The 260,568-nt window shown below is 36.8% G+C and overlaps 1 protein-coding gene and 1 pseudogene across 2 annotated transcripts; both read left to right on the top strand.

Annotated features, from left to right (window-relative positions):
- The first annotated feature begins 74,593 nt into the window (after positions 1-74,593).
- LOC309815155 (proteolipid protein 2-like) lies at positions 74,594-75,112 on the top strand (annotated as a pseudogene). The gene has a single exon. The product of its transcript is annotated as a proteolipid protein 2-like (transcript).
- Positions 75,113-91,975: 16,863 nt separating this feature from the next.
- On the top strand, positions 91,976-246,192 carry ROCK1 (Rho associated coiled-coil containing protein kinase 1). Its single transcript, XM_082640433.1, has 32 exons — positions 91,976-92,108; positions 135,037-135,118; positions 160,786-160,886; positions 161,417-161,554; positions 164,095-164,270; positions 165,063-165,147; positions 166,714-166,858; positions 167,184-167,322; positions 173,118-173,209; positions 184,377-184,536; positions 188,945-189,005; positions 192,379-192,467; positions 194,541-194,589; positions 198,831-198,966; positions 200,950-201,041; positions 201,139-201,385; positions 209,844-209,950; positions 211,147-211,297; positions 213,060-213,220; positions 215,430-215,614; positions 217,336-217,405; positions 220,050-220,144; positions 227,434-227,599; positions 229,478-229,571; positions 230,436-230,524; positions 231,744-231,932; positions 232,788-232,947; positions 239,179-239,249; positions 239,451-239,539; positions 242,961-243,039; positions 243,199-243,460; positions 243,809-246,192. The coding sequence occupies exons 1-32, from the start codon at positions 92,016-92,018 to the stop codon at positions 244,018-244,020; spliced, it is 4,065 nt and encodes a 1,354-aa protein (XP_082496559.1). The 5' UTR covers positions 91,976-92,015; the 3' UTR covers positions 244,021-246,192.
- Positions 246,193-260,568: the final 14,376 nt, after the last annotated feature.

Raw genomic sequence — 260,568 nt, 5'->3', positions numbered from 1 at the left:
CCATGAGATTTTAACTAGATTTAACTAGATTTTAACAACCAGCTTCTTATTTGGAACAGCTAGAGCCACACCTAATCAGATGTGTCCTAGGGTTTGGAGGTTAAGGAAGTTTAGAAATATATATTTAGGACCCGGGCCAGATGTGTGTTCCCTTCTTTGTTGCAGTTTGGTCCCCAAATTTCTGACTAAACCCAAACTAAAGGCATAGTGGTAGGTTACCAATTTATCCTATGCCATGAACTGAAGCATGTTCACTGCTGGAAAATAATCCCAAATACAACATTCAGTTATGTGCAAAAACAAGACAAAACAAAACAATATAGTTTTAGAAAGAATAGAATATTTCAAACCAAGTCAGCTTATGGGTGAAAGTGACAAATTCAGCTCATTCATTTATTTTTGCATCTTATTGAAACCCTATTAAAAGAACAATAAAAGGATTTTTTTGAAGCTAGAAATGCATTAGGACATAAAGGACCAGAAAGGAAACAATAGGAACAAAACTCTGGAAGCTGGAAACAGATGGATGTCTGGCACCTAACCTAGCAGATCTGAGAAAGCTAATTCCTAAACTGGCAGTGGGGAAAACCTAGAAGTAACTCAATCTACAAAGACCTTCCAAAAGACTTGGGAATTGGTGGCATCAGGAATGGTTGGAAGCTGGGGCTCGAAATAGGAAGCTAAGTTGAAACTTTATGAAGCAGTTAAATTCTTAGATCTCTTCCTCAATTCCACATGGCTGGATGACTGTCTTCTCTCACCTGGCAAAATAGTGGAGGTTTATTCTTTGAAGAGGGTAAAATAGAAAGTCCCAGGCCTTAGGCACACCAGGTACAGCTGTAGGTGAGGGAATTATTCTGAAGACAGAGGTATTAAGTGAACATCTGTAAATTGCATGCTGAATCCTATAAGCCCTCTTTTCTCATTGAGCTCAGAGAACTCTAGCACCTGGACATTACCCTCTAGGAAGGTGATTAGAAGATCTTCTCTGGGGAAAGCAAACCTCTCCAAGAGGAAAGACATAAAGGTATTGAAGGAGAGACTCCTCAAATGATTGACCTAGTCAGATCATCCTACACTGAAGCACTACCCACGTGCTCAGACTCCTGCCAGCTTCTTAGTGCTCTTCTCTTAAATGTGAATTCGTAACTAAGGACCACCAGACATTAGAGAAGAGTCTATGATGATAAAAACCAAAACAAATAAACTAAAAAAGAAACTTGGAGAAAACAGAACTATGCATGGAGATGAAAATGTCAAAGAATTAATAGCTTCAGAGAGATAAGAGAATATATTGAATATATAAAAGAACAGGATGATAAAAAGAGAGCTCTTGGAAAATGAAAATGTGATGGTATAAATGAAAACCTAAATAGAAAAATTGAAAAACAAAATTTAGAGACTCTTCCAGAAAGTAGAGCAAAAAAGCCAGAAATGAAAAATTGGAAAGAAAAGTTAAGAAAACTAGAGCACCAGCCCTAGACATCCAACATACACATCTAATACGAGTTCCAGAAAGACAACAGAGAAAATGGAAGGACAGAAATAATCAAAGAAATAATTAAAATTTTTTCTAGAAATGAATAATACAAAAATTTTAATTGAAAAGGCCCAGCACTGTGAATAAAAATACTCACCCCAAAGCATACCATTGTGAAATTTATTAAAATTAGGGATAAAGAGAGGATTCTACAAGCTGTTGGAGAGAAAAAAACAGGTCACATACAAAGAATCAAGAACCAGAATAGATTTAAACTTCTCAATAGCAACACTGAAATCTAGAAGATAATGGAGAAATGCCTTCAAATTTTTGAGGGAAAATTATTTCCAAGTGATAATTCTAGATCCAATAAACTATCAATCAAGTGGAAAGGTCAAGTAAAGACATTTTCATTCATGTGGGGTCTCAAAGATTCACCTTCCATGCATTCTTTCTCAGGAAACTATGAGAGGATGTACTTCATTAAAACAAAGGGGGAAATCACAAATGTGCAAGGTATAGAGTACAGGAAACAAAGGATCCAACACAATAGAGCAGCAAACAGAATCCTCAGAATGATGATGAAGAAATAGTCCAAGATAATGCCTAGCTATCAAGGATAGATGGCAAGAAGCCAGAAAGTTCAGGGAAGGATTCTTAAGAAGATTAAATTTATGGAACACCTGATGCATGTCAAATGTGTTAAGAGATTTAGACAATTAGTGGAGACCTTGGAGTTGAATTAGTGAAAATATAGAGAAAACAAAGCAAGCAAAAGAAACTATACAATGATTAATCCTAAAGAAACTAAAAAGTGATACAGAAAAGAAAAAGTAGTAATAATTTCCCTATATGGCTTGACTGTGAATAGTATTTGCATAATACATACATTATATTACATATATAATTATGTATTGTATACATTTATGTATAATATGGATCTAACAAAAATTACAATGTAACTGCATTGGGAGGATGGAGGGATGGGAAGGATGCAAGGATGTTGTGGGAACATGGGAGTCAGGGTGACAGAGAGCTAAATCTTTGTCCTCCATAATGGAGTTCCAATTATAGTGTCTAAAACTAAAAAAATCATAAAATAGTAGTATAAGTTTATTATTTACATAGAGATAAATAACAAAATTATTAGATAACAGGGGAATTAATGGAAGAGTACTAACTTTCCTAATAAGCCTTATAGAACTAGTTGGCTCTTTCAACTATGTGCATGTATAATATTTTTAAAATTAATTAATTAATTAATTTTTGGCTTCATTGGGTCTTCGTTGCTGTGCATGGGCTTTCTCTAGTTGCTGCAGGCGGGGGCTACTCTTCGTTTTGGTGCGCGGGCTTCTCATTGCGGTGGCTTCTCTTGTTGTGGAGCACAGGCTCTAGTTGCACGCGGACTTCAGTAGTTGTGATGTGTGGGCTCAGTAGTTGTGGCTTGCCGGCTCTAGAGCACAGGCTCAGTAGTTGTGGCACATGGGTTTAGTTGCTCTGAGGCATGTGGGATCATCCTGGACCAGGGATGGAACCCGTGTGCCCTGCGTTGGCAGGCAGATTCTTAACCACTGCACCACCAGGGAAGTCCCTGCATGCATAATATTGACAAAAGTAAAAGTAAAGTTTATACTGGTGCTGTGGAGGATAAAACATGAATAAGATCGGGTCCCTCAAATTGCTCATTGTCAAGATGGGGGAAGAGAGATATTCAGCTATTGTGTATGAGACTAAATGTGACATGTGCTCTAAGAGGTTAAAATAGAAAGCTGTGAGAACCCTGGGGAGAGAGAAAGTACAGACTTTAGAGATAATTTAGAAATAAGAAGTTTTTTAGTGTCAGGTCTGGAAGGAAATGGGGGAATTTTAGCAGGTAGAGATTAGTGTGGTGGGTATCCCAGGTAAAGGGATTGTGTGAGTAAAGGCAGAAAGGCAGAAAAGCTATGCTCTTGTCCAAGGAGGAAAGCATAATCTGATTTGATGGAGTATGCAGTGCAAGCAAGATGTGCTGAGAAATAAGGCTGCGGAGGGAAGTGGAGGACATACTTTTGGATGACCTTGAAAACTCCATTAAAGCTTTTGGAAGGCAATGGGAAATTGTTAACTTTTGGGAGCAGGGAATTGGTATGATCTGAGCTGTAGTTTAGGAAGATTATCTGGCAGCAATACATGAGTTGAATTGGAAAGAGAAACAAAAAGAAGGCAAGGAAATAAGGAGGAACCCAATTCAATAACCCAGGGCAGAGGTATGAGGGTCTGAACTTGAACAGGGTTGGTGGAAATTGAAAAGCAGGGATGGATAGGAGACATTTCAGAGGTAACAGTTAAACCTGCTTTTAACAATGTATTGGGACTTCCCTGGTGGTCCAGTGGTTAAAAATCCACCTTCCAATGCAGGGGATGTGGGTTCAAGCCCTGGTCAGGAACTAAGATCCCACATGCCACAGGGCAACTAAACCTGCGTGCTCTGGAGCCCACACACCACAACTAAAGACCCGATGCAGCCAAATAAATAAATAAATAAAATATTGGGATTTCCCTGGTGGTGCAGTGGTTAAGAATCCACTTGCCAGTGCAGGGGACATGGGTTCGAGCCCTGGTCGGGGAAGATCCCACATGTTGTGGAGCAACTAGGCCTGTGCGCCACAACTACTGATCCTGCGCTCTAGAGCCCGCGAGCCACAACTACTGAGCTCGCGTGCTGCAACTACTGAAGCCCACACGCCTAGAGCCCGTGCTCTGAAACAAGAGAGGCCACCACAGTGAAAAGCCCATGCACCACAACAAAGAGTAGCCCCGACTCGCCACAGCTAGAGAAAGCCCGTGCGCGGCAACAAAGACCCAAAGCAGCCCAAAATTAATTAATTAATTAATTTTTAAAAAAAAGCCAACTAGTTAAAAAGCCTTAGAACATCCTGATCTTGGTACAAATGCTTGACGTGTTAATGTTTTCTTATATCTTATTTCAGTTGGCTTTTTTTTTTTTTTTTTTCTTTTTGCGGTATGCGGGCCTCTCACTGTTGTGGCCTCTCCCGTTGCGGAGCACAGGCTCCGGATGCGCAGGCCCAGCGGTCATGGCTCACGGGCCCAGCCGCTCCGCGGCATATGGGATCCTCCCAGACCGGGGCACGAACCCGTATCCCCTGCATCGGCAGGCGGACTCTCAACCACTGCGCCACCAGGGAGGCCCTCAGTTGGCTTTTTAAACGTATAGTTACTATACTGTTGACAGAGGACTTCAAAAAGAACTTAATTATGCTTTACTTTTTTCACCTCATCATTCTTGTGAGCCAAAATTCTTTTTAAATAAATCAAGAGACAAGCCCACAGTTAACATCATACACCAAAGTGAAAAGCTGAAAGCTTTTCCTCCAAAATCAGGAGCAAGACAAGGATACCCACTCCCGGTGCTTTTGATTCGACACAGTATTGGAAGTTCTAGCCAGAGAAATTAGGCAAAAAAAAGAAAGAAAGGCATCCAAACTGGAAAGGAAGTAGTAAAACTGTCACTATTTGCAGATGACTTAATATTACATACAGAAAACCCTAAAGACTCCATCAAATAACTGTTAGAACTAATAAACAAATTCAGTAAAGTTGTAGAATACAAAATCAATATGCAAAAATCTGTTGCATTTCTATACACTAATAATGAACTATCAGTAAGAGAAATTAAGAAAATGATCCCATTTATAATCTTATCAAAAAGAATAAAATACCTAGGAACAAATTTAACCAAGGCAGTGAAAGACCTCCTCATAATAATAAATTGGCAGGTTTGTAACATTTAACCGCTACCGGGGCTACACACCTAGTCACACTGACTTCAGTCTCTCCCATATTCCCAAATCTACCCATCATTCACAACATCGCCGGATAAATGTTCCTGTTTAATATTTAATCACCCATTCAAATTTATATAGTGGTTCCCTAATGCCTGCCCCCCCCCCAATTACAAATATTCTGCTCAGTATTCAAGGCCAACAACACCCGGTCCCGGTCACCTCTGCAGCTTTGCTGTCGGTGACCTCTAACACCACACCTTCACTCCAGTCTGCCTGACCTCCTTCTTATCCCCTACTCTCAACAATGCACCCTTTGCAGTTCAGTGTTTTGCCTTCAGGCTTTTCCTACCTGGAATTCTCTCCCTTGACCTTCTCCCTTATTCAAATTCCTACCTACCCTTTAAGGCTGACTCAGTTTCTACCTTCTCCATTACCTCCTCTCCCAGGGACTTCAGAGAAAGTTGATCTCTGTGTTTGCTACCATTATATAGCATTTAGAGTCTACACAATATAATTTGACATTTAACTACCTGTTTATTTTTACATGTGCTGCCTCCCTCTCCTTTCCAAGCAGGCTATCATTTCCTGGAGAACAAGTTAACTCTATCATGTACTTCTCCTGATTCCCTCTACCTTTACTCTCTGCATTAGTCAGAATTATTTTGGTTGCAAGTGACAGAATCCCAACTCAAATTAGCTTAAATGAAAAAGGGATTTTTTTTTTTTTACTCAATGTAAGTAAAGAAGCTATGGGTAGAGCAGAGTTTAGAAGCACATTTGACCTCAGGTGTTTAAACATCATCACAAGTCACTCTCCATCTCTTGGCCCTGCCTTCCTCTGAGAAAATGAGCTCGGGCAGTATTAGCCAAGGCGGCCAGAAGCAACTCGGAAGGTACATTTGAAGGGCTTAGTAAACTGGGCAGAAAGAAGACATATTTTTCTCCCGTTTTAGGAAAGACCCAAGGCTTACTCTCATTGGCCTGGAGAGGATCACATACTCACTCCTGAACCAATCACAGCAACTCTGATTAACTAGGCCCCAGTCACATGATCAAGCCTTGAACTGGAAAGAGGCGGTAGAGCCAGGGTCTCACGTTGATGCAGACCTTGCCCACCGAGAAAGGTTCAGGTATACCATTCCAAAGGAAAATCCGGACATCGTTTACCCAAAGAAGTGGAAATGTTTCTGGGCAGGCAGAAATAACCGATGACTGCAGACACGTCCCATGTCCAATCATTTAGAACATTATAAAAGCTCTTTCAAATAAGATCAACTTTCTGAGCTGTTAAATTGTATTTATTTTTGATGCACTGTGGTAAAGGCGTAGGTGGGCAAAATGCGGCATCTAGGAGAGTGGCGAGTCATCTTTTTATTCTCCCTATGTAAACATTGGAAGTCATGGCAAGCATAACTTGTGGTAAAATAGTATCACCAAAAGAATTCTCTTTGCTTAAAGCAAATTTGAAAAGGGCTGATTAATGCACTACAAAGCATCTTAAAATCAAGCATTTTGTTCTTGTTTCCTGTGCTTTAAGAGCCTGAGGAACTTCAAGAATAAAGACCTTCACATTGTGGAGAATTCGAAATAGAAAACAAATTTAGTGATAAGTCATAATAACCTACTTATAAAAAAGTAACAGTAATTTAGCTCTAATGTTTAGTCACCATTACAGAAGCAAATACTCTTTTATTTCTATTCTCTTCAGGTGTTGTCAGAATCCCTGTCCCCACTCCCTTCTCGGGAAATTAGACACAAGTTGAACATACGCTTTGGTGGCTGTCACCATGGGAAGTCAGGACATCGATGGTGGGGGAGAACCTGGCAGCCTTGAATGGTAAAATGGATGCAGTTGTACAAGTAAGTCATTAACAGGGCAGATGCTAATTTGTTGAGAACTGCCTTATTAACTAGAGAGAACCTAGAATCAAAAGTTCAATTTGGATGAGTTCATCACTCACCTCAAGAGAAAAATACAGGAAAAAAAGCATTAAGTTGTATCACTAGAAGCTGGAAGCTAGAAGCCAGATGATATGATGGGTGGTGACCAAACGGCAGCACAATACCCTTGCCACAAATTAATTAAGTGAATAAACAACCGAAGGTGTTTATTAAAACCAATCAACAAATTTGGTTAATCTGGCCTGGGATAGAGCTAAAAATGAAAGTGATAGTCCCCAGAGTAATGAAAAATCCCAGATTAAACAGTTCTGTTAATGATCCACATGACAGACAAAAGCATCTGTGCTAATTTTAAACTAAAGTAGAGCGGAGAGTGGAGAATAGGAAAATAAGGAGAAAAATTGGAACTTTGAAGTCAGACAGATTCAAAGTCAATTTTTCACCACTTACTAGGCATAACCTTGGTGAAGTTTTGCATTCTTTCCAATCCTCAGTTTCTCTTTTTTTAAAATAGGGAACAATTTATGACAGTATATACCTCATAAATTGTTCTAAGGATTAAATGAGAAAGTGCATGAGTGATATTTAGTACAATACCTGAAATATAGTAAGTGCTAATTAATTTTTAGCGACTATTACTATTATTATTAATTCTAAGGTGAGTTATTTGAAGAAAAGGATGAACGATCAAAATAACTTTGTTTTATGGAAGCAGGATTAGAGACAAACTGAGCGGGTTCAAAGGGTTCAAAATCTTGACAGTAAACTTGCAAACATAAATCAAGACGGTTCTGACTAGATTCTGCAGCAAAGAAGGAACAGTTTCCCTCCAAGGGGATGAGGGTCAGCCTTGCATCCTTTTGTAAAATCAGAGATTGTGGTGTCTTGTTCACATCTGTACCATGTGTGCCTGTATCCCAGCACACTTGTGGAATGAAAGGAAGAATGCTCTAGGACACACTCGTGAGGACATATGTCCCCTCAAAAATCATGAAATGATTCTATAAGTGTCAGAATTTAATAGACAACCCGTAGTTTCTAGAAAAGGAGCGACCATGATAACAATACCCATTTTCCTGGAGGATCGCTGTGTCTGAATGAAACGGCCTAGCAGCATAGGGAACGCTAGAAATTGTCAGTCATTGTGTTACTCTCAGTTTCTATGCTTCTGTTGCTTCCAGAATACTGGAGCTTTGTGCAAAGATAAGGCAGAATGGGCTATGAGGCTGGGGTCAGATTCAAAGTATGATTCATTTTCAAATTCAAATCAAATGAGTGTATCCTCAGTCTCCACAAATCAAAGCTACTTCAGGTAGCTTTAAGTACTTGGGCTTGTTTCCCTTGTTGTTGCCTGTTGTGGTTGCTGTTGTTTAGCATTACTGTGGTGTACCTTCTCTCCATGTTCGAAGCTCCTACTGGCTGCCATTTGGGAACATTACTTAAATGTGCATTGACACTGTTTTCATATAAAACAGTAACAACAACAAATTTTAATCCATCTACCTTAACATTTTAAAAGATCATATACATTGGAAAGCAGTATACAAAGACATTTTTTAAAATGTCAATTAGCTCTTAACACACAGCTAAATGCTGCCTAAATAAGATTTAACAGTGGTTAGTGATTGAAACTGAACTATAAAGTTCAATAGGTTCCAATGACGTAGCTGTCACGTGATTTTTACAGGTGATATACATGAGAAATGACGTCCTCTTTTAAATGCAGAGCCTATTCTATAACTACTAAACAATTAAATTTTGGCTTAAAATTATTGGGAAATAGAAGGATAAAAGAGAACATAGGTAAAGAAGACTAATATGATAAAATAAAAAATAGATGACAAATAAACATGAAATTGCAAGAAATAAGGGTGATTAAAGGAGAGAATAAAGAAAAGTTTAATGGGTTTTTGCTGAACCTGCCTTTTGGAAGAGGAATGGTGAGATGAAGGGTTTGGGGAAGGGCAGGGAGGATCCTCTAGCCCTCCATATCAAAGAGAAACCAAGATTTTAAGCCCAGAGCCTAGAATTCTCTTGGGACTCTATACAGACCAGCATCTGCCACTGTAATTACAGAAGGTGTCATCTGACCAACCTCAGGCCGCAATGTTAGGCTAGTGGTGTGAAACAAAATTTTACTTTCTTAACATCCTTTAAATAGGTGTTACTTCCCTTAATAACACTGCTGTGCTTTGTCAGGGAAGGAAGGATAAACCTAAATCCTCATTCAATAGCTTTAATAATGTTCCATCTATTATTTTTAAGTCTATACATTTTCCCATTTCTCTAAAATCCTCTAACTTCTTAAAGGCCTATACGTTTACATAGTTTTTTTCCTTCTTACTTAGATGGTTACAGAGTATTTTTAATTTGTTTAATTAGAAACACTGAATAGTTATTAAAAGTTCTTTAGATCTTGCCTTTAGAATGCATAATTTATATAATTCTAAATTTTAGTTATCTTATAAGCAGGACAAAATTAATTTCCCTTTAATTTGTGTGGCGCCTAGTTTCCAGGGTTGTTGTTGTTGTTTTTGGTTATGACTGAATATCACAGCTAATATAGTGAGGAAGAAAAAATATATTTGGTGATCAAATCTAAATTTAATTTCAACATTTTCCCCGGGGGTAAAATAAGGGATGAAAAATTAAGTTACACATGCCTCTAATTCTGGTGACAGTTTAAACGGACGATATTTCAGTTTTGAATGAAGCTTGCATCTAATATCCAACATTTATTAAATAAATAAAGCAAACCTCCTAGAGAATAACAGAAATTAAGAGTAACGTTCTGCAAATAAAATGATGAATTAACTATTGCTAGTTACATTTATGTTTATATTCTTTTTTTTTAAGATGATAACTACAGTCATAAATTGACTTGTATAGCACTTCAGTATAGCACCTCTTTGGGCCTTTCCACATGGTCCACTGACATCCCTTGTGATCATCTGTCCTTTCACCTTTAATCTATGTTGGGGTCTTCAGCATATTTATCAACATAAACTTTCATAGTTTTCCCTGGTAGTCTGAGCAGAGGACTAACAGCCCTTGAGGCTTCTTAGGCTCTTAGACATCTACAGGATTCTTCCCTACCTCACAATAAAAATTGAGTGCTTGGGACTTCCCTGGTGGCACAGTGGTTAAGACTCTGTGCTCCCAATACAGGGGGCCTGGGTTCGATCCCTGGTCAGGGAACTAGATCCCACATGCATGCCGCAACTAAGAGTTCACATGCCACAACTAAGGAGCCCACATGCCACAATTAATACCTGGCACAACCAAATAAGTAAATTTAAAAAAATTGAGTGCTCTACCAGATTTTGGCTTTTATATCAACTCGCATGGACACAGAATGTAGATAATGGGGAAAGAGTTTTTTCAGTACTACAAAGGGTATCTAATCTCTCAGGTTAATTTTGAAAAATACTTTGTATGTCTTATTTCTTTTTGTATTTTAAAAGACAATCTGGTAAGTGTTTTCTAAAATTGTCCACTTGACTTAGATAAGTCCTCTGTGTTTCGCTACATTTTAGACTAGCTCATTGAAAGTGACAGAAAATGCCAAAGATTCAAAATCTCCCAAACACTTGAAGGTTGTAAGTTATTCGTATGATTATCTACTTGAGAATATTTTGGGGGAAAAGGCATAAAAGAAAGTACAGTGTGGTTAAAAACAAACAAACATACTTTGGGTTCAGAAAGAACTGGGTTTGAGTCCCTGTGCTGTCACACACTGGCTTTGTGACTTTAGCCGGTTACTTAATGTCACTGACCTCCATCTCCTCAACTGTAAAACAGAATAGTAAAACCTAGCTCATAGGGTTGATATGCAGACTAAATAAGTTAAATGAAAAACACACAAAAAATGCCCAATTTAGCAAATGACACATAGAACATGTTAAATAAATGGCAACCAATATTATTAAAAACATATTAAGAGAAGAAAGAAATATCTAAGGCAGGACTCTATTTATAATGTAGGCTACCACCATCTGGACAGTTTTTCCCAATTTCCTCTATCCAATCTTGGAAAAAAAATTTTTGGAGTAAGGATAAAAGCTTTCTCTATATATAAATATATACTTTTACACAAATATTAGAAAATATTAATTTTAATTTGGGAACAAAACACTCTGTGCATTAAAAGTGGTGCTTAAATCTTATTTTCAGATAGCTGTATGTGTTTAATGTTCCTTCTCTACACTAAACTGAGAATGAAGGAAGATACTGGATCAAATCACATGGCAAAATATAACCAGAACCAGAATCAGAAGACCCTGAGAGACAAAGAAAAACTGAACACTTCATTCCAATACCTTAAAACATGATTCTTAGTTTCCCTCTTAGGTCAGGCAACAAAATACAAATGTTGCTTAGTTTCAGGCTCAAGGTTGATCTCCTAAATGAAGCCAATAATAAATGTTAGGAAAATTTAATAGATTAGCCTACCTACATTGTATCCAGTAAGTTTTATGGGAGAAATTACCCCTCTTTGAGGAAAGGAGTAAAATGTTACTTTGTTTCTAACTCAATCACTAAAAATCACCTTGGAACTGGAGGCTTGTCAAATAGATATTCACCAACAAAATGAATTGCAAAGAGGCTGAACTGCTTGATTAAAATAAGAAGATGAAATTTTCAATTATTTGCAGAAGCTGCACTCACAGTATAACAAAAAACATTATTGCCACAAGAGAAATGCTTTCAAGAATCACTGTTGGGAATTCCTTGTTGCCAGTGGTTAGGACTCATCAATTTCACTGCTGTGGCCCAGGTTTAATCCCTGGTTGGGGAACTATGATCCCGCATAGTGAGGCCAAAAAAAAAAAAAAGATTCAGTGTTCTTTCACTAATATAAATAACACTATTTTGGCAGTTCAGATCATTTAGAATCCAACAAAGAAAAGAACATGATCAGTAACATCTGCTGTGATCAAAAGACAGCATGATCAAAAGACAGCAATGTCAAATTCTCTTTTCTTGAAGCCCTGACTGAGATGAACCATGATGTTCCCAGGATTAGTCACCTAAAGTGTTTCATAGTTCTTTATAGCATGTGAATTTTCTTAGATTAGTTCAAACTTACAAGGAGTTTCTACCTGAGTTGTTCCTTAAGCGTTCTATGTAGAATTATTTACAATGGAGTTGGTCTTTTTTCCCCAGAGTTGAGGCATCTTAGTGGCTTGAGAATTATTTCCTTAGAAATACTTCTCAGGGACTTCCCTGGTGGCGCAATGGTTAAGAATCTGCCTGCCATTGCCTGAGACATGGGTTCAATTCCTGGTCCGGGAAGAACCCACATCCCACGGAGCAACTAAGCCCATGCACCACAGCTACTGAGCCTGCACTCTAGAGCTCACATGCCACAACTACTGAGCCTGCACACTTAGAGCCCATGCTCCACAACAAGAGAAGCCCATACTCAATGCAACTAGAGAAAGCCTGTGTGCAGCAACAAAGACCCAACACAGCCAAAAATAAATAAAATTTAAAAAAAAAAGAATGACCACAAAATTTTAGGTGATAAGTAACTGCAAACCAAAACTCTATAATAGATATACACACAAAAAAGAAAAAGGAATCCAACATAACACTAAAGAGTCATCAAATCACAAGAGAAGAGAACAAAAGAAGAAGAAAGGGGAAAAAAAGACCTACAAAAACATTCAAAACAGTCTACAAAATGGCAATAAGAGCATACATATCAATAATTACCTTAAATATAAACGGACTAAATGCTCCAACCAAAAGACATAGAGTAGCTGAATGGATACAAAAACAAGACCCGTATATATAATACCTACAAGGGACTCACTTCAGATGTAGAGACACATACAGGGGATGAGGGGATGGAAAAGGGTATCCCATGCAAATAGAAATCAAAAGAAAGCCAAAGTAGCAATACTTATATCAGACAAGATAGACTTTAGAATAAAGACTTTACAAGGGACAAAGAAGAACACTACATAAGGATCAAGGGATCAATCCAAGAAGAAGATATAACAATTGTAAATATATATGCACCCAACATAGGAGCACCTAAATATATAAGGCAAATATTAACAGACATAAAAGGAGAAATCGACAGTAACACAATAATAATAGGGGACTTTAACACCCCACTTACATCAATGGACAGATCATCCAGACAGAAAATCAATAAGAAAACACAGGCCTTAAATAACACATTAGACAAATGGACTTAAATGATATATAGAGAGCATTCCATCTGAAAGCAGCAGAACACACATCCTTTTCAAATGCATATGGAACATTCTCCAGGACAGATCACATGCTAGGCCACAAAACAAGCCTCTGTAAATTTAAGAAAATTGAAATCATGTCAAGCAACTTTTCTGACAACAACTATGATACTAGAGATCAACTACAAGAAAAAAACTGCAAAAAACACAAACACATGGAGGCTAAACAATATTCTACTAAATAACCAACAGATCACTGAAGAAATTAAAGAGGAAATTTTAAAATACATAGAGACAAATGAAAATGAAAACATGATGATCCAAAACCTATGGGACACAGCAAAGCAGTTCTAAGAGGGAAGTTTATAGCGATACAAACTTACCTCAGAAAACAAGAAAAATCTCAAATAAACAACCTAATAATTAGATGGGAGTAGAACCATTTACAAAGCTGGTAAACTGGGAGACTGTTAGTTTGAGAAGGAAGATAAAAGTTAATATAAGGTGAGTCTTTCTGTGAAAAGAAATATTTTAAAAATACTTTAAAAAAATGAAAGCTCTATCAAGACTTTCCTTCTGAAAGTATGTTCTAAGTCTTTCTCTTTGGTACAGTGTTGTTTTAGTGTATCCTTCAGTCCTCTTTTAAATTATTTATTACTTTGAAGTTTCTATAGATAATTATAATAAATCATAAAGTTACCACCCACTCTTACTGCAAAGGTGAGAATTTACAATCACATCAAAAAGTATAAAATACCTAGGAATAAACTCAACCAAGGAGGTGAAACACCTATACTCTGAAAACTATAAGACTTTGATGAAGAAAATTGAAGAAAGATATCCTATGTTCATGGATTGGAAGAATCCATATTGTTAAAATGTCCATGCTACCCATAGCAATCTACAGATTTAATGCAATCCCTATCAAAATACCCATGACATTTTTCACAGAATTAGGAGAAATAATCCTAAAATTCATATGGGACTGCAAAAGACCCTGAGTTGCCAAAGCAACCTTGAGAAAAAAGAATAAAGCTGGAAGCATCATGCTCCCTCAATTCAGACTACACTACAAAGCTACAGTAATCAAAACAGTATGACACTGGCACAAAAACAGACACATAGATCAATGGAATGGAATAGAGAGCTCAGAAATAAGCCCATGCACATATGGTCAATTAATCTATGACAAAGGAGGCAAAAATATCCAATGGGGAAGAGACACTCTCTTCAGTAACTGGTGTTGGGAAAACTGGACAGCTACATGTGAAAGAATGAAATTAGAACATTTTCTCACACCTAAACTCAAAATGGATTAAAGACCTAAATATAAGGCTGGAAACCATAAAACCCCTAGAAGAAAATGTAGGTAGTCCACTCTGACATAAGTCTTAGCAATATTTTTTTTGGATCTGTCTCCTCCGGCAAGGAAAACAAAAGCAAAAATAAACAAACGGGGCCTAACTAAACTTAAAAGCTTTTGCTGAGTGAGGGAAACCATCAGCAAAATGGAAAGACAACCTACTGAATGGGACAAAATATTTTCAAATGATGTGTCTGATAAGGGATTAATATCCAAAATATATAAAGGACTCATAAACTCAATATCAAAAACCAAAGAACCCAATTAAAAAATGGGCAAAAGACCTGAATAGTCATTTTTCCAAAGAAGACTTACAGATGGCCAACAGGCACATGAAAAGATGATCAACATCACTAACTATCAGGAAAATGCATATCAAAACCATGATGAGTTATCACCTCATAGCTGTCAGAATGGCTATTGTCAAAAAGAAAACAGATAATAAATGTTGGCAAAGATGTGGAGAAAAGGAAACCCTAGTACACTGTTGGTGGAAATGTAAATTGATACAGCCACTATGGCAAACAATATGGAGGTTCCTCAAAAAACTAAAAATAGAAATACCATGCTATCCAGGAATTCCACTCATGTGTATTTAACTGAAGAAAAAGAAAACACTAACTCAAAAAGATACATACATCCCCAATGTTCACAGCAGCATTATTTACAATAGCCAAGATATGGAAGCAACCTAAGTATCCATCAACAGTGGAATGGATAAAGATGTGGTATATTTATATACACTGGAATATTAGTCATAAGAACGAAAATTTGCCATTCGCCACATGGATGGACCTGGAGGAACTTAAACTTAATGAAGTAAGTCAGACAAAGACAAATACTGTATGTTTTCATTTATATGTGGAATCTTAAAAAATAAAACAAATGAACGAATATAACAAAACAGAAACAGACTCATAAATTCAGAGAACAAATTAGTGGTTACCAGTGGGAAGAGGGGAGGAGAGGGGGAGGGCAAGATAGGTGAAGGGGATTAAGAGGTACAAGCTACTAGGTATAAAATAAATAAGATACAAGCATGTAATTAATGTACAGCACAGGGGATATAGCCAATATTATATAATAACTTTAATTTGAATATACTCTATAAAAATATTGAATCACTATGTTGTATATCTGAAACTAATATAACATTGTAAATCAACTATCCTTTACTAAAAAAACAAATGAAATAAAATTATGATATACAAAACAACAAAACAAACAAAAAAACACAAAGAAATCCCAGAAGATTAGAAAAAATCTTAAGACAAAATTTTTCAGCCTTTTTCTGAAGTTCCATGATTTTTCAAGGTAATACAATTAATTACATGCTTTTTGAAATCCATATGTCTGTTCTAAGAGTCAGCAAATACAAGCTGGGCTGGTAATGAGCTAACTCATATAACATTGTTCAGTAGATTTTTAAAGATAAATTAGAGTCGTTTTATTTTGAGCTTTAACCACTGCTGAACCTATGAAAATCTAAAAAGTTGGTTTCTTTAAAAGAAAAAAAAAACACTTCAAGATGAGAGCTTTTTTTTTTTTTAACTCCAAGATCTAATCAGAAAAAGAATTTTTTTAAAACAGAGTTTAGACACAGAATCAGTGGCTGTTCCTTTGTTCAAACAAAAGATAAGGGTGACATCTAGTGTTCATAGGGAGTATCTGTCATTTGTCATCAATTTACCCCACCTGCAAGATATTGAATGCAGCATAAACACAAATGAGAGGGAGCAAATGAAAAAGGTCACTATGGTAGCTGTGATAATAATGGAAAATAGACAAGATGGACTTAATTGATACTTATAGGACATTCCATCCAAAAACAACAGAATACACTTTCTTCTCAAGTGTTCATGGAACACTCTCCAGGATAGATCATATCTTGGGTCACATATCAAGTCTTGGTAAAATTAAGAGAAGTGAAATCGTATCAAGTATCTTTTCGAACCATAACGCTATGAGACTAGATATCAATTACAGGAAAAAAATCTGTAAAAAATACAAACACATGGAGCCTAAACAATACACTACTAATAAACAAGAGATCACCGAAGAAATCAAACAGGAAATCAAAAAATACCTAGAAACAAATGACAATGAAAATAAAACGACCCAAAACCTATGGGATGCAGCAAAAGCAGTTCTAACATGGAAGTTTATAGCAATACAGTCCTACCTCAGGAAACAAGAAACATCTCAAATAAACAACCTAACTTTACACTTAAAGCAATTAGAGAAAGAAAGACAAAAAAAACCCCCAAAGTTAGCAGAAGGAAAGAAATCATAAAGATGAGATCAGAAATAAATGAAAAAGAAATGAAGGAAATGATAGCAAAGATCAATAAAACTAAAAGTTGGTTCTTTGAGAAGATAAACAAAATTGATAAACCATTAGCCAGACTTATCAAGAAAAAAAGGGAGAAGACTCAAATCAATAGATTTAGAAATGAAAAAGAAGTAACAACTGACACTACAGAAATACAAAGGATCATGAGAGATTACTACAAGCAACTCTATGCCAATAAAATGGAAAACCTGGAAGAAATGGACAAATTCTTAGAAATGCACAACCTTCCGACACTGAACCAGGAAGAAATAGAAAATATAAACAGACCAATCATAAGCAATGAAATTGAAAGTGTGATTAAAAATCTTCCAACAAACAAAAGCCCAGGACCAGATGGCTTCACAGGCGAATTATATCAAACATTTAGAGAAGAGCTAACACTTATCCTTCTCAAACTTTACCAAAATATAGCAGAGGGAGGAACACTCCCAAACTCATTCTACGAGGCCACCATCACCCTCATACCAAAACCAGACAAAGATGTCACAAGGAAAGAAAACTACAGGCCAATATCACTGATGAACATAGATGCAAAAATCCTCAACAAAATACTAGCAAACAGAACCCAACAGCACATTAAAAGGATCATACATGATGATCAAGTGGGGTTTATCCCAGGAATGCAAGGATTCTTCAATACATGCAAATCAATCAACGTGATACACCATATTAACAAATTGAAGGAGAAAAACCATATGATAATCTAAATAGATGCAGAGAATGCTTTCGACAAAATTCAACATCCATTTATGATAAAAACCCTCCAGAAAGTAAGCATAGAGGGAACTTTCCTCCACATAATAAAGGTCAAATATGACAACCCACAGCCAGCATCATCCTCAATGGTGAAAAACTGAAACCATTTCCACTAAGATCAGGAACAAGACAAGGTTGCCCACTCTCACCACTATTATTCAACATAGTTTTGGAAGTTTTGCCACAGCAATAAGAGAAGGAAAAGAAATAAACGGAATCCAAATCAGAAAAGAAGAAGTAAAGCTGTCACTGTTTGCAGATGACATGATACTATACACAGAGAATCCTCAAGATGCTACCAGAAAACTACTAGAGCTAATCAATGAATTTGGTAAAGTAGCAGGATACAAAATTAATGCACAGAAATATCTTGCATTCCTATACACTCATGATGAAAAATCTGAAAGAGAAATTAAGAAAACACTCCCACTTACCACTGCAACAAAAAGAATAAAATATCTATGAATAAACCTACCTAAGGAGACAAAAGACCTGTATGCAGAAAATTATAAGACACTGATGAAAGAAATTAAAGATGATACAAACAGATGGAGAGATATACCATGTTCTTGGATTGGAAAAATCAACATTGTGAAAATGACTATACTACCCAAAGCAATCTACAGATTCAATGCAATCACTATCAAACTACCACTGGCATTTTTCACAGAACTAGAACAAAAAATTTCACAATGTGTATGGAAACACAAAAGACCCCGAATAGCCGAAGCAATCTTGAGAAAGAAAAGTGGAGCTGGAGGAATCAGGCTCCTGGACTTCAGACTATATTACAAAGCTACAGTAATCAAGACAGTATGGTGCTGGCACAAAAACAGAAATAGAGATCAATGGAACAGGACAGAAAGCCCAGAGATAAACCCACGCACATATGGTCACCATATTTTTGATAAAGGAGGCAAGAATATACAATGGAGAAAAGACAGCCCTTCAATATGTGGTGCTGGGAAAACTGCACAGCTACACGTAAAAGAATGAAATTAGAACACTCCCTAACACTGTACACAAAAATAAACTCAAAATGGAATAAAGACCTAAATGTAAGGCCAGACACTGTAAAACTCTTAGAGAAAAACCTAGACAGAACACTCTATGAAATAAATCACAGCAAGATCCTTTTTGACCCACCACCTAGAGAAATGTAAATAAAAACAAAAATAAACAAATGGAACCTAATGAAACTTAAAAGCTTTTGCACAGCAAAGGAAAACAGAAACAAGATGAAAAGACAACCCTCAGAATGGGAAAAATATTTGCAAATGAAGCCACTGACAAAGGATTAATCTCCAAAATTTACAAGCAGCTCTTGCAGCTCAATTTAAAAAAAACAGCCCAATCCAAAAATGGGCAGAAGACCTAAATAGACATTTCTCCAAAGAAGATATACAGATTGCCAACAAACACATGAAAGAATGCTCAACATCACTACTCATTAGAGAAATGCAAATCAAAACAAAAATGAGATATCACCCCACACCAGTCAGAATGGCCATCATCAAAATATCTACAAACAATAAATGCTGGAGAGGGTGTGAAGAAAAGGGAACCCTCTTGCACTGTTGGTGGGAACGTAAATTGATACAGCCACTATGTAGAACAGTATGGAGGTTCCTTAAAAAACTAAAAATAGAACTACCATACAACCCAGCAATCCCACTATGGGCCTATACCCTGAGAAAACCATAATTCAAAAAGAGTCATGTATCAAAATGTTCATTGCAGCTCTCTTTACATTAGCCAGGACATGGAAGCAACCTAAATGTCCATCAACAGATGGATGAATAAAGAAGATTTGGCACATATATAAAATGGAATATTACTCTGCCATTAAAGGAATGAAATTGAGTTATTTGTAGTGAGGTGGATGGACCTAGAGACTGTCATACAGAGTGAAGTAGAGACTGTCATACAGAGTGAAGTATGTCAGAAAGAGAAAAACAAATACTGTATGCTAACACATATATATGGAATCAAAAAAAAAAAAAAAGGTCATGAAGAGCCTAGGGGCAGGACAGGAATAAAGCCACAGACCTACAAGACAATGGACTTGAGGACACGGGGAGGGGGAATGGTAAGCTGGGACGAAGTGAGAAAGTGGAATGGACTTATATACACTACCAAATGTAAAATAGATAGCTAGTGGGAAGCAGCTGCATAGCACAGGGAGATCAGCTTGGTGCTTTGTGATCACCTAGAGGGATGGGATAGGGAGAGTTGGAGGGAGATGCAAGAGGGAGGAGATATGGGGATATATGTATACATAAAGTTGATTCACTTTGTTATATAGCAGAAACTAACACAACATTGTAAAGCAATTATACTCCCATAAAGATGATTTAAAAAAAAGAAACAGGGGCTTCCCTGGTGGCGCAGTGGTTGAGAGTCCGCCTGCCGATGCAGGGGACGCGGGTTCGTGCCCCGCGTGGGAAGATCCCACATGCCACGGAGCGGATGGGCCCGTGAGCCATGGCCGCTGAGCCTGCGCGTCCAGAGCCTGTGCTCCACAATGGGAGAGGCCACAACAGTGAGGGGCCCGCGTACCGCAAAAAACAAACAAACAAACAAACAAACAAACACATGGTGTTATGGGGATGGATGGTGGCAATGGCTGCACAACAATGTGAAAGTATTTAATACCACTGAACTGTACACTTAAAATTGGTAAATTTTATATTATGTTTAACACAATTTTAAAAAGGAAGAAAAGAACATATGATAGACCTAGGTTTTATATTTCTTGTGTACCCAATCAGGAACTAGAATATAGCCTAGAATATAGTCCTATACATATAATATATCCTTAGATAATACTTAGTAGTAATTTGATAATTATTAGCATCGTGATTTAAATTAGTAGATATAGTACAGGAACAAATTTTATTCTGTATGTGACTTGCTTTTCATATGATGGTATACAATTAATTTTGTTTACTTCTCACCAACCATTTTGTACCTTGCGATTTGGAGTTTAATCCTCAGCATTAAAATGTTTTTGGTATTATTTCCTGTTCAGGACAAAAATCAGAAAAATAAAAGGTATTTGTTTAATTTAAAATAATAATACTAATAATAATGGGAAATAGGTGCATAATTTCTGAGAGCTCAGATCCCTAATCTGGTTTCAGAGACTCAGGAATGGCACCCTGAGTAGCTACTTCCTGAGCTGATTCTCAAATAAAGCAGAGAAGTCACAGGTGACAAGGGTGGGAAGAGCATTGCTGTCAAAAGAGACAGCAGCACACATCAAGGTAGAAAATCAAGTAACAGCATGATATTATGGGACAAGTCCCACTGCCCTGGGGAAAAGCAGGAGACAGTGAGCATCTGGAAGGGAGGTAGGAGAGGGAGGCCAAGCTGACATCAAGCAGAGTTTGTACTTTCTACGTAATGGGAAGCCACCCTAGAGAGAGACTTGTGATTCAGACAGAACCTGGCAGTTCTTGGGGGATGCCGGGTGGGGGGTCGGGACTAAAACTGGATGTTATTGAAGTAGATGATGGTAGTGGTAAGGAGAAGAGAAGGATTTAATAAAATGGGAGACAAAATCAGTAGTTGGGCTTGATGGCTTGATTGCACATAGAAGTAGAAAGGCAAAGGTTCAAGGATGTCACCTTCCTTCAGAGGTCAGGTAGATTGTTCATCAATAAATATTTTTAAATTATAAGAAAAAGAGCGTGGTTAATGGAAAAGATGATCCATTCTGTTTTGACAAGTTAACTTTGAGGTGCTTGGGAAATAGAGATGTGTTGTTGCCAACAAGCAACTGGATATCTGATTCATTTTTTTTAACATCTTTATTGGAGTATAATTGCTTTACAATGGTGTGTTAGTGTCTGCTTTATAACAAAGTGAATCAGCTATACATATACATATATCCCCATATCTCCTCCCTCTTGCATCTCCCTACCACCCTCCCTATCCCACCCCTCTACGCGGTCACAAAGCACCAAGCTGATCTCTCTATGTTATGCGGCTACTTCCCACTAGCTATCTATTTTACATTTGGTATAATGTATATACAAGTCCATGCCACTCTCTCACTTCGTCCCAGCTTACCGTTCCCCCTCTCCGTGTCCTCAAGTCCATTGTCTTGTAGGTCTGTGGCTTTATTCCTGTCCTGCCCCTAGGCTCTTCATGACTTTTTTTTTTAGATTCCATATATATGTGTTAGCATACAGTATTTGTTTTTCTCTTTCCAACTTACTTCACTCTGTATGACAGTCTCTAGGTCCATCCACCTCACCACAAATAACTCAATTTTGTTCCTTTTTACGGCTGAGTAATATTCCATTGTATATATGTGCCACATCTTTATGCAGTCATCTGTCGATGGACACTTAGGTTGCTTCCATATCCTGGCTATTGTAAAGAGAGTTGCGGTTAATATTGTGCTACATGACTCTTTTTGAATCATGGTTTTCTCGGGGTATATACTCAGTAGTGGGATTGCTGGGTCATACGGTAGTTCTATTTTTAGTTTTTTAAGGAACCTCCATACTCTTCTCCGTAGTGGCTGTATCAATTTACGTTCCCACCAACAGTGCAAGAGGGTTCCCTTTTCTCCACACCCTCTCCAGCATTTATTGTTTGTAGATATTTTGATGATGGCCATTCTGACTGGTGTGAGGTGATATCTCATTTTAGTTTTGATTTGCATTTGCATTATATTGCAACAGCCTGAGGCACGCCATGTGTTCTCTCAGGGAAGTTGTCCCTGGATCACGGGACCCTGGCAGTGGTGGGCTGCACAGGCTCCCTGGAGAGGAAGTGTGGATAGTGACCTGTGCTTGCACACAGGCTTCTTGGTGGCTGCAGCAGCAGCCTTAGCATTTCATGTCCATCTTTGTTGTCCATGCTGATAGCCGTGGCTCTCGCCCATCTCTGGAGCTCATTTAGGCGGTGCTCTGAATCCCGTCTCCTCTCTCACCCCGAACAATGGTCTTTTGCCTCTTAGGCAGGTACAGACTTTTTTCCCCGGACTCCCTCCCGGCTAGCTGTGGCACACTAGCCCCCTTCAGGCTGTGTTCACACAGCCAACCTCAGTCCTCTCCCTGGGGTCTGATCTTTGAAGCCCAAGCCTCAGCTCCCTGCCCCCACCCGCCCCGGCGGGTGAACAGACAAGCCTCTCAGGCTGGTGAGTGCTGGTCAGCAGCGATCCTCTGTGCAGGAATCTCTCCACTTTGCCCTCTGCACCCATGTTGCTGCGCTCTCCTCCGTGGCTCTGAAGCTTCCCCACCCCCCATCCACCCCCCGTCTCCACCAGTGAAGGGGCTTCCTAGTGTGTACAAACTTTTCCTCCTTCACAGCTCCCTCCCAGAGGTGCAGGTCCCATCCCTATTCTTTTGTCCCTGTTTTTCCTTTTTCCTTTTGCCCTACCCAGGTACATGGGGAGTTTCTTGCCTTTTGGGAAGTCTGAGGTCTTCTGCCAGCGTTTAGTAGGTGTTCTGTAGGAGTTGTTCCACATGTAGATGTATTTCTGATGTATTTGTGGAGAGGAAGGTGATCTCCACGTCTTTATCCTGTGCCATCTTGAAGGTCTCCCCAGATATCTGATCCTTGATGCTTTGAGGAGAGGATTGCAGAAGAGATGTGAATTTACTTTCATCAGCATATAGGTGGTAGCAGAAAAAATGAGAGTGAGTACGATTGCCCAGGAAGGGTATATAGTATAAAATAAGAGCATGGATAGAAAAGACATCATTAGTGCTTAGTGAAAAAATAATGATAATTTGGAGCTGGATTTATCTAGAATATATTAGAAGAAAAGGATACAGTTTCTTCAACATCAAAGTATAATTTACCGAAAGGATCATTATTTCAGAGGTTGCCTTTTGAGGTGTGTCCACACAAAGACCACTGTAGTACCAAATGAATACATGTTCTATTTATTAACTATATTAACCAGGACTCCTTCATCAAGAAATAGGAACTTACCTGAACCACCATGGGTAAGACTTCATTGCTAGGTAACCTGAAGTCTCAGGGGATGGGCTGGCTCCAGGTGCAGCTGAATCCAAATGCCATGTCTTCAGGGGGCTCTCTCCATGTCTGGATTGTACTTTATTGTGTTGACTTCATTTTCACGCAGAGGCAAAAAAAAAAAAAAAAAAAAGAATTAGAGGACTAGTTTGAATGTAAAACTAATGACAACTGAGAAAAGAACAAACCTCTCTTTCCCTCCCTTGTCACATTGACCTCCCCCAAAAACTCTGATTGGCTGACTTTGAGCTTGTGCCTATCACTGGAACCAATCACGGTGTCCAGAGGGATGAAATACTGATTGGTCCCCCCTGGGTTGTGGTACACCCCAATAGCATTACAGACAAAGCTCTCTCAGAATCACAAGGGAAGGTTGTTTCCTCCAGGAAAATAACCATTAAAATAAATAGTTTGGATACGAGGAAGAATGTAGATACTAACATACAAGCAAAGACTATGAAAGCTCAGTGGAAGTAACAGCTCCTCACTGGAGAAAGCTTCTTGAAAGCCATATTATCTCAGGATGTCATTCCTGAGAGCTGGCGTCCTCCGTGCTGGGGCTAAACACACATCCATTCTGGAGTCAGGAAGCTGACGGGGCTGCAGGGGAAGGCGAAGCTTTTGCAGGCCCGGCTCCTTCCCCGCACCAACCACACGAGCCAGCAGATACCGTGTGTGAGCTACACAAGTGCCTGCCCAGACTGCCAAGCATGAAAACACAAAAGCGGCTGCCACTTCACCTCCACCCTCCAAATATCATGTGAAGATGCCTCTTGTGGCCTCTCCTAACTGGAAACCTTCGGGGAGTGAATTCTGGGACATGTTACCCTGCCCCCACCCCAAGCTGATGAATCACAAAACCACCACACTCTTTCCTTAGCCTTGAACCACTCAGGAGGAGAGATCATGTCTAGTTCAGCACATTTCATTTATTCAGCAAATTTTTGTTGAGCACCTACTATGTGCCAGGCCCTGTGCCAGATGCTGGCAACACAGAGGTGAATTGGACACAAGCCTGCCCTAAGCACCTGCCAGAGAGAGAACCTCTCTGGTTTCAGGGTTGGATTCCCATCCTTGGTCTTGCTCTTCTCTTTGGAGGGTGTGTGTCCCTGGACCAGTCACTTCCTTTCACTCTCCATGCAAGGTCTCTGTAAGGATTAAGTGAGGTCTGAGTTTGAGCCCCCCTGGCACTGTGTCTGCATGTGGACATTGCTCTGACCTGTTAGAAACTCTGATTTCTTCAGCATCAGATTGACCTGTGAGCCCAGCAGCTCAAAGGTGACTATCAAGGAGCCTGGACAACTGTTGGGTTTGGCTTTTTTTTTTAAACCAGTTTTTTTAGATTGTGATAAATTACACATAACATAAAATTTACCATTTTTAGGTATACAGTTCAGTGACATTAAGTACATTTACATTGTTGTGCACCCATCACCACCATCCATTTCCAGAATTCTTTTCATCTTGTAAAGCTGAAACTCTGTCCCCATGAAATAATTCCCTCCTCCTCCAGCCCCTGGCAGCCACCATTCTGCTTTCTGTCTCTATGAATTTGGTGACCCTAGGTCCCTCATATAAGTGGAATCATGCAATATCTTATGTGTGTGTGTGTAACTAGTTTATTTTGCTTGGCATGTTGTCCCCAAGTTTCATCGATGGTGTAGCATGTTCAGAATTTCCTTCCTTTTTTAGGGCTGAATGGTATTACATTCTATGTATATATTACGTTGTGCTTATCCATTCACCCGCTGATGGACACTTGGGATGCTTCCACCTTTAGGCTATTGTGAATAATGCTGCTGTGAACATGGATGTACAAATATATATGTATATATTAAAAACTCACATGGAGTTGGAAAACGGCAATTCCAAAAAGGAAGGATTACAGGGCAGACAAAAGGTAATAGATGTCTACTGCTTTTAACTTTCTTGTTTGCTAAGTAAAGTGAATACACTAGATGGAATCTCTACACATTTTGAAACAGGTTTGCATGTTTAGTATCTTAAAAGGGACACTCATGGTACTTGCAATCTCTTTTAACACTTCAGTTTTTAAAGTTGCAAAAATAGTTCAGAGAGTTCCCATATATCCTTCACCCAGTTTCCCCTAATGTTAACTAACAGCAGTATAGTCAAGTGACCTCAATACAGTCAGTTGACAATTTTATTATTCTGGAGAAGATGGCATTCTTTCTAAAGCATTGTGACAGGAATTCCTAGTCAACTAAGATGCGCTATTACTGTTATATTTAGTAACATTTCCTTAGAATTAAAGAAAAAAATTTTAATCTTTTTTTGCCTTTAGAAACAAGTTTATTTTTTCTGATTCTTATTTTTCCCCCAGTTTTATTGAGATATAATTGACATATAACATTATATAAATTTAAGGTGTACAACATAATGTTTTGATACATGTATATATTAAAAAATGATTACCACAATAAATTTAGTTAACATCCATCACCTCACATAGCTAAAATTTTTTCTTACAGTGAGAACTTTTAAGATCTACTCTCTTAGCAACTTTCAGTATACAATGCAGTATTGTTAACTATAGTCACCATGCTGTACATTACATCCCCAGAACTTATTTATCTCATGACTGGAAGTTTGTACCTTTTGACCACCTTCACCCATTTTGCCCAACCTCCACCCACCTGCCTCTGGCAACCTCCAATCTGTTCTCTGTTTCTATGACTTTGGGTTTTTCAGATTCCACATATAAGTGAGATCATACAGTATTTATCCTTCTCTGTCTGATTTATTTCACATAGCATAATGCCCTCAATTTCCCAACCATGTTGTCACAAATGGCAGGATTTCCCTCTTTTTCATGGTTGAATTTACATATATATATAATTTTATATATATATAATTTCATATATATATAATTTTATTTATCCATTCATCCATAAATGGACATTTAGGTTGTTTTCATGTCTTGGCTATTATAAATAATGCTGCAATGAATATCTGGGGTGCAGATATCTCTTTGAGACAGTTATTTCACTTTTCTCAGATATACACCCAGAAGTAGAATTGCTAGATTGAAATCTTGAGGTTCTCAAAGTCAAAGACATTTGACATATTTGCTCCTTTCCAATTATATTTTAGATTATAGTTTGCTTGTCTAGATAATAAATTAGGCTTTTTTTCCTCTAGGAAAACTGATGAAAAGTACTGGAATAATGACTGAATAGTAGATGGGTGATGTCAACAGAGAAATGGAAAATATAAAAAAGAGCCAAACATATTTTCAATAACTGAAAAGTACAATTTCTGAAATAAAACGTTCACTGGATGGGCTGAATAGCGACTGGGGATAGCAGAAGTCAGTGTGTTAATCTGTGTCTTCTGAGGAGTAGATACCAAGAAAGGATTAAACATGCAAGGATTTTATTATAGGAAACACTTGTGAGAGGAAATGGAGAAGGAACTGGAGAAGGCTGGGAGAGCCATTGATTGTATGCAGGTCTGACTCTAAGTGAAGGAGGGAGGGAAGGAAAATCTGAGGGGTGGACTGTTCGTGCAGTTTAAGGAAGGGTTGGAAAGGACAATGAAGGGTCCATGAAGCAAAGTCTGCCGTCAGAGAAGTCCTGTGTCTCCCAGGAGTAGTTTTGCCTTAGTTCCCTGCCACACTCATTCACAGCAAGTGTGCCTTTGTTGCAAATGCAGCCATAGGTTCCAGAGCACAGTCTGTCTTTATGTCTGTATTGTCTTACCTTTCACAACATTACTCTCCTCTGATATATTTTCCCAATTCACCACCAGTAAAACAGTCAGCAGTTGAGCTACTACCTTTTGCCAGGGACTATCCTTGTTCCATCTGCCAACAGAATAGCATCGCATTTGTCTGCCATGTGGTGGGAAAGCCAGTCCCAAATCCTTATCTTACCACCTGATTTCTCAGACTACTCCTGATTTTATCTGTGTTAATCCAGGTGCCCACCTCAAAGCAGACACTAAGAATGGATTAAACATGAAAGGCTTTTATTCAAAGAAATGCTTATTTTAGAAAATGGGGAGGGGACTGGAGAAGGCTGTGATAGCCATCAGATCACACTGCAAGACTAACCTGGAGTGAAGAAGAGAAGGAAGGAAGGTGAGATGTCATGCAGTCTAAGAAAAGTTCAGCAAGACCAACAGGGTGTCCTGGAGCCCAGGTCAGTCATCAGAGGAGTCCTTAGAACCACTGCCACTCTCAGTGTTTGACTGGCAGCAGCCCACAGGAAGTGTGGCCTCAGCACAAACACATGATGAATTTCAGAGAATAGCAGCTCGTGCCCTCAGTCAGTTATGTTCCTGACAGCTGGTGGCCTGGGAGGCAATTCTCATGACCACCATAGTCAGTGAACTTGAAGAAAGAACATTAGAAATTATACAGTCCAGGGACTTCCCTGGTGGTCCAGTGGGTAAGACTCCATGCTCCCAATGCAGGGGGCCTGGGTTTGATCCCTGGTCAGGGAACTAGATCCTGCATGCATGCCGCAACTAAGAGTTCTCATGTCTCAACTAAGAGTCCTTATGCCGCTACTAAGGCCCAGTGCAGCCAAAATAAATAAATAAATAAATAATTTTTTAAAAAAAGAAATCATACATTCTGAAAAACGAAGCAAAATAAGATTGCAAAAACTGAATAGAGCCTCCATAATCTGTAAGACATCTTAAGTGGTCTAACACAAGTGGAATTCTAGTCCCAGAATGAAAAGAGAAAGCAAATGAGACCCAAAAATAGCTGAAGAAAAAACAGTTGAAATTTCCTCAAATTTGGTGGAAATAATCTACTTACATGTTGAAGAAGGTCAACAAATTCCAAGCAAGATAAATACAAGAAAATCACAACTAGGCACTTCATAGTTCAATTACCAAAAATGAAAATAAAGAGATTGTATTGAAAGCAGTCAGAGGAAAATGTTACATATTGAGGAATAATGGTATGTGATGGCATTTCATCAGCAAAATGATTTTTCATGAGAAACAATGGATGCCAGAGACCATGGAAACCCATCTTTAGAGTGTTTCTGGAACATCCACCAAGATGGTCATGTGCTAAGCCATAAAACAAGTCTCATGAAATTTCAAAAATATTGAAATTTTACAGAGTAGATTCCCTGAACACAATGGAATTAAGGAATAGAAGGGAAGAAGTAAAATTTTCTTTATTCAGAAATATCAATGTACAGAAAAACTAGTAGGTCTAAAATCTGAATTTAAGGTCAATATACAAAAATCAATTATATTTCTGTTTACTGTCAAATAATTGGAAAATGTTTAAATACCATTTACAATAACATCAAAATATAAACTATTTAAGAATAGACTTACAAAAATTGTGCAAGACTTCTACACTGAAAAATACAAAACACTGATAAGAGATATTAAAGAAAAGCTAAATAAATGGAGAATTATATCATGATCATGGATTAGAAGACACAATATTAAGATAAACAGTCTTACAAAAGTGATCTGTAAATTTTACACAATTCCAACAAAAATCCTAACAGATTTTTTCTAGAAATTGACAAACTGACTCTAAAAATTGTATGGAAATGCAAAAGACATAGAATAACCAAAACAAACTTGAAAAAGAACAAAGCTGGAAGACATACACTATCTTATCACTAGACTTTGTTGAGAGAGATAGAAATTAAGACAACAGAGTAAGGATAAGGACATAATTGATAAGGATATAGTGATTGATAAATAGATAAAGGGAACTGAAATTGAAATTTGAGCAATAGACCCACAGTCAATTGATATGTGACATAGGAACCAAGGTAATTTGATGTGGAAAGTAAAGTCTTTTTAAAAAGTGGTGCTCCACAAATTCTAGCTGCCTTGAGCTCACCAAACTCTGATCTCTGTCCCTTCAATTTAGTAAGACCTCCGGATCTGTTTGGATGTGTGCTGCCTGCAAACTGCCTCAGATAACCAGGACAACCATAGGGCTCACCTTATTGTTTCCTTTGTCTCAGCGATAACTGTTCTGTGCCGCCAGTTGTCTAATGTCTGAAAACCGTTGTCCAATATATTTTGTCCAGTTTTCTAGTCATGGGGGAAGGTAAATCCAGACCCTGTTACACGATTATGACTGAGACAGAAGCTGGTGTGTACTTTAAAAAGAGCTCTCTGACTGCTCTGTGAAGAATAGGTTGTCATGGAGCAAAAAGGGAAGAAATGGAAGCAAAGAGTCTATTCAGGAAGTACTGCAGCCGTGCAAGTGAGAGGCGATGGTGCACAGATCCATGGAGTGGCAGTCAAAACGGGGACCGGTATACTACTGAGCGCATTTTGAAGTTAGAACTGGCAGTACCTGTTGATGGATTGGATTTGAGGCAGAGGAAGAGACACACACTGACATTAATAGCAGAACTTTGGGGCCTGAAAAACTACCTGAGTGCCATTTACTAAGAGGAGAAGGCAGAGATATGAGAAGATTCAGGTTCAGTTGTTTTTTTGGGGTGAAGTGGGGGGCAGTGACCAAGGAGACTGAAACCTCCATTCTTTGTCTGGAAGTGTCTGGAAGTATAAAAGAGAAAATTCATATTCTCCCTATAGGAATGAACTTTTTCATGTATTTTCTTATATTTTATTGTATATTATAGTTTTATGTCTCTCTTCTCTAGACCATGGGCTCTTTGAAGAGATGGTCATTGTCTTATTTTGATATGACAATACAATGCACATAGTAGTCTAATAAGTATGTGAGAGAGAGAGAAAGTGGGGGATCTGATCAGCTGGGTGTCAGAGGGGAAGAGCTGAGTGTTCTGGGTTGGAGGAGAGATAATACTGAATCTCTGGAGAAGATCTGGAATCCTCTGCTATTCTTTCTTGGAAACCAACTTAGCCCAGTAAGGATAAAAAATGTGTATTAGGTCATAAATACTGTGTGTTTATATAACCTTAGATGGAGATAATCTAAGAAGATGTCAAATCTTGTGATTTTGATATCATTTATTTCCATGAAGAATAAAAATCCTTCTTTGAATTGAAAAACACAAGGGTGAAATGGGGAATGGGCTCAAGTATGTGTCTAATAACACACCAACATATCTAAATACACTGCTTAAAAACCAGTCTTTCTCAGTTATAGTTTATAACGTAGCTTCCACAGAGCTTTCCATGGTCAGAGATGGCTTTATTTTTATAATCTTTAACTGCAATGTTAAAAATGCCAAATCGACGTGGCATTCTGTGGGGGCCGGATGGAAGAAGGTAACCCTAAATGGCAGTGAAAGGCCCTACTGCCTGAAACTTTTGACGTATTTGAAATTTTCACTATTCAGGTTAAAGTACTGTCTTGAAAAATAAGCATTAAAAGTGTTTAATGTCTTACTGTGTGAGTTAGACCAGTAAATATTTTCTAGTATAGGGAGACTGTATGCAGTGGTTAAAAGCTGTTATGCTGTAGACCATCTTTGATTTACTAGCCTTGTGATCTTGAATGAGAGCATCTTAACCTCTCAGCCTCAATTTACTCATCTATGAAATGGGACTAGTAGTGTCTATGACACCAGGCTGTTGTAAAGATTGTAAAGTTCCTCTGAAATAGTTCGTGGTACCTTTTGTTAGCTAAGAAAGAGCAAAGAATAATGAAATAAGACCCTGGACAGGTAAGTTTTGATGTGACGGATGGGATCAGAAAAGGTTTGAGGCATATGGAGCTACCATGGAAAGAAAGAAAAGGCCTTGGATGAGAATGTTAGTGAACAGATGCCATCATGGAGATTCTGAAAGGCACTGGGGACACTCCAGAAGTAGGGCTAGGACATATCACCAATAGAAGACTGAGGGTTGTTGCCAAAAAAACCACATGATTACTTGGCAGTTTTACTTCAGACAAATCTAAGTATTTACCTAATCTTACTATGGGAAAAAGACTTCTTAATTTTGGAAACAGTGAAAAAAATAATACATACAAGTTTAATTATGTTTGACTAAAAAAAAACCTCAACTTCTGTACTTTAAAAATATTTAAAGAATTTTAAAATGAATGGGAACTTCATAAACAGAAGCTATTTTTGAAGATCCCAAAGAGGGTCTTGCAGGTAAAGACAGTGGATTATACACAGGCACCTGCTTTTGCTCCTTCTTACAACCCACTAAAACGCCAGTGAGGTGATTGTCATAAACACATAAACCCACAAGGATGGAGAGAAAAGGGAGAGGAGGCAACAGAAGTATGATTTTGAAGGTAGAAAACAGATTGGATGATAAATGGATTAGAAAAGTACTCCAAAACAGAATCTGAAGTCAGCAGCAGGGAAAGCTGATACCCACCCCAGTTTACACTATAGAGTCTCCAGGGGGCTCAGGCAGGGGCAGCATGTGGAAGCGGGAAGTGGAGTGGGGAGAGGTTGAAAATAGGACCATCGCTTGGAGAGTCTGTTAAGTAACTGGACCCCAGGTCTCCCCACTGTGCAGCTGGGCCACTGGTGGGACATGGTGAAACCTGGGAGGTTCATTCTCAGGAGAGATTAAAACAGAGGACATTAGGCATGATCAAAAGTGGGACACATAGTACTGAACACAGAGATTAAGGAAACCTCTACATCTGCATCCTGAGACACTTGACCTTGTCTCCCAATCAGCAAACCAGAGCCCTGTCCTTAAGAAAGGAGACCAGAGGTTTCCTTTGAGGAATTTGACCAGCCTAATAAAGCAGATCTAAACAGACTGACAGTGGAGGTTCCCAACTATGTGATCTGGCCAGATCACCCTGTTGTAAAGGTCACATTCACCACATACTCTCTTCCCCCTTCCCCGTCAGAGCGTGCAAGCAGCGTTTTAATTCCTTACCTTTGAAGATATGAAAATAACCAAGAATTTACCAGACATCTGAGGGAATTCTCCAATATGAAAGATAGAAACCAAAGAAATAAACAGAAAAAGAGCAACTTGGAAGAAATGAACGTTGCAAGAGAAAAAACAAAACAAAACAAAATACTTTTTTAAAGAAATGTCACCATTAATATCCTGAGAGAGATAAGAAAAGGTATTGTTGGCTTACACTGGGGTCCAGGCAGGGGTTGATGGCCAGGTCAGCCCCAGGATAAGCGTGACATGAATATCTCTGCTAAGAAGTGATTGAGATAATATTTTTCAGGCTGGAATCCCAATAAATTAGCGCTTCAAAGGATTACTCCTAAAACGTGAGCCTAATGGCTGACAGGGTCTTGGTGCTCCGGCTGGATGTCAGCCCTGAGCCTTTGAGGTGGGAGAGCCGAGTTCAGGACATTGGTCCACAAGAGACATCCCGGCCCCACATAATATCAAATGGCGAAAGCTCGCACAGAGATCTCCATTTCAATGCTAAGACCCAGCTCCACTCAACGACCAGCAAGTTACAGTGCTGGACACCCTATGCCAAACAACTAGCAAGACAGGAGCACAACCCCACCCATTAGCAGAGAGGCTGCCTAAAATCATAATAAGGTCACAGACACCCCAAAACACACCACCGGACGCGGTCCTGCCCACCAGAAAGACAAGACCCAGCCTCATCCACCAGAACACAGGCACTAGTCCCCTCCACCAGGAAGCCTAAACAACCCACTAAACCAACCTTAGCCACTGGCGGCAGACACCAAAAACAACAGGAATTACGAACCTGCAGCCTGCGAAAAGGAGACCCCAAACACAGTAAGTTAAACAAATGAGAAGACAGAGAAATACACAGCAGATGAAGGAGCAAGGTAAAAACCCACCAGACCAAACAAATGAAGAGGAAATAGGCAGTATACCTGAAAAAAGAATTCAGAGTAATGATAGTAAAGATGATCCAAAATCTTGGAAATAGAATGAAGAAAATACAAGAAACGTTTAACAAGGACATAGAAGAACTAAAGAGCAAACAAATGATGAACAACACAATAAATGATATTAAAAATTCTCTAAAGGAATCAATAGCAGAATAACTGAGGCAGAAAAACGGATAAGTGACCTGGAAGATAAAATAGTGGAAATAACTACTGCAGGGCAGAATAAAGAAAAAAGAATGAAAAGAATTGAGGACACTCTTAGAGACCTCTGGGACAATATTAAACGCACCAACATTCGAATTATAGGGGTCCCAGAAGAAAAAGAGAAAAAGAAAGGGACTGAGAAAATATTTGAAGAGATTATAGTTGAAAACTTCCCTAATATGGGAAAGGAAATAGGCAATCAAGTCCAGGAAGCACAGAGAGTCCCATACATGATAAATCCAAGGGGAAACACACCAAGACGCATAGTAATCAAACCATCAAAAATGACATACAAAGAAAATATATTAAAAGCAGAAAGGGAAAAACAACAAATAACGTACAAGGGAATCCCCATAAGATTAATAGCTGATCTTTCAGCAGAAACTCTGCAAGCCGGAAGGGAGTGGCAGGACATATTTAAAGTGATGAAAGGGAAAAACCTACAACCAAGATTACTCTACCCAGCAAGGATCTCATTCACATTCAACAGAGAAATTAAAACCTTTACAGACAAGCAAAAGCTAAGAGAATTCACCACCACCAAACCAGCTTTACAACAAACACTAAAGGAACTTCTCTAGGCAGGAAACACAAGAGAAGGAAAAGAACTACAATAACAAACCCAAAACAATTAAGAAAATGCTCATAGGAACCTACATATCGATACCTTAAATGTAAAGGCATTAAATGCTCCAACCAAAAGACAAAGACTGGCTGAATGGATACAAAAACAAGACCTATATATATGCTGTCTACAAGAGACCCACTTCAGACTTAGAGACACATAAAGATTGAAAGTGAGGGGATGGAAAAAGATATTCCATGCAAATGGAAATCAAAAGAAAGCTGGAGTAGCAATTCTCATATCAGACAAAATAGACTTTAAAATAAAGACTATTACAAGAGACAAAGAAGGACAATACAGAATGATCAAGGGATCAATCCAAGAATATATAACAGTTGTAAATATTTATGCACCCAACATGGGAGTACCTCAATAGTTAAGGCAAATGCTAACAGCCATAAAATGGGAAATCAACAGTAACACAATCATAGTAGGGGACTTTAACACCCCACTTTCACCAATGGACAGATCATCCAAAATGAAAATAAATAACGAAACACAAGCTTTAAATGACACATTAAACAAGATGCATTTAATTGATGTTTATAGGACATTCCATCCAAAAACGACAGAATACACATTCTTCTAAAGTGCTCATGGAACATTCTCCAGGATAGATCATATCTTGGGTCACAAATCAAGCCTTGGTAAATCTAAGAAAATTAAATCATATCAAGTATCTTTTATGGCCATAACACTATGAGACTAGATATCAATTATATACAATATCAATTACAATACAAACACATGGAGGCTAAAAAATACACTACTAAATAACCAAGAGATCACTGAAGAAGTCAAGGAGGAAATCAAAAAATACCTAGAAACAAATGAAAACACGATGACCCAAAACCTATGGGATGCAGCAAAAGCAGTTCTAAGAGAGAAGTTTATAGCAATACAATCCTGCCTCAAGGAACAAGAAACACCTCAAATGAACAACCTAACCTTACACCTAAAGCAGTTAGAGAAAGAAGAACAAAAAACCCCAAAGTTAGCAGAAGGAAAGAAAACATAAAGATGAGATCAGAAATAAATGAAAAAGAAATGAAGGAAATGAAAGCAAAGATCAATAAAACTAAAGCTGGCTCTTTGAGAAGATAAACAAAATTGATAAACCATTAGCCAGACTCATCAAGAAAAAAAGGGAGAAGACTCAAATCAATAGAATTAGAAATGAAAAAGGAGAACAATGGACACTACAGAAATACAAAAGATCATGAGAGATTACAACAAGCAACTATATGCCAATAAAATGGACAACTTGGAAGAAATGGACAAATTCTTAGAAAAGCACAACCTTCTGAGACTGAACCAGGAAGAAACAGAATATATAAACAGACCAACCACAAGCACTGAAATTGAGACTGTGATTATAAATCTTCCAACAAACAAAAGCCCAGGACCAGATGGCTTCACAGGCGAATTCTATCAAACATTTAGAGAAGAGCTAACACCTATCCTTGCCAAACTCTTCCAAAAAATAGCAGAGGGAGGAACACTCCCCAATTCATTCTATGAGGCCACCATCACTCTGATACCAAAACCAGACAAAGATGTTATGAAAAAAGAAAACTACAGGCCAATATCACTGAGGAACATAGATGCAAAAATCCTCAACAGGGCTTCCCTGGTGGTGCAGTGGTTGAGAGTCCACCTGCCGATGCAGGGGACACGGGTTCGTGCCCCGGTCCAGGAGGATCCCACATGCCACGGAGCAGCTGGGCCCGTGAGCCATGGCCGCTGAGCCTGCGCGTCCAGAGCCTGTGCTCCACAACGGGAGAGGCCACGACAGTGGAAGGCCTGCGTACCACAAAAAAAAAAAAAAAAAAAAAAAAAAACATCCTCAACAAAATACTAGCAAACAGAATCCAACAACACATTAAAAGGATCATACACCATGATCAAGTTGGGTTTATCCCAGGAATGCAAGGATTCTTCAATATACACAAATCAATCAATGTGATACACCATATTAACAAACTGAAGGATAAAAACCATATGATCATCTCAATAGATGCAGAAAAAGCTTTTGACAAAATTCAATACCCATTTATGATAAAAACCCTCCAGAAAGTAGGCACAGAGGGAACTTACCCCAACATAATAAGGGCCATATATGACAAACCCACAGCCAGCATCATTCTCAATGGTGAAAAACTGAAACCATTTCCACTAAGATCAGGAACAAGACAAGGTTGCCCACTCTCACCACTATTATTCAACATAGTTTTGGAAGTTTTCACCACAGCAATAAGAGAAGGAAAAGAAATAAACGGAATCCAAATCGGAAAAGAAGAAGTAAAGCTGTCACTGTTTGCAGATGACATGATACTATACATAGAGAATCCTAAAGACGCTACCAGAAAACTACTAGAGCTAATCAATGAATTTGGTAAAGTAGCAGGATACAAAATTAATGCACAGAAATCTCTTGCATTCCTATACACTCATGATGAAAAATCTGAAAGAGAAATTAAGGAAACACTCCCATTTACCACTGCAACAAAAAGAATAAAATACCTTGGAATAAACCTACCTAAGGAGACAAAACAACTGTATGCAGAAAACTATAAGACACTGATGAAAGAAATTAAAGATGATACAAACAGATGGAGAGATATACCATGTTCTTGGATTGGAAGAATCAACATTGTGAAAATGACTATACTACCCAAAGCAATCTACAGATTCAGTGCAATCCCTATCAAATTACCAATGGCATTTTTCACAGAACCAGAACAAAAAATTCCACAATTTGTATGGAAACACAAAAGATCCCAAACAGCCAAAGCAATCTTGAGAAAGAAAAACAGAGCTGGAGGAATCAGGCTCCTGGACTTCAGACTAAACTACAAAGCTACAGTAATCAAGACAGTATGGTACTGGCACAAAAACAGAAATACAGATCAATGAAACAGGATAGAAAGTCCAGAGATAAACCCACGCACATATGGTCACCGTATTTTTGATAAAGGAGGAAAGAATATACAATGGAGAAAAGACAGCCTCTTCAATAAGTGGTGCTGGGAAAACTGGACAGCTCCATGTAAAAGAATGAAATTAGAACACTCCCTAACACCATACACCAAAATAAACTCAAAATGGATTAAAGACTTAAGTGTAAGGCCAGACACTATAAAACTCTTAGAGGAAAACATAGGCAGAACACTCTATGACATAAATCACGGCAATATCCTTTTTGATCCACCTCCTAGAGAAATGGAAATAAAAACAAAAATAAACGGGACCTAATGAAACAAAAGCTTTTGCACAGCAAGGAAATCATAAACAAGACAAAAACACAACCCTAGAATGGGAAAATATTTGCAAATGAAGCAACTGACAAAGGATTTATCTCCAATATTTACAAGCAGCTTGTGCAGCTCAATATTAAAAAAACAAACAAACCAATCGAAACATGGGCAGAAGACCTAAATAGACATTTCTCCAGAGGAGATATACAGATTGCCAACAAACACATGAAAGGATGCTCAACATCACTAATCATTAGAGAAATGCAAATCAAAACTAAAATGAGATATCACCTCACACCAGTCAGAATGGCCACCATCAAAAAAATCTACAAACAATAAATGCTGGAGAGGGTGTGAAGAAAAGGGAACCCTCTTGCACTGTTGGTGGGAATGTAAATTGATACAGAGAACAGTATGGAGGCTCCTTAAAAAACTAAAACTAGAACTACCATATGACCCAGCAATCCCACTACTGATACCCTGAGAAAACTGTAATTCAAAAGGGAGTCATGTACCACAATATTCATTGCAACACTATTTACAATAGCCAGACATGGAAGCAACCTAAGTGTCCATCAACCGATGAACAGATAAAGAAGGTGTGGCACATATATACAATGGAATATTACTCATTCATAAAAAGAAACAAAACTGAGTTATTTGTAGTGAAGTGGATGGACCTAGAGTCTGTCATACAGAGTGAAGTAAGTCAGAAAGAAGAAAAAAAGTACCATATGCTAACACATACATATGGAATCTAAGAGAAAAAAAGGTCATGAAGAACCTAGGGGTTAGACCGGAATAAAGACACAGACCTACTAGAGAATGGACTTGAGGATATGGGGAAGGGGAAGGGTAAGCTGTGACAAAGTGAGAGAGTGGCATGGACATATATACACTACCAAACGTAAAATAGATAGCTAGTGGGAAGCAGCCACATAGCACAGGGAGTTCAACTCAGTGCTTTGTGAGCACCTAGAGGGGTGGCATAGGGAGGGTGGGATGGAGGGAGACGCAAGAGGGAAGAGATATGGGAACATATGTATATGTATAACCTATTCACTTTGTTATGAAGCAGAAACTAACACACCATTGTAAAGCAATTATACTCCAATAAAGATGCTAAAAAAAATAGCAGAAAAGATCAGCTAAAAAAAAAAAATGAGAGAAGGTATTGCCACATAAGAGAAGAACAGAATACTGTTTTAAAAGAGGGGAGAAGCCTCTCAATGGAAAAAAAACTCTTGAAACTAAAAATATGATAGAAAAAGTTAACACTCCAGTAAAAAGTTGAAAGAAAAATTAAGGAAATCATTGAGAAAAGAAGCTGAAAGACTAGCAGAGGAAAATAGGAAAAGCAGATAGAAATATTGGAGGTCCAATAGAAGTTCTAAAATCCTAATAATAGGCCTTCCAGAAATACAGAACAAGGAAAGTGTATAAGAAAGTATTCAAAGAAAAGATTCAATAAAATTTCTCAGAACTGAAGCATCTGAGTCTGTAGATTAAAAGAGTCCATTGAAAGCACAGCACAGTGGGTAAAAATAGGCCTGCACCAAGGCACATGTGATGACTAATTTTATTTTGTCAACTTGGCTGGGTCAGATACCCAAACAGGATATTTGATCAAACATTATTCTGGGTGTTTCTGTGAGGGTGTTTTGGATGAGATTAACATTTAAATCAGTGGACTTGAAGTAAAGCAGGTTGCCCTCCATAATAGGAGTGGGCCTCATTCAATCAGTTGAAGGCCTGAGTAGATTGATGTACAGCCTGGCCCACCCAGCAGACTTCTTCAACACTCATGAGGATTCCCCTGGGGCTTTTCCCTTCTTCATGATCTGGCTCCTGGGATATTTCTCCCTCCACCCCTAAGTCCATCAAACACATCCAATTGTAAAGAGAGTTCAACTCCTTTTCTATAGGACTCTTCAGCCCCATTCAAACACTGAAATATCTCTGGGCACATGTTTGACTGTCCCCAAACATGCCACTGAGGGCAAACATAAGGGAGTTCCCTGGCAGTCCAGTTGTTAGGACTTGGCACTTTCACTGCCATGGGCCCTGGTTCAATCCCTTGTTGGGGAACTAAGATCCCACAAGCTACACAGCCAAAAAAAGAAAAAAGAAAAGAGGGCAAACATAAAATCCTTGAGGGAGGTGTTTCCTAGCATGTTATACAATACATTTATTATTACATGGAGTTCTTATTTTATACTCCTGGCTTCCTAAACTTTGAAACTATTTTATTTTTACATAATTATGTTCTGAGATAAATGGTTTTCACCAATTAAGATGCTAGTGTTTGTACAGAAGGGGGGGGAAATGTATGTTCTTTAAAGAGAATCATCAAAATGAAACTGAAGTACAAAAGCATTAAAATTATTATCATCCTTCCCCTTGAAAACAGGTGATTATAATGCTTTAAAAAAAAACATGGGCCCATTTTGGCTGCCTCAAAGTACACACAGACGTTTGGTATTTATTGTACCAAGGAGGACCTACCTTACCGCATGGTGCCTGAGCTGGTGACACCTATTGATATAATCCTGCTCATGTTCTTTGTACATGTGTTAAAGAATCAAGGTGAAATTCTATTACTATCAAAGATAGCCAAATGAAAAGAAGCACTTATAAGCAGCTGGAACCAGAAAAAAAAAAAAAACACGGTCATTTTGCGTTCAAGCTTGTGTTTCTGCAAGTATGTTTTCTACACATGGGTTATGCTACCACTAGATAGCAGTGCAGTGACGTTCTGACGGTCTAAACTGCATGTCAGTCAGAACCAGGAAACTGGTTTGAAGATTCCCATCAGCCTGGCTGAAACTTGGAACAGAGGCTCCCACTGCCTTCATCCATCCATCCATCCATCCATGCACCCACCCAATCCAATCATCCATTCATCATCCGTTCATCCCACAAATATTCACTGCCTTTAAAAAGAACTCTTGATAATGATACAGTTGGGTTTAAAACAATATTACCAAAATCATATTTTAAAACAACTGAATAATTGATTAGTTGACTGATTGACTGATTGAAGGAGCCCAGATATAAAAGAAACAGATTGAAGTACAGTGTTCCTGCACAATTGGTATAGATGAAGAAGTCAAAAACTAAGCACTATATGTTTTTAAGCACAAGGGATCAAGCATTAGATTTGACTCAATGAGGGAGCCTTGAGAGCCATTTCTTGGGATCAGAAACCCCAAATAATATAAGGTCAAAGCTTTGGAACTAGAGGGAGTGAATCATCATCAGAGTCAGGAATAAGGTGGTGTTGATGAAATTTGGCCGCTGTTCTTTGTGAATCCAGGCAATTTTATAAAGGAGTCACACCAATAACTGCTGACAGAGGCAGTTTGGTACCCAGCTTACCAGTTTTTAACTGTAATTCTCTTCCTTGCACATTATCAAAGAGGAACATTTTGTTCCTTTGCTTACATATTTGCCACTTGTATACTTCATTCCCTCTGTTTTTTCTAGCCTAAACCTCACTTTCATCTGCTAGATTTCTCTTTTTTACTAAGAGACCTTTGTATGACTACTCCAAAACTAATGAGAAAAATAGGTTAGTCTCCCAATTCGACTTCTTTAGTTCAAACTGCCTTTTTCAAACATATCAAAATGGAAACGTTTGGCATCTTCCAATGGTCAAAATTGTGATTTTATTCTTTATTGTATTCTTTTATATAGAAAGAATAGCATAAATTGGAGAATATATTTGCCTTCTAAAGCAATGGCTTTTAAACTTTTTAAAATCTGACCTTCAATCAGAAATTCCTTTTATTTCACATCTGTGCCAGTCCCTGGCCTGTTTGCTGTCAAATCTGTCTCTTGCTCTTCCTCTGCTGTGTCACAGGGATGCTGATACCGACAGGCTATGTTTCCAAGGTTCCCAGGTTATGTACTGACTTCTGGCTGGGTGCTACCCATTGGCAGCCCTGCTATGACACTGGAGGGTGGGAGGAATGGAAAAGCTAGGAACATTTTCCCCATCTTCCTCTGCCTGTAGTGCATCTTTGACAGAGGCTGAGTTTCCTGGTTCCAGCTCCAGCCATATAGGCACCTTCTGATTTCAGCTTCTGCTGGATAATCCCAGCTCCAGGATCCAGCAACACTGCCCCCTCCCTGGGTCCCTGGTCCCTGGGTATTATGGTTTCTGCCACTGCTGGTCTCTGAGTTGCTTCACCTTCCCTTGTTTTGCTTCTTAACTTTTTCATCATTTGTGTAGCCTGTTTCCTGTATTAAATTCCCTCTATTTTGACAATGGTTTCTGTTTTCCTGATACATTAAATTCCTGAAGCAAATGTTTCATTAACAATTTTCCTTTTACCTTGTGCAATGGCTCTGATATTTCCAATTCTATTTCACTTTTATAAAATACCAGTCACTACCCCAAAACTGAGTCTACAACTTATTGATGGGTTATGTCTCACTAGTGGAGATTTGAAAACTGCATTAGAGACAGTATTTATTCATTTATTGGTTAACGTTGGTTTTACTGAGTTATAATTTGTGCACCGTAAATTCACCTTTTTAAGTGCACATAAGATTTTTGGCAAATGTTTACAGAATATTTTTATCACCCCCAAAAGTTCCCTGTTCTCTTTTGTAGTTAACCCCTCCCTCCCTCCCTAATCCTGAGTAGCTGCTGATGGGCTTTTTTTTCTTTTGGTTCCTTATAGTTTTATCTTTTCCAGAATGTCATATAAATACAATCATACAATATGGGGTCTTCTGAATCTGGTTTCTTTCACTTAGCATAATGCTTTTAGATTCATTTGTGTTCTTGCATCTATAAGTAGTCCATTCCTTTTTATTGCTGAGTGATATTCTATTATCATGTTAAATCTTAGAGACTTTTTTTAGGTCCAAAATATATATTTTACTTTTGTCATTTGTTTTGTAAGCTATTAGTCTGAAACCATACAAAACCTTTGGGGAGGTCTTAATTGCTAGACCCTGTGATTGAAGGCATGGAGATGGGAGTTCATCACAGACAGCCTCTTGGTACCTCATGATCTGGAGCAAATTACTTAACCTCCCTTAAGTTGTAGTTTCCTCGTCTGTAAAATGAGATGGTAAGAATGGTATGTGTTTCCCTGAATTGTTGCAGGGATAAAGCAAAATGAGAAAAATTGTGTAAAGCACTTAGTACAATGACTGGTCACAGTAAGTACTCAGTAAATTAACATATGTACCATGAAAGCTGGTATGAATTTAGCCAGGCTAAAAAGCCAAGAGGGACAACTTTCTTCAAGATCAAGTCACTCCCTTTAAGCCCCTATTGCTCACTTCTGAGTGTCTGGGAGCAGTGTCATTGCCAACCAAGGAGGAGGAAAGGCCCGATTCAGTCCATGAGGTCAGGAAGAAATGTCTGTGAAACCAAATTTGGGGACTGCCCATTTACTCTGGCACCTCCCAACATTAAGTCAGATGGTCACTGGACTTTAAATCAACAGACATGAGGTCTTATAATCTCTTCAATTCATATGACTTTGGATCTCCAATGCACATCTTGAAAAGATGCAGGCAGCACAGTGCAGTGGGAAGAACCTTGGATTTAAAGTCAGAACACTTTGGTACCAGCTTGGACTTTGCCACTTTTTACTGATGTGACCTTGAGCAAGTTACTTAGCATTTCTGTGCCCTGCTTTCCTCATCTGTAAATGGATATATGATTATTTCCATAAGTGTTCCTGAATCAACTGTCACTTGCAGTGCTTTCAAAATTAACATTTTATTATTATCTTATGTAGAAAATACATTTTATTTTTCAAATGTGGTCATTCAGATTTGAATTATATGAACTCTCTGTGATATGATGACTATGGAGATTATTTCTGTGAAAGTATTTGTTATTGCTTCTGTAATAAAGACTGCATTTATAAAACACTGTTCCACCTGACCCCTGAATGTCCGTGCTTAATACTCACCAGGCATGCACATTCTAACAGCCTTTGTGTTAGTATAATGGACCAGCAAATTCTATTTGCTGCTGGGGATTCGATCATATCCTACAAACAAAGACAGATTGTTTTGAATTAATGTCTGTTGGGCAAGGATGTTCAATTGTTAAATTACTTTAAATATGTGTGAGTTTTAACCAACTTGAGCCTATTTACTTTACAAATTATATTTCTCTGCAGAATAAAATTTTTCTTTATGAATTAAGCTAAATTATTGATATATTTCTATTATATTTTAAAAATCACACTTGCAGCATATGCTGTCATTTTTAAAAATATGTTTTGGGGCTTTCAGAAAGCCATTAAAATGTCAGTGTTCTGAAAAAGGAAGAAAGTACAATAGCCACAGCTTAACTGTTTTCTGGAGAGTCACATGTGATAAATTTGTTAAGGTGCCTAAGAAATGACTATGTATAACATCCATTCATTCATTCTATTATAGAATATCTATTACATACTTGTGATTGTGTTGCCTGAGGAATACAAAGATGAATAAGGGTAAGAAGCTCACAACGTATTGAAGAGATGAGGATAAAGACAATTTATAATACAAGGGGTACTGTCATTGAGATATTAATCAATCAGTAAATATTTCTGAATGAATTTACTGCCAGCATATGCCAGACCCTATACTAGCTATTAATAATAAGACATAAGACTTTAAGAGCTTATAGTCTAATAAAGGAGACAAATACAGAAGAATTTACCCAAGGGTGCTTAACCTAACCTTGTGAGATACTGCAGGAAAAGCTTCTCATAGGTGAAAGTTAAACTGAGTTCTGCAAAACTAACAAGAGGAAGAGGAAGAAGAGGGATAAGGATGTTCTAGACAGAAAAGCAACTTTTGCAAAGGTGCAAACATGCGGAAAACTGCAATTCATTTAGTATGTATGGATCTTTAGGTACATAGTATAATAGAAAGTGGAAAGAAATACAGCTGGGATGAATAGAAGCCAGATAATGAAAGGCTGTGTGTGCTGTTCTAAGGGTTTGTGTGGGGTTTTTTTGGCTGCATTGGGTCTTCGTTGCTGTACGCAGGCTTTCTCTAGTTGCCACGAGCAGGGGCTACTCTTCGTTGCGGTGGGCGGGCTTCTCATTTGCGGTGGCTCCTTTTGTTGCAGAGCACAGGCTCTAGAGCACAGGCTCAGTAGTTGTGGCGCACGGGCTCAGTTGCTCCGCAGCATGTGGTATCTTCCTGGACCAGGGCACGAACCCATGTCCCCTGCATTGGCAGGCAGATTCTTAACCACTGCGCCACCAGTGAAGCCCTAAGGGTTTGTATTTTATCCAAACCTTTGAAGATTTTTCATCACAGAATAGGTACACACATATATGTATATATATTCATATATATATATATTTGTACATTCATATATATATTCATACTTATATGTGTGTATATATGTACTTTATTGAGATGTAATTCACATACCATACAGTTTTTAGTATATTCACTGAGTTTTGCTACCATCACTACCATCAATTTTAGAACATTTCATCACTCCAAAAGGAAACTCTTTACCCATTAACAAATCACATCCCACTCCACCCTCCCACAGGTGTAAGCAATCACTAGTTTTTCTGTATCTATAGGTTTGCCTATCCTGATAATTTCATATAAATGTAATCATGCCATATGTGGGCTTTTGTGACTAGATTTATTCACTTAGCATAGTGTTTTCAAAGTTTATCCATATTGCAGCACATATCAGTATTCATTTCTTTTTATTGTTGAATAATATTCCACTGATTTCATTTTCTATTGCTGCTGTAACAATTTATCACAAACATGGTCGCTTAATGTAAATTTATTATCTTACAGTTCTGTAGGTCAGAAGTCTGGTGTTGGTGTCACTGGGCTAAAATCAAGGTGCTGTCAGGGATGCATTCCTTTCTGGAAGCTTTAGAGGAAAATCAGTTTCCTTGCCTTTTTCAGCTTCTAGAGGCTGCTTGCATTCCTTGGCTAGTAGTTCCCTTCCTCCTTCTTCAAAGCCAGTGACAGCAGGCTGAGTCCTTCTCACATTGCATAACTCCAATGTTTTCTTCTGCTTCCATCTTCCACTTTTAAGGATCCTTGTGATTACACTGGGGCCACATAGATAATCCAGAATAATCTCCCTATTTTAAGGTCAGCTGATTAGCTATCTTAATTCTATCTGCTACCTTGATTCCCCATTTGCCATTTAATATAATATATTCACAGATTCTGGGGATTAAGATGTAGACGTACAATGGTTTGCCTACTACCCTTTGTAAGATATACCACATTTTATTTATCTGTTCATCAGTTAATGGACATTTGGGTTGTGTTCACATTTTGGTTATTATGAAAAAATGCTGCTATGAACATTTGTGTACAAGTTTTTGAATGGTCATATGTTTTCATTTCTCTTAAGTATATACCTAGGAGTGGAATTGCTGGGTCATAAGATTTAATTTTTAGGAAGATCAGTCTGGATCCAAATGGAGAATGGTTAGAGGTGATACATACTGAGTGTTATGTCAACATGGAAGGGCAATAATTAACACCTGTTGGTGAAGGCCTCAGGAAACATCTGAGCTGGATCTTTAAAAAGTTATAATATTGCTTACTGGCTTTTTTTTTTGAAAGTAACAAATACATTGTAGAGAAATTTTAAGTTACAGAAAAGTCTCTAAAAGAAAATAAAAATCACTTAATACCCCACCACCCAGTGAAAACCACTGTTATTCTGCAGTAATTTCCTTTGTATAGGTGAGTGAATTGAGTTCATATTGTATATATAGTTTTGTTGTCTATTCTTTTGAATCAACATTATGTCATGAGCAGTTTTCCGTATCATTAACAATCAAAAACAGTGAAGATAGCCATATAGTATTCCAGAATAAGTAAATGTCATCTCTCATTTTATTAGACCTCTACTGTAGGATAGTTAGTTGGATTTCCAACTTTCTATTATGGTAGGTAATACTAAGAGGAATATTCCTGTACTTACATATTTTCTTTGATTTGGATCTTGAAGAATGAGTAAACTGGGTATCACAAAGTTTAGCAGGAAAGTAGTCCCCCGAGAACATGCCAACAGGTGCCTTTGTGCACAAATCCTGAAGGATATAGGAATTAAAGTCTTTGAAACTTAAAAGTTAGAGTTTGCCTTCCTACATGTAAAATTAAATTCTTGATGATGCTAAATTTTATTCCCGCCATGATAATACTCTATCACTGTTACTCATAATGTGAAAGTATCAGTCTAATGTTCGGCTGACCAAACTTTACTTTTCCTCTCCCAAGAGTTTGGTTCTTTTTTAACCAGGTGTTGCAATTTTAAAAGAATACTTTATTATTGACAAAACCATGCCTATTGATAGATACTACTTTACCCTTCCAAACTACAAGATTAAGTCTTTATTTTAAAAGAGATCTAATTCTTTAAAAAATTCCATAAATAAGGTGGGTTTTTTGGTTTTTTTTTTTTTTTTTTTTTTTTTTTGTGGTACGCGGGCCTCTCACTGTTGTGGCCTCTCCCATTGCGGAGCACAGGCTCCGGACGCGCAGGTTCAGCGGCCATGGCTCACGGGCCTAGCCGCTCCACGGCATGTGGGATCTTCCTGGACCGGGGCACGAACCCTCGTCCCCTGCATCGGCAGGCGGACTCTCAACCGCTGCACCACCAGGGAAGCCCATAAATAAGTTTTGTTGTTATTAAAAGCATGTCTGGCACTTCAATACTAACTACCTTGACCTCAAACAATTCCTGTCCCAATAAGTTTGTGACTTCTGTGTCAGGGACAAGCCATAGATTCACATGCAGTTACTGTTTATTGCCTTTACTATTTATCATTCACACCTGTCAAATAAGTAATTCATGCGATGCTGGTATTTCAAATGTTCTTTTGGACCCTGGTACATTGTTATTACCACCAACATGGGTGAGAATGCAGCCACTGAGTCAGGAAAGACAATGGAAAGAAAATGAGGAGATCATGGTAGCTGAGATATTGTATACAGAATGCAGCTAGCCTTGAGGAATTTTAAAGATAGAAGTGATTTTAAGTCCAGTGGGCTGAAATGGAGGATTCTTGATCTTCTCCAGTTATATGGAAGAAAATTTTAATGTGGCCACATACCTTTTTTTTCAGATATAAAAAGCAGATCTCTTAGTAAAATTAGAGGTGGATTTCCTTATGAGTCAAAGCATAATAAGTAAATTTACTGTTCCTTTAGAGTCTGAGAAGCAATCTTCCCCCATATATCACTGGTAGCAGGCCCTAAGGTATAGATCCTAAGTCTGATCTGTGACTAGTATTTAGCAGCATGATTTCTAAAACTATGTTTAAATATTATTATTATTATTTTTGCGGTACGCGGGCCTCTCACGGCTGTGGCCTCTCCCGTTGCGGAGCACAGGCTCCGGACGCGCAGGCTCAGCGGCCATGGCTCACGGGCCCAGCCGCTCCGCGGCATGTGGGATCCTCCCGGACCGGGGCACGAACCCATGTCCCGTGCATCGACAGGCGGACTCTCAACCACTGCGCCACCAGGGAAGCCCCTAAATATTATTTTAATGTGACATAATCAGTCACTTCTACTGTCACAAATTTCACAGACCAAATATCTCAAGTTAGGAATCTTTTGTGGAGAGGACTCCTAATCATAGTGACTCTTCATTTATTCTGAATTCATCTCAGTTGCCTTTTGCTCTTCCCTAACATTCCATCTCCTCAGCCTCTTTCTAAATGCTATTTTTTTAGTCTTTACTATTTTCTCTCCATACTTTTAAGTTTCTCCCTATTCCTCCTAAATTATAAATTCTCAAACTGAAGGAATTAAAATAGAATTCCTGGTAATATACTCTAACATTATCTTAATAGTTTTATTACATACTCGAGGCACCTAATGTTCTGTGAAAAATGTGTTTTCTTTCCTTCTAACACAATCCCATATGCTTTGATTACTAATGCCTGAGCCACCCCTCCCCCGTGATAACACAGCTCAGATTATTTTTCCAGTGTGTTGATGAGGCTGTCATGTGGAATGGAATCAAAGCCCCAAAGAGCAAATTATATTGACTTGCTCTCCCATACAAGACCCAGAAGGAAATTAAACTGCTTTCATGTGACTTGTATTCAGATGCACTTTGGCATAATATTCTGTGTTGCCAATATAGTTCCCTCTTCTCCGTGTGAATGCATCTAAAAATCTTACTGGGAAAGACAGACTAGCTTTACAACAGAAAGAAAAACAGACCTCCAACTTCTAAGCAGTAAATTTAACTTGCACAATTTTTGTAAGGCCAGAAATAATCTGGCCAAATCTTATTGAGGGTGTGTAGCCAAGCATCCTCAAAACTTAACACAAATGCTTTTCATTTAACACAAATGCTTTTCTGATGACCCGAGAAAAGTAGTAACAGCCCCGAGAAAAGTGTCTCATGGCTGAGGTTTTAAAAATTATGTGTTAGGGAAAAAGTAGTATAAAAATTTGGAAACCCAGGTCAAGGGAATATCAGAGGTATAATTAATCCCTATCAGGCGAATATTTTTAGGAGAGTAAGTGGTCATTATTGTGCTGGGGAGGAGGCGGGGCAGGCAGCGCGGTAAATGCAAAGGGCAGCAGGGCTCCGAGTCAGGAGGCTCATTCTAGTCCTGGCTCCATAATTTACTCGCTGTGTTATCTTAGACGAGTTACTTCACTCTCTGAGACTTGTTTTCCTCGTCTGAAATATGGGAGTAATAACATCTACCTGCCTACCTCCAGAGTTGTTGTGACAACCAATTTAATTGAGGTAAGAAAGTGAAAGTGCTTTCAAATGGTAGAGTGATTTTATAAATGTAAGGCATTATCACTGGTGTAATATTTCAAGATTGTTAGTAATGTGAAGAACAGAAAATAGCGGGGAGTTGGAGCCGTGGCTGCGTCGGGGGCGCTGTGCCTGGGCGCTCACCGGTGAGAAGTTACATCCGTCCTCCAGGAGAGAAATGCTGCTCCTCGCAGAAACAGCTCCAGGCAGATTCGTGAAGGAGACAGTCTCTCTTTGACATCAAGTATCTCCCCTTCCCTTAGTCCTCGTCCCCTCCCCTTACCCTGTTCATTCCAACAGTCTCTTCCTTTCTGTTCTCAGGAATATATCAGATATATTCCCAGCGAAATACACATGGCTAACATGGCTTCAATCCGTTTCTTCCCAGAGGTAATTATGGAGATCAAAGCCTAAGCGAAAGCAAGTGTAATTGAATCACGTCACGGGCTGGGCAGGTGATGTAAATGAGCAAAGGGCGTAGCATTTAAGGAAAGCAGGTTGGTGGGACCTGGACAAAGAAGATCACTGGCCTCTCGCAAAGGGGGCACCCAGCTCCCACACACTGTTGCCAAGTGGGTTTGTGGGCTCCAGTATTCCCCACATCTTCTGACATTTCATTTACAGTTCAGATTTTTTGTGAGAAAACCCCCAGTTTAAAAAATTTCGGGGGGCTTCCCTGGTGGCGCAGTGGTTGAGAGTCCGCCTGCCGATGCAGGGGATGCAGGTTCGAGCCCTGGTCCAGGAAGATCCCACATGCTACGGAGTGGCTAGGCCCGTGAGCCATGGCTGCTGAGCCTGCGCATCCGGAGCCTGTGCTCCGCAATGGGAGAGGCCACAACAGTGAGAGGCCCGCGTACCGCAAAAAAAAAAAAAAAAATTTCGGACTTCCACCATTTGAGGGCTAAACTTAACACACCTGACAGTTGCATTCATCTGTGGGCTACCTGCTTGTGTCTCTGGACTGTAGGAAGACAGTCAAACCATGGAAAGGCTATATGGGCCAATGGAAAGAGATTGGAGTGCCCCGCAACTGTTGAAATCCCTGTTTTGTCCCCCATAGGCTGAGTAAGCTAGAGCAAACTATTTAATATCACTGAGCTAAATTTTCCTTGTCTGTAAATTGGGGGTAAATCATTCCTGCCTGGCAAAAATTCTAGGTTAAATTATGTAATGTATAAAAAACATACATCAGAGTCTAGCACACAGTAGTTGCTTACTATGTGGTCACTACTTCTATTGCTACTGCTACTTCTTACTACTACCACTACTTACTGTTAATTTAGTGGGATTTCAGGCATCAACCAACACATGGGCAAGGTACTCAAAAAGGGCTACATTCCCTGGAACCCCTTGAACACACCATGAAGGAGGGTTTCCAATCTGTATATAAGATGATTCCTAGCTATAGAGTCAGATGAGGATATAGTCTGACCGTGGATGTGCCAAAGAATTCCATGATTGCAGTTTATTGGATCATTGACATGAGATATCAAAATATACAACTGGGACTTCCCTGGTGGTGCAGTGGTTAAGAGGCCACCTGCCAATGCAGAGGACACGGGTTCATGCCCTGGTCCAGGAAGATCCCACATGCCGTGGAGCAACTAAGCCTGTGTACCACAACTACTGAGCCTGCGCTCTAGAGCCCGCGAGCCACAACTGCTGAGCCCACGTGCTGCAACTACTGTAGCCCACGCTCCTAGAGCCCATGCTCTGCAGCAAGAGAAGCCACCACAATGAGAAGCCCATGCACCGCAATGAAGAGTACCCCCCCAGCTTGCAGCAACTAGAGAAAGCCCGCACGCAGCAACAAAGACCCAATACAGCCCAAAAATAAATAAATAAAATAAATAAATTTATTTTAAAAAATACAACTGTATTTGAACAAAGAGGCTAAGTTACTACGTACATTGAAAGCAACAAAGCAACAATTTTATTTTAAACCTGGGTTCTAGTTTTTCTTTTTAACTGATACCTTTAGCTCTTTCCTCAATGTTTTGATATGTATATTATGCAAGATTTATAGCAAAACTTTATTTACTTAATAATTCTATGGAGCGAGAGAGATAAAAAAAGACAGCATAAAGGCAAATTTATGTGAAAATGAATTATAGCATATTTTTAATCTCAAAATTTTAAGTCTCAGTCCATAGCGTAAAGTCCTTGTAAATAAATAGGAAAGTTGATTCAGTCCTAATAAGGAAAACAAAGAAAATATAATTCAAACTAACTTTATTAAAACAGACTAGAATAGTCCCAGTTATCCCATTTTATTTTCCTAACTTCAATCTGGATCCTGCCAAAACTTTAGGAACTTTACCATGGATTCTTCCCTTAAAAAACCACAAGGGAGAAAAAAGACCAGAAATGCACAGGATAGAATAAGGCAAAGGACTCTGATGTCAGCCATGTTTATTCTGCTACATGGTAAGGGATTGGTAATAAATGTGCTGAGTCTGAATGCTGAGGACACTAGTACAGAGATGTTGGGAGCAAGATTCCTGGTACACGTGGGTCCAATAGGTAACACTGCTAAGGATTAATCCATTTGTGTCAATTTACATGAAATAGATTTTCAAAATTTCTTTTATCAACCTTCCTTTCAATTCTTCTCTCCAGCTTTATTACATGACAACATTCTCAAAGTCCTGATAACTCTTTTAATAAGGTGAGTTTGTTTATCCTTGGATGGGGGGAAGAGGGGAAGAAAAGAGTGATGTATCAGCAGTTGTTCTAAGTTAAAGCAGAAGAGAAAGATGACTGTCAAAGAATTTATGACTATGATAATCAAGATAGGTGACTGGTATTCTACATAAATTTTAAACAATGTTAGCATACAAGATTCATCTGTTTACTACTTCAGGACAAGATTTGTTTGTTTATGGTGGCAGCACTAATTCCATCAGTTTCAAAGGAATTTTGCTTACAATTATGCCTTATTTTTTAAATTTAGTTTACATAGAGCACTCAGATTTTCTTTGTTTTATTTTTGCCCCAAGAATTTTGATTCAGAGCAATACTATATTTGAAGTGGTTTTTGTGAGTTTCTTTATGTTTGTTTTGATATCTAATTGGGACAAGGTGTGTTCTTCTGTAGACTTTCTGGTTTCTGGAAATTATTTTTTCACTTTTCCATGCCATAAATCCCCTTACATTTTTCTCCTTTTATAGTGAAAATATCCTATGGAAAAGGGGAAGGAATAGTTTGAGTAAATATGACAGGAGGTTTTAGAAAACCACCATCCTCTTTTCTCCTCCCCTTTTTTGCACAGCATAAATTACTTTTGATGCAATAAGAAACACAAATCAGTCACTGTCTCTCACTCAATTTGTCTGCTTCCTCAGACCCTGCTGCCCACTGACCTCTAACAGGTCATAATAGAACAGTGAAAAAAAATGTATTCATGGGCAAATAATAATAATATGCTTTATATTTCTAGTATCTGTGGTGGTAGAATATGAAATGCAGTAAAGTTGGGCTAGCAAGGAAGAGCCAAAAGTAGAGATCCAGGAAGCAAGAAGTATGTCATAAAATTCTCAACAAATTTTTATTGAACACTTTTTATGTTCAGGAACCCAGTTGACCACTGGTGAAATTACAAAGGTGTGTAAAATGCAGTCCTTACGTTTGATGAACTTAACAGTCAAATGTAAGAGACACACTCACATACCCAAATAATAGCACAGATTAAAAAAGATACTCGAAGATGACTTCAGTGATATGGGCGTATCTACAGAGTGTGTGTGTGTGTGGGAGGGGGTTGGTTATTTGTTACTAGCTTTATTGAGATATAATGTATTTGTGATAAAAACGCACCCACTCATCATGCACATTTGAATGATTTTTAGTAAATTTATACGATTGTGCAATCATCACTACAACCCAGTTTTTGAACATTACCATCACTCCAAAAAATGTCCTTGTGTGCCCATTTGCAGTAAATGTCCCTCTTCTACCCCAGGCCTCAGAAGCTCATTGATCTGCTTTGTCAGAACAACCTTGAGTCTAGGGCTAATTTGACCTCACTACTGAGACAGTGCCCTTCTGGGGACTTGACCCAGTGCTGGTGGGAACATGAACTATTCTTAGCTCTGGATGGATAATCCTCTAGGGACTTTTCCTGCTGCCCCTTTCCTGTGGCTCCTTCCTCAGCCTCGGTAGTTTCCTCACACTCAGCCTAAAACTCAGGAGGGGCTTCTCTGCAAACCTCTGAGTGCAATGGCCTCTCTCTGTGAGGCTCTCTTTTCTCTGAAGATTCCCCCATTAATTTCAGTTGCTTTGTCCTCAAGCTCTCAGCTCTGGCTCCTCGACCCAGCGACACTACTGGGCTTGGTTTGTCTTCCTCCTCCCCGTGTTGTGGCCTGTGAACTGTGGTAAATCTAGTTTCTATTATTCCATTATGACTAGGAAAACAAGTTCTAGTTTTAAGGGTTTTTTTTTTTCTTTTTTTATTCCCATGCGCCACCTACCTATGGCCAGTTCCATACAATAGAATTAATTCTCAGTAAATCAGCAGTGGATTGATCCAGTTTTGAGATCAAGCATGGTAAATACATATACACACACAATATATGTGTATATCTATACTTAAAAAGCATAAAAATAATGATGAATCAGTGAAAACCTCTACATATTGTTATAAACTACAGTATTTGCCACATTATGTGAACCTAGCAGCAACCCATCCCGTTCCAGTTCACACGTAGATAAATGTTATCTTGGAATGGGGGTCAAATAATTAGTTTGTTTTTAGATTTTGTTTAATGAATTTATTTTGTAACCTCTTGCATGAGATTGCAAGTTTGCTTAGTGGAGAAGAGAATGGCAGCAATAGAAGAGTGGAGGTGCTGAGTACTGCAGCCAGCATCCTGTATGATGTACTTAACGGTATGCTCTCATCCAGACAACTGCATTTGTATTCTTGCGATATTTTTGAATGATATTTACAGACCAATAAGTGTGTTCTTTTATTAGGATTTTATGGTTCCTAGTGACAGAAATCCCCACCCAAACTAGTTAATCATAAAAGGGACTTAGAGGACTTCCTTGGTTTTCCAGTGGTTAAGACTCCATGCTTCCACTGCAGGGGGCACAGGTTCGATCCCTGGTCAGGGAACTAAGATCCCACATGCCAAAAAAAAAAAAAAATTATATCGATATATAATTTTTTTTTTTAAAAAAGGGACTTAGATGGCTAGCTAAACTTAAGGTCTACTTTCAGATGTGGCTGGATATAGAACACCAAAAAATGTTATCAGCTTCCTGATTTTCTCTCTCCAATTCTTGCTCTGCTTCTTTTCTCTGACTTCATTCTCAGAAGAGTCTCCCATCCTAGTTGCAAGATGGTTGCCTGGGGCTGTATATTTCCGCTTCATATTTCCATGTATTCCAAGCAAAAGTCCCAAGATTCACTCTGGATCAGCTGAGGTCATATGTCCACCCTGACCACTTTGGCAAAGGAAGTGTAATTCTCTGATTGGCTTAAGCCAAGGTCATGTACTTTACCTTAGACTGAGGGTAGAGTTCTTCTCAGATCATGTGACCTGAGGCTGGAAATCAGACGATGGTTAGAAGTTGAGTGAATGGCTGCTGGAAAGGCAAGTAATAAATGTGCTCTCTGTACACGAGATGTAACCGTAGCCAAATAAGTTTACATTAAATCCACTTCTAACCATATTTTGACTGTGACAGCCTGTATTATTTCCACCTCCACTCTTGCCACCGACACACATATAGTCTTATTACCCTAGTTAGCTGAGGTCTGATTATATTGTGTAAGAGAGAACAGATAAGGAGGATATATAATCAGACAATGGAAATCTTGGAAGGCCTCATTGAAAAGAGAGGACTTTAATATCAAGAGATAGAAGGCGATGGACATTCCAGGGAAAGAGAATGTCACAAAGAAAACAAGCTGGAAAATATAGAACAATAAATAGGTCAGTGAAAGTACAGATTGGGATCCAGGGTAAGACTGTAAAGAGGCTGAGGGAAGGTCATGCAAGTTCTTGAGCCTCAAGCTAAAGGATTTGAATTACTCTGATGTGCTTAAGGCATAGGTCAGCAAACTTTTTCTGTAAAGATCCAGATAGCAAATATTTTAGGCTTCGCAGGTCAAGAGGCGAAATCATGGATATTATGTAAGAACTTACACAACAAGAGAGAAAACGGACTTCCCTGGTGGTGCAGTGGTTAAGAATCTGCCTGTCAATGCAGGGGACACAGGTTCAAGCCCTGGTCTGGGAAGATCCCACATGCTGTGGAGCAACTAAACCCGTGTGCCACAGCTACTGAAGCCTGCGTGCCTAGAGCCTGTGCTTGGACACCCAGGATCCTGCTTGGACAGTCAGTGTTGTGGGACGAGGATGGTTCTCAGTAAGGCAGTGTCTGTCAATTAAGTTGTCCTCTAGCCTGGTTCCCACAGACTTATCTTTAGTATTAGAGCACTGGGGAGACAATGAAGGAGGGATTAAAACTGCACTGAGAGATTAAGAACCCTTGGAATTCGAGATTACATCAGTAACAGGAGACTTGCTCTTGACACAGATCTCAGTACCCTTTACTCAGGTATTTACCACCTTTGGGCAGGTGTTGGCAGCAGGGCACATGCATGTCCCCAAAAGTGAGGGCCTCCTTAAATTTTGTGCCTTGACGCCATGGTCCCAGCCCTGGTTAGCAGTCATAGACAGCAAGATGGCAATTTCGGTGACAACTAGATGCTAGTAGGAGGAGGAAAATGGTGAGTTCCATAGGAAGCCATCATGGGTTGTCTTGGAAAATTCATGAAAAGATAATCACCCCATGAGCACATATGGGGCAAATGTGGGGTGGCCTCAGAATATGCCTTGTTGCCTTACATCCTTGGTGGCACACGGTGGGCTAAAAATACATATAACAATGACTCAAACAATCATACAAACATTTAATTACATATGTAGACTTAGGTGTTATATAAATACATGAATTCCTCTTCCACAAATCAAATTGTATTTGTTGTATTACATTCCTCCTGGAAAACTACAGAGAAGTTGCAGCCATGCACCTATGTTATTTCCCACTAAGTGTTTGCTTTATAATGAAGGAAAACAAGCATATTTCTTAAGGAACAGGTGTAGTGCTAGCAGTTAGGAGAATAGCAAACAGCAATGGCCTGCTGCCTTGGAAATAGCCTGGTGTCCTAGCAACAAACACATTCATTTGCCTGGCCTGCCCTGTGGAGTTCTGTCAAGACAGGTAAAGGGCTCACCCACAGAACTTAAGTGACAGCCTTTCTGTTCCAGAGTAAAGCTAGGCCCATCTATGTAAACTTGGAAGTGGATGAGAAACCAAATCATTCTGCCAAGAAGCCAGTGGTTTGGAAGCTAAAATGCCAGCAATGTAGGAGTTAAATTTATTCACATCTACTCTTCATCTAGATGGTCTGGACATAAGTTTCTCTATTTGTTCGCTCTCCTAAAGGAAGGATCAAAAATATGGTGGCCGTGGCTAAAGCCATGACTATGGCTCTGCCCCCTAGACTTTCTTTGGGTTAAGTGTAGTATTTACCCCAAACTTCATTTGACCTCTGCCTCTTTGTTTGAAACCACAAAGGCTAGGAGAAAGAGGGCAGGACAGTGGCAGTAATTGAAATGTGGTAGCTTCCCTTTTCCCACATATTTTAATTATAATCGCTAAATTCTGTGAGAATGATTGAGAAGATTTTTGATCTGGAAAATGTCCAAAATATCTCATGAGATGCATAGGAAATTTCAAACTATTGAAACTAGCTATGGGATAGCATAAAGGGCAAATTTCCTGAGGTCAGGGCAGAAACTATATATATATATATATATATGCTTTATATATATAATTTTAATGATTGCATAAAAAGAAATTAAATACTTAAATAAAACTTTTATTCCTTTAGAATGGTTTAACTCTTTTATTAGTGAGTGTCATAGTCTAGTAGGTCATATACACACATACGCAAAATATTTAAAAGTTTTTCATAACTAAATCAACCAGAAGGCAAAAGAAAAATAATGAATCTTAGCTGTTAGTTTCTAAAAGAAATTCAATCTTTCATTTTGACTCAAAATGATATCATAAAGTTCTAGTGAATTCATATTTTAAAAAACTAACAGGGACTTCCCTGGTGGCACAGTGGTTAAGAATCCGCCTTCCAATGAAGGGGACACTGGTTTGATCCCTGGGCCAGGAAGATCCCACATGCCACAGAGCAACTAAGCCTGTGTGCCACAACTACTGAGCCTGCTCTCTAGAGTCCGAGAGCCACAACTACTGAGCCCATGTGCCACAACTACTGAAGCCTGCATGCCTAGAGCCCGTGCTCCACAACAAAAGAAGCCACTGCAATGAGAAGCCCATGCACCACAAAGAAGAGTAGCCCCTGCTCGCCGCAACTAGAGAAAATTGTGCACACAGCAGCAAAGACCCAATGCCGCCAAAGATAAAATAAAATAATAAATAAATTTTAAAAAAACTAACAAAGTGTAATGAAACGAATTATAAATTTAGTTTAAAAATTCAAGTGGATGCCTGAAAAATGTCTTTGGTAACTGGGGAGATAGTTGTTTATAACAACATGTTGAATAACTATGCTGTGATCATTAAGACAACTTAGGCTTTTAGAATGAAGTCTTACACAGAAGGAAATAATTCCCTACATCCAAGTTGGGGAACAACCAACCAATTTAGAGATTAAAACTATAAACCAATGGTATTATATTTCAGTTGATTACATTTAAAAAATATTTATTTATTTATTTAGGCTGCACTGGGTCTTAGTTCCCTGGGATCTAGTTCCCTGACCAAGGATTGAACCCCATCCCCCGGCATTGGGAGCATGCAGTCTTAGCCACTGGACCACCAGGGAAGTCCCTCAGCTGATTACATTTAATTGATTAGTAAAAGGAAAGCACAAACAGATGAGGCTTTTTTGGAGTATGATTGACAAGGAAAAAACAAATGATACTGAGTGATGATATAAGGCAAGTTTCAGCAGAGCATAAGGAGAACCTAGGAAATAATCACAGGTAAAGCCAATAATATAAGGCAGAGAGTCTTGAAGAAGATAGCGAAAGAAAATCTTTGTTACAAGTGAATAAAGAGAAAGTTATGTGTGTGTATGTTAATAGCTTAAACACCCAAATATATTTTACTTTAAGCAGTGCCTTTAATTAAATGTAAACAGCAAACTCAGTAGTTATGTCAACTTCTATTTTAGTAACATGTTTAAAGGAGATTACAAATCTAGTAACGATGTAGCCAGAGTTTTTCCTGGAAAAAAAATTATTTCTCTTCAGCAGTTGTTTCTGAAAGACAATGTATTTGTAGAAAATGAAATTTAATGCCAAAGAGGTGTTATTTTGTAGGCAAAGTATGTGGATGTTAGCTTATGTTACGCTCATCGAAATGCATTTAATTTTCCAAAGGACAGTTCTACACAAGGTTCAACCAAAGGTTTAACAAAAGTTTCAAAGTCCTGTTAAAGATTTCCTAAGAATCCTCATCTCACTTGCTTCCATTTTACTTCTGCTTCTCTGTGGTCACTACTAACGTGCAAGAAGCAATTTTGCAAGCATTTAGGTGGCTGTGAGCCATGTATGAGTCAATTAGATTGCCTACTTTTTAAATCTCTCTAACAGTTTATGAAAGAGACTAACGCCTTCTCTCACACTGCATCAGGCCTGGATTCTGCCCTTTTGAGGAAGAATACATTACACCAAAAAAAAAAAAAAAGCATCTTGGTGAGATCAGGGCAGATAGTATCAAATTCTTCTCCCTCTCCTTTTAAAAATGATCTACAAAAAAAAAAAAAAGAGACAAGTAAAAATGATCTATAAACTCTTCTTGAGATCTATTTGAAGCACACATGCAATGCTCAGAAAACAACAATTCTTTAGTAACAGATTCCTAACCACCCCCTCAACGCCTTATTCTTCTAGATTTGTTTATTTTAGATCAACTAAACCATGTTGCTTAACAAAATTGCAAATAACTTTTCATGAGAAACCCACTTTCCATGAATACAGGTCTCTATAGATAGAAGAGAAAGTCAGGGATGTAAAACACAGTCTGTTCAATATTACTCTAGGCACTATTTAACTAAATATAATGAACCAATAAAAAGAGTAGCATGGATAGCACAAAAACAGGAGGTTAAAAAAATGCTTTAATTGCCTTCGAGGGCAGCAGACTTGCCTTCCTTCTTCTTTTCTTCCTTCCTTCTGTCCTTCATTCCTATGTGCTGATGCAGCTAATATTAGCATGAGTTTGTATTTCCTGAGCACAGGGCAGATGCTGAGGCTACGAGTGATGAGTAGTGGACTAATAGTGTGCTGAAAAAAATTCAACCTGGAATTTCTGCTTCATGAACTTACTTGACCTTCCTTAGTAAGACAACTGGATGCTATTTTACTCTACATATACATTCTGTATTAGGCAATATAGCAATTGATGTTGGCCATTAGTTACATTGGAGCAGGGATAGGACCTCCTTTTGCTCATCATTACAGTGCAAGAATCTAGCAGAGCATGGCATACAATAGGTACTCAGTAAATACTGAGGGATAAAGTGGCTTTGGTTTGTGCTTTCTGAACATTTCCAAATGCAAATAAAGAAAGAAAACAGCATTGAAATAGCCATGCTAAAGCTATTTGCTCTTACCCAAACACACCATGTTCTTTACATCTCCCTGTATTTTGACCCATTGCTTACTCAGTGTAAAATTTTTTTGAACTGGCCTTTTACCTACAGATTGCTACTTAAACCTCAAGTTTCAGATGGAGGAATAACACTTCTGTGACGCTTTGACAGACTCCTCTGTTTTGTGATGTTTCTTCCTACACACATAGCATCTTGTACTTACAGCTCTCTTATGGAGTTGTGATTGCTTATTGGCCTAAAAAGATGCCCTCTCCCTAAATTGTGAATTCATTAATAGTAGGGAATATATCTTTTCATCATTGTAGTCCCAATCCTAACATGAGTTTGTTGGGATATATGCAATGTCCCTTGAATAAAAACTATTTCCTTTCACATTCCAACAGGAAAATCAGACACCTGATCAAGCAGTCGGCTTATAATATGATGCATCTTATAGTAGAAATATGATACAGTGAGAGCACAAGGGAGGGGATGATTACATTTTCCTGGAGGTTGGGATTAGGCTGTATAGAGAAGATAACATTTGACCTGTCCTTGGGACATGAGAAGGAGCTCACCAAGTGGATAATCTAGAAGAGAGAACACAATGAGCAAAGACAAGAAGATTTAAAAGACAGAATATGGCACTGTAATTCTGCTTCCAGACAAGATGGCATAACAAGAAGCAGATTTATCCTCTCACCTGAACCAACTGAAAAAGCAGACAAAATATATGAATGATGTTTTCAAGATATTATACACAGGTAACAAAGGACAGTCATGGATGCAAGATGGGAAACAAGATGAGCCCTGTGACTGTCCCAGCTTACCTGGAGTTTCCAGGCCATGGTTCAGGGAGAAGGAACCGAAGCAGGGCTCACTGGTCTCCCTGACCAGAGAGATGGCACTAAGAATCTCAGGAGGCTCCATTTTCCTTGAAGAGATTCCTTCTGGAGTCTTCAGCTGAATGCTGATTAAGATATTCGTGTGAAATAGCCAGGAGATGGAAACAACCAAAGTGTCCATCATCGGATGAATGGATAAAGAAGATGTGGCACATATATACAATGGAATATTACTCAGCCATAAAAAGAAACGAAATTGAGTTATTTGTAGTGAGGTGGATGGACCTAGAGTCTGTTATACAGAGTGAAGTAAGTCAGAAAGAGAAAGACAAATTCCGTATGCTAACAAATATATATGGAATCTAAGGAAAAAAATGTCATGAAGAACCTAGGGGTAAGATGGGAATAAAGACACAGACCTACTAGAGAATGGACTTGAGGATATGGGGAGGGGGAAGGGTAAGCTGTGACAAAGTGAGAGAGTGGCATGGACATATATACACTACCAAACGTAAAATAGATAGCTAGTGGGAAGCAGCCGCATAGCACAGGGAGTTCAGCTCGGTGCTTTGTGACCACCTGGATGGGTGGGATAGGGAGGGTGGGAGGGAGGGAGACACAAGAGGGAGGAGATATGGGAACATATGTATATGTATAACTGATTCACTTTGTTATAAAGCAGAAACTAACACACCATTGTAAAACAATTATACTCCAATAAAGGTGTAAAAAAAAAAACTGAAACGTCATTAAAAAAAAAAAGATATTCGTGTGAAGAAACTACCTGAGGCTGGAGAAAGAACAACCAAAAGGATTAAAAGGAATAATCTCTGGAGTTAATCCATTGATGAAAATGGTTTCTGTTCCCATAGCCAGAGTGGAAAGCCTCATAATTCACAGAGATTGCACAGAAAGATTTTGCATCAGTAGCGGGACAAAATTAGCCCTAGACTCAAAGCTGCTGTAGTTCCACCTAACAAAGCTCAAAAGCAGGAACTGTGTATTAGTTTTTTATTGCTGTGTAACACACACACACACAAACAGCAGTTTAAAGCAACAGTAAATTTATCTCACAGTGGTTGTAGGTCAGGGGTCCAGGTCCAGGTTAGCTGGTTCCTCTACTTAGGGCCTCACCAGGCTGAAATGAAGTGAGGGTATTGGATGGGGCTATGATTCTCATCTGAGGCTTGGAGTCCTCTTCCAAGATCATTCAGGTTGTTGGCAGAATTTACTTTCTTGCAATTGTAAGACAGAGATCCCCATTTTCTTGCTATCTGTTGGTCTGGGACCACTTTCGGGTCTCAGAGAGCCCCCAGAGGCAGCAGACCAGAAGGCGTGTGGCCTCTGATGCTTCATCTTCTTTTAAAGGCTCCTTTGATTTAGTCAGGCACACCTGGGATGGTGCCTCACTGCTTGACCTAGTTCTAATTGCATATAGAGGAAATATTTAAGACAACTATATTAAAAACGGGATGGTAAAAGGATATAAATAGAAACATGGTTTCTACACTTTATTTAAACTGATAAATTGTCAACACCAGTAAGCTGTGATAAGTTCTACATATATAAAATGTAATACCTAAAAAAATATACAAAATGATATATGCAAACACACCATGGATACATAAAAATGGAGTTGTAAAACAGTTCAAATAACGCATTGGAAGACAGGAAAAAGAACACAGAGAAGCAAAAAAGAAAGAATGAACATAAGACCAAAAAATGGCACATTCAAGTCCTAAAATAACAATAATTACATTAAATGTTAATGGTCTAAAATAATGATCAAGACTTACTGTAAAGCTAAAATAATCAATGCAGTTAAGTATTGGTGGAAGAATAGACAAATAGATCAATGGAACAGAATAGAGAGCCCAGAAATAGACTCACATAAATATAGTCAACTGATCTTTGACAAAAAAGCAAAGGCAATAAAATGGAGCAATGATTGTTCTTTCAACAAATGGTACTGGAACAACTGGACATCTACATGCAAAAAAATGAATCTGGATACAGACCTTACACCCTTCAAGAAAATTGACTCAAAATGGATCACAGACCTAAGTGTAAAACGCAAACTATAAAACTCCTAGAAGATAACATAGGAGAAAACCCATGACCTTGGGTATGGTGAAGACTTTTTAGATATGATGACGCCAAAGGCATGATGCCTGAAATGAATAATTGATAAGTTGGACTTCATTAAAATTAAAAACTTCTACTCTGAGAAAGACAATGTCACAGAATGAAAGAAAATATTTGCAAGTATTTTGCAAAATATCTGATAAAGGACTGTTATCCAGAATATAGAAAGAATTCTTAAAACTCAACAAGAAGAAAATGAGCAATCTGATTTTTAAAAAATGGGCAAAAGACCTTAATGGACAACTCTCAAAGAAGATATATAGATGGCAAATAAGCATATGAAAAGATGCTCAACATCATATGTCATTAAGGAGTTGAAAATTAAAACAATAATGAGATACCACTGCACACCTGTTAGAATAACCATATATTTTTGAAAACCCTTGAACATTATATAATTATTTGGTCTCTTATACTAGATACTAAAGAAAAAATTTTTTCCTAGCTTCCTCTTTTAATACAAGTGAAAATAATACAGTCTTTACTTGTATGTTGACAGACACACACACAAATACATATAAACACATGCAGATTAAAAGACTATGAAGTCAGAGACCTTGTTCAAAATTATGTTTCAGTCATATACTAGCTTCCTGACATGTATAAGTTAATTCATATTCTGAGGCTCAATGACTTTATCTATACAGTGAAGATATGTCAGAGGGTTATGATAATTAAAATAAGATAATCAAATAAAATTCTATAGATGAACAAGGCACATAGGGCTTAATAAATATTGATAAATAAATATTCATTAAAATTATAAAGTTTAACTATTATTGCTAAATTCATCCAACACCTTTCTCTGACATTTTCTTCCATATAATTTACAAAGTTTAAAATTAATATATCTTAATGAAATATCTATAGCTGTCTCTTAACTGTGAAAAAATACAAAACCTATTTTTAATTTTTTAATCTTTTTGAATGTTTCAATTTGAAAAATCTAGTCATTAGGCTTTAATAGTGAGAAAATGAATAATGAAGTGAACAATCCACTTATTAATGATTGTGTTTTTAATCTTACACAAATGCCAATTCTTAGTCATTATGAATGCATTTTCCCTCTCCCAAAAAAAGAAAATTACAGACCAATATCACTGATGAATATAGATGCACAAAGCCTCAACAAAATCCTAGCAAACAGAATCCAACAACACATTAAAAGGATCATACACCATGATCAAGTGGGATTTATCCCAGCGAGGCAAGTATTCTTCAATATACGCAAATCAATCAATGTGATACACCATATTAACAAATTGAAGAACAAAAACCGTATGATCATCTCAATAGATGCAGAAAAAGATTTTGACAAAATTCAACACCTATTTATGATAAAAACTCTCCAGAAAGTGGGCACAGAGGGAACCTACCTCAACATAATAAAGGCCATATATGAGAAACCCACAGCCAACATCATTCTCAATGGTGAAAAACTGAAACCATTTCCTCTAAGATCAGGAACAAGATAAGGATGTCCACTCTCACCACTATTATTCAACATAGTTTTGGAAGTCCTAGCCATGGCAATCAGAGAAGAAAAAGAAATAAAAGGAATACAAATGGGAAAAGAAGAAGTAAAACTGTCACTGTTTGCAGATGACATGATACTATACATAGAGAATCCTAAAGATGCTACCAGAAAGCTACTAGAACTAATCAATGAATTTGGTAAATTTGCAGGATACAAAATTAATGCACAGAAATCTCTTGCATTCCTATATACTAATGATGAAACATCTGAAAGAGAACTTAAGGAAACACTCCCATTTACCATTGCAACAAAAAGAATAAAATACCTGGGAATAAACCTACCTAGGGAGACAAAAGACCTGTATGCAGAAAACTATAAGACACTGATGAAAAAATTTAAAGATCATACCAACAGATGGAGAGATATACCATGTTCTTGGATTGGAAGAATCAATATTGTGAAAATGACTATGCTACCCAAAGCAATCTACAGATTCAATGCAACCCCTATCAAATTACCAATGGCATTTTTTATAGAACTAGAACAAAAAATTTAAAATTTGGCCTTCCCTGGTGGCACAGTGGTTGAGAGTCCCCCTGCCGATGCAGGGGACACGGGTTCATGCCCCTGTCTGGGAAAATCCCACATACCGCAGAGCAGCTGGGCCCGTGAGCCATGGCCACTGGGCCTGCACATCCGGAGCCTGTACTCTGCAACGGGAGAGGCCACAACAGTGAGAGGCCCGTGTACTGCAAAAAAATAAATAAATAAAAATAAAAAATCTTAAGATTTGTATGGAGACACAAAAGACCCTGTATAGCCAAAGCACTCTTGAGGGAAATAAACGGAGCTGGAGGAATCAGACTCCCTAACTTCAGACTATACTACAAAGCTACAGTAATCAAGACAATATGGTACTGGCACAAAAACAGAAACATAGATCAATGGAACAAGATAGAAAGCCCAGAGATAAACCCACGCACCTATGGTCAACTAATCTATGACAAAGGAGGCAAGGATATACAATGGAGAAAAGACAGTCTCTTCAATAAATGGTGCTGGGAAAACTGGACAGCTACATGTTAAAGAATGAAATTAGAACACTCCCTAACACCATACACAAAAATAAACTCAAAATGGATTAGAGACCTAAATATAAGACCGGACACTATAAAATTCTTAGAGGAAAACATAGGAAGAACACTCTTTGACATAAATCACAGCAAGATCCTTTTTGATCCACTTCCTAGAGTAATGGAAATAAAAACAAAAATAAATAAATTGGACCTAGTGAAACTTCAAAGCTTTTGCACAGCAAAGGAAACCATAAACAAGATGAAAAGACAACCCTCAGAATGGGAGAAAATATTTGCAAACGAATCAACGGACAAAGGATTAATCTCCAAAATATATAAACAGCTCATGCAGCTCAATATTTAAAAAACACACAATCCAACTCAAAAATGGGCAGAAGACCTAAATAGACATTTCTCCAAAGAAGACATACAGATGGCCAAGAAGCACATGAAAAGGTGCTCAACATCACTAATTATTAGAGAAATGAAAATCAAAACTACAATGAGTATCACCTCACACCAGTTAGAATAGGCATCATCAGAAAATCTACAAACAACAAATGCTGGAGAGGGTGTGGAGAAAAGGGAACCCTCTTGCACTGTTGGTGGGAATGTAAATTGATATAGCCACTATGGAGAACAGTATGGAAGTTCCTTAAAAACCTAAAAATAGGGCTTCCCTGGTGGCGCAGTGGTTGAGAATCTGCCTGCTAATGCAGGGGACACGGGTTCGAGCCCTGGTCTGGGAAGGTCCCACATGCCGTGGAGCATCTAGGCCCGTGAGCCACAACTACTGAGCCTGCACGTCTGGAGCCTGTGCTCCGCAACAAGAGAGGCCACGATAGTGAGAGGCCTGCACAACGCGATGAAGACTGGCCCCCGCTTGCCACAACTAGAGAAAGCCCTCACACAGAAATGAAGACCCAACACAGCAAAAATAAATAAATAAATAACTAAACTCCTACCCCCAACATCTTGAAAAAAAAATGTAACCTATAAAAAAAAAAAACCTAAAAATAGAATTACCATATGATCCAGCAATCCCACTACTGGGCATATATCCAGAGAAAACCATAATTCAGAAAGACACATGCTCCCCAATGTTCATTGCAGCACTATTTACAATAGCCAGGTCATGGAAGCCACCTAAATGCCCATTGACAGATGAATGGCTAAAGAAGATGTGGTACGTATATACAATGGAATATTACTCAGCCATAAAAAGGAATGAAATTGGGTCATTTGTTGAGATGTGGATGGATCTAGAGACTGTCATACAGAGTGAAGTAAGTCAGAAAGAGGAAAACAAATATCATATATTAATCCATATATGTGGAACCTAGAAAAATGGTACAGATGAACTGGTTTGCAGGGCAGAAATTGAGACACAGATGTAGAGAATAAATGTATGGACACCAAGGGGGGAAAGCAAAGGTGGGGGTGGTGGTGGTGGTGTGATGAATTGGGCGATTGGGACTGACATGAATACACTAATGTGTATAAAATTGGACTAATAAGAACCTGCCGTATAATAAAATAAAATTCAAAAATTAAAAAATAAATAAAAGAAAATATAATTTACTGTGTATTAATTACCTCTGTCAACCTCACACATTTCAAAGAAACCCATATACTATGTGTGCAGAGACTTTAAAAATATGCTTTGCATAGACTAAAAAGCTGCATTACCCAGTAAGACTATATTCCAACTGGCCTTATCTGAAACAGAAGATATATATATGCCTCTTGAGCTGTAGTGATGATTGGATATGAATTCTGAGAACTTGAAGACTGGTATTTATGGGCAAAGTATTCTAGAAATAGCAGAGGAAAGATTTTTAGCTTTTCAAATTTAGTCTTTAAAAGATAAGATGTACCATGTATATTTGTGGAAATATTTTGTATTCTTAAAATACCTTTAAATGAACATGGCTTCATTGAAAATAATGTGAACAGATTGAATCATCTTCTGAACAGATTGAATCATCTTGTAAAAAGCAGAGGAATTAGTATAGGCGGTAAAGGACTTTTAAAAACAATTTGCTTGCAGTATAAGTCAAATCATTATGCTATACACCTTAAACTTATACAGTGCTATATGTCAAGTATATCTCAATAAAACTGAAAGAATAAAAATTCCTGAAATGCCAACTGCTTTTCTCCATAAATTAAAAAAGAAATTTGAAAGAAATATAAGCTAAAAAATGTATCAACTTTTCCAATTAAAACTAAATTATTGAGGTGATAAATCTTACAGGTGCATATAAAAAGCAATATTAATAACTAACATTTACTTAGAGTTCTACAACTCATTATTTCTTATCAGTTACTTTTTGTTTTTCAGAACCATCTGAGGCAGGCATTATCATAATCTTCATATTCCAGATGAGAAATCTGAGACTCAGAAAGAATAATCCTCATTTTCATTACTTAACTTTTCTGCCAAAACACAACAAAGATAGTTTTCCCTTTCTTTAGGCAGTAAGAGCTGTTTTCTGGTTTTGTTTTGTTTTGTTTTTTAAAGTCCCATGCCAGGGACATAACAGTCATAAATAGTAATGAGAGCATACTATTTTCTTCACCATTGAAACAGCAGCTATTGCTGCCTTCTTAGGACTAAAAACAACCTAACAAAACTCTCCACTATTCTAAGATCCAGAAATAGAGATCAAGTCGATCTTGGCTCCCTCAGGAATTTAGGTTGGCATTTAGGGAGTGGGAGTGTATGTACTCTGGCATTAGGGGTCACTCTGATGCTCAGTCCCACTGATGTTTACTAGAACATTAGTTTTGGGGAAGTACAGGACAAGGAAACAGGCTAGAGGTCCTAAAATGTAAGAAAAAAACACAACCAAGATTCCATACAGGATTTCAAATTTCAAGTACCACTATAGAATCCTTTCTAAAATTATTCTCTCTTGCTAATGTGAGATTGCCTTGTTTTGGGAGGGCATATGTTTCAGTCACTACACAGCTCTCAACTTGTTCTGTAAGCCACATAGTTCTGTTTTTAGAAACATAAACTACTGTAGTTATCTGACAAAATTAGATTTAGATATGTGACTGGGAGTGTGAAATGGGGTACTTCCAGTTCATGAATCTGGAGAGCTTATATTGAAGAAGATTTGGGAAAAGAAGTATTAGCATGGATAAAGAAAGACATTACATAATTATAAATAGGTAACATCAAAAAGATGTAACAAACCTAAATGTGTATGCACCTCAAAATATATGAAACAAAAGCTGGTAGTAATAAGTGAGAAATCCACATATATACATGAAGACATCAACATTTCTTTCTCAGGAATCAATAGAACAATTTAATATCAATAGTGTACAAAAGAACAATATTGTCAACCAACCTGACCATATTTACATTTATAGAATATTCCACCATCAGCAGAATACACAATTTTTTTCAAATGCATATGGAATATTTACCAAGATAGACTGTAGTCTGAACCATAAAAGAAATCTTAACAAATTTAAAGAATTAGAAATAGGCAAGTTCATAGAGACCAGAAAATAGAATAGAGATTACAAGTGGCTGAGGGGAAGGGAGAGTTATTGTTTTAAGGATGCAGGGTTTTTATATGGGGTGCTGAAAAATGAAAAAGTTCTCGAAATAGAAAGTGGTGATAGTTACACAATACTGTGATTGATACTTAAAGCCACTGAATTGTACCCTTGAAAATGTTTGAAATGGTAAATTTTATGTTATGTATATTTTACCACAATAGAAAAAATCAGTTGGGGAAAACCCCCCACACATATACAGTATATAATCTGACCAGAACAGAATCAAATGAGAAAACAATTTTAAAAATCAGGAAAATATTTGAAAAGTAGACAACATACTTCTAAATGAACCACTTGCCAAAGAGGAAATTTCAAGGGAAATTAGAAAATATAACATAAAAATTTGTGAAATGTAGCCAGAAGAAAATTTATAGAACTGAATGCTTGTATTAGAAAAGAATAAGAGATTAAAATCAGTAGCCTATGCTTTCAGTTTAAGAATCTACAAAAAGGGAACAAATTTAATGCAAATCAAGTAGAAGGATGGAAATAAAGATAAGAATGAAAACCAATAAATTTGAAAACAGAAAGCTAATAGAGAAACCAATGAAAGCAAAAGCTGATGCGTTGAAAAGATTAGTAAATTTTATAAATCTCTAGCCAAACTCACCAAGAAAAAAGAGATCATGTAAATTGCCAATCTCAGGATCGAAAGATGGTACATCACTAGAGACACTATATACATTACAAGGACAATAGATTATGATGAAAAAAATTGATTCTCAGAAATTAAAAAGTTAGATGAAATAGACAATCCTTTAAAAGACCCAAATTAGCAAAGCTCCCTCAGGAAGAAATAGATAACCTGATTATCTACTGATAATAGCTTAAAACTACTGAATTTATAGCTTAAAACTTCCAAAAAAGAATACTCTAGGTTTCACTAGTGAGTTATACCAAACATTTAAAGATATTATAACAATTCTACACAAATTCTATGACAAAATGGTAGAGGAAGGAACCTTTCCCAACTTGTCGTATGAGGCTAGCATTACCATGATAGTGAAACAAAGAAGAAAAAAGAAAGAAAAAAGGAGAGAAAGAGGGAGGGAGGAAATATAAACATACACACAAAAAAACTTTTTAAAAGTTAGTAAACTGGGGCTTCCCTGGTGGCACAGTGGTTGAGAGTCTGCCTGTTGATGCAGGGGACATGGGTTTGTGCCCCGGTCCGGGAAGATCCCACATGCCGTGTAGCGGTTAGGCCCATGAGCCATGGCTGCTGAGCCTGCACGTCCGGAGCCTGTGCTCTGCAGCAGGAGAGGCCACGGCAGTGAGAGACCTGCGTACCACAAAAAGAAAAATAAAAGTTAGTAAATTGAATCCATCAATATATAAAAATGATAATATTTCATGGTAAATTGGGGGTTTATCCAAGGAGTGGAATGTTGGTTTAACACTTAACAATCTATGTAATTTATCCTATCAACAGAATAAAAGAGAAAAACCACACAGTTATCTTAACAGATGCAGAAAAAACATCCATACTTGAATTTTTAAAAAGCTTATCAAGGGCTTCCCTGGTGGCGCAGTGGTTGAGAGTCCGCCTGCCAATATGCAGGGGACACGGGTTCGTTCCCCGGTCTGGGAGGATCCCACATGCCACGGAGCGGCTGAGTCCGTGCGCCATGGCCGCTGAGCCTGCGCATCCAGAGCCTGTGCTCCGCGACGAGAGAGGCCACAGCAGTGAGAAGCCCGCGTACCGCAAAAAAAAAAAAAAAAAAAAAGCTTATCAAGCCAAGAATAGAAAAAAAAAAATATCCCCGTTTTAATAGAGGGCACCTGTAACTAACATAATGGTGAAAGACTGAATGTTCCCGTATAATAGGTAAAAGGGAAGGATGTCCACCCTTATTGCTTCTATCTGATACTGTTCTGGAGGGTGAAGCCAGTGCAGTAAGACAAGATAAATAAATAAAGTAAATGTAGATTGAAAAGAAAGAAAGAAATCTGTCTCTATTGGCTATCAACAGACAGAATATCCCAAAGAATGTATAAAACAGCTACTGGGACTAATAAGTGAATTTAAGAAAGTCATAGGATTCAAAGTCAATGTACAAACATTCATTTTGCTTCTATAAAGTAACATAAACTATTAGAAATTGAAAATTGAAAAGAGTACTATTTAGAATAGTGTAGGGCTTCCCTGGTGGAGCAGTGGTTGAGAGTCCGCCTGCCAATGCAGAGGACACGGGTTCGTATCCCGGTCTGGGAGGATCCCACATGGCGCAGAGTGGCTGAGCCTGTGAGCCATGGCCACTGAGCTTGCACGTCCTGAGCCTGTGCTCCGTAATGGGAGAGGCCACAACAGTGACAGGCCCGCGTACCGCAAAAACAACAAAAAAAAAGTGCCATCTCTAGAATAGTGTAAAAATATGATATGTTTTGGTATATAATATATATGTTAAAAATTATAAGCTATTGATGTAAGAAATAAAAGATCCAAATAAATGGAAAGCATATTGTATTTATGGATTGGAAGGCTTAATATTTTTAGAATGTCAATTCTCCCCACACTGATCTACAGATTTAATGTAATCCCATCGTAATCTCAGTAGTGTATTTTGTAGAAATTAGCAAGCTGATTTTAAAATTTATATGGATAAACAAAGGCTGTACAATAGCCAAAACAACTTTGACATAGGAGAAAATGTATATGACTTGATTTATACTTATTATAAGGCTACAGTTATCAGGAGAGTGTAGTGTTGGTAAATATAAACATATAGATCAATTGAATAGAACAGAGAGTCCAGAAGTAGATTCATACAAAATTGGTCAATTGATGGATTTTTGACAAAGTTGTCAAAGAAATTCAATGGTGAAGGGATAACTTTTCAGCATCTGGTTATCAAACAATTTGACATCCATATGCAAAGCTAAAAAAGAACTATCTTTCTGCTGTTGCTTTATAATAGTATAATTTTATTTTGGTCCATTAACATACTTTGTATGATTTTAATTTATTTAAATTTGTCAAGGTTTGTTTTTGCTTCATGTATTTTATTTAAAGCCTTGTTATTAAATGCATACTCATTTAAGATTGTTATGTCTTCTGGTAAAGTGACCATTTTATAAATCTGTAATGTCCTTTTTTTATCCTAAATAACATTCCTTGTTCTGAAGTCTACTTTGTCTGATACTAAAATAGCCACTCCAGCTTCCTTTTGATTATTGTTTCTGTGGAATATTTTTTTCCATACTCTTACTTTTAATCTATCTAAGTCTTTATGTTTAAACTGAGTTTCTTGAGACCAGCATGTAGATTTTTAATAATTTTAATATGACTACTTCAATCTTTTAATTGGTATATTTAGACCATTTACATTTAATGTAATTATTGGTGTGGTTAGATCTAGGTCTATTATTTTGCTATGTGGTTTTTGTTCTGTTTGCTCTTTTGTTTCCCTATTCCCCATTTCCTGCCTTCTTTTGGATAGTTTGAATAGTTTTAGTATTCCACTCTATTTTATCTACTGCTTTTTTGGTGTTGTCTTTCTCTCTCTCCTCCCTCCCTCCATCCCTCCCTCCCTCTCCCTTTCTCTTTCTAGTTTTTCTGGGGAAGAATTTCTCAAACTCAGTACAATTTCTATTTTGGACCAAATAATTATTTGTGCTGGACAGCTGTCCCATGCATTGTAGGATGTTTAAAAGCATTTCTGATCTCTACCCACCAGATGCCAGTTGCACCTCTTCCCCAATTATGGCAGTCAAAATTGTCTTTAGACATTGCCAGTTGTCTCCTGGTGGGCAAAATCAGCCCAAGTTGAGAACTACTGCTCTAAATAATTCAACAGAAATACTTAACATTTCAGAGTATAGAGTAATGTTTTACTATTTAATATTTAGAAGCTTTACAATCATATAAGTCTCTTAACCTCCTCCCTTTATATTATACTTGTCATATGTATTAATTCAACATGCATTAAAAAAAAACCCAGTTTTCTATATTTACTCAGATTTTACTGTTTTTGTTCTTCTTTGATTCCTGAAGTTCCAGGTTTCATCTGGTATTATTTCCCCTCAGTCTGAAGAACTTGCTTTAGCATTTCTTTTAGTTGGCTGTATGGTCTCTTAGTTTACCTTCATCTGAGAATATCTTTATTTCTCTTTCACTCCTAGAGGATATTTTCGTTGGATTTAGAATGCTTGGTCGAAAGTTTTTTCCTATCATTTTGAAGATGTTCTACTGTCTTCTGGCTTCCATGGGTTCCAATGAGAAGTCCATCTTTTTATTTTTTAACATCTTTATTGGAGTATAATTGCTTTACAACATTGTGTTAGTTTCTGCTGTATAACAAGGTGAATCAGCTATATGTATACATATATTCCCATATCTCCTCCCTCTTGCGTCTCCCTCCCACCCTCCCTATCCCACCCTTCTAGGTGGTCACAAAGCACCAAGCTGATCTCCCTGTGCTATGCGGCTGGAGAAGTCCATCATTATTAACATCTTTGTTCTCCTATATATGTTGTGTCATTTTTCCTTAGCTGCTTTTAAGATTTTTTCTTTACATTTAGTTTTCAGTAGTTTGATTATAATGTGTCTGGGTGTGGTTTTCTTTGAGTCTATTCTGTTTTATGTTCTGTGAATTTCTTGAATCTGCAAGTTAATGTCTTTCACCAATTTTGGGAAGTTTTCAGCCATTGTTTCCTCAAATATATTTTTCTGCACCAATTTTCTTTATAGGACTCAATTGTTACAAACGTTAGACTTCTGATATAGTCCCATGGCTCCTTCAAGTTCTATTCAGTTTTTCTAATCTTTTTTCTCTTTGCTTTTCAGATTGGAGAATTTCTGTTAATCTGTCTTCAAGTTCACTGACTCTTCCCCATGTCATCTTCATTCTGCTATTGAATTCATTAGTAAATTTTAAATTTCAGAGAATGTATATTTTAATACTATTTGGTTCATTTTTTATAATTTATTTTCTTTGCTAAGACCTCCTATCTTTCCATTCATTTTATTTCATGTGTGTTTACCTTTGCCTCATGGAGCTTATTATAGTATCTGCTTTAAAGTCTTTCTCTTATAATTTCAGCATATGTGTCACCTTGGGGTTGGCATCTGTTGATTTTTCTTTTCCTTTGAGAATTGGTCACATTTTCCTGGCCCTTTGCTTATCAAGTAATTTTGGATTATATGCTGGACTTTTTGAATATTAAATTGTGTAGATACGGATCCTGTTAAAATTCTCTAAAGGATGTTATTCATTATTATTATCATTATTATCATTATTACTGTTTTAGCAGGGGATAGAACCAGTTAGCTTCAACCTACAAATTTTTAAAATCACTTTGATCCGGAAAGACAGCTGGGTGTGCACCAGCCTCGAACCTGCAAGCAGATCCTCCCTGCCCCCAGGGACTCCAGCCCCACCATGGCAGATTCCCAGCACACATCTGCCCCCCACTGCTGGACCACCTGCACCAACTTCTTGTGCACCCTAAAGGGAAGTCTCCTGTTTGCTGAGATTATATTGTGCCTGGTGATTCTGGCCCTCTTCAGTGCCTCAACAGCAGGATATTCCTCTCTGTCTGTGATTGAATTGATCTTTGCTTCTATCTTCTTTGTCATCTACATGTGTGACCTGCACACCAAGATACAATTCATTCACTGACCTTGGAGTGATTTCTTCCAAGCCCTCATAGCGGCCATCCTCTACCTGATCACTTCCACTGTTGTCCTTCTTGAGAGAGGAAACCTCTCCAGGATCATTGCAGGGGCACTGGGCCTAATTGCTACAGGCCTCTTTGGCTATGATGCCTCTGTCACTTTCCTTTTGAGATAATAAAGACATACAGCAGCACCTACTGACCCTGCTGATACCCTGGCCCTGTGTCAGTGTACTCCCTTCATTTCTCTCTGTAACCTGCAAATAACTCCTCCATCGAATTAACTCCTCCCCCCGTCCCTACAGCACTCCCAGCCAACTCCCAGCCCTGTATTGAAGTAAAAGTGCTGCTATTCAGAGAATTTATCTTCCAGCCTGCCAATCACCTCTCCAGAGTGTGCCTAGGTCCCCTTCCTTTATGCAATATAAAAAAGAGACGCCAGTTCTGTCTGGTCTATTCCCCCACCTAAGCCACAAAATGAGGGAGGAGGGTACCTCAGATTTCAGACTCCAGGCCCCAGGTTGTGACTCGCTCCAAATAACCTCTTCGGTGCGGGGGGTGTTTCTATGGAGGAATACATAAATAATAAATGGATTGTTAGAACAGAAACCAAAAAATCCCTTTCTGTGGACAGTGGTTCCAATCTCAGTTCAGTTTCCTAACCTTGCTGATGCTGCTTTGGGTCTGTTCAACCACATACATCTCTAAGAGGTTAGTCTGAGACCTGGTTCATGGTTTAAATAGTAATTCAATTCTCAAAGTTTTGCTAGGCTGCTTTGGGTCTGTCCCATGCATATGCAGCTCAAGGGTAAGTTAGGGACCTGTCTAGTTTCTTACACAATTTTGAGATATCCTCTTCTCCAACTCACTTCTCGCCAAGATTCCTCCTACACTCTCTGCCCCACAGAGGCCCTCTTTCCCAGTTCTTCTGTGCAAAAAGGCAAGGTTTCTTTTAGAGTTTTAGAGTCCTTGTATCACTGCTGGCAAACAGTTCTGCACTTGGGGCAAAGCCACAGGAGAAAAGAGGGGAAAAAATAGAAAACTCATTCTCAAATGAATTGCTCCTTCAAGTTTTGACTCCAGTCCACAATCCACCTGATTTCATTTACTTTTGAGAGTCCTTAGATTTTTGTGTTATTTTTTTAAATTTTATTTATTTATTTATTTATGGCTGTGTTGGGTCTTCGTTTCTGTGCGAGGGCTTTCTCTAGTTGCGGCAAGTGGGCGCCACTCTTCTTCGCGGTGTGCGGGCCTCTCACTATCGCGGCCTCTCTTGTTGCGGAGCACAGGCTCCAGACGCGCAGGCTCAGTAATTGTGGCTCACGGGCCTAGTTGCTCCGTGGCATGTGGGATCTTCCCAGACCAGAGCTCGAACCTGTGTCCCCTGCATTGGCAGGCAGATTCTCAACCACTGCGCCACCAGGGAAGCCCGATTTTTGTGTATTTTGTCTATAGTTTTCACTGTCATCAGCAGGAGAGATGCGCCATAGTGGATGTACTCTAACTTGGTCGGAAGTGGAAGTCACATTCTGATATTAGATGTAAGAAAAAAGTTTTTAAGGATGTTTTAAAGATATGTAAAATGAATATAAGGAAGAGTAAGGTCTTGGTGATCACATGGTCCAATGGAACTCCCTCAGTAGTTGCCTAGAATAGAAGGGGGTAAGAGTGCTAAGTATAGACAACACCAATCAAGTGTATTCTTAAAATAACACACGAAGTCAGAACTCAGGCATTCTAGTTATGCCGAGATGTCTTGATGCCCTTTCTCATACTCTTCTTTTGTGGGTAGTTTGGACAAACACCCTTTAGTGATGTCTAGGATAGTGATTTAGAAATTATGTTATTCAGAGCTGTAGGCATTCCATGGAGCCCTTTCCCCACCCAAAGTGGGGAAGGTGGAGGAGAGGGTGGATGCCCTGGTACTCCTCCCTGCTTCAATTGCAGCAGCCCACTTTTATCTGTTGTTCTTATTGGACAGTGTTGTAAGATGTCATAACAGCTAGTATTTGCATTGGTAAAAAAAAAATAAAAACAAAAATAGGAAGCCACTAGTTTACAGTAAAGAGCCTGGGTTGACCAGCAGTAGCTGTCTGTGATGATGCTTTCCAATTCTTCTCATCGATGCTTGTAAAACAGCTGAGATATTCTAGATATGAAGTACTGAGGCCTTTTCTGGGATTGCCTGGGGTACTATGGGAAGTTCAAAGCAGTAAAAGTGTTTCTGCTCTTCTGATTTAAAGTGCTTATCTGAATACTGGAAAACGCAACATGGGCTGTTACCAGTTTGTGTGCCTTACTCCCTCATTGCCAGAGTAAACCAGTGTTGCTTGATGACTTAAAGCTATCAAACCAAGGTGATACTGACCTGTTTCACCCCTTTGGAGAATATTTGCTTTCTATGAGGCTCCTGAGAATGGCAAGTACTTAACACAAAGACATTACTTTAATACTTACATTTAAGGTATCAAGCTAGTGGGAAAGAGACTCTTCCTTGGGTGTCTTATAACATGGGGATTATATAAAGTAAGTTAAACAACCTTGGACCCACACTTTAGGGATGGCTGAGTAACAACAGCATTTAATTGTTCATCTCCCAGCCTTCCATTAAATATTCACAAAGTAATACAAAAAGATGAAAATTCACAATTACTCTCGAAATAAAGGATAAAAGTCAATCATAAAGGAGAATGCTGAAAGTATTTCTATTACTAAATTTTCACTAGTGCCAAACTAAGAAACAGAATTGATATCTGAGGCATACAGCAATTTTTTTTTGGTTTGGCCATCCCGCGCACTTACGGCATCTTAGTTTCCTGACAAAGGATCAAACCCGTGTCCTCAGCAGTGAAAGCGTGAAGTCCTAACCACTGGACCGACAGGAAATTCCCCATACAGCATCCTTTGAATCTGGAAAGCTGTAAATTAGGTAGAAGGGACTCTGTCTCATGGCTCCCCTAGATTCCCTTCACTGACTGCCCATTGTTTGGGAACACAGAGCTTCACTAATGAGAAATCTAGGTAGCCATGGCCTTCATTGTGTGGAAACAGATGTCTGAATGGTCAGGGTGCCCCTTCCTGTCATTAACAGCGCCTCTTAACCAATTCAGTTTCTACAATTCCCAGTACACAATAAGGCTTAGGATAAAGGGAGTGGAGACCTTGGGATAGGTATTCTTCACAAAGGTAAAGAATTTCAGGTGATGTAATACCTCAGTCTTATAGAGTGCTGTATGTCAACTATATCTCAATAATGCTGGAAGAAAAAAATTAGGAAAAACCCCAAAATTTAATTGACCAATTATGGAAAAAAGAAGAATTTCAGGTAGAGGTAGAGGAACCCTAAAAACAGTAAAAGCTGTGGGGAGGGGTAAAGTTGTCCTTAAGGAAGAGTAAATACAGTTAAATTCTCTAGGTTAAACATCCTCTTTCTAATAGAGTATGGAGAAGTGATTCTACTTCATTTCAAAAGAACTACACAAAAGAATGCTTGCTAAGCAGGAAAAAAACTAGAATAAGGCCTGTGCATATCAAATCACAGAATATTAGAGAAGCAGAATCCATCAATACCTAAGCTATATGATAAGGAAACAAAATAACAACACTGCATCTAATCTGTTTTCAAATTCTGGGCCTAGATATTTTTCTCCCAATTCAAAGTTGAGAAAATGGGGGTGGGGAAGTGGGGAATGAGAACTATGGAATAAATTTCTGCAGTATAAGACAAGGAAAATAATCTCTTAAGAACTTTTTTAATAGTCTTAATCGAATACTGATTTACTGCAGGAACAGGAAGAAATTTTAGGAAGACCGTTTTTTAAAAATCTACATGTCCATCAATGGATGAATAAATGAACAAAAAGTATTTGCGTACAATGGAATACTATTTAGCCTTGAGAAGGAAGGAAATTCTTACACGTGCTACATGATGGATGAACTTGAAGATGTTATGCTAAGTGAAATAAGCTAGACACAAAAAGATAGATATTCTATGATTCCACTTACTTGAGGTACCTGAAATAGTACCTCATTCATAGAGTACTATGAATAGTACAAATTCATAGAGATGAAAAGTAGAATAGTTGTTGCCAGGGGCTGGGGGAAGGGGGTATGGGAAGCTGGTGTTTAGTGGGTACAGGATTTCAGTTTGGGAAGCTGGGAAGTTCTGGAGATGGTTGGTGGTGATGGTTGTACAACAATGTGAGTATATTTAATACCACTTTTCTGTACACTTAAAAATGGTTAAAGTGGTAAATTTTAAGTTATATATATATGTTTACTACAATTAAAAAATGCTCCCAAGGGCTTCCCTGGTGGCGCAGTGGTTGAGAGTCCGCCTGCCGATGCAGGGGACATGGGTTCGTGCCCTGGTCTGGGAAGATCCCACAAGTCGCAGAGCGGCTGGGCCCATTAGCCATGGCCGTTGAGCCTGCACGTCCGGAGCCTGTGCTCTGCAACAGGAGAGACCTCAACAGTGAGAAGCCCGTGTACTGCAAAAAAAAAAGCTCCCAAATCTATAAAAAGAACAAGTCAGTCACACAAGAAACTATATAGTATATTGTTTCATTTCTATGAAATTCTAAAACATGAAGAACTAATCTATGGTGATAGGAATCAGAATATAGATTAACCTTGCTGAGGTGTTTATAGGGAGGGGAAATGAGGAACTATTTGGGAGTGTTAAAAGTGTTCTATAATAGATTTGGTGGTGTTCACACAGTTGTATACATATATAAAACTCCACTGACTTGTACACTTAAGATTTGTGCATTTTACTAGATCTAAGTTATATGTTTAAAAAAAAAAACCCATGCCTATGAAATACGAATAGGGTATTAAAAAAGAAAGAGCAGTCTAAATTGAAATGAAAACAGACTAAGGTGAAAAGAAAACAGGGTAGAAAAGTCTTTAAGGAAACCAAGATTTTAAAATGCAGTAACTCAAATAAAATCCATTCTGGAGGTCATATATAGCCGACTCTTCAGGGCAGCAAATCAAATCAGTGTTTCAGAAGACAAACTTGAGAAGCTTTCCCAGAATGTAGAAGAAAAGAACAAAAAGAAATAGAGATAAGGAAGACAAAGATCCTAGGTATTGATAATAGATGTTCCAAAAGAAGATGAGATAAATGAAGCATATGCAATAAACTAATATATAAGAAAATTTCAGTGAGGTGAAGGAAGACCTTAGTCTTTTCAGAAGTTCCCTCTTCCAGAAAAAATTTATGATAAGAGATCCACCCCTGGGATTATCCCAGTGAAGTTTTTGAATTTCAGAAATACATAAAGAATCCTGCAAGAGTTAAGCAAGAAAATATTGACTATAAAGTAGCAAAACACAGGTTGGTCTTTTACTTTTCTTCAGCAGCACTAAGTCTAAAAAAAGATAGTGGAGTACACTTAAAGAATTTTAGGGCAAAGGTTTACGAACCAAAAAACTGTATCTATCCATGTTGTCATTGATGTGTGAAGACAACAGACACGCTTAAAGATGTGCTAGATCTCACCTAAATATTCTTCATTTTAAAATTATTTAAAGTTTTAAACGTGTCACGGGTATGAAACAGACAGTGAGGGGAATATAGTCAGTAACTATGTAATATCTTTATATGGTGTCATATTATAACTAGATTTATCATGGTGATCAGTTTGAAATGAATAGAAATATTGAATCACTATGTTCTGTAACGGAAACTAACAGTGTTGTAGGTCAATTATACTTCAAAAATCAACCAACCAACCAACTAACTCATAGAAAAAGAGATCAGATTTGTTGTTACCAGAGGCAAGGGGTGAGGCAGGTGGGAACTGGATGAAGTCATTCAAAAGGTACACATTTCCAGTTATAAGATAATAAGTACTAGGGATGTAATGTGCAACATTATAAATATAATTAACACTGCTGTATGTTATATTTGAAAGTTGTTGGGATTTCCCTGGTAGTCCAGTGGCTAAGACTCTGCACTCCTAATGCAGGGGCCCTGGGTTAGATTCCTGGTCAGGGAACTAGATCCCACATGCCGCAACTAAGAGTTTGCAAGCCGCAACTAAAAAAAAGATCCCACACTCAGCGGCGAAGATCCCAAGTGTGGCAACTAAGACCTGGCACAGCCAAATAAATAAATAAATAAATATTTGGGACTTCCTTGGTGGCCCAGTGGTTAAAACTTCGCCTTCCAATGTGGGAGGTGCAGGTTCAATCCCTGGTTGGGGAATTAAGATCCCACCTGCCTCCTGGCTAAAAAACCAAAACATAAAACAGATGTAATATTGTAACAAATTCAATAAAGACTTTAAAAATGGTCCACATCAAAAAAAAAAGTTGTTAAGAGAGTAAATCCTAAGAGTTCACAAGAAAAAAAAATTTGTGTGTGTGTCTTTAACTTTGTATCTATATGAGATGACATGTGTTCTCCTAACTTATTGTGGTCATCATTTCATGATGTACATAAATCTAATCATTATCTGTAGTTATACAGATAAACTTATACAGTGCTATATGTCAACTTCATGTCAATTAGAACTGGAAGAAAAAAATAAAATAATTTAAGGTTTTACTTTAGACCACTCAAAAATGAGTAAAAATTAAAGTGCAAGAAAACAAATTCTCTACAAGGACTGGAAGCAAATATGGAAGTTAAAAATACAGAAGTAAATCTAAATGTTAGTTATAATTTAGCTACAAACCTGAAGATAACATTGTAAAACTCGAAAGGAAAGATTATAGGTTTTTGTGTGTTTTTTTTTTGCGGTACGCGGGCCTCTCACTGTTGTGGCCTCTCCCGTTGCGGACCACAGGTGTGGCCTCTCCCGTTGCGGACCACAGGCTCCGGACGCGCAGGCTCGGCGGCCATGGCTCATGGGCCCAGCCACTCCGCGGCATGTGGGATCCTCCCGGACCGGGGCACGAACCCGTGTCCCCTGCATCGGCAGGCGGACTCTCAACCACTGTGCCACCAGGGAAGCCCCCTATAGTGTTTTTTTGTTTGTTTGTTTGTTTTTTTGCGGTACGCGGGCCTCTCACTGCTGTGGTCTCTCCCGTTGCGGAGCACAGGCTCCGGACGCGCAGGCCCCGCGGCCACGGCTCACGGGCCCAGCCGCTCCGCGGCACGCGGGATCCTCCCATACCGGGGCACGAACCCGTGTCCCCTGCATCGGCAGGCGGACTCCCAACCACTGTGTCACCAGGAAAGCCCTGTGTGTGTGTGTGTGTGTGTGTGTGTGTGTGTGTGTGTGTGTGTGTGTGTGTGTGTGTGTGTGTGTGTGTGTGTGTGTGTGTGTGTGTGTGTGTGTTTTAATTTTATGGTTACCTTCCATTTATGGGAAGTGATTCTGTTTCTCCATCTTCTTTTTTGTTGTTTTTTTGGTTGTTTGTTTTTGGTTTTCCATATTCTATAATGATGCAAGGTTTCCTTCTTAAGCTTAAATTAATTTACTTTTAAAGTTACATTTTAAAAGTGACACAATTTAAGAAAAATGATAAGTAAATAAAAGCACATCATAGAAGATATAAAATTAGTATTTGACTGATGTGAATTGGTGAATGGAAAGATACTGTCCTAAAATGATAAAGAATATTTATTTTAATCAAAATTAACATCATGCTTAAAGATGAATTATCTCTGTGGAAAACTGGTGAAGGACAATGATACCTGTCATCTACCTCTATTGCTGTGGCCAAGACAATGAGACCTGAAATAGATGTGAGATATGATTACTGGTGAGAAAGAAACCCAATCATCATTATTTAGAAATCTATGATATTTTATCAAATCTATGATTTGCTCTTTTTCACATTTTAATCTCTCCAAAATTGAGATACATCTCAGAATTAGTGGTTTGTCACAGTTTATCAATGTCCCTCCTTTTGGTAGCATGTAAAATAATTATGTATCTTATAATTGGTTATGTCATACACTCACTGAAATTTGGTAGTTATCAATATATATTTAAGAGTTTCAAAACAATTAAGAAAATTTTATAGACCCAATAGCAGTTCAGCAAAATGGCTTGGTAAAAGACACTAAATATATCAAATTCAATAATGCTCCTTTATATCAATAATCATGAAATAATCAGAAAAAGGTCCTGTTCAGAACAGCAACCAACATTTTAGAATACCCAGAAATAATCCCAGTGAGAAATATGTGTTGCTTAGGTGATAAAATCTATAAAACATTGTCAAGAAACATTTAAAAATTTTTTTAATAAATAAAAGTTACTGATTTTTGAACTGGAAGATGGAATATCATAAAGTATTCTTTCTAAGTTGTTATAAATTTAAAATATTTTCAGTTAAAATAATAATTGAATGGAGTATAGAGTGAGGAGGCACTTGAAAAGTTATTCTGAAACTCATATGTAAGAATAACTGGTTAAAATAGCTTAGGAAATTATTTTAAAAGAAAAGTAGCAAAGGAGGAATAGCTTTTCTGGGCTATTAAAACACACCACGTTAACTATAGTTATATTATTATGCTGGTAGACTTAATATATCCACAATGAAATACAATAGTTTGGGAATAAGTATAGTTAGATATTATAATTAATGTATGATAGTGAGAGTAACATAATAAGGAAAGACAAGTTAATTTAATAAACGATGTTGACAGAATTGTTCAGCGATTTGAAAAAATACAATTAGATTCTCACCTTATTCAATATATCAAAATACATTTTAGTTGGAATTAAAAAAAATATACAGAAAGCAAGCCATGGTGAGGGTTCGGAAAAGAGACAAAAGAAAATAGAAATATATATCAAACTTTTGGAAGGTGGGAGGACTTTCTAAATTAAAAATAATAAAATAAATTCCTTTAAAATATCATGGATTTGACAGAATTTTTTTTTTTTTTTTTTTGCAGTACGTGGGCCTCTCACTGTTGTGGCCTCTCCCGTTGCGGAGCACAGGCTCCGGACACGCAGGCTCAGCGGCCATGGCTCACGGGCCCAGCCGCTCCGCGGCATGTGGGATCTTCCCAGATTGGGGCACGAACCCGTGTCCCCTGCATCGGCAGGCGGACTCTCAACCACTGCGCCACCAGGGAAGCCTTTGACAGAAATTTTTAAAGTATATATTTTAATTGACAAAATACACTCAAAATGTTTAAATAAACAATAAATTGGTAAAATTTTTCAATTCTAAAATAAAAGTTAGTATCCTTAAGACATATGCATACCTACATATATACACATACATACATATATATTCATATTTATGCTCATAAAAATCAGTAAGAAAAATCCTAAGGCCCCATTGATGAATAGGCACAAATCATAAATTAATTCCTAGAAAAAGAAAAACAACTAATTAACAACACATGGCAAAGTATTTAACCTTGTAGTAATCAAAGATATGCAAATTAATACAACAATGAGCTAAGATGTTAATAACGACACATCCAGTGCCAGGGAGAGGATGATAAAAAGGGACATAGGGCTTCCCTGGTGGCGCAGTGGTTGAGAGTCCGCCTGCCGATGCGGGGGACACGGGTTGGTGCCCTGGTCCGGGAAGATCCCACATGCCGCGGAGCGGCTAGGCCCGTGAGCCATGGCCGCTGAGCCTGCGCGTCCGGAGCCTGTGGTCCGCAACGGGAGAGGCCACAACAGTGAGAGGCCCGCGTACCGCAAAAAAAAAAAAAAAGGGACATAAACATAAATAGCTGGAGTGTAAACTTGCATTGCTATTTGAAAAACAATTTGGCAAAATTATCAAAAGTGTTTAAAATGCTTTGGCCCATTTCTAAGAACCATTTCTTTTTTTGTTTTGTTTTGGCTGTGTTAGGACTTCATTGCTGCGGGTGGGCTTTCTCTAGTTGCAGCGAGCAGGGGCTACTACTCTTCATTGCGGTGTGCGGGCTTCTCACTGCAGTGGCTTCTCTTGTTGCAGAGCATGGGCTCTAGGTGCGCGGGCTTCAGTAGTTGTGGCACGCAGGCTCATTAGTTGTGGCTCATGGGCTCTAGAGCTCAGGCTCAGTAGTTGTGGTGCACTGGCTTAGTTGCTCCACGGCATGTGGGATCTTCCCAGACCAGGGGTCGAACCCATATCCCAGGCAATGGCAGGCAGATTCTTAACCACTGTGCCACCAGGGAAGTCCCTGAGAAGCATTTCTAAGGAAATAATTCTCAATTAAGAAAAAACTTTATAATATAAAATTTAAAAAAATTTTAAAGGGAAAAAATCCAAAAAACGTTTATCAACTATACTCCAATATAAAATAAAAAATTTTTCAAAAGGGAAAAAAATCAAGGAAAAAGAAAAAAAAAGAAAAAACTTTATGCAGAAGGATGTTTATAGTAGCATTATTTATAGTAATGGTTAAAGAAACTATGGTAAATTTCTGGAATGGAATATTATGCAGGTATTAAAAGTTATGCTTAAGGTAATTATGCTTATACAAACCATTATGTAAGCTGAAAAAAAAACAGTATATAAGAATTGCACATACAGCATACAAAACAAACAAACCTTTGCAGGGGACAAATAATGATTAAAAGAAAACCTACAAAATTGTCAGTAGTGATTGTAATTGAGTGGTGGGAATATGGGTGAATTTTGTTCTTACTTTTCCATATTTCCCAAAATCTTAAAAATAAGCGTGTACTATTTTTATAATGGAAGAAAAACATGATTATTGCTTTAAAAGTCCTAGACTATGCCTTAGGGAATGCATGAAGCAGCAATGACAAGAACACATAAACAAGAGCATATGTATAAATTCAACTAGCAGAGCACTAACACTGTCTGCAAATAAAAAGGGGTAAGGTTTATAAAGGGTCTTGGTTATTAAGAAAGAATATAGAGAGTGTACATGGGTGATATTTATATGCTGATGGGTGAACATGAGGAATCAGTGCCTCTCTTCAAGTTACAGGGATTTTAGAGAAGATGTTATATTTCAGGAGGTCTTTGAATGATGAAAGAGAGGGGGAAATGGTGAAACGTCAGATACACATTTTTCTGTTTCCACGTGTTTGGCATGGAAGTCTTTTTTCTTTTTTTAAACGTCTTTATTGGAGTATAATTGCTTTACAGTGCTGTGTTAGTTTCTGCTGTATAACAAAGTGAATCAGCTATATGTATACATATATCCCCATATCCCGGCATGGAAGTCTTAAAGTTGAGACTGAGATGAGTGATAAAAGTCGTTATGGAAAAAAAAAAAAGGGAATTAGATATTGAGCGAGAGTCTGTTACTGCCAAAAAAGGCAATTCACCAATGTAACAGCCCTAAAGAGGAAGATGTAAGTACCTAAAAAGCAATGGGCTAGAAAACACACAATTGGGACTCAGTGGGGAGCTGCTGGGTGGGAGGGGGAAATTTGGACAGGAGGCTTTTGCAAAAACTGAAAAAGAGTATGTGACCAACTATGTACATCTGTTATTATCTCCTTGATCTGGGCTTTCCTCTCTTACTATGGTCATGCATGCACCATCTCAGGGGTTCCACAAACCTAACAGTCTCCACCCTTGGAAGGAATTGTAACATCAGATATTTACATGCTTGGGCTTGTGAGTGTGGGAACAGAAGGGTCCCCAAGATGGCAATAACATAAAGCAGGGAAGTAACTGTTTTACAGAAATCTGTTTCCTTCTATTTTTCCATTCTGTTTCTAGGGTCAATGCAAGTATTTTTGCAGTTGAATGGAATAGCAGCTTCTAAGAAATAAAAAACAGATGTTAGAGGAAGGCATTCCAGGGTGAGTCAGGAGAAGCCCTTAAGGGCACCCTGTGCTCATGGCTGGTCTTACACTTTTCCTTGCGGTAATCTTGATAGATGCCACATCCCCAACTGCCTAGGCACCACCTAGGCTATAGTAGATGTAAACATGTCAAACTACATTGACTTCCAAGCCTGAATATCCTGTGGAAAGAAAAAGAAAGCTTGGCTCATCTCAAGAGCACTCCTAAGTAATGGAACATATTCTTCCTGATTCACTTCACAAATCTAGAAAAATATGTACATATAAACTACTTTGAGGGTAAATATTCATCATATAAAACCAACCTCTTAAAACAGAACTGAACCTAAATTTTCACAACTTTTTGTTTACTAAAGTTGTTCAGAATCAAGTGAAGTTGTTCCACACTAAAAAAAAAAAAATAATAAAGTAATGCCCTTTTGGAAAGTTATATGAAATATAACAAGTATCATACTTTCTTGGAAATGTTAACTACAGTTTCTGTAGGAACTTAGCCACATAACCTTCTTAACACATTTGTGGTATGCATTTTAAAAAAATTTCTTTAACATCTTTGTTGGAGTATAATTGCTTTACAATAGTGTGTTAGTTTCTGCTTTATAACAAAGTGACTCAGCTATACATATACATATATCCCCATATCTCCTCCCTCTTGTGTCTCCCTCCCCTCCCTATCCCACCCCTCCAGGCTGTCACAAAGCACCCAGCTGATCTCCCTGTGCTATGCGGCTGCTTTCCACTAGTTATCTATTTTAAATTTGGTAGTGTATATATGTTGTGGTATGCATTTTTGAAATTACATGCAATTTATGGCACCAAATTACAATTGATATGTAACTTACAGCGTGTACCTGAATTTTTGGTACATTTTTAAGACAGAATAGATGTGACTATGCATTGAGAAAATATAAAAATATATGTGAAAATGTGTTTATATGGGAATATGGTAACTTTATAATATTTTTTAAAATCTGGAAGCATTCTTTAATTTGATCAAAAAGCTTTTACATTTCTTTTGTACAAAGGTTTGTTGAAGTAAAGACAATAAGCATGAGTTAATTTGTCATTCCTTTACAACACTTCATTGTGGACCACTTCCTTGTATAGTGGTGATATAAAACAAGTATAAAAGGTACTCTCAATAGATGTCTGTATACACATTTAACTATGAATATTTTTTTTCCCTGAAATCCAACCATTTTGGTTATTTAATGTTGAGAAACTACCCCAAAATTTAGAAGCTCAAAGTAAAAACCATTTTATTATGTGTTCATGATTCTGATGTGTGGGCAGTGCTTGGAGGGATTAGCTTGTCTCTGTTCCCTGTGGTGTCATCTGGGGCATTTCAAATGGCTGGGGACTGCTGGAATGGCTTGATGTGGGTCATAAGTCTGGAGTCTCTATTCTCAAGGTTTGCTGGATTCCTCAGTCATCCTCCATCTGATTTATTCTTGTGTTTAGTTAGCTTGGGTTTCCTCACACCATGGTGATCTCAGTTTAGTTGGGCTTCCCAGAGCACTAAATGCTTAGTTGCCAGGCAAACTCACAAAGTTTAGGCTTGTTACTGGCACAGTGCCATTTTTGCTGCATTTTATTGGTTAAAGCAGGTCATAAGGCCCCAGACCAGATTCAGTGTGGGAGGGTACTCCAGGAGGGCATGAATACTGGAAGACAGGGTTCTTTGGGGACCATCCTTTGAGGCTAGCTACTACATCAATGTTTATGAAAGAAATTCCATTAACATTAAACAGAATCAATTTCCTACGAAATAACCAAAAGCAAAGGAATGCTCAACTTGTCTTTCACTATACACAAGTCTACACACAAATCTTTCTACTTTTTCCATGATCTCTCCCAAATATGCCTCATTCAGATTCTTTCAGCACCACAGTCTCTTCATTAGGTCCTAGCATGAATCTCATATAAATTAAACACTTCCAGATGTTTGAATTCTAAAAACCAGAAAAATTAACATACAACTAATTTAATCTATATATTTGCTTAAGTTGCCAACTTTGTAATTTTAAATTTCCAAGTGAAAAACATTAAAAAAACTGTACCATTTACTATTACTCTTGCTTCTTAAAGGAAAATACATTTAGTTTTTTAAAAAAGTAGTCAAGAGAATTTCAGATTGAAAGACAGTCTTAAAGTAGAACAGCTTCCTTTATGAACAACTCCACCAAGGATGGCCACTGGTTCTTGGACCCAGTGTTTGGGAACCTCTAGTCAAGCCACTGTTATTGAACACTACCAAGATCCTTTTTATTCACACCTTTCTAAAATCATTTCACATCTTTCCCTAGGGACTGTAATCATATTGCTCACATTGTAAATTTTATAATTTCCTGTTTTAGATGGAATCATTTAAATCTGTGTGATGTAAATAATACAGTTGTGAAATAATACTACTTGTTATTGTATTAGGATTGGATATTGTTAGCATACTCAGCAGTTAAGAGTGGGGATTCTGGAGTCAGACAGCCTCTGTTCCGACGTGGGTCTGTCATGACCTTGAGCAACTAACGTATCTTTCTGCACCTCAGTTTCCCCATCTACAATGTAGGTATAACTATAGCAGAGTACTTTTGAAGTTTTAATGAGATATTATATATGGAATAGTGCCTAACACATGGTAAGCACTCAGTATGTGTAATTAATGTTATATTCTTACTATATTTATACATGGTATCAGTAGTTTGCAATTGTACTTAGGATTCTAGTATATACTTTAAGGGTGATTTCAAATATCCACAATACTTTTAAAGAAACTAGTAACAATTAGACAATAGAATTTTAAAGTTGGAAAGGAACTTTAATGTCATATGATTCTACTCTATTACAGGTGAGGACTTTTAAAAAACAAAAACATTGATACAGAATCCAGCTATTTTATGGTAAAAGATAGTGGGGGGTTACCATCATCAGATTAGCCTTGTAGATCAGTAAAATATATAGGCCACACCTATACTTCTAGTAGCTTTGCCAGATGGGCTTTCAGTCCCACTTATATTTATAAGTGCCACTCAATTCTTGTCTTAGATACCTGCATTTTTTTAAGTGTCCAAGTGGAAAGCAGCATAATGCTCACAGTTCTCTGAGAAACAACAAAATTCCTAAGACTACCTAAAAATGGTAATAAAAAAGGACAAGCATGGTTTAGGAAATTTATTTTAGGGCAACTGCCAGATTTATTTTAAGCCCTATGCTTAAAAATAAATTTAATTCACATGACTGGCTTAAAATACTGAAGCCAGGAAAAGTCACTGCAAAAGCATTTAATGAAATACCTGAATTTTGTCTAGTTCTCGTCCTTGACACGATTTTTGTGAAGACTTACTTCCTATCTTGATTTATACAGTGGATTTTACATCTAAATATTTCTTGTATCTAACACAGTGAAAACAGAATGCACATTTTTCAAACAACAGAACATTTTCCTAACCTCTGACTCACAACAGAAAGTTGGTGGACTGTTCAGATGCTGTACAGTGCTTTTTATATAAAGACAATTGGTTCATCTGTAGCATTCTCCAGTGTGGGGTAAAACATCCACATTTTCTATTTTTAGCAATCTTTTATTTGACCTATGAGTAAAACTGAAGATTGATTAGAAATGAATTAAGGTAGATGTCCTGCTGAAAGCAGTGACAATCATTACTTTATCAGCAGATTGGATAACACGGCTCACCCTCTCTCACACTACAGTCAATGAAGCAATTGAATTAGGAGGAAATGGCCATTACTTTCATGTTCTACTTTAGTCTGGTAAAATCACTATTCTAAGTTTCACTGAATGTTTTGAAATCGAAATGGCAGGATTACACATCAAGAAGAGAACTATAGTGGGAGTGTTAATAGTGTGAGACAGCTAGTATGAATAACTTAAAAAATATTGATTTGTTTCCTGAGATTATTATTATTTTTTTAAACTAAATTGAGCTTGACTTCTATTGACCATATCTTCCGGAGTCAATAGTTTAAAGCTCCCCTGATACACACGCTCGCTTTAAGAGGGTCATGTACTGCACTGCGTCGTAATTTTCCCATGGAAGCAAAGACGGGTTAAACGACATGGGGTTCACGGAGGGCCGACGATGAAGCACTACTGAAGACCAGACTCCGCTGGCGCTAAAACGCTGGTCCCTGCCGGCGAAAAGGCATCTTGCCTTAAAAAAAAACAAAAAAACAAAAAAAACTATCTCCAAAATAACAATAACAAGCACCCTTTCTCGCTAGAATTCTCCTGATGGCTGCAGCCCAGAGGAAGCAGAGCTGGGGCAGCGGCCAGGACGCCACCAGAGGCAGCGAGAGGTCCTCTTCGGCGTGGACACCCACAACCGCTTCCCGAGCCGGCTTAGCTGCTCAATGCTTGCCGGAGCGAGGGCGGTGCCGCCCGCCGCGCCCTGTCAGCTCCTCCCCGCTGCCAGCCTTCCCAGGCAGCCTGCGAGGCCCCGGGGGCGCCCCGCCTTCCGCCCCGCCCGGCCCAGCCTGGCCCTGCGGAGGCGTCCGAGTGCGCGCGCGCGCGGCGCGGGCCCGGTTCCCCTTCCGAACGTCCGCGCCCCGCATGCGCAGTCGGCGCCGGCGGTCTCCGTTTGTTTGAACAGGAAGGCGGACATATTAGTCCCTCACGGCCCCCCTCGCCCCACCCCCCCAAGCACTCGCCGCGCGACTCGCCCTTTCGCCAGCCCGGGCCACAGCGCCTCCCAGAAGCTCCCCCAGCCGCAGCCGCCGGGACCGGACTCTCGTCTCCCTCACTGCCCCCTCTCCAGCCCGTCCTCTCCCAAGTCTCCATCGGGCACCGACCTCGCCCTGCCCCGCCGGACACCGCAGCAGCAGCCCCGGCAGCGCCGGGACAAAATGGGAGACTGAGGCTATCCTGCGGGGACCAGCTCTTGGCTGAGGCGGATCGGTGCGTCGGGCCGGGCCAAGTGGATCCGGGGATGCAGGGCTAGACCGTCTCCAGCGCCTCAGAGAGGAGCGGGCCCGGCCCGGGGCCCGAGCGGCGGCGGCGGCAGCGGCAGCTGGCACAGCTCCGCGCCCGCCCTTCGCTTTCGCCTTTCCTCTTCTCCCTCCCCTGCTGCCCGGAGGAGTCTCCACCCTGCTTCTCTTTCTCTCCTCCCTCCTGCCCATCTCGGGACCGGGAGCCCTCCATGGCGAAGGCGGCCGGGGCCCGCTAGGCTGAAGCACTTCGCCGGAGCGACGAGGCTGGTGGCGACGGCGCTGTCGGCTGTCGTGAGGGGCTGCCGGGTGGGATGCGACTTTGGGCGTCCGAGCGGCTGTGGGTCGCCGTCGCCCCCGGCCCGGGGTCTGGAGAGCGGAGATCCCCTCAGTGAGGGGGAGGAGGGGGAACCGGGCGCACCTGGTGACCCTGGGGTTCCGGCTCCTCCGCCCCGCGGCCGCGAACCCACCGCCGGAGGAAGTTGGTTGAAATTGCTTTCCGCTACTGGTGCTGGTACGAGGGTATTGTCACAGTAGCAGCAACATGTCGACTGGGGACAGTTTTGAGACTCGGTTTGAAAAAATCGACAACCTGCTGCGGGATCCCAAATCGGAAGTGAATTCAGATTGTTTGCTGGTGAGTAGCACTGTTCTCTTTTGCTTGTTGGAGGTTCTGTATTTATTTCCTTCCTCTTGCTTTCAGTCTGGTTATCTGCAAAAGAAAGTTTCAGGTGTGCATCATCTTGGAAAACACCAAAATCTGGTGTTTTTCCTGAAGAGTCTTGGAGTACCATTGAAAGCTCATGCAGTAGCCCTATTTATCATTGGACTGGCTCTGCACTCTCTGAACTTTTAGCTCTGACTCAGTTCATCGTTACACAAAAGATACTTATAAACCTCTATCGCAGGCGATCATGTAAAAAGTTACCACGTCAAAGTCATTACTACGTATATAGTTTGTTGAATGGCGATCTTAGTAATATTAATCCTTCCTATCGGTTTGACAGTAAGGTTGGAAAAGACTGCTTTCCATTTACAGCTATTTAGCTCCTTAGGGGTTTAATTTTTAGACATGTGACAATGTAGAATCGATATTGAGGAAGTGATTTTTGAGCCAAAATGTCATAGGTGATTTGAGTCTGAGGAACTTTTTGCTGGACTATTATCCAAGATAATCCAAGATAACTGATGGTAGGTCATCACGATATTAACATCTTTTACAGTATTGTTGATTACAAAAGTACTGCACAGATATTTTGTCATAATTGCCTTTTTTGGTGGTGTTGTGCTTAACATTATAACTTTTGAAACATTCTGAGAAGTTTTTATGATATGAAAGGCCGAAACACTATTTTAAAAATTCTTCAGTGGTTGATAGCATGAATAATTAATTATCTGTAGATAACTGGAGTTCTTAAGTTTTTTCAATTTCTCCTAATACTAATAGTTGCAAACTATTTGTAAGCAAGTTTTTCTTTTACTGAACAACCAAAAGTTATGTAATAATCCTATTTTGGCCCAGACAAAACCACATTATCTTAAAAGTTTCAAGGAATATGTATATGGATAGTAATTTACAACCTTCTCAGAGAATTAATGTTAGATGTCCACAGTATTTGGGATTAAAATTAAGTGAATTAAATAATGCCATTCAGAGAAATAATACCATTTTAAAATCTCATCTTGAATCAGGAAAATGATGTAGATCATTTAAAATTAACATGCATTTCAGTTACTCTAAATACCTGTGTATATATTTTTTAACACATATGGATCTACAAGAAAGTTTCTCCCCAAAGCTTTCTAAATTACTCTAAGCATCCTTGACTGTGAAATAAGAGTTGTGGGTTGTATGTTTGAAATGTCTCACCCACATTATGGATGCTCTTCATATAGAGAAACAAAAAAGAGGGTTGATGCTTAATACAATTGAAAACATTTTATTGAATAAGAGCGGGAATTAGAGCTTATCTTTCTAGGAAGGATTTCTATGACTTTTAAGAAGTCTAATTCTTCTTTTAATATTTATCCAATTTTTGTATATCTCTTGATTTTACTTTGCTTTTTGATCTCCTTATTCCATGAAGCAGTGTTACAGGGAGGGTTTAGTAGGAGTTTTTTTGGTTTGTTTTAGTTGTCTTCTAGCCTCTTGCCGTAGCTTCATTTGGTGGGAACCTCACAAATTTATTGAAATATGGAGGATATAAGGAAATGTAAGTTATGAATTCTTTCCTTGAAAGTCCAATCTATTTCGAAAAACAAGTCCTAATCTCACACATATACACAAAAATAAAGCAAAACATTTCACAGATTGAGAAAATATGTGATAAATTTCAAATGATTGGTATAGGTAATAAACAGTCTTGGATATTGAAAGGAAGAACTCTGTGAGTTGAGAGAGCCACAGTATGCTGTATGCTGGATGGATAGGATTTAGATAGAGGGTAGTCAAAGGGGGAGTGGAAGATAACATGAACAGAGGGTGAAAACATGACGGGCTAGCACATGCTAGGGGAACAGAAGATAAAGTTGGAAGGATAGATTGGGGTTAGAGTGTGGAGGATTTGATTGCTAGGCTAAGGAGTTTAGATTTTATTCAGTATGTTGTGGCTATTAAATATTTATAAACAGGACTGTGCTAGGGTGAATGAAGATGAATGTGGTAGTTGTGTGCAGGATGGGTTGTGTGGAAAGAGACTGGAGATGGGGTGAGATTTGAAGTTTTTAAAAAAATTATTGTAATAGTCCAGCACTGATTGAAGCTCAAAATTGGGGCATTAGAATGGGGAAGGAGAGTTGATGGAATTTGATTGGCAGGGTTGGGGAGAAGGGGCAACCAAGAAGAATAGTTAGATGACTAAAAATTTTAAGCCTGGGTTATAGGGAGACTGGTGAAAACAAATCAGGTTTGGAAATCGCTTGGGAAGAATTGGCAACAGATAAATTCAGTTTTTTTGTTGTTGTTTGTTCTTATTTTTTGTTTTTTAAAAGAACTTTTTTTTGGTAAATTCAGTTTTATATTTGTTGTGTTTGAGGGGATAGTAGGACAACCACAAAGACATCTGTAGACTAGATCTGTAGATCTGTAGACTATTGGAGATATGAAACTGAGCTCATAATTAAAGATAAAAGTTTGGAAATCATTTGCACACAGATGCAAGTTGAAACTGATACAATGATAAAAGGGTAAAGAACAAAGAGGAAGAGTCAAGAAAGTAGGCAGGTAGTCATGCCCTCTCAGAGTTAGGACAGCCAAGTATCTTGGAGCCCAAGACCTAAAAGAACATAGTCAACAGACATATTCCCCCATCCCCTTTTTTCTGTTGAGTTCCATAATTGCTTATTGATAGCTGTTGAAATTTTATTATATTAATCTGAACTTGGTAAAGATTGAATTTTTCTTTGGAGGCAGAACCCTTTTTCCAGTTTTGTAGCATATAACATGAATTTTCTTTGCATGATTATTTTATGTTTATCATCAAACATTCATTCATTTATTCAACCATGCAGAATGACCTACCAGGCAGCTTCATCTTTTTCAGTGAGTCTGTTTTTACTCTTCCCTGTCTGGACTTTGGACATCTCATGTATTGTAGGAACAATACCCTTTTTAAATTGATTGACTTTCCCTATTATTTTGGCCTTTGTTGCTTTATTTAGCTGATACTTATTGAGTATGTATTATGTGCCATGTGCAACACTCAAGTTCTAATATTTTTTTGGTAATCTCAGAAAATAAAGTTGTCAAATTATGTTTTCTTGACTAGACCTACTCTTTTTTTAAAAAATTTAATTAATTAATTAATTTATTTATTTTTGGCTGCCTTGGGTCTTCGTTGCTGCCTGTTGATTTTCTCTAGTTGTTGTGAGCGGAGGCTACTCTTCATTGCGGTGCGGGGGCTTCTCTTTGTGGTGGCTTCTCGTTGTGGAGCACGGGCTCTAGGCACGCGGGCTTCAGTAGTTGTGGCTCGTGGGCTCTAGAGTGCAGGCTCACTAGTTGTGGTGCACGGGCTTAGTTGCTCCGCGGCATGTGGGACCTTCTCGGCCCAGGGCTTGAACCCCCTGCATTGGCAGGCGGATTCTTAACCACTGTGCCACCCGGGAAGCCCCTGGCATAAGTCTTTTAAACCACCTCACCCACAAAGAAAACAGCTTTTTTTGTTGAGTATTAGTAGTTATAAAATAATGTAGCTGGGAGAAGCCCTGATAAATGATTTCTTCAACTTTTTCTTGGACACATAATTTATTTTAAAAACCAGGTAAGCCCATTTTTCATATTGCAAATGTAAATGCTAAAATAGTCTGCAGATGCTAAAGTAATACGGTACCTATTCACTCGTTTCCTAGATCATCCAAATTATTCAACGTTGGTTTTCTGTAAGTCAGATTCTTTCCAGTGTCCAAATGGTTCTCTTACTGTCCATGTTATAGTTTATAATGATTATCAAGAGCTGTTTTTCTTTTTCCAACTTTTTTTTTTAAACTTTAGAATTATTTTATCTAAGGTTTGTTAACAATTTTTCAATAGTTTTGGATACCTCTGAAAACAGTAAGGAATGGAGTTTAATTAACGTTTATTTTTCCAGAGGCAAAAATGCCTATAATTTGTAAACTAAAAAGGAAAAACAAAGGCAGGTGAGTGGGAAGGTTAGGTATATATTTGTCTTGAAGTTTGACATACATTTCTTGAAAATAAAGCTGACTGTAGCATCTTTTTTTTTTAGTTTTTGTTTCTGACCTTTTTTTTCTAGTTTTATTTAGTTGGTGGAGGCGTAGCAATGAGTGCGTGGCATAGAGGGAAGGCAAGCAATAATAGATGAACAGTGCATACTGAGTTCCAACACTGCTGTCCCCTTTGTACGTATTTGCTGCTACTGTCATTCATTAGTCTTTCAGAATGTAGAAGGCAAATGTAAATGAAGTTTTGAGTTTTTCCTCTTTAAATTCTCTTTTTCTGGGCTTCCTTGACCTAGTGCTTTTCCATCTTTACATTGCTGACTTCTTTTTCCTTCAGCCTCAGTCTTTGGCCCGTAATACTTAGCTTTCTCTTCACCTGTCTTGGAGAATTCATCCATTCTTATATCTTCAGCTGCTGTCATCTCTGTACCCATGATATCCAGGTCTTTATTTTTTAGTCTTTTTGCTGTTTTTGAATCCTAAATACCTGACTGCCTATTAGGCATCTCTACTTGGATGTCATATTTTTACTCAAATTACTAATATTCCAAAATAAGCTTCATGTCACATAACTTGCCTGTTTTGTCATTAACACTGCTAGTGTGCCTGTCACTCAAATGGAACTTTTGTTGTGTACTTTAACTTTGACAATCCTAGGTCACATGTTGGATTATTTCAAAAGATTGTGGCTAGCATTCTAGATTCTAGATTATTGCTGTATAGTCCCTCTGTGTGTCCTGCCAGTTGCATTGATCACATTTGGGGTTATATTACTGTTGGTGGAATGAAAAGACTTGAGGTCATTAAATCTTTGGGCCTTAAAGCTATATGCTTGCTAGTGTTCATAATTCATGAGTTAATGAGTGTTACCAGTATCTGTTGCGTATCCGGTTAGTTTGGATCAGACTGTTTTGAGGTCATTCATTCAGCAAATCTTTGTGTAGGTTCTAAACGTGGATTCAAATGTAGGCTCTGTCGTGTACTTACCAGATGATTTTAGGTGAATTATTTTAACCTCTCAAAGCTTGTTTCATCTTCTGGAAAGTGGAGGGGTAATAGTACTAGATTTTCATAAAGATTAAATAATGTAGACAAAGCAATTATCACAACATGTAGCATTTAGTAAGCATTTGTTAATTGCTAACTATTATTTTTGTCATGTTTATAGTATTCCTGTTATATGCTAGTCACTGTGCTTAGGCTGGAAGTTGATATTTATTGTCTTCTCTAAGTGCAAAGTAATTTATCTGGCGCTTCAAACCATGCTTGTAAATTCATAATCCAGCTGTACTTTATTTGAAGTGTCCAAGCCAGTTGTTACTGACAATGGAGACATTTACTTGAGATTCAGTAGAATGAGGAGGGGCTTTTGGAGATTGTTTATTCATTTAGTCATGATTTATAACATACCTACTTTGTGCTAAGGGTTCAGATTGATAAAAAAGACAGTTGGGAGCTGGTTTACAGAGATTTAGTTATCTTACTGTCTTTCTGTGTGTACCTTATACGTTCACTGTTCTGTTAAACAGCCCTTCTTGCACTACAAGAACCCTGTGGGTGTATAGAGAGGTGGCTCAGAGTAATAGCTGAGACATGAATTGGGCCATTCATTAATCTCTTGAGTCAGAGCTGTTTTTAATCCAGAAGAAGGAACCACATATAATATTTTATAATGAACAAAGAGTAAATTACCAGTTTTATTTTATTTTATTTATTTATTTTTAAAATTTATTTATTTTTGGCTGTGTTGGGTCTTTGTTGCTGTGCACAGGCTTTCTCTAGTTGCAGCCAGCGGGGGCTACTGTTCGTTGCGGTGCGCGGGCTTCTCATCGTGGTGGCTTCTCTTGTTGTGGAGCACCGGCTCTAGGCTCACGGGCTCAGTAGTTGTGACTTGCAGGCTCTAGAGCGCAGGCTCAGCAGTTGTGGCACATGGGCTCAGTTGCTCCGCAGCATGTGGGATCGTCCCGGACCAAGGCTCGAACCTGTGTCCCCTGCGTTGGCAGGCGGATGCCACCAGGGAAGCCCCAATTCCCAGTTTTAGATTAGATTTTGCATAACTTTACAATTTAGTTTTATTTCACGATTTTAAGTTTTGATGTGTTTATATGGTAAAAACTAGAGATTCTGATATATGACAGAAAGGCCCACATATCAGGAAATACTACATACGGAGTTCTGTTGCTGAAGATAGTCTAGTAGCTCCCCTTCCCCATGACCATCCCCACTAAAAAAGAGGTACATCCATTAGTTTAAGCCCAGAACATAGCTGATGAATACCCCACACATGTATGTACAAGGAGGTGAACAGATACTACTGCATTTCACAATGGAAAATATTTTTTAAAATATCCGGTTAGCATGGTATAGTGAAAAGTACACTGGACTGGAAATTCAGAGCATTGGCATATCCTTGTTTTGCTGTTAACTCTCTGTGTAACCAAGTAAATCTTTTTTCTCATCTGGGCTTCATTTTCCCCAATGAAGAATTGGACCATGTAGTTGCTAATGTCCATTGTGTCTCTAAAAATTCTATGTCTTTGTTTATTATAATTCCGTAAAAACTTAAAAAGTTGTGTTATGATTTATTATTTAAGAAGGAAAATTTTAAAGTTAAGTGATTTGGGGGTAGAAGTATAAGAATAGGAACCATCTTTGGTAAGTGCTACTTTTGCAACTAGTTCTACATAGCTTTAGAAGATCATCCTAAGATAACTTTTAATTGTTATATTTGGCAGTTATTCTTTTTTGCATTTGTGACTTGTGACGTAATTGTAGGGGTTTGTGCTCTTTAAACTGAGAAAGTAGTAATTGAGTTACTTATCTGTATTTCCATTAAAATGTATACATGTACTAGTTTACTTTTCTAATGTGTCTGCCCTTCCTGTTTGTGATTGTGAGATGTAAGAGTACATTTTCATTATAGTTTCTAAACAGTTAGTAGGAACTTGAGTGTTCAAATTAACATCCAAAGTTTGATGTCTTAGGAGAGAGGTTGTCTTAAACATGTATCATATTTTAAAGCATACCCTAACCTGTGTCCCTCCTTTATTCCTATGTTTCTTTTTATTATTTAATTTTAGTCTATTGTTATTCCCATACCTTATTTATAGTCTTTATTCCATACTTTCTATACTGATTTTTCTATACTGATTTTTGGCAAGAAATTGAAATTTTATCTTAGATTGTTCCCTGGAACTAATTTTGAAATAGTGAACTACAGTTAACTCTTCTTTTTTCTCTTTGCTGTTATTCATTCATTAATGAATAATGAATTCATTTATTCAGCAAATATTTATTTGCTGTGTACTGTGTGCTAGGTGCTCTGGTAGGCACTGGGGACCCCATGGTCAGTAAAAGCAAACGGCTCTGCCTTCATGGAACTTACAGTCCCAGGAACAGGATAAGTTATGAGCAGATATGAGTGGGGTAAGGCTTGAAGGGGAGGTAAGAGATATGATCATGCATTTTCTCTTAGGTGGAGTATATTTAAAGACTTGTGGTGAATTAGTCTAAATGTATAATTTTCAGATATGTCTGTAGATTGTATGTACTGGATTCCCTTGAGGACTTGTTAAAAATGGAACCTGAGCCCATGCCCAGACAAACAAAGTCAGAATTTTGGGGGATGAGTCCTAGAATCCTGCATGAGATGTGGATTCTTATACATGGTCAAGTTTGAAAACTATGGTTAGTGGAAAAAACATGGATTTTTGTTTTGTTTGGTACTTTTATAAATGAAAAATTTCAAACATACACCAGTAGGGAAAATAGCATAGTGAACCCCCATTACTCAGATTCAGCAGTTTTCAAAATTTTGTCATACTTGCTTCATCAAACATCCTTTTTCTTGCAAAAATATTTTAAAGCAAATTCCAAATATTGTCATTTCACCCTTACATACTTCAATAAACATCTCAAAAAAATTTTTTTCTTACATTACCACAATGGCCATTATCATGTCTAACAAAATTAAAAGTACCTTGGTACCATAAACTCCCAGTTTATATTCAGATTTCTCTGGTTGTCTAAAACGATGTCTTTTTTGCAGTCGCCTTATTAGAATCTAGATTCAGACAAAGTCTACATGTTGCTTTTGTTTGTTAGGTCTTTTAAGTCTCTTTTTAATGTAGAGCAGTTTTTCCCCCATCTCCTCTATCTGCCACCCACATTGTCTTGTTGAAAAAACTAGGTCATTGGTACCATACAGTGTTTCATATTCTGGATTTTTTTTGTTTGTTTCCTTGTCATGTCATTTAGCTTGCTCCTGTATCTTCCATGTTTCCTGTAAGTTGGTAGTTAGATCTAAAAACTCGTTTTAATTATTTTGACCTTTTAGTCAGGAGCGTTTCATAGATTGTATTTTCTTTTGCATCACATCAAGAGGCATACAGTACTTGCTGACCCACGCTTTTAGTGATGCTAAGGTTGACAAGTGTGTTCAGGTGGTGACAGCCTGAATAACTTGCTTTGTAAAATCCTTTAGTATCCTTTCAGCTAATGGTTCCATCCATTTATAATTTTTAGCTGAAGCAGTTATTCATCAGGGAAAGTAAAATAATGGTTTTCTAATTATATCATTCCTTTCACATTTATTAACTGTAATTCTTCTGTTAACAGAATATAAGAATTTAAGAATTATTACTCATCGTCTATAGGGCTGTTTGCTTACCGTGAAATAGACTTCATAAAGTACAGGATAAATGCATCAGTCTTTCTCTTTATTTTTTTTTTTTTGATTCTTTTTTTTTTAAAGTTTTTATTGGAGTACAGTTCATTTACAATGTTGTGTTAGTTTCAGGTGTACAGTAAAGTGAATCAGTTATACATACATATATATCAACTTTTTTTTTTTTTTTAGATTCTTTTAGTCTTTCTCTTTAATTGCCACTTTTCAGAGTGAGGCATTTTGGAGGTTTAGTGTGCTAGACATGGCACAAATTGGGTATTTAAGGGAAATTTAAGAAAGGGACTATTTACAAATGTATAGACAGTATTTAAGGAAATCAGTAGGGGTAGTGCAGTACCATGGGACAAGTAACAGTGGGGAAAGAGCTACTACCACCTTTAGGAGGACAAGGGAAGAGAGCAATTGGAAGGGTAGCTCTATGGAGAGGGCTTTCTGGCAGGGACTGTGGTGTTTTTTGTTTTTTGTTTTTTTTGCGGTACTTGGCCCTCTCACTGTCGTGGCCTCCCCCATTGCGGAGCACAGGCTCCGGACGCGCAGGCCCAGCGGCCATGGCTCACAGGCCCAGCCACTCCGCGGCACACGGGATCCTCCCGGACCGGGGCACGAACCCGTGTCCCATGCATCGGCAGGCGGACTCTCAACCACTGCGCCACCAGGGAAGCCCGGGACTGTGGTTTTAAGTAGAGATAGAAGCATGTTGATCTGTTAGTAAGGGAACAAGGGGAATATATCCCCTGCTGTTATCGGCCTCCCTCCCTACAGTCTCCTACTGTGGTCTCCCTTTGCCTAAAAGGCTGGTATGCACAAGAACTCATTAATCTAGTCCATAAAGTTCAGCGGATAAGATATACCCAACACTTATTTATTTATTTCTCTCTTTTACTTTGTTTTTTATTTTTGGCATCATTGTGGAAACCATTAAAAAATATATTTGATGTGTTTCAGTCAATTTTTGTCATCTTTGCTATGCTCAGTTTGTCCTGTCTTTGACTAATGGGAGCCTCTTTACATTGACTCCCATCTTATTTGTCTATGATCTTAATAATCTTTGAGGGAGCTTCCTTGTTTCTTGGTGTAATAAGATGACCAGGCTCATCTTGTACATACATTTCTTGCCCCAGACTTGGAAATCAGCCGTTTAGTGGGGAACTGGATGCTAGTACTCATTACTACTGGTTGAAATTGCTTCTTATCCTTGTTTAATAATTAGGGCTGTGAAATTTTATTTTTGGAAAGAAGAAAAAATACTTTATACCAATAATTCTAGTTTCTGTTTATCATCACTTTGTATTTTTTGCTTTTACATGGAAAAATCTTAGTTCTAATAACACTAACAGAATTACACATTTGTTTGATTTCCAAGAATGTGGGTATGATATAATGAAAGAAAAACTGAATGGTTGGTGGGTGATGGTGGGTGGGGTCTGAAGTACAGAAGTGTACTCTCTAGCTGACACTGTAAATTGTAAACTGAAAAATTGTATGGCCTTGGACAGCTAATATCTACTCTCTGACTGTTGGTTTTCATTAGGAGCATAGTACAAAATTCACTAGTTGAAACCATCTCCAAACTGTCTTTAGATACGAGTGTATTTAAATTCCCAACCTTATTAAGAAATTCTGTTTTAGATATGTCTTCTATCCTTTAGTTGATTTTAAAATTTTAATACTTTAACAGTAGGACAAAGAAAATGTTTCCCTAATTTTTATCATCCACTTTAAAAGTGTTTACTCATCTCATGCTAATTGTATTTCCTTTGTTTATTTCTAGTAATATCTAGTCATGGAGGCAATATAGCATAGTGGTTGAGAGCATGAGCTTTGCAGTCAGACTGTGTGATTTTGAATCCCAACCAGGTTAGCCATTTAGTAGCCTTGTGAGTTTGGGCAAAATTCTTAACTTTTTTAGGACTCAAATGCTTACATCATCCTCAAATGAGATTAATCATAGACTCTCATAGGGCTGTTAGGAATATTAAATGTGTTAATGCTAGTGCATGTAACATGCTTTGCATAGTTCTCAGCCTTTAGTTAATGTTAGCTATCATTATCATCATCATTGTTTTCATAAATTGTTCTGGGAAAAAGGACTTTTGTGTTGACCAAGAGCATTATTATCCACCTCCCCACTCCACAGGCCAACTTTTTATTTAGTTGAGTGATCTTGGACAAGTTATCTAACTTCTTTGAGCCTGAATATATTTAATCTGCAAAATGAGAATCATGATAATATTTACTTCATAGGTTTAATCATGAGGGTTAAATGAAATAATTTATATGCAAGTGCTGTAGTTTCATCCAGGTGTTAATAGTTACTCCTTTCCTTGCTCTACCTTTATATTACAGATTTATGAAGGTTCCATTGTAGTTAGAAATACTAGTACTTGGAAACTTTGGAGAAGAGTAGAATGGGATTCTTTATTTGAAATATTTCTTGAATCTGATCTTTGCTTTCTTTTATTTCTTCCCTACTCAAGTCGAAATTTTCAACCCAACATTCTTGGGTTTAGTGGGACACCCTAGCAGTTTGATCGTATAGTCCATACTGTATCTTTCTTTTTCTTAACTTTAGTGCTTTTGGTCATGTGGTCTTAGCTTCCCTATTTACTTAGTCTTAATTCCTACCATTCTCCAAAATAGACTGTATGTTCCAGGTGGATTTCCTCACTTTCTACAGCATGTTGCCTGCTCTCCCACCAGGCCTTATCTTTCTCTCTCTTTGAGTTCTGCTCTATGTCCTTCTTGCCAATTTTCTCATCTTTATAGTCTAACATAAGTTACAACTGTGTTATACTGTTATTTTCTCTTTTGAACTTCTATAGTACTTGTAATCTGTCTCATATAGTTTAGAACTTGATCAGAACTGTGTTGTGAGTCTATCTTAAGTGTTTAGTCTTACCTCTCTAATGAGAATTACTAATGAGGGTGTAGTAATTTTGGACATTATTGTTCAATGAATACTTTTTGATTGTTGTGAATGATTATCTGCCCCCACCCCACCCCCCTATTCCCCTGTTCTTTCTCTCTGAATTAGTTAGGACGCTGTCAGTTATACATGATAGCACTCAACTTGAATTTTTGTAGGCAAAAAGAATTTCTAGAGTCAGAGAAACCTGATCTCATTAAAAGTATAAAGATTCAGTTGAACTTCAATAAGAACTGGAACTTGGGCCTCAAATGGAAACAGGCCATTCTCTCTTTATTCTTATTCTTGCTTTGTGTTGTCATTCGCACTGTAGACTGGTTTTAGTCACTTGTGTGGAAGATACTGTTGCCCAGAGCACTGGAGTTTTATATCTAACAGCTTCAGCTTCAACCACTGACTTTAAATCTTGGAGTCTCAAATCCAGAGCTCTGGAGCAAAAGATGCATCGATTCAGCTTGGGTCAGGTGCTCACCCCTCAACTAATCTCTTGTGAGAAGGATCACACGAGAACTATGAGAATGGGGAGGCAGTTCCCAGGAAAAGAAGAGCAGTGGGGCAAGGCAGACTATAACATAGATGTTCCTTATACCACTCCTCCCTTCCCTCTTTTTTTTGACCTTGGCTGGATTGCTTAAACTCTCTTCAACAGCCTATTCTTCAGTCTGTGAAAGGGAGTTAATAATAATTTATTTCATAGGGTGATGGTAAGCATTAAATGTGGTCATCTGTAAAGCATGGTTTGAAACCTCACAAAAACAATTGTGTAAACTGATGATAAATGGCTGCCCCTAGGTCCCTTTTGCCCTTATGCCCTGTGCTCTTCTGCGCTGGCCCCAAAGCTTTTTTGTGTGTAGGAGTTTATCCTGCCATTCTAGGTTGTTAGGTGGTCTTTTGGAATTACCTGTCTCAACCCAGTCCCCCCATAGCTTCTGTCATCTTTTTGAGTAGAAGAGAATGAAGTTATTAACCTCACATAGCTTTTCTCAGGTGGTTTTAGAGTAAATATTTATTATAATTAAATGAATTATAATCTAAATAAAAACAATGGGCTTATTTTTGTAATTGTAGCATTCATGCTCAGTCCCTGCCCCTTCCTTTCTTCTTATAGTAGTGGCAGAGTAGCCACTTAATTTAGTGAATTGAAAGCTAAGGGCCTATAGAGATTCTACTCCTTTTTACCTATATTAATTAGGAATCTTTATTGTAAAGGACTGAAAACTCAACCCAAATTAACTTAAACAACAAAGAATGTTTATTGCATCTGAATACTTGATAGGTAGATTCTAGCTTCAGGAATGTCTTTTTTCAGGGCTCAAATGATGTGACTGGGAGCTGGCTCTCCAAATCTGCTTCTTTAGTATTGTCTCCTTTCTCAGATACATAACTCCTTGTGGTTGTAAGGTACTTGTCATTAGCTTCCATGAGTGCTTGTTCAGGCATAGTGGAAGAAAAAGTCTTTTCTTCTAACTTTTAAATAGAGTTTCTAACTGATGGGGCCCACTAGATCACGTGCCCATATCTGAACCAGTCACAGTAGTCAGAAGAATGGTGTGATGGTAAGCGTAGGCCTCTATCATGTGCTCCAGTCTCAGAACTGGGAGTGAGTCGTCTTATTCCAAGACAGAGTATTAGAGTTGCATGAGGGAGGGATGGAAATTGGAGTTCAGTTTCCAAGATAGGGGGAAATGACCTGCTGGGCAGTCGCAAACAGCAATTATCTCCTATACTAGATGGAGATTCCTCATCAAGAGAGACCCAAGTTATGATAGTTTATTCTTCCTTATTTTTTTTGTAAATGACCTTTTTACTAAATTGTTAAGTTATCTAACATTAGAGTTAGCATAAGTATTGTCAACTAGTTGCTAAAGACCGCCAACTTAAGACCACAGCTGGGATAACATTTGGTCCTTTAATGAAAGGATGCCTGTATGCTGCTTTGCCTTAGTGATAAGTCTTTGGGTAACTTAGTGAAAGATTTCCAAATGCCTGTTCATGGATTAACCATATCAAAACCAAATACAGATTCTGGCAGGCCTCACCACAGCCTTACTGTACGAGAATTGGAGTTGGAAGATGTAGTATGCTGAAATTTGTATTCTTAACAGAGCCTAGGTGATTGCATAGCCAGGTTTGGGAAGGACTGAGTAGTTGCCAACTAGCTAGACATTATGCCTCCTGCATATACCTAATTTGGGAAGCTGCTGTGAGGAAAACAAAATAGATGGAAGTAGTAGGATTGGATAGAAAAGAACTTGCCTCCCTTTTAAGAAAGTATTTTCTCTTTTTAACAATATGTTTTAAGAAAGAACAGGTTATATGAAAAAGAATGAACGTTTTCTGAAAAAGCTGGTTTTGTTTTAGTTTGTTTGGTTGATCTGATTTCAGGCGGGGCAGGAAATCAGATTTGATAAAGAATTCAAAGTAGTGTTACCCTCAGTCATCATTGTAACTCCCCAGTACCTTGTTCCTTTGCCAGCTAAAAGGAAAGGACCTCCTATTTTCTTAGTACTTATGAAGAAATTGTTTAAATGTGAATAGGCTATGAGAGAATAGTATAGTATATTTAAAAAACAGATTTTTAAAAAATAAATTCGAAAGAGATAGGAAATTTACTGTTCCTATGAGATTAAAATTTTTTTCCTAAATGAAAACATATTTGAATTACTTAAATAGCTCGTGGGCTTCTGAGCTATTATATATTGAGATATTGATGCTCAACATGTAAGCTTCATGAGAGCAGGTATCTGATTGTCTGGTTCACTGATGTGTCACTAGTTCCACGAGCAGTGCCTGGCATATTTTAAGTTTTCAATAAATATTTGTTTATTGTTGAATTACTAGAAAATGTTTTTGTTTGTTTCTGTGATGAAAGCCAAGAACAGCTGACATGAGGTTAAGAGATACGGTGTAATTGGTAATTTATTTAAATCTAAGCTGTATCTGTTCTAGGGGGATAATATATTTTAAAACTACAAGTGGTATGTATAAAGGTATAGGTGGGTTCCCCCATTCCCCAATATCTTTTGTTTTTTATTTATTTATTTATTTTTATTTTTGCTGTACGCGGGCCTCTCACTGTCGTGGCCTCTCCCGTTGTGGAGCACAGGCTCCGGACGCGCAGGCTCAGCGGCGAAAGCTCACGGGCCCAGCTGCTCCGTGGCATGTGGGACCCTCCCGGACCGGGGCACGAACCCGTGTCCCCTGCATCGGCAGGCGGACTCTCAACCACTGCGCCACCAGGGAAGCCCCCAGTATCTTTTAATTTTGGATGAGGAACCAAAAGCCAATATATTCATTTTTATAAGACTTTGCACATTCATTATTTTATTTAATCTTTACAACAGTCCCATGGGCTGGCTGATGCAGATATTATTCTTTATAAATTAAATTAAACCTTAGAAAAGGTAAGTGAATTGCCTGACATAACAGCGTATAATCAGTAACTGGCAGGCTTTCAAAGATCCTTTGTCTGTCGTATAGTGGAAAGAGCATCAAAGTTGTAGATAACATGCCACAAAGAGAAGTGTTTCCACAGTACTTAGGAGAGTGCTTTGTACACAGACTGCACAAAGTGAAAAACATTTAAATTGAAAAGTATGGGCATTGGTAAAGAATGGAGTGGGGAAGATGAGGTATGTAGTAGTAGGGAAAAGATCTTGCTAAGTGTTTATTGACTAGGTTGGAGGGGGAAGGTAAGTAAGTTCTGTAGTATTTTACTTCAGAAGCAGTGGTCTAGGACTTGACTGGGTAAGGGATGGGAGTCAGTTCTTTGATTGACTGTGCAGTGTATTTATTGCAAGGTTCAAATAGCTTTCTGCTAAAACGTAACTTTGTTGGATTTGACACGTCTGGAAAGTGAGTATTGGTAGGCAGTCTAAGCCATGAAGCACGGTGATCTGAAGTAGAATAAAATGAAGCATGATGATTAATGACACCATCATGCACATTAATTTAACAGTAGACAGTAGTAACATTTTACTGAATTGGTATGAAATAAGATACGGGATAACTTTGGGAAAATGTTAAAAAAATTAATATCTGTGTATTTGGGGCAGGGATTACTGTCCTATAACAGAACTGAACATTTATCAGGGGCTGGGGATGGGCTAGGGGATTGACAGCATAGAGGTACAAGGGAACGTTTAGGGTGATGGAAGTGTTCTGTATCTTCATTGTGGTAGTGGTGGTGGTTATACAGCTGTTTGTCAAAATTCATTGAACTATAAACCTAAAAAGGATGAATTTTACTTTATGTAAATTATACCTCAATAAACCTGAATTTTTAAAAAAGAAACAATACTTGGTGAAAGGATTAGTAGTCCTGTGACAGAACTAAACATTTATTTGCTACTGTCAGTAATATGGCCTTTGAATATGAGGGATGTGTCTGTGTGTGGCTTCACTTATGTATGTATGTGTCACTTGGGAAGGACCTGTGCTGTCTGAATTTTGAAATGTGATGATTGAAAAACAACTGGTAATATTTGTGGCCAGTGATAAAATTAGAGCTTTTATGTGGAAATTAGAATTTTGGAAAACTTGTATTTGCCACCCTGAGCTTGACAGCTTTCCAGTGCCTAAAGACTTTTCTCATGTAGTTGGTGGTGACATTAATAAATGTGACTTTTGAATATTGTGTGATGAAATGTATCAACATTTGGAAGAGCTCATAATTTTTTGGAAGAGCCAATATTTTCTCAATGACCAGTATTTTCTAAATGACCAATTATAAAATCACCGATGAGTAAAAGATCTACTCGAAGTACAAGATAGGCCGTTAAATTTTTTTTTTTAATTTATTTACTTTATTTATTTTTGTCTGTGTTAGGTCTTCGTTGCTGCATGTGGGCTTTCTCTTGTTGCGGTGATTGGGGGCCACTCTTCATTGTGGTGCACGGGCTTCTCATTGCGGTGGCTTCACTTGTTGTGGAGCACGGGCTCTAGGCTTGTGGGCTCAGTAGTTGTGGCTTGCGGGCTCTAGAGCGCAGGCTCAGTAGTTGTGGCACACGGGCTTAGTTGCTCCGTGGCATATGGGATCTTCCTGGACCAGGGATCAAACCCGTGTCCCCTGCATTGGCAGGTGGCCTCTTAACCACTGCGCCACCAGGGAAGTCCACCATTTAATTTAAATATTACAAAGTGAGCACAAAAAGTTCATTGATACAGTTTCAGATTCCATATTGCAAATGACTTTTTTATTTTTATTTTTTTAATGTGTCTGTGCCATGTGGCTTGTGGGATCTTAGTTCCCTGACCAGGGATTGAACCCAGCCCTGGCAGTGAAAGTGCAGAGTCCTAACCACTGGGCCGCCAGGGATTCCCTAATGAATTTGTTTTTAAAAATCCATTCTGATGATCTGTCTTTTAGTCAGTGTGTTATGAGTATTCCCATTTAATGTAGTATTAACGTGTTTGGGTTTGTCTCCCATTTTATTACTTATTTTGTACTTCTTCCCTTTGGTTTTTGTTCCTGTTTTTCTTCCTTGCCTTCTTTTGGGTTATTTATACATTTTTTAGTATCCATTTTAGTTTATCTATTGTGTGTGGGGTTTTTAAATAAATTTATTTTTTATTTATTTATTTTTGGCTGCGTTGGGTCTTTGTTGCTGCGCACAAGCTTTCTCTAATTGTGGCATGTAGGGGCCACTCTTCATTGCTGTGCGTAGGCTTCTCATTGTGGTGGCTTCTCTTGTTATAGAGCACGGGCTCTAGGCACACAGACTTCAGTAATTGTGACTCAAGGGCTCTAGAGCACAGGCTCAGTAGTTGTGGCACATGAGCCCAGCTGCCCCGTGGCATGTGGGATCTTCCTGGAGCAGGGCTCAAACCTGTATCCCCTGCATTGGCAGGCGGATTCTTAACCACTGCGCCACCAGGGAAGTCCCTGTGTTTTTGATTATATTTTTTATGCAGTTTTTTAATGGCTGCTGTTCTAGGGACTTCAGTATACATGCCTGACTTTTCACAGTATGCTACCACTTTTTAAGGAATGTAGAAACCTTACCACCATAAATGCCCCTTCACCCTCCCCTTTATGTTGTAGTTGTCTTATGTATTTCAGCTATACACATGGAAAATCCCATCAGAAAATGTTATAATTTTTGTCTTCATTGGTCAAATGTATTTTAAGTAACTAAATAGGAGAAGAATAGGTACATTTATCATTTTGGTTGCTCTTCTTTCTTACCTCATGTTCCAAGTTTCCTTCCACTATCATTTTCCTTCTGTCTGAAGAACTTCCTTTATGAGGTGGTTTTTTTTTTTTAAGTAGTCCTTTTACAGCAGGTCAGCTGGCTATGAATTTTCAGTTTTCCTTCCTCTCAGGCTGTTTTTATTTCATTTTCATTCCTAAAGGATATTTTCAGTGGCTATAGAATTTTGGATTGATAGTTCTTTCCTTTTGATATTTTAAAAATGGTGTTCCACTTCTTTCAGAGGTTTCACATAGTTTCTGGTGAGAAATCTTCAATTATCCAATTCATTCTTCCCCTGTAAGTAATGTCATTTTTTTCTGGTTGTCCTCAAGGTATTTTCTTTGTTTTTAGTTTTAAGCAGTTTGATTATGATGTGTCTGGAAGTAGGTTCCTTTGGGTTTATCCTATTGGGGTTCACTGAACTTGAATCAGTAGCAAATATGGGAAATTTTCAACCTTTGTTTCTTCAAATATTTTTACTGCACTAAACTCTTTCTCCTGTCCTTTTGGGACTCTTAATAGCACAAATGTTCCCCTTTTTGTTGTTTTCCCACAGGTTCCTGGGGCTCTGTTCATTTAAAACATTTTTTTCCCTTTGTTGATTAGATCATTTTTACTGATGTATCTTCAGGTACAGGCATACCTCATTTTATTGTGCTTTGCTTTTTTGCACTTCACAGATACTGCAATTTTTACATGTTTGTGACAGCGCTGTGTTCATCAAGTCTGGTGGTGCCATTTTTCCAACAACATTTGCTCACGTTGTGTCTTTATGTTGCATTTTGGTAATTCTTGCAACATTTCAACCTTTTTCATTATTATATTTATTATGGAGATCTGTGATTAGTAATCTTTGATGTTAGTACCATGACTACTGAAGGCTCAAATGATGGTTAGCATTTTTTAGCAATAGGGTATTTTAAAATTAAGGTGTGTGCATTGTTTTTTAGATATAATATTATTGCACAGTTAATAAACTGCAGTATAGCATAAACATAAATTTTATATGCACTGGGAAACCAAAAAATTCGTGTGACTTATTGCAATATTTGCTTTATTGTGGTAGTCTGGAATCAAACCCACACCATCTCCAAGGTATGCCTGCATACTGAGTCTTTTCTCTTGTCATCTCTATGCTGCTATTGAGCTTATTGAGGGTGTGTTTTTCATTTTGGTCATTGTATTTTTCCCTTCTGAATTTTCCATTTAGTTCTTTTTTTATTGCTTACACTGTCTAACCATTAATTCCAAGTGTTTGCCCTTATTTGGGGGAGCATTTTAATAATAGCTGTTTTCAAAGTCTTTGTTAAGTCTTTGTTAGATAATTCCAACCGATGTGTCATTTTGCTGTTGGCATCTGTCATTTGTCTTTAACTTTTTGTTTTGAAATAATTACAGATTTACAGGAAGTTACAAATATAGTGCAGAGAGGTCTAGTGCACCCTTCACCCAGTTTCCCTCGATGGTTACATTATGCATAACCTTGGGACAGTATCAGAACCAGCAAATTGCAATTGGTTTGATGTGTATGTATAGTTCTGTGCCATTTTTCCACATGCGTAGATTCCTGTAGCCACTGCTACAATCAAGATACAGAACTATTCCATCAGCACAAAGATTTCCCTGTGTTACTTCTATATAGTCATATCCCCCCCCACCCCCAATATCCCTAACTCCTGGAAACCACTAATCCGTTCTCCATCTCTATAATTTTATCATTGGAAGAATGTTATTAGAAAAAAATCATACAGTATACAACCGTTTGAGATTGTTTTTTTCACTCCTCATAAAGCCCCTGAGATCCATCCCCGTTGTTGCAGGAATCAGTAGTTCATTCCTTTTTATAGCAGGGTATCATTCCATAGTGTGGATATACCACAGTCTGTTCAGCCATTTACCTACTGAAGATAATTTTTGTTGTTTCCATTTTTTGGCTATTAGAGATAAAGCTGCTATGAGCATTTGTGTGCAGGTTTTTGCATATACAGTGTTTTCATTTCTCTGGGATAAATGCCCATGAGTGCAAATGTTAGGTCATATGATACTGGCTGTAAAACTATTTTCCAGAGTAGCTCTACCATTTTATATACCACCCTGCAATGTATGAGAGATACAGTTTCTCTGCATTCTCGGAAGTATTGTAACTATTTTTCATGTTAGTTGTAATGAGTATATAGTGATATTTCATAATGACTTTAATTTACATTTATTTAATGGCTAATGATATTTAGCATCTTTTCATGCAGTTATTTGCCAGTCAGTACATCCTCTTTGGTGAAATGTCTGTCTATATCTTTCGCCCATTTTCTAATCAGATTTTGTTTTGTTTTGTTTTGTTTTTTTTTTGCTGTACGTGGGCCTCTCACTGTTGTGGCCTCTCCCGTTGCGGAGCACAGGCTCCGGCTGCGCAGGCTCAGCGGCCATGGCTCACGGGCCCAGCCGCTCCGCGGCATGTGGGATCTTCCCAGACCGGGGCACGAACCCGTGTCCCCTGCATCGGCAGGCGGACTCTCAACCACTGCGCCACCAGGGAAGCCCTGTTTTGTTTTTAACATCTTTATTGGAGTATAATTGCTTTACAATGGTGTGTTAGTTTCTGCTGTATAACAAAGTGAATCAGCTATACATATACATATATCCCCGTATCTCCTCCCTCTTGCATTTCCCTCCCACCCTCCCTATTCCACCCCTCTAGGTAGTCACAAAGCACAGAGCTTATCTCCCTGTGCTATGTAGCTGCTTCCCACTAGCTATCTATTTTACATTTGGTAGTGTATATATGTCCATGCCACTCTCTCACTTTGTCCCAGCTTACCCTTCCCTCTCCCCGTGTCCTCAAGTCCATTCTCTACATCTGCGTCTTTATTCCTTTCCTGCCCCTAGGTTCTTCAGAACCTTTTTTTTTTTTTTAGACTCCATGTATATGTGTTACCATACGGTATTTGTTTTTCTCTTTCTAACTTACTTCACTCTGTATGACACACTCTAGGTCCATCCACCTCACTACAAATAACTCAGTTTTGTTTCTTTTTATGGCTGAGTAATATTCCATTGTATATATGTGCCACATTTTCTTTATCTGTTTATCTATTGATGGACACTTAGGTTGTTTCCATGTCCTGGCTATTGTAAATAGAGCTGCAATGAACATTGTGGTACATGACTCTTTTTGAATTATGGTTTTCTCATTGTATATGCCCAGTAGTGGGATTGCTGGGTTGCATGGTAGTTCTGTTTTTAGTTTTTTAAGGAACATCCATACTGTTCTCCATGGTGGCTGTATCAATTTACATTCCCACCAGCAGTGCAAGAGTGTTCCCTTTTTTCCACACCCTCTCCAGCATTTATTGTTTGTAGATTTTTTGATGATGGCCATTCTGACAGGTGTAAGGTGATACCTTATTGTAGTTTTGATTTGCATTTCTCTAATGATTAGTTATGAGTGATGTTGAGCATCGTTTCATGTGTTTGTTGGCAATTTGTATATCTTCTTTGTAGAAATGTCTGTTTAGGTCTTCTGCCCATTTTTGGATTGGGTTGTTTGTCTTTTTGATATCGAGCTGCATGAGCTGCTTGTAGATTTTGGAGATTTGTCAGTTGCTCAGATTGTTTTTTTTTTTTTTTTTTTTTTTTCTTTTTGCGGTATGCGGGCCTCTCACCGTTGTGGCCTCTCCCGTTGCGGAGCACAGGCTCCGGATGCGCAGGCCCAGCGGCCATGGCTCACGGGCCCAGCCGCTCCGCGGCATATGGGATCCTCCCAGACCGGGGCACGAACCCGTATCCCCTGCATCGGCAGGCGGACTCTCAACCACTGCGCCACCAGGGAGGCCCTCAGATTGTTTTTTATTGTGAGTTTTGAGAGTTTTTCAATTATTCTAATATATATGGTTTGCAAAAGATTTCCCCCAGTATTTGGCTTGTCTTTTCATCCTTTTACCTGGATCTTTTGCAGAGCAAAAGTTATTTTTGACAAAGTCCAATTTATCAAAAATTTTTTAGATTTTTAAAATACTTTTTGTGTCATGTTTCAGAAGCTTTCACTAAGTTGTAGTTCTCAAAGATTTGACCCTGTTTTCCTAAACACTTTAACATTTAAATGAGTGATCCAATTTGAGTTAATTTTTGTGTGAGGTGTGAAGTTTAGATTGAGGTTCATTTTTTTAATGGATATCCAATTCTCCAAAACTATTTATTGAAAAGACTACCTTCCTCCATTGAATTGCTTTTGTACCTTGTCAAAAATCACTTGGCTATACTTGTGTGGGTCTGTTTCTTGGTTTTCTATTCTGTTCCATTGATCTATACAGTTGGCCCACTGTATCCACAAGTTCCACATCCACAGATTAAACCAATTGCAGACTGAAAGCATTAGGGAAAAAAAAATCCAGAAAGTTTCAAAAAGCAAAACTTGTATTTGCCTGTAGTCAGCAGTTATTTACATAACATTTACATTGTAATTACAACTATTTACATAGCATTTGCATTGTATTAGGTATTATAAGTAATCTAGAGATGATTTAAAGTATACGGGAGGATGTGTGGATGATATATACAAAGGCTATGCCTTTTTTTTTTTTTTTTGGCCGCACTGTGCAGCTTGCAGGATCTTAGTTTCCTGACTGGATCGACCCCAGCTCCAGCAGTGAAAGCACTAAGTCCTAACCACTGGACTACCAGGGAATTCCACTGTGCCATTTTATTTAACGGACTTGAGCATCTTTGGATTTAGGTATTTGCAGGGGTCCTAGAACCAATCTCCCAGAGATGCCAAGGGAGTACTGTATGTGTGTCCTTCCATGAGTAGCGCACACTGTCTTGATTATTGTAGCTGTGTAAGTCTTAAACTTGGGTACGGTTATTCCTACACATTATTCTTTCTCAAAATTGTTTTAGCTTTTCTAGTTCCTTAGCTTTTCCATATAAATTTTAGAACAATCTTGCCTATATCTACAACATGTACAAAAACTCTTACTGGGATTTGACAGGAATTGCGTTAAACCTATACGTCAGTATTGGGAGAATTGATGTCTTTACTATGTTGAGTCTTCCAATCCATGAACACTATATGTCTCTCCATTTATTTAGATCTTTTAAAAATTTCTTTCATCAGTATTTTGTAGTTTTCAGCATAAATTCTATATTTGCTTTGTTAGATTTATTCCTAAACATTCTTTTTTTATCTGAGTAAATGTAAATGGCATTGCGTTTTTAATTTTGGTTTCTTCATGTTCATTGCTAATATACAAAAATACAGTTGTTTTTGAATGTTGATCTTAATGTCTTATGACCTTGTGGAACTCACTTATTAGTTCTAGGTGTTTTTTGTTTATTTTTGTGCTGTAGCTTCCTTGTGATTTTCCTCATAGACAATCATACCATCTGTAAATATGGACAATTTTATTTCTTCTTTTCTGATATGTATGCCTTTTATTTCCCTTACTTTATTGAGCTGGCTGTGAGTTCCAATGCTATGTTAAATTAAGAGTGTGAGAAAGGACATCCTTGCCTTGTTCTTGATTTTTGATATGAGGGATATCATAGATTTTTGCCATTAAGTATGATGTTAGTTTCAGGTTCTTTTGTAGATGTTCTTTATAAGTTGAGGAAGTTCACCTCTATTTCTAGTTTTCTGAGAATTTTTCTCATGAATAGGAGTTGGATTTTGTCAAATACTTTTTATGCATCTGTTAATATCATGTGATTTTTCTTCTTTAGCTTGTTCATATAGTAAATTATATATGAAGAGAACTTTTAAGATATACTCTCTTAGCAGCTTTCAAATATTCAACACAGTATTGTTAACTGTAGTCACTGCTGTACATTACATCCCCAGGACTTATTCATCTTATACTGGAAGTCCAAGCCCTTATTTTACAACTAAGACCTCTTTCCATTCTAGTGCAGTATCCCTTCTTAGAGCAGCTAATGACTATTGTCATTGCCTGTGTGTGTGTGTGTGTGTGTGTGTGTGTGTGTGTGTGTGTGAGTGTTGGAATGTGAACGGGCGCCAGCCATCACTGTGGTAGAAGATGGAAGCCTCTTCAGGCTTGAGTCATTCTTGGCTCAGGGGTCTTCACGTAATGAGGTTACTATCACACAAGCTGGAGAGGCTTCAAAGGAAAGAATTTCTTTCCAATCATAAGTCTGAGAGCTTTGGTAGGCATGCACCTCTACAATCTTTCTTTGACTCACAGAGCTTTTGAAAAAGTCCCTTTAGACCAAAACACGTGCATCACGGTGGGCTGGTACACAGGTAGATGCCACTGATCTTATCCTGGGCAACTTACGATGTAATCTTATGTTCCAGAATTAGAATTTAACAATGAAGGTTCATCATATTCTTCCAACCAAATGGGGGAAACAGGCTTCTTTACCTATAATGCTTTTGTGTGTATTTCTTTGTATAGCTTTTTTATTTGGTTACTCTAGGTATTCAATTAGACATATATAACTTACCACATTTGATTGGTGTTGACATTTTATTAGTTTGAGTGAAGGGTAGAGATCTTATCTTCTTTATGTTCCTTTACCGTCCTAGCATATAATATATTCATCTTTAATGTCTTTTTATATGCGAAACAATGAGAAACAGTTAGATCATATTAAAATCTTTTGCTTCAACTTTCAAGAGAATGAAAGTGTGTTGTATTTTCCTGTATTTTTACTTTTTCATTCATTCTTCCTCTTATCCCAAGATTCTTTCTTTTATCATTTTCTATTTGAAGAATTTCCTTTAATATTGTATGTCAGCTACATTGTTTCAGGATAGGCCTGCTGGTCACAAATCACTTAGTTTTTTGTCATCTGAGATTATCTTGTTTGTTTGTTTGTTTTTTGGATATAGAATTCTACTTTGACAGGTTTTTGTTGTTGTTGGTTTGGATTTCTTTGGATATATCCTGTTAGGTTCTTCAATCTAGAGGTTTATGTCTTTTGCCAAATGTAGGGAATTTTTAGCCTTCATTTATTTCAGTCCTTTTTAGTCCCATTATCTTTCTTTTCTCCTTCTGGGCCTCCAGTGATATTAAATCTTTTGTTATGATTACCCAGGTCTCTGAGTCTCTGTTCATTCTTTTTTTCCCACCATGATCAAGGTCTAGTTTTATGAAAATTTCTATAGGAACTTTAAAAAGATAACAGTGAGCTGTTTACTTTTCTTTTAAACAATATTATTTTATTTTTTAATTCAATAGCAAAATACAATCATTCTGAAAAATTATACCACCTTGTAACTATATGTGCTGATTAGGGTGACATGAAGCACACATGGCAAGTGACTCATTTTGCTGCCTTTGAAAGGAAGCATTGCTTTGCATCCCTTTCCTCTTTATTAAATAGTCAAGATCACACACTGGTGTTTATTAAAATAACCAATAGATTTGGCTCTTTGACAAGTGCCAACCTAATGGTAACAAGGACTCTGAAAAATGAAGATTCCCCAAGCCATTTCTACGACTCAGTAAAAGGCTTCAGACTGGGAGGGGAAAGTGCATTTCATTTTTTATTAGTCAAGTATAGTTGGCTGGAAATCAGCTTGTTTTTCTCACTTTCATTTACAAATTTGATGAGCTGTTTTTTTTGAAAAATGTTTTTGTACTACTGCTAACTAAACATATGACGTGTTTTATTTTTCCCCAAAGAAACGAATCAGACACTTGAAGGAAAAATTTGAAAAATAAACTCTCTCCCCCAAAACAAAATCGAACCACCTGAACTTTTTCAGTTATTCATGCCAACACAAAGTCTAGCTTGTGTTCACCCATACCTATAAACTGTTAAAGTGATAGGGAGGCAGATCCTCTTTGAAATTATCCATGAATATATTTCTGTGACTTCTTAGGATATATCAGTTTCTTACAATACAACAGACCTATGTGGTAGTTATTGTTGTTATCCTTATTTTACAGATGAGAAAATTGAGGCTGTGAAGGGTTAGATAACTTGCTTAAGATCATGGTGACTGTTAAGTGTTCTAGACTGGAATATGACTTCGTGCCCTTTTGACAGGATACTGATTATATAGAAGTATTTTTCTTTTTTATAAGGTTGATGTCTCAACTTTGTATCCTAATTCTGTCCTCCCTTACATTTTTTTTGGAACCTCACTTAATCATTTTTATTATATAAAAATATGTCTCTTCTACCTAAAAGTATTTCATCAAATTTAGGTTTTAAATCATGCAAGCTTCTAATCTTTCTCATTTCTTTTGGCCATTATTTCATTTGTTACTTTTCCATTAACTTTCTACCCATTATAAGCTGGTTTATGCCCCTTCCACTCTGAGAAGCATTGTATTTAAGGTTGATACTGACCTTTAAAAAAAGAATTTCCCAAAGAGTCTCACTCCAGCTTTTCTGGGCCTAGATGGTCTATTGTATGTCTCTACCATAATCTCTTGCCTCGGGAGTCTGTGGGGTTTATAGTTGTCACGTAGCTTTTATGAGCTGTGCCCCCACTGCTTTGTCTACCTGTATTCTTAGTTACACAAAACAGAAAGGTCCTTGCCTTGGTCCTTCAGGCATCCCCCAGATGGGTTAAAACAGACACATACATAATAGTTTACAAATACGGTCTTACTCTGCTCCCTCAGGTTCAAGGTGGGGGAAGTGGGAACCAATCTGTTACCTACCCAAGACCAAGACCACCCCCACTCCAGGAGAGAGTGGGGTAACAGTGAGTAAACATGTCACAAAACTTTCCTACCATTTGAATATGGCTTTTACTTGATTGGATATTTGCTTGGTTGCTCTTAACCTTTGTTTTCCTGAGCTCTTACAAAGATGGTTCAGAGAGCTTCTGGGGTTTTTTTCACATTTCTTTAGGGGAATGAGAGTTTGGAGTTTCCTAGTCTGCCATTTTGCTGATGTCCAATAGTGAGTTTTTTAAAAAGTTGTGGCAAAATATATATAACATGAAACTTATTTTAATTACTTCTGAGCGTACAGTTCAGTGGCATTATATTGTTGTGCAACTATCATCAGTGACATTTTAATCACAAATTATTTGCCTCCTTTTGCATTTTTCATTCTAGTTGACCTCATGGTGGCATTTTGCTTTGCTCTTAAGTTCCTTCTAGAGTTAGTTCAGCTTTCATGGTGCTATTATATCTCCCTTCCCCACCTCTCTTATTGCTCATTGGTCATGTTTGCTCTGCTTATCTCTCAGATGTTAATGTTTCCCAGGATGCTATTATTCACTCTTTTTCCATTTTCCCCTTGGTTTAGACTTGTTGGGTAATTGCATCTGTTATCATGGATTTCAGTGTATTCTCATGACTTCCAAATCTATATCACAGTCCAGTCTCTCTGTTGAACTCAAACTCATATTTTTAACTGCCATCTAGTTATCCATAAAATGGCAGCTATCCTGCAGGGACCTCAAATTCAGTATATCTAACATCTTTATCTTTTCTCTCCAAATTGTATTCTCTGCCTTGGTTAATGAAGTCACTATCTTCTTACCTAAACTAGAAGATAGGTAGTCATTCTTATAATTACATAATCATTCTTAATCCTTCCTGTCCCTCTTTCAGTCATTCATCAGGTTCTTTTGCTTCTAATGCTCCATTCCTATTGCCCCAGTTTAGTTCAGACTTGTATTGATATCTTCCTATGCTTGTATTACCACAGTATCCTCCTATTTGCTTCCTTTTCCACCTGTCTCTTCCTGTTCTAATCCACTGTCTTTATCATTGTCAGACTTTGATAAAATAAAAAACAGTCATGTCACTCTTCGTCTCCCCCAAATTCCTGTGGTTCCAAGTGGATATCATAAGATAAATACTGAAATTCTTAGCATGGTATATTATACCTTTTAATACACATTCTGTAATCCATCTTCAGAGCATTGTTTCCTGTACCTCCTCCTTCTCACCCTATGGGACCAGAGCATCCTACTCTCATTCTCTAAACTTTTCTTGCCTTTCTTCTCTCTAGATTGCCTTGCCCCACCTCCATCTTACTCTTTCTAAATTCTCTTCTTTAAAGATCAGCTCAAACAAATGGAACCTAATTAAACTTAAAAGCTTTTGCACAGCAAAGGAAACCATAAAAAAAAACGAGAAGACAACCTATGGATTGGAAGAAAATAGATTAATTTCCAAAATATACAAACAGCTCATACAGCTTAATATCAAGAAAACAAACAATCCAATCAACAAGTGGGCAGAAGGGACTTCTTGGTGACGCAGTGGTTAAGAATCCGCCTGCCAATGCAGGGGACACGGGTTCGAGCCCTGGTCCAGGAAGATCCCGCGCGCTGTGGAACAACTAGGCCCGTGCACCACAACTGCTGAGCCTGCGCTCTAGAGCCCATGAGCCACAACTACTGAGCCTACGTGCCACAACTACTGAAGCCCACGCACCTAGAGCCTGTGCTCTGCAACAAGAGAAGCCACCACAATGAGAAGCCCATGCACCGCAACGAAGAGTAGCCCCCACTCGCTGCAACTAGAGAAAGCCTGCATGCAGCAACGAAGACCCAATGCAGCCAAAAATAAATAAATTAATTTAAAAAAAATGGGCAGAAGATCTAAGTAGACATTTCTCCAAAGAAGACATACAGAGGGCCAATAGGCACATAAAAAGATGCCCAGCATCGCTAATTATTAGAGAAATGCAAATTAAAACTACAATGAGGTATCTTCTCACACTGGTCAGAATGGCCATCATTGAAAAGTCTACAAATAATAAACGCTGGAGAGGGTGTGGAGAAAAAGGAGAGGAGCCCTCTTTACGCTGTTGGTGGGAATGTAAATTGGTGTAACCACTATGGAGAACAGTATGGGGGTTCCTCAAAAAAACTAAAAATAGAGTTACCATATGATCCTGCAATCCCACTCCTGGGCATATATCCAGAGAAAACTCTAATTGGAAAGGATACATGCACCCCAGTGTTCATAGCAGCACTATGTACAATAGCCAAGACATGGAAGCACCCTAAATGTCCATCGACAGATGAATGGATAAAGAAGATGTGGTATATATATATCAGTACAATTGAATATTACTCAGCCATAAAAAACAATGAAGTACCTAGATATTATCATATTAAGTGAAGTAAGTCAGGCAGAGAAGGACAAATATCATATGATATCACTTATATGTGGAATCTTAAAAAATAATACAAATGGACTTATTTACAAAACAGACTCACAGACATAGAAAACAAACTTACGGTTACCAAAGGAGATTGGGGAGTGGAGATAAATTAGGAGTTTCGGGTTAACTCATACACACTACTGTATATAAAATGGATAAACAACAAGCACAGGGAACTATATTCAGTATCTTGTAACAACTTATAATGGAAAAGAATGTGAAAAAGAATAGACAGATAGATATAAGTATAACTGCATCACTGCTGTACACCTGAAAGTAACACAACATTGTAAATTAACTATACTTCAATACAAAAAAATGGTTAAAGAGAAAAAAAAATCAACCCATATTTCATCTCCTTTATGAAGCCCCAATTGATTAAGCAGTCCTTTCTCTGTGTAGTATCTACTTTGTAACACTGAGGATCCTGTATTGTTTACTTTTTCTACCTACTAACCAGTGAACTTGCAGAGACAGGAAGTATTTTACTATTACTATTATTATCATCATTATTATTACTATTACTATCTCTGTTTTCCTACAGAGGAGGAGGCTGACTTATAAATAAATAACTACAATGTAGCAAGTATGGTAATTCCTAAATAGGAAGCACATAGGTGTTTTAGTTTTTAACATTTTCTCAGAGTGTTGGGGAAGGCAGCACAAACATTTGAGGCAGTCTAAACATAAGAAATATTCACATCCCAGCTGGAGAAAAGAGCAGGTGCAAAGGCAGTGGGATAGAGTGAGCATGGGCCATTTGGGAGATGACTGGTAGCACACTGTGGCTCAAGCCTAGATATATGTATGTACAGAAAATGAGGCTGGAAAGGTATAGTTTGAGATTGATTGGGAAGAGCCACTGTATGTTTTACTAAATATTTGGAATACTTAATTTTTTGTACTATAATTGTCCTAGGGAATATTGGCATGTATGTAGTAATGTCACATTGGTTAAACAGATTTTAATTGTATTTAATATCAGAAGTTGTTAAAATTCCCTGAGGAAATTCTGTTTCCATTTTCATATCAGTGATTTAATTTTGAGAAATTTCTTACCTCTTTACCTAACAAAGAGATTAACATGGACCCAAAATATTTTCTTCAAATGGTACATCCTCTGTCATCAAACATTTGACAGCAGTCAAAAAAGTCAGCCTATTTTAGAAGCAGTTTGGTTTTCAGAAGCTCTGTTTTTTTTTCCCCCCTAATGTTTATTTATTTATTTGGCGTCGGGTCTTAGTTGCGGCATGCGGTGGGGAGGGGTCTTTTCGTTGCAGCGCATGGGCTTCTCTAGTTATGTTGCACGGGCTTAGTTGCCCCACGGCATGTGGGATCTTAGTTCGCTGACCAGGGATCGAACATGTGTCCCCTGCATTGGAAAGCGGATTCTTAACTGCTGGACCACCAGGGAAGTCCCAGAAGCCCTGGTTTTACTGCCATAGTTTTAATGGATTTTTTTTTTTTTTCAGTTTCTCAAAAAGTATTTCTTATTTAGAAAAGTAACAATTTTGATTTTGAAATTTTACAAATTCAAAAAACAAATTGATGCTTTTTATACATAATATATTTTCCTTTCCTGGTGCCATTATATTCTCTTACCTTATAACAAATGTATTATCACTAATGGATCTAATCCTAAATGATATTTTACACAGGAATCTTACTTCTGTAATTTAAAACTATCCAGAGACTAAAGTTTGCAGCAGTGTTCAGTTGAATAATTTTCTTCTGTTTCTCCTTTGCTTAAACTCTGTTGTGAAATAACACAACTGGTGCTTTTCCCCCTCCTAATACCAGCACTTCTTAAGAAATGTGAAATGTCCATTCTTTAGAGATTCTTGTAAAATGTTATACTTGTCGTTAATTATGCCTGCCTTTGTGTGTTTATGTGAAAATACTTCTCTAGTGTGACTAGCTTCTTTCAAAATACACTGCTATAACTGGCCTACTGTCATTTTTCAAATATAAGTAGCAAAGAATTTAATTATTGTAATTCTTTGACATTGATTGACTCCTCTCCTACATGTTTTCTCCTCTGTAATTCTCATACTGATGATTAAGCTATATGATGGACATGTGAAAGTAGAGGGTAGCTTTCCTTCCTGCATAAATCTTAGAATTGAGTGAAGGAGCAGTGGGACTACGTGCTTTGGCTGCCATTCCTTGTAAATTGTTTTTGCACTTGGAAGAATGTTAATTTCTATTAAGGTCCTGAATTCTCATACTAGAATATGGACTTTAGGAAGTGGGAAGTCTTATTCTCCATTATTTTAGAGAACTTCAGAGTGTTGAATAGAAGTCAGGATTCCTTGGCCCACTTTGTGGTTGGATATGGACATTTCTTACCTTGTGTAGCTTCTCTACTTCATTAAAAGTGGAAGCCTGCATCCCTCTCCCCAACCCCAGTGTTTTGATTTCCCTTAGCCTCTGTTGGTATATGCCTTAGATTATGCTAGAAGAATACCTTCTTCCCTATTTTATTTCTCTGATAAAAGGCATATAATTTTTGCTTATGAGTGATACTGAAAAGCCATATACCGTCTCCTACGTCTGTAAAATTAAAGTGTATGGTGATAGGTCCAGACACCTAGTGACCATAAACAGTTAGTGGAGGCAGCTAGTTTTCCATTAACAAATGCATGATTGAATTCTTGGTCAAGCAAAAGTCAGATGCCTTATGTAAAAAACAAAAAAAGTTTAGTTATATATGGAATTACTACATTGGGAATAGTTTAACATCATGAGTTTTAAGGTTTTATGACCACATGATTAAAATATCTGTTTTCTTTTTATGTCATTTATGTCATTTCTATCAGTAGTGAGACTAACTTGTAGAACTTTCAAATGTCAGCTAGAGAAATAAAGGAAAGAGTGGGAAGTGGGACTGTTTAATGGTCAAACACTTTATACACTTCACTCATTTAACTCTCACAAATCCTTTCTGAGTTGTAGTTAGTTATTCCCATTTTACAAAAGAGAAAACGGAGGCTCGGGAAGGTTATGTGACTTGTCCTTCCAACAGTAATATGTAAATATACTATGTTTATTTTTTTTCTTTAAAATGCTTTATTTTTTCATGGTTGAATTCTTTTGACCCATCTGGAATTCACTTAATTATTAATATGAATCAAAAATCATTCTTCTCCCATAGTGCCATGCAGTTATACAAACAACATTTACCAAAGAGTGACACTTTTTGTCAGCCCCGTCTTGCCCTGATCCTACTATTTGAATGGATGATCCTCTCAGTTCAGTAAGTCCTGTAGCTCCTACATCGATTCAGTGGCATTTAATGAACTCTTACTGTGTATTTCAGGATGCTTTTAGTCACAAGAAATAGAAGATCCAATGTAAACTGAGTTAAGCCATAAGGAGAAAGTATTATCTCAAGAAAGCATGGGAAGAATAGGTTCCAGAGTACATTAATTCAGTGGTTCAACAAACATCATCAGAGACCCAGGTTCCTTCCATCTTTTGTCTCTGTTGTCCTCATTGTGTTTGGCTTTTTCTCCTGCCAACCTCCCTTGAGGCCCCAAGGTGGCTGCTGTTGTTTAAGGTGTCACATAGAGATATAACAGTTTCTCATGAAAGGAGAGACTATGTCTGATGTGTATCTCTTTCAAAAGAGAAGAAACTTTCCCCAGAAACCTTTCTGTAGGTTTTTCCCTCATGTTACATGTGTCAGGTTATTACCATGTTCCTGTACTTAAACTGAACACTGGCAAGAGTAATAGGCCTCCATGTTTAGCTTAGATCAGACTAATCAGAAGTGACCTCCTGGAGTTGGGGAAGGTCTCTCCCTTCTTGGATGCTCGTAGTCTCATGGAGGAGAGTGGATAGCCAGAACAAAATCAAAGTTGAATGAGGAAGGTAGAAGGGGGAAATAATTGTTGGGGTAGGAGAGCCAACAGTGCCTGCCATGCTGTGAGTAAAACGTGTTGCTCAGTTCTGGGGCTTAGCTTACTCACAGCATCTGAAATTAGCTGTGAAGATTAAAGTAAAAAATAACTCTAATACAAGGAGAGCTGTTAGATTTAATAGGTAGTTTAGGGAAGGTCATGCAGAAGAGGTAATAGTGGTATATTAGGGAAAACGTAGTATTTTGAGCCAGAACACTAGGTTTGAGTCCTAACCAGTGTACTTTCTAGTTTTAATTAGAAGAATGACTTGTGATTTTTCTATTAATTTTTTTTGACATTTATTTATTTATTTATTTATTTATTTAATAGTTTATGCTTTATAACAAAGTGAATCAGTTATACATATACATATGTTCCCATATCTCTTCCCTCTTGCATCTCCCTCCCTCCCACCCTCCCTATCCCACTCCTCTAGGTGGTCACAAAGCACTAAGCTGATCTCCCTGTGCTATGCGGCTGCTTCCCACTAACTATTTTACGTTTGGTTGTGTATATATGTCCATGCCACTCTCTCACTTTGTCACAGCTTACACTTCCCCCTCCCCATATCCTCAAGTCCATTCTCAAGTAGGTCTGTGTCTTTATTCCCGTCTTGCCCCTAGGTTCTTCATGACCTTTTTTTTTTTCTTAGATTCCATATATATGTGTTAGCATACGGTATTTGTCTTTCTCTTTCTGACTTACTTCACTCTGTATGACAGACTCTAGGTCCATCCACCTCACTACAAATAACTCAATTTCATTTCTTTTTATGGCTGAGTAATATTCCATTCTATATATGTGCCAAATCTTCTTTATCCATTCATCCGATGATGGACACTTAGGTTGCTTCCATGTCCTGGCTATTGTAAATAGAGCTGCAATGAACATTTTGGTACATGATTCTTTTTGAATTATGCTTTTCTCAGGGGATATGCCCAGTAGTGGGATTGCTGGGTCATATGGTAGTTCTATTTGTAGTTTTTTAAGGAACCTCCATACTGTTCTCCATAGTGGCTGTATCAATTTACATTCCCACCAATAGTGCAAGAATGTTCACTTTTCTCCACACCCTCTCCAGCATTTATTGTTTGTACAATTTTTGATGATGGCCATCCTGACTGGTGTGAGATGATTTCTCATTGTAGTTTTTTTTTTTTTTTTTTAATTTTTTGCCTTATAACAAATTTAATCAGTTATACATATACATATGTTTCCATATCCCCTCCCTTTTGCGTCTCCCTCCCACCCTCCCTATCCCACCCCTCCAGGCGGTCACAAAGCACCGAGCTTATCTCCCTGTGCTATGCGGCTGCTTCCCACTAGCTATCTACCTTACGTTTGGTAGTGTATATATGCCCATGCCGCTCTTTCACTTTGTCACAGCTTACCCTTCCCCCTCCCCATATCCTCAAGTCCATTCTCTAGTAGGTCTGTGTCTTTATTCCTGTCTTACCCCTATGTTCTTCATGACATTTTTTTTCTTAAATTCCATATATATGTGTTAGCATACAGTATTTGTCTTTCTCTTTCTGACTTACTTCACTCTGTATGACAGACTCTAGGTCTATCCACCTCATTACAAATAGCTCAATTTCATTTCTTTTTATGGCTGAGTAATATTCCATTGTATATATGTGCCACATCTTCTTTATCCATTCATCCGATGATGGACACTTAGGTTGTTTCCATCTCCGGGCTATTGTAAATAGGGCTGCTATGAACATTTTGGTACATGTCTCTTTTTGAATTATGGTTTTCTCAGGGTATATGCCCAGTAGTGGGATTGCTGGGTCATATGGTAGTTCTATTCGTAGATTTTTAAGGAACCTCCATACCGTTCTCCATAGCAGCTGTACCAATTCACATTCCCACCAGCAGTGCAAGAGTGTTCCCTTTTTTCCACACCCTCTCCAGCATTTATTGTTTCTAGATTTTTTGATGATGGCCATTCTGACTGGTGTGAGATGATATCTCATTGTAGTTTTGATTTGCATTTCTCTAATGAGTAAAGATGTTGAGCATCCTTTCATGTGTTTGTTGGCAGTCTGTATATCTTCTGTGGAGAAATGTCTATTTAGGTCTTCTGCCCATTTTTGGATTGGGTTGTTTGTTTTTTTGTTATTGAGCTGCATGAGCTGCTTATAAATTTTGGAGATTAATCCTTTGTCAGTTGCTTCATTTGCAAATATTTTCTCCCATTCTGAGGGTTGTCTTTTGGTCTTGTTTATGGTTTCCTTTGCTGTGCAAAAGCTTTTAAGTTTCATTAGGTCCCATGTGTTTATTTTTGTCTTTATTTCCATTTCTCTAGGAGGTGGGTCAAAAAGGATCTTGCTGTGATTTATGTCATAGAGTGTTCTGCCTATGTTTTCCTCTAAGAGTTTGATAGTGTCTGGCCTTACATTTAGGTCTTTAATCCATTTTGAGCTTATTTTTGTGTATGGTGTTAGGGAGTGATCTAATCTCATACTTTTACATGTCCCTATCCAGTTTTCCCAGCACCACTTATTGAAGAGACTGTCCTTTCTCCACTGTACATTCCTGCCTCCTTTATCAAAGATAAGGTGACCATATGTCCGTGGGTTTAACTCTGGGCTTTCTATCCTGTTCCATTGATCTATCTTTCTGTTTTTGTGCCAGTACCATACTGTCTTGATTACTGTAGCTTTGTAGTATTGTCTGAAGTCAGGGAGCCTGATTCCTCCAGCTCCATTTTTCGTTCTCAAGATTGCTTTGGCTATTCGGGGTCTTTTGTGTTTCCATACAAATTGTGAAATTTTTTGTTCTAGTTCTGTGAAAAATGCCAGTGGTAGTTTGATAGGGATTGCATTGAATCTGTAGATTGCTTTGGGTAGTAGAGTCATTTTCACAATGTTGATTCTTCCAATCCAAGAACATGGTACATCTCTCCATCTATTTGTATCATCTTTAATTTCTTTCATCAGTGTCTTATACTTTTCTGCATACAGGTCTTTTGTCTCCTTAGGTAGGTTTATTCCTAGATATTTTATTCTTTTGGTTGCAATGGTAAATGGGAGTGTTTCCTTGATTTCACTTTCAGATTTTTCATCATTAGTATATAGGAATGCCAGAGATTTCTGTGCATTAATTTTGTATCCTGCAACTTTACCAAATTCATTGATTAGCTCTAGTAGTTTTCTGGTAGCATCTTTAGGATTCTCTATGTATAGTATCATGTCATCTGCAAACAGTGACAGCTTTACTTCTTCTTTTCCGATTTGGATTCCTTTTATTTCCTTTTCTTCTCTGATTGCTGTGGCTAAAACTTCCAAAACTAGGTTGAATAAGAGTGGTGAGAGTGGGCAACCTTGTCTTGTTCCTGATCTTAGTGGAAATGGTTTCAGTTTTTCACCATTGAGGATGATGCTGGCTGTGGGTTTGTCATATATGGCCTTTATTATGTTGAGGAAAGTTCCCTCTATGCCTACTTTCTGCAGGGTTTTTATCATAAATGGGTGTTGAATTTTGTCGAAAGCTTTCTCTGCATCTATTGAGATGATCATATGGTTTTTCTCCTTCAATTTGTTAATATGGTGTATCACGTTGATTGATTTGCGTATATTGAAGAATCCTTGCATTCCTGGAATACACCCCACTTGATCATGGTGTATGATCCTTTTAATGTGCTGTTGGATTCTGTTTGCTAGTATTTTGTTGAGGATTTTTGCATCTATGTTCATCAGTGATATTGGTCTGTAGTTTTCTTTCTTTGTGACATCCTTGTCTGGTTTGGGTATCAAGGTGATGGTGGCCTCGTAGAATGAGTTTGGGAGTGTTCCTCCCTCTGCTATATTTTGGAAGAGTTTCAGAAGGATAGGTGTTAGCTCTTCTCTAAATGCTTGATAGAATTCGCCTGTGAAGCCATCTGGTCCTGGGCTTTTGTTTGTTGGAAGATTTTTTATCACAGTTTCAATTTCAGTGCTTGTGATTGGTCTGTTCATATTTTCTATTTCTTCCTGATTCAGTCTTGGCAGGTTGTGCATTTCTAAGAATTTGTCCATTTCTTCCAGGTTGTCCATTTTATTGGCATAGAGTTGCTTATAGTAATCTCTCATGATCTTTTGTATTTCTGCAGTGTCAGTTGTTACTTCTCCTTTTTCATTTCTAATTCTATTGATTTGAGTCTTCTCCCTTTTTTTCTTGATGAGTCTGGCTAATGGTTTATCAATTTTGTTTATCTTCTCAAAGAACCAGCTTTTAGTTTGATTGATCTTTGCTATCGTTTCCTTCATTTCTTTTTCATTTATTTCTGATCTGATTTTTATGATTTCTTTCCTTCTGCTAACTTTGGGATGTTTTTGTTCTTCTTTCTCTAATTGCTTTAGGTGCAAGGTTAGGTTGTTTAATCGAGATGTTTCCTGTTTCTTAAGGTGGGATTGTATTGCTATAAACTTCCCTCTTAGAACTGCTTTTGCTGCATCCCATAGGTTTTGGGTCGTCGTGTCTCCATTGTCATTTGTTTCTAGGTATTTTTTAATTTCCTCTTTGATTTCTTCAGTGATCACTTCGTTATTAAGTAGTGTATTGTTTAGCCTCCATGTGTTTGTATTTTTTACAGATCTTTTCCTGTAATTGATATCTAGTCTCATAGCATTGTGGTCCGAAAAGATACTTGATACAATTTCAATTTTCTTAAATTTACCAAGGCTTGATTTGTGACCCAAGATATGATCTATCCTGGAGAATGTTCCATGAGCACTTGAGAAAAATGTGTATTCTGTTGTTTTTGGATGGAATGTCCTATAAATATCAATTAAGTCCATCTTGTTTAATGTATCATTTAAAGCTTGTGTTTCCTTATTTATTTTCATTTTGGATGATCTGTCCATTGGTGAAAGTGGGGTGTTAAAGTCCCCTACTATGAGTGTGTTACTGTCGATTTCTCCTTTTATGGCTGTTAGTATTTGCCTTATGTATTGAGGTGCTCCTATGTTGGGTGCATAAATATTTACAATTGTTATATCTTCTTCTTGGATCGATCCCTTGATCATTAGGTAGTGTCCTTCTTTGTCTCTTCTAGTAGTCTTTATTTTAAAGTCTATTTTGTCTGATATGAGAATTGCTACTCCAGCTTTCTTTTGGTTTCCATTTGCATGGAATATCTTTTTCCATCCCCTTACTTTCAGTCTGTATGTGTCTCTAGGTCTGAAGTGGGTCTCTTGTAGACAGCATATAGATGGGTCTTGTTTTTGTATCCATTCAGCCAATCTGTGTCTTTTGGTGGGAGCATTTAGTCCATTTACATTTAAGGTAATTATCGATATGTATGTTCCTGTTCCCATTTTCTTAATTGTTTTGGGTTCGTTATTGTAGGTCTTTTACTTCTGTTGTGTTTCTTGCCTAAAGAAGTTCCTTTAGCATTTGTTGTAAAGCTGGTTTGGTGGTGCTGAACTCTCTCAGCTTTTGCTTGTCTGTAAACGTTTTAATTTCTCCATCAAATCTGAATGAGATCCTTGCTGGGTAGAGTAATCTTGGTTGCAGGTTTTTCTCCTTCATCACTTTAATTATGTCCTGCCACTCCCTTCTGGCTTGTGGAGTTTCTGCTGAGAGATCAGCTGTTATCCTGATGGGGATTCCCTTGTGTGTTATTTGTTGTTTTTGCCTTGCTGCTTTTAATATGATTTCTTTGTGTTTAATTTTTGACAGTTTGATTAATATGTGTCTTGGCGTATTTCTCCTTGGATCTATTCTGTATGGGACTCTCTGTGCCTCCTGGACTTGATTAACTATTTCCTTTCCCATATTAGGGAAGTTTTCAACTATAATCTCTTCAAATATTTTCTCAGTCCCTTTCTTTTTCTCTTCTTCTTCTGGAACCCCTATAATTCGAATGTTGGTGCGTTTAATGTTGTCCCAGAGGTCTCTGAGACTGTCCTCTGTTCTTTTCATTCTTTTTTCTTTATTTTGCTCTGCAGCAGTTATTTCCACTATTTTATCTTCCACCTCACTTATCCGTTCTTCTGCCTCAGTTATTCTGCTATTGATCCCATCTAGAGTATTTTTTATTTCATGTATTGTGTTTTTAATCGATGCTTGATTCATCTTTAGTTCTTCTAGGTCCTTGTTAACTGTTTCTTGCATTTTGTCTATTCTATTTCCAAGATTTTGGATCTGGGAAATAGAATCTTGGATCATCTTTACCATCATTATTCTGAATTCTTTTTCAGGTAGACTGCCTATTACCTCTTCATTTGTTAGATCTGGTGGGTTTTTATCTTGCTCCTTCTCCTGCTGTGTGTTTTTCTGTCTTCTCATTTTGCTTATGTTACTGTGTTTGGGGTCTCCTTTTTGCAGGCTGCAGGTTCGTAGTTCCCGTTGTTTTTGGTGTCTGTCCCCAGTGGCTAAGGTTGGTTTAGTGGGTTGTGTAGGCTTCCTGGTGGAGGGGACTAGTGCCTGTGTTCTGGTGGATGAGGCTGGATCTTGTCTTTCTGGTGGGCAGGTCCACGTCTGGTGGTGTGTTTTGGGGTGTCTGCAGACTTTTTATGAGTTTAGGCCACCTCTCTGCTAATGGGTGGCGTTGTGTTCCTGTCTTGCTAGTTGTTTGGCATAGGGTGTCCAGCACTGTAGCTTGCTGGTCGTTGAGTGAAGCTGGGTGCTGGTGTTGAGATGGAGATCTCTGGAAGATTTTTGCCGTTTGATATTATGTGGAGCTGGGAGGTCTCTTGTGGACCAGTGTCCTGAAGTTGGCTCTCCCACCTCAGAGGCACAGCACTGACTCCTGGCTCCTCAATTTGGGATGATGTGTTGTCTATTCATGTATTCCACAGATGCAGAGTACATCAAGTTGATTGTGGAGCTTTAATCCGCTGCTTCTGAGGCTGCTGGGAGATGTTTCCCTTTCTCTTCTTTGTTCTCACAGCTCCTGGGTCTCAGCTTTGGATTTGGCCCCGCCTCTGCGTGTAGGTCGCCGGAGGGCGTCTGTTCTTCGCTCAGGCAGGACAGGGTTAAAGGAGCAGCCTCTTCGGGGACTCTGGCTCACTCAGACCGGGCGGGAGGGAGGGGCACGGAGTGCGGGGCGAGCCTGCAGCGGCAAAGGTCGGCGTGACGTTGCACCAGTCCGAGGCGCGCCGTGCGTTCTCCCAGGGAAGCCGCCCCTGGATCCCGGGACCCCGGCAGTGGCGGGCTGCACAGGCTCCCGAAAGGGCGGTGTGGACAGTGACCTGCGCTCGCACACAGGCTTCTTGGCGGCGGCAGCAGCAGCCCCAGTGTCCCACGCCCGTCTCTGGGCTCCGCGCTTTCAGTCGCGACTCGCGCCCGTCTGTGGAGCCCCTTTAAGCAGCGCTCTTAATCCCCTCTCCTCGCGCACCAGGAAACCAAGAGGGAAGAAAAAGTCTCTTGCCTCTTCGGCAGCTCCAGAGTCTTCCCGGACTCCCTCCCGGCTAGCTGTGGCACATTAGCCCCCTTCAGGCTGAGTTCTCGCCGCCAGCCCCAGTCCTCTCCCTGCGCTCTGACGGAAGCCCGAGCCTCAGCTTCCAGCGCTGCGTGCCCCGGCGGGCGATCAGACAAGCCTCTCGGGCTGGTGAGTGCCGCTCGGCACTGATCCTCTGTGTGGGGATCTCTCCGCTTTGCCCTACCCAGGTATGTGGGGGGTTTCTTGCCTTTTGGGAGGTCTGGGGTCTTCTGCCAGCGTTCAGTAGGTGTTCTGTAGGAGTTGTTCCACGTGTAGCTGTATTTCTGGTGTATCCGTGGGGAGGAAGGTGATCTCCGCGTCTTACTCTTCCGCCATCTTACCCGGAAGTCCTCTATTAATTTTTGAACATGTTGGGTCTTCGTTTCTGTGCGAGGTCTTTCTCTAGGTGTGGCAAGCGGGGGCCACTCTTCATCGCGGTGAGCGGGCCTCTCACTATCGCGGCCTCTCGTTGTGGAGCACGGTCTTCGTGGCACGCATGCTCAGTAGTTGTGGCTCACGGGCCCAGTTGCTCCACGGCACGTGGGATCCTCCCAGACCAGGGCTTGAACCCGTGTCCCCTGCATTGGCAGGCAGATTCTCAACCACTGCACCACCAGGGAAGCCCTGAGTTCATATTTTGATTTTAACACAGCTTACTAACTAGCTGTGTGGCATTGGACAAGTCAGTTAATATTTCTGATTGTTATTTGCCTTAGCTATGAAATGAGGTGGTTAAACACGTTATTTTTTGAGATTCTTTTCTGTCTAACATTTAGTAATTTAAAAAAAACTTATTTGGAATAAAATTGGAGGCAGTTGTTTTCAGTATATTTACTGAAGAGAGCGTGTTGTAAGTAAAATTTAATACACATTTCCCTCACTTTTTAATGTTTTATTTGATACTAGAAAACAATATAAGCTGTTATAAATTTAGGTGTTCTGAACCTTTTAAAACTGGGAAGTGTCTTTGGAAGTAGATATGTACTAATAGCTCTTAAAATAATAGTTATTATAAGATATAATAATATGTTGATTTTATTGCATTATGCCTACTTGCATTTCCCAGACGACTTTATCAAAATTCGGCCTAAAATTGTATAGCTAATATTATTTATACTACTCTATAATCTGTATAATTTTTTGGAGTGACACGATGCAGTGAAACTTAGTATCTAATCTAAGAAAAGTATTATTTCTTGAGTAATATAACGCCTTTGCTATGGAGCATAAAAATCATTGGTTTAATGTACATTTTATGCACACTTGTTCAGGACATTTTGCTAGGTGCTGTGGGAGAAAATGAGATTTAACTGGTCTCTGCCTCAAAGAACTTAAAACCTAGTCAAATGGGTGTGTATATATATATTTAATTTACCTTTTCCTAGAAAATAGTGAGTTCATATATTTATTGATTGGTTTTCAGTTTAGAATAGACCAAGTAAAGGTTCTTGTCTCTTTATTGTAAAAATAATTAACAAATATTCAGATGGTTTATAAGACTCTAAGAAATGTATCTCAAGGATAGATGAACTTTCTCTAGTGGAGGAACTTTTTCTTCAGATCTGTACAAACCTCTGAATTCTGAAAAGCCAGTGATAGGGTGGGTTGGTCTCTTCAGGCAGTCAACAACATTAGTATTACTAGTCGTCTTCTCCGTGGTCAGTTTCCAGCCTAAGCAATGATATATTTTAAAACCTATTAAGATTTGACTGGGCTTTTTGGTTTCCTGGGGAAATATTTTAAGTATTCTAAAATAGCTGAGTTACTCACACCTTTGGCTTCATATAAAGTATATATCCCCTGGCTTTGATTTCTCCTTCAACCTCTTATGAACATGACTGTACATGGTCTCCAGAAGGTGTGTTTTCCTTTGCTGCTTCTGTTTTTATTCTTGGGCTCTATTGTAGCAAACTAAATTTCCCCAGTTAAATAAAATGAAGATTACTTGGGATTATCTGAATGTTTCCTCTGCTCCTACCACATGACAAGGTATAATCTGAATAGATACGTTCCCATTTCAACAGTGATTGGTACACCTTCACATAGCCCTGCACTTGCTTAGATAATATTTAAATATCCCTGTAAAAGTAAAAGCCCATATTTGTCCTTTATTAATAGTTGCTTTAGAAAGTGCTTCAAAAAAAGAAATAGAGCTGTTATGAAAACCCAATATATTTATAAAAAACATACCATAAAAATGTATCTAAGTGCAGAATTTATTTTATACTAAACTTCACATTTTAGGAACTAATATTTGATACTACCTTATAAAATATTTGTAGTAAAAAAATATAGGCCACTTGTTTTTTATGAGTGTCTGTGAAATAAATAAATGCAGTAGTTAAGGGAAAGTGAAAAGTAAAATTTCCTTCCCTTATATGGGGGGAAAAGGGCACGAGTTGAGGTCACTTGTAGCCAATTTGCGGTGATTTTGCTGCTCCTCTGCCTGGGAGAGTTAGAAGGTGAAAACTCTGTATGAAATAAAACCAAATTTTCTCTTCTCCCAGTACTCATGTAACCTTGTAGAAGGTGTTAAATGAATGCAAGATGTATGAGAGTAAGGCAAATTAAATGTTAAAGCATATATTTTATTCTTTACTCATAAAAAAGGAAAGTGCTCATAGTGTGAACCAAAAAACTAACTTTGTTTGTTTGTTTATTTGTTTAGGATGGATTGGATGCTTTGGTATATGATTTGGATTTTCCTGCCTTAAGAAAAAACAAAAATATTGACAACTTTTTAAGCAGATGTAAGTAATTTTTTGTGGAGGTTAATGGCAGACTATATATAATGAAATACTGACTTAGATAATTCAAGCCCCCCCCCTTTTTTCTTTCTATCTACTCTGGTTATTTCATCAATAGTACCTACATCAAATGAGTAGGAAATGGGAAAGAAACTTTGTCAGTTTGGGAGCTTATCAGGAGAATCTAAAATATTTTGCAAAGGAATAAAAAGTAAATGGCTAAAATAAATATGTTAAAATAAGCATATACATACATGCACATTGAATTTCAATAATATTATATTTATCCTCTATTTTTCTTTTATAAATGAATTAGCTATTATGTTTCAGTACCTGCAGGTGAGAATCAATTACATATGAAAAGCCCTCCTACCACTGAGATATGATAATTTTCTCCGTGAAACCTGGCTTATATTTAAGTTTTACAGATGTTCTTTTATAAAAACTCTTTTTTTGGACTTTGATGTTAAATATTTATCATTTAAATTTTGATTAGAGAACTTATTAAGGTAGTTTCAATCTTTTCATCTTAAATAATTGATAATAAGATTTTGGTTTATAAAATCCTCCCCACTCCATTTTTTTTATCTGTTCCTAAACCATACATATCGATACATTTAGGTTGGGTTGATTTTAGTGTTATCTTTCAATTTTGGTTACATATGTTTTGTTAGAAAAGTTTTATTTTTCTAAATAGTCAAATCTTTTTAACTTTAGATTTAATTTCTTTTATCGTTTCTACACTTTGAAATCTTGGCTCAATTTTTTTTTAATAAATAAATAAATTTATTAAAAAAATGACATTCTAAGCTTGTTTCTTTTTTTTTATTACTTTCTGCTTTATATCAAAGTGATTGGCTCAGAATTTTACTTATCAATTTTTTTGGTTTCTGTTTTTCTCTTCTTTATAAAATTATTTTATCAGCCTTAATTTTATTTTGGAATATAGTGCCAGATTCTGAATTGCAAACTTTAAAAAAATTTTTCTTAATTTCTCACATCTTACTGAAATTGTAGAAAAATTTTATTGCTGTTTAATTTGCTTCACCTTCCTACTTAACAATACAGCAGAAGAACTAAAAAGATGGAGAAACTTGACCCCTTCTTATTTGATGGGAGGCAAAAGGATGAATGCTTGTTAGTACAAAGTTGGGGTGTGTAATTTTGTGAAGTAGGGTAGCAAGAATTGGAACACGTGCTTTTTAAAATTTGTTACTGTTTTTGCTATGCAACGTTGCTGCTTTCATAATACGAAGTTTGCCTTTACATTGTATTTTGTAAATAGAAACATCAGTAGCCACAGTAGAAATAAATAAAATGAAAGGAAAGTATAAAGCTAAAGAAAACCATTTTAAATGGATAAACCTGTGTAGTTTAGTCTAGTTTTCAGATTGAAGAAAAGTACAGAGAATAATATTAAAAGTTTTAGCAAATCATATCTAGCATTAGGTAAAAATTTTGACCAAGTAGGGTTTATACCAGGATTGCAAAGTTAGTTTAAGGTTCAAAAATCAATTAGTGTAATCTACCATATTAACATATTAAAAAAGAAAATCCATAATATCATCTTAGTAGATGCAGAAAAAGCATTTGAAAAAAAAATCAGTATCCATTCTTGGTTTACAGATATCTCTCAGCAAACTAGGAACTGGAGGAAACTTTCATACCCTGATAAAGAAAATCCACAAAAAACCTATAGTTCAGATTGTATTTAATTGTGTATGACTAAATGCTTTTCCCCTAAGGTTGGGAAAAGGCAACTATGTCTTCTCCCACTACTTCATTCAGTGTTGTCCTGGAAGTTTTAGACAGTGCAGTAAGGTGTAAAATAAACAAAAATCATATAGATTAAAAAGGAACAATTTAGGGCCTCCCTGGTGGCGCAGTGGTTGAGAGTCCGCCTGCCGATGCAGGGGATACGGGTTCGTGCCCCGGTCTGGGAGGATCCCATATGCCGCGGAGCGGCTGGGCCCGTGAGCCATGGCCGCTGGGCCTGTGCATCCGGAGCCTGTGCTCTGCAACGGGAGAGGCCACAACAGTGAGAGGCCCGCGTACAGCAAAAAAAAAAAGGAACAATTTAAAATTATTCAGACACTGTATTTTTCTGTATAGAAAATCCTCAAAATTCTACAGAAAAAGCCTCAAGAACTTATCAGTGAGGTCGCAAGCTAGAAGATTAACATACAAAAAACAGTTTATAGCTATATATTAGCAGTAAGCAATTTTAAATTGACATTATAGCAAATATAGCACCACTTACAGTAGATGCAAAAGCATGAAAAATTTAGGGATAAATTTGACAAAATGTGTGTAAGCCTGTATACTGAAAACGGTTTAATATACTGAAAGAAATGAAAGAAGACCTTTAAAAAAAAGACAGATATTCAATGTTGATGGATTAGATAATTCAGTATTAAAATGTCAGGAATCCCCAAATTAATTTATCTATGGAGCCCATGTCTTCTCAGAACCTAAGCAGGATTTTTTGTATAAAGTAACCATTAATTCCAAAATTCATAAGGCAATGTGAAGGGTCTGGAATAGCCAAAACAATTTTGGAAAGTAAGAACCAAGTTGGAGGACTAACACTATTAGATTTTAAGATAAAGGCAGTATAATGAAATGAAAGAATAAACATATAGATAAATGGAACAGAAATAGATCCTTATATATGCAGTCAGTAGATTTTCAACAAAGTTGACAAGGTAATTCAGTACCGAAGCCTTACTTTGCAGTATATACAAAAATCAACTTAAAATGGATCATAGACCTAAATGTGAGAGCTAAAACTAGTAATAGTTCTAGAATAAGACATAGAAAATATTTGTGATTTTGGTTAGGCAAGACTTTCTTAGATGGGATGCAAATGGCACAAACCATTTTCTTTTTTTTTAAGCTAGATTAGATTTTATCAAAATTCAAAACTTTTTCTATTCAGGTGATACTGCTAAGAAAATGAACAGGTAGGGCCTCCCTGGTGGCGCAGTGGTTGAGAGTCCGCCTGCCGATGCAGGGGATACGGGTTCGTGCCCCGGTCTGGGAGGATCCCATATGCCGCGGACCGGCTGGGCCCGTGAGCCATGGCCGCTGGGCCTGCGCATCCGGAGCCTGTGCTCCGCAACGGGAGAGGCCACAACAGTGAGAGGCCCGCATACCACAAAAAGAAAAAAAAAAAAAAAAAAAAAGAAAATGAACAGGTAAACCACTGACTGGGAGAATATGGTTGCAAAACAAATGAAACGGGAAAAAATAATCTTTTCAACGAACATTGCTCAGACAACTGGATAACCATATGCAAAAGAATGAAGTTGGACTTCTGTTTCACACCACATACAAAATTAATTCAGAATGTAAAATTGTAAAACTCTTAGAAAAAAACATAGGCGTAAATCTTCATGACCGTGGATTAGACCAGTGTTTCTTAGATATAAGCCTAAATTACAAGCAGGAAAAGAAAAATAAATAAATTGGGCATCATCAAAATTAAAAACTTTTGTGCTTCAAAGGACACTATCAAGACATTGGAAAGAGGGACTTCCCTGGTGGCACAGTGGTTAAGAATCTGCCTGCCAGTGCGGGGGACATGGGTTCGCACCCTGGTCTGGGAAGACCCCACATGCCGTGGAGCACCTAAGCCTGTGCGCCACAACTACTGAGCCTGCGCTATAGAGCCTGTGAGCCACAACTACTGAAGCCCGTGTGCCACAACTACTGAAGCCCATGCTCCGTAGTAAGAGAAGCCACCGCAGTGAGAAGCCTGTGCACCGCAACGAAGAGTAGCCCCTGCTCGCCGCAACTAGAGAAAGCCCGCGTGCAGCAGCGAACACCCAGCGCAGCCAGAAATAAATAAATAAATAATTTTTAAAAAAAAGTGAAAAGGTGAATCACAGGATGGGAGAAAATATTAACAAATCTTATACAATAAGTCCCTTACATATGAACCTTCAAGTTGCAAACTTTGAAGCGTGCAAATGTGTGTTCGCATGTCCAATCACGTAAGTTAGTTCACGGGTCTGGTGTACATTGTCACGTGCGTGCATCCTCTACAAGTGGTTGTGCTTTGTGTACTTTACAGTACTGTATAGAGTACAGTAGTACAGTATCTTTATTTCAAACTCAGGATGTCCAGAAGCAAACGTAAAAGCAGTGGTGATGTAGCTGGTACTGTGTACTTTTCAAGGTACTGTACTGTAAGATTAAAAATGTTTTCTTTATTTTCTGTGTTTATTTGTTTTTTATGTATTATTTGTGTGAAAAGTATTAAAAACCTATTACAGTACAGTACTATATAGCCTGTTGTGTTAGTTAGGTACCTAGGCTAACTTTGCTGGACTTACAAACAAATTGGATTTACGAACGCGCTCTTGGAATGGAACTCGTTCACATGTAGGGGACTTACTGTACTTGATAAAGGATTAATATCTAAAGTCTTACAACTCAATAATAAAAAGACAACCCAATTTAAAAATGGGCAAAGGATCTGAATAGACATTTCTCAAAAAAAGACACACATGAAAAGCTGTTCAACATGGTTAGTCATCAGGGAGTTACAAATTATGGTCACAATAAATCACATTTATTAGAATAACTAAAATTTTAAAAACTGACAATATCAAGTATATGTGAAAATGTGGAACAGCTGAACTCTGACACATTGCTGGTTGGTTTGTAAAACGGTGAGCTGCTTTGGAAAACAATTTGGCATTTTTCTTATAAAGTTATACATGCATTTATCACATGACCCAGGGATCCCACTCCTGGGTATTTATGTAAGATAAATGAAAGTATATATCTGCACAAAGACCTATGTGAGAATGTTTAAGGAGCCTGTATTTACAATTGCTGTAAACTGGAAGCAACCAGATGCACATCAGCTGATAAATGGGTAAATAAATTGTGGTACACCACATAATGGAATACTCAACAGTAAAAAGGAGTAAATTACTGATAGGTGCAACAACATTGATAAATCTCAAAAGCACTGTGGTAAGTGAAAAAAGCCAGGCACCCCCCCACCCCCTCCCAAAAAAAGGCCAGGCACAAAAGGGTACATACTGTATGGTTCCCATTTACGTGACATTATAACATTCTCCTTCAACTCCTGAAGTTGTATTTATGTAATATTTCACACAGAATAATAGATTTTCATAGGATAGTATTCTGCATGTTGCTGAAATTCATTTATATGGATTTTTATAGCTTTCATTAGTGGGTACATCAAAATTATTTTTCTGAAGGTAAATGTTTTGCTTTGCATTGCTTTTTGCTGACAGGTATCAGATGTAGTGATCTAAGAATAACACCTAGAATATGGAATAAAATGTTTTTCTTTAGTAATTCAGCTCAAGTCTCACTAAAGTATAGTAGCTTTAAGGTGTAGCAGCCTGAAGTATTTTAAACTTCAGGCCTAATTATATTACAAACTGTATTTTCATCTTTTTGTGTTGAAGCATGTATGGACACTGAAAGGGAAAAGAGAATCTGTGACCCTTTGACTGAATAACTAGTTAAATATAAAGATTTGCTTTTCTGGACTCTGGTCTATGATACCTAAATAATAAGGACTACAGAGAAAATGTTTATCAGCCTCACATAACTGATAAAGATTTTAAGGTGAACTTTTAAAGTAAGGGTTAGGAAGGTATCTAGATAAAATCGAACTGTCTTGGTGGGAAGAAACATGTTGTGGGGCAGGTACACACTGGAAGGAGGAGGAGGGGGATGTGGAAATGGTGATTTTTGACTGTATATGTTTGTAAACCATTGTGAATTTCACTGCGGTTTGGGGGTACAAGATTCGTAATTAACGTTAGTATGAAAGCGTACTTATTAAACAGATACTACCAGTCTAAAAGAAGGTAATGGAGATCATTGTATGTGTAAAAAAAATCCATGAACCTGAAAGGAAAAATGTAGAGAGCATTTGTTTGGATTCAAAAAATAAACCCAGCAAGGGAAGTTTATAGCTATACAGGCTTATCTCAGGAAACAAGAAATATCTCAAATAAACAACCTAACCTTATGCCTAAAGCAACTAGAGAAAGAAGAATGAACAAAACTCAAAGTTAGTAGAATGAAAAACATAAAGATCAGAGCAAAAATAAATGAAATAGAGACAAAAACAGTAGAAAAGGTCAATGAAACTAAAAGCTAGTTCTTTGAGAAGATAAACAAAGTTGATAAACCTTTAGCCAGACTCATTAAGAAAAAAAGGGAGAGGGCCCAAATCAATAAAATCAGAAATGAAAAAGGAGAAGTTACAACCGATACCACAGAAGTACAGAGGATCATAAGAGACTACTACGAGCAACTATACACCAACAAAATGGACAACCTAGAAGAAATGGACAAATTCTTAGAAAGGTACAATCTCCCAAGACTGAACCAGGAAGAAATAGAAAATATGAGCAGACCAATTAGCAGTGCTGAAATTTAATCAGTAATTTAACAACTCCCAACAAACAAAAGTCCATAACCAGATGGCTTCACAGGTGAATTCTACCAAACATTTAGAAAAGAGTTAACAACTATCCTTTGGAAACTATTCCAGAAAATTGCAGAGGAAGGAACACTTCTGAACTCATTCTATGAGGCCACCATCAGCCTGAAACCAAAACCAGAGAAAGATACCACAGAAATGAAAATTACAGACCAATATCACTGATGAACATAGACGTAAAAATGCTCAACAAAGTACTAGCAAACCAACTCCAATAATACAGTAAAAGGATCATATACTGTGATCAAGTGGGGTTTATGCTAGGGATGCAAGGATTTTTCAATATCTGCAAATCAATCAGTTTAATTCACCACATTAACAAATTGAAGGATAAAAACCAGGTGTTCATCTCAACAGATACAGAAAAAGCTTTTGGTAAAATTCAACATCCACTTATAATAAAAACTCTTCGAAAAAGGGCATAGAAGGAATGTACCTCAACATGATAAAGGCCATATGTGATAGATCCACGGCTAACATTGTACTCAATGGTGAAAAGCTGAAAGCATTTCTTCTAAGACCAGGAACAAGACAAGGATGCCAACTCTCGCCATTTCTGTCCAACATAGTTTTGGAAGTCCTAGCGACAGCATTCAGAGAAGAAAAAGAGATAAAAGGAATCCAAATTGGAAAAACGAAGTAAAACTGTCACTGTTTGCAGATGACATGATGCTGTGCATATAAACTCCTAAAGACGCTATCAGAAAACTACTAGAGTTCATCAATGAATTCACTGAAGTTGCTGGCTACAAAATTAATATACAGAAATCTGTTGTATTTCTATTCACTAACAGTGAAATATCAGAAAGAGAAATTAAGGAAACACTCCCATTTACCATTGCGTGAAAAAGAATAAAATAATTATGAATAAGCCTACCTAAGGAGGCAAAGGACCTGTACTCTGAAAAGCGTAAGACACTGATGAAAGAAATTGAAGACCACACAAACAGATGGAAAACTATACCATGTTCTTGGATTGGAAGAAATCAATATTGTTAAAATGATTGTACAACCCAAGGCAGTCTATAGATTTAGTACAATCCCTATCAAATTACCAATGGCATTTTTCGCAGAACTGGAACAAAAAATATTTAAACTTGTATGGAAACACAAAAGACCCTTTATAGCCAAAATAACCTTGAGAAAGAAGAAAGAAGAACAGAGCTGGAGGAATCAGGCTCCCTGACTTCAGACTATACTACAAAGCAATACATATATAATCAAAACAGTATGGTACCGGCACAAAAACAGACATAGATCAATGGAACAGTATAGAAAGCCCAGAAATAAACCCACACACTTATGGTCAGTTAGTCTGCAACAAAGGAGGCAAGAATGTACAATGGAGAAAAGACAGTCTCTGCAATAAGCGGTGCTGGGAAAACTGGACAGCAGAACATTCTCTAATAACGTATACAGAAATAAACTCAAAATGGATTAAATACCTGAATGTAAGACCGGATACTATAAAACTCTAAGAGGAAAACATAGGCAGAACATTCTTTGACGTAAATCGCAGCACTCTTGTTGTTTATTTTTCTCCTCCTAGATTAATGGAAATAAAAACAAAAATGAACAAATGGGACCTAATTAAACTTAAAAGCTTTTGCACAGCAAAGGAAACCATAAACAAAATGAAAAAAACCTATGGACTGGGAGAAAATATTTGCAAACGATGCTACTGACAAGGGATTAACTTCCAAAATATACAAAGAGCTCATACAACTTAATATCAAAAAACAAACAACCCAATCAATAAATGGGCAGGAGATCTAAATAGACACTTCTCCAAAGAAGACATACAGAGGGCCAAAGAGCACATGAAAAGATACTCAATATTGCTAATTATTAGAGAAATGAAAATCAAAACTACAATGAGGTATCCCTTCACACTGGTCAGAATGGCTATCATCAAAAAGTCTACAAACAATACATGCTAAAGAGGGTGTACACTGTTGGTGGGAATATAAATTGGTGCAACCACTATGGAAAACAGTATGGAGGTTCCTTAAAAAACTAAAAATATAGTTACCATATGATCCTGCAGTCCTACTCCTGGGCATATATCCAGAGAAGACTAATTAGAAAAAGATACGTGCACCCCAATGTACATAGCAGCACTGTTTACATACAATAGCCAAGACATGGAAGCAACCTAAATGTCCATCGAAAGATAAATGGATAAAAATGTGGTATATACATACAATGGAGTATTACTCAGCCATAAAAAAGAATGAAATAATGCCTTTTGCAGCAACATGGATGGACCTAGAGATTATCATATTAAGTGAAGTAAGTCAGAGAAAGACAAATATCATATGATATCACTTACATGTGGAATCTAAAAAGATACAAATGAACTTATTTACAAAACAAATAGACTCACAGACATAGAAAACAAACTTACGATTACCAAAGTGGATAGTGGAGGTGGGGTGGGGGGAGATAGATTAGGAGTTTGGGATTAACATATACATACTACTATATATAAAATGGATAAACAACAAGGATCTACTGTATAACAGGGAACTGTGTTCAATATCTTCTAATAAAATATAATGGAAAAGAACCTGAAAGAGAATATATATATGTATAACTAAACCACTTTGCTGTACACCTGAAACTAACACATTGTAAATTAACTATATTCGGATTTTAAAAAGTGGTTAAAAAAAAACAAATGGTATTTCTTGGTAGCATACTATAGCTTTCCTAATGCAAATTACAAAAGTAGTAGCATAATAGCTATTGCTAATGATGTATCAGCTCTCCGTTTATATAAGAGCATAGAGAACTGTTGATAAAATTTTAATTTGCTTTGCCAGTGATTTATTATTGAAAAAATAATGAGAGTAATAATTGCTGTTCTCAGTTTGTGACCAGAAATGCTAAATTGATTAGCATTTAGGATACGACAGAGACCTTGAGACAAAGCATTCATTTCACTTTATTTTTATTTTATTTTATTATTATTATTATTTTTTTCGGTACGCGGGCCTCTCACTGTTGTGGCCTCTCCCGTTGCAGAGCACAGGCTCCGGACGTGCAGGCTCAGCGGCCATGGCTCACGGGCCCAGCCGCTCTGCAGCATGTGGGATCTTCCTGGACTGGGGCACAAACCCGTGTCCCCTGCATATTGGCAGGCGGACTCTCAACCACTGCCCCACCAGGGAAGCCCTCATTTCACTTTAGATCAAGGTTTCTCAGCAGTAGCACTGTTGACATTTTTGAGTCAGATAACTCTTTGATGTGGGGGGCTGTCCTTTGCATTGTAGGATGTTTAGCAGCATCCCTGGCCTCTGCGTTCTAGATGCCAGTAGCATACTCTGCCCCCTCCCCCAGTTATGACAACCAAAAATGTCTCAAGACTTTGCCAAATGTCCCCTGGGGGTCTAAATTGCCCTCAGTGGAGAACCACTGCCTAAGACTTTCTATTAATGAGGGAAAGAAATTCTGGGCACAGTTAGGCATGTGCTCCAAGCTTAGGAAATTTAATCAAATTTATTGAAAAGATAAATCCTATTAATAGTGATTCCAAGTGAAGGATGAAATTTCAAAAAGGGGTAAATATAAGAAGGCTGCAGCCACAGAAACCAAGGTGATTGCACAAGCAGTTCTCAGCTCAGATAGGAAAGGATATGAATGACTCTGTCAAGTGTGAGTACATATCCAGGGATAAATGCAAAAGAGTAGTACAAATCTGTAAAAATTGTGTTAGGCCAAAAGCCTGTGATGAGCCAAAACGTGAAAAGTTCTTGAGACAGCAAAAGTAACTTCTTCCCTCTAATCTTTCCCCATTTAGAGTTATGGGGACAATATGTATGAGAAAATGATAAACTCACTGCATGAGGCCATTTATTCTTGAAATATTTTTTGAATGCCCAGTCACTAGAAACATGAAAAATAATACGCTCTTTTTTTCTTAAAAACTGTAAATTTTACCATCTTGTGAGGAGAAATACAGAAGCAAGTAGTAACTTATACATACCTTTATTATGGTGGAAGCTTGTAGAGAAAGTAATGATACACAAATGTTAGAGTAAAGAAAGGCTCCAGAAAGAAAGTAGTATTTGAGTTGAGTCTTAAAGGATGGGCTAGATTTCTCAGTTGAGGAAGAACAATTCAGGCAGAGAAGGAACAGCGTTTGTTAAGCCATCCAAAAGTTATGATACCTTTGAGGAACCAAGAGTTTGGATTGAACTTGGTTTATGATGAGCAGGAAAGAGTAAGGAGGACACGTGGCAGAAGAGACTGAAATGGCAGGTTGGGGCTATTGGGTTAATGGATTGGATAAAAAAGAATTACTTAGTGTCTTATTTTTTGTCTTCATTATTCTCATGATCTTTAAAAACTTAGATAAAGGAATTGAAGTTCAAGGAAAGAGAAAAAAGTTGAGCACTTTAAATTAGTTTATACCCCCAGATCTAGGCAGATTATAACACTAGAATTTTGAATTTCTTGTATTTCTGTTTTTGATTTGATGATTTTTGTATGGGTGGCCACTTTTTTAGAAATCACTGTTCTGAGGAAGTTTAAAAAACTGACTAAATATATCAATTCTAGGCAGGTAGTTACCTTTGGAAGAGGAAAACATGAGGCTCAAGGCTTAGGCAGTAATTTAACATTTTATTTTGAACAAAAGATCAGAAGCAGATAGGCAAACTAGTATCTATTAGTTTAATTGTGATGATAGGTACAACTGACAAGCCACACACACAGTAAGAACAAAACAATTTCAGTTGAGATGTAGAAAATAAAGTTCTTTCAAAAGGTTCTATTATGTTATCACTGTATTAAATCACTGCATTAAAAGGTAAATTACATGCATCATTGTAAAAAGATTGTATCTAAACTTTTTATTTTTCCAAGTAATTATATTTAGTAACTTACTGTACAGTATTTTAATGGAGCTTAACCTTTTCTCTAGTGGTTACTTAAATTCCTTCCAAAAATAGTATTTCATGGATTGTACACATTTAATTAGATATTTATTTATATGTAAACTGGCAGTGATGATCATTAGAAAGTTTTTTCCTCTTTTTCCCCGTCTTGAAGTCTTAATATGTCGTTATTCAGGCATGCTTCAAAATGTAAAATTCTTCCTTACTTTTTAAACTTGTTAAAATCATGATACCTTTCTACTTATTAAATGATTATTTTGATAGTTGAATGTTAGTGTTATTAAATCAGCTATTCATTGGTTGGTGATTAAAATCAACACACAGTGATCTTTTATTTAAAAAATAATAAAATAGTTTTCAGTTCAGCATATTCTGAATGATATCAATCAATGAATCTGTTGTTCATCCAAGGAAGTAAAAACAACTTGACTATGTTTGCCTTAGTTCCTTGTAGAATTACACAGAAGGTACATACTACTCAATAGAAAAAGTAAACTTTTTATTTTAAATTAAGGTATAATAGTAATTAAAACAAAACATCAAAAATTTTAATGACTTGTAGAAGAGCCCTCATTTTAATGTTTGTGACTAGTTTCTCCTAAGAATGTCTCGTTACACTTATAAAATCATATACTGTGATATTGAAAGTGAGTACTACATTATCTTTAGTAAAATTAAAGGTGGTTTTCATGTGCTTTGAATATAAAGTTAGATGTAGTTAGAAATCTACACTTCTGGGGGAATTCTAAGGAACAAAAATTGTGAAACTGGAAATTTTATATATAATTTACTTCTGCATTTAAAGCGGATAAGTTTCTTGAGAGGAGTAGAATATAAATAGATTATAATGATCATATATTGTGATTAGTATACAATTTCATTTTCAAGTTCTTCAAGTGATGACAAAAATGCAAAATTATTATTTGGTTAGTGGCATTAAAAGCTTCCTTCTCCACAAATAAGTATTAAGGTACATATAAGAGTCTGCCTTTATGAAGCCAGAAAGTACTGAAATGTAGTAGCGTTTTGACATGTTTGTTTGCTTATGAAGTCTATGAAAGACTTGTGTAGTTGGGTAACTCTAGCACTTGAGTGGTGGATGTATCTCCATTTCTGGAGAATGGGACAGGATTGTAGTCATCATATTTTGGGATTATTTTTTCAAACTGGATACTGAAGTATAAGAAAAATAGTACTTTGTTGAAGGACATAGGACCAACAGATCATCATAGAGAGTCTAGAAGCATACTTTTTTTATTATATGAAAATTTGATGTAAGCTTATTATGGCAGTTAGGTCATTGGAAAAAAGGTAAGATTATTCAGTAATTTGTTTTGAGACAGATATTCATATATGAGGAGAAAATGAAATTGTCTCTACTTCACAACATGTACCAATGTAAAGACAAAAAATACTAGATGAAATTATAGGTATTATGCTTATAGTCTTTAAGTAGGGAGTGGCTTTTTTTCATTTTTTTGAAGCAAGATACCAGGGGTAGAAACTGTAAAGGAAACACTTAACAGATTTTGCCTTATCAAAACTTTATAAAGAAAAATAGATATAAAGATAACAAACTGGAAAAAATTATAACATATGTAATAGAATTATATTCCTAATGTATGAAGAGATCCAGTCAATAAGAAAAACACAAACAATAAAAAAAATGGACAAAGTAACTGAATATGTAGTGTAATGGAGAAAAAATAAAAATTACCAATGAGCAGTTCACAGTTGAACAAAAGCATTAATATTTCAAGAAATATGGGTTAAAAAAAAGAAATATGGGTTAAAAAAAAAGAAATATGGGTTAAAAAAAAAGAAATATGGGTTAAAAAAAGAACCAACCCTCCCTGCCCCCCTGCAACCTGAAGGAGAAAGGTAAAAAGTAATAATATCCAAGATTGGTGAGGGACTGGAGGGCAGTTAGAGTATTTTAAAACTAATAATGTTCATGGGTATAACATAATACTTTTATTTAAAGAAATGTATCTTGCAAAAATAGCACTGAAAATACATGGGAATGTTCATCATTGCAAAAATATATTGATGTTAGGGCAAAAAGTTAGAACAACCCACATAAAAACCAATAAGACATTTCTATCAGCTATCCACAGTGTGTTCAGTGAAAAAGCAAGTTGCAGAATACCTTTTTATGTCAACAAGTATGGATAACACATTTTTTAAAATGAATACATATATTCCGTTGAATGAACGTACCATAATTTAAAAAACTGTTTCTGTAATAGCGGTTCTCAGGTTCCTCCCAGTTTTTTGCTTATTAGTGAAAATGTTATATTAACGTTTTTTGTACATACAGCTTGGTATACTTGGTTTTCCTTTCTTTGAAGTGAATTCCAGGAATTACTGAGGCAAAAGTTGCATCCAATTTGCATTTTGATATATATTGCCAAAATGCAGTTTTACACCAGAAGGTGGTATAAAAGTCAAAATTTTTTAATGGAGCCATAAAATTGAACATATTACGCAGGATAACCTAGGGTACTACACGATCTTTTTGAAGTTATTACAAGTAAAATATTACTAAATCAGATAGATTTTCAAAAAGAAATGTTAAATATTCTCTTTATTTACTTTTTAATGTATTTATCTTGGAATAAACTCATGGAAAAGCTGCAAAATAGAACAGAGATTCCTGTATGCCCTTCACCCAGCATTCCCTAATGTTAACATCTTATATAACCATGGTACATTGACAAAACTAAGAAATTAAAGTTGGTATATTACTGTTAACTATATACTTTACTTAGGTATCAGTTTTTCCACTAATCTCCTGTTTTTGGTTCCAGAATCCAATCTAGAATATCACACTGTATTTAGTTGCCATTTCTCCTTAGTCTTCTTCAATCTGTGAGAGTTCTCAGGCTTTCCTTGTTTTTTTATGACCTTGACAGTTTTGAAGATTATTGATAAGGTATTTTGTAGAACTTTCCTCAGTTTGGTTTTGTCTAATGTTTTCTCATAATTACCCTGGGGTTATGGGTTTTGGGGATGAGTACCACAGAGATGACATGTGCTTCTCATCACATTTTATCTGGGATATGTGGTACCATAATGATTTATCAGTGATAATATTAATGTTTATCACTTTTTTTTTTTTTTTTTTTTGCGGTACACGGGCCTCTCACTGTTGTGGCCTCTCCCATTGCGGAGCACAGGCTCCAGGACGCGCAGGCTCAGCGGCCATGGCTCATGGGCCCAGCCGCTCTGCGGCATGTGGGATCTTCCTGGACCGGGGCACGAACCCGTGTCCCCTGCATCAGCAGGCGGACTCTCAACCACTGCGCCACCAGGGAAGCCCTAGCACTTGTTTTAAGATAGTGTCTGCCAGGCTTCTCTCCTGAAAAGTTACCGGTTTTCCTTTCCATACCTGACTCTTTGGAATCTGGTCACTATTCCAGTCCACACTCAAGGGGAGGGGCATCAATAAGCTCCATCTCCAGACTCAGAAGGCTACATATTATCTTACAGAGCAAATGTTTTTGATTTTGATAAGGTCTAATTTATCATTTATTTCTCATATGGATTGTGCTTTTGGTGTTGCATGTAAAAATCATTGCCAAACCCAAAATTGATTTTTTAAAACTGCTTTATTGAGATATAATTTATGTACTGAAGAATCACCCATTTTAAGTGTACAGTTCATTGTTTTTTGTCTGTATTTATAGAGTTGTGCAGCCATTACCTCAGTTACTTTTTGAACATTTCATCATCTTGTAAAGAAACTCTGTACCCAGTAGCAGTCACTCCCCAATCCTCCCCAAGCTCCCCAGCCCTAGACAATGACTAATCTATTTTATGTCTGTATAGATTTGCCAATATGGACATTTCCTATAGATGGACTCATACAATGTGTGATCCTTTATGACTGGCTTTTTAGACTTAGTGTGCTCTCTTCAGGGTTCATCTGTGTGGTAGCATGCATTTCATTCTTTTAAATTGCCAAATAAATAATATTCCATTGTATAGATAATGCCACATTTTGTTTATCCATCTATCAGTTGATGAACATTTGGATTGTTTCTACTTTTTCACTATTATGAATAATACTACTATGAACATTAGTGCACAGGTTCTTGTGTGGACATATGTTTTCATTTCTCTTGGGTAGATATCTGAAAGTGGAATTTTCGTGTCATATAATTCTGTATAACATTTTGAGAAACCCAAGATTGATTTTTAAGTATATACTTTTATTATTTTGGAGTAAATATATATGTGGCTTTTCTGTTGTCCCTGAACAGATAAGAGCAGCAAGTGATTGCAGCCATTTGTAAATAATATCATTAAATATCAATATTTTTAATGTTTCAGTTAAGTATTATTGAGCACATACGTACATCAAAGACATATCCATGAATGAAGTATGGTCTCTACCCTTAAGGAAATGGGAACATACAATCTAACAGAAGAAATACAGACAATTCCAGCCCACGTTGACAGATGAAATAATAGAGAAATAGTGGTTTCCCAGAGGAGAAAGGCAGCTTATCAGACTGAGGGGATCAGGAGGAGATGGATAAAGGATTAGATCTTGTTTAGTAGTAACCTGCTCAAATAAAGTGGGGCTAGTCATTTTAGGTTGGTGATCAACATCTGCAAAAGAATGGAGATGTAAAGCAGTATGGCTGTGTGGGAAATTGCAAGTAACTAGGCATTGCCAGAGCATTGTTGGGAGAGTATCTAGAAATAAAAGATTGGAGAATCAGAGAGTAACAAGATCTAAAAGCCATTTTATGATGTGTTGAGGAGTTTGGGTTTGGTTTTGTTTTTTGCCAATCTGTTTCTCACACTGGATTACTCTGTATGTGTGTTTACACGTGTGTGCACACTGGCAAAACATAGCACATCTTCCTGGAGCTTGAATTCTGTTTGAACATAGGGACATAGAATAACTTATTTTTATTTTTATTATTAACTGTTGCATTGAAACAAAATCAGTTTTATGGAATTGAATCCCACATTATAAATTTTCTAGGTAAGTTTTAGATAATTTTAGAGCTTATTAGGGCTGCTGTGACTACTCTGAAAATTTGCAAGGTGTATTGGATTTCTTTAGGCAAAGAGTAGCAGTATATTGGACAAATATTGCATTGTTCATAGCTTTTATTGCTATACTTTATCTATTCTGACTTTTTAAAAACATTTTTAAAATAATTGGGTTGTCTTACAATCTATAGTGGTACGTAAAATGATGGTGCATTTTATAATCTAGGATCTTAAACGAGGCAAAATATATCTTTTTCGCATTAGAAAGAAACCGAGTCATTATAGAAAACTTGAAGTAAATGGAAAATGTAAGGAATAAAATAATCTCTAATCCCACCATACTTAGAGATGACTGCAGTTACTATTTTGGTATATTTCTTTCTGGCTTTTTTCTGTCTATATATACCAGTATATATTTGTGTTTTTAGAAAATTAAGTTCATATACCACATGGAGTTTTATCTGTTTCTATGCTCAACATCATATGTTGAACATCATTCTATGTAATTGTTATTAAACAACACAATTTAAATGTTTTCTAATACGTCATTGTATGTATATGTATTCCTAGAAGTAAAATTTATTGGGTATAAAGTGTGATTTAAAAAAAAAAAGATCCTTAAGAAAAATCATCCATTTGCTTTCTAGAAAGTTAAAGAGTCTGTATGTGATTGAAATATTTTTTAATTTTTTGTAACCCTGAAACCTTTCTGCACTGCCTCTTTTGCTAACTTGTGATTATTTAGAGATGATTAGCTAGTTTATGGCCTATTGAGACTTATGGTGTTTATTTGTGACTCAGTTTGCCCATTTCATTCCTTGCTAACTGTGCTGTATAGTAATATCTCACTTCTCTGAATTTTAGCTGTCTGCCACCATCACCTGGCTCAACACAGTTGACAATCAGAAATTGTTAAAAGGATCTGATGATCACACAGTCCTGCTTATTGGTCTTAAAGTAATAAGAGCATACCAAATTTATAATTTTGCAAGTATTATATTAAATTCTGTAAATAACAGGTTAATTTTTATTATGGGAAAAAGTGGAACACTGTAAGAAGGATTGGAAGTTCGGAGAATTTTGCAGTTTTAGGTACGATGACTGGGAGAGGGCTCACTAAAAGGTGACATTGCAGAAAAGAGTTGAAGTAGTTGAGAGGGTTAACCATGCAGATGTTTAAGGAAAGAAAATGGCATACAGAGGAACAGCCAGTGCAAAGGCCATAAGAGAGGATATTTGAACAGCAACAAGGAAGCCACTGCAGCTGGAGAGGATTAAACAAGGGAGAGAATAGTAGGATGACATCAGAGAAGGAAAGAAATAGAGAGGGTAGGTCATGTAGAATCTTGTAGGCCATTGTAAGATCTTTGACTTTTGCTCTGGGTAAGATAGCAAGTCAAAGTTTTGAGAAGAGGAGTGACATGATCTGAATTGTGTTTTAAGAATATCGCCCCATGTTAAGAATAGACTACTGAGAGGCAGGGATAGACACCAGGAAATCAGTTAAGAAGCGATTGCTGTAACCCAAAGAAGAGATGATGTTGGCTTGGTCCAGCATGGTAGCAGTGTAGAAGGTGAGAAGTTATCAGGTCCAGATATATTTCAGAGGTAGAACCAGCCAGATAGGATGTGGAGTGTAAGAAAAAAATAGGAGTCAAGAATGCCCCTGGGTTTTTGCCCCAAGCAAAATTGACCCATCAGCTGAAGTGTTGAAATCAAAGGTAGAGGTTTGGGGTGAGAACACCTCTTCAGTTTCAGACATATTAAATTTTTTATTTTTATTTTTGGCTGCATTGGGTCTTCATTGCTGTACGTGGGCTTTCGGTAGTTGCGGCGAGTGGTGCTACTCTTTGTTGTGGTGCACGGGCTTCTCATTGTGTTGGCTTCTTTTGTTGTGGAGCACAGACTCTAGGCACGCGGGCTTCAGTAGTTGTGGTATATGGGCTCAGTAGTTGTGGCTCGTGGGCTCTAGAGTACAGGCTCAGTAGTTGTGGCACACGGGCTTAGTTGCTCCGCGGCATGTGGGATCTTCCCGGACCAGGGCTCAAACCTATGTCCCCTGCATTGGCAGGCAGATTCTTAACCACTGCACCACCAGGGAAGCCCCTAGACACATTAAATTTGGGATGTCTGTTAACGAAGTAGATATATTATGTAAGCAATTGAATATATAATCTGAAGTTTAAAAGAGAGGTCTGAACTAGAGATAAAAATTTGTAAGTTGTTGACATGTCAAGTGCTTTTTAAAGCCCACCAGTAAATGAGTGTATATAGAGAAGAAAACACCATGAAAGACTGAGCCTTGAGATGCTTCAGTGTTAAGAAATCTGAGAGAAGAGGAGGAACCAGCAAAGGCAACTGAGAAGTAATCATTAATGTAGAAAAAAATACCCTTGGGACTTCCCTGGTGGTCCAGTGGTTAAGGCTACACTTCCAATGCAGGGGGCGTGGGTTTGATCCCTGGTCAGGGAACTAAGATCCCACATGCTGCACAGTGCAGCCAAAAAAAAAAAAAAAAGAAAAAAAGAAAAGAAAAGAAAATGAAAAAATGCCCTTAGTATTGTTGTAGGAATGTAGTATCCTGGAAGTCAGGTAAAGAAAGTATAGCAGGAGTGATCAAACTGTCAAAAGCTACTGATATATCAAGGTGAAGACTGAGAATTCATTGTTAAACTTAGCAACATGGTGGTCACCTGTGACTTTGACAAGCACTTTCGTTTTTGTTGTTTCTTGTTTGTTTGTTTTTTAAAATTTTGACCACACTGGGCGGCTTGTGGTATCTCAGTTCCCTGACCAGGGGTTGAACCTGGGCCACAGCAGTGTAAGCACTGAATCCTAGCCACTAGACCACCAGGGAACTCCCTGACAAGCAGTTTTGATAGAAAGGTAATGGCCAAAGCTCACCCAAAATGGATTTAAGAGCAGGTATGAAGAAAGATTTAGAAATAGAGTACAGACAACTTTTGAGGAATTTTGCTGTAGTGGGGTTGAGTAATGGGGCAGCAGCTAGTGAGAGAAATGGCATCAAGATGGGAATGAAAATGGCATGATACAATCCAGTTAGGAAGGGAAAAGCTTAATGATACAGGAGAAAGAGGGGGGGGAATTGCTGGAGCAATGTCCTTGAGCTCGTGAAAAAGGATGACATCACCAGTGGAGGGATTGGTGTGAGATAGCAGTATTCTCCTATAGTAAAAAGTTAAGAGACCAAATATATGAGGGCATGTGCTGGTAGTTGAAAATGAATACATAAATATAATTATAAATATATCTATTTAGTGGTAAGTCTATGGCAATTTTCTTCCGATTGTTTCAGGGTAGTAACCAACAAGGTCATTAGCTATGAACGAGGATCAGTGAGAGGTTTGAGAAGAGAAAAGAAAATGTGAAATACGGTCTCTAGTAAAGTGGGAGAGTGAATATACTAAAGAAATATATGATTGCCAAGCAGAATTAAGGGCAAGCTTTATGTTTGCAATTACGGATTTAAAGTGGGATCAGTCAGTATGATTTTATGTATTTATCCAGGCATATTCAACTACATGGGTGCTGACATAGAGTTAGTTGTAGAGGTGGATTTAACTAGAATTATGGTTTTGCCAAACTAAGTATAATGAAGCAGAAAAGAGCTAAGGCATTAAAGGTTATGCAAGCGAGTGATTATAATAATTGATCATGTAATTTAAGCTCGGTAGGTAAGAAAGAGAACCTGTCAGTACAATGAGGTACAGTAAAAATGGATAGGATCAGTGGATTGGAGGTCTTGGTGGGGCTGGGGATTGTTGGGATGTGGTTTTTGGAGGGAGTGAGCAGGAAAGCTGAGGGAGTGCTTAGAGAGTACAGTATTTGAAATTGAAATTAAGGGAGGACTATGATTACTGATAATGACAAGATCTAGTATGTGGCCATGGAAATAAGTGGCTGAGATAAGGTAGAGGACAAGATCATTGAAAGAGAGAAGTTAAAGGTATTGAGAGGCCAGGCTATTAGAAGTATCATCTATGGGTATATTAAAGTCCTTAAGAATTAAAATAGGAAAATACTGGAGAGAAGGTTGGTAACCCAGGAACTAAAATTGTCTAGCAGTGAGATGTGATGACCTGAGGGTCAGTAGATTACAGTGACAATGAGAGGTAGTGGGAGATAGAACCTAATAAACATGAAAAGCAAAGCTGGCAAATACAGGGTGGGAGTGTAGAGATAGCAGTAGAGTTCACCTGTCCCACTTTCAGGGCCATTGGTATAAAGCATGTGGAGGGTAAAGGGCACCACTGTAGAACTGCAGGGGAAGCAGTGTCCTCAGGGAAGCTGGATTTCCATTGGAGTACGGGTTGGCAAACTACAGCCCACAGGCCAGATCTGGCCTACCATTTGTTTTTGGATGGCTTGTGAGCTATGAATGGTTTTTATATTTTAAAATAATTTATAGAAAGTCGAAAGAAGAATAATATTTCATGACGTGAAAATTATATGAAGTTCAGATTTGTGTCCATAAATAAAGTTTTATTGGGACATAGCTATGCTCATTCTTTTATGTATTGTCTGTGACCACTTTTATGCTACAACACAAGTTGAAGAGTTGAGTACCTGTGACAAAAATCATACATGGCATTGTTATTGCTTCACACTGCTGCTCAGCACACTAGAAATCACAGTGACACAGTTACAACACAATAGCATTCCATGTGTATCACCATACCACAGAATTTTATTATTTTTTTTCCATTGCCAGTGCATGCCCATCATGTCAGAACAAAAAAGGAAAAGAAAAGTGAAACTGAATGTTGTTATTTTGAGGCACAGTGAAGTGTGGATTATTTCATCAAGTTAGAGGGCAGGGCATTGTGTTATTATGCAGTTATACTGTAGTCGTGCTGAAAGAGTACAATGTGCATTGACATTACCAGAATAAGCACTCGCCATAACATTCCCAACTCACAGGAAAGCAACAGTTAGAAAAACCCAGAAAATTTAAAATAGAATATCTCACCACAGCAGAATTTTCTTTACAAAGATGAAAAAAGAAAATGAGGTTATGACCTTACATAAATTTACAAGTGGCTTATTTGTTAGTCAAGCAGGGAAAGCTATTCACTGATGGTGTTTGCAGCAACAAAGCAAATGTGTACAGAGAGAAAAACTTCCTTAAGACTATTAGCTTTTTGGGCTTTTGCACAGCAAAAGAAACTGCAAACAAGATGAAAAGACAACCCTCAGAATGGGAGAAAGTATTTGCAAATGAATCAACGGACAAAGGATTAACCTCCAAAATATACAAGCAGCTCATGCAACTCAATATCAAAAAAACAAACAACCCAATCCAAAAATGGGCAGAAGACCTAAATAGACATTTCTCCAAAGACACAGATGGCCAAGAAGCACATGAAAAGCTGCCCAACATCACTAATTATTAGAGAAATGCAAATCAAAGCTATAATGAGGTATCACCTCACACCAGTTAGAATGGGCATCATCAGAATATCTACAAACAACAAATGCTGGAGAGGGTGTGGAGAAAAGGGAACCCTCTTGCACTGTTGGTGGGAATGTAAATTGATAACAGCCACTATGGAGAACAGTAGGGAGGTTCCTTAAAGAACTAAAAATAGAACTACCATATGACCCAGCAATCCCACTACTGGGCATATACCCAGAGAAAACCATAATTCAAAAAGACACATGCACCCCAATGTTCATTACAGCACTATTTACAATAGCCAGGTCATGGAAGCAACCTAAGTGTCCATCGACAGCCAAATGGATAAGGAAGATGTGGTACATATATACAATGGAATATTAGCCATAAAAAGGAGCGAAATTGGGTCATTTGTAGAGACGTGGATGGATCTAGAAACTGTCATACAGAGTGAAGTAAGTCAGAAAAACAAATATCGTGTATTAATGCATATATGTGGAATCTAGAAATATGGTACAGATGAACTGGTTTGCAAGGCAGAGATAGAGACACAGATGTAGAGAACAAACATGGACACCAAGGGGGGAAAGTGGTGGGGGGCGGTGTGTGTGTGTGTGTGTGTGTGATGAATTGGGAGATTGGGATTGACATATATACACTAACATATGTAAAATAGATAACTAATAAGAACCTGCTGTATAAAAAATAAAGAAATAAAATAAAAATTTTAAAAAACTATTAGCTTTTTGGCAAAAACAGTAGTTGCTCAAATAATTGAGACCATTGGGAGCAACAGCAATAGTCAATTAAAAAACAAGACAATTTTGAGTGATTTTCCTTGACTCTTGTTTGAGGAATCAATGCTGAGTTTGAAGTGAGTGAAGAATTAGCCTCTATGTATAGTCTGCATGGAACAAGTACAGGCAAGAATGTTTTTTAAAAAGTTGAGGAAACACTAAGTACAACTTGAAGTGGAGTCTGCTAACATGTGTTACAAGTGATGGTAGTTAAAATTATGTATGGTGCAGAAAATGTTAGTTGAACAAAATAACAAAGTTTATGAAAATACAAGGTGTTTAAAGCCTGTAGTTATTCATTGTATTATACATCAGCAAGTACTTTGTGGAAAATATTTGAATCTATCATGTTACTGAACCACAGGATCAGTGGTAAACATCATTCACTCTCGTGGACTGAACTAACCGTTATCAATTCTGTACATTTTTGACAGAAATTGAAGCTGAATATCCCAGTTTATGTTTGCATATAACAAGTCAATGGCTTAGCAGTGGTGACATTTGTGATTTTTTTGTGTGGAATATGTTGTGTCCCCCGACCTCAAATCCATCTATTGAATCCCTAATCCCCCAATATAACTGTATTTAGAGATAGGGCCAAGCAAGAGGCAGTTAAGGTTAAATGAGGTCATAAAGGTGGGACTGTGATAAAATGGGATTAGTGATGGGATTAGTGTCCTTACCTGTGCAACACATAAGAGGTCCTGTGAGCACACAGAGAGATGCTGGCTGCCAACTAGCCAGGAAGAGAGATCTCACCAGAAGCAGAACACGCTGGCCCCAGTCTTAGACTTTGAGCCTCTAGAACCATGAGAAAATGAATGTCTGTTTAAGCCACCCAGTCTGTGGTATTTTGCATGGCAGGATGAGCTGATTAAGACAAGGACCATGATGAAGATTTTTCTTAATGAGAAGAACCACTCTCAACTATCATTGAATTATCATTGAACACTGACTTTGGAAATTAGTTTTTGATTTAACCTAAAATTACAAGACAAGACAGCACTTTTAATGAAAACTTAAATGTAATAAAGTCATTTTGACAACTAATGTTCAAATCACAAGTAACGAGCTGATCTGTAACTTCCTGTGCTGTCAGAAATTAAAATAAGAAGCAAGATCTCTATGTCCACACGTGCAGCAGATATATTTTCTGAGCCCAAAACTACAGACTTTATAGCCTATTTATGGCTCTAAATCTGGTATAACCAGAGCCAGGGATCCTTTCTCAACCCCATAGGCTATTATATAACACACTATCCTGGTTCAGAACTTTCTTATTTTGTGTCTGGAGTATTACAGTACTCTTAAAGTTCTACCCCCGCTCCAGTCTTGCTCTTATTGAATTTATCATTTACATATTCCCTGGAGTAGTGCAGCTGAAATGTAAATTTGGCTGTGTTGTTTATACGCCTTATTTCTTGTCATGGCTTCCAACACGTAGTAGTGGTTTTCAGGTTGTTGTTCTCAGTTCCTGACAGATCCCACAGGACTCTATCGGGCTGCATTATGGAGGTGTACAAAGTAGACGAGGCTCCAGCCCTTCTCTGACGACACCCACCACCACTACCCTCTTGAAGCAGAGCGCTTTTCTTTTATCTATTTTCATATTGTACTGCTTTTAAACTTTAATGTGAAAAATATTTTTGTTGATTAAATAATAATTTTACAACTACTGGCCTACAGGTAAAGTTCAAGTTCCTTAACTAGTTTGGGGCTCTCCAGCCTCTCCTTCACATCCTTCCCACAGACTTGATACTCCAGCAACAAACAGTTTTGCTGTGCCTTTGCTTATATTTGCCCATCTGCCTGTTATATTCTCTCTTTTCTTCTTCCCAGCTAGCTAACTGCTTTCTTTTTAGACTTGTTTCAGGTTTCTTCACCTCCAGAAAGCCTTTTCTAACCACCTCCCTCCTAGGCAGCCTTGGGTTAGGTGTCATCCTTTATATTCCACAAACTCTGTGCTTGTGCTTATTTCCCTTTTTGCATTTTTTGGTATTATTTTTGTTGGTTTCAGTTTCATTTGAAATCCATAAGAGCAGACACTGTGTTTTAAAGTTATGTTTTATGTATCTACAGTGATTACTGTAGAGCCTCTATAGTTAACACAGATGTTTCTGCAGTAAATTGATTATTGTTTATATCTTGCTGTTACATTTGCAATAGATATGTGATCTAAAATTAAATGTACCTATGTTATCCCTGTGTGAAAGTTTGCTCTCTGTTGCATGTGTTTATGGGTCATAATGTATACAAACATGAGTTTAAATGTGCATTTCAAATGAAAGACAAGATATTATATGTACCTTTATCAGGAACTAGAACTTAAATTTAATAGCTGCCCTGTATTTTGTATAACTCTGCTGTGAAGCTTTTCCATGTAATCTCATGCCAGTGTTGACCCATGTGGGTTAAAATAGCCCTATTTTAATCTATGACCAAATTAGGAATTAGAATATCTATCCAGTGGGGATTTTAAATTATTGTAGTTTGTAGTGTGACAGGTTTATATAAATAATTGTAGTGATTCCCACTGTGTGTTTTAAGTTAAAATCTGCATTCAAATAGAGAAATATAATAAGTACGTGATTCTTTAGCATGTTTACCTTTGATATCTTAAATTAGTTATATCTTTTTAAAAGGATCGTCAAAACTGACTTGATAAAAAGAAAACTTGTTTCATTAATCTAAAATATCTCCCTGTGGCCCCTTGATTCAAATTTGATATATACTTAAAATACCAGGAATGAATTAACTAATTATTCTCAGTGTACGTGTAGTATAATATTTGGTTTTTTAAAACATTCTAGTAAGTCAGATTTAAGAAAAATATTTTAACAGAGTGAAGTCATTCCAGAATTTATTAAAAACAATTCTTAGCACATTGAACATTTCTCTGTTTTACAACTTCATATTTTACTTATATTAAATAATTTTTAATGCACATCTTTGTTTTTTATTGTTTCTCAAGAACTTGAATGTAAAATAAGCAGTTTTAGTTATAATGCTTCAGTGATTTAAAATTATAAACTTTTCTTTTCATACAGATAAAGACACAATAAATAAAATTAGAGATTTACGAATGAAAGCTGAAGATTATGAAGTAGTGAAGGTGATTGGTAGAGGTGCATTTGGAGAAGTTCAACTGGTAGGTTATTTTAATGAGATTAAAAAAACAATGTTTTTAAAATTAAAAAATCCACTTGTGTGTTTAACATATGTTGTTGGGGAAAGTATTGTTTTTATAAAATTTTTGCTTTAAATTGCTCTAGACATTCTTGCCTAAGGATATGAAAGCGTAGAGTCTAATTCAGCAGTAGTGTGAAATATTTTCCCCAAGAATTCATGGGTAGAGAAGAGTTTTCAAGCATCAAAAGAGAAATCTTTACTCCTCATATTACACTATCTAAAATGCTGTGCAATAGTAAGTTTTATAAACAGGAAGTAGCATAACTAGCAGGGTGGAGGAGGGGGAAGTGTGCCATAATATAGGGAATAAAGATTTTTTTCTAACATTACTTACATCTGGTAGTTAAAGCCTTGACATTATCTAATTGGGATAATTCAGAAGAGAAGTTAAAATAGCAAGACTAATAATGTTAAATTATTTAGTAAATTGTTCTGGGAAACACTGAGCTTTAAATGTTAATGAAATGTTCATTATTTTCCATTTTAAAGGTAAGGCATAAATCCACTAGGAAGGTATATGCTATGAAGCTTCTCAGCAAATTTGAAATGATTAAGAGATCCGATTCTGCTTTTTTCTGGGAAGAAAGGGACATCATGGCTTTTGCTAACAGTCCTTGGGTTGTTCAGGTATGCTTTTGTTATTGTTTCATTGTTGCTGTAGTAGTTTGTAACTTAACATGTCTGAGAAACTTTGTTTTTTAGAACAGTAATAGAGAATTTATTGGCAATTACAAAAGCGTCTAATATATCATTATTTTTAATATCATAAAATTTAATTTTATTGAATCATCTCTAGGAGGAAAATAACTATTTATCTCTGGAGTGGAGAGAATGGGAGAAATAGAGGGAAAGAATGGGAGTAGAGTGGAAAGAATGGGAGAAATGGAGGGGAAAAGGTTAAGCTAGGACTCCAAATAATATTGTATTGGCTTCAGGTTTTTCAGTGGAAAGAAAAATACATTAGAAAGTCAGTAATTGTAGGTACTAATCTTGACCTGAAGCTGTGGCCAGGTCATTTACATCTCTGGGCCTCAGTCTTCTTGCTCAAAAATGTGAAAGGTGGCTTAGATTGGTTATTTTCAACTGAGGAGATACCTCAGATGGAGTCATGGGAGCAAGCAGTTGTTTGGGTAGGTTATAATTCTGGGTTTTCTATTTCTGCTTCAACTAGAGCAGCTGCATGTTTTATATGTCTTATATATTGGGGTTCTTATTAAGATTTCATATGGGGGAAATAAGGTCTTGTGGTTTTTTTAAAAAAATAGTAAAACTACTGAGCTAGATCATTTCTAAATACCTAGCATGAATTTTGTAGTTTTTTAAATTTACACTATGTAATGAAGACTGTCTTAAATAAGCATAGTAGTAATTGGGATAAAAAGGATATGGAAGATGTTTAAGATTCACATAATAAGACTTTTTATACTTGAAATGTCTGCCCTGTTTTTATCAGCTGTTTAGAGCAGGGTGTCTCAGGCTCAGTGTTACTGACATTTTGGGCCAGGTGATTCTTTGTTGTTGGGGGCTATCCTGTGGGTTTTTAACAGCATCCCTGACTTCTACCCAGGTGATGCCAGTAGCAGCCCTCCCCACCCCACACACAAGGTGTAACAACCAAAACAGTGTTCAGACATTGTTGAACCTCTCCCTGGGTGGTGTGTTGGGGAGAGTGGGCAGGTGGGGGCCGTGGGACACTGGCAGTTATCATCTCTGGTTGAGAACCACTGATAATGGGGAGTGTTCAGTGTTGTGTAAAAAGTTAAAAAATATGACATAAATGTTTAGGGTTAAATTTACAACTTATGAACTTGAAGCTTTATTTTTCTTGATACATTTTAAATAGGGTAAACTGCCACCAAATCAACAGTGTTTCTTTAATTATGGTGTCCGAGTGATATACTGTACATGTTAATCTGGGATAGCCATGAGATACCACTTAGTTTCTTATCCTTCCCCCAAATATTTGTATTTAATTAAAGTTACTAAATCTGTAACTAAAATCATTAAATGCTGTTGAAAAAAATGAAACATGAAAAGAATTTTAAGACGTAAGTGCCTAGGTAAATTAGTTATACTTTTTCTCTAAGGGCTTATTTCATTTATTTTAGTTCTATTTTAATCTTCTCATGTTTACTTAAAATGTTCTTTTGTAGGGAATTCCCTGGCAGTCCAGTGGTTAGGACTTTGTGCTTTCACTGCCATGGGTTCAGTCCCTGGTCGGGGAACTAAGATCCCACAAGCCATGTATTGCGGCAAAAAAAAAAAGAAATTTTCTTTTGTAAATTTGCTCTTCTTTTAACTTCAACACTGGTCACATAATATATTTATTCCTGATATTGTTGCCAATTTCATATCAATGGACCTTACTCTTCCTGTTTCTCTGTTAGCTGTTACTGCGACTCCTCCTACTGACTGCAGCTGTTTACTGAACATCTATTGTACTAAGGGCTGTTTCTCTATTCGCTAATCTTTTTAACAACTCTGATAGGCAGTTAATCCCTATTAGCTACACCCTCAATTTATAGATTAAATTTGTGCTTTTATTCCTTGAACATTCATTAAGTACTTGCCAACTGCCAGGCATCCAGACACAAACTGGGCAGCAAGTATAAAAGTCAAACATGATATATAGTCCCATATATTCTTTTTTTTTCCCCATATATTCTTCTAGAAAGGATTATAGCCACAGATAATTTGGGAGGTTAAGTAAATTGCCTAGTCACACAGCTAATAAGGGACAACTAAGACTGTAGCCTAATTTTATTAGATTACTTGAAAATTGTGGTGTTGATATAAATTTAACACTAAACCCCACTATGCACAATTTAAATTAGAACTACAATATGTCTTTGCTTAGAAGAGTTGTATATTCTTTATTGAAACTATTATAATTTTTAAAAATTCTCAGTATAAGAAATTCAATTAGTATAGAAAAGGGTAGAGAAAAGAAGTCTCCGACTCCTCAGAAGTAACCACAGTTAATAACTCCTTTGCATATGCAAATGCTATTTCTTTGTATTTGTTTCTTTTTTTTAAAGAGTACTTAACAACTACTGCAAGTTGATTATTTCAGTTACATCTTATATTAGTATTTTTGACAATTCTTAAATGAAAGTTTTGCTTAATCTTAATGAATTTGTTTCTTTGTTTTTCTTGTATTTGTGTAGCTATTTTATGCATTCCAAGATGATCGTTATCTCTATATGGTAATGGAATACATGCCTGGTGGAGATCTTGTAAACTTAATGAGCAACTATGATGTGCCTGAAAAATGGGCCCGATTTTATACTGCAGAAGTAGTTCTTGCATTGGATGCAATCCATTCCATGGGTTTTATTCATAGGTAAGGATAAAAATGCTTTAAAATTTCTCATTTGTTAAAGAGAGAAGCTAAAAATCAGTACTTAAACTTCATTTGATTAGCATTTCCCATTCTAAATCCACCTATTCTCCCATATGACATGAGTGGTGTTTCAGAATTTAAAACTTTGAAATTTGTGGTTTTAACATTTCAGTTTAGTGTTGGTATAAATGTATTCTTTAATATTTCTTATTCTGATTATAAGGCTTTTATATGGTGTCCTGAAAAGTAAAAATTATAAGCTGTTTTTTAAAGGTATATCCTGGGGTATTAAATGCTTTTAATTTTTATATACAAATTAATTTGCTTTTAATTAGTGAACAGATCAAATTTATTTGGTAGAAGAATAATTTCATTTGCTCTGCAAACACCACTTGAATTCTATGTGCAATTGCTGTGCTCAGTGCCAGGGATTGAAAAATGAAAGTGATTTAGACCTTCTTCTGGGGTTATTTATGTATTTATCTATCTTGTGTGTTTCAGTTACTTTTTATGTTTGAATGTTACATTTTTTATGGTTACTCTCTCTCAAATGACTTGATTTTCCTCTTGGAAGAATCAAACTCTACTTAAAAGAATGTCTTCTTCTGAGGCATAATATATGAGAGAGTCTCCCTGATGAAGTCAGCTTGTAGATGTGGATAGAGAGCACATATAGATCAAAGGTGACCTTATCTAAATTGAGGATATATGACCTAAAATCACTGCCTCATATAATTTTTATCAGTTTCTGATCTGTTTCAGAGATACTGTACTTTTTTTTTCCCCCTTCAGAGATGTGAAGCCTGATAACATGCTGCTGGATAAATCTGGACATTTGAAGTTAGCAGATTTTGGTACTTGTATGAAGATGAATAAGGTTAAATAATTAGATTTTAATTTAGTTTTGCTAATTCAAGATAGATGCTTTTTACAAAATGTTTTTTTAACATCTTTATTGAAGTATAATTGCTTTACAATGGTGTGTTAGTTTCTGCTTTATAACAGAGTGAATCAGCTATACATATACATATATCCCCATAACTCCTCCCTCTTGCATCTCCCTCCCATCCTCCCTATCCCACCCCTCTAGGTGGTCACAAAGCACCAAGCTGATCTTCCTGTGCTATGCAGCTGCTTCCCACTAGCTATCTATTTTACATTTGATAGTGTATATATGTCCATGCCACTCTCACTTCGTCCCAGCTTACCCTTCCCTCTCCCAATGTTTTAAGAATTTACTAACCATATCTGGACTTGTACAGAATTGATGTGCCCAGTCTTATTTGTTGAACTAGATGCCATGGTTTCAGTGTTGTGTTAGTAACTTGTAAGTGCTTTATTTTTTCCCCTCTCTATTTGGGGGAAGCGTGGATTGCCAGATTTACTAAATCTTTTAAAACAAATCTGTAATGTCCACTATTGGTAGCTAGAAATGGGATTAGCTTAAATGTCACTAAATACTAATGCCACTGTTAAAATGAGACTTTCATAAAAACTGGATTTCAGTAATATGTATATTTTTTAATGTTTTACTTAGCCTTCTATTAAACATGAAAAGATCTTACTACTTATTTGGGGAGTCAATCGTAAAAGGTACTCATGCTCACTATTTATATAATAAATAACTTATATACATAGCTGAAGTAGCAAGTATGCTGCTTTATTTTCAGTTGAAACAGTTTATATTCTTTGAAACTTATCATAGAAGAATAACCAGAAAGTTGTATTTATTATTTCCAAAGGAAATTTATGGGTTAGGAGGAGAACACTATGTGAGAACTTTTGTGTAATCATGTATAATTCTGTTGCATTCATACCAGCTAAAGTAAGTAACTGGTATATATAGTTTTTGTTTTTATTTTGGAGAGAGGGTTAAAATGCATATTAGGTAGTTATCAGTGGGCTTAACACTATTATGCCCTTTTCCCATGCACATGCTTCCCCATTTTATATTTGTACAGTCAATTCTTCCATGTTTTTTCCCTCAATTTCAAGCATAGTTAAAGTGAATGACTATTTTAGTAAAAAACAATTAAATCAGCATTTATATATTGATGTTATCAAGTGATTCATTCTTTCGGTTCCTCAACATATTTGCATTGACTTATATACTTGTTCTCTGCAATTAAGATGAGATCATCATATTGGTATGGGGGAATAATAAAGGGGTGGCAATGTGTCTTTCTAGTGAGTGTTATTACAAAATAAAAATCACTGCTATAACCATATACACATACACACATACATTGTGAATATATTGTGTATATAATATGTATATATGATTAAGCTGTTTGTTACTTTTTATCAAGTCTGCATTAGGTTTTGATGTGATCTTTCATAACACAAAGACTTAAGAGTTCTACATGTTATATTAAGAAAAACTCATGTTAAATAATTGAGACTTTACATTTATATCCTAATTGAAAATTTGACCTCTTTTTAGGAAGGTATGGTACGATGTGATACAGCAGTTGGGACACCTGATTACATTTCCCCTGAAGTATTAAAATCTCAAGGTGGTGATGGTTATTATGGACGAGAATGTGACTGGTGGTCAGTTGGGGTATTTTTATATGAAATGCTTGTAGGTGAGTAAAGGAGGATTTTATGTACCTCTAACATAGTTGTTCATCTCCAAACTTAGACTTGGCTTCTTCTAATAAAATATTACATTAAGCAGTGTTGCTTTTGTTTGTAGGAAACAAACTGATCCAAACCTACTTTGTCAGTTTTGATAAGCTATTTAGAGACTTAGAGAAACTTGATGTGTTACTTCTTTTTATGTATTTGGTGTATATTTTTAGTTTATGCATAGTTAATTATCTTTAAACAGTAACATTGACTCTTTTCTTTTGAAACTGATTTCCTTCAATGTATCTTAATTTGCTTTTGTTTTCCCTGTCAATTTATCAGGTGATACACCATTTTATGCAGATTCTCTGGTTGGAACTTACAGTAAGATTATGAACCATAAAAATTCACTTACCTTCCCTGATGATAATGACATATCAAAAGAAGCAAAAAATCTTATTTGTGCCTTCCTTACTGACAGGTAAATAATTTTAACATGGAACACTTATTCCAAGGAAATTTTCATTTTGCTGCTCAGTTTTTAAGGTCTATGTCTGAACTCCTATATTTGAACTACTGGAATAAAAACTACCATTCCCAAAATCGTTCATGACAGTGAAACCTGATATAATTTTTCTGATTTTTCTGGATGGCTTTTCTGGATCTCAACTAACTTACCTAAGAAATTGGGATAGTAATAGATTCTTTGCTGATGACTAGACAAGATGATTATTTTTTTCATTGTTAACATTTTTAACTTAGTTAAATATAAAGATGGTAGTATATTTTATTGAGTCTGATTTTTTTTTTTTTTTCCTTTTGGCCATGCTCTGCGGCTTGTGGGATCTTAGTTCCCCGACCAGGGATTGAACCCAGGCCCTGGCAGTGAAAGCACTGAGTCCTAACCACTGGACTGCCAGGGAATTCCCTGAGTTTTTTTTTTTAACATGTTAAAATCTCTAAAATTAGGGTGCATCTTAAAATCAATGGCATGTAGTAATTTAACTGGGACATTTTTTTCCTGGTGATAGAAAAATGATGATGCATCTTCCAGTTGATGCCATTTAAGATAACGCTGTATTGTATAATTGAAATTTGTGAAGAGACAACATTTAAATGTTCTTGCCCCTGACCAAAAAAAGAAAAGTAAATATGTGAAGTGATTGATGTGTTAATTAGCTTGTTGGGGGACTCCTTTCACAGTGTATATGTATGATTATCAAATTGTAACATTGTAAACTAAATATCTTAACATTTTATTTGCCAGTTACTACCTCAGTAAAGCTGGGAAAAAGATTTAATTATATATGCTTTTTGAAATTAAGTAGATAGTGCAAAGCTATAGAAAAAAGTATGTAGTATTTTCTACCTCCTTCTTTCATTGACATGGTCTTCCAGTTTCAACAAGCATTTTTTATAAATGTAAATGCACATAAGTGTTTTAGAAACAAAAATGGCATATTATGTATACCCTTGTGGTTTACTTTTAAAATTTAAACAGGAACCAGATGGCTTACTAAGATTACATTTAGGATTTAAGGTTGTATATTGTTAATTTAAATAGTAGGGGCTTCCCTGGTGGCGCAGTGGTTGAGAGTCCGCCTGCCGATGCAGGGGACACGGGTTCCTGCCCCGATCCCGGAAGATCCCACATGCCGTGGAGCGGCTGGGCCCGCGAGCCATGGCCGCGGAGCCTGTGTGTCCGGAGCCTGTGCTCCGCAACGGGAGAGGCCACAGCAGTGAGAGGCCCGCGTACAGCAAAAAAAAAAAAAAAAAAAAAAAAAAAAAATTTAAATAGTAGAGAGGCTTTAAATTTAAATATGTTTCAATTTTGGATTCACTTTAATTAAAATTAACTTATCCTCCTTCAGTATGTCCTTTACAGCCTGAAACATATAGTTTTTGAAATTTTTACATTTTAATATAAGCAATATATAAATATAGTATAATATAAAAACTATGCCAAAGGTATAGAAATGACCAAGATACACAGCCACTGTTCTCCACTACCTCATAGTCCTTTGGGGGAAACAGACAGGCAAATGAGGTATTTATTGTACAAAGAGGTAAGTACTCTTAAGTATCGTGTGCCATAGAACCATGGAGAGTTTCCCTAAGCCAGTCTGAGAGAGTCAGTGAAAGCGTCTTTAAAAGTGTCTCATTATATCTAAAGTAGTTTATCTTATTTTTTTATGGTGTCACAATTTTTATTTTTTTAATTTTTTTTAACATCTTCATTGAAGTATAATTGCTTTACAATGGTGTGTTAGTTTCTGCTTTATAACAAAGTGAATCAGCTATACATATACATATATCCCCATATCTCCTCCGTCTTGCGTCTCCTCCCATCCTCCCTATCCCACCCCTCCAGGTGGTCACAGAGCACCCAGCTGATCTCCCTATGCTATGCGGCTGCTTCCCACTAGATATCTATTTTACATTTGGTAATGTATATATATCCATGCCACTCTCTCACTTTGTCCCAGCTTACCCTTCCACCGCCGCATGTCCTCAAGTCCATTCTCTATGTCTGCGTCTTTATTCCTGTCCTGCCCCTAGGTTCTTCAGAACCATTTTTTTTTTTTTTAGATTCTGTATTTATGTGTTAGCATATGATATTTGTTTTTCTCTTTCTGACTTAACTTCACTCTGTATGATAGACTCTAGGTCCATCCACCTCACTACAAATAACTCAATTTTGTTTCTTTTTATGGCTGAGTAATATTCCATTGTATATATGTGCCACATCTTCTTTATCCATTCATCTGTCAGCGGACAATTAGGTTGCTTCCATGTCCTGTCTATTGTAAATAGAGCTGCAGTGAACATTGTGGTACATGACTCTTTTTGAATTATGGTTTTCTCAGGGTATATGCCCAGTAGTGGGATTGTTGGGTCATATGGTAGTTCTATTTTTAGTTTTTTGAGGAACCTCCATACTGTTCTCCATAGTGGCTGTATCAATTTACATTCCAACCAACAGTGCAAGAGGGTTCCCTTTTCTCCATACACTCTCCAGCATTTATTGTTTGTAGACTTTCTGATGATGGCCATTCTGACTGGTGTAAGGTGATACCTCATTGTAGTTTCAATTTGCATTTCTCTGGTGATTAGTGATGTTGAGCATCCTTTCATGTGTTTGTTGGCAGTCTGTATACCTTATTTGGAGAAATGTCTATTTAGGTCTTCTGCCTATTTTTGGATTGGGTTGATTTTTTTTTTTTTTTTGATATTGAGCTGCATGAGCTGCTTGTGTATTTTGGAGGTTAATCCTTTGTCAGTTGCTTCATTTGCAAATATTTTCTCCCATTCTGAGCGTTGTCTTTTTGTCTTGTTTATGTTTTCTTTTGCTGTGCAAAAGCTTTTAAGTTTCACTAGGTCCCATTTGTTTATTTTTGTTTTTATTTCCATTTCTCTAGGTGGTGGGTCAAAAAGGATCTTGCTGTGATTTATGTCATAGAGTGTTCTGCCTATGTTTTCCTCTAAGAGTTTTATAGTGTCTGGCCTTACACTTAGGTCTTTAATCCATTTTGAGTTTATTTTTGTGTATGGTGTTAGGGAGTGTTCTAATTTCATTCTTTTACATGGAGCTGTCCAGTTTTCCCAGCACCACCTATTGAAGAGGCTGTCTTTTCTCCATTGTATATTCTTTCCTCCTTTATCAAAAATAATGTGACCATATGTGCGTGGGTTTATCTCTGGGCTTTCTATCCTGTTCCATTGATCTGTATTTCTGTTTTTCTGCCAGGACCATACTGTCTTGATTACTGTAGCTTTGTAGTTTAGTCTGAAGTCCAGGAGCCTGATTCCTTCAGCTCTGTTTTTCTTACTCAAGATTGCTTTGGCTGTTTGGGGTCTTTTGTGTTTCCATACAAATTGTGAAATTTTTTGTTCTGGTTCTGAGAAAAATGCCACTGGTAGTTTGATAGGGATTGCATTGAATCTGTAGATTGCTTTGGGTAGTATAGTCATTTTCACAATGTTGATTCTTCCAATCCAAGAACGTGGTATATCTCTCCATCTGTTTGTATCATCTTTAATTTCTTTCATCAGCGTCTTATAGTTTTCTGCATACAGTTCTTTTGTCTCCTTAGGTAGGTTTATTCCTAGGTATTTTGTTCTTTTTGTTGCAGTGGTAAATGGGAGTGTTTCCTTAAATTCTCTTTCAGAATTTTCATCATGAGTGTATAGGAATGCAAGAGACTTCTGTGCATTAATTTTGTATCTTGCTACTTTACCAAATTCATTGATTACTTCTGCTAGTTTTCTGGTAGCATCTTTAGGATTCTCTATGTATAGTATCATGTCATCTGCAAACAGTGTCAGTTTTACTTCTTCTTTTCCGATTTAGATTCCTTTTATTTCTTTTTCTTCTCTGATTGCTGTGGCTAAAACTTCCAAAACTATGTTGAATAAGAGTGGTGAGAGTGGGCAACCTTGTCTTGTTCCTGATCTTAGTGGAAATGGTTTCAGTTTTTCACCATTGAGAATGATGTTGGCTGTGGGTTTGTCATATATGGCCTTTATTATGTTGAGGTAAGTTCCCTGTATGCCTACTTTCTGGAGGGTTTTTATCATAAATGGGTGTTGAATTTCGTCAAAAGCTTTTTCTGCATCTATTGAGATGATCATATGGTTTTTCTCCTTCAGTTTGTAAATAGGTTTATCACATTGACTGGTTTGCATATATTGAAGAATCCTTGCATTCCTGGGATAAACCCCACTTGATCATGGTATATGATCCTTTTAATATGCTGTTGGATTCTGTTTGCTAGTATTTTGTTGAGGATTTTTGCATCTATGCTCATCAGTGATACTGGCCAGTAGTTTTCTTTTTTTGTGACATCTTTGTCTGGTTTGGTATCAGGGTGATGGTTTGGGAGTGTTCCTCCCTTTGCTATATTTTGGAAGAGTTTGAGAAGGATAGGTGTCAGCTCTTCTCTAAATGTTTGATAGAATTCTCCTGTGAAGCCATCTTGTCCTGGGCTTTTGTTTGTTGGAAGATTTTTAATCACAGTTTCAATTTTCAGTGTTTGTGTTGGTCTGTTTATATTTTCTATTTCTTCCTGGTTCAGCTTCAGAAGGTTGTGCTAAGAAGGTTTTCTAAGAATCTGTCCATTTCTTCCAGGTTTTCCATTTTATTGGCATATAGTTGCTTGTAGTAATCTCTCATGATCCTTTTATTTCTGCAGTGTCAGTTGTTACTTCTCCTTTTTCATATCTAATTCTGTTGATTTGAGTCTTCTCCCTTTTTTTCTTGATGAGTCTGGCTAATGGTTTATCAATTTTGTTTATCTTCTCAAAGAACCTGCTTTTAGTTTTATTGATCTTTGCTATCATTTCCTTCATTTCTTTTTCATTTATTTCTGATCTGATCTTTATGATTTCTTTCCTTCTGCTAACTTTGGGGTTTTCTTGTTCTTCTTTCTCTAATTGCTTTAGGTGTAAGGTTAGGTTGTTTATTTGAGATGTTTTTTGTTTCTTGAGGTAGGATTGTATTGCTAGAAACTTCCCTCTTAGAACTGCTTTTGCTGCATCCCATAGGTTTTGGGTCGTTGTGTTTTCATTGTCATTTGTTTTTAGGTATTTTTTGATTTCCTCTTTGATTAAAGCAGTTTATCTTTCAACTCATGAAAAGAATTGGGATTTTTGTTGTTTATAAGTACTCTACTAAAACAAAAGGTGCCAAGTTCTCCTTTGCAATTCAGCTAACGGCACATTTTAAAATGCATTTTTTCTATGCCTATGGAAGAGGCCAAGGATCAGTAGCTTGTCCCATTAAAGCTCTCAGTTTTGTTGTAGGGTCAAGAATTAGTTGTCATTGGTTTTTGGTTGGTTGGTCAGAAATATTTAATAGAGAATAAAATGGAAATTTTATATTTAAAACATCTTTTGGAGTTTTTGTTAGCTCCTGGTGTGAAGTTGTTAGTTCAAGAAATGTATTAACTTTACCACTATTAAAAAACCTATGAACAAAATTAATTATGCTAATGAAGCAAGGTGATGGATATTTGTTGTCAGTAGAAAAGTCATGGAGTATCAATAAATCTGTTTTGTGTGTATTTTTTCTTTAGAAAAAATTCTTTAATATTCTCAGTCTTCAACTTATTTTTTATGTAAGCTCAAAATTATGCTGACAGTATAATTTCAAGGTGACATAAGATCATATGTAACATCCTGCACAGATTTAGCATTATGCCCACAAATAAATATGAACAGGTTATAGTATCAATATAATATCTTAAATGATTAATGACTTTTTCTCTTTCTATTCAGAGAGGTGAGATTAGGGAGGAATGGTGTAGAAGAAATCAAACGACATCTCTTCTTCAAAAATGATCAGTGGGCTTGGGAAACACTCCGAGACAGTAAGTTATTTTCTCTTGCACATTACAGTGACTGTTTGAGAGTAGTTGTGGTAAATAGTCTGTTGGGACTGCCTTCCTAACATATGTATATATCTGATGAAAATCCAGAGTATACAAATACTATATAAGTATTGTCCTAACCTAGTTAAAGAGAGAATATTTGATAATATTAGGAAAATTATACTGCTCCTTCTCTGATGTCCCATTCAATATATCAAGATGAAGTATTATGTACATGTAATGGAGTTGGGCTCAGCAGGCATAATGTGATATTTGATCTTTGTTGAATTGCTGTCTGTTTAGACTTTAGTATCTCTTTGTAGAGGAGGTCAATAATTAAGAGGTAATATTTCTTGTGAAAAAAAGTTATTCTTTTGTTTTTACTAAAACCTAAAATATAAGGAGGTTCTATCACAGTTTAATTTGTGTGAGGATATAAGAAATTATGGTATGCTTGATTCCATCAGACTTGCAGCTTGAAATCCAGAAATAAAAATTTGTAGTGTGCAAAAAGTTAATTTTCAGTCAGTTTAGAATATTCCCTATTTTAAAAAGAGTTAAAATTACAATGATTCACAGAAAACTTTGCTTAATGTAGCTGAATCAAAGTCATAATGGCACCAAAGGTTCCCACCATCTTTTTGTATTTGGGAGGCCAAGAATTCATCTTTCCTTTGCTGAAGTCTCAGGAATTGTTTCCCTTTTCACTTAGCAGAGAAAGGATAGTGTATACCAACCCCTGTAGCAACAATTCCTGCTGTAGCAACAGCAATGATCATAATAAAATGAACTCAGCTGTTTTAGAAACAGATACAAATTAGGTATTCCTCTTAAGATCTGTCTATCTAGTTGAGATTGCGTGAGATGATTCCTTCAGGGGAGAAAAATCTTTCTAATTTTGAAGAAATAGATCATGTAGCGTTGCCTATATTAGTGAAGTATTCTTGTTAAATATTTTAAAAGAAACCATTATATGGCCTTCAGGTACAGTACATACATTCTACTAAGTTATAAAATTGACTAAGAAGGGAAAAGGGGAAATAAGGAATTCTGGAAATTAAGAAATTACACTGCTACAGAGAATGACAGTGAATGACCTGCTATCTGGAGAAGCTACAGGAGCAGGCTCACCATGGGAGAATTTATTAACAGTTAGTTATACACTGGAAAATAAGGAACTTCCTCTTCCTCATAAGTAAATGTGACATGATTATTGTCTTCACATTTCAAGAGAAACTGTTGCAAGACAGAGATGAGTAGAGTGAGATGATGAATGTTTGCATTGAAAAATTATGTTTTTATTTGAGTTATGCTTTTAGTAAAGTTTCAGAAGGCTGAAAACATACAGATTTGATTGTAACTTGGGGAAAATTTAAAAGAGGACTGAAGAAAATACCGAGTATCTTTTCTGTCGCTTCTTTTTTCAGAGTAAAGCAATGCATAAACAACTACAGAATAACCATATGATAAATCATTCTAAAAAAGTAGGGAAGACATAAGTGTTTTGAAAATTGATATTAATTAGGAGAGGAGGCAACCTAGTCAGCAAACATTATTGAACACCTACTATATACTGAGCAATACTCTATTTCAGACATTAGGAAAACAAACCAGCAAAAGTTCTTTACCTTGTGGAGCTCATAGTCTAGTGGAACTGTGGCATCCAAATCAGTGGCATTTTTGATATTGTTATACCTCCTTAATATAACTGTTTATGTTTATGGAAAAAGTAAGTAAAATGAATTAAGTCATTGATTTAAGTCAAATGAACTTTATATTTAAAGAATTTCTATAAATAGGTAGTTTTATTAGTAGTGTTGTTATCATTTCTGTATCTTTTTAAGATCTATGTTGTTATCTATGGTTTTGCTACAGTCTACTTAGAGTTAACATACTTAAAATTTCGAGAGCTTTTTCTAATCCTGATAGCTCCTATTTTGTGCTTACTGTAAAAAAAGAAAGAAAAATCAAAGTCTGTAGAACTTATTGTTCTCTCCTTCCCTTTCCGTCTTCCTACCCTTCTTTACTTCCCACCCCTAAAATACCAAGAATACTTTTATTCTGAACTGACCTCTCTGACCTGCCAAGTTTTTAAAAATTATATAACAGTTATAATTCTTTTTAATATTTTTTGCCTCTTCAATTTTCTTTGGCAAAATTTCTTACTGTTTTGCAAATAATAGTTCTTTTGGTAGTTTTGCCACTTATATGTCTGCAAGTTATAATGGCAGTCTTCACCATCTGTTCCTTGGCTGTGTGGGAGCAGGGTACAAAATAGCTTGATTTTTTTGGCAGAATTTCCATGAGCTTCCTGGTCTTATTCACTCTTAATTTAGAGACACAAAGTATTAAGATTGTAAAATTACTTTTTCCATGCATTTGGGATAGAATTAAAGAAATGACAGGCGATTAAAGATAAAAGAAATGAAAAGACCTCAATAGCTTGCTAGAGGTTATACTGCTAGCAAATGACAATGTCAGGACTCAGGTTAAGTCTGTTTGACTCTAGCATCTTTGATCTTGTGAAATACCATGTATCATTTAAAGATTTCCACTATTCAGTATTATACAGACTAGAAACGTAGGGAATTGACACTTGTTGGCAGTTAAATTTTAGGAAAAACAAAATGATAACAATTATTACATATAATAACATTATTAATAGTACTGTGTTAAATATAATATGTGGTTAGTTGTAAAACACTTTGCCATTCATGATCTCACTTCAGCTAAGATATTACCATTACTTAATCCACCTTTAGCTGATGGGTGACACTTAAGATGGTAACAGTGATAACTGTCAGATCATCTGGTGAGTTTTCAGTTTAGTTAAAAACAAACACAATTAATTGTATGCATATATATACTAGTTTAGGTTCTGTGGTTCAACTGAGTCTGGTGTCCTCTCTTAGAATTTTACATTCTCATGAGAGAGATCATCAGTGTAGGCTTCATGGATAAAGAATTTAGGAGCTAGCCAGTTTTAGGGGCTTAGGAGTTCAGACTTCGTCAGCATTATATTGGGTTCTTTTTTAACAAATAAACTTTAAGAAAGATTATCTCTTTATTTTCATAAAAGATATATATCATAAAATTTACCATTTTATTTTTAAGTGCACAATTCAGTAGCATTAAGCACCTTCAGATTGCTGTGTAATCACACCACTATCCATCTCCAGAAGTTTTTCATCACCCCAAATTAAATCTCTGTAACACATTGAACCATAAGTCTCCATTCTCCCCTTACCCCAACCCCCCAGTAACCACTATTCTACTTTTTTTCTCTACGAATTTGACTGTTCTGGCTACCTTAAATAAGTAGATTCACACAATCTTTGTCTTTTTGAGATTGACATTTCACTTAGCATGTCTTCAAGGTTCATCCATGTCATAGTATGCATCAGAATTTCATTCCATTTTAAGGCTGAATAATATTCCATGTATGTATATACCACTTTTTTTTTAATCCATTCATCTATTGACTGATACTCAGAATGCTTGTCCTTTTAGCTATTGTGAGTAATGCTTCTCTGGTCATTGATATACAAATGTCTGTTGGAGTCATTGCTTTCCATTCTTTTGAGTTAATTTTTGTATATAGTGTAAGATAAGAGTCCAACTTCATTCTTTTGCATGTAGTTATCCAGTTTTCCCAGCACCATTTGTTGAAAAGACTGTCCTTTTTTCCTTAAATGGTCTTAGTACCCTTGTCAAAAACATTTGACCATATAAATACAAGGGTTTATCTCTGAACTCTCAATTGTATTCCATTGATCTATATATGTCTGTCTTTATGCTACTGTTTTGATTGTGGTAGCTTTGTAGTAGGCCTTGAAATAAGAAAGTGTGACTTTTCTAACTTTGTTCCTCTTTTTCAAGATTGTTTTGATTACAGGCATACCTCACTTCATTGTGCTTTTACAGATATTGCAGTTTTTTGTAAATTGAAGGTTTGTGGCAACCCTGTGTGGTCATATGATGGTCAGCATTTTTTAGCAATAAAATTAAGGTCTTAATTTTAAATTAAGGTTTTAATTTTAATATTTTAAAAAAATAATGCTATTGCACACTTAATAGGCTACAGTATAGTGTTAACATTTTTACGCACTGGGAAGCCAAAAAATTTGTGTGACTTGCTTTATTGCTCTATTTTCTTTTTTGCTGTGGTCTGGAACTGAACTCACAATATCTCCGATTTATGCTTGTATTTGGGATCCCTTGAGATTCCATATGAACTTTAGAATGGGTTTTTCCATTCCTACAAAAAAAGACAGTGGAATTTTTGTAACAATTACGTTGAATGTGTTTCCAATTTGGCTGCCTTTTATTTTCTTGCCTGTTTACTCTGATTATAACTTCCAGTACATTGTTGAATAGCAGTAGTGAAATTGGGCATCCTTCCTTGTCTTGTTCCTGACCATAGGGGGAAAACTTTCAGTCTTTCCCCATTGTATATGATGTTGGCTATGGGTTTTTCATTAATGCCCTTTATTATGTTGAGGAAGTTCTCTTCTGTGCCTTGTTGACTGATTGTGTTATTTGAAATGATCATGTGGGTTTTTTTCCTTCATTCTATTGATGTGATGTATTACACTGATTGACTTTCATGCGGTGGGCCACCCTGGAATATATCCCATTTGATCATAGTTTATAACCCTTTTAATATGCTGCTACATTCAATTTGCTAGTATTTTGTTGAAGATTTTTGCATCTGGGGATATTGGTTTGTGGTTTTTTTTTTTCTTGTGTGTTGGTTGGCTTTGGTGTCAGAGTAATTCTGGCCTCATGGGCTGAATTAGGAAATGTTTTATCCTCTTCTGTTTTTTGGAAGATTGTGAGGATTGGCATTAATTCTTCTTTATATGTTCGGTAGAATTCAATTGTGAAATCATCTTGTCTTGGACTTTTTTCTTTGTTGGGACATTTTTTATTACTGATTAAATCTCTTACTGTAGGTTTATTCAAATTTTCTTTTTCAAATAAGTTTTGATAGTTTGTGTGTTTCTAGGAATTTGTCATTTCGTCTAGGTTATCTAATATGTTGTTGTACAATTGTTCATAGTTTTTAGTTTTATCCTTTTTATTTGTAGAAGGTTGGTAGTTATGTCCCCACTTTCATTTCTGATTTTAGTTATTCGTGTGTCTTCTCTTTTTTTCTTGGTTTAGTAAAAGATTTGCCAGTTTGATTGATCTTTTTAAAGAACCAATTATTTGTTAATATTCACTATTTATTTTCTATTATATATTTTGCTTACCTGAATTTTAATCTTTATTATTTCTTTCCTTCCTCTAGCTTTGGGCTTGGTTTGCTTTTCTTTTTTTAGTTTCTTAGGGTATCAGTCTGGGTTGTTGAATTGACATCTTTCTTTTTTTATAATATAGGCATTTACAACTAAAGTTTCCCCCTAAGTACTGCTTTCACTGAATCCCATGAGTTTTGGTATGTTGTTTTCATTTTCTTTCATCTCAGAGCATTTTCTCTAGTCTCTTTTTTGATTTCTTCCGTGACTTATTGTTTAATTTTCCACATACTTGTGAAACTTCTAATTTTCCTTCTATTATTGACTTCTTGTTTCATTCCGTTGTGGTTGGAGAAAATACTTTGTAGAATTTCAGTCTCTTTAAATGTATTAAGTTGTCTTTTGAACTAGCATATAGTCTGTCCTGGAGAAGTCCCATGTGCACTTGAGAAAAATGTGTATTCTGCTGTTGGTCTTGGATTGTGCTTAGTATATCTGTTACATCTATTTGGTTTATGGTGTTTTTCAAGTCCTCTATTTTCTTATTCATCTTCTGTTTAGATTTTTTGTCCACTATTGAAAGTGGATTATTGAGGACTCTATTAGAACTGTTTCTTTTATGTCATATATATATATATATATATATATATATATATATATAGAGAGAGAGAGAGAGAGAGAGAGAGAGAGAGAGAGCTGTGTTGTTGTATGCATATATGTTTATCATTGTTGTATTTTCTTGATGAATTGACTGACCCTTTTATCAATATCATTAGTATGCAATGTCTTCACCTCACACTGGTCAGAATCACTGTTGTCAAAAAAGTCTACAAATAACAAATGCTGGAGAGGGTGTGGAGAAAAAGGAACCCTCCTACACTGTTGATGGGAATGTAAATTGGTACAGCCACTATGAAGAACAGTATGGAGGTTCCTTAAAAAACTAAAAATAGAGCTACCATATGATCCCAGCAATCCCACTCCTGGGCATATATCCAGGGAAAACTCTAATTCAAAAAGATACATGCACCCCAGTGTTCATTGTAGCACTATTTACAGTAGCCAGGGCATGGAAGCAACCTCAATGTCCATCCACAGATGAATGGATAAAGAAGATGTGGTGTATATATACAATGGAATATTACCCAGCCATAAAAAAGAATGAAATAATGCCTTTTGCAGCAACATGGATGGACCTAGAGATTATCATACTAAGTGAAGTAAGCCAGACAAAGACAAATATATGATATTGCTTATATGTAGAATCTAAAAATTAAAAATGATACAAATGAACATATATACAAAACAGAAATAAACCCACAGACATAGAAGACAAACTTATGGTTACCAAAGGGGAAAGATGGGGGAGGGATAAATTAGGAGTTTGGGATTAACATATATACACTACTGTATATAAAATAGATAACCAACAAGGACCTACTGTATAGCACAGGGAACTATATACTCAATATTTTGTAATAACCTATAATAGAAAAGAATCTGAAAAAGAATATATATATATATATATATATATATATATATATATATATATATATATATATATATATATATAAACTGAATCACTTTGCTGTACACCTGAAGCTAACACGACATTGTAAGTCAACTATACTTCAGTAAAAATATATGTATACAATGTTTTTATCTTAACCATTTTTGACTTAAAGTCTGTTTTGTCTGGTGTTAGTATAGCTACCTCAGCTCTTTTATCTGTAGAATATCTTTTTCCATCCTTTTAACCTGTTTATCTCTGTGGATCTAAAGTGAGTCTGTACAGCACATATAATTGGATCAATTTTTAATCCATTTTTCCAATCTTTACCTTTTAATCAATGAGTTTAATTCATTTAAATGTAAAGTGAATACTGTACAGAAAGACTTCTGTCATTGTCCTATTTGTTTTCTGTGTCTTATTTTTTCTTTTTGTTCCTCAATTCTTAAATTATTGCCTTCTTTTGTTTAATAGATTACTTTTTCTGGTTTACTGTTTTGATTCCCCCTTCATTTCTTTTTTTGCATATTATTTAGTCATTTTCTTATAGTGACTACGCTGACCATTGCATTTAACACCCTAACTTGATACAATCTAGGTTGAACTGATACAGTTTACTGTCAGTAGCAATAAAAACTGCTCCTATGCAAATCCATTCCCTCACTTTAGTTGTTATTGTCACAAATTACACCTTTATATATTGTGTGCTTATTAACATAGATTTATAATTGTTTTGTGCATTTGTCTTTTAAATCATATGTGGGGAGGAGTAGAGTTACAAAACAACATTACAATAAAGTTGGGTTTTACATTTACCTATGTAGTTATCTTTACCGGTGTTCTTTATTTCTTCATAAGGCTTCAAGATAGTGTCTAGTATCCTTTCCTTTCAACCTGGAAGACTCCCTTTAAAAACATTTCTTATAGGACAGGTTTACTAGTAGCAAACTCTCAGCTTTTCTTTACCTGGGGATCTCTTAATTTCTTCTTCATTTCTGAAGAATAATTTTGCCAGTTATAGAATTCTTAGTTGAGAGTTGTTTTCTTTCAGCACTTTATTACTATTATTTTTTTGGCTGCACTGCACAGTGTGTGGGATCCTAGTTCCCCGACCAGGGATTGAACCCATGCCCCCCTCAGTGGAAGCATGAAACCTTAACCACTGGACTGCCATGGAATTCCCTCAGCACTTTAAATGTCATTCCACTACATTCTGGCCTTAAAGGTTTCTGCTTAGAAATTGGCTGTTAATCTTATTGAGTATCCCTTGTATGTGATGAGTTGGTTCTCTGTTGTTGCTTTCAATATTCTCTCTGTCTTTGTCTTTTGAAAGTTTATTATAATGTGTCCTAGTGTGGATCTGAGTTCTTACTTGGAGTTTATTGAGCTTCTTGGATGTATAGATATATATATTCCATTAAATTTGGTCATTTTCAGTGATTATTTCTTTAAATATTCTTTCTGCCCCTTTCTATCCTTTCCTGGAACTCCTGTAATGTGTATGTTGGTCTACTTTATGGTGTCCCAGAAGCCCTTTAGGTTCCATTCACTTCTTCTTTCTGTTCCTCATATTTGATAATTTCAGTTGTCCTATCTTTGAATTCACCAGTTCTTCTGCCTGCTCAAATCTGTTGTTGAACCTCTCTAGCGCATTTTTAGTTTCAGCTTTTGTACGTTTCAGTGCCAGAATTTACATTTGGTTCTTTTTTCTGTCTTTTTATTAATATATTCTATTTGTTAAGGTATCATACTCCTGGTTTCCTTTAGTTGTTTGAGCACGTTTAAGACATTTAAAGACTTTGTTTTGTAAAACCAATGTCTGGGTTTCCCCAGTGAGGTTTTCTGTTGTTTTCTTTATTCCCTGTAAGTGGGCCATACTTTTCCTGTTTTTTTTTTTTTAATATGCTTTGTAATTTTTTGTTGTGAACTGGACATATTGAACACACTAATGTTGTAACTCTGGAAATCAGAATTCCCTCCTTGTCGAGTTTGCAAGCAACAGCTTGTTGTGGGCTCCAGTCATCCGTTTGTTTAGTGACTTTTTGGAACTATTCTTATGAAGTCTGTATTCCTTGTGTGTGTTCATTTAAGTCCCCTTTCCATTATCTCAGCAGTCAGCCAGTGACGAACATCTCCTTAAATGCCACAATTTAGCATCCTCTTTCTTCATTGAACGTTTCCTTGCTTGTTGTAAGTTTTTTCTTAGATTTCAGAGTTCTAAAAATGTTGTTCCTGATAGTTTTGTGAGCTTAATGGTTAGTTACTTCAGTGGAAGGGCAGCTTCTTAGAGCTCCCTCTTCTGCCATTTTTGGTGACATCAGTTGGATTCTTTTTTATGGAACATGATTCCTATATTACCAGTTATTTATTGAAAGGTAAATTTTTTATAAATGGAACACTGTATATATTGATGGTAATTCAGTAAAGCTAAATTTATCCTTCTTTATTTATTAGTTCTGGCATGATTATATGATATTATGTAAAGCCTAAACATCTTAATTTAGAAGCAGAAATAATTACTTTTATAATTCTCCCAGGATTTCCCATACTTGTATCCCATACTTGTCTCATTTTAAAACTACTCTAAGATGGTATGTCATCTATAAACAGACTAGGTCCATCTGAAACAGCAAGAGAAAATGCACCAAAACTTGCCCTGCTTCCTTTTAAAATCTATCTTATATGATAATTTTAAAGCAGGATTTCTCAGCCTCAACACTAGACCAGAGAAGTCTTTCTTGTATCTGTTGTCCTGAACATTGTAGGATGTTTAGCAGTATCCCTGGTCTCTACCCACCAGATGTCAGTAGCATCCCTCCCCCAGTTATGACAACAAAAAAATGTACCCAGACATTTCTGACATTCAGACATTGCTGAATATCCCCGAGGGGCCAAAACTGTCCCTGATTGAGAACCACTGTTTTAAGGTAAAATTTGTGCCAAGACCATGTACTTCACAAGGAGCGACAACCCTTTTTTCCCCTCATTTTACAAATTAGTCAGTTAAGATCAGGAAGCTAGAATCATCTAGTTGGGCAGTTTTCTTGGCCATTAAGGAAAGAAAATGGTGGAAAAGCTCTTTTCTCATTCACTGTTAGTACTACAGCTTCTTTTAGTTAAATGTGTTGTTTCATTTCCAAATTTATCTGATAGTTCACTGTATCTGAGATGCACAACAATAGTTATTTCTTGCCTGGAATACCCAGACGATTCAATAGAACCGTGATTCCTTTATATAAGAAATTAAGATTGTAAAATCAGGTCAGTTAGTTTTTGTTTGTTTACTCTTCTTTATCTTTTTCTCTAAAGGAACACGAGATGATTGTATCAAAAATAATTATTGAATATTTTGATGATAAAATTTCAGTGATGTTTTATTATACTCCTGTATCTTTAAAAGGCTTTTTTCCTGAAAATTATTTTTAGGTGTACTTTCTTTAGCATATTTAAGCTCCAAAAGAAGATATTAGTAGTACTAGTTTCATATAGTATTTTCTTCTGTGTCATGAAGATTTGCATTGCCACATACAGCTTTATGTTATTAAGTATGTGTGGGTCTTGCTCCCCATCAAGTTGAAAACTCTTGAAGATTCTGTGTTAAGGTTTTATATCCCTGCTCTCTTTTCCCAATAGCCATTTCATAAATAGTTCACTGAGTTTCCCCTTAATCACTTAATTCAGGGAAGGTAACTAGTCTGAAAATATAATTCAAAATACTTTGCTCCAATTCAGTATTTTATAATAACCTATAATGGAAAGGAATCAGAAAAAAACAAAAATACACGTCTATATACATATATATATGTATACACATACATATAACTGAATCACTTAGCTATACACCTGAAACTAACACAGTATTGTAAATCAACTTCAATTAAAAAAAATACTTTGCTCTTATAGAGATATTGAGTCGGGGGGAGGGGAATACTGATCATCTAGATTCTAGATGAGTAAACATATTTCAGTAACAAATTATTATACCCAGGACCACTAAGAAGTAACTTTGATTTCTAGTTTGCTGTAGAACAGATTAACGAGCAAAATACTGCATTTGAAACTAATCATCTTTGAGTACGATTTGTCATGCTATAGTTTCTGGAAAGTCTTTTCTGTAGTCCTAACTGCTTTTGCACATCTTATACTACAATGTATTTTGAAACAAACCTTAATAATACTTGACTTGTAATATTCAAATTAAACTGGAGGTATAGATGATAATTATAGGTGACTTTGAAGATAATTGGTTCACGAATTACATAATTAATGATCAATACCTGTTGATTAATAATCCTAATAAAGCTTACTATAATAGGGTTCAACCCTTTTGGAATTTGTGGTTCACAAGTTATTTGTATGTAGGAAGTCATTAGTAGTTGGTACAGGATCATTGCTTCAATTTTGTTTCTGTTTTTAGCTGTAGCGCCAGTTGTACCTGATTTAAGTAGTGACATTGACACAAGTAACTTTGATGACTTGGAAGAAGATAAAGGAGATGAAGAAACATTCCCTATACCTAAAGCTTTTGTTGGCAATCAACTACCCTTTGTAGGATTTACATATTATAGCAATCGTAGGTAAGTATGCTACACATTGATATTTGGGGTAGGTACTGACTTTGTTGTAGTCATGTTATTTTCTTAGGGATATCTAAAAATCACTTTAAGAACATTTAAAGTAGATTTGGGCTTCCCTGGTGGCGCAGTGGTTGAGAGTCCACCTGCCGATGCAGGGGACATGGGTTCGTGCCCCGGTCCGGGAAGATCCCACATGCCACGGAGTGGCTGGGCCTGTAAGCCATGGCCGCTGAGCCTGCGCGTCCAGAGCCTGTGTTCCGCAACAGGAGAGGCCACAACAGTGAGAGGCCTGTGTACTGCAAAAAAAAAATAAAATAAAATAAAAATAAAGTAGATTTAATGGTATATAAAGAGATATATTAATATGCCACTTTTCAACAATGCATTAGATTTCCAATTTCATATTTAATATCTTTCAGACTCATCCATGCTCAGGATATTGTTTTTCAGAAATTCTTTGCTGAATGATACCCTATATATCTTCAAGTTACAACAATTAATAGGTCAAGAGATTCTCTTAATATTGATATTTTGGTTAATCGTGTTATCCAAAGAGTTCTGGTTTTATAATACATTTTGGAACAATGTATAGTTTTCTAGCATTATCATCACTATATTGATGTTACGAAAGGCCTATAATTTTCAGTTCTTCAAAAATTAAGTGATTCTTCCCTAAAACTACTAAATGAATTATGTTTTACATCATGTAAGACCTTGTGACCTTGGGCAAATAACTTTCATCTTTTTTATGCCTCCATTTCCTCAAAAATAGGGATGATGGGGATAATAATAACAATATGTGTCTCAGGGTTGTTATAAGGGTTAAGTAAGTCAAAACACAGTAAAACACTTAGAACAATGCTTTGCATGGAGTAAGCACTCATTGTTAGTTATTTTTATCATTAGTATGAGCTAATATTAGTTTTAATCTTTTCTAATGGACTTCAGATACAAGTTAAACATTTAACATTATTTTCATATGCTGGGCATTCATTCATTCATTCAACAGACATGTTTGACAACCTACTCTTTGTCAGGTATATACTAAGCACCAAGGTGCAGGGAGAAGGATTAATAAGATTTAATTATCTTCTCTTGAGATGCTCACATCATAGTAAGGAAATGGATAAGTTGTACAATGTAGGTTGGCAAGTACTACACGACAGAACTCTAAACAAAGTACCATACCAGTATATAAAAGTGAACTATATGCACCATTAACTGGGTGTGTTAAATCTGCTTGATAAATTTATTTTAAAATATGTATCTCTAATCAAATTATACTCCATTAGAATGGTATTAGATATTTGAATTGCTTGGAGTAATGATTAAATTTGAGGTTATTATAGCTAACCTTTTAAAGTGAAGCATCTTGTCATTTTAGTCAAAACTTTTTATGAGGGTGATTCAGTTCAAGTTTAGAAAACAGGAATTCAATTTAGTCTTGCTTTATGAAATTTCTCCAATAATCCAACTGTAAGACAATAATTTTGTTCTTTAGATGTTAGAATACTTTTATTGTATCACCAAGTAGGTAGTACTTGAGTTTTGACCCCAAGAAAAGAGCAATATTTTAATCCTTCTTCCCTCCCTAATGCTCCATGAGTATTATATTGGAGCTTTTTTTTGTGCGTGTGTGTGTGTGGTACGCGGGCCTCTCACTGTTGTGGCCTCTCCCATTGCGGAGCACAGGCTCCGGACGTGCAGGCTCAGCGGCCATGGCTCACGGGCCCAGCCGCTCCGCAGCATGTGGGATCTTCCCGGACTGGGGCACGAACCCGTGTCCCCTGCATCGGCAGGTGGACTCTCAACCACTGCGCCACCAGGGAAGCCCCGGAGCTATTTTATATTGAAATACACAGAGAACCTTCAAAGTGGTGTGTTTGCTGCAGCATCCTTTCTTTTTTTCTTCTTCTTTTTAAAAAAATTATATGTATTTTTTTTTAATTTTTTTAAATTTTTTTATTTTGGCTGCACTGGGTCTTAGTTGCAGCATGCGGGATCTTCATTGTGGCATGCAGGCTTCTTAGTTGCGGCATGCGAATTCTTAGCTGCGACATGCATGTGGGATCTAGTTCCCTGACCAGGGATCAAACCCCGGCCCCCTGCATTTGGAGCATGGAGTCTTACCCACTGGACCACCAGGGAAGTCCCTAAATTTTATATTTTTATCAATTATTCTCTGGCTTGGTTTCTGAAACACTCAAGATGTTGACATAAACACCCCCCAGTGTTTTTGGATTTTCTGTAATAGAATTCAGCAGTTAATTACTTTTTCTGCACAAAAGTAATTACTTTCTCTGCACAAAGGTAATCTTGAATTAAATAAGCATAATATATATATATATATATATATATTCTTTGTACTATTGATACATTGTCATACACTAGATTATGTTCCGTGAGTTTTCCTTGTATTCATATGTTTCATATCCCAAACTAATTTCTGAATTTCTTAAAAGTACAAATTGTAGTCTGTTCTTAAATATCACCACCTTATTGAGTAATATAGTGTTCAGTAATTGTTTCTTACATGTTTGGTTGGAGGTATGTTTGCTCTTAATAAAGAAAGAATCGGCAAAATATTAATTAGCCTTACTGTAATATGTAAGTATAATTTTGAATTGCATGAAATTAAAGACTTCTGAAATTCTTACTTCTGAAATCCAAACATACAAGGACAGAGATCATTACTGTTGACATATAGCTGAATTATAAACATTTTAAAAACAGCCTTAAACTTTTAGCTATATTCCTAATAATCTAACACCTCTTTCATAAAAAGTTTACCTAAATGACCAGATTCTATATAAAAGCAACAATATAATATGAAAAAGAACCTTGAAAGGAAAAAAAAACATAAGAAGTGGAAGAATGAATGGATGTGTACATTGGTATCATTACATTTCCAGGGCTGTATTCAGAGAACTTTATGTTACTAACTTTGCAGAAGGCTAAACATCAACTTTACTTATATAGCATATTATATTTAGAAGATAAATTAGAGATCAAGTAGTCTGATCTATCTAATTCAGATTCTACTGGTGTTGCTGTATGCTTTTATTTATATCACATAATGCAGAATCTCACACTGAATTTCTGAGGCACTTTATAGTCAAGGGAATTAAATTGCACTATATCTAGAAGTTGTCATTTGTTATATGGGACCTTTTCTCTACAAACCTGCTACATAGCCCTTGTTATTGTCTCCTGAATATTTGATTCTGTGGTTCATCTGAATAATTTTCCAAGAGAAACATGGGAAATGACATATTTTCCTGCTGTTTCTTTTAGAGCACTGCTATATATGTTTAATGATACTTAAAGGACACTTGATTATCTTCTGTTTTTCACTATGAATTAATTATTTCTAGTGTGTTAACAACTGACCCATAACAGCTGCAAAGTATACTGTAGCTATTTGATCTATTTTTGAGGGAGCTCTACTGGTTAACCAAGGTGGTAACTGTAGTGGTGATATAGATGTAGTAATAGTGGTAGTCATAGGATGGTAAAGGAAGTAGCAGAAGTATCTTACCTTTACCTAACATTTGATTGTGTAGAAAAAATGTTTATATGATCTGTTTTTATCTGTTCAGTAATCTGATAAGATGTCTAAAGAAGACCTCTAAAGATCACTAATATCTTGTATTTGTATGTAATTCTAACTTTATATTGAATTTAACAAACTCTGCAAGGCTTAGAGGTCACAGAAGATTAGCAGGACATCTTCCGAACTTTGGTTCTGTTATTTCAACCACTTACACAAAAACTCTTAACTTTTTTGCCCAGAAAAGCAATATCATTCTTTTTGGCCATGCCACGCAGCTTACGGTACCTCAGTTCCCTGACCAGTGATTGAACCTGGGCCACGGCAGTGAAAGCACTGAATCCTAACCACTGGACTGCCAGGGAACTCCCCGGCAATATCATTCTTGACTGAAGGATAATTGGGGGCAGTGGGGAGGAATTGTGCACATGTCTGTAGAAGTCAACAATTCCTTATTCCTGATTCTAAATCCAAAAGCTCTAGAAACTAAAAGTTTTTTAGTGATTTGTTTGGTGGCAAAACCTGCCATAACCTGCTCTCATGGCGAAAAACCTAATCTGAACTAAGTTGAGACTATTTTATGGTTTTTATTTATTCTCTTTGGTATGAATATTCATATATTTTGCTGCAGGAATATTAAGGTATATGATTACAGAGTGCTGCTTCAGACCTAACTGGGGGTTTTATTTAATATATGTATCATTTCTGTGTTATGTTTCTAAAATAAAGAATTAAGAACCTGCACTCAGTTTTTAAAAACAGAGCAAGTACAAAAGATAGGCATATAGTATTTGTTACTGGTTGTTACTAGATATTAAAGAGTTTTTTGTTTTCTTTTAAAAACTATTTTCTTCCTAGATACTTATCTTCAGCAAATCCTAATGAAAACAGAACTAGCTCTAATGTGGATAAAAGCTTGGTAGGTATTTTCTTATTGTTATTATTTTAAAAGTTGTTTTGTGGATAATGTATTTTGTATGCATGATACTAAGTAAATACGCATTGCTTCAGAAAATGTAGTTAGTGATCTTAAATTTTTATAGCACTTTTTATCTACTGTTTCCTCTCCTGTTTGATTTCTTACCTGAATATCAAATGGGATATTATATGTGGAGGCAGTTAGTAAACTATACATTGCTACACAGATTGACAGAGGTGGTCTTTTTAATCTTTGGAATTAGGAATTTATGATAAATCAGTGTATCAGTAAGAGTCTTGACAGGGCAACAGATGGCACATTCAAAAGATTTAAACGAGAGTTTTTGTGTATGTGTGTGCTAAAATTTACATAACACAAAATTTACCATTTTACCATTTTTATGTGTACGGTTCAGTGACATTAAGCACCCTCACGTTGTTGTGCAGTCATCACCACCATCATCTCCAGAACTTTTTCTTCATCCCAGACTAAAATTTTGTGCCCATTAAAGTCTGCATTCCACTCTCCCTTCAACCCCTATTAACTATTATCCTTACTTTCTGTCTCTATGAATTTGACTATTCTAGGTACCTCATGTAAGTGAAATCATACAGTATTTGACTTTTTGTGATTGACTTACTTTCCTTAATGTCCTTAAGGCTCAGGCATGTTGTAGCATGTATCAGAATTTCATTCCTTTTTAAGGCTTAATATATTCTGTTATATGCATATACCACATTTTGTTTATTTATTAAGCGAAGAGAGTTTAATGAAGGGACTATTAATGGTGCTATGCGTAGGATCAAGGGGAGCAATAAATAAAGGGAGCTAAAGCAGCCATTGATTGACAGCAGTGGGAAGCCATTGCCCTTAGTCTGAAGGGACAAGGAGAGACAAATCTTGTTACCACAGCTCAGAGAGAATGCGTAGAATCATGAAAGAGGAGCATAGAACATAGAGCACTGCCAGAGCCATGGTAAGGCAAGAAGAGTGTGGGGAGAAGAGATATTTCATTTCTCCCAACTGATTTCCTGGTGGTGTCTCCTGAATGCTGAAACCAAGCTTAAAATCATAGGACAACACAGCCCAGTTAATGCAGTCTGTAAATTTGAAGGCAAAGAAGGTCAGAGGATGGGTCTTCAAGGCTGGAAGGGAGAGGTGGCAAATGGAGAATAACCAGTACAGTGAGCATCTTCTAATTTGACCACTGAAAAGTGAATTCCTGTAGGAAGTGAATATTAGAGACATAAGTTCTTTTTATTGTTAGAAAAGCTCATGTTCATGAGACAGATGATTAAATTTTTTTTTTATTTGCTTACATTGAGAAGGTCCTTTTTTGTTAACCAGGACTTTTCTTAAATATACCAGAAATAATTATCTGGCCATCCTTAGAGCATTCTTTGAGCTCTCTGTGTGCTATAGCCTCCATATTTGTAACGGAGATGAGGTGTAGGCAGCAATCATTTTTAAAAGCTGACAGAATTCTTCTTTCTCCTTCATATATTTACTCTTAAATATGAGAGAACATATGGTGGGAAGGGAAAGTGAGAAAAAGGGGAACGAACTATGCAAGTACTGGTTAGCTGTTATGGCCATTTTTCTCTTTTAAATTCTCATCCCAGTAGAGCTATTTGACAAATTTTATAGCTAATCGGGGCTCAGAAATCTTCAAAATTAAAGCACATTTGACCTGGAGATGGTGACAATAAGGAGCTGCTATAACCCCGCTCTGACTGTATTACTTATCTGTAAGTTTAGAGCTACATTAGGACTTAAAAAATAATTCAGTGGAATCCTGTTTTCTTTGGGCTGATCTTGTTCAATGGTGACTGCCATAAGGTTCTGTCAGTGGCTTTTATCTTTTGCTCTGGTTAAGATCACAGGGGAAGAAGAAAATGCTTGTGTGCCTACTATTTCTGTTAACCTAGAACTAAGTACAAAAATCAACTAATTTAATTTTCAACTCTTCCCTGAAAGCCTTCTAGCAGAGATGCTAGTGAACAACTTTGCAGTTGCCAAATATGAGGAATATTTTTCATTCCGTATCTTATTTTTCTTTTTTGCTGCATTTGACACTGACCAGTCCTTTCTCCTTGGAACTTTAAGAACTTTCATGTTCTCATTATTTCCTTCTTTTTCTCTTTCTACCTTTGGATTTTATTTTCAGTCCTCTTTGCAGGATCTCCTCCCTTTCTCTCTCCCCCCAACCCCATAATTACTAAATGTTTCTCAAGATAGTTCTGATCTTGGCTCTCTGCTCATTTTCTGTAGTTAATCTCATGTGTGTCTAGCTTGCTTCTCTGAACTCCATACCCGCATCTTTTCTCTCTCTCTGACTGGACTTCTCTTCCTGCACATCTTTCAGACACTTCAACCTAGGCCAAAGCCTAACTCACACTTCTTCTCTCTCCATCCCCTCACCAGCAGTTCTTTTTGTGTCACCCATCTTTTGTAATGCTACTCTGTTCTTATTTCTAATCAGTTGCTGGGTTATAAATTCTGCCTTTTGACTGACACAGTTATCCATTTCCTCTTCATTTCTACAGCTTCTGCCTTATATCAGACCTATATACTCTTTTTTGCCTGAACTGTCTATTAATTGGTTGTTTTGTCTAGAATTTCTCTGCTCTCTAATCTATTCACCTTATTACTGAAGTGATGTTTCTAAAATGCCAATACTCTGTCATTTCCCCTTTTAAAGTGTTTATAGGTTAAAGTGCCCAACTCCTTTTCTGCATACAAGGATCATAGTCCCACTTGCCCTTTCAGATTTTATGTGATTCGTTCTCCCTGTTATGTTCTTTGCTCTGCCTAGACTTGATTTCTTCCCATTTTCCAATCATATTTTCTTTCTCTCTACTTTTGGACTCATTCATTTAGTTAAAATGCATTCCTTCTTTCACTTCCTCTGCTTGGTAAATACCTCTCTTCTTATAGGTCTCATCTCAAACATTCCATCTTCAAGGCAGAATTATATGTGACCTCTTCTCCAGTACACCTTATATATAATTTTATTAGTACCTACCACATTATATTATAATATTTTGTGTATATGTCTGGGTTATTGTAGGTTCTTTTCACCCTCCTATTCCCCTGTGCCCCACTATCAAACTATTAGCTTTATGAGAACGGGGACCAAATCTTTTGAATTTTTGTATTACTAATGCCTACCACAGCATCTGACATATTAGTAGGTGTTGGAAATAAATGCTTGTTAAATTAATAATAAAAATTTCAGATAGAAAGGAAAAAGGTAAGATTGGATCAGATAATTCCCTTGTAAACAGGTATAACATGGTAATATAAACTTGCTATTTTAAAATTCTCTATGAATATTCTTAGTAGAATAAGTTTTTGTTGTTTTTAATTAAAGCAGGAAAATTTGCAAAAAACAATTTATAAGCTGGAAGAACAGTTGCATAATGAAATGCAATTAAAAGATGAAATGGAGCAGAAGTGCAGGTGAGAATATACTTTATGTTTTTCACATTAAAAGTTGTATAGCAAATGCTGATTTTAAAGCTTGCACTCTGTAAACCCTTGAAAGTAGATGGAAGTAAGGCAGAGATGTAAAGATTGCTATTGATATACATTCAGTGAAGAATATCCACTTAATGCCTGGTTTATTGATTTTCTCTCCCATTTTAATTAGCTGACAGAAAGGGAAAATTCGTTTACATTAAATAAGATGCGTTCTAAAATGTAGCTGTTTTTGAAGATTAAAACTCACTAAATTTTTGATGCAGACACTTTTAATTTCCACTATGATTCGCTATAGCAGTATTTTTTTCAGAATTTTTTTCCTATGAGTCTAAATTTAATAAGAGCCTATATATTTATGAAAATATAAAATGATCAAGATAATTTAAAATAACCTAGCATAATGCTTAGTTACTTATTAATTACAAACAATAACACTTTATTATATTGTTAGTAAATAGTATTGGATAAATGAAAAACAACAGATTAAGTATTCAAAAAAATGGAATTGAGAAAATTGGCAATTTTGTGAGTGGGGGAGAGGAAACAAGTAAACTGCTCACTACCTACAGTTCCTTATAGATTAAATAGTTAAGCATCTAATATAAGCTTTTTTTAGAAAAGCACTTTAAGGAAATAATTAACTGAGCCCAGTATTTGGAAGGAATTTCTAGGTATAAAACATAGAAATAAGGAGAGGAAATGGATAGATATTATTGCATAAATGTTGAGCAGTTTCTATAGTTAAAATTAAAAGGCAAATGACAAATTAGTGGTAGTGGTGGAGGTAGGAATCAATTTAAGGAGGAAATAAGAGTGGCCAAAGTGGCCAATAATCATATGAAAATGGGTGTGTGTGTGGTGGGGGGGTGGCCTGAGATGAAACTGGGAAGGTCGACAGAGACTAGATCTTAAAACACTCTGTCTTTGGAAAGCTAAGAAACTTGGGATTTATCCTAAGGGTGATGAAAAAACATTAAAAGTTATTAAACTTAAAAGTAAAACAAAAGATCAAATTTGCTTTTAAAAAAGAACTCCCTGGTTAATTACGCAGCATTTGACATTTATTCACCTAAATGAGAATGAGGGAGGATGATGAGTCAAGGAGGATTCCCAGGCGGAGTGCTTTACTTTGGGACAGGAGAGGAGAAGCAGATTGGTATTCTGGGAGAGGTTGCCGGGCAGAGGGAATTCATTTAGCTTTGGACATGCTGAATGAGCTATTTGGTAAGACATCCATGTGAAATGTTGCATGTACAGATTTGAAGCTCAGAAATAGGTTTAGAGCCCCAAAAATGAATTGTGATGGAGATAATAATACACTTTCAGTTTATCTCAGATTTTTGCCCAAGTTGCCAAGTGGTGCATTTACTGCTTTATATATGCCACCTTTCCCTTCATTTACTTACTCTTATATTAAAGGTTAAATGGTTAATCTTTGTTTAGTAGCAAGTATTGCATGAGGGAATTCAGGGATCCTTAATCTAGAATCCATAGACCTCTCCTAAAGCATCCATGGATGGAATTCGAGGTCCTTAAACTTGGGTGACAAAAGTCAATCTTTTCTGTAAACTTTAGCTGAAATTCAGCATTTTCTTTAATTATGAACACAGTGAATAATCCACAGTTATTAGCAGTAGCTGTGAATTTTTTATTACCAATAGAAATCACAAATATTATCTTAGAATGCAGTTGTTATTTATCTCTAAATACCATTTATGCTCATTATTACTTTAAAATTACTGCTGCTAGATCTTATTTAATATATTAATAAAATGCATATATTAGTGAATCATACTTTTTTAAAAAAGGTTATGACTGTATTTCAGTATAATTTTGGTTTCTTTTAATCCTATGTATTTTATTTTATGCTTTTAAAATATTATTCTGAGAAAATGCCATAGGCTTCACCAGACTGACTGCCAAAGGGATCCACAGCACACACAAGAAAGGTTAAGAAATCTTAGCTAAATGGAAAAGTAAGAAATGTGGTGTTTCACCCCAAGCTACAAAAAGTAAATATATCTATAATCTGTATTGCTTTTGCTTTTACAGAACTTCAAACATAAAACTCGACAAGATAATGAAAGAATTGGATGAAGAGGTACTTTTTGTTTTCTAATCAGAAGTTTTCCTTTTTGAGACTTTTTCCCTCTTTCACATTGTTTTCTGAGAAAATTATATTTGAACTTTATAGGTTGCAATACAGAACAGGACCAAAGAATTATGATGAAAGCCTCACTTTGGAGCTGCACGTTCAAGTGAAATTAGATTATACTTTAGTTTCTTTTGTGTGGTTTTATTCTAGAACCATGTTGAAATTTTAGTACATAAATTTCAGTTCAGTGGTTCTTAATAGTTGAAAGGTGAGAAAGGAGCAACAGATCAGAAATTGAATCTGCAACTGTAGCAGAAAGAGACAGACAAATTCAACTATTAAGAACCACTGAACTGAAATTTATGTACTAAAATTTCAACATGGTTCTAGAATATGGGTAAACACACTACACTCTCCTCCTCTTAAGTTTTTTTATGTTACAGTTGAAGCAGACATTACAGCATTGTCTGATGTGGTTCTCCATGTATATAGAAAAAATTTTTAAGACAATTATAAATGGGTATAAAGGGAGGTAAGGTTTTATACTTTAATCAAACTGGTCATATGCCAACACTAGTAATATAATGTAATACCTAGAGCAGCCACTGATAAAAATTATACAAAGAGATACACTTAAAAACACTAGTAAATTAAATAGAATTCCAAAAAATGTTCAAGTAACCTACAGAAAGACAAGAAAGAAAACATGGGACAAAACAAAATGGGAGGCTTAACTCTAACATATCAGTAATTATATTAAATGTAAATTAAATGCAACGTCAATTAAGATAGATTGTCAGAGTAGATTTTTAAAAATTACCTACCTGTATGGTGTCCACCAGAAACTCTCTTCAAATGTAACAATATAGCCAAGTTAAAAGTAAGAAGATGGAAAAATACATCATGTAAGCATTAGCAAAAAGAAGGCAGCAATGGCAATATTGATATCAGGTAAAGTAGACTTTAGGACAAAGAAAATTACCAGGGGCAGAGGGACATTGCAGAATGACAAAAATGTCAATCCTCTGAGAAGACATAACATTCCTAAATTTGTATTCATCAAACAGAAGAGCTACAAAATATGTGAAGCAAAAGCTGATAAAACTGAAAGGAGAAGTAGACAAATCTGCGATTACTGTTGGAGGCTTTTTAAATACCACTCTCTAGACAGAGGATCAGCAAACATATAGGAGAACTCAGGCACACCACCAGCCAATAGGATCTATTCAACATTTGTAGAACCCTCCACCCAGCAACAGCAAAGGACACGTTTTTCAGGCACTCAAGAAACACACACCAAGATAGACCACATCCTAAGCAAACTTCTCCAGATTTCAAAGAATTAAAATCATACAGAGTGTGTTCTCTGACCAAAATATGACCAGACCAGAATGAATAACAGAAAAGTATCAGGCAAATCTACAAACACGTGGAAACTAAACAACACAGTTCTAAATCCATAGGTCAAAGAGTCTCAAGAGGAATGAATAAATACGTTGGAATGTTAATTATATCTCATAAAGTTATTTTTCAAAGTTATGGATCTTCATCTTAAAAATATTTGAACAATGAAAATGAAAATAAAACATCAAAATTTGTGGGATGCAGCTAACATAGTGCTCTAAGGGAAATGTATACACTAAATGTTTACATTAGAAAAGACGAGAAGTCTCAAGTCAGTTATCTAAACTCCTACCTCAGGAACCTAGAAAAAGAAGAGCAAAATAAACCCAAAGCAAGGAGAAGGAAGGAAAAATAAAGAGCAGAAATCAGTGGACTTGAAAACAGAAAAATAATAGAGAAAATCAGTGATAATAAAAACCCAGCTGCTTGGAAAGATCAACAAAATTGACAGTCCTCTAGCGAGAGTGTCCAAGGAAAGAAAGGACGCAAATGATCAGTATCAGGAATAAAACAGAGCATATTCCTACAGACTCTACAGATATAAAAAAAAAAATTCTTAAGGAAATACTATAAACAGTTCCAAATAAGTAAGTGTAATATTTAGGTGAAATGGACTAATTCCTCCAAAAATACAAACTGCCACAACTCACACAATGTAATGTGAAATACATTATTTGAATAGCCCTATATAACTATTAAAGTGAATTCATAATTTAAAAGCTCCCCAAAAATTAATCTTCAGGACAGATGGTTTTACTAGAGAATTCTACCCAGTGTTTAAGATACTTTTTTTGATGTGGACCATTTTTAAAGTCTTTATTGAATTTGTTACAATATTGCTTCTGTTTTATGTTTTTGTTTTTTGGCCCCAAGACATGTGGGATCTTAGCTCCCTGACCAGGGATCGAACCCCGCACCCCCTGCGTTGGAAGGGGAAGTCTTAACCACTGGACCTCCAAGGAAGTCCCTACCAAGTGTTTTAAGAAGAATTAACACCAATTCTACACTCTCTCTTCTAGAAAATATAAAAGAAGGGAACATTCCCCAGTGAATTTTATGAGGCTAGAATTACCAAGATACCAAAGTCGAGCAAAGACAGTACTACAAAGAAAACTATGGATCAGTATCCCTCAATCATGGCCAGCTGATTTTTGACCAAGGTGCAAAAGCAATTCAGTGGAGGAAGGATAGTCTTTTTAGCAAGTGGTGCTAGAGCAATTAGGTATTCATAGGCCAAGATATGGACCTCAACCTCAGTCTCACATCTTATGCAAATATTAACTTAAAACAGACCATAGATTTAAATAGGGATATAAAACTTCTAGGGAAAAAATAGGGGAAAGTCCTTGGGACCTGTAGCTTGGTGAAGAGTTACACATTACACCACAACTATGATCCATATAAGGGAAAAAATTCAATAAATCGGACTTCATCAAAACTTGCTCTGTGAAAGACCCTGATAAGAGGATGAAGAGCTGTAGACTGGGAAAATGAACTGTTGTTACACACAGCAACTTGGATGGATCTCAGGGATATTTTGTTGAATGTAAAAAGCTAATCTCAAAAGGTCCATATGTATGATTCCATTAATATAACATTTTCAAAATGGCAAAATTATACAGATGGAGGACCTCCTGTTATTGGTTGCCAGGGATATAGGTGGTGGGAGAAGTGAGGGATGTATGTGGCTATAAGTAGTGGCTGGAAGGAGATCATTGTGCTGATGGAACAGTTCTGTGTCTTGATTGTGGTGGTGGTTACATGGATCTACACATGAGATAAAATGACATCGAACTACACATGCTTTATACCAATATCAATTTCCTGATTTTGTTATCGTACCATTGTTAATAATGTAACTATTAGGGGAAACTGACTGGTAGGGTACATGTACTGTCTTTGCAACTTCTGAAATGTAGAATTTTAAATTTCAAAATTTTAAAATGAAAAAGTAAAAGTTAGAATGATAAAATCTTACAATTGGAAAGATTTTGGATGATCTCTGTCAAATTTTACTAAATTTCTCTGACAGCATCTTACTTAAAAGATGGATTTCACTTAAAAATGGAAAAGCACGTACTATAAAGGAGGTTTGTCCAGTGTGGAGTCTTAAAGATAAAAATGAAGCATCAAAAGCAGAATATGCTGATAGTGGTAACTCAGAAACAGAAGATAAATTTTTTTAAGTTGTGGAATTTGGAGTATTTTTTTTCTTTAACCCTCCCCTCCCCTTAGTTTCATTTTCTAAAATTAATATTTCTTTCATTACTTTTTAATATGCATCATTAGGTACATACATAGAACATCTTAGGAAAGGTAAGTTGTTACAGAGATAGGGAGGGGATTAAGTTAAGGGAGACCTCATACAGGGATGGGCGAACTTACTACAAACACTGTAACCTTTGGTATCATTTGAGTTTTGCACCATTTAATTATCAAATATGTAGTTATTATCTGATTCCTTTTATATTTCATGTCTTAAAATTTAGGATTGTAAATAAACCAAAATATTGGTAATATAATACAATGTGTTCATCTTAATGTGTTTGAATACAGTGTGTTTGACCTTCAGTCTGACAAGATTCATAGGGTTTTTTATACTCAAGGATTTTTTTTAAATCTCTGAAAATTTTGTATATCTAGTTAAAATAAGGGGATTCTGTTTTCTTCCAAGGCAAGCTAATTCTACTATTAGAAAGTTGTTGTTGTTAGGAAGTATTATCTGATTTTGAAACCAAAATATCTATCTTAAGTAATTGTGTACTTTTTTAAAAAAGAACAGAGTATTCCCTTGAATAAATGAGGAGTATTAATTGTAGTGGTAACTTTTCTCATAATTTCAGGGGAATCAAAGAAGAAACCTAGAATCTACAGTGTCTCAGATTGAGAAGGAGAAAATGTTGCTACAGCACAGAATTAATGAGTACCAAAGAAAAGCAGAACAGGAAAATGAGAAGAGGAGGAATGTAGAAAATGAAGGTAAATTGTTACTTCCTTTGAAAAACACTGGAATTCCTAACACTATCTTGAGGTCTTCGTCTTGAGGTTGTTTAAAATTTAGTGCCTGTTATATATTTTTGAAGCCACAGTCCTAAGATACCTCATGAGCTAAATACGCATGTCCCAAAATTTATTTATAACATATTAAATTCAGTAGTAATGTTTTAGCTAGAGTAGTGATTTTTATCCTTGTGGGTATATTGGAATTTCTTGGGAAACTTCAAAGAAAACTAATGCCTGAACTTCAGAAATTCTAATTTAATTGATCTAGACATGTAAACTGGGCGTTGGTATTTTTAATAAGCTCTCTAGGCACTTCTAACAAGTAGCCACATTTTAGAACAACAAGACTAGAATTTTTGATATTAGTGTTACAAATTTAAAATAGCTTTCTACATCCTTTGATCCAGTGATTTCACTTTTAGAAATTTATTTCACGTACACTTGTGCACATGGATACTGATACAGAAACAAAGCTATTCATTTTAGAATTGTTTAAAATGGCAAAAATTATAAACGATGTAAATGTAATCTGTGGTATAATAAATTTTAGTATATATGGTAGAATACTATGCATTTTATAAAAGAATAAAGTATCTCTTGGGCTTCCCTGGTGGCGCAGTGGTTAAGAATCTGCCTGCCAATGCAGGGGACATGGGTTCAAGCCCTGGTCTGGGAAGATCCCACACGCCGTGGAGCAACTAAACCCGTGAGCCACAACTACTGAGCCCACGTGCCACAATTACTGAAGCCCACGCTCCTAGAGCCTGTGCTGCGCAGCAAGAGAAGCCACCACAATGAGAAGCCTGTGCACTGCAGCGAAGAGTAGCCCAACTAGAGAAAAACCCTCACGCAACAATGAAGACCCAACGCAGCAATAAATAAATTAATTAATTTTAAAAAAAGAATTTAAAAATACTTTTTAAAAAAGAATAAAGTATCTCTTTATAAACTGTTATAAAAGAATCTTTAAAATGTATCTTTACCAAAAAAAGTACAGATTATTTAAAACAAGATTGCTTATCTATATATGTTTAAGTGTGTGTGTGTGTGTGTGTGCGTGTATAGATATGCATGTGAAAACATATATATATATATATTTGTGTTTTTATATATTAGGGTATGGATACACAGACTGTCTTAGGAAGGATATGCAAGAAATTAGTAATAGTTGTTGCTGGGGAGGAGAGCCAGAGGGGCTGGGAGACGACATGGAGGGAGAAAGACTCATGCTATACTATACACCATTTGGTACCTCTTGAATTTTGAAGCATTTTATTTATTTAGTTAGTTACATCTTTATTGGAGTATAATTGCTTTACAGTGTTGTGTTTCTGCTGTATAATAAAGTGGATCAGCTATATGTATACATATATCCCCATCCCCCCTCCCCTGTGAGCCTCCTTCCCACCCTCTCTATACCATTCCTCTAGGTCGTCACAAAGCATCAAGCTGATCTCCCTATGCTATGCGGCTGCTTCCCACTAGCCATCCATTTTACATTTGGCAGTGTATATATGTCATTGCTACTCTCTCCCTTCGTCCCAGCTCTCCCCCGCCACCCAACCCTGTGTCCTCAAGTCCATTCTGTATGTCTGTGTCTTTATTCCTGCCCTGCCACTAGTTGAACCATTTTTAAAATAATTGAACTAATCAAAGATTTGTACTATTCAAAAATAGGTAATATTAAAATTAGCTTTATATAATTTCACTAATAGATTAACTTTTATGAAAGGAATAAAATAATTTAAAATACTACAGCAGTGGAAACAAATCTGTTTTTGCATTCTGTACTATAAAACAGTGCTCTACGTTTTCATAAGTTTAAAATGTAGGTACTTCGAAGTTGGAATATGGACCTAATATAGCTGACGTTTATGGCCTAAGACCAAATTTCATTTTTTAAAAGGGATTTATGTGTTTCCTCTATGAAAACTTACATATTATTCCTTCATTTTCTAGTTTCTACATTAAAGGATCAGTTGGAAGACTTAAAGAAAGTCAGTCAGAATTCACACCTTGCTAATGAGAAGCTGGCACAATTACAAAAGCAGGTAAGTTTTTGGAGTGAGGTTTTTTTTTTTTTTAAATCAAAATAAGTTTGATTGTGTTTTGGTAAAAAACTATTTTCTTGCTCTCTTTTTTAATTAGCTAGAAGAAGCCAATGACTTACTTAGGACAGAATCAGACACAGCTGTAAGATTAAGGAAGAGTCACACCGAGATGAGCAAATCAATTACTCAGCTAGAGTCCCTGAATAGAGAATTGCAGGAGAGAAATAGGATTTTGGAGAATTCCAAGTCACAAATGGACAAGGATTATTACCAGCTGCAAGCTGTATTAGAAGCTGAACGAAGAGACAGAGGTCATGATTCTGAGATGATTGGAGACCTACAAGGTAATATTTTTTCTTACTCTGGTAAAATAGACATAAAATTTACTGTTTTAGCCATTTTTAATTATACAGTTCAGTGGCATAAAATACATTCACATTGTCATGCAACCATCACTACTGTCCCATCTCCAGAACTTTTTTTATCATTCCAAACTAAAAAATCTATACCCATTAAATCTATACCCCATTTCCCACTCTCCCCAGCCCCTGGTAACCACCATTCTACTTTATGTCTCTATGAATTTGACTACCTCATAGAAGTTATTATTTATCCTTTTGTGTCTGTCTTATTCCAGTTAGCTTAATATCTTCAAGATTCATCCATGTTGTGGCATGTATCAGAATTTATTTCCTCTTCAAGGTTGTATACTGTTCCATTGTATTTATACCATATATACAACATTTTGTTTATCTATCAATGGAAGGTAAATTTTTTAATTTATACTTTATTTTTAATTTATATTTTATTTTTAATTGTAGCTAAAACATAAAATTTACCTTCTTAATTTTTGTGTGTAAGGTAATATATTTTTGATCATATTGTCCTCATAAAGAAAATGACCTTGGCCCCCATACACTGTTGGTGGGAATGTAAATTGGTGCAGCCACTATGGAAATTGCCAAGATAGGGAAGCAACCTAAATGTCCATCAACAGATGAAAGGATAAAGAAGATGTGGCATATATACTACAGAATATACTACTACTCAGCTATTAAAAAAAGAATGAAATTTTCCCATATGCAGCAACATGGATGGACTTGGAGAGCATTATGCCAAGTGAAATAAGTCAGAGAAAGACAAATACTGTATATCACTTATATGTGGAATCTAAAAAGTACAGCAAACTAGTGAATATAACAGAAAAGCAAGCTCACAGATATAGAGAACAAACTAGTGGTTACCAGTGGGGGGGAGGGGCAATTAAGAGGTACAAACTATTAGGTATAAAATAAGCTACAAGGATATATTGTACAACCTGGGGAATATAGCCAATATTTTATAATAGCTGTAAATGGAGTATAACCTTTAAAAATTATGACTTACTATATAGTACACCTGTAATTTATATAATATTGTACTTCAGCTATATACTTCAATAAAAAAGAAAGAAAATGACCTTGCTAATACTGGAAATGGTTAGCATTTTTTCTGTTTCAGGATAATTTGTATCAAATTGCAATTTCTTCATTCTCTCAGGCACCCTTGTGATGGAGGTAATGTGAATATTTCCAATTTTACAGCCAGTTACTAAAAAGTTAATTTTTAATTAATTTATTTTTTAGCTGCATTGGGCCTTTGTTGCTGTGCACGGGCTTTCTCTAGTTGCGGCAAGAGGGGGCTACTCTTTGTTGCAGTGCACGGGCTTCTCATTGCAGTGGCTTCTCTTGTGGAGCACGGGCTCTAGGCACGCGGGCTTCAGTAGTTGTGGCTCCTGGGCTCTAGAGCACAGGCTCAGTAGTTGTGGCGTATGGGCTTAGTTGCTCTGCAGCATGTGGGATCTTCCCGGAGCAGGGATTGAACCCGTGTCCCCTGCATTGGCAGGCGGATTCTTAACCACTGCGCCACCAGGGAAGTCCCTGAAAACTTAATTTTTAAAAGTGCCCAATTCACAAAAGTCTTACTCAAAGTGGAACTAACCAGGCAGAGAAGATTATCACTATTAAAACCTGGGAATTCCTCATGCATTGTTGGTAGAAATAGAAATTAAACTGCAGAAAGGGAATCCCATTGCAAATAAAGAATTCGGTACTTGGAAAGGTTAGGACTAGAGATACCAGCAGCCTTTGTGGTCTAAAAGTTTCCTTTTAGACTCACAAACTGGTCATGGTAATAAAATCATTTTGTTTTCAACAAGATTCCTGGCTTCCACTTCTCACATTTTTTTCTGTTTCTGTCAGCAACAGCATCCATACTACCTAATCAAAACAGATATGCATGGAAGTTGCCAGATCTTTCAGGGAAAAGTAGGGGGTGGGATAGTCCATTTTAACCTAAGTCACAGGATGTGAACATAGTTTGGGGTCTCATGGGGCTTGATGATTAGCTGTAATTCTGTGGAGAGAGGTCGGGGTCAGTTTTTGGACTTTGGAAACAGAAATTAGGATCTCCCTTTGGTTCTTAGCTGAGGAGTGTTCTGCAATCTTATTTCTCAGGGACTAGGCTTAAAATAGATCTGAATATAATCAAGAAAGTATCCTCATTATATGTATTAGAAAAGCCTCATACTCCACTTCCTTAAATTGCTTCTCTAGGCCTCTTCATATACAGCTTATTAGCTGTATGCAGGTCACTTCTTCTGCTTTAGTTATAAACCAAGAAGATTAGGTGACCCCTATAAATTCTTTCAATTCTAAAATTCTTTTAAGTCTGATTTTCCAGATAACGCTGAGCTTGAAGTGCTTGCTTTCAAGGACGAGACCATCATTATGTGTTCATCAACAACGGTTTTAACTGACTCTGGTTTTTAGATATTGGTGAAGTTAAGGAAGATTCATGGCATGACCTGTTGTTGATGTTTATCCTTTTTCAATGCTTTCTTTAAGGTTTATTTTTTAATTTAAATGTGAATCAAAGTTCACACACATTAAAAAGCACAAAACTTATATGAGCCTCAACATACAAGGTGCATTGTGGTAAAACATGCACACACGCAAACGTAAAATTTTTACGTTGATTTTTTATGGTTCTTAAGACATTTCAGATCCCTCAGGTATAAATTTCTTATACTTTGGGAGGCTAGCCTTGTGGCACAGTAACAATTGTTTCCTAGTTGAATGCTCTCCATGTACACTATTGAGCAGAAGCTTCTTCATGTGTATGGGAAATGACTTCCCAAATATAATTGGATAGTATATACTTTAGGTTTTGTGGGCCACATATGATCTCTGTTACATATTCTTCTTTTTTGCTTTTTACAACCCTTTAAAAATGAAAAAAACATTCTTAGCTTCATGTCCATAGAGAAATAGGCTAAGGGAATAGTATATCATAGTGTAATGCACTTTTGTTTTTAACTGTTACATGGGCATTTGGAAATTGTGTAAGTTTTTTACTTGGTATGTTTTTGGATTTGACTTTTGGAAGAAAAACAATAGATCCATTTTCTAATCTAACCAGTTTTGTAAGACTCCATTTATTCTTTGTGTCTTTGATTTGCCAAATTTTGAAACATATTTTAAAAGTTAACACTATGACTGTAGTCTTTTTTCTCATAGCCCCCTTGTATTTCTAACAGCTTTTTTAATATTGTTTTATTGAGGTGAAATTCATATAACATAAAGTTAACCATTTAAAAGTGTACAATTCAGTGGCATTCAGTACATTCAGAGTGTTGTACAACCACCTTGTCTATCTAGTTCCAAAACATTTTCATTAACCCAGAAGAAAACCTTGTACCCATTAAGCTTTCCTTCCCTATATGCCCCTCTACCTAGCCCCTAGCAACCACTAATCTGTTTTATATTTCTGAATTTACTTGTTCTGGATATTTCATATAAATGACATCATACAATATGTGACCTTTTGTATCAGGCTTCTTTCACTAGCATATTTTTAAGATTGATGTTATACCATGTATCAGTACTTCATTCATTTATGGCTAATATTCTATTGTATGTATACACCACATTTTGTTTAGCTGTTCATCTGTTGCTGGACATTTGAGTTGTTTCCACCTTTTGGCTATTGTGAATAACACTGCTATGAAATTCATGTACAAGTATTTATTGGAATACTTGTTTTCAGATCTTTTGGATATCTAGGTGTAGAATTGCTGGGTCATGTGCTAATGTTGTGTTTAACTTATGAGGCCCTTCCAGACTATTTCCCACAATGGCTGCATCATTTTATGTTCCCACCAGCATTGTACAAGGGTTTCAGTTTTTCCACATCCTTGCCAGTACCTGATATTTAACTGTTTTTGGTTATAACCATCCTAGTGGGTATGAAGTGGTGTCCCACTGTGGGTTGGACTTTAATTTCCCTAAGGAGTAATGAGGTTGAGCATCTTTTCATGTGCTTATTGCCCATTTGTATATCCTTTTTGGAAAAATGTCTGCTCATGTCCTTTGTCCATTTTTTAATTGGGTCTTTTGTCCTTTCGTTGTTGACTTTTAAGAGTCTGGATACTAGACCTTATCAGGTGTGTGATTTACTAATATTTACACCCCTTCTGTAGTTTGTCTTTTCACTTTTCTTGATAATGTCCTTTGATGTACAAAAGCTAATTTCGATGAAGTCCAGTTTAATATATGTTGCTTATGCTTTTGGTGTCATACCATAATACATTGCCAAATTGAGGATCATGAAGGTTTACCCTTATGTCTTCTTCTAAAAGTTGTGTGGTTTTAGCATTTATATTTAGGTCTCTGACTAACTTGAGTTAATTTTTGTATATGGTATGATGTGTAGGGGTCCAATTTCATTCTTTTACATGTGGATATCTGGTTGTCCCAGTACCACTTGTTGAAGAGACTACTTTTTCCCCCACTGAATGGTCTTGGCATCCTTGTTGAAAATCAGTTGGCTATAGGTATACAGTTTTGTTTCTAGATTCTCAGTTCTATTCAGTTGGTCTATATGTCTGTTCTTAGACCAGTACCACACTGTTTTGGTCACTGTAGCTTTTACAGCAAGTTTTGAAATTGGAAGTTTGAGTTCTTCAGCTTTGTTGTTCTTTTTCAATGCTGTTTTAGATATTCCAGTCTGCAAGTAATTCCATATGAATCTGAGGATCTGCTTTTCCATACGTGCATAAAATATCTTTGGAGTTTTTATAGGGATTGCATTAAATCTATAGATTGCTTTGGGTAGTATTGCCATCCTAACATATTAAGTCTTCTAATCCATGAACACAGCATATGTTTCCGTTTATTTTGGTATTTAAAAAATTCATTTCAGCATTTATTTATTTATTTATTTTTTAGTTTCAGTGTACAAGTCTTACACCTCCTTGGTTAAATTATTCCTAGGTATTTTGTTCTTTTTGATGATGTTATAAATGGAATTGTCTTAGTTTTCCTTTTGTATTGTTTATTAAGTATGATGTTAGCTGTGGATATTTCATAATACCCTGCTTTTGTTTATTTTTAATGCAGCATTGTTTGGTGTGTTAAAGTTTTATGACTTCTGTATCTTCTTACTAGATTAAAATTGTATTATAGATGATATTAAATATATCTGACCTTGAGGGGGTTTTCCCTTAATTTGCACTTTCCTGTTGTATCTTGCCTGTTCATTTATTTATTTGTTTGTTTATTTATATTTATAAATATGTATAAAAATTTTTTAAATTTATTTATATTTTTGGCTGTGTTGGGTCTTCATTGCTTTCTCTAGTTGCGGCCAGCAGGGGCTACTCTTCCTTGCGGCACATGGGTTTCTCATTGCGGTGGCTTTTGTTGCAGAACACGGACTCTAGGCACACGGGCTTCAGTAGTTGTGGCTCTGAGGCTGTAGAGCGCAGGTTCAGTAGTTGTGGCGCATGGGCTTAGTTGCTCAGAAGCATGTGGGATCTTCCCGGAGCAGGGATCGAACCCATGTCCCCTGCATTGGCAGGCAGATTCTTAACCACTGCACCACGAGGGAAGTCCCCATTCCTTAGTTTTTAATGTTTATATATAGTTGATGGGTCTCAAATTTAGATAGTAGATTTCATATTTGGGGATTTTAACATATTTAGATTTTTCACAGTGTTTTTTTTTTGGTTTTGTTTTTGAGACTTAACATATCTGTACATATTAAAATAAATAAAAATATGTATCTGGAAAATTTTTCACAGCATGAACACACCCATATAGAAACTGAATATTACCAGCAGCCCAGAAGTTCCCTTGTACTTCCGCTTAGTCACTAACCCCTTTTCCCTGAAGTAATCACTGTGCTGACTTCTAACACATAAGTTAATTTTGCTTGTTTTTGAACTTTTATATATGGAATCATGGAATCATGCAGAAAACACTCCTTTGTTTCTGGTTTATTTCATTCAACATTGTTTGTGAGGTTCATCTGTATTGTTGTATATGGCAATAGTTTGTTCTTCTTGCTCTGTTATAGTACTCCATGTATTTTGTATGACCACTGCAATTTATCAGTTATTTTGTGGTCATGTCTTTTAAATCAGATATTCTGATTGTTTCCATTCGGGGATTATGATGAATAATGCTGATATGAACTTTCTTGTACATATTCTTTGGTAATCATACATATGCTTCCTTTTGGTATATACCTAGAAGTGGCAGAGCCATAGAGTATATTTAGCTTTAGTAAATACATCCAAGTATTTCAAAGTAGGTGCACCAGTTTACATTCACCAGCAATGTATGAGAGTTCTGGTTGTTCCACTGCTTCCTCAAGGATAGTACTCATCCCCACTGAGTTTTGTCAGTCTTACTGTTTTAGTCATTCAGGTGGTGCCTGATGGTATTCCCTTAGGGGTTAGTTTCCATTTCCCTGGTGTCCGAGATTGAGCAACTTTTCACATGTTTATTGGCAATTTGTGATATGCTCTTCAAGTCTTTTGCCCCCCTCCCCCTTTTCTTATTGGATTGTTTGCTTTTTTCTTGTTGGTTTGTAGAAGTCCTAGATATTAGTCCCTTATCCAATTTATGTACCATAATTATCTTCTTCCACTCTGTGGTTTTCCTTTCCACTCTTAACTCCTGTCTGCCAATGAACAGGAGGTCTTACTTTTCTTATTTTTAATGTAGTCCTATTTTTTTTTCTTTTGTGGTCAGTGCTATTTAGTGTGGCCTGTTGAATTCTTTGATTAAATCATGAAGATATTATTCCCTATTTTCCTCTAGAAGCTTTATTGTTTTGATCTGCTTAGGTTATGATCCCTGATATTTTGGTTCTTATTCCTTCTACTGTATATATATATATATATTTTTTTTAATATGAAGCTTTTTTGCTTTCATGTATTGTACAGACAAGTTACAGTTTCTTCCTAGCATTTTTAAAAAAATACAATAAATGAGGAAACTAAAATATATTTAACATACCTTTTGTAAAGTTACTAGGACTCTAATGAATTCAACCCATATATTTTCATTACTTTGTCTTCTTGGGAGTTGGTTTATATGAACAACTTCTACACAAAAATTCAGTTTAACCTGAGTATACTATCTTTCTACAGATTTTTAAAACCTATTATTTATTATAAATACAGGAAGAAGCATTTTTTAAATAGCACTTTAACATTCAAACATCTTGCCATGTTTGCTTTATCTCTCTCCATACAAACACACACATTCTCTGTATTTTTGCTCAACCATTTGAAAGAAACTAGCAGGTGTTTCTTTCTCCTGTATGAAAATATTCCTATGTGATCAGAATGCCACGTTGCCTGTGTGTGTAAATAAAATCGCTTCATTGCTCTCTAGATCCTAGAACTAGCCTACCAGGCAAGGCTTATCACGTGCCAAAGATTTAATATTCATTTGTTCGTTAAAGAACTACTTCAGGGGCTTCCCTGGTGGCGCAGTGGTTGAGAGTCCGCCTGCCGATGCAGAGGACATGGGTTCATGCCCTGGTCCGGGAAGATCCCACATGCCACGGGACGGCTGGGCCCGTGAGCCATGGCCGCTGAGCCTGCGTGTCCAGAGCCTGTGCTCCGCAACGGGAGAGGCCACAACAGTGAGAGGCCTGCGTACCAGGAAAAAAAAAAAAGAACTACTTCAGAAACAGTAAAATATAGGAGGCAGGTTGGGCGCCTTGAAGACTTTGGCAAGTACTGCAAGTTAAACACTAAACTTTAAGAAGTACAAATTTTTTCCGGGTCTTTTAGGGTTCTTTATCCATTTCCCCGTCAAATCTTAGGCCACATTGAATCACAAAATAAGAAAATAGGTTTTTACTTTTGAACTAGACAATATAATTATATTCATATATGTTAGATTCTGCATGTATTAAATTGTGTTTATTAAGTACTTATGCATTAAAAATGTAAAACCTAAAGCATATCTTAATGAGTAGAGTTTCTAAATATGTGAGTTGCTACCATTGCGTGACATGAGCATCAGGTAGGTTAAAAACTAAGCTTTGTTAGAGGACTTGAATTCCTTAAAACTTAGTTTCTTTAGTAATGGAGTTTTTCTTCATTAAGTTTACGAGTAATTAAACACTTTTCAGAATGTCTGATACATAAAAAAGCACTTAAATACTTGCCTTAACTAACATGGAGAAAAGAGCGCTTGATTAGGACTCAGATTTGATTTCTGGACGAAGCTCAGGCTTATCTCTTTGACCATCTGTAAAATGAATATGTACTAGATGATCTCCAACTAGAATTAACATTTTTATCACTATGTATTGTAGTTATTATATATACTGCTAAGAAAACACTTAATAAATTTCTGTCTGATCAGGAGATTTTAAACTTATTTATCTTAATGATCATGCTGGAAAAAAAGATTTCTCTTTCAATGACTATGTGACTTGAACTTTTTTCTTACTTGATAGCTCGAATTACATCTTTACAAGAGGAGGTGAAGCATCTCAAACATAATCTTGAAAGAGTGGAAGGAGAAAGAAAAGAGGCTCAAGACATGCTTAATCATTCAGAAAAGGTAAATGATTTAACGTATACCAATTATGAGATAGTATTTACTGATTGTCAGATATATAAGATGGTTTTATAAAAGATCATTCATTCCTAATCTTTATATGTTTACATTTCTAGAAGTTTTTATTGTTGGTTTTGTGTGGAGGTGAATGTGGGTCTTAATTTGGGCTTTTTAGGGTGTTATTTTTATTTGTTTGTTTTTACCCTTGAAGGGTATCAGATATCTGATATTATCTGATCATCACAAATTGCTTTGGTTTGGAGATACCTCTTCATATAGAATTTTCCCCCATTTTTTGTACATGGGTAAGATGAAGATGCTGAACCTTACTAATTATGAAGAAGGGAAACAGGATTAGTATGTAGTAGACCATGTGTGCCTTTTCCATTTCGTTAGTAAGAGTTAGCAAAATAGTAAAGAGCATACATAATGTAATTGGCCTTTGCATGTAGAATTTTCATAACAGTCAAAAAATGCCATTGGTTATCCTCTGTCCTTACCTTGCTAAGAAAAGGATTAAATAGGTAATATGCAGATTTAGCTTACCTCCCTGAAATGTTGTAGGTTTACTAGATCCTCAGATAAATGATCAGAAAATCCACCACTTATCTTGTCCTTTGGACATGTTTTGTGTCATTCAGAATAGCTTTTTGATGTCCAAGTCTGGTATAAGTTTGGAAATAGGATGAAAGAAGAAGAGTAGAAGTACCCAAACAGGAATGGAATACATGTTGACATTCTTTTGTCAGAGCAAGGTAAATCTAGGTGTAGATGCAATTGTAAATAGAGATCAGTTTTTTTTAATGGTAGCAAAAATTTTTAAATGAACTGAAGAATTGTCCTGTTCATTTCTGATCCTCGCAGTGAACCCTCCTGAACATAACAGAACTCTGCCCTGCCATCAGCCATGGCTAATGATTCACATGGGGAGGGGTGGAGGGTAGAAAAAAGGTGATATTTTGCTTTTAATTATATGTGCTTATTGTGATTTTTAAAGTAAGACATTATAGATGGTGTGAAATATACAAGAAGTATAAAAATAAAGTTGTGTTTTGAATAAAAGTATTTAAGTATATATGATGTAACATTTCAAGCCAATGTGATTCATGTATTATCTCTTATGGGATATTAATTAATATAAGATTTAATGATGTGCCTTTTGCACAGCGTAGTACATGACTCTCATTCTCATTTTACAGGAAAAGAATAACTTAGAAATAGATTTAAACTACAAGCTTAAATCATTACAGCAAAGGTTAGAACAAGAGGTAAATGAACATAAAGTAACCAAAGCTCGTTTAACTGACAAACATCAATCTATTGAAGAGGCCAAGTCTGTTGCAATGTGTGGTAAGTGTCAGTTTTAATATTTTCTACATGATTAGTTTTTAAATAATGCCAACAAAAATATTTTGATTTTGATCAAATTGTATTGTGTAGTAGTTTAAACTCTTAGAAATTATAAATGATCTGGGAAAAGGGTACCTTCCTTTTTTGATACCTTCCATTTTTTAAAGCGACAATTTCACCTGCTAGTTCTCTTACTCTACCATTCCCTACTCCCTATACTACCCTCTACTCCCTGTAAAAGTCAGTGGATTCTCATTTCTCCCAGTTTTTCAGCCCTTTCCTTTGTTTTCTTCGAGATCCATTCTGGAACTCATTGTCTGTTAATTCATCTGCTTTCTTGCTCTGTACCCTCAACTCTCTCATTCCTTTGTATTTCCACTGTGTTATGCCGCTAAGCACAACAGATCTAGATCAGACTAGCCGGCCACTTTCCATTGCTTCAAATATTTCTTCAGATGGGTGTTATCCCAATGCACTGTCTCCAGCCTCAGGTGAGCTGTCATTTTTATATATGTCACTCATCATTTCTTTCTCCTAAACTTTTATTTCTCTCCTCAAGCTTCCTATGCCATTTCTTTATCACTTTAATTTTAGGTGAACATTCTCCTACATGTACGGGTCTCTCCCATCTTAAAAAAAAAAACAAAAAAAGGAACCCTTACAGCAACCTGTGATCCTTACTAATTGCCACTGTTTTATTCCATCCCTTTATAGCCAAACTTATAAAAAGATGTCTTCCTTTTCTTCACCTTCCACTTACTTCTTAACCTACTGTAACCTGGAAGTGTTACCTGGCACCTTAAATTCAGTTTATTCAAGAGAAAACGTGTGACCTTATCTGTCAGACCTGCCCTTACTCCTATTCTGACTGTCTTGGTTAACAGCTGTCTAGTTTTTATGAGCCCAGGAATGTAATCAGACAAATCTACTTTGCCTCTTAGCCACTCTGTGACTATTAAAAAACAAAAAAAAATTAGATGGGGAAAAAATGCATCTAAACTGCCTGTACATAAAAAGCTTTCAATAAATGGGTGATATTATCATGGTTATGGATGATGGTATTCAACATCCAGGGGCCCAAGCCAGAAATCTGGGAATTATTCAGGAAGCTCCATTCTGATAGTTTCTATTTTGTCACCTAGAGGACAGTCTGAAAGTGAGAAAGCAGACTTATTAAGTTTGAAACCTGATGGTGCAACTTAAGAGTTGCAGGACCCTAGAAAATTAACCTTCAGAACCTTAGTTACCATATCTCAAAAAAGGAACCTCACTGTAGACTAATATCTTCTGATAATAATTAAAATAGGTATTATACTATCGCAGAATCTTGTCTGAGTTGCATAAATTAAAGTTTACATCACAGCTTTAAGCCTCGGAAACTTTTCTGGAACAATGCTAGGTATAGATTAATAACCACAATCTTATTTTTCTACTTTTATCTGAACTACCTCCATTCTTCTCCTTAGACACTCCACTTTTTTCCAGCTATACTTTCACCTTCTGGTCTGAAAATGGCACTGAATAGTCTCTCAGATCATTGGGCAAGGGATGGATTTGGGAGATTAGTTATATTTTATGACTCTCTTCCTTTAGAGATCCCACTATACAAATAATTCATAATGTTAGAACTTCTATAATGAATAGTAGAGTCCCAGGATAAAAACAGTAGGGATTTGTGGCACCTAGGTGTCTTAGACAGCCCATGAAAGTGAAAAGCATGTCTTTTTCTTTAAATGTATGTTTGTAACTTTTTCTTTCACAGAGATGGAAAAAAAGCTGAAGGAAGAGAGAGAAGCTCGAGAGAAGGCTGAAAATAGGGTTGTTCAGATTGAGAAGCAGTGCTCCATGCTAGATGTTGATCTAAAACAATCTCAGCAGAAGCTAGAGCATTTGACTGAAAATAAAGAAAGGATGGAGGATGAAGTAAGAAAAATAATACTGATTTTGTTCATCTTATAAAACAGAATATCATTGTTATGACTAAAAAGTCATTATCTATAATTTAAACAACATGGTGAAGATTTTAATAAAATAACTTATATGTATCTGTGTTCACTGCTGTAAGGTCACCACTATATCCCTAACTCCTAAAATTTTCATCTTCTTTTAGTGAACATTCACACCATAGGTTCTATACCATTTTGCACTGTGACAGTACAACTGTAAAGAAGTGTCACAGCTCCTCCCCTGAAGAAACTGACCATTTGCTTTTTAAGAGAGAGAGAGAGAGAAAAAAAAAAACCCTCTTTATTGTCAGGTATCCAGTAATCCCCAAGAGGAGCATTGTTTTTAGATTTCAAAAGAAGCGTTAAACTGTGGAGTCTTGCTTGATTTACATAGATAGAAAGCAGTAAATAAAGAGATAAAATGATATTATATCCTAGTGATTGGTATATGTACTTTATTTATTTTTAAAATTTATTTATTTTATTTATCTATTTTTGGCTGCATTGGGTCTTTGTTACTACACGCGGGCTTTCTCTAGTTGCGGTGAGTGGGGGCTACTCTTCATTGCGGTGTGTGGGCTTCTCATTGCCGTGGCTTCTCTTGTTGCAGAGCACAGGCTCTAGGCACGCGGGCTTCAGTAGTTGCAGCACGCGGGCTTCAGTAGTTGCAGCACGCGGGCTCTGTAGTTGTGGCGCACGGGCTTCATTGCTTGGCGGCATGTGGGATCTTCCCGGACCAGGGCTCGAACCTGTGTCCCCTGCATTGGCAGGCGGATTCTTAACCACTGCGCCACCAGAGAAGCCGGTATATGTACTTCAGAAATTATAAGACCAAAATAATTAGTTCACATATGTAAATTAGAGAAGGGAGAAAGAGAAGATTAGATTAATGAGGAAAGCCTTCACAAAGGAGGAATGGGTTGTCACCTATATTTCAAAGGTTGAGTAAGGCCTGAAAAGGTGATAGTTTGAAAGTCAGAAGCCTGAATTGGTAGAGGGAACATTTTAAGTATAGATAAAAGAGTAATTACTGAATGGTTAAGGAGATAGGTAAGTGAGGGACAAAAAGCGACTTGATCAAACCAGGAAAGGAGAGATATGTTGAGTAGTCATGGGGGAAACCTGGAGGGCAAAGTATTGATAGTTTTTAAAACTATAAAGCTATAGATGAAAACACTCTTTCAGGAAAAGTAATCTGGTAGTGGTATATAGAATGGACAAGAAAGAAGAGAGATTAGAGATACCTAATAGAGCCAGCATGCAGGAAGAATGTATGTTGAAAATTTGGGAGATAATATTCAGTAATTTTAAAATGTAACTTTTGACCACATGTTATCTGCCTAGCCCTGTGCTAGGAGTTGGGGTACGGAATAAGATGGCTATGGTCTTGACTTCTGTGGAACTTAGAACCCAAAGGGAAAGACAGATATTAAAATTGAATTACAAGCATGACGTATTTAAAGAGGACATACCAAGTAGGAGTGTTAGGACTAATCACATCCAGGAGGTAAAGGAGGCCTCACTAAGGGTTTGGCATTTAAGAGCTGAAGAAAGAATAAATGAAGAGGGAAAGACAGAGAATAGCCTGTGCAAGAACTGTATGGTGATGGAGAGTTTGTCACACTGGAGGATCTGAGGAGTATGATTGGATTCAGAGAATGGCCAGTGATAATGCTAGGAAAGTAAACAGAATAGATCATGAAGGGCACTGTAACCACTGTAAGAATTTTTCGTTTATTAGTCCTAACGCCTAATAAGTACTTGATAAATATTTATTGAATTGAATTAAATATATATTCAATTTGTTTTATAAACTCTGGAGGGTTGTAGATTAGAGTACAAACATTTATGAAAGAACAGGTAAATTTAAATACCATTTAGGAATGTCCCCGCCAAAAGTGACTTTTATACTCACCTTCTCCGAAATTTCCATACAGGTTGGGGTACAAAGAAACCGGATTTCTTTTCCCTCCAAGATCTCACATCTGAAATTTGGGAATTAATTTGATTTAACACTAAATTCTGCAGTAATAAATGCATAGAACAGTGGAGACTCATTACAATACTAATATTTTCTACTTGTATAAGGAATTATAAGTACTTGAGATTTGGTTAGTATTCTTTCAAATGATGTCTAATAAATTACTAAAGAGATTTACAATCCCAATTACTTTTCTCATTCATAGGTTAAGAATCTGTCCCTGCAACTGGAACAGGAGTCAAATAAACGACTGTTGTTACAAAATGAATTGAAGACCCACGCATTTGAGGCAGACAATTTAAAAGGTTTAGAAAAGCAGATGAAACAGGAAATAAATACTTTATTGGAAGCAAAGAGATTATTAGAGTTTGAATTAGCTCAGCTTACAAAGTAAGTTTCGGAAATAACATTCTTGATTTCTTTCTTTTTTGTGTTTAGCATTTGCTTATGTGTTTCATATTTTATGTGTGTATAGGTTATGTACTTAGAGTTTGTGAAAGGAAAATTTAGGAAAAAGCATTTAGAAAAAATAAAAGAATTTATTTGCAAAGAAGGTTTGCAAGGGAGTTCAGGCTTTGGAAAGACAGGCTTACTAAATAAAAAACCAGTGATTTAAAGGGGAAAAAAAGGACATTATCAAGACTAGTGACTTTACAATGTCTGTTTATGGTAGGAAAAACACAGTTTTCTCATATGATTTTCATATCTACGAAAGTCATCATGTTTCTTCACACTAGAATTACAAAAATGAGGAATAACCTTTTTATTAAGGATTTAGTACCTTACAGAAAATGTTTAAGGTTTCTTTATTTTAGAGACTAGAATTAGACATTAGACATGATGGTCCTGTATTTGTTTGTTTGTTTGTTTTAGTTTGTTTCTTTGGTTCATCTCAAAGTGCAAAATGTCATTTTTCTTCTATTCTGAGATGTGATGTGCCTGCTTACTTGAAATGGGGACAAAGCAAGGTGTCAGTATGACTTTCAGAATTTGTATAAGGACATGCTTCAGAAATTTAATATCAAAGATACCTTATGCCAGACCATGAGGTTTTATTTCCTCTAAATTTATGTTATAATGTCTTCATTTGCCAGCTTCGTTTACAACACAGTAATTCTTAGGTAAAATTGCTGGTTTTGATTTTGTTGACTTTATATTGGTGAAACTCTTTTCCCCTTTTAGAGCCACTATTTTTTCCAAGTAATGTGTTTTGTAATTTTCTTCTCCCGAAATAACTTTCACTCAGCATTTAACTAATAATTATTATGTACTTTCTGTCAACCATATGCTGAAAGTAAAAAGCTGTTACTATCTAATATGAAAACCTAGCAGCTGCAGATGGAATTGTTCATTGTTGAATAGCTGTCTTTGGGTTGCATTGTGTCTCTGTCTTTTTGAGTCCTTTCCTCTCTGTGAGCAGTGTTTACGTGTATGTATTCTATACATGTACTTGTCTCTTTATCTGTGTTACACCTCCTTTGTCAGTTGTTGTTATTGCCTCCCTTCTTACTCCTTACCTGAGTATTCATTTCCACCGCACCCTTGTGCTTAATAGACCATAAAATATAGTACTAAATTATTCTTATTATTTATTAAATATGGTCAAGTTTTTAATAGTCTACTTACTGCATAAGACATTTTAAATGTATCCCTAAGAAAGCTTTTCTTTAGAAAAATTTACCAAAAAATACCATTTTTATTTTTATTTTTGCATTGTGGATTAATCCACAATTAATAAGTGACCTTCAGTAGAAAACTGTTCCCTCAACTTTTCATAGTATCATTTAATAAGGAGCAGACAGTGTGGCCTAACCAAATATAACTAGTAAAATAATACTGTATAATGAAGTATGATTTTTTAAATTTTTTGGCCACACCGCGCAGCATGCGGGATCTTACTTCCCCTATCAGGGATCAAACGTGCGCCCCCTGCAGTGGAAGCACAGGGTCTTAACCACTGGACTGCCAGGGAAGTCCCTGAAGAATGATTTTTTGAAACAAAGGTTACTTTAGTAAACCTTTTTTATTGTAGCAACTTTAAGAAACAAAGAATACTATAAAGTCTAGTATAAATAGGAGCATTTGTTTACTGTTTTCTCTTTTGTCTAAAGACAATACAGAGGAAATGAAGGACAGATGCGGGAGCTACAAGATCAGCTTGAAGCTGAGCAGTATTTCTCGGTGAGAATCATTTTTAACATATAGACTGTTTCAAAACCTGACTTAAAACAAGGTATTTAGATTTTTAATGTGAACTATGATTCTTTTTCAAATGACTGTGAAGTAGTTTTCTCCCCTTCTTTATATCCCCATCTCTGCATTTCATTTCTGGATCTGAGTTGGTGGTCTGTTTAAGTTGTAAAGAAATGACTGTTTTTGTGCAAATATTTCCAGAACTGCTTTCAAACTGGAGCTACATATAAGACTTTGTTAAGGGTTCTGTCTGCCTGGTAGCAAGCTCTGGTGGTTTAGAGTGCCAGTATTATCATGTGTGGTTCTTGTATACACATTATAGTGGCCTACATACATATATCTCTAGATATAACTACATACAGTTGTGGGTATAACTGTTGAGGAGCTGTTTCCTGTTTTAGCTCTGTGTGTACTTTTATGCATCTGTTATCCTTTTCTCCCTAAAAATCATTTTCTTATTTGCTGCAGGCCAAGTTATTTTCATTACTACTGTTGATGAGCATTCATAGCTAATGCTTTGAGGCTTTATTGAAACCTCTGAATTTTTGTTTACTTCCTCTGGTTGCCAAGCTTGTGCTCTGCCATTTCAGCTTAACATTTATCTACCAGCTCCATTTCTCTTTCAGTAGCAACCACCTTTCCTATGAGCTTTAAGCAGTGTAATTAAATGCATGGAGTTTGAGTTACACTGATAAACATGCCCTAGAAACCAAGTGTGAACAATATTGGAAGTAATGATTTCTCTAGTAAAAAATCTGGATACCATTAGAGCTCTACAGAATTTGACACAATTAAGAGCTTCATGCTCTACTCTTTTCACTCCTAATAAATATGGTGACTTTCTACTTCTGTCTATTTCTTATTGGCTTATTATACTATCACTGGAATATGTTTTTAAATTAAAAAATAATTGAAGATTGTTGAAAAACTTTTCGTTGAGTGTAAATTAACCTTAACTATTCAGTGTGTGGTACTGACTTCTGCAAAGTGGTCTGTAATATCAAGCACACCTTTTTTTTTTCTTTAACATGTCATGTTTTATTATTAAAATGTATGTGAATTGTTCATTCTATTCCATAATGTACTCATAATATATTTTTACTAAAAAAATGTTTCATAAGCACACCTTTTTGTCCCTAGGCTTCCACAGAGTAATCATTCAGTGCCTCCATGTTTGGGGATGGCTGTCAAGTGATTTGTGGTGGTTCCTATGGATTCTTGATTTTTGCCTGTATAGAAACCATACAAAATACTAACCCTGCCTTTAGTTTTGATTCATTCTATTGCTTGTGAGGACTGGGTTAGATGTTGCTAAATTTGATAAGTTATTATGAACCAAATTTAAGATTTTCTTTAATCTGGGCTTTCAAATCAAGTTATTTTTCTTTTTCTCTCTTCATTGATTACACATATAAATTTCAGTAATTGAAGTCAGAGAAAGGAGAAATGAGAACCTGATTCCTAAATGCAGAATGGACTATTTCGTTTTAGAAATTGTAAGCACTTAAACTAGAGCCAGCCATCATTCTTCCTTCATTTGCATTCCCATGGAAATGTACTTTTCCCCCCAGAGAAGTGCTATTTGTTAGAGGTATAATTCAGTGTACAGTGTAAAAGTAGTATTCCACAGCTATTTGCTGGTCCTTACTATTTTTTTCCTTATCTTTTAAACTAAAAAGTTTGGTTTAAAAAAAAGACATAGACTTCAGAATTGGAAGTTTACTCTGTAACCTCAGCATCTAACACAGTGTGGATCTAATACTTTTTCATACCTGTTAAATATTTGTTGATGGAGTTGGCAAAAACCTAGTGAATTTTGTAAGAATCATTGTTCTGTAATAAGTATATATTATTCATATGTTGACAGAACATTGATAAATCCTATTTATGGATATTTCTTCTACCTCTCAACCACCCACTTCATCACCCAAAAGAGAAGTGGTTTCTCTAACATTATTCACTTCAAGAATTGATCTAACTTTTAAATAAGTATTGCTTGCTAAGTTTCTTTATAATGTTTTCCCAAAATCAATATATTTAATATATTTTTGAGGTATAATTTATTTATAATAAATTGTACCCATTTTAAGTGGTTGATAAATTCTGACATATGTGTATACTGTGACCACCACCACAATCAACATATAAAACATTTCCTTCACGAGGCCCTTTGGAGTCAATCTTCGCCACCCACCTCTATCTGCAGGCAACCACTGATTTGCTTTCTGTCTATTGATTATTTTCACCTATTCTACAATTTCATATACATGGAATCATGTAGTACACACTCTTTAGCACCTGGTTTCTTTGATACAGCTTAACATTTTTTAGGTTTATCATGCTGTATATATTAGTAGTTCATTTTTATTGTTGAGTAGTATGGGTACATCACAACTTTAAAAATTCATCTGATGATAGATATCTGGGGTTGTTTCCAGTTTAGAGTTACTATGAATAAAACTGCAATGAAAATTTATGTATAAGACTCTGTATGGATATATATTTGTATTTGTCCTGGGTAAATACTTAGGAGTGGAATTGTTGGACCATGTGTTAATTGTTTATAAGAAACTACGGAACTGTTTTTTAACCTACCATAAACACTTATTTCTTCTTATCACTTGTTTTGCAGACACTTTATAAAACCCAGGTAAAGGAACTTAAGGAAGAAATTGAAGAAAAAAACAGAGAAAATTCAAAGAAAATACAGGAACTACAAAGTGAAAAGTATGTCCATTTTAGTTTAGAACAAGAATCAGTACTATAGCAAAACATTCTTAAATTGAAGTTTAAAGATAGAGAATAGATGTGCCATTATTCTGATGGCAGTGGAATAGCAAATCTTATTGGGCTAATTCAGAACAAATCAAACTAGATTTAGGCTAAATTTGCCTTTATGGTGAAGAAATAATTTGATACATTAACACTGTAGTGGTTGTACAGAGATTCACTAAATTGTGACAGTAAATTGTTTTCAAGGGTCTCTCGATCTTCAAATATCTATTTGTATATAAATAGTTCACGCTCGGGGCTTCCCTGGTGGCGCAGTGGGTGAGAGTCCGCCTGCCGATGCAGGGGACACGGGTTCGTGCCCCGGTCCGGGAGGATCCCACATGCCGCGGAGCGGCTAGGCCTGTGAGCCATGGCCGCTGAGCCTGCGCGTCCGAAGCCTGTGCTCCACAACGGGAGAGGCCACAACAGTGAGAGGCCCGCGTACCGCAAAAAAAAAAAAAAAAAAAAAGTTCACGCTGTATTTGCAAGTCATCATTTTATGTTAGGTAAAGGTATGCAGGGTCTTCCTCTTAGTATTATAATGCAGGTTAATTTCCATTGCATGTGTGCCTAGGGCCTTACAAGGAGGTGGTCTTAGAAAGCTATTAAGTGTAACAACTGCTCATAGCTAGATAGTGTGAGAACAGACATTGAAACTCGTTTTCTTACATTGTTATATTTTTTTCCATATAACCACCTTTGAAAGAAATAAAAAATTTTAACTTTTATTGTTGAAGCAAACAAATACATAAAATAGCAAAACATGTACAGTTTTATGAATTATATGACTAATATCATTATAACCACCACCCATGAACAAAATCTACCTCAGAAACCCACTATATCCCCGCTTCTGCTTATGCCTCTTCCTTCCCCACCACAAGAGTAATCACTATCCTGATACTTATTTGTTGAAGGAACTGAATCATTTGTCCTGTATAGTTTTCCTCAGTTATGATTTTGCTGATTCTGTTTCCATAGTTACTTGAACATTTTCGTCATCCTTCTGTGTTTTTTGCAAATCAATGGTTAAATCTAGAGTTTCACTGTTTAGTATGGTAGCCACCAATCACATGTAGCCATTTAAATTTAAACTTTAGTTCATTAAAATAAAATTAAAACTTTAGTTCCTCAGATGTACTAGCCACGACTTAGGTGCTTAATAGTCTTATATGGTCAGTGTCTACCATATTGGACAGCACAAGTGTAGAACATTTCTGTCATCGTAGAAAGTTTTACTGGACACCCCTAATCTGGAGGCTTAAACAGATTCAAATCTGATTTTTAGAGGGAAGACTACCTCTGTTTTTAGCAACCATTGGCACTCAGTGCTTAGATCCTTAATGCATTAGGTAAACTCTAAGGTAGGCACAAAGCTACATTTCCTGGTTTCTCTCTGTGACAGTAGTACACTCCTGCTGTAGAGTATAGTCTGTTGCCTATCATCTGTGTGGTATCTACAGTGTAATATACAGCCCCAGTTTATATGCATTCACAGTGAAGGGGACACCCAATCTGCTACATACTATATTGTTTCATGGGGTTGATATGTTTTCCCTTGTTTGATCTGTTTAAGAGAAATGTGTTGATCACCACTATTGTGCTATGTGCTGTGCTTCATGCCAGTGATATAATTATTAATAAGTTATGGCTCTTACCATCAAGTGCTTCAGAATCTGGTCAGGAAACAGACATAATTAAGGTAGGTGGCTATGACAAAGTGCTATTGGAATATACTGAAGGGGTATATACCTCATCTTACCATCTGGGGTTCAGAGAACATTCCCCAGGTGACAACTAGAATTCACCAGGGAATGGGATATGGGTTGAGAACAATATAGGCAAAAGCCAGTCTGTGATTTGGGAGCAGCAAATGTTTCATTTGCAGGTAGGGAGACAGTTGGTGACAGATGAGGCTGGAGAGATAAACCTGAGTCAGATTACAAAGGGCTTGTGTGTCATTGGGAACTATCAGCATTGAAGAGTGGAAGGTTTTTTTTTTTTTTTGCTATTCTCTGTTGTATATCCACATCATCTAGATCAGAGCTGGGCAAATAATAAGTATTCAACAAATATTCAATGAATAAATGAAAATTTAAGCTAGGGATTGACAAGATAGGGTTTTAGAAGTCTCCAGTCTTTAGAGAATGGATTGGAGTGAGGCAAAGCTGGGTGGATATAGGGAGTCCAGTTATACTGCCATCGGAATAATCTAGATATACAGTTATAGTGGAAGTTGGCAGTAAAAGGAGAGGCAAGTGCATAGGAAAAAACAGAAAGTAGAAGCAATAGGAGTTGTAGATTTGAAGGTGTGGGGATAAAAGTTAGGGAAAATTTCAGGTCAGCTCAAGTTTCTGATCAGGACAATTGGGTTGTTGGTAGTGGTAGTCCCTAAGCTAAAATACCAGTTTGGGGGAATAAGAGCAAACAAGGTTATTTCTATTTCACACCTACTGAGTTTGAGGTGCCTATGGGATGTCCAAAGAGAAATAGATACCAGACATTGGCATTATTGCTTTAGAACTCAAAGATAAGGACTTGAAGCCAATTCAACAGTCATTTCATGCTGAAACCACTAAGATAGATGAGATTTATTAAGACAGTTGTATTTATCAGGGTTTATGAACTCTTGAGCCTATGATACCATACATGTAACTGGGTTGAAGTTAGTTGGATCTAAGTATTGGTAGCATCCATTGCGTGAGTTGTGAGGATTATAACAAACTGAAGAGTTCATGTCCTCAGTTCTGAGCATTTGCTGCCACATGGTAGCACTGACCCAGTGTTTCAAGATCTTCTGGTTTTTCAAGAGAAGCCAGGAATCTCAGTTTTTATGTAAAATATTGGCCCAAATTTATTTTTAAGTGTGTATGTGTGCGTGCATGCATGTGCATGCACATGCAGATACAGAAAGGAGGTAGGAGGGGACATTTGTATGGACTCATTTGGCTCTCTCAAGCAACAAGTTATAACCCCTAGTGTAGGATAAGGAATGGGCAGAGGAAGGGAAAGTATAAAGTCACCCATAATACAAAGAGGAAAGCAGAGTGGGGTATCACAAATGCCAGGGGAATAGAATATTTCAAAAAAGAGAAAGTGACTTAAAATTCCAAATACTCAGGTCAAGTAAAAAATAAATTGTCCATTATGTTTAAGGTTGTCATCTTGTTGAGAACAGCTCCTAAACAGTGATGACAATATTGATAGGAACTATACTGAAGTAGACAGCGACATGAGTGGGAAGGGTAGAAGTACAGAGAGAGTAGACAGCAGCCACATTGACCTCTTTACTATTCACAAACCAGTCTGTTACTCTTCTGCCTCAGGACCTTTGGACTTGCTCATCCCTCTGCCTGGAACATTTTCCTCTGAATATCCACATGGTTTCTTCCTTTACACTCTTCAGGTCTAGGCCTAAATGTAATCTCAAGAGAGACCTTCCCTGAACCCTCTTTCAAAAATTGAGAATGCCCTCACCTTACTACCTAGCTGCCCAGCTCAGTACTTTCTTCCTTGTTTTATTTTTACCTTAGCACTTATCTCTTCCTAATATATTATAGAATTTGCTTACTTATTCTGTTGTTTTTCTCTTTCCATTCAAACTTAAGCTCAACAAAGGAAGAAATTTTCAGTTGTTTTGTTCTTAACTCTAATTCACTGCTATATGACTAGCATCTAGAACTGTACCTAGAACATTGTAGATGCTCAGTAAATATTTATTAAACCAAAAAATTCAAGAAACATAGTTGTTAAGGCAAGAAGCTATGGCAGTAGCTGGAGGAGACTGTGAAGGAGCGTCATTTCTTTTTAAAGATAGCAGAAATTTGAGCATTGGACATGGCAAGGAAATCAGAGTGGAAAGAGCTGCACATCTGTTCACTGATTCAAACAAAATTTCTGAGCACTTTCTATGGGCCAGATGCTTTTCTAGGCATTTGGAATATAGCAGTGAATAAGAACAAAGCCCCTGCTTATAATCTTATAATCTAGAAGCATAGGGAATTATTGATAAATTGATTTCTTTAAGGAGATAGGAGAATAAAAGTGAGAGATTGGCCTTAAACATCAGTAAAGACAGGTCTTTTACTATGGAGAGTTGTGAAGGAAGTCTGGATGAATGTAGTTGCAGATAATTTATCTGAACCTGATGCAAAGCAGTAACCCCAGATGAGAACATGTTATCCATCTGAAGCCCTGCATTACCACCCCTTAGTATTCATGGGCTTACCAATGGCAGTATTTTTTATCTTTTCCTAACTCCCCTACTCTTCTAGACAACTATTTTCTGTCTTTTTCTCCCTCCTCAAATCAACAACTTCTCCTTGTTCTCATACTCGGCAAATGGCCTTGCTTCCTGGAAGTCATAGAACATCTCTCTTCCACCACCATAGCTACTAACCTGTTTGCGTCTGTACCTAAAACCCTACCGTCCTTCTGATTCATGTAAATGGACAAAATTTACATGAATTTACCTAAAGGCAGCCCCTTGATCCCATCCCTTTCTGCCTACTTAAGAGTATGACTCCAATAATACTCTCATCTTTCCTACATTGTTTTTTCCTTTCTGTAGTCATTCCTATTGTTATATAAGCATACAGGTAAACATCTCCTTAAAAAAATAACCTCCTTTTCTTTTTTGTTTTTTTTGTAAGAGTTTTTAATTTTTATTTATTTATTTTTATTTTTGGCTGCGTTGGGTGTTCGTTGCTGCGCGCAGGCTTCCTCTAGTTGCGGTGAGTGGGGGCTACTCTTCGTTGTGGTGCGCAGGCTTCTCATTGTGGTGGCTTCTCTTGTTTCAGAGCACAGGCTCTACGTGTGAGGGCTTCAGTAGTTGTGGCTTGCGGGCTCCAGAGCACAGGCTCTGCGGTTGTGACACACGGGCTTAGTTGCTCTGCAGCATGTGGGATCTTCCCGGACCGTGGATCAAACCCACGTCCCCTGCATTGTCAGGTGGATTCTTAACCACTGCGCCACCAGGAAAGTCCAGCCTCCTTTTCTTTAAACTACATATCTACTTCCAGGTAGCATCCTATTTTTTTGCTTCCTTTTGTAGCAAACTTCCCTGAAAAGTGACATACCGTTTATCATCAGGTCCTCTTCTCCCATTCTCTCTCGAGCTCACTCAAGACTTTTGTACTTATTACTCTACCAAAATAACCCTTTTCAAGGTCACTGGTGCCTTCCTAATAGCTAAAAACTATACTCAGTTCTCAGTCCTTATCTTATTTAATAGCAGCAATTGACATAATTTATTACTCTCTCTTGACAAAATTTCTTTATTGGCTTCTGTGACACCAAACACTGTTTTCCTCTTATTGAACTGGTTGCTCTTCCTCACCCTTCTTTGCTCCTTTGTCCTTTCCCATCTCTGAGACCTTTAAAGTTTGGAGGACCCAAGGGATCACTCCCTACTTCTTCTCATCTAGCCTCAGGGCTTTAAATAGCATCAGTGTACAAGTATATTCTCCCCTGAATTCCAGACTTGTAAATCTAGCTGTCTGTTTGACATCTCCACTTGAGTGTTTAATAAGCATCTTATATGTAACGTGTCCAGAAAAAATGCCTTACTCCCTCACCTTGCCAACTTGCTCCTCCCTGTCTTCCCCATGTCAATATTAGCTATTCTGTTATTCCTAGTTGCTTAAATCCAAAACTTGGAGTCATCCTAGACTCTTCTTTTTTTCTTATACTCTGCATGAATTCCATCAATAAATCCTAGCTATAACTAAAAAACATGTCCATAATATGATCACTTCTCACCACTTTTAACGTTTACCAGCTTGATCCAAACTACCATCATCTCCAATCTCGATTATTTCAGTTGCCTCCTAACTGGTATCCCTGCTTCTACCGTTGTCCCCCTTCTAGTCTGATCTGAAACAACAGCCAGAATGATCTTTTTAAGACAGAATACTCAGTGTAAAAGCCAAAGTCCCTATATTGTTTTAGAAAGCCTTATAATACCTGTTCTCTCTCCCCACTTCTCTTACTACATCTCACAACTCCCCCCAGCCCCTCCTCACTCTGCTCACATTAGCTTCCTTCAGAACATTTAGGCATTTGGTATTAGATGTTTCCTCTGCCTGAAGCTGTATTCCCGGATACACTGCATGGCTCTCTTACTTCCTCCATATATTTCCTCAAATGTCAGCTTAGCAGAGAGGCCTCCTTGATCACCCTCTATAAAATAGTGACCATACTCACAGCCTCTTCACCTTTCTTTTCATTGTTCTGTGTGATATACTGTATATTGTTCATTTCTTTAAACTGTCTCACACTACTAACGTATGTTTTCTGAGGGCAGGGAGTTTGTTACTGCTGTATGCCTTAATTCCTAGAACAGTGTTTGGCACATAGGAACATTCAAATATTTGTTGGACAAAAATAATTGTCAAAAAAATTATTATTTTTTATAGTCACTATATGTCTTCTTCTTTAGGCTTGAGGCAGCCTAAAGTATTTGTATTACTCTCTTAATAGAAAATAGTTGGAAGTCATTCATTCATTCATTTAATAAACATTTATTGAGCACCTGCTGTATGTAGGGGTTACAATTACGACCAAGATAACTTATCGAAGACAGGTTCTTTGGGAAGAGCAGGCAAACTGCAGTGATCTGGTCGTGGTCTGAATGTCAATTCTGAAAGGCTTTTAAAATGTAATTCCTAAGGAGCATTTCTAGAATAGTTTACGGTGGTTTGCAGGTCTATTTATAAGTCTTCATAATCTCATTGAATTTCAGAGCTGGAAGGGACCTCAAAAATAATGTAGTTTAATCCTCTCATTTTATGGATTTGATTAAGTTGAGCTCCAGTAAGTATAAGGAACTTGCCCAATGTCCCTAACCAATTAGCTAGTGGTAGAATGGGGATAAGGGTCCAGGCCTGGCCTCTTGATTTATAAGCCAGTGACTGTTCCACTGTGCCATGCTGCGTTTCATTCCAGATCCCAACACATTCCCTTCTAGAAGTAGACCTCTTGCCATTGTTTTATTACCTTTTTCTTAGTTAAGCAAAATAGCAGGTACAAGATTAAAGTGTCCTTTGCTTTTATAGTTTTTCTAAGCGTGAGAGGTTAAATTCATTACTTTCATAGGAAGTCTGTAATGGATTCAAGGTTTATTTTAAGCAATAAAATACTTAATTCTTTATATCATTTAAAAAGAATTGTGTTTTTAAGCATATGATTAAGTTAGAAGAATGAACTGAATTTGTTTACATTCATTTCTCTTTTAAATCTACTAGAGAAACTCTTGCTACTCAGTTGGATCTAGCAGAAACAAAAGCCGAGTCTGAGCAGTTGGCTCGAGGGCTTCTGGAAGAACAGTATTTTGAATTGACCCAAGAAAGCAAGAAAGCTGCTTCAAGAAATAGACAAGAGATTACAGATAAAGAGCACACTGTTAGTCGGGTAAGTGTGATAGTTCATTAAGTTATGTGATTAAAATTAATTTAAAAATCAAAATAGGTTACATGTTAAAGTGTTTGGGTAAATGTAAGTGCATGAGTATTTATTTATACACAATGGTCAACTTGTACTCATGTATAAAATAATTTATATAATCTAAAACAATTGTTAATGATTGAAATTCTTATTCAGTGTATTGGGTTTTTTCCCTTTCTGGCTGTAGATCTTAATATATTTTCTGGGAAGAAATGCTTACCTTAAATTCATTTGTTTTATTATCTTAATAAATTGCAACTGATTTCATGACCAGAGTTCTATAAAATTCAGAGAAACTATTTTGGGATAAAAAATTATTTGTGGATATCTACAAATCCATTATAGAAAAACCAGTACTACAAACAATTACCTATTCCTGAAATTTATACTATGGTCTATGTGTTACGGAGCTAGAAAGGGAAGTTAGAGAGATTTTTCTTCTTGGTGGTGAAGCCACCATCAAGTGCTCTGATATAAGCAGGTCTGAGTTCAAATCCCAGCTTTGCCCCTAAGAAGTTACATGGTCTTGGCAGTTTGCTTTAACTTCTCCAAGCCTCAGATTCTTCATCTATAATATAGAAACAATACCTATTCCACAGGTTTCTTACGAAGATTAAATGAAATCATATAAATAGAAGGGTGAATAAGTACATTACTAAAAGACATTGTTGGAGGACAGAGGAAATGAAAAGTGCCCACCGAACTGAGAAGGTATCTTGAGACCGAAAAACAAGGCAGGCAGCTCCGTATAATCAGTGGATCAGTTTATTATAGGGTACCTTACTCACAGAGTGGGTTCGGACAGACAACGATCTGGAAGCATTCACAGCTGCACTCCACACCACCAAGCGACCATTGGGACAATGTTATAGTTAACCTAGGGTATGGGGCGGGTATGTGCTTGTAAATAGGAAGTGCATTCCTACGTCAAGATTTATGAATGGGTAACTAGTCTCGTAGGTACCAGGAATATGTCAGCAGAGGTCTTCATCATTGACTGGGGACTAACAGAGCATAGAGGCCACCTGGTCCTAATGATTATTAAATAATATCTATTAACTACAAAGCCCTTGATAACAAAGAAGTGATTTTTACCACACAGTACAGTTCTGGATAGGGTCAGGGGAAGGACAAGAGGAACTATATGGGCCCACAATGGCATCATTTATGCTAACAGCCATACAATAATCATCAAACATTTTAAATTGTCATTTTCATCATCATTATTCAGATGAAGAAACTGAAGCCCAGAAAGGTTGTGACTTGCTAAGGGTCACAGAGCTAGAAAACTAAATGCACATTTCCTAGTTTCTAGTCTCGTCCTCTTTTTTTTTTTTTTTTTTTTTTTTTTTTTTTTTTTTTTTTTTTTTTTTGCGGTATGCGGGCCTCTCACTGTTGTGGCCTCTCCCGTTGCGGAGCACAGGCTCCGGACGCGCAGGCCCAGCGGCCATGGCTCACGGGCCCAGCCGCTCCGCGGCATATGGGATCCTCCCAGACCGGGGCACGAACCCGTATCCCCTGCATCGGCAGGCGGACTCTCAACCACTGCGCCACCAGGGAGGCCCTCGTCCTCTTTTCATTACATTTTTTATTCCTTCCGTTCATATGTAATGTGTATAAAAACACACACTGAAATAATTTTTGGAAGCTAACAATTATTTTAAAATATTTTGAATTTAATTATATCCACATATTTTAAACTGGAAACCAGATGTTTTTATAATTAAGCAACGTCTGACCTGTCCTCATCTATGGAAAATGCAAGTATTTTTTTAAAGGTTATTGCTTTAAATATGGGACTAGCAAAGAGACTATATAGCTTAAACGTTTCTGTGCTTTGTTTAGCTCGAAGAAACGAACAGTATGCTAACCAAAGATATTGAATTATTAAGAAAAGAAAATGAAGAGCTAACTGATAAAATGAGGAAGACAGAGGAAGGTATGTATGATTTTTTTAAAAATCATAAGTTAAATCAAGTTCAGAGGTAAATCTTTATGTTGTGCATTAAGTTTTTGAAATATTTGTTTTCATATATTAAATAACTTTCGTAGCCTTAAGTATTATCTTAGTAAAACTTAAATATTCTCACCACCACCCCCCACAAGAAGGTAAATATGTGAGGTGATTGATGTGTTAATTAACTTGATTGTGGGGGATCCTTTCACAATGTATGTGTATATCAATTCATCACATTGTACACTTTAAATATCTTAACATTTTATTTGTCTATTATACCTCAATAAACTGAAAAAAATCTTTTTTAAAAAAATTAATTAATTATTTTTGGCTGCGTTGGGTCTTCATTGCTGTGTGCGGGCTTTCTCTAGTTGCAGCAAGCGGGGGCTACTCTTCACTGTGGTGTGCAGGTTTCTCATTGCGGTGGCTTCTCTTGTTGTGGAGCACGGGCTCTAGGCGCGTGGGCTTCAGTAGTTGTGGCTAACAGGCTCAGTAGTTGTGGAGCACAGGCTTAGTTGCTCCGCAGCATGTGGGATCTTCCTGGACCAGGGCTTGAACCTGGGTCCCCTGCATTGGCAGACAATTCTTAACCACTGCACCATCAGGGAAGCCCTGGAAAAATATCTGAATGAAGTTACTGAAAGTTATTATGGGGTATATACTAATTTGAATAATTAGTTATTGTTACTAATAACTAATTAAGAATTAATTAAGAATTAAATATTTTATTGCTTAAAATAAACCTTGAATCCATTACAAAATTTCTATAAAAGTATCTCATTGTTACTTTGCAAGGCAGAAATTAATTAATGCCATGCAATAACATTTTATATAATTTGTTAACAGAATATAAACTGAAGAAGGAGGAGGAGATCAATAATCTTAAGGCTGCCTTTGAAAAGAATATCAATACAGAACGAACCCTTAAAACGCAGGTATACATGCTCTTAGCCTTTTCCATGTGTTTGTATTTGAGTATCATACATTCAGAAGTTAATATTTGCTCTTCATGTCCTTTTTCTTAAAACTGAGATTATAAGGTTCGAGCTTTTCATTAGAACAAGTAATGTAATATTCTTTCTTCATTAAATGTGGAAGACTTATTCAGGAAGTAGGATTTCAATCGAGTTAAGAAAGCTAATTCGTCTAGTCACCTGATTAGTGAAGAATTTGTTTTAGATTGTATAGAAAACCTACAATTGACAGTAGGAAAACTTAATGAGGAGAAACCACATACTTGACTGAAGTCAAGAGAGAAGAATGGGGAGTGAGTAAGAAACTTAAAAGGGGTGGAGGTATCATTTTGCTTTGTATTTTGCAGCTAGATCAGATTTTTTACACTAAAACTTGGTATCTTGTCATTTTACCAAGTTATCCAGTAGTTTAAATTTTTCATAAGGTACTGTGTACCTCAGTTGATTTTTACAGTAAAATAAATATTTTCTACTTGATAGCTCCTTACCACTAATCTATTCTCCCTCTCAACAATCCTTCAACTAGAGTAGTCTTTCAAAAATGCACTTAATACCTGTTGAAAATTCCTTCAGTGGAGATTTTACTTCCCTTTATACCAAAACAGAGACCATGAGGAAAAAGATTGACATTTATTACATACAAAAAAGTCCAAAAGAACATAAGTTGAAAGAAAATAAACTAGGAAGAATATTTGCAGCATGTATAGATTAAATATAAAGAGCATCTGCAAAAAAGAAAAAGATAATCCAATAGAAAAACGAAAAAGTAAGGGACACTTAAGAGAAAAAAGAAGCAGTATCACTCTGTACTGTCATGCTTGCTTATCTTGCTCCTCCACCAGACTAGGGTGCCTTTGGGGCATAATTGTATTTTCTGTCCTTATATCTAGTGCCTATCAGAGTGCTTACATGCAGTATAATAAGTGCTGAATAATTGTTGAACAATAACTCGATTTTTGCAAGGCTGTCTGGTTCTTACATTTGAACAATGAGATGACTCAATAATAGTTACTTGTGCTACCAGTTATCATATTCCAACATTCATTAGGTTCTCCTAATTTTCACATACACAAAAAGTCCTGCTTCCTGATTTTGAAGAAAAAAATATATTTTTAGTGGAGATTTAAATTGGGTAGCTACAATGAAGAACCTTATTAATAACATTTTAATATTTTAATAGGCTGTTAACAAGTTGGCAGAAATAATGAATCGGAAAGACTTTAAAATTGATAGAAAGAAAGCTAATACACAGGATTTGAGAAAGAAGGAAAAGGAAAATCGAAAGCTACAACTTGAACTCAACCAAGAAAGAGAGAAATTCAACCAGATGGTAGTGAAACATCAGAAGGAACTGAATGACATGCAAGCGGTAAGGTTGTGTGTTGCACTTGTAGGATTATTTTAAATTGTTATTACTGTATATACTTATTGTCTACTGATCTCATTTAGTTTTTTTAGTATAAAAATCATATTTAGGTTTATATTCTCCATAATTTGATTACTGTTACTCTAATTTGAACCATGATCTTGAAAAAATAGAAAGATACTCTGTTGCCTATTAACTATGACTTGAGTAATTTTTACCCCTTAGCATCAGCTTGATTAGAGATACTACTTTTAGAGAAACAACCAAGGGTTTTGCCTCTTTGGCTTCAGACTGAAATTGAGATATGGCTGATATAATATTGACTATAGTTGGGATAGTGGAATTGGAGTATTATTGCTTTTTTGTTTCCTCTGATAAGGACTCACTTTTCAAAATATCAAGCTTAATTTTTTGATGCTTCCTAGCTTAATAGCACAAAATTGAGAACATGGTCTCTGATCTTAGACAGACTTAGATACAAGCATTGGCTCCATCATTTATGGTTTTACCATCCTGAGAAGCTTTCTATATCTTTTAAATTATTTTGTTTGAAGCCATAAAAGCAATTTCTGTTGTTTTAACAGGTGTTTGGTTTTGGTTTTTGATGCTTTGTATTAAAAAAAAAAAACTTATTTAAAGCAAAGAGAAAAGGAGCATCCAAACAATGTATTACTGAGGAAGAGAACTTGCACATTTATAGTTGTATTAAAATCTGTGGTAGTAAACATTCATGAAGTTTACAGTAAATTTTTAGTATTAGCAATTCTAGATTCTTATAGTTCCACTAATTCTTAATTTCTAATGTTAGAAATTTTGATCTTGATTCTTTATATTATCTTGGTATTTTTTTAAAAATAGCAATTGGTAGAAGAATGTACACATAGGAATGAGCTTCAGATGCAGTTGGCTAGCAAAGAGAGTGACATTGAGCAATTGCGTGCGAAACTTTTGGACCTATCAGATTCTACAAGTGTTGCTAGTTTTCCTAGTGCTGATGAAACTGATGGAAACCTACCAGGTAAGAATATTTTCTGTTACTTCATTCAAGTTTGCTTAAACGTCATGGAAATTAATGTAGATTTCTTTCATTTGGATTTCTACCTCTTTGTTGTTTTGTCCATGGATTCTTAAGAAGGGATTTATGTTTCTGATAGCCAGAGTCTGATGACATTTGTATACCTAGTGCATTTTATAGAATAAAAGCAGTCATAAGCAGTCTTAGGCTATTAAAATAGATCTGAGTCGCTCTAACTAAATAGAAACTTGAAGACATTTATGAATCAATATTGAACCAGCCTAATGCCATGGTGAAAGTTGAAGCTGCTGCTACAACTCTCACCATTTAAGGAAGATTGTACATGTTTTCATGAGTAGCAGCTCTTCAGTATTTTATGTATTTTTTTTGCTAAAACTAAGAACTATACTTAATAATCAGAACCACAGCAGCTCTATATAGAAGCCCACGTAATGCTGTAGTGATAAACTTTAATCAGACTTGAAGTTTCAAATTTGGAGAAATAGCTAAAAGGGATTGGAAATTGGAAGATGCAGAGAGGGGGCAGGGAGTCAAGTAAAGGCAAAAGCGAGTAGCTAGGATTTCAGACTTTTTCTTCTTTTTCCTTTTTTTTTTCTAGTGGAGAATCAATTGAAAAATAAACACAGCCTCATTCTTGGGTTCATTGTAGTATAGGTTATAGTACGTTTATGTCTTTTTAACAGAGATGAACAATACACATATTACAGGTTCAATTTAGAAATGAATAGGTTATATATATTAAAACATGCATTACAGATTTTAAAGGCATACACACACACACAACACATTTGACCTACTACATATTCTTAGTTCAAGGTCTTGAAAGTTTTGTTACATGGTCCTAAACTTGAAAATAGATTTTATTTAATGTATTTCCTGAATAATGCATAAAAAGATACGAATCAGCACATTTGATATAATAGGGATCTGTTTTAACAGATATTACTTGTTTTTTGAGAATTTGATATAAGAAACTTGATAGACTACTTAGAAAATTTTACATTATCATTCTTGGTCAAGAAAGTGGGACTCAAAGTAGGAAGTGAATTCAGTTCTTATTTGTATTCTGTGTAATCCCTGCCCTCATTCTTTGGTGGCTTTGCTAGCCCAAAATGACGTGTCTGGAAAGGGAAGGGCAGGGAATAAATATTTCTTACTCCAGTGGTCAAGAAATTCCTTCTGTATTCCCATTTTTGGCTCTCTGAAACCTCCTGCCTCTTGAGATTCTTGTAGGTGCACATCCTTATCAGAGGATCACTTTGGATTTAATAAGAATCTCTAGCTTCAGCTGTTGTTTGAACATCTTTCTAAAGTTATGACTTAATCATCAGTTAAGAAAGAGTATGACTTTTAAGGGTGTTTGTCTACATTCCTTCACTTGTTGAACTGAAATTGTAGTTTAGGTTCCCTCTTCATTAACCCCAAGATATTTCTAGAGTTATTTAGTTAAAGGAATTCTTTCTCTAGTGTAGGTTAAATATCCTGATGAGGTTTTTGTCTTTATCCCACGCATTTCCCTTTAACTTTGTTTGTAATGTCTTACTATGTATGCCTTGGTTTTCTTTGTATTAAGTTAAACATTTCAGAGACTGATTCATTATTGGTGAATGCTATCTAGAGGATTTGAACTGAAAGATGAGGTTGGGGAAAGGTAATGAGTTTTATCTTTCATCCTGGCTTATTCAGGAAGGCTAAACTCAAAGCATCATCAAGTGGTTTGATTTGCAGACTTAGCTGAGATATCCATTTAGATTTCAGAATCCTGACCTAATAAATCCACTCAGGAGTCAGTCAGCAAAGAGATTTTTAAACTTTTCTACTGGCTCCATTCTGAGTATGTAATATTTAGAATAGCTTTGTATTTTCAGAGATTTTGCTTTTAAGGATTTCAAAATTCAAACAAAGTGGGAAAACAAAAAGGCTCTGGTGGCCATTCTCCATTGCTATAAAGGGAGACCAATTAGGGTATCTCTTTCTCTATTAACTGTGTTCTCAGTTTGAACTTCACAGAGGTCTCTGTGCTGAACCTTTTCATATTGGAGACTATGACTTTCATATTGGAGGTAGAAATTAATGGATAATCATTACCAATGTTATTTTACCTCTGTGTCAGATATTTAATAGTAAATTGAAAATATGTACTAAGTCTGCCATTTACTAGATCTCTGGCAAGTAAAGTTAAGGTTTTGTGGTAATATCTAGGAAGAATTGTAAAGAATTTTGGTATTCATTCTTGTGAAGTGAACATGATAACACTACACTACGGAAACTTGATGCGGTATTCATCCTTAATTTTGAGAGAGTTACATATCATTCAAGTGTCTGAAAGATTTTTTTGAAGGTGATGATTAATTTTACTTAGTTTGGAAAACTGATAAATGAATTTAAACCACAGATTTACAAAGGGAGGTCTTAGAATAGTTAAATAGTTAAAATGAAGGCCTTTTGAAATATTGATCATATTTTTAGCTCAGTGAGATGGTTTTTTAAGTAGGTGGATAAATTGATAATATACTTTATTTCTCTTAGATTTCATCATTCAATATAAAGAATCTCATTTAATTATCTTGTTTAGAGTTAAGCCTGTCATTTTCTCAGCTGACATCTTATCATTAACTAGATTAAATCTCTCTAAGTTTCCCAATTCTAAAAACCTTAGAGAAAATGGTTATCCTTCTCTGACTTATAACCCTTTGAAGTTCTTAATATCACTTTCATTCTCTTATGTCTTCATCTTCCTTTTGGTTCTGTGGCAGGTTGTGGCCTTAGCACTGTAAATATAAAGGTTACCCTCTAGGGTTAAGGTTTTCCTGTTGCCTAGATGACAGAAAGACTAATGTGATATCTGGCTCTCCTTCCTTGTTTTTTTCCTTTCCTTTTGGAAATACTGACCTAAGAATTTGAAAAGAATGTAAAAATAGATGAAGCATTAAGAACACTGGTATCAACATTCCATTAATATTCATTATCTCTTAGGGATTACCTGCATCATTCTCTTTCCATCCAGCTTGATCTCAGACTTTGTAACTTAAACCTGTATATGGTGGATTTCTTGGTATGTTTCCAAGTATTTGAGTATATAAGAGTTTCTGACTTTGCCCAAGTCTAATCAATGATTGGAGATAATCAGTACATCTAAATTCTTGAGCATTGATTTTTTTTTCTTTTTTATATCACTTCTGAATATAATTTTAAAATTTTGGAGTGATTCTCTACCTTTATTTCTTAAGCAGTATGTAGTTTATCAAGTAAACTTTGGTAGTCTTCAGTGGTTAGCTTTGATTTTGATGTTTAAATTGGCTGTATTTGATACTGATTTACATATAGTTAACCTCTTTCTTATTTGGGTAAAGGAGTTAATTGCTGATATTGCAGTAATGCACATCTAAATTTTTTTGTAAGTTAAAATTGCTCTACAAATATGTAAAACCTGGGACCAAGTTGTTTTTGTACTTCAGTAGTATGTTATTGATAATAATATAGACTTAGAAGTCCTCAGCATTTCTTTTATTTCTCTGGAGAAGCTGATTTCTGTGCTTGTATTGTAAAAGATAGAATTTAGAGCATTATACTTTCAGATTGCCACTTAGGTCACAAGTGGTCATAGTTTTGAAGGAGGTCTTTATATACTTAAAAAAAAACTGGTATATTAACTTGCATGTAAGACAGAAGTAAGTAGTTTTTTTATTTATCACTGAGCTTAGTTTACCTGCTTCTCTGAAGGGAATTCACCAGAAAGAAAGACTAAGATTCTCTCCTATAACGTTACTGTTTTAAATTGGCAAAAACCTTCACATATCTTCAGCATCTTTTTTGAGTTCCTAATTTCTTCATTTTATTTAAATTAGAGCAAATATAAAATTGAGCTTATTTAATTCATAAAATGCCTTTGATGTGTAAAATTTCTATAGGAACACTGAAATGACATACATTCAGTCATACAGTCTTCAACATACAACAATTCATTGAAAATATATTTCAGACCTAGAGCCAGAAAGCATAAATATTTTTGGCATTTATTCTCATAGAGAAATAACTTGGAGGGAGGAATATTTTGGCATACACAATTTTGTATAAATGTCAAGATTTCAGTGGCTTTCACATCTTTTATTTTTAGTGAGGAATTACTGGTATTAAATGGACTTTGGCACACTGAAGGGAAGTTTTCCTAGCAATAACTTTTTTCCTTTTCTACGACAGAATATTTGTGAATGATCAACAGCCTTCTGTATGTTATTTAATATAAAGCAGCCCTTTGGTTTTTAAATTACAACCATTGTTTAAATAGAGGGTGACTTTAATTGGCTAAGTCAGAAAAAAAGAATTGCAAAATAAGCAAAAAAGGTATATCAGGTACCTACTCTGTGTGTCAGATGCCTTGGAGTATATATTAAAAAAAAGTGGGGCTTCCCTGGTGGCGCAGTGGTTGAGAGTCTGCCTGCCGATACAGGGGACATGGGTTCGTGCCCCGGTCCGGGAAGATCCCACATGCCGCGGAGCGGCTGGGCCCGTGAGCCATGGCCGCTGAGCCTGTGCGTCCGGAGCCTGTGCTCCGCAACGGGAGAGGCCACAACAGTGAGAGGCCCGCATACCGCAATCAATCAATCAATCAATCGATCAATCAATAATAAAGTGTTAGTATATTGTCTCCTGCTCTCACAAAACTTACCAAGGAACTGCCCGATGGAACAAATTAATTATTGATGAACTAAATAACGGCAACTAAGAAAAAAACTTGGGAGAAGAAGGGGATCATTTTGAACTGAAGTTTCTTATTATTTCTTCCACTTTAACAAAAACAACAATTTAGATGAAGGAGAATAACAAAAACATAGGGCACTAGGTACAGGGAAGAAGTTGGAACAAGAACATTACTCCTGATTTAGTTAACTGCAAAGCTTGTTTAAGGAAAGAATATCTTTGTGCTCTAGGAATTTAAACTCAGAAATTAGACTGCCTGGGTGAACCCTAGAGCTTTGACAGTTGCTGTGATTACCCTTGGGCAAGTTAGTTCACCTTGCTAAGCCTTAGTCTCTTCATTTGTAAATGGAGGATGATAGCAGAACCTATCTTATCCTATATTCCTAAGAATGTAATATCCTATGTTCATGGGACTATTATAGATTATTTATGAGGTATTCCTTGTAAAGCACTTGGGAAATAATAAATGTACAGTAGATGTTATGATTTGAGCCATGGTATAATGTCACATTATAGCATTGTACCTTACAGTTGGTTACTTGTCCCTTCTTTTGTGTTTCAAATATAATAGATCTAAAAAAACAGTTAAATGTTCTTATCTCTAACCTGATATAAAATAATCATTCCTAAATGGAATCATCTTTTTCTCCCAGATATTTTTAATAAACATTAATTATATTTAAATAGTAATAATAATTATAAAATGCATTGATCAAATTAGTCAAAGAATTTCTGGTATGCACAAACTGATAAAACATTAGCAGTTTTACCAACTGAATTCTGTGTTCTTTTACTGTTTATTAAATTCTGATACTACAAACTTGAAAGGCTTTATTTATACCTCTTTTAGTTCGCTAAGAATTGTAATTGGATTTACCACTAGAATTAGGGACCCCTTCCCAACCAAATTTGGACACTTAATGAAATTGTTTTGGGTGTTTTACCAAAAAGTTTATCAGAATATTGTACTGAGAAAACAAATAAAATACTTGTCTCTTATTCTTTATATCTAGTTGATTCTGCCTGCATTCCTTATTTATTTATCTTCTATTCTTACCTTCTGTGAGTAATAGGACACTTGTATACTTTTGCTTGCTCTTTCTTGTGTAAATCATGGCTCTGATTTGTTCCACTTGCTGCTTTTTTTTTTTTTTTGCTAAATACTTTTATATGAATGTTAAGTGATATTTAAAGTCTTCTGTATCATATCCCATTTAAGCTGCAATCCATTCCAGTCTTGCCTGGCTATTAAGGGTACTGTTGTTACTTCATACTTTTATAATTGAGTACTGAATGTTAATTTTATGCGGAAAGTGGCTTGGAATTTTTTTCTGCAGTATTTGTATGGCCATTAAAGTTGATTTGTGTGATTGAAGCATGAAAGAGCAAATTATAGCACTTATTCATTTAGCTGTGTTCGAATGCCTGTTGCTGCATGCTGTCAGACAACTTGTAATAGCTTTTCCTTTTGTGACAATTTAAGGCTGAATACTATATATTTTTTTCTTCTAGAATCAAGAATTGAAGGTTGGCTTTCAATACCAAATAGAGGAAATATCAAAAGATACGGCTGGAAGAAACAGGTACAATATGCCTCAGTTTTTCTAATTGATATTTTGTTATATATTTTACTTTTAAAGCATACAATTTGTATTAACTGCCCTATTATTTGGCATTGTTTTTAGATTAATACAATATGATCTAGACATAAATGGCAAGTATGCTTATCACTTTAAACCAAGTTAATACTGCTCTTATCTCTTCCCCCTTTTTTCTCATTTCAGTACGTTGTGGTAAGCAGCAAAAAAATTTTGTTCTATAATGATGAACAAGATAAGGAACAATCCAATCCATCTATGGTATTGGACATTGAGTAAGTTGCCTTTTATTGAATTTTAAGACTGTTGAGTGTTAACCTACGATAATCAATTATTTTTAGACTTACCATTTAGTTTATATTTTGTTATTTAAACATTATTGACTTTTTTCTTAACAAATTTAAATAATAACTATATTAAATCTTACTTTATCAAAATATGAGAGGGGAAATTTTGCATACCTGATCGGTGTATTCTAAAGACAATTTTTTTTTAATTTCAAGTGTTTATTGGTTTTATGTTCACAGAACATCTCAAAGTATATGATTATGTGGTCATTGTTAAGAAGGAAATAAAATATATCTTTTCTTTTTTTAATAATAGGTCAAAGAGGTCTGTGATAAGCTTAGGTTTTTTTCCTTGTATTCATTCTAAAACCATTTCTTAGGCACTGCTGCCTGTATTATCATAGGTGTTGCAGGTGTAAAATGAGTAAGACAGTTTCATATTTGAGGAGCTTAACAGGCTAGTAGCAGGAAAGGTAAAATATATGCAATAACATAAATTCAGAGTGAAGTGTGGTGGGTGCGACAGAGAAATATAAACTTAAAATGAAGTTTTGCCATTCCTTTGTAATTAAACATTGTGGAGCTGATTATAGTTAAAAATGTTTAAAAAGTTGAGCAAGTACCAGAGAGTACTGATATTTTATTTCTCAATTTTAAAAAAAGGCATTAGTTGTGAAAATTTAAATAATCAGCTTAACTGGAATAATACATAAACATTAATAAGAAAGACATGTTTCAACTAACTTAAATACTTTTTACGTTGATGAAAGTTGTTGTTGTTGTTTTACCTTTTTATTGAGATGTAATTTTCATACAATAAAATACATACATCTTAAGTGTTCAGTTCAGTGACTTTTGACAGTTGTAAGCACTCGCATAATCAAGCCCAGTACAAGATAAAGAACATTTCTATCACCCTAAAAAGCTCGCTTGTGCCTCCTCAAGGGGAAAAAAAAAGATTATCTGAATTCTATCACTTGAGATTTAATTTTGCCTATTCTAGAACTTCATACTAATCGAATTTTATAGTATGTACTCTTTCGTGCTTGGCTTCCCTCGCTTGGCATAGTGTTTTGCTGTGTGTATTGATTGTTCTGTTTATTGCTGGGTAATATTCCATTGAATGAATATATCTCAGTTTGTTTATCCATCCTTTTGTTAATGGGCATTTGGGTTGCTCCTAAGAGAGCTATTTTAAATAAGACTGCTTTGAACATTCTATTTTGTGGACTTAAGTTTTCATTTCTCATGGGTAAAATACCTAGGAGTGGAATCCTGGGTCATATAGTAAATCTGTGTAAATAAATCTACCAGACAGTTCTCAAAAAAGGTTATACTGTTTATACTCAACAGCAATATTTGAGTTTCAGTTGCTTCACGTCTTCACCAACATTTGGTGTTGTCAGTCTGACTTTTACCTGTTCTAATGGATGTGAAATGCTATTTTGTTGTAGTTTATGTTTTCCTTATGGCTAATGATGGCAAGAATCTTTCCATGTATTTATTGGCCATTTGTATCTCTTAAGTGTCTCCAAGTCTTTTGCTCATTTTTTAATTGGGCAGCTTATCTTTTTAAGGTTGGTTTACAGAAGTTCTGTGTATATTCTGGCTTCAAATTTTATGTCAGGGGCTTCCCTGGTGGTGCAGTGGTTGAGAGTCCGCCTGCCGATGCAGGGGATGCGGGTTCATGCCCCGGTCCGGGAGGATCCCACATGCCGTGGAGCGGCTGGGCCTGTGAGCCATGGCCGCTGAACCTGCGCGTCTGGAGCCTGTGCCCCGCAACGGGAGAGGCCACAACAGTGGGAGGCCCGCGTACCGCAAAAAAAAAAAAAGGGAAAAAAATTTTTATGTCAGGAATATGTAGTGCAAATATTTCCCAATCTGTGGTTTGCCAATTCATTTTCTTTATGGTGTCTTTTAATGGAAACCAATGTATCACTGTTTGAAAAGGGTTATTGCCTTTTGTGTAGTCTGTCCAAGACATTTTTGCCTGCCCAAAGATTGTGAAGGTATTCTATGTTTTCTTCTAGGTTTTATTTTTAAGTTCTAATTGATCTCGTTTCTTTTTATGTTTGGTAAGAAGTAGTGGTTGAGGGTCTTCTGGTGGTTCAGTGGTTAAGACTCTGCGCTTCCACTGCAGGGCGCACGGGTTTGATCCCTTGTTGGGGAACTAAGATCTCACGTGCCTCGCAGCGCCGCCAAAAAAGAAGAAAAAAAAAAGTAGTAGTGGTTGAGGTTAATTCTTTTCCGGGGGGGGTGGGGGTTGTTTTGTTTTGTTCATGTGGATATCTGGTTATTTCAACACTCTTTATTTATATATATCAACCTTGAATCTTCATCTTGCTATTCACTTATTAGTTTTAGAGATTTTGCGTATGTGTGGATTCCGCAGGGCTTTTCTACGTATACAGTAATGTCATCTTCAAATAATAATAGTTTTACTTCTGCCTTTCCAGCCTGCATGCTTTTACCACATGTATAGATTTGTATGACCACCACCAAGTTAAAATATAGAATAGTTCCGGGCCTCCCTGGTGGCTCAGTGGTTGGGAGTCCGCCTGCCGATGCAGGGGATACGGGTTCGTGCCCCGGTCTGGGAGGATCCCATATGCCGCGGAGCGGCTGGGCCCGTGAGCCATGGCCGCTGGGCCTGCGCGTCCGGAGCCTGTGCTCCGCAACGGGGGAGGCCACAGCAGTGAGAGGCCCGCGTACCGCAAAAAGAAAAAAATATATATATATATATATAGAATAGTTCCATCACAGGGATCCTTCATTGCCCTTTTATAGCCATAGGAAGCACCCTTTCTGAACTCCTCTCTAATCTTTGGCAACCACTAATCTGTTCTCCATCTGTATAATTTTGTCACTTCAAGGATGTTATGTAAATGGAATCAAATAGTATGTAACATTCGATATGCTTCTTTCACTCAGTATAATTCCCTTGAAGTCCATCCAAGATGTAGTTTTTTTCTTTTTGTGGTTGAGTAGTGTTCCATCGTATGACTATATCACAGTTTGTTTAACCATTCATTTAAGTTTTTTCCAATTTTGGCCTATTAAAAATAAAGCTGCTGTGAACATTCATGTACAGGTTTTCATATATATAGATTTGTAAGAAATTGCCATACTCTTTTCCAGAGTGACTCGGCAGTTTTACATTTCTACCACAGTTGTATGAGTGATCTAGTTTCTCTGCATCATCACCAGCATTTGGTGTTATTACTATTTTTATTTTAAAAATTCTGATAGGAGTATAGTGATACTTACTGTGATTTTAATTTGCATTTCTCTAATGACTAATCTTTTCCTATGCTTATTTGCCACCTCTGTGTTCTCTTCAACGAAATATCTGTCTTTTGCTATAAATGAGTTTTTATAATGGCCTACATCATATTTCTTTTCATTTTAGTAAATTGTTTCATGTTCGTCCTGTAACCCAAGGAGATGTGTACAGAGCTGAAACTGAAGAAATTCCTAAAATATTCCAGGTAAAAATCTGAAAATATAATTTTAGAAGATCCTTTACCTAAGTACTAAGTGTATTTGTGAAGTAAATGTAAATACACCAATACTTTTATACATTTGAAACTTGTATGTATAGATTAAGACCTTTTTTTTAATCTTCTGTTTACCATTCCTAAATGTAGATACTATACGCAAATGAAGGTGAATGTAGAAAAGACGTAGAGATGGAACCAGTACAACAAGCTGAGAAAACTAATTTTCAAAACCACAAAGGTCATGAGTTCATTCCTACCCTCTACCACTTTCCCGCCAACTGTGAGGCCTGTGCCAAACCTCTCTGGCATGTTTTTAAGCCACCCCCTGCCCTGGAATGTCGAAGGTGCCACGTTAAGTGCCACAGAGATCACTTAGATAAGAAAGAGGACTTAATTTCTCCATGTAAAGGTAAGGCATGAAAATTATTTTTATAACATGTAACAAATTAGAGACTTAAATCCCAATGAAATAACTTCTTCAGATATGGCACTTCCTATACCAAGTTGAAAAGAGATAATAAGACATAATATTTTGGCACTGGTGGAGCCACATGCGTATTTCTTATTTTACTTTATTTTTCTTACTAGTTTAAGACTAATATTTTCTCTTTAAATTTTCCAACTTAATTGAATTAAGAAGAAAAGATATTGTCCAAGCTTAATTAAGCATAGTAAATCTTTTTAAATTGTAAGAACATTTGATAAGGCTCTTTTAGGAACTATGTGACTTTAATTGTGCTCTTTTTTCTTAAAATAGTAAGTTATGATGTAACATCAGCAAGAGATATGCTGCTACTAGCATGTTCTCAGGATGAACAAAAAAAATGGGTAACTCATTTAGTAAAGAAGATTCCTAAGAATCCACCATCTGGTTTTGTTCGTGCGTCGCCTCGAACACTTTCTACAAGATCCACTGCAAATCAGTCTTTCCGGAAAGTGGTCAAAAATACATCTGGAAAAACTAGGTAAGGATTGAAATGTTAACCTTTTTAACTGTGAGTACGTGATTGGATAATATCTATTAAAATCCAAAGTCCAATTGTTCTTTTCCCCATAAAGGGCATCGTTTGTATCTGGGCATTTATATATGACTTGAAATGACTTTACAAATTAGTTTAACTGATTCCTGTTAGAAGCTAAGAATGTTTATAAGTGTCATATTTATTTAGTTCAATGTCGGGTTTTATTGTCATTGGTTATGGTACATATTTAGCCCTTAATGTTTTAAACAACTGTTGTTTACCCCCTTTTAATGTTAATAGATTCATGTAAAACTTTGCTCATTTTATTTTTAACTATGTTGGCAGATTTTTTTTTAATCAAAATTATTTGATATTATCAGTGTTAACAAATAAACTTCCCAGTTAAGTATCCTTTTTTTCTTCTTTTTGGGAGAGGGTAGTTTAACTCGTTTTGATGGAATTTTTTCAAAAATATTTATATAGTAAAACAAGGAATTACAGGACATAAACCCTTTCCTGAGGAGTGGTTATGATAACTCATTAAGTTCTCATTTAACACGTGAAAAATGGGGCTCAGAGAAATTAAGCAACTTGCACAAGATCACACAGCCAGCTAGTAGCATAGTCAGGTTGGAACTCACTTTTATCCATTTCTGAAGCCTATGTTTTTTCTCCTATACCAAATACCAACTTTCCCTAGAGTGTAATCCTTATATTAAGAGGGACATTTGAATCTAGAAGCTGAGACCTAACACTGATTTGCGTCTCTGCTGATGTCACCCAAGTCTTCCAAGCAGGCTTAAAGCCATATTTAATTTATCCCATTTCTTCATTCCATATAATCAATAACCAAGTCTAATTCTTTGAAATGACTCATATCCATTCCTCCTTCTGTATTCCTCAGCTACCATACTATTCCAGTTCATTATCACCTCACTCTGGACTTCTTTCTGTAGAATCTTGTATTGTCCCTCTCCTATATAGGATAAAAGCTGAATTTAAAATACTTAAAATTTTTTATAGCTTTGTGGTGGGGGGAAAGTGTTTGAAACAAAGTAGAAGCAAAAAGGAGATAATAGTGTGTTTTTCCTTTTTCCTGTTTTCCAAATTTTGTGTATTAGTTAACTATTATATATAATGTATATGTACCTTTCCTTCCAATTTTTGTTTTCTGAATTTTTAAACTGAGTACATTTCTTAAATTTTTTATTTTTTTCCCTCAACAGTTAACCATGTCACCTAGTGCCTTGTGGAATTGTGTGGGATGCTACCTGATAAACCAGGCATCTTTTACCATGCAGAGCAGACAGGCTGTTCCTTTGACACAAATATCACAGGCTTCAGGGTTAAGATTGCTGTTATTCTGTCCTTGCTTTGGCACAAAAGCACACTGAGGATTGTTTTTTTGTTTTGTTTTGTTTTTTGTTTTTTTATTGCGGGTTTGCCTACAGGTAGATTAGATTAATTATTACTATGTAATGCAAGTACAATTGAGGGAAAGCTTAGCTAGATATATTTTTTTAAAAAGGTGCTGCCTTTTTGAATTTCTAAGAAAACGCCTGTCAATCATGATAGAACACAGTTTTCCTCATAGGAGTGAGAGGAAGAGACTTTCACTTTCAAGTGGAATGGCCATCACTATCAAGATCAGCTCATGGAAGGAGTAAAGAAAATATCTCAAAATGAGACAACTGAAAGTTTTTTTTTAATAACTTCAGTTTTTATGCTCTTGCAAGACTATACAAAACTATTTTAAGAAAGCAGTGACATCACTTGACTTCAGTGCCCTCACTGTAGAATTTAAAAGCCTTACTGTTGATTGCCTGTGGTGGACTTGATGGAAAATAAATATCTTACGTTATGCTTTACAAAATACTGTATGTGTTTCAGCAAGTTTGTAGATTGGGGAATGGGAGAAGGCAAAAAAAAAATTACATTTAATCTATGCATTTTTGCCAAGCCATATTGAGTTATTTTACTACTAGAGACATTAGGAACTAACTGTACAAAAGAACCAAGTTTAAAAGCATTTTGTGGGGTACATCATTTCTGTAATTATATAATATGTTTCTTTGTGGTTTTAAGTGATAAAGACATTAAGTTAACAAACATATAAGAAATGTATGCACTGTTTGAAATGTAAATTATTCTTAGAACACTTTTGATGGGAGTTGCATTGCCCTTTTAGTGCCTTAATTTGAGAGAATTATTTTACTGCCATGACTAAATATAAAAATTTCAAAAAACATTTTCAGAAGGTTATGTGTATTGGGGGTTTTTCATTGATAATTGGCTTAATTTAAAATATTTAGAGGTTTGGTGGACTTTCATAAATTGAGTACAATCTTTGCATCAAACTACCTGCTAAAATAATGAATGACTTCATAAAACTCTGCAAAATATGTAGAAGGTTGCACCAATATAAAAGAAAATTATGGCAATACATCTGTGATGTTTTCCAGTTAACATAGGAATTACCAGATAAATACTGTTAAACTCTTGTTCAATAGCAAGGGTTGATTCATATGGGCAGTATGATTTATTGTTTATTTTTTTAACCAAATACCTCCTCAGTAATTTATAATGGCTTTGCAGTAATGTCTATCAAATAAGAAGCACTGGAAAACTGATTCGTCTCTAGGATGATATGCATGTTTCAAGTGGTATTAAAAGCCGCACTGATGGATATGTAATAATAAACATATCTGTTATTAATATGCTAATGACTCTGTGCTCATTTAATGAGAAATAAAAGTAATTTATGGATGGATACCTTTAATAATGACTGCTATGGTATTTTCTCATGACTGAGATAAATGGAAGCCATGCTATAAATTAGTCCCTGACTGCATACAAATGTTTGTTAAATTTCATGACCAAAGTGAATTTTTAAAAGATAAAACCTGGTTTGGGCTCTAAAATAGGAGTGCTACAGTTGAAATGAAAAGTTGGCTAATGTCTTTTGGAAACAATTCTCCATGGGTCTCTTATGTTTCTCACATCTTGAGAGCAGAAGCTCTGACAGCCTTTGTTTGTTCTACACTGTCTTTGCCAAGGAGATTTGTATAGTGAACAGCCATGGAAGACATTGTGTTTCCATAGAGAGGAAGGCAGGTTTGTTTGCTGTTGTATAATAAAGATAGTGTCTCTCTCCAGGGCAAAAGTTGGGCAGATTTGCTTGAGCTCATTATAAAAGATTCAGGTACCCTAAACTTTGGGCTCCTCAGCTGTGATGCAAACTCACTGCATGCTCAGCATCCACCTGGACCACTTTGCATTGCCCCGTGGGACTCGGAGGTCAAGGGGAACTGATGAGAACGTGAAGCTCATGCTGCTTGCTGTGCTGTAAGTATGAAGTCATTTGGCTCTGACCCAGGATCCATGAAATTGTGGCAGGCTAACTTGTAGCTTGCAAGTAGGGTGAAGCCTCAGACCCTTCACAGTTCTGGACAGTGTCCTTACTACTGCCTTGGAACCATCACCATTACCCTAATGTATTAAGGTCTAATATATTAAGGTCCAGTAAAGTTCAGAGAACAGAGTTAATTCTATTTATTTGAGCAAGAGAGTACTTTTTTTTTTAAACAAAATATTAACTTGAGCATAAAATTGTTGAGAACTGACAACTTTAAGGAATGACTTCAAATGCCACATTGCAAAACCAGGTCAACCAAGAGAGCTGCTGCTGCTGCTTTTTTTTTTTTTTTTCATGTGGACTATTTTTAAAATCTTTATTGAATTTGTTACAATATTGCTTCTGTTTTATGTTTTGGTGTTTTGGCCGTGAGGTATATGGGATCTTAGCTCCCTGACCAGGGATCGAACCCATGCCACCTGCCTTAGAAGGCACAGTCTTAACCACTGGACCCCCAGGGACATCCCCAAGAGAGCTGCTTCTATTCTAAGTTCAGGAAACCACTTAATCCCAAAGTATACCAACGTGGCAAGCATCAGGATAGTGTCATGATCAGGAAGTCACACCACTGCAGGTTCTCTGTGGTACTTTGCCATGCCTGCTGCATTCCACACCACGTTAGATGATGTGTTTCATTCTCTTACCATTTAGGAACCTTGTGTCTGAACAGTGGGGTCTCTGTCAGTAATACCTCAGAAAAATCCTTTTCATGAGCCTCCCTATCTGCTGGCATTAGCATACACTCCATCTCACCTCTGCCTTTTATAGGTGCATCTGCTCAACCAAAATAAATCACATTCAGAATTCTAGCTGTAAGAAAGTCTGGGAAATGGAGCTTTTAGCTTTCTATCCTCTTGATTACAGGAAGACACAGAGTGTAGAATGAGATTCAGCCTCAAGCCTGCCCACCCACCACTCCTGAGAGCTTGGGTTGAGGTCAGGGATTATGGGCTAGAAAGAAAACAGCCCTTGTCATGATTCACAAGCTCAAAACAACGATGGGTCACTTGTCATTATTTGGGGTTTCAGCTTAAAATAATCTGTCCATCCTTCGTTTAAAGAAATATCAATAAGTGAAATAATTTAAACATGGCAATCAAACTCTGATAAAGTATGTGTTTTTTTCATGTCACTAGAAGTTTTGAATAACTAAATTTGGTATTTACATAAATTAGTTTGTTGATTCTTACTGGGTTGCTGGTTTGAGCTTTTTAATTTTTATTTTTGGTATTCCAACACTTCTGCAGTTCTTCCTGCTCAGAAAGAAAACACAGCTACTAGCAGCTAGTAGGATGAATAAAGACAATGTCTTTAAAAATCAGTTAGTTGTGAAGGACATAATATATTGCACTACTACATTTTATTACTCTATGGTATCGTTTAACGAGCAAACGTCTTAATTTTAGCGAAGTCAAATTTATTGATCTCCTTTATAGTTAGTGCTTTTTGTATTCTATTTAAGAACTCTCTCCTATTCACAGGGTCGTGAAGATAATTGTGCGTTAGCTTCTTGAAGTTTCATTGTTTTGACTTTAACATTTACACAATAGGGAAAGGATTGGCATGTCAATAAATGGTGTTGGGAAAACTGGATACCCACATACAAAAGAATGAAAATGGACCCTCAACTTACACAAAAATCAACTTGGATTAAAGTCTTAAGTGTAAGAACTAAAACTCAGACTCCTAGATGACAACATAGGGTACAAGCTTCTTGACATTGGCCTTGGCAATGATTTCTTGGATATAACACCAAAAGCACAGGCAACAAAAGCAAAAACAGGCAAATGGAATTACATCAAACTAAAACTTCGGCACAGGAAAGGAAACAAAATAGTGAAAGGCAAGCTGAGGAATAAAAGAAAATATCCGCAAACCATATATCTGATAAAGGGTTAATATTCAAAAACTGTAAGGAAATCCTACAACTCAATAGCAAAAACCAAAAACAGATAACCTGATTTAAAGTTGGGCAAAGGACCTGAATAGACATTTCTCCAAAGATGATATACAGATGGCCAACAGGTGTATGAAGAGATACTCAACATCACTAATCCTCAGGGAAATTACAATTACAGTGAGATATCATGTCATACCTGTTTGAATGGCCATATCAAAAAAACCCAAAAAACCAAAAGATTTGTGGAATCTAAAAAATACAATAAACTAGTAAATAAAACAGAAGCAGACTCACAGATACAGAGAACAAACTAATGGTTACCAGTGGGGAGAGGGAAGGGGGAAGAGCAATATAGGAGTAAGGGGAAATAAAGGGTTATGGGATTACACAAAATCATCTGTGTGAAACTTTTTATTTTATTGGAGTATAGTTGATTTACAATGTTGTGTTACCTTCGGGTGTACAGCAGAGTGACTCAGTTACACATATACATATATTCATTCTTTTTCAGATTCTTTACCCATATAAGTTATTACAGAAAATTGAGTAGAGTTCCCTGTGCTATACAGTAGGTCCTTGTTGGTTATCTATTTTATATATAGTAGTGTGTGTATATGTTAATCTGAAGCTCCTTATTTATCCCTCCCCACTACGTTTCCCCTTTGGTAACCATAAGTTTGTTTCCAAAATCTGTAAGTCTGTTTTGTAAATTTTTGTAAATAGTTCGTTTGTATTATTTTTTTTAAATTAGATTCCATGTATGAGTGATACATAGGATATTTGTCTTTGTCTGGCTTCACTTTGTATGATAATTTCTAGGTCCATCCATGTTGCTGCAAATAGCATTATTTCATTCTTTTTTATGGCTGAATGATATTCCATTGTATATATATATACCACTTCTTTATACATTTATCTGTCGATGGACATTTAGGTTGCTTCTGTGTCTTGGCTATTGTATATAGTGCTGCAGTGAACATTGGGTTCATTGTATCTTTTCGAATTATGGTTTTCTCCAGATATATGCCCAGGAGTGGGATTGCTGGATCATATGGTAGCTCTATTTTTAATAGTTTTTAAGGAACCTCCGTACTGTTCTCCATAGTGGCTGTACCAATTTACATTCCCACCAGCAGTGTGGGAGGGTTCCCTTTTCTCCACACCCTCTCCAGCATTTATTGTTTGTAGACTTTTTGTTGATGGCCATTTTGACCTGTGTGTGTATGAAACTTTTGAAAATTGTAAAGCACTATAGAATTTAAAGAACCTTTCATTCAATTTTAAAAAAGCATTATTTATCCCTTACACCAAAAAAAAATAACAAAACAAACAAAAAAAGATCAGTGTTGGCAAAGATGTGGAGAAAAGGGAACTTCTGTACACTGTGCGAATGTAAATTAGTACAGCCACTATAGAAGACAGTATGGAGGTTGCTGAAAAAAATTTTGCTTAGTCAGCATTACAGCATTATCAGGAGAGGCTAGATTATCAAACAATCCCCCAAATCTCAGGGGCTTACAAAAACAAAGGTTTATTTCTCCCTCACATGACCCGTCCACCATGGGTCAGCTGCAGCTTTGTTCCACATCCTATTCACTCTGGGACTCCATAGCAGCCTCTCTCAGGAACATCACTGACCATCATGGCAAAGGAAAAGAGAACATGGTGACCCATGAGCTAAATCTTAATGCTTTGGCCCAGATGCAACACATGTCACTCTCATTAATATCTCATGGCCAAAGTAAGTCATAGGCCAAACCTGCCATCAAGGAGAGGAGGATACATAATCATATGATTGGGAAGGACAGGAAATTGGGGGAACAATAATGTTTCCTACCACAATTATTTCCTTTTTCTTTGACCAACAAATCAAGGTTTTTACACATGAGCACCTCAATACCCCATTTTACTGAAAGAAAAGTGGTATGATTTTTGTCTATTTTTGCCAATTTAATGTAATCTTTTCCATTTTCCCCCTCCAAGCTGTATTTCTTAGAGTGACAGAATTTTAATGTTGGAAGTGATTTTAGAGATAGTCCAACTCAAGCTACTTATTGTATCAATACTCAGGGAGGAAATTGTAACATGTCCATGTCCTAAATTGCAATTAGACACAAAACAGGATAGAACCCATGTCTCCCAACTCATAATTGAATGCTGCTTCTACCACATATAGTTTCATTTTCAAACCTGAGTTATTAAAATGATATGCTTTTTAATAGAGTACATGTTATTCAATACACGAACATGATTACAGAAGACATTTAAACGTGTAGGAAAAAATGTAAAGATGGAACTCATGTTTGGATATCACTTTACAACATATGCTTTTGTATACAGAATCTTTTGGTTGCAAATGGAAAACCCAACTCAAACTGACTAAAGAAGAGGAAATTTATTGACTCGTGTAATTATAAAGTTTAGGAGAAAAGTTGGCTCTGAGCTTGAATCCAGGGGCTCAAATGATGTTGTCAGGATCCTTGTTTCTCCAGCTGTTTCCTCTGGGTTGGCCTCCTCACATAGTCTCAAGTCACTGAAGCACCAGGCTTACATTCTAGAAGTGTAGCAATCTCAGCCAAAAGCCTAATCATTCCTAGGATCTGGGGAAATCTTCTCACTGCTTGCATTATATGTCTATCCTTGAGCCTATTCCTGTGGGCAGAGGGTGTTACCAAACCAAACTTGGGTCCCCTTGCCCCATACACAGCAAAGCCAATCTACTGACACAGGGTTGTAATGCAGGAAAAATACAACAGTTATTGCAGGGCCAAGCAAGGAGAACGGGCAGGTCATGCTCAAAAGCCCTGAACTTCTGATGGCTTTCAGGGAAGGGACTTTAAAGACAAAGTGAGGGAGAGAGTCTCAGGGTATGTGATCGGCTTGTGCACAATTCTCTGATGGGTTGATGGTGAGGTAACCGGGTGATGTTTGGGGAATCTCCATCAACCTTCTGGTTCTAATTGGTCTGGGTTCGGCATGCAGTTAACTTCCTCCACCTGGCGAGGGTTTTAGTATCTGCAAAACAAATCAAGGATATGGCTCAGGATATTGTCTAGAGCCCTTGAGGAGGAACTAAAGGTCCTTGACTTTGTTTTATAGCTAAATTATTATTATTTTGTCTTGCGTGGCTGTTTTCCTGTGTGTCTGCATTTTCTCACTTCTCTGATTAAAGTTGCTCTTTGGAACTCGTGGAAGACCTAGGAGGCTAAAGCTTTTTAACAAACAAGAGGTGGGGGACGTGGTGGGGGACCTGTCCCCAGGAAGCCCTTGCAGGGTCCTGCTTGGCTTCAAGGGAAGCAATGTTCTGATTGGTTACATGTGAGGTCAGACCCACACAAACCTTGTACATTGAGAGAGGAGGAGGAAGGGTTGGTTTGCAAAGGGAAAATCAGGCTGCTTTTATGCAAAAATGCAAGAGGCAAAAGCAACAGATGTTCTTTATAGCTGCTGGTTGCTCTGGTTCTCTATAGGGAAAACCTGGAAATTTTGGCAAATTTTATAATCTTTAAAAAACTGAATAACAACCAGAAAATGGATTTGATACATAGGTGTATGGTGAAAAATAACAGGAGAGTAATTACTATAAGAAATTTTAGCATACACATGGTCAACTTTTTTGTGGAATCAAAGGAATCTGAATGTGAGGATAAGAAGTAAACTGGGACTCAAAATTCATGTGATTAAAAGACTTTCTTTGGGAAGTGCCTGCATTTTTTCCCTCCTGTTTCCCTCCCAAACACACTACCCACCACCAATTTTTGTTATAATGTGTGTGGGTTTCTAGGAGGAAAGAAATTTCTAGTTTTGTTGCTATGGCTCTCGGGTGAGTTGCCAGGAGGAACAACACTGCTGCTATTTTTTTGACAGAGCATTCTGTTGCACTGAGAACTCAATTGAGAGCGCATGAGCAAGCAGATTTTAAACCAATATTTCTGCTACTACCACCCAGTTCTCCATTTAAATTTTCTGCTTCAGTGTTCCAAAAATGTTGCTCCAAATTACATGATATGCAAATTATCCTTTTTCTCATTATAGGAAAAAAAAAAGTAGAGAACATTGATGTGGTCTTTCTGTCTTGACTGAAAGGGATCCCTATAAAAGAATTCTTGATGTAGGTTAGATCTTCACTTTGGAGTAAGAGATTACATGGAAGAAATTTCAGTATTACTCTTCTTGTTTGTGATGACTAGAGACTTTAAGAAGATAGAAAACCCCACTTAGCTAAGACTAAACTTTTTATCCTGGCACACAGGCTCTCTCTAATTGCGTCCCATATCACCCACCCTACATTATCTATTGCCACAGCCCTGCACATGTGTCCTCTGCACTATTCTAGCTAGTCTCCTTCCTGTCCTCCACATGCATAGTTATTACTTATTTTAATAATTTTTCCTACATTTTCTGATAGATTATGAGCTCCTGCAATGCAGGGTCCATGAGTCGACAATAAATAATTGTTGAATTAATGAATTTGATTGCTATGATATTTTGCTTTTTCTGTCTCTCTAAAACCTTCCTGCTCCCAACTGCTTCCCATTTGCTTCAGTTTCTTTCTACTCTGAATTCCTATCAGCAACACCCAAAATCCACTCTTCAGCAAATATATCAGATACCCTCCGTGCTGGGTCTTGGCCCTGATAGAGACTACATTTCCCAGACTTCCACGCAGCTTGGCTGTATAATTGTTTTCACCAGCGAAACGTGAATGGGCGTGGTTTGTGCACATCCCTCCCCTTATTCTTGCTTAAAAGGAAATTACTGCCCTGTACTTTTTCCCATTAGATTCCTGTGTGCTGTTAACCCAAATGTGTCTGCAACCCATCTTCGACCAAATAGAAAAAGACAGGTTCTTTACTGCTTTGCTGCTCAAAAGAGTGATTTCCTGAGAGCTTGTTAGTATCTTAGACTTCATCCAAGACCTACTGAATTAGAATCTGCATTTTAACAAGATCCCAGGTGATTCACATTCACATTAAACTTTGAGAAGCTCTGCTTTAGGGGCTGGCAGAGGAATTTTATGGAAAGAATGTTGGTCTTTGATGAAGACCTCGTGAAGCGGAGCAATTGCTCCTCCCATATCTATATGATTTGGGAATATAATATATGTTATATATTTATATATATTATATATAAATAATTTGAATATGAATATACATGTTTTCAAATTATTTAAGGCTGGGCTTTTTCCTTCCAAGTGTTTATAATTTAGTAGAGGGGAAAAGATAGAGGAATATTAAAATTATAGATGCTATAAGAAAGTGTACTGCATATTTGCTGGCTTTCTTCTTGGGGTGGGGGAAGCTTGTGGTAGACAGTGTAATGCTCCCCCAAAGATGTCTGTGTCCTAATTTCCTAAACCTGTGAATATGTTACTATATATGCCAAAAGGGACTTTGCAGATATGATTACTCTAGGGATGTTAAATGAAATTATCCTGGGTTAGCCAGGTGAGGCCAATGTAACCGCAAGGGTCTTTATAAAGAGGGAGGCAGAGGGTCCAAGTCAGAAGAGTTGCTGGGAGGATGGAAGCTGAGGTCGGAGTGATGCCTTTGCTGGAGCGGGGCCATGAGACAAGGAATGCAGGCAGCCTCTAGAATCTGGGAAAGGTAAGGAATGGATTCTTCCCTAGAGCCTCCAGAAAGAGTGCAGTCTTGCCAATAGCATAAGGTTAGGACTGTTCTTGGACTTCTTCTGTCTGCCAGAACTGTTAAGATGATAAATTTGTGTTCTGGGGTTTTCTTGTTTTTTTTTTGTTCGTTTTTGGTTTTTTGTTGTTTTGTTTGTTTTGTTTTAAGCTACTAAATGTGTGGTAATTTGTTACAGCAACGATAGGAAATAAATACACAGCTCTTTGGTTTTGGGCAGCCCATGCCCCACACCCTGATGCGTCTGGGAGGTGGAGCCAGGCATTCTTTTCCTCATCCTTGGTCAATTATATGTTCTTGCTCAGGACATGGAATTTTGAGAGAGTGAGGTAGACTTGGAATTAGAAATTAGTCATGGAGGTGGTGGTAGCAGTGGCCAGACTGTTTCTGTGACATGACCTGGCCTATGTTTCCCACTGCCCATGTCACTGGGTTCCTATCCATTATCTAGACCTGTTTCACAGGTTTTCCTATTGATTGTGTCAGTTTACCCTGTCTTACCAATTAACTCCTTCTCTCAGGTTTCTATTGTTTACAGCCAAGAGCTCTGATGAATTCAGAGAAGCATATAGTTAATGTGTGCATATTTCAATATTCCTAGTAGATTCTCAGTCTTAGGAGGGGAGAGCCTTTGTTTCATTCATCTTTGTACCCACGGCTTCTACAGTGAGTGTCTTGCACCCAATACGTACTTGTTGAATAAGAGGAGCAAACAACTACGATGCTGCTACTTGAAAGAAAGGGGTAATTATAGAGGTAGGCTTGAAGTTTATATGAAGGAGTTAGCATTAAATAGAGACTTGAAAGATGCATAGGATTTCTGTTGGCCAGATAAGGAGGGGGCATTCTAAGCAATAAACCATAGGTGGTTCACCAGCTAAAAACCTTTCTGGTATTTGGCCACCTTTTGGAGACCTTGTTTATTTATTTATAAACATGCAGGTTAAGATATTACCAATATATTCATTATTTAAAGAAGTCAATCTTAAGCAGAAGATTCTCTCCATTAGACACCTGTAGACCAGGGCTTAGCAATGTATGAGACATGGGGCAAGGTTGCTGCTATCTACAACTTGCTGACATCCAGGGAGACCAGCCATGCAAATTTCCTTTTATGCTTCCTTTCAGTGCTAGCTAGCCCTGTTCCACATCCTCACTGTGCCCCATTTGTCTTAAATTCAAATTCCCAGATCCCCCAATGAGGCTAGAAGTTAGCTGTACCAAAAGTTGGGGGTGGGTGTTGAAAACAAAGTTAGTCTAGAAGACTCCCGGGTCAAGTATATAACGAGTAAGCTCAAAATAGTTTTCTCTCACATTCCAGTTCTCACAGCATCAAATAATTCCAGAGTACCTGCCAGATAGCCACAATTCCTGTTTATAGTTTGGTCGGGGGAATACAGACGTTAAAGAAATAGGCATATGATGAAAGTTACTAGAGGGAAAGCACAGGGTGCAATGAGTGACAGTATATGATAAGCACTGGCATCCTTCCATCTTTAGGCCTCCTTTACTGTCAACTTCATAGGGCAGCAAAGAGTTTCCCACTGAGGACCTATCCAGTATATTTTTAAAGATATATTTTATAGAACTACATTACTGAACATTTGGAAAATAGAGAACAAAGCTACCCATAGTCCTCTACTCGAGCCACACCCTACAAAATCCCTCTCAAGTTTTTATTGTGTAATCTGTAATAGCTACCATTTATTGTAAACTATGTGCAATGCACTGTGCTAAGTATCTTCTATACAGGATCTTATTTCATCCTCGCAACAATCCTATAATGTAGACATTTTATCTCCATTTTATAGATCAGGAAACTGAGGCTCAGAGGTTACACAGCTAGTAATAATGAGATTCAAAACAAGTCTGAATCGCAAACCAAATCCAACAACACATGGAAAGGATCATACCCCCAATCAAGGTGGATTCATCCCAGGGTCACAGGGATGGTTCAGTATACACAAATCAATCAATGAGTTATAGCACATCAACAAAAGAAAATACAAAAACCACATGATCATCTCAATAGATGCAGAAAAAACATTTGATAAAAATTCAACATCCATTCATGATTAAAACTCACCAAATTTGGTATAGAGGGAACAAATCTCAGCATAATAAAAGCTATTTATGACAAACTCACAGCCAACAAAATACTCAACGGTGAAAAGCTGAAAGCCCTCCTGCTAAATTCTGGGACAAGACAAGAATGCCTATTCTCACCACTTCTATTCAACATAGTATTGGAAATCCTAGCCACAGCAAACTGAGAAGAAAAAGAAACAAAAGACATCCAATAGAAAGAGAGAGGTAAAAATGGCTTCCCTGGTGGTGCAGTGGTTGAGAGTCCACCTGCCGATGCAGGGAATACGGTTTCTTGCCCCGGTCCGGGAGGATCCCACATGCCACGGAGCGGCTGGGCCTGTGAGCCATGGCCGCTGAGCCTGCGCATCCAGAGCCTGTGCTCCGCAACGGGAGAGGCCACAACAGTGGCCCGCGTACCGCAAAAACAAAACAAAACAGTGTAGTATTGCACAAAAACAGACAGATGGATCAATGGAACAGAACAGAGAGCCCAGAAATAAACCCACACACCTACGCGGTCAATTAACCTTTGACAGAGGAGGCAAGAATATACAATGGAGAAAAGATATCCTCTTCAAGAAGTGGTGCTTGGAAAGCTGGATAGCTACATGTAAAAGAATAAAATTAGAACATTCTCTAACACCATACACAAAAATAAACTTAAAATGGGGCTTCACTGCTGGCGCAGTGGTTAAGAATCCGCCTGCCGATGCAGGGGACACAGGTTTGAGCCCTGGTCCGGGAAGATCCCACATGCCGTGGAGCAACAAAGCCTGTGCACCACAACTACTGAGCCTGCGTTCTAGAGCCTGCGAGCCACAACTGCTGGAGCCTGCGCACCTAAAGCCCGTGCTCTGCAACAAGAGAAGCCACCTCAATAAGAAGCCTGTGTACCACAACAAAGAGTAGCCCCCACTCGCCACAACTAAAGAAAGCCCGCGTGCAGCAACGAAGACCCAACGCAGCCAAAACTAAATAAAAATAAATAAATAAATAAATAAACTTAAAATAGATTAAAGACCTAAATGTAAGACCAGATACTATAAAACTCCTAAAGGAAAGCATAGGCAGAATGCTCTTTGACATAAATCGCAGCAATAGTTTTTTAGATCTGTCTCCTAGAGTAATGGAAATAAATGAGACCTAATTAAACGTAAAAGCTTTTGCACAGCCAAGGAAACCACAAACAAACCACAAAGAAAACCTACAGAATGGGAGAAAATACTTGCAAATGATGTTACCGACAAGGGATTAATTTCTAAAATACACAAAGAGCTCATACAGCTCAATATCAAAAATACAACTCAACCAAAAAATGGGCAAAAGACCTAAATAGACATTTCTCCAAAGAAGACATGCAGATGGCCAACAGGCACATGAAAAGATGCTCAACATCACTAATTATTAGAGAAATGCAAATCAAAACTACAATGAGGTATTCCCTCATGATGGTCAGAATGACCATCATCAAAAATTCTACAAATAATAAATGCTAAAGAGGGTGTAAAGAAAAGAGAACCCTCCTGCACTGTTTGTGGGAGTGTAAATTGATGAAGTCTATGGAGAACAGTATGGAGGTTCCTTAAAAAGCTAAAAATAGACTTACTGTATGATCATGCAATCCCACTTCTGGGCGTATATCTGGAGAAAAAAGATAATACATGCACCATGTTCATAGCAGCACTATATACAATAGCCAAGACATGGTAGCAACCTATATATCCATCAACGGATGAGTGGATAAAGAAGATGTGGCATACATATACAATGGAATACTACTCAGCCATAACATAGAATGAAATAATGCCATTTGCAGCAACATGGATGAACCTAGAGATTATTATACTAAGTGAAGTAAGAGAAAGACAAATATCATATGATATCACTTATAAGTGGAATCTTTAAAAATGATACAAGTGAACATATTTACAAAACAGAAATAGACTCAGATATAGAAAACAAAGATATGGTTACCAAAGGGGAAAGTAGGGGGAGGGAAAAATTAGGAGTTTGAGATCAACAGATACTACTATTCATAAAATAAACAACAAGGCCTCACTGTATAGTACAGAGAAGTATATTCAATACCTTGTAATCTACACTGGAAAAGAATCTGAAAAAGTATATATATATATATTCTGAATATATATATAATATAGAATACATATAGAATCACTTTTCTGTACACCTGAAACTAACACAACTTTTATTTTTTAATATTATTTATTTTTGGCTGCATTGGGTCTTCGCTGCTGCACGTGGTCTTTCTCTAGTTGCGGCGAGCGGGGGCTACTCTTTGATGCAGTGCCCAGGCTTCTCACTGCGGTGGCTTCTCTTTGTCGCGGAGCACACGCTCTAGGCATGTGGGCTCAGTAGTTGTGGCACGCAGGCTCTAGAGCGCAGACTCAGTAGTTGTGGCACACTGGCTTAGTTGCTCTGCGGCATGTGGGATCTTCCCAGAACAGGGATCGAACCCATGTTCCCTGCATTGTCAGGTGGATTCTTAACCACTGCGCCACCAGGGAAGTCCCTAACACAATTTTTAAATCAACTATACTTCAATTAAAAAAAGAAGTCTGGAGTGGGATACGGAGGGTGGGAGGGAGGGAGATGCAAGAGGGAAGAGGTATGGGGACATGTATATGTATAACTGATTCACTTTGTTATAAAGTAGAAACTGATACACCATTGTAAAGCAATTATACTCTAATAAAGATGTTAAAAAATTTTTTTAAAAAGTCTGAATCTATGAACAATGGTTTTATGTACTGCATAAATCCGATATACTCAATAAATCCGATATACTCTTTCCACTTAATATTACACATATTACTTTAACCTTCTGTGTATCTTTGTGTTACTTTGGTCACATTTTGGATCATATTTTTATGATAGGCCTTGAATAATGAAGTAGTGAAGGGTGAATAAGACTCCTGATGTAGACTGATAAAACTCACTCTCCTATGGGCTGTACTGTTTTAAAATATGGACAATTTAATTTTGAAATACGGACAGTTTCAACTCCTCTTTTGCAGTATAGGTGATCATTATAAAACCTCTATATTAGGCAAGAAAGCACCTCAATTTTAATTTCCACGTTTTCGGAATTCCTTCGTTCATTTACAGGTTCTATTTCCTTTCTAACTCATCTAGAAAGTTTTAAACTGATCTCAGCCGTGACAATTTAGAGTTTGAAAAAGGCCTCAGAAACCTTCCAGTCTAGCTTCCTCATTTACCAGGCTGAGGAAACAGGTCCAAAACAATTAAGTGGAGGGCTGCACGTAACTTCCACGGGGCAGTCAAGGGCGCTGTATCTACTCCTTTACTAGAGCCAACCTAGGGTCCGAACAGGTGTTAGAAACAGCAGTAATACAACCAAGACAGACCTATCTCTGAAATATTCAGATCATTTTGATGTTTATTTTTGTTGCAAAATCCTGAATGGTAGGGATAGACATTTTCATTAATAAGTAGACCAAGTTGAGGGGCGGAGCAAGGCTTTTCTCC

The sequence above is a fragment of the Mesoplodon mirus genome (genome assembly GCF_964341445.2).
Source record: "Mesoplodon mirus genome assembly, chromosome: 13".
Lineage (NCBI taxonomy): Eukaryota > Metazoa > Chordata > Mammalia > Artiodactyla > Ziphiidae > Mesoplodon > Mesoplodon mirus.
Note: the sequence above shows the minus strand (reverse complement) of the source record. Positions and strands in the feature narration are given on the sequence as shown.

Coding starts and splice junctions, on each gene's coding strand:
- ROCK1 (XM_082640433.1), top strand. CDS start 92,016: ATGTCGACTGGGGACAGTTTTGAGACTCGGTTTGAAAAAATCGACAAC. Junction 232,948..239,178: donor AACTGATGGAAACCTACCAG/GTAAGAATATTT, acceptor TTTTTCTTCTAG/AATCAAGAATTGAAGGTTGG. Junction 243,461..243,808: donor CTTAATTTCTCCATGTAAAG/GTAAGGCATGAA, acceptor TTCTTAAAATAG/TAAGTTATGATGTAACATCA.